General features: G+C 34.4%; 23 protein-coding genes and 2 pseudogenes across 41 annotated transcripts; 13 read left to right on the forward strand and 12 right to left on the reverse strand.

Moving 5' to 3' along the window:
- Positions 1–22,186: 22,186 nt before the first annotated feature.
- Positions 22,187–27,710, reverse strand: LOC145589354 (uncharacterized). Of its 11 annotated transcripts, XR_014101655.1 has the most exons (9): positions 26,838–27,703; positions 26,402–26,479; positions 25,893–26,044; positions 25,230–25,297; positions 24,701–24,790; positions 24,551–24,614; positions 24,419–24,456; positions 24,058–24,299; positions 22,187–22,627 (listed from the first exon to the last, which is right to left on the reverse strand). XR_014101655.1 is itself a non-coding variant. In XM_081645886.1 (8 exons), the coding sequence occupies exons 1-5, from the start codon at positions 26,865–26,867 to the stop codon at positions 24,572–24,574; spliced, it is 309 nt and encodes a 102-aa protein (XP_081502012.1). In that variant the 5' UTR covers positions 26,868–27,710; the 3' UTR covers positions 22,187–22,627; positions 24,058–24,299; positions 24,419–24,456; positions 24,551–24,571. The 11 variants fall into 11 exon arrangements, 2 of the variants coding, with proteins under 2 accessions (XP_081502012.1, XP_081502013.1); XR_014101656.1 differs by having other exon boundaries at positions 25,893–26,513; positions 26,838–27,709; XR_014101653.1 differs by having other exon boundaries at positions 25,893–26,479; positions 26,838–27,708.
- A 2,727-nt stretch (positions 27,711–30,437) lies between these two features.
- LOC145590211 (small ribosomal subunit protein mL103 (rPPR7)-like) lies at positions 30,438–31,637 on the forward strand. Its single transcript, XM_081646960.1, has one exon. The coding sequence runs from the start codon at positions 30,438–30,440 to the stop codon at positions 31,635–31,637; it is 1,200 nt and encodes a 399-aa protein (XP_081503086.1).
- Positions 31,638–37,020: 5,383 nt separating this feature from the next.
- Positions 37,021–39,529, forward strand: LOC145587348 (organic cation/carnitine transporter 3 pseudogene; annotated as a pseudogene).
- A 392-nt stretch (positions 39,530–39,921) lies between these two features.
- On the forward strand, positions 39,922–48,351 carry LOC145587349 (transcription initiation factor TFIID subunit 15-like). Its single transcript, XM_081644075.1, has 8 exons — positions 39,922–40,055; positions 41,005–41,170; positions 41,317–41,681; positions 41,789–41,983; positions 42,255–42,338; positions 44,734–44,815; positions 44,897–45,023; positions 47,957–48,351. The coding sequence occupies exons 2-8, from the start codon at positions 41,051–41,053 to the stop codon at positions 48,163–48,165; spliced, it is 1,182 nt and encodes a 393-aa protein (XP_081500201.1). The 5' UTR covers positions 39,922–40,055; positions 41,005–41,050; the 3' UTR covers positions 48,166–48,351.
- A 7,093-nt stretch (positions 48,352–55,444) lies between these two features.
- Positions 55,445–56,126, reverse strand: LOC145587350 (ubiquitin-NEDD8-like protein RUB2 pseudogene; annotated as a pseudogene).
- Positions 56,127–63,007: 6,881 nt separating this feature from the next.
- On the forward strand, positions 63,008–67,813 carry LOC145589355 (BTB/POZ domain-containing protein At3g19850-like). Its single transcript, XM_081645890.1, has 3 exons — positions 63,008–63,262; positions 63,496–64,716; positions 67,124–67,813. The coding sequence occupies exons 1-3, from the start codon at positions 63,200–63,202 to the stop codon at positions 67,604–67,606; spliced, it is 1,767 nt and encodes a 588-aa protein (XP_081502016.1). The 5' UTR covers positions 63,008–63,199; the 3' UTR covers positions 67,607–67,813.
- A 3,779-nt stretch (positions 67,814–71,592) lies between these two features.
- Positions 71,593–77,595, reverse strand: LOC145587351 (uncharacterized). Of its 4 annotated transcripts, none has more exons than XM_081644076.1 (7): positions 77,424–77,590; positions 76,978–77,069; positions 76,307–76,361; positions 75,740–75,788; positions 74,837–74,904; positions 73,740–73,848; positions 71,593–71,946 (listed from the first exon to the last, which is right to left on the reverse strand). In XM_081644076.1, exons 2-7 carry the CDS (start codon positions 77,042–77,044, stop codon positions 71,833–71,835), a joined length of 462 nt encoding a protein of 153 aa, XP_081500202.1. In that variant the 5' UTR covers positions 77,045–77,069; positions 77,424–77,590; the 3' UTR covers positions 71,593–71,832. The 4 variants fall into 4 exon arrangements, with proteins under 4 accessions (XP_081500202.1, XP_081500204.1, XP_081500205.1 ...); XM_081644078.1 differs by lacking the exon at positions 71,593–71,946 and adding an exon at positions 72,049–72,442 and having other exon boundaries at positions 77,424–77,595; XM_081644079.1 differs by lacking the exon at positions 71,593–71,946 and adding an exon at positions 72,054–72,439 and having other exon boundaries at positions 77,424–77,595.
- A 678-nt stretch (positions 77,596–78,273) lies between these two features.
- Positions 78,274–87,276, reverse strand: LOC145587353 (uncharacterized). Of its 2 annotated transcripts, none has more exons than XM_081644080.1 (12): positions 86,400–87,276; positions 84,676–84,792; positions 84,376–84,568; positions 83,802–83,968; positions 83,478–83,652; positions 82,642–82,703; positions 81,798–81,879; positions 80,611–80,668; positions 80,280–80,404; positions 79,454–79,534; positions 79,310–79,380; positions 78,274–78,750 (listed from the first exon to the last, which is right to left on the reverse strand). In XM_081644080.1, exons 1-12 carry the CDS (start codon positions 86,876–86,878, stop codon positions 78,609–78,611), a joined length of 1,752 nt encoding a protein of 583 aa, XP_081500206.1. In that variant the 5' UTR covers positions 86,879–87,276; the 3' UTR covers positions 78,274–78,608. The 2 variants fall into 2 exon arrangements, with proteins under 2 accessions (XP_081500206.1, XP_081500207.1); XM_081644081.1 differs by having other exon boundaries at positions 84,676–84,805; positions 86,400–86,521.
- Positions 87,277–88,609: 1,333 nt separating this feature from the next.
- LOC145589356 (uncharacterized) lies at positions 88,610–98,307 on the reverse strand. Of its 2 annotated transcripts, none has more exons than XM_081645891.1 (6): positions 98,148–98,307; positions 96,195–96,477; positions 95,905–96,039; positions 95,293–95,349; positions 89,209–89,343; positions 88,610–88,978 (listed from the first exon to the last, which is right to left on the reverse strand). In XM_081645891.1, exons 2-6 carry the CDS (start codon positions 96,471–96,473, stop codon positions 88,790–88,792), a joined length of 795 nt encoding a protein of 264 aa, XP_081502017.1. In that variant the 5' UTR covers positions 96,474–96,477; positions 98,148–98,307; the 3' UTR covers positions 88,610–88,789. The 2 variants fall into 2 exon arrangements, with proteins under 2 accessions (XP_081502017.1, XP_081502018.1); XM_081645892.1 differs by lacking the exons at positions 88,610–88,978; positions 89,209–89,343 and adding exons at positions 92,749–93,556; positions 93,784–93,918 and having other exon boundaries at positions 98,148–98,305.
- Positions 98,308–102,301: 3,994 nt separating this feature from the next.
- LOC145587354 (uracil-DNA glycosylase, mitochondrial-like) lies at positions 102,302–107,526 on the reverse strand. Its single transcript, XM_081644082.1, has 7 exons — positions 107,071–107,526; positions 106,107–106,333; positions 105,446–105,604; positions 105,036–105,066; positions 103,693–103,828; positions 103,192–103,275; positions 102,302–102,884 (listed from the first exon to the last, which is right to left on the reverse strand). Exons 1-7 carry the CDS (start codon positions 107,501–107,503, stop codon positions 102,818–102,820), a joined length of 1,137 nt encoding a protein of 378 aa, XP_081500208.1. The 5' UTR covers positions 107,504–107,526; the 3' UTR covers positions 102,302–102,817.
- A 2,721-nt stretch (positions 107,527–110,247) lies between these two features.
- On the forward strand, positions 110,248–115,839 carry LOC145587355 (uncharacterized). 3 transcript variants are annotated; one of them, XM_081644085.1, is made up of 6 exons: positions 110,248–110,389; positions 111,457–112,032; positions 112,347–112,851; positions 114,720–114,909; positions 115,033–115,238; positions 115,469–115,839. In XM_081644085.1, the coding sequence occupies exons 2-3, from the start codon at positions 111,490–111,492 to the stop codon at positions 112,782–112,784; spliced, it is 981 nt and encodes a 326-aa protein (XP_081500211.1). In that variant the 5' UTR covers positions 110,248–110,389; positions 111,457–111,489; the 3' UTR covers positions 112,785–112,851; positions 114,720–114,909; positions 115,033–115,238; positions 115,469–115,839. The 3 variants fall into 3 exon arrangements, with proteins under 3 accessions (XP_081500211.1, XP_081500210.1, XP_081500209.1); XM_081644084.1 differs by having other exon boundaries at positions 115,085–115,238; positions 115,469–115,837; XM_081644083.1 differs by having other exon boundaries at positions 114,720–115,238.
- Positions 115,840–116,808: 969 nt separating this feature from the next.
- LOC145587356 (uncharacterized) lies at positions 116,809–118,190 on the forward strand. Its single transcript, XM_081644086.1, has 5 exons — positions 116,809–116,861; positions 117,136–117,249; positions 117,500–117,579; positions 117,695–117,819; positions 118,034–118,190. Exons 1-5 carry the CDS (start codon positions 116,809–116,811, stop codon positions 118,103–118,105), a joined length of 444 nt encoding a protein of 147 aa, XP_081500212.1. The 3' UTR covers positions 118,106–118,190.
- Positions 118,191–118,394: 204 nt separating this feature from the next.
- On the reverse strand, positions 118,395–122,481 carry LOC145589357 (disease resistance RPP13-like protein 4). Its single transcript, XM_081645893.1, has 2 exons — positions 122,351–122,481; positions 118,395–121,213 (listed from the first exon to the last, which is right to left on the reverse strand). The coding sequence occupies exon 2, from the start codon at positions 121,197–121,199 to the stop codon at positions 118,662–118,664; it is 2,538 nt and encodes an 845-aa protein (XP_081502019.1). The 5' UTR covers positions 121,200–121,213; positions 122,351–122,481; the 3' UTR covers positions 118,395–118,661.
- Positions 122,482–125,597: 3,116 nt separating this feature from the next.
- On the forward strand, positions 125,598–128,454 carry LOC145587357 (thymidylate kinase-like). Its single transcript, XM_081644087.1, has 6 exons — positions 125,598–125,774; positions 125,889–126,266; positions 126,617–126,728; positions 127,112–127,171; positions 127,610–127,714; positions 128,108–128,454. Exons 1-6 carry the CDS (start codon positions 125,737–125,739, stop codon positions 128,222–128,224), a joined length of 810 nt encoding a protein of 269 aa, XP_081500213.1. The 5' UTR covers positions 125,598–125,736; the 3' UTR covers positions 128,225–128,454.
- Positions 128,455–129,678: 1,224 nt separating this feature from the next.
- On the forward strand, positions 129,679–132,187 carry LOC145590212 (double-stranded RNA-binding protein 4-like). Its single transcript, XM_081646961.1, has 6 exons — positions 129,679–129,691; positions 130,167–130,432; positions 131,113–131,329; positions 131,572–131,694; positions 131,794–131,831; positions 132,107–132,187. Exons 1-6 carry the CDS (start codon positions 129,679–129,681, stop codon positions 132,185–132,187), a joined length of 738 nt encoding a protein of 245 aa, XP_081503087.1.
- A 1,659-nt stretch (positions 132,188–133,846) lies between these two features.
- Positions 133,847–152,208, reverse strand: LOC145589358 (ADP-ribosylation factor GTPase-activating protein AGD4-like). The gene is made up of 19 exons (XM_081645894.1): positions 152,083–152,208; positions 151,337–151,413; positions 150,508–150,605; positions 149,643–149,713; positions 147,675–147,737; positions 146,587–146,631; positions 143,875–143,940; positions 142,209–142,256; positions 142,016–142,111; positions 141,892–141,933; positions 141,281–141,499; positions 140,991–141,122; positions 139,156–139,374; positions 137,881–137,964; positions 137,527–137,796; positions 136,555–136,673; positions 136,039–136,129; positions 135,506–135,945; positions 133,847–134,142 (listed from the first exon to the last, which is right to left on the reverse strand). Exons 1-19 carry the CDS (start codon positions 152,128–152,130, stop codon positions 134,028–134,030), a joined length of 2,343 nt encoding a protein of 780 aa, XP_081502020.1. The 5' UTR covers positions 152,131–152,208; the 3' UTR covers positions 133,847–134,027.
- A 3,184-nt stretch (positions 152,209–155,392) lies between these two features.
- On the reverse strand, positions 155,393–157,687 carry LOC145587358 (succinate dehydrogenase [ubiquinone] cytochrome b subunit, mitochondrial-like). The gene is made up of 3 exons (XM_081644088.1): positions 157,447–157,687; positions 156,969–157,191; positions 155,393–156,189 (listed from the first exon to the last, which is right to left on the reverse strand). Exons 1-3 carry the CDS (start codon positions 157,507–157,509, stop codon positions 155,735–155,737), a joined length of 741 nt encoding a protein of 246 aa, XP_081500214.1. The 5' UTR covers positions 157,510–157,687; the 3' UTR covers positions 155,393–155,734.
- Positions 157,688–161,231: 3,544 nt separating this feature from the next.
- LOC145589360 (ATP-dependent Clp protease adapter protein CLPS2, chloroplastic-like) lies at positions 161,232–164,759 on the forward strand. The gene is made up of 4 exons (XM_081645897.1): positions 161,232–161,669; positions 162,550–162,648; positions 162,748–162,857; positions 164,413–164,759. Exons 1-4 carry the CDS (start codon positions 161,393–161,395, stop codon positions 164,491–164,493), a joined length of 567 nt encoding a protein of 188 aa, XP_081502023.1. The 5' UTR covers positions 161,232–161,392; the 3' UTR covers positions 164,494–164,759.
- A 148-nt stretch (positions 164,760–164,907) lies between these two features.
- LOC145589359 (G-type lectin S-receptor-like serine/threonine-protein kinase At4g27290) lies at positions 164,908–170,255 on the forward strand. Of its 2 annotated transcripts, none has more exons than XM_081645895.1 (7): positions 164,908–167,462; positions 167,584–167,697; positions 167,901–168,052; positions 168,318–168,528; positions 168,623–168,860; positions 168,961–169,111; positions 169,382–170,255. In XM_081645895.1, the coding sequence occupies exons 1-7, from the start codon at positions 166,166–166,168 to the stop codon at positions 169,691–169,693; spliced, it is 2,475 nt and encodes an 824-aa protein (XP_081502021.1). In that variant the 5' UTR covers positions 164,908–166,165; the 3' UTR covers positions 169,694–170,255. The 2 variants fall into 2 exon arrangements, with proteins under 2 accessions (XP_081502021.1, XP_081502022.1); XM_081645896.1 differs by having other exon boundaries at positions 167,904–168,052.
- Positions 170,256–190,785: 20,530 nt separating this feature from the next.
- LOC145587359 (uncharacterized) lies at positions 190,786–198,917 on the forward strand. The gene is made up of 9 exons (XM_081644089.1): positions 190,786–191,248; positions 192,655–193,116; positions 193,260–193,434; positions 194,544–194,841; positions 195,667–195,739; positions 196,211–196,301; positions 196,388–196,467; positions 196,564–196,901; positions 198,250–198,917. Exons 1-8 carry the CDS (start codon positions 191,192–191,194, stop codon positions 196,840–196,842), a joined length of 1,515 nt encoding a protein of 504 aa, XP_081500215.1. The 5' UTR covers positions 190,786–191,191; the 3' UTR covers positions 196,843–196,901; positions 198,250–198,917.
- A 1,621-nt stretch (positions 198,918–200,538) lies between these two features.
- Positions 200,539–210,015, reverse strand: LOC145587361 (uncharacterized). Its single transcript, XM_081644090.1, has 12 exons — positions 209,884–210,015; positions 209,550–209,686; positions 208,473–208,555; positions 208,312–208,387; positions 208,101–208,168; positions 205,853–205,958; positions 204,780–204,961; positions 204,600–204,683; positions 203,734–203,880; positions 202,520–202,628; positions 202,305–202,424; positions 200,539–200,970 (listed from the first exon to the last, which is right to left on the reverse strand). Exons 2-12 carry the CDS (start codon positions 209,635–209,637, stop codon positions 200,900–200,902), a joined length of 1,134 nt encoding a protein of 377 aa, XP_081500216.1. The 5' UTR covers positions 209,638–209,686; positions 209,884–210,015; the 3' UTR covers positions 200,539–200,899.
- Positions 210,016–210,743: 728 nt separating this feature from the next.
- On the forward strand, positions 210,744–217,873 carry LOC145589361 (membrane-associated progesterone-binding protein 4-like). Its single transcript, XM_081645898.1, has 8 exons — positions 210,744–210,968; positions 211,070–211,146; positions 211,879–211,950; positions 212,575–212,612; positions 213,376–213,419; positions 213,949–213,995; positions 216,322–216,496; positions 217,207–217,873. The coding sequence occupies exons 1-8, from the start codon at positions 210,870–210,872 to the stop codon at positions 217,372–217,374; spliced, it is 720 nt and encodes a 239-aa protein (XP_081502024.1). The 5' UTR covers positions 210,744–210,869; the 3' UTR covers positions 217,375–217,873.
- A 17,620-nt stretch (positions 217,874–235,493) lies between these two features.
- LOC145587362 (DNA-directed RNA polymerases IV and V subunit 4-like) lies at positions 235,494–240,542 on the forward strand. Its single transcript, XM_081644091.1, has 9 exons — positions 235,494–235,667; positions 236,625–236,696; positions 237,134–237,244; positions 239,392–239,503; positions 239,641–239,718; positions 239,803–239,836; positions 239,908–239,976; positions 240,055–240,153; positions 240,317–240,542. The coding sequence occupies exons 1-8, from the start codon at positions 235,622–235,624 to the stop codon at positions 240,142–240,144; spliced, it is 612 nt and encodes a 203-aa protein (XP_081500217.1). The 5' UTR covers positions 235,494–235,621; the 3' UTR covers positions 240,145–240,153; positions 240,317–240,542.
- A 563-nt stretch (positions 240,543–241,105) lies between these two features.
- Positions 241,106–244,540, reverse strand: LOC145587363 (uncharacterized). Its single transcript, XM_081644092.1, has 4 exons — positions 243,993–244,540; positions 242,521–242,587; positions 242,370–242,434; positions 241,106–241,552 (listed from the first exon to the last, which is right to left on the reverse strand). Exons 1-4 carry the CDS (start codon positions 244,521–244,523, stop codon positions 241,106–241,108), a joined length of 1,110 nt encoding a protein of 369 aa, XP_081500218.1. The 5' UTR covers positions 244,524–244,540.
- A 5,407-nt stretch (positions 244,541–249,947) lies between these two features.
- On the reverse strand, positions 249,948–260,370 carry LOC145589362 (auxin response factor 6-like). Its single transcript, XM_081645899.1, has 14 exons — positions 259,722–260,370; positions 258,712–258,824; positions 258,053–258,151; positions 257,918–257,974; positions 257,672–257,830; positions 257,493–257,577; positions 256,904–256,994; positions 256,417–256,581; positions 256,208–256,330; positions 254,330–254,405; positions 253,640–253,787; positions 252,241–253,505; positions 251,306–251,496; positions 249,948–250,489 (listed from the first exon to the last, which is right to left on the reverse strand). The coding sequence occupies exons 1-14, from the start codon at positions 259,762–259,764 to the stop codon at positions 250,285–250,287; spliced, it is 2,820 nt and encodes a 939-aa protein (XP_081502025.1). The 5' UTR covers positions 259,765–260,370; the 3' UTR covers positions 249,948–250,284.
- Between the last annotated feature and the right edge of the window lie 11,148 nt (positions 260,371–271,518).

Genomic DNA, 271,518 nt, shown 5'->3' on the forward strand with positions numbered 1-271,518 from the left:
AACTTATTGTATTAACTGATTATATAAAAGTGTTTGGTAAATAGCTGATAGCTTAAAGGTGTTAGAGTATATGAAATGACCAATAAGCTAATTGTAGGGTAGGTAGTTTAAATAGGATTTTAAATTAAATGAGGTTTAAGTGTCATTTCACAATAATTAATGAATAAGCTAATTGAAAAAGCTCCTAAAATGAACTTTTTCAAAAAGAGCTTATTTAGTGGAATAAGCTCTTTCAATAAGCTTACTACCAAACACTTGTATTAGCTTGTTTGACTAGTCAATCAGCTAAAGTTAGTCAAATAAGCTAATATACTCCCAATAAGCTTTCTTCCAAACATGGCCATTGATGGTTGGTTGTATTATATTGTACGCATTTCTTACGAGCGATAATTAAAAAAATAATTCATGTGACAAGTTAGCTAATATTCTAATAATATAATGTTAGTGATGAGTCGTGCAAATCATACAAACTAATAATGGAAATTAATGTAATTTTTATTAGTCAATCAGATACGCTTACCAAAATCATATGATTCATCAAATAATTAATCATATCAATATTAGGGAATGCGATTCACTACGCTATCAGATCAACAACTCAGCCTCGTTCTTTAGAGCTGCTCTGCTCTGCTCAGTCGAGTCCTGATCTGCTCTGCTTCAATCTGCTTTGCTCTGCCCTACTCTGCTTAAAAATAATACTTAATATTGAATTATTATAATAATAATAATTAATATTCAATAATAATAATAATTAATATTGAATTATTATAATAATAATTAATATTTAATAATAATAATAAATAATTAATATTTAATAATAACAATAATATTAATATTAATATTTAATTATAATAATAAAAATAATTAATATTTAATAATTATATAATAATAATAATAATATTAAAATTAAAATTTAATTATAATAAATAAATAATATTTAATAATTATAATAATAATTAATATTGAATAATAATAATAATAATAAATATTTAATAATAATAATAAATAAATAATATTTAATAATTATAATAAAAATAATAATTAATATTTAATAATAATAATAATAATAATGATAATAATAGTAATAATAATAATAATTAATAATAATAATTGATTTTTTATAATAAAAATTAATATTTAAAGATAATAACTAATATTTAAAGATAATAACAATTATTAATTTTTAATAATAATGATAAAAATAATAATTAAATAATATTTAATAATAATAATTATATTAATAATTAATATTTAATAATAATATTTAATGATTATAATAATAATGCGATAATAATAATAGTAGTAGTAATAATGAAATCTGCTCGGCTCGCTCTGTTTCAATCTGCTGCTCTGCTCTGCCCAGAAGCTCAAAAGAATAGAGCCCCAATCCACTCATACAAGTATATATATTTATGTTTTTGAGAGACGTATATTAACTTTCCTATGTTTTAATCTATCCCATCCTGTTGTTTGTAATACCCTTTAGAAAAATAAAACTTTATTGTACATGAATGTAAACATGTAATAACTAAAGCATTGTAGATTTGTAGTGGATTGAATATGTACATCTTTTAATCTGGTTTTTCATTTACTTTTTTTGCAAACTAACAACGATATGATAAAAATACATTTAGTGGAGGAGTCCACATCATAGTTCTAAAGGACTACCTTAGCATACTCTATCCTAGAGTCAACCAAACACATTCTCAAACCGTGCACACCGTTACCATTTAAGAAGAAAAGCATTCAACTATACAAGTCCAAAAGTATTATGTCCAAAGCAAGAACAAAACAAAACACATTGCAAATTTGCCTTGAAAGAAACAAAAATCTGTTTGGAGTTTCTTCAAAATTAAAGAACATGGAGATGCATATACAAATGTGCATGGCATATATGAATCAACAACCCACCAAACATGATAGAATACCCTCCCCCAAGCTTGAATGAGACCACATGCTCAATACATAAATCAAATAATCCACGGGAGGGGAAGACAAAGAGATCAACCTAACAATCCAACATATGTCCAACAAGTTATCAACCATTAGAGAAAGAGCAAGGAAAGATATTACCGGATTTAGGTGGGTGTAACTACCCACAAATGACCCAATTCAACCTTTCAAAGCCGATTTCCTCTTTAATTGAATCTTGTCTTCCTTATGCTAGCAAATGTTGAATCATACTTCTTTGAATCTTGATCCAAACCAATGCACCAAAGTATATCAAGTCATGTACCTAGCAAAAGGCACACAAACATTTCCATGAGAGAAAATCTATTCTAAAAAGAAAAAAAAAATGAAAGCAATAAAACACGGGTTACTTCCTGAGAAAGGCTTGCTTAAGGTCTAAGCTTGACCGCTCTAGAAAATAATAATTTAACGCACGCAAGAGCTTGTCAAATGCACTATTACACATTTCATAAGAAAATAAGTGTGCACATGACAAAAAGAAGGCATGCAACAAGCTTAGTGTACACCTATGAGGAGAGAGATGACAAGAGAAAGAAGAAGAATCAAAAGAAAATTCAACAAAATAAGAAAAGGAAGAAGAAGAAGAAGAAGAAGAAGAAGAAGAAGAAGGCAAACTCTTCTCATAATATTTTTGGGTGGCAACATCACCCTTTTCTTCAATAGGGGACAAATGAGACACATATAAATCATCATAGACAAGGGGGTCCCCAATAGACTTATTGACAAAAGAAGGGAGGAAAATAGGAGTGTAAGGGATATGGTCAAATCTCCTTGAAAAAGGGACATGAGAAGAGGGAATAGGGGCTATGGTCTCACAAATGAACTCTTTCTCACCACCATGCCTCAAATCACCAATAAGAGCATGGAAATCAATCATAGAATCCTCAAAAGAAGAACACTCATGATCTCCATCTCCCTCAAACATCCAACTTCCAAGAGGAACTACATAATCCCCTCCATCACAACAATGAACAACAACTCCCTCAACATCCTTAAAGCCTAAAGTCTCAAAACCATTCATGAATGGATGCAAATTCATTTCAAACTCGTCTCTCTCCCATGAAGCATCCTCAATGAACTCATTCAAAAGGTTATGGGTTTTCTTTTGACTCTCAAAGAACGCATTGGACATAACCTCAAATGAGTCTAGATACTCATGGATAGAAGAATCATAATCATGCACAAGAGACTCATCAAGATGGAAAGGAGGGTTAGGGTTTTCGAAATTAACACTCTCTTTATTCTCAACTCCTTCACCATCACTCAAATGCTTACCAATGGGATCCTCACCCTCTCTTGGTTGCTCAAAATCATCATCATCATCCTCAACACACACATTGGATAGAGATTTTTCACAAACAAGCATCAAGGAGGACAATTGACTTTTCAACTCTTCCTTTCTTTTCAATTCTTCATTTAAAAATACTCTCACGCTCCCTAATCATTTCCAATTGGCTCCTCAAAGTTTCCATCATTTGTCTCTCCAAGGGCCTAAGATTAGGATTCATCTCTAACTCCCTCAAAGATTCATCAATTTGGCTATAGGGGACTAGAGACTAATCACAAGAGTTTGGAGAATGAAAAGCAAAGAGGGTTAATCAATAGTAAAAGAAGAGTCACAACCAAGGGTAGGACCATGCACATTAAAATCATGAGCATTTTCATTAAATAGGGGAGAGGGGGCACAATCAAGCATATGAGATTCGTTATTAAGGGAATGAACTACATCACAAGAAGGCATGGTAAATAATGAAGAAAATTGAAACATACCATTAGCATCAACTTGAGCATGCACCTCATCATCGTGAACAAAAGGGGAAATAGAATTGAAAACATTTGTTCTAGGTTCACTAATGGGATCATGTGACAAATCATGGGAAATCATACTAACATTAGAAGAATCAAGACATTGCACATCAATATTAGAAACATGATTACCCCTATTATAGACATCCCAAGCAAACCGAACCTAGAAAACCCAAGCATCATCAATTGACAACGCTCTAAATTCACCATTATGCATGCTTTCAACTACATTCCTAGTTTGCTCATTCATACCAAAATAACAAATCTCACAAGCTTCCCAAAGATTACAATAATTATAATTAAGAAATCCCTCAAGTCTATTGAAATATTCACAAAAAGGCTCATTGTCATATTGAGGAAATGAGAGACATGCCATTTTTTTTTTTTACAAAACAAACAAAAATCAAATAAAAGAAACGTATATACAAAGACCTAGACTCAAGCAATAAAAAACACTCAAACATAGACATTGTTCCCCGGCAACGGCGCCATTTTGACGGGGGTGAAGACTAGGTCGTTGACTAATCCCCCCTCTGTCAAACTAAATTTATAATCACTTAACAAACCTAAATACAAGTATAAAGGCAAGTCAAGGGTCGAACCCAAAGGAACGGTAATGTTCAAGTGCTCTCTATTATGCGCCTAAGCTAGGTCAAAGACAAGGGTAAAGAGGTAAACACTAACAACTAACAAACGAAGAACCAAACAAATAAAACACTAGGAACGGGGATCAACGAGTAATCATGACAATTATAACAACTCGGGAACAACATGCAAATCAAAGGTTGCGAAGACTAATGGTAAGAGCAATCAAAAGAGCTCGACAAACTATCTTCTAGAGGTCTAACTAGCGCCAACTACGAAAGACTCTAACTAGGAACGTCACTAACCAAACTCAATCGACAATTGTGAGATACAAATCAATGGTCCATATCAATGTAGACTCACAATGCAATCTAGCATAATTCTCAAGGTCTAATCGAATTACACACATGCACAATTTCATTAATCACTTTATTCTCAACAATCAATCAACACAATTCCCAAATTAAGCACAATTAATCAATCATACAAGTTTTACCCAATCCCTAGCCAAACAACTACTCTAACATCATCATCTAATCAACTAACAACTAAGGAAATCAAGATTCAACAAAATATCAAGAACAACTACACTAATCAAGCATCAAACATCAAAGTCAATCCAACAAACAAGAATATTAAACAAAGCAACAAAATGAGATAGAGTTAGAAATGCTCATTGATAATAGAGAAGATCTTCAACACAATTGTCACTATTGAATCTTCAATCTCTCAATCACCATTGAAATTCCTCACTTTCTCTCTCTAAGTCTACTCCTAAACTACCCCTAAAACTAGATAGAGAAGCTCTCAACTAAGCTAAAATTATGATCAAAGATTATATCTAGAATTGCTTCTCTTTTTTTTCAAAATCTGGTTACAAGGTATAAATAGGAGGTGTGAAATGAAACCGAGCAAAAATAGGGAGCCGAAGCAGCGCGCCCGCGCCCGCGCTCCTCTGGGTTCCTTCGGTTCTTCTCGAGGCTTCATGCGTTCACTAAGGGACTTCGAGCGAGCGCACCGAATGATGATGATGAAAACCAAGGAGGCAGATCCAAAAGCACTTAATAGTGGGTTCAACACCACTCCTTCATGAGAGTCAGGCTCGAGAGTGCAAGAGTTAGAACTTGGAGAATCCGCTTCCTTGCATCTTGAGCTTTCCTATTGCCATGAGCTTGCTCCAAAAGCATCTTCCACCTTAGTAAACCACCAATATCAAGACCCGAACCTTGTACAATACCTACAACCACGAAAAGAGAGCAAATAAAGGAGAAAAGACTAGAAAAATCATCAAAATGCACAAAACCACAAAATAAGAGAGAAAAGGTAAAAAAAAAAAAAAAAGCAAATGCATAAAACTAAGCATTTATTAAGAAGGAAAGCTATGAAAAAAGGTAAAAACGACCTAAATACTCATCAAATGGGTGCCATTTATGACACCCATCAATAGGCAAAGTGGCCTACAGGTTGGCCTTACCTATGGAGCTAAGTAAAGTGCTTGACGTATTTCATGTGTCTCAATTGAGAAGATATATCCCTGATAAGTCACACATGTTACAACCTGAAACCATTGAGTTGGACCAAAGCTTAACCTATGAGGAAAAACCTGTTAAGATTCTTGACAGTAAAGTGCGTAGTACACGCAATAAGAATGTTAAGATTGTAGAAGTGCTCTGATCTAACCAAGAATATGAGGAAGCCACTTGGGAAGCCGAGGATGAGATGAAAAAGAAATAGCCAAAGTTGTTTCAGGTATGTAGAGTTACGGGGACGTAACTCGTTTTCTTTAAGGGGGTAGAATGCGGTATAATTTCGCACTTTTCCCTTATATTTTTAGTTATTTTTGTGCTTTTTGCACAATTTTAACGAGTATTTTGAGTAATTGTGTTATCAAAGAGATACAAAAAGGTAAAGTTATGACAAAAAGTATAGCAATATTATACAAAGAAAGGAAAAGTTTGAATTTCGTTTACCAAGTTTCGGGACGAAACTTCTTTTAAGGGGGATAGACTGTAATACCCTGTATTTTTATACGTATTTTATTTTAAATAAGTATTTGTGAGGTATTTAAACAATTTGAAATGAATTATTTATGGTATTTTAATTATTTATTTTAAATAAGTTTGGAAATATTTTATAAAAGGAAAGTTTTATTTAATTAATTATTTTATTAAGTGGGGATTTGATTTAGAAAAGTTTTATTTTAGTAAATAGGATAGGGATTAGGAAAGATTAAAAAGGGAAAGTCTAGGTAAGAAGGGTTTCTAGAGAAAGGGGTATAAATATTCAACACTTGGGCAAATTAAACTTTGCCTAGAGTGGAGAATACCCAAGGTAAGCTTTCTCTCCCTTCTCCTTTATTTTCTTTTTCCTTTTTTCTTTCTTTTTCTCCTTCCCTCGGCACTCACCACCGCTGGCCACCAGCAGCAGCAGCGGCGGCGCCACCAGCAGCACGGCAGCAGCCGGTAGTGGTGCCGTGGCTGCTGTCCGGCCTCCCTTTTCGAAAAAAATTATCCTTTTCTATTTTTCTTTTGTTTAATCCTAGATCTAATTATAAATTATGAGTTTTGTGTTGATTTTATGATGATTGATATTAAGTATGGTGCAAATTAATTTTCAGATTTTAATTCTAATTTAAAAGCCCCAATTTTAAAACCCTAGATTTATAAATAGTTGATTATTAAAGGAATATGATTTAGGGTGGTTTGAACCTTTAATTTAAGGGTTTTAAAGTATAATTACAGCAAGTTTTCATGAATTAATATTGCTAGAATTTTTGTTAGTATTCTAAAAAATTAAGTTTCTTGAAGGAATTTTGACTACTCATTAATTGGGATTGAAGTATGAGGTTTAAAATTAATTTTTAGATTGTTTTAATTAAATTATGAGTGGTTTAATAAGAGTATATATTGGTGAAAATTTGTGTGGAGTAGATTTTAATGCTATGTTATGATTATGGTTTGTAAGAGACTTTGAAGTGAGTGATTTCTATTAGTCGTGGCGATTTTAAGATCGTATTCAAGGTACGTTCGTGTACTTAGCATATTTTTGATGATGTAGTAACATGCTAGGCTTGATTAATTAATCCCAAGTAGTATCATGCTAGATTATGATTGGAAATTGTGATTTGGTTGATATTGGTGATTGAATTATGAAGCATGAATTTATGATGGATTAATGATTTGAAAATAATCGTTTGGCATGTTGAATATGAACCACACTATTATTTATGGCATGATAGAAACATGTTTAATTAAACTAAATGTTTAATTTGGTTTGGAATATTAAAAGGGAATTTTATTATAGTTCATATAAATTTTATTGATGCTATAAGCATGAGAAATGAGCTATGTAAGTGTCTATGTACACGAGGAATAAATTATATTTTGGTGCCTTAGTCCACTTAAGGTGTTTTCAACACCGAGGGATAGGATTTGTGGCGCATTATGCATTTAAGGTGTCTTTGACACCGAGCTAGATTTAAAAAGGGTTCAACATTAAATATTATGTGGTCACTAATTATTCAAGAATTAAATTGGTGTATTTGATTGTTTGAATAATTATTATGATTGAATGATTATGGTTTGAGAGTCATCACTGAGTCTAATAATATGCAAATAACGTAAAGTGAAAGAGATTACGCACCAAAACTCTAGGAACGTATATATACCTTGAGTATGAACATATGGGGGAGTTATGCGACTTTATATTTGACCATAACTTCTATTGGGAGTACATGACGCTGTATTTTCCTTTTATTATTATGCGCAGGAATTCCGCCACTTACGAGTGGTTCTTTTATACTAGCACGATTAGCTCCCGTGTTAGTACCCCTTTATTGCTGCAGGTTAGGGGGAAACCCGTTCGATGCGTAATCAATACTAAATAAATTAGTTAGTTACTTAGTTGAGAAGTCTTGTTGTGTGCTTGTAAACAGGTGCAACAAGGTAAGTTGTGTGTTGATAGGTGAAAGCATGTTAGTGTGTTTAACTACACTTATGTACTCAGCTTTGTTGATTGTGTGTTTGTGTGTTTATTGGCATTGTCTTTACCTTGGCCTTATGATGACCCATTTTTAATATAGAGTAGTGGAAACAAGTAGAGAGAAGCTTTTCAGGTGATGAAGCATATTCATGATGGACATGAGTGAAGAGCGAATCATGCTAGTTTCCATAATTTTATGATATGTTTATTGTTTTAATTATTTTATGATATTATTGTTTGTGAGACTAACACAAAGGTTTTAATTTGGTTCGGTTTTGTTAAGGGCCTACAATGGTTACAAGTTATAGGTTGACTTTGTTTTACTTTGGTTGACTTTTTAAGTTGAGTCGTTTTGAATAATTTTAAAGAGAGTCTTCCCCTGTGTGTCTTTGATAGTTGCCTTAGCCGTTTTCACGGTAGCGACAATGTCTTAGATTTTCCTACTTTGAGTTTTAAATAGAGCAAAACAGGTATTTTAAAAGAAATGAATTTCTAGGGTGTTACATGTCAACGGGGCAAGGCAGAGCGAATGTTGGCTTTTCCATCTCCATCCCCACCTAACATTCTTATCTCATCCTGTGACAGATCTAAAACACATCCCCATCCCCCGCCTAGCCGAGTCTAATTCTAAAACCATCCCCGCCTCACCCCCACTTGGGTATCCATCCCCACCTAATCCCCACCCAAGACCTGCTTAATCTCCGCCTCTCAAATACAACAACACTACGTAATATAGATTACAACAAAAAAAAATAAAAATTATTGTTTATATTACACTCTGCAAAACTTTTTTTGATGCGACGATTAACGATTCAGCTTCGATATATGCTTGCTATGAATTGATACATGTTTGTCTTGATATGACGACAAAATTTTATTTTTTAGGACTTTTTGTGAGAAACTGCCTAATAAAACTAAAATTTTGTGAGAAACTACCTAATAAAAAAATGTTGTAAGAAACTACCTAATAAAAGGTAAAATGTTGTAAGATACTACCTTTGACTGACTTTCCATCGTTGACATAATTCTCGACGTTGATCTATCTTAAAACACCCTCGAAACCATCATAAGGGTTGGTTTTCAAGGTGGTAAGATTCTTTTCGGATGGTTGGAGGATATTTCGAGTTTGTGAGGGTAGATTAGTGCTTCGAGATGGTGGTTTTTGAGGTAGAGGTGGTGATTTTGGGGTTAAAAGGAGGTTTAGGTGTGGTGGAGGCGATTTCAAGCAAGTTGTGTTGGTTTTGGGAGTGAAAGCGGTGGTTTCGAGAGTATTTTGAGGTCGTTAATGGTGGAAATCCAGAATAGGTAGTATTTTATAACATTTTACCTTTTCTTAGGTAGTTTTTTACAACATGTTACCTATATTTTATGTTAATATAATTAATACGGGCACAATTTTATTTTATGTTAATATAATTAATATAATTAATGTATTTTGTCATGAAAATAATTATGGGCACAATTTTATTTTATTAATAATTATTTCGGGTAGATAAATGTTTTCTATGTTAATATAATTAATACGGTAACTCTAATATATTTATATAATATTATATATTTTTAATTCAAGCTTGTGTAATCTATCAGCAATATTGTTTAAATAAAATTAGTTATTAAAATATAAAATATTAAAATAATATTAAAATTGTCTATGCATTAACAAATTACGTGAAATTATTATAAAATAACAAATTATGTGTAACTGCGTAAATATTATATATATCTTACATAGCTAACTCATATAATTTTAGTTAAAGACAGGTTGGGTCAATTGATCACGTTTCTTTGAACTTAGATCTGTCCATGTATTAGAAATTGAACTTGAGAACATACTAATGGAGTAGCCCTGATATAGATAACAAAGAAATAAATAAATGAAACAGGAATTCAAATAACATGATTATACTATAAAAAAAATTAATAACTCATAAAGTTAAAGTACTCAATATCTTCTAGCTCATTAAAATTTGCATCAGATACAAATTCAACTTTACTTTTGAATTTGTTGGTCGGGGTACATGAAGCAACGGTTACGGTCCAAAGAGGAGTTATTTGTATTGATTGAAGACCTAATTTGCCACAGTTTCGTACTGGTAATACAATGAGGATATATTCTCTCAATGCATCCATAATCGCAAAGCCACATTCATCATTAGATTCATCAGAAAAAAGAGATGAAAACGGTTTCGAAAGTGACATTGATATCACATCCACTTTAGCTGAGATTGCTTCCTAAATAGCAAGATTTACACTATCATCATCAATGTAATTACAAGGGCATCTAATTGCATAGATTGCAATGCAGGGTGGGGGTGAGATGCCATTAATGGTGCCTAATTTGATCCGTCTAAGACTAGCATCAAAAAAACGACGTGACGCTATGATAGAAGAACAAAAATGGCCGTGTACGTTTATTCCTACTGGTGTAGATTGTTTGCCTGTCTCATAGAAGTCTTCACACAATTTGTCAATAGACTTGTAATCCTCTAACCCACTAAATCAAAGAAGTAAAAAAAAAAAAACATTAATAATATACTCAATAGTAAGGATTTGAATATAATATAAAAAATAATTCAAAACTCTCAAGTCATCTCACCTATGATCACAAAGAAATGTTAAAGCATTTCTATCATAATGAATAGATGTCTTCGAACAACCATCTATAATTGTAACGGTGGATTGATTATAGATGTTGATACTAGAAGACTCAAATGGATCCATATCCTTTCACTTACACTAACCTGCATATATAACATAAATAACATGTTACGTATGTGCTGCATTGTTCCCATTACATTGTTTCCATTACAGATTATAATAGCAATATTATATGCATTTTTTAGAGCTGAATCTAAATATCGAGTTGAAAACTCTAAACATGACATTATAAATAAAGCAAAATAAAAATTAAAAAAAACAATGGCTATTGACTCCTATAACAATGATTTTACTAGTGGAAGTTGAAAGCACGTGTATGTTAACCAAAGAATTTCCAACTAAACATGTACTTCAAAAAATTCTACAATAAAAGACCTAGAGACACTTATGTATACTAGTTGTTGGCCCTCGCGCTACGCGCATGGTCCCCCAATTTGGTGATCTATGCTCGGTGATTAATGTGTAACTAGTCGTTGTTGTATGTGTAGATTATTTCTAACATTGTCTTGGTAACAGAATCAGGTACATTTGTTAGCGTTGACCAAAGATGAAATTTGATGGAATAAATTGTTTTGCTAATGAATTAATGTAATGTCTATGTGTTGATTAGCAAAATAATGTCAATAAATTACTCACGGTTTCAAAAGCGGTAGTATTCATTGTGAAATTGTTTATTCGAAATTTAATGGGTTGTTAAACGCTTTGGTGTCAAAAAATAGTTATTATTAAATTAGAATCGAATTTAAGAACTTTGCTTTAAACGAATTAAAATTAATCTGATCACTTGGGGCATCAAATGTTGAAAGGATATTTTTAACTCAAATTGGAAAAGCTATATGCATACAAAATGTCATTGTTAACAAATTTGCATCGTCATAAATATGGCGCGCGGTCCTCCAATTTGGCAATCTCTGATTGATTATTATCATTTAATTAGCTTATGTTTTATATTAATCATTATTTTATCGGTTTACTTGTAATAAAATTATGTGTATTATAATTAAGTGTAAAACAATTTTGAAAAATCATCGAACATGTAATTCTTCATAATGTGAGTGGTATTCAATGTGTATATATATCCAATTTCTCTAAACAAATTGATTTAGTAACTTATATGATTATAGATTACAGTTATGTAGATAGAGACTTCATTGTCTATATATTTTGAACAATTAGGCCTGTTTCATTGTTTGGAAACATGTTATATTGAGGTGTGTTGACTGAATTGAATGAATTCAATTTCTTATTGTGCAATTTCCATGTAGCAGTTACACTTCAAGTCAACATTCACTTAATACGATACCAACCTTGGTTAGTAAAGTGTCAATGAAATAGTCAACAGGAATATTGATGGAGACTGTGACTAAAACTGATTGATTAATGTTGAATGTTATAGATTGTTTATTTATATAGTAGGTTGAGCTATGTTGAGGGCTGATTAATGTTGAATGTTATAGATTGTTTATTTATATAGTAGGTTGAGCTATGTTGAGGGCCTCAACATAGCTCAACCTACTATACATGACTTACTTATCTGAGCATTAGTGGTTGATAATTCTGAGTTGCTATATGAAATATATTTAGGAGTCAAGACATTTCAGCTTTAGGAGTCAAATATCAAAAGGGTTATATTCTTTGTAACACTATACATACATTCACCTCGTAAATTTAAACTGGGTGTTGTGATCAGGGTGATTAGAAGATTGACAAACTGGGTGTTACGATCAGAGCATTTGGAGGATTAGAAAACTGGGTGGTGCAATAAAGGGGATGTGAGGATTGACAAACTGGGTGGTACAATCAAGCAATTGGAGGATTGGTAAACTGGGTGTTAAGATCATGACGATTAGAGGATTGCCAAACTGGGTGGTGCAATCAAGGTGATTGGAGGATTAACAAACTGGGTGGTGCGATCAGGGTGATTGGAGGATTATTGGCAAACTAAGTGGTGCGATCAAGGCAATTAGAGGAATGACAAAATGGGTGGTGTGATCAAGGTTATTGGAGGATTAGCAAACTGAGTAGTGTGATTAGGGCGATAGGAAGATTGCACATTGGGTGTTGCGATTAGGGAGATGGGATGATTGGAAAAATCCAATTTGCCAAATTAAAATTGAAATTCAATGATTGAAAAATAAACTTCAATTATTGATTAACTTTATAACTTTAAAAGTTTAACCAATTGTTGTTACTTTATGTCACTTTTGTTGTAGTGTACACTTGTTCCCTTTCCTTCCCCGATTTTTCCCTCTCTCAAGTTCCCTCTATTTCTCTCGGCTTTTTCTATCTCTCTCTTTCTTTTGTCCTCTCAATCTCTTTCTCTCTCGGGCCTTCTCTCTTTCTACCGACCTATCTTTCTCGATCTCTCAACCCCTCTCTCCCTGTATTGCTTTATTTCTTTCTCTTTTGATTCTTATGTCTCTCGTGGCCGCCACTATCCTACTCTCTTTAATTTGCCTTTTCTTTTTCTCCTAATTCCTCTTTCTTTCTTTCTTTCTTTCTTTGTCTCTTCTTGCGGCTCCTCACTCCGGGCCCTTTTTCTCACTCCCTATCTCTCTCATGTCCCCTCTTTCTTTCTATGTCTCTTGACCCCTCTCTTCTCCCAACATGTCTTATCCTTTCATCTCCTCTTCTGGCCTATCCTTCATACGTTGGCCCTTTTCTTTCTCTCGGCCCCTTTTCCTTCCACATCCCTTCTCTAACTTGGATTCTTCTCTAACAACACATCCCTCTACCCCTCTCTTGCTCTCTCCCATGCCCCTTATTTTTCTCTCCCTCTCCCTCATCCCCCCCTCTCTTTCTCTCTCTCTATCACGATTTTTCATTAAGGCTGATTTTTTTTCCTAAATATATTATTAAGCAATTTTCTTTCTATTCAAAGTATCACATTAATATTGAGTTTGAGCACATAAAATTGGCAATTAAGTGACCACATCTCTCTTTCTCACTCCTTCCTTCCATCACTCCATCCTTCCTTACTTTATAATTTTACAAAATTCATAAAGTTACACTAGTGGAAAAACTCTTATTTGTAACAAGCTATTCGTAACGGGCATATGATTTTCCGTTACAAATACATCATTTGTAACGGGCAAATCCAATGTCCGTTACAAAAAAGTTGTGACTTGGGCAGGAAAAGAGTTATTCGTAACGGACAGATTGGTGCCCGTTACGAATAAGTGGTTATTTGTAACGGGCATTACTCTGCCCGTTACGAATAACCAACTAATCGTAACTAACAAATTGTGTACGTTACGAATAATGTTTCAATGTAAACCATTCCCCTTTCTCACTCTCTCTCTCAAAATATTTCCCCTTTCTCTCTCCAATATTGAAACCAAAACCGCGCGCGGTCGTCGTCCTCAACTCCATTGAAGCAGCTCCAAGCTCAGTTCGCTCAGTTCGGGTTGCTTAGTTCGCTCCTATCATCCTCACTCTTCTCCTCCATTGAATCGCACTTTGAGTTCTCCATTACAGCGCACTCTGAGTTCTCCATTGAAGCGCACTCTGAGTTCTCTATTGAAGCGCACTCTGAGTTCTCCATTGAAGCGCACTCTGAGTTCTCCATTGAAGCGCACTCTGAGTTCTCCATTGAAGCGCACTCTGAGTTCTCCATTGAATCGCACTCTGAGTTCTCCATTGAAGCGCACTGCCGCTGCTCTTCGCTATCACATCTCCTCCCAGGTTAGTTGAAATGTCTGACGCATGCTTCGTTTTCCTACAGTTCATTCCATCTTTTGCTTACTTTAATTTGCCAATTGTGAATTTTAGGGTTATCATTGATTTTTTTTTTTGTTCAATTTGTTTATTTTAATATGTTTCCATGGTTTTATTGAAATAAATTATTGAAAAATCATTCAAAATTGATTGATTATGCAAAAGTCCTAATTAACTTCAGTATAAAAATCGCAAATGTGATAATTCCAACCATTTTTTCTCTCTGTATTAGTCCTTAAATATGTAGTATATATTTTCTAAAGAAAGGGCGTTAATTGGTTAGAATGTAGTTATAATTGTAATGGGTTAATTATGGATGAAGGGTATTGAGGTTCGCCCGAACTCCATTTAATTCTGGATTTACTCTGATTTAATTCTGATTCTTGGCCTAAATTGCTGCTGCTTGGTTGCCGTGACTCCATCTCTCACTGCCAAGCTCTCTCCATTGAAGCAGCTCAAGCTCGGTCCTGCTCAAGAAATTCCCAGCAGCTTCCTGTAAGCTCTCCTCCCCCAATTTCATAACCCTTGTGTCAATTCGCTTAATTGCAATTACTTAATTAGGTTTTTTTTCCCCCAAATTAATTGATTGATTTTACATGTTTAATTTGATTTTTTGATTTTGCTGGGAAATGGGATTGACTTGAAACTGATATTTCAGGAGCAGCTCGGTCCACAGCTCCCTCAACTCCATTGAACCAGTGCGATCCTCTCCAATCTGTCTCCATTGATTCAGCTCGGTCCTTATTTCAAGATGGTGATTTTTTGATGCTGTACCAGAAAGGGTTGCGGCTTAAATCTGACAATTTGGTATGAGTAATTAATTGTTTTGTAGCTTGTTTTTTTTTGTTTAATTAGTACATTGCATTGAGAGTTTCTTTCTTATGATTTTTGTTTAATTTGCTTCCAATTTTCTGCCAATTCAAATTTGTTTTTTTTTTTGTTTAATTTTCTGTGAATTTTTGTTGTTTTTTTTATTTTATGGAAATTTGATGTAGTTTGCATTTCCGTTTAGTTTAATTTAGTTGAATTGTTGTTTTGATTTTGCATGAACATATATCTGATTTGTTGATTTTTCTTGAATAGTCCCCGTTTGGGACTGTTCTTGGAATTGTATTTTCACTTAGGATGTAAATGGTTGATTGTTTTTCGGAAGTAAAGGTAATTTCGTGTTAGCATTCCCTAATGTGTTCTCTGGGTACATACGTAATTAAGAAATTAATTACGTCGTGTATTTGGAGAACCATAGGGAAATGCTGCCGAAATTTCCTTAGGTCCGAAAAGTGGTCAACCATTTGCTAGTGGGAATACACTTTCAAGGATGGGTTAGGTTGGAGCGATAAGGACCTTTGAAATCATGCATTTGGAATGTGTTAATATGTGATGTTGAATATAATTTGTTTCTTGGGTGTTAATCATACATTGTTAGAAATGGACCGTCGTTGGATGTATAATGGTCCTCGAACCACACCAGAATACTTAGCCGGGGTCAACGAGTTCTGTAGAGTCGCTGTGCAACACCAATGGAGTACTCTCGTTGAACAAAGGCTAACCAAAGCAAGACCTATTTTCTGCCCTTGTCGTGATTGTAACAATGTGAAGAGGTGGGAAGACATTAAGAAAATAGAGGACCATTTGATTATTCGTGGGTTTATGCCAGACTGCAGTATTTGGTATTGGCATGGTGAAAAATTTCCTCCCATGGATAATTCTTCTTCTATTAACGACAATGGCAATGAAGCTGATGAGAGGGAGTCGAATGGTTTTGATGATAATGAAGTGGGTTCTAATGATGACACGGAGGAAGACAGGATAGATGAGATGATAGACGGGTTAGGCGATCATGTTAATGAAGATTCTCATATATATGAAAATGTGTCGAAAGCAGCTGAGACACCGTTGTATCCTGGTTGTTCTAGACACCGATGTTGTGTGTTTTATTTCTATATTTTGATCAAATACATGAAAGATGGGAAAGATAGAAGCCCCTTAGGCAGTTTTGAAGCCTTTTTGGCTTTATATGCTCCCAAAAGTGAGTAAATGGTGCTATTTCATTGATTTCAATTCATAGAAACCAAAATATAAGTTAATTATGGATGTTGTGTGTTTTATTTCTATAATTTGATCAAATACATGAAAGATGGGAAAGATAGAAGCCCCTTAGGCAGTTTTGAAGCCTTTTTGGCTTTATATGCTCCCAAAAGTGAGTAAATGGTGCTATTTCATTGATTTCAATTCATAGAAACCAAAATATAAGTTAATTATGGATGTTGTGTGTTTTATTTCTATATTTTGATCAAATACATGAAAGATGGGAAAGATAGAAGCCCCTTAGGCAGTTTTGAAGCCTTTTTGGCTTTATATGCTCCCAAAAGTGAGTAAATGGTCCTATTTCATTGATTTCAATTCATAGAAACCAAAATATAAGTTAATAATGGATGTTGTATGTTTTATTTCTATATTTTGATCAAATACATGAAAGATGGGAAAGATAGAAGCCCCTTAGGCAGTTTTGAAGCCTTTTTGGCTTTATATGCTCCCAAAAGTGAGTAAATGGTGCTATTTCATTGATTTCAATTCATAGAAACCAAAATATAAGTTAATTATGGATGTTGTGTGTTTTATTTCTATATTTTGAGTTTTAATTCTATAATTTGGGCCATCACATTTATTCAAATGATTGTTTTTATTATGAATTGTTTTTATTTTGTAACCTCATTTATATGGTTTTTTTTATAGGATTATTGTCCAAGGAAAGCCCCGTATGATGTTGACGAGTTGAATGTGGTTCGAGAACAATGGGCGCACTACTTTAGGACAAAGTATTTATTGAATGCATAACTATTTGCTTAGGTAGAACATTAGTAATATTATTAGTGTTCATTGTATGTGTTGGATAAATTTATACAAGTTCTTATTTGTAATATTATACAAGACTTTTTATATTATGTCGTATTAATTTTTACGAAAGTCAGTATAATTGTTTATCTACAAGAACAGGTTTATTATAACAGGTTTTAATTAAAATATATTAATTATATATAAATACATGCTGCCGATATTTAATAAAAAAAATTTAATTTAATGACTATTTGTAACGGGCAGGAGATTTGTCAGTTACAAATAAGCACTTATCCGTAACGGACGTTTTTATTGCCCATTACAAATAAGTACTTAATTATACACCATAAAACCTTATTTGTAACGGGCAGAGAAAGTGTCCGTTACGGATAATGGGTTATTCGTAACAGGAATTTTTATTGCCCGTTACGAATAAGTCCTTTTTTGAAATAAAATAAGTCCTTATTCGTAACGGACAAATAAAACGCCCGTTACGAATAACCCATTATCCGTAACGGACACTTTACATGTCCGTTACGAATAACCGGTTATTCGTAACGGGCGTTTTATTTGTCCGTTACGAATAAGGACTTATTTTATTTCAAAAAAGGACTTATTCGTAACGGGCACCTGAAACGGCCGTTACGAATAACCTATTATCCGTAACGGACACTTTATACGTCCGTTACGAATAACCGGTTATTCGTAACGGACAACGCCCGTTACGAATAGTAATGGCCATCCGTAACGGCCGCATACGTAACGGACACTGCCCGTTACGGATGGGCCCTTTTTGCCCGTTACGGATGGCGTTTTTTCCACTAGTGTTAATCTTTACTTGTGTTAAAACCACCTCTCTAACCCTCACTTGCTCTTCTCTCCCTTTCCATCTTCCTTTACATTTTTACACTTAACCTCTATGGTTTATTAAATTTTAGAATCATTTCAAAAAAGTACTTTTTATCACTTCTTTGATTACATTCTAAACAAATAGTCTTCTAATTAAAGTGATCTTCATCTCATTCTTCTTTTTTGAACCCCTTCCTTGTTTTTCTTTTTTTCATTTTCACATTTCTAATTTCTCTCATTTATCTCCTTTGTGACAGTTGTATCTAAATTAAATACTAAAAATGATCTTTTAAAATGCTTGTTCTCACCTACTCCTTCCATTGTCCCAAAGCTCTCCTCTCTTTCCCTGTTTCTCTTCCCCTGACCTTGTCTACTTATTCTTTCTTTGAAAATTATAGGGGTATAAAACTGGCTCCTGGCAAGGGGTGCTCATTGCTGGGTAGCTGTTGCTGTTCAGACACGGATGAGATTCTATACCATATAAAACAGAAGTTCGTTCCAATGGGAAAAAGGCATAAAATCTGGCTAGTGTAGTCTTGAGTTTTCTGAATGTTTTCTTCGGGAAGATTGCTTTGTTTCTCATGAAGTTGTGATAACTGAGTATGGTTAAGTCTTCATGCAGAATATCAAGATCATAGTACCTCACTGAAATTGTATTCTGTTTTTCGGTTTCTAGTAATTTCTTGTAGCATACTCAGTATTACCAAGGTAATGTTTACTTGAAATTTTAAGAGGGTGACATCAAAGGCTAGCATGTTAAAAAAAAAACCCGTCTAAATATGATATGCAACATCCTTTTTGTTCATCTGCTTAAAGTGGATGAAAGCTAAATAACCTAACTTATACCCTGCTAAAGATAATTATGCTCATGAAATCTGATACCATTTTTGTAAAGAGGAGCTAACATGACATCCAAATATTTTTATATAACATGTTGAGAAAGTTTCTTCTAGGATAAAGGTGCAAAAGTTTGTGTAATCAAATTAGATCAGCTATCTCCTGATTTTGGCTCTCAACAGTTTCAAATTGGTATTAGGAACTTAATATTCTAATGTCCTACTTAATCAGCTGCAGCAAAAAGTACAAGACTACCAATTGTAATTAGGAACTTCATTATCAAATCATAAATACAATTAAAGGTTAAGAAATTCATTAGTTCAGATTTTTAAATAGGTATTGTATACAAATGTCTCGCACTTATCAGCAAATACTTCAGTTTGAAGTTATAAGCAAAATTGTTTCAAACCATATGGAAAAAAAAACACACATACACAAAATTTCAGCAGGCCAATGAGTCAATCTATAAGCACAAAGAAATTTTTACAAGAAAGTTTACCTCTAATATCCACACAAAACACATTCTAAGCTTCATGAGCACACCCACCCCAAAGGCCCATCTCTCACATCTCAAAGAAAGAGTTAAACCAGAGATAAGAGTAATTACTTCTATCCATTACCTAGGCTCTGATTCTCCGTGTAAATTGGATTCAGGGTTTCTTGATGTTGACTGGTGATGTTGCTGGCTGCTGACATAACCTGATGTATACAGTGAACCAGGTTGCAAAGACTGATTGAAATCCTCCATTGCTAATTGAGCATTGTCATCGGACCTCACCGACTTTGGATCACAAGACTGCTTTAAAGGCAGACGTCAAACATGACAAGTGCATTGCTTCATTAGCCAAGGATCAATGCTAGAAAGATGAAAACTGTGGCCACATTTGGGCATGATTCTCAACACTTCTTTTTCTTGATAGTCCCCCAAACAAATAGAACATCTGGTCATAAAGAAGGCAATAATAAGCAGTAATTTCTTAGCTGTTCACAACTGAAAGATAACATTTTAACAATGAGTTTATTTTTGGAAATGGTACTCGATACTCACTGTAGATCATCGGTGGAGTTAAAAGCATCATGGTGAAATTTCATCGTGGGTATTGCAGCAACCGCAAACGGTTCAAGGCCATCAATCCTTTACTCTGGCTATCACAAGAAAAGGACACAACAGATGTGTTACAATCAAATTAATTTTAGTCCATTGTTGCAAAAACTGCTACTTTACTTCAAAATAAATATCAAAAATCAAAATTCTGTTAACTTCTATAAAAGCTAAAACCCTATAAAATTAACTAAAGCATCAAGGAGCTATTGCGAGGAGGTGAGGTGAAGAGGTGAGGCAAGGCGACCGAGGAGATGAAGGTGACATATATCAAGACTACTAAGATCATGGAAAGATTGAAACCCCAACCGTTACTATTTTTCTATTTTATAAAAACCCAATCTAAAAGTTGTAACTTTTTGATAGGATAACACAATTTTCTAAGTTGAGTGATTATAATATGACGAAATATCGCCTTTTTGCATTTGACCAACATAAATTCGGTGATAAGACAATTATGTTGGTTTTGGCTCGCCTTAGAGAGGTATAAGAACTAAATTGGTCACAAGTTCAACCGAGGGTTGTGTGCGCGGTCCCCCAATTTGGTGATCTATGCTCAATGATTAATGTGCTTATTTAAACTAAAAACTCTGTATTTTAATGGACCTTTCTTTCTCTCTCTCTCCTTTGCATCTTTCTTTACCCCAACTTTTATAACCTCATATATGATCTAATATGCTTATTTAAACTAAAAACTCTGTAATTGTTTATCCCCAGATTAAGTTGACAACCTTGGATTATAAATGATGGACTGTACTGAAGTATGTATTATTATTTTATATAAACTGACTCTTTATTTGAAGACCAACCGCTATTTTATCATACTTCATATATGAAATATTAAGAACTGTTATAACAAATAAGATAAAATTTAGAACCAAGAGAGTTTCTGCTTTAGATGAGTTTACAAAAGTATTATCAATTAGTTCATAATAGCGTGGTTTCTACTTACATATTGGTTTTATTATGATACTATGAATTCACACAATAATGAAACCATATTATTTTTTTTTTGAAAACTAATGAAACTAGAAATATTGTCATGCATGTATAATTCAATATATAGAGTGCTATAACTGAAGTCATTGATTTTATCAGAACAACAATGGTAGGAAACACAATTAAAACACTGATACTTTCTATTCAATTATGAAATTTTGAATCTCTTTGTATACTATGAAGAATAATTTTAATACATGTAATTTAAACTAAAATAAATCAATCACCAGCTTATAACATTCAGCTTACCAATGCAAGCAAGCATATACTGTATAAATGTTCTGGGTTCAAAACACTTCCATCTTCCAAAAAAAAAACAACAAAGTGTTCATTTCTCGAAAATTTGCTAGCTATCCTTCTTCTTTTTTTCTTAAATTCTATAACCTCATTTTCAAATCTTGTTAATCCTCTTTGTATATATATCACCCCCTCCTCCTCACTATCTCCCTCCTTCCATCCCTCACTGATTTTACCCCTCTCTTCTTCTCCCTCTTTATGCATTTCCAACCTGTACTTCACTCTCTTTCCCTCATCAACGCCCTCCTCTCTTACTTTTGCCCCTTAAATCTTAGTTCATACATTATAGGAAGCCTTGTGTTATTTCCTCGTGATTCTCACTGCTTTAATTCACTCACTTCTTCCAATTCTATACCTCCAACCAACTACATCACTATCTTTTCCTCTTCTTTCACAAGACTTCCAAAATTCAACTCCACATGAGTCAACACATAAAACTGAGATGAAAGTGAGGAAGGTAAACACACAGGACATTAAAAATACAAAAGCAAAAACATAAAAAAAATAAAGATCAAACCAAAATTTTTTAAAAAATACATGAAAATATACAAAACCTCAAACTGTTTATAAGAGCAATAGCCAAAATGTATATATGAACATTTGAGCAAGCTTCAAAACTAAAAAATGCAGAAACCTTTAAGTAGTACACATAACATCTAATTATATTCTACCATTAAGTTGGCATAAGCAAGAGAAGATTAAATGAAATACAATTAAACAAGAAGATTACATCAAATATAGTATAGTCTTAGTATATTATATCCACCAATATACTTAGATTATACTATTTACATAATAATAACATATAACTCAAGACAATTAACCACTTTACTGAATACCACAACAAGTTCTTGTAGACTCGGTTTGATTGTGCTTATGAAAGAGGGGGTATCAGAGACCACAACCACCTTAGGTCTTGCCACCTGCTCGAAGTTCTCCATGGCTTTTCTGATGCAGCTTAGTGCAGCCTGCACTGGCCACATTGACCTACACATTGCATGCATCCACAAAATCTCTCATTAATTGGTGATCCAAAGACATTAAAGTGAGAAAACTTGATGATGGCAATTGGAAAAAAAAAGCCATTGAACATTCAAAATTGAAAGTTATGATTAGCTAAAGGCCTTTCAAATTTGAAAAAAAAATCATAACATCATTTACTTTATTCAGAAAATTAATATTCCATGTCCCAGAACTAATATCTTGATTTCCATGTCCCATTTTTCTTACTTCTTCCCTTCTTTTTTTTGCTTGAATTGTGGATTTGCTAGAGTTATATTCTATTTAAACTTTAAAGTGGGAAAACCCATACCAAGACTGAATAATAAAAATAAAAATAAATCACAATTCAACTAAATGCCTGTACTCTACTGATCATGTGACATTGACTGGTTGGGCAATGATGATTACCATTTCGGATTCAATGAAATAGGGGTATCTCCCAGCATATTTAACCCTGAACCTAGTTGCCAGCACAACTTGGTTTGAAATTTTCCATTAAGAACAAGAAGATCTCATGGTTTAAGATCTGCCATATTGGGGTTCCACAAGGTCACAATTATATTAGTGTTATATTCTAAGCAAAACCTCTAGTTCCTTCCTTTGAATTCAATCAAAACTTAGAGAGACCCGTCATGTTTTAGAACCTATACTGTGTGAGATAGGTATCTAAGTAATTAGTCTTTTCTGAGCTAGCCAGCCAAGAAGTATTGTTGGTTCCTTTTATCCTAGATCTCATTTGGGGTTTTAGTGTGCTAGGTGCTATATTTCCATCATCATCTTCGCCTGGTAAGCCTAAAGGGATTGTAATAGGAACATTGATTATGATTTCAATGTTCATATGTATCTGACACTAACCATGTGGGCATGTGGCATGCGCAGATTTGCTCATGGCATCACAAAATATACCTTGGGCAGCCATGATGCTTCTAAGTTCTGACACCACCTCTACCTCTACCTCATACTCACCCCCCTCTTCCTCCTATGCCCCTTTCTCTATTGTAAAGTTAGTATAGTGATTTACTTTCTTGAGTCTATCTATATCCTACATTGCATACAGAATAAAGTTTTTTGATGGAAAATTCTAATGCCAATTCAAATTATTTTATAGCTACACTATTTTCTAAACTATTATCACTTCAACTTTTCCCTATAAATGTTAGAAGTGATAGAAATGTATCATATATGAACAGGGTAACATATTTCATGTTACTTAAAAAGGAAGGAAATGCAGGGAACTCAAAGCCATAAGTATGTCCTAAACTCCTAACTCAACCAATTCCCCTAGTACGTCTAATATAATAGAATACTGCCAAATGAAGGACTACAATCACTCTCACTTTGTAACCATTGCTTATCCTTGTTGATAATAATATGAAATATTGGTTTCTAAAGAGAAGCTAGCTTCTTCATAGTACCTGCTTGTCAGCATCCGCATGTGCAATGTGATATCTAGCTCTTCACCACCGGGAAGAACAAACTTTACTGCAGCTTCAATACTCTCGGAAGGAGAGATAAGAACTCGCATCAACTCTCCAAAAACATTAGGTCAAAAATTAAGCTCTGGCTTTCTAACAACTCGTAAGCTGCATTTCTCATCTTAGGGTGTACATTCTTCAGGAAAAACTGAGCTGCAACAGCATCTGTTGTATTTTGCAACCTGTAATAAAAGAAAAGACATATCGTGTTAAATTATGCATGGTAAGGCATCAGAGTAACGCAACTCAATTTTGCGATTATTAACAAAGTAATCATACATTGTAACTTCTAGAGCCTCACCTTCACCATTTTCATTACCTCGTTGCTTCAAGGAGAAGCTACATTGCAGGTACAAAGCAGAAGACTCCATTATATTACCAGATAAAGTACAATGAAAAAGTACAAAACTAACTTCTAGAAAAGAAGTCATACATCTGCTCTCTGCATAGCTTTTCACTCAAACCAGTAATTTTGAATTCTTAAGCATTCCTTTTGCCTGTAGCATTGCATATCCAAATGTCAATAAGTTAAACATTGAATCAAACATTTACAAATTGCTTGTAGCACAGAAAAGGTTGATACCTTATTCCAGTCAATAGAATAGGGATCCCTAACATTCTGATTAGCAATAAAAAAAAACAACCACTGGCCCTATCTGAACAATTGACACATCTGTACAACACCAAATACTGAATCAATCATAAAATAAAATAAAATCATAGTAGTTGTTACAAAAATGGAGAATTTTTCGATTGATTTACTTTGCAGGTGGTCTTAACTTATTGAAATAAAATCAGTTTGATTATCAATACAATAATCCAACTTAGAAGAATCATATTATTGGAAAATAAATTACTGATGAACATTAACCTCATTATAAATAATCAAGATTATTAAAACATGCAATCAAATAAATATTAGCAACCAGAAACCCTAAAATATTTCACCACATCACCCTAAAATTACAGAGAGTATGGTCCTAATTTAAGGTAATAACACTAATATCAAAGCCTTAAGAATCCTTAACCTCTAATTGCAGAGATGCTGCTTTCATTAATCCTTAGACTAATACCTTAAAAATCTAAATTAAAACAAAGCATAAGCAATTTACCTGACATGCTGATCATCACCGTAAGCATCTTTTACAGCAACAAATTCAGCATTCAGCTCATCCTTAATCTGTTTAAACAATGAATATTAACAATGTCATGTAACAGATAATTACAGCAAGGGCAGCTAACTATGAAAAATAAACAAACCCCGAGCTATGAGAGTCCAGTAGAAATCGAAAACAAGATAATAAAAAGCAAAGCATAACAAACTGAGCAAAACTAATACTGTTGACCTCTCTTAACTTGTATAAAATATAGAGATTATCCAAACTATGGCAAATTGGTAATCACTGATAGTCAAAACTCTAAATTTCACAGAAAATCACTGATAATTCGAATTTCAGAGAGAAGTCATCAAGAAATGGTGTTAATTAGAATAACAAATTATCCCAAATAGCTCTAAAAATAGTGAAAAATCAATAAAAACGTCTCAAATGAATAGTTTGAGCATAAACTCGAATCAATTTTCCAAAATCAAAAGGGTAACATAATTAAAAGAAAACCCACCTTAAATTAATCATCAGTTTCAATTATAACCAAATATAATTGAAATAAAAAATCTAACAGTTACCCAAACATTTCAATCAACCCCACATCAAACAATCCCTTAAATCCCCAAACAAAACAATCAATTTAATTGCAAAAAACACAGAAAATCTCACCCATATCCATGCTCATAATAAGGTATATTAAAGAGAAGGGTTTCAACACCATCGAAAACCCAATGCAAGCATCCTTTTCTTCGCTGGAAACATTAGCGGACTTCGCGGATTCCAACTCATCTCCGGCAATTCAATTAATTTGATATTTTACACTGAGGAGCAAATTAGTGGAAGACATGATTGATTTCTAGCTTGCTTTGCTTTATTGGTTTGCTATCGCGCTATTTCGAACATCTTTATTCTTTACAAAAAAAAAATTAGCTTGATCGTATAGTAATCTCAACCTAATCAACTGTAAACAACAATCAATCCACTTTTCATGTATGATCACAACAACCTCGTTTATATTACAAATTCAGCAAGTCTAGGGCATTCATACAATTATGTCAACTAATTGACAATTATAATCAACAATCAACCGACAGAATTCCCAAATTCGACAAAATCAACAAAAATTCATGTCAGAAATAAGAACATAACTTCAACACACACCAATTTAGTTCTTATACCTCTCTAAGGCGAGCCAAAACCGCTTCCCTCTTCGCCGCCTCGTCATCGCTTTCATACAAACCAGACTCAACCAAAAACTGAAATTCCAACCCATTCACCTTAAATCACCATCTAATATAACACAGTCAGAGTTCTATTCTTCTGATCAAAATTCACTGCCCACAAAACTAATTAACCAAATTGGTAACTAAATGATCTCTATCTACACCCAATCGCCCTAATTATAAACAAACAACACCAATTTATACATAAACAAACTAACTACTCAAAAAGAATGAAGCATAAACTAATACAATAATCAAAATCTAAAATCAAATTTAGGATACATAAATTCAACACAATGTAGACCCATTAAAACCCAATTCAAAATTAATCAAATCAAAATGTTAAGAAGAACAAATACCCAGAAAAATTAGAATAAAAAAATGAGGTTACCTTAGGTAAAACGAGCACCAAGCTTTGCATAAGAAGAAAGCTTAACACCAAGATCACCTTCAATCTTTCGGGCTTCTTCTCATAGCTCTTCCCACCCAGATTCCTGCAACTCCATACTCGGATCCGATATCCTACCCACCTGAACCGATTACCACAACCCACCCCACTAAATTTGGGAATTTTGCAACTTTTTTGGGGATAATTTTGATTGTAGTGACACAGTTAGTTAGTTGATTTTGTTGAGTGTTTCTTAATTGATGTTAATGAAGGTTTTTCAGTGGGTTTTTTTATTTTTGATTTTTTAAAAAAAAGAAATTGATTTTTCCAATTTAAGAGTGTGATCTACTGATCTATGATCAACCTGGGAAAAAATGGAGGAGAGAGAAAAACAAGATCTGAATTCTGAAATTTACAGGTTGAGTCTTGAGTGTTGTTTGAAATTGGGCTGTTAGCCTGTTAGGCCTTTGGGTCTCATGTTTCTCAGGAACAATCAATTACCATAAACAAGAATCCCTAATTAAAACTAAATATTTAAGAATCAAATCAACAAACCTTCTCCAATTCCCGAGTCTTCTGCAAATCAACAGCAGAAGGTCTCGCCATAGAAATCGGCTTCGTCACTCCAAGTTGCTTCACCAATCTTTCTGTACTCCCCATCCTTCTTCACTCAACAAAATTCTCTCAAATTTTCACCCAAATTCCCAAGAAAAAACCCTAAATTCACAATGATCTATCCTCACAACCAAGAAATAAACCCGAATTTCATAATTAATTGAAACCCTAATGATCAAAACTCAATCACGATCAAACAAATAAAGATTCAATTGAGGAGAGAGAAAGTCAATGAAGAGAGAACAGACAAATGTACACCAAGAAAAGACAGAAACTAAAAGACACTTTTACCCCTGAAATTTTGGTGCTTCAGCAAAGGAGGCAAAGGGCAGGGGCGTAATTTCACTGTTCCTAAGGAACAGTAAATTTGGAGCTCATTTTGTGCTACAGTAACGGTGCTATGGACTTTTATAAGGGTTAAGGATATAGGAACAGATAAGAAAATACATTCTCGACTTGCTCAGAATCATATTTCCTCTTTGTGCATTAAACATATTGAAGTCAGAATCTAATCCAAAGATATTGTCGCGTATCCAATGTTCTACATATTGTAACATTGGAAAGACGGAATTCCAATATGGATTATACAACGCACAAGAACTTGTGAGATTAATCAATAAAAAAATCACTTTGAGATCATTAGTAAAAAAAAATAGGAGTAATATGAAAAAGTTTGTGATACATGCTGCTTTTGAGGACCCTTCTTATTGTACAATAAAATTTCTTGTCATTCCTCCTGGCTTGGAGTAGAACTTGTGCCCAGGAATATGTTTTATACTATATCAAGGGCCCTTCCATATCTGGTGCGAATTAATTCCACTTTGAAGGAGGGGTAGATGAGATTCGAACCCGTGACCTCTATGTCACGTTGGCTCTGATATCATGTTAAAGGACCAACTCAACCAAAAGCTTAAACTGGCAGTTGAGGCCCAGGAATATGATTTATACTCTATCAATAACCATTATTTGCAGTACGGTTAAAGTCTAACATTAAAAAACAAATATACCAAACTCATATTATTACAAATGAAATTGAGGAAGAAGAATTTTGTTAAGATTTTTAACATATTCAATTTCTTAAGAATCCTTCAATTGTGTGAGATTTAGACAATGGCAATTATGATTAATGCTCCCCTATGATCTAAGATACTAGTTATATAGTACGAAGTAAATGTTTGAAGTCATTCTCTTATAATCTCTGTTTCTTATTATGTTAAATTTTGAAACAATGTGAAATGGGCTTGGCAACCCGAACAAGGAGGAGGAGAAGCTTAGGAGCTTCCATACTAAAACCAATTGGCAATAGTAGGAGTTACTCCTATACCCTATAAAGTGGAACCACCTCTCCTCTTTCTCCAATATGGGACACTCACAAGTGGGCTACAATGGGTTTCAACATATTATGTGCAACGAGGACATTAACACGCACTCATACGCAAATTTTGTTTGTGAATATAGATGCATGTGATGAGGAGAAAGATAAAAGAGAGACGACAACTTAAAAATTACATATATGAAAGCATTTGTTACACATTAAGTGTAGCTTCTGTTTTTAGTAAATGTTGCACATAATATGAAGCGGAATCGGTAATTAGATGATGAGATATTTTAATAGCTCTTTAATTTCTTCTTACATATCCTCAAGAAGATTATTGGAATACGAAGTAGCTTATTCAAAATTGAAAGTAGTTATTGGACCGAGCGATACCCGAAATTATCACATGTAATTTGTGAGTATTTTATGACAATATTGTTGAACATTTTTATAAAGCTAGGTCAAATCATTCGATAATTCAAAAAATTTCGAGAAATAGATAGCTTGGTAGACATAATAATAATATAATTCATGCGGTATGAAACGGGGATGGGGCGAATACAATCATAAATCCACCCTCGCCCTGCTAGCATCACCCTAGCGGGTATGGTTTTTATCCATCCCCATCCCCGACCCCCATCTGCCAAACTAGATTCACCCCCACGGATGGCCCACCCCACTCACATCCCTACATGCTACATAATTTTAACCTAATTTTCCACTCTCCCTTTAAGCATTTTTATGTTAATCGAGAAAGAAAATAGCATAGGTTATATAATATTTTTAATCAAGACTTTTGCAAATAAATAAATTAATAAATAAAATTGCAAGAGAATTTTTAGCCAAAAAATAACATTTACAAAATTTCTCATTCTTAATTTCGCCTTTAATGTATAGTTATTAATGATGTTTGAAGATTTCTTGTTATTTTGCATTGATTTCTAAAGTCACATATAACTATTATAAATAAAATAAAAATATTATCAGTATATATATGACTTAAACCAAACCCGGCTTACACTCATAAGGGTAAATGACCCAATTTACATTGACGGGAATCAAAACTTGAGTTGCACTAAGAACAACCAACTCATTTTAATCAGAATCAAACTTTATTTATTTAATTACTGGACTTGAATTAACTCAAACTAAGTTGTTATATTAGCACGACAAAACACAATTCAATTAAGAACTAACTCGCCGAAGAAACAAGACTTGACATAACCCAACTTACAACAAGACTCAAATCCGAATAAGACCCAAAAGGCCAAAGCTTGACATGACCCTGGAGGCCTGGACCTGAATACTTGATTGAACCGCAACCCTCACGGTTTTTTTGGTCTGATATTTGCGGGTCAGATACTTTAAGAGTGAGGAGGAAGGGTAAGGGATCTCCACCCTCAAAGTGTCTCTAGTGGGGATTGAACCCCCAAGCTCAAGATTGAAAGGTGACAATCTTACGATTAGACCAAGCTTAGCTTGGTTACTTGCATTGACTATTGACAACTGTAAAAAAAAAAAAAAAAAAAAAAAAAAAAAAATTTAGGTGTATTGAGTATTGACTATTTGACTCTATTGAGTTTTTAGTGACAATTAAACCTTTTTCTGGTTTGAACGATTATTACTCATTCACTCTCTCTTCAAACCACCAAAATCTTCATTTCTCCTCAACAATGGCGGCCTCTTCACTGCGCAAAGCACTCACACCAAAACCAAGCTCACCCCTTTTTCAACTCTCCTCCTTCTCCACCACCACTCTCTCTCCTCCCTTCTCCTCATTTCGCGCAGCTCAATCCTCCATTGTTACAGAATCAAACCCCACCAAAATCGCCGACATTCTCCTCTCTCAATCCTCCTTCTCCGCCTTCACTCGCTACCGCCCCATCTACCCTTATTCCGTCCGCAAGCTTGCCCGCGCCAATCGCTGCGACCTCGTCGAAACCATCGTCAAAGATCACCTTTCCAAGAGGAAGAAGGTTACTGAAGGTTTCGTGCTTCGATTCATCATGCTTTACTCTGAAGCTGGTATGACTGACTCTGCTCTTCGTTTGTTTTATGATTATGGTCCTCAATTTCATGCTAGTGAAAAACCCTTTTGTGCAATTCTTACTGCGTTGTTGAATAATTCGAAATTTGATGAGTTTCATGAGGTTTTTAATTGTGGTGCTGAGAAAATGTCGGTTTCGCCGAGTGTTAAGGCGTATAATTTGAAATTGAGGGCGTATTGTGAGGAGGGGAAGGTGGGTTTGGCGGAGGAATTGTTGGTGGGGAAGATGGAGGAGGAGTTTAGGGTTTCGCCCGATATTCATTCGTATAATGTGATGTTGGGGGCTTATTTGAAGGGGAAGGATTGGGGGAAGTTTGATGAGATGTTGAAGGAGGTTTTAAGGAGGGGTTTAGAGAGTAATGTGACTACTTATAAGCATATGATTGTGAGATTGTGTAAGGATAAGCAGTGCGCTCGAGCTATGGAGTTGTTGAACGAGATGGTGGTTAAAGGTGTAAAGCCGAATGCTGCTTGTTATAATTGGGTTATTTATGGGTTCTGTAGGTTAGGAGCTTTGGATTCGGCTAAAATGGGTTTGGAGAGGATGATAGGTGATGGGCATGTTGCACCGTCTTCATTGACATATTATACTTTGTTTAGGCATTTGGTGCAAGGAGGAGAGTTTCTTTCAGCATTGGATACATGTAAGGTGATTCTGAAGAGCAAATGGGTGCCTCCATTCGAGGCTATGGAAGGTCTAGTTAAGGGTTTGCTTGAAATGTCGAAGAAAAAGGAGGCGTGTAAGGTGGTTAAGAAGATGAAGAAAAGGCTACGGGGACCTGCTTTGGTCTCATGGGGGAAGATTGAAGCTGCTATTCCCTGGTAGGCTTGTATTACGTTGAAAGTCCAAAATTTATCCGATGATGTCCCCTTTGAGAAGGATGGTGCATTGGTACGCGGCTTCAACAGGTGCTGCCTCTACCTGTCTAGGTTGAGCATTTTGTCAAATTATCTTTAGCTTCTTCTTTTCTAGATTATCTATTGTTGTTGAGCCTATGCTCCTATATTAACTTATAGCTTGATACTCTTTACGTCTTTACTTGAAATGTGGACATGGTTAGCTATTTAAGTAAAATTAATTGCTTATGTCCATAGAAGTAATATCAAAGCAAGGCTTTTCTTTCTTTATCAATTGAAACAACCAAGATCACCAGTATGAGAAGCAAGTGAGTTATATCAATGTTTTTTAGATTGCAATTAGTTCAAATCATTTTTGTAGGCCAGTATGTAGAATTTTTCAAGCATAAGTTGTTGCCTATGTTTCTTGTAATTGTGTATTGGTAATATTGTTTTTTGATTAAGTTAGTGCATATTAAATCTTCTTATAAAGCTAATGATTCAGTAAGTAATTACTAATGACTCTGCACTAGGTTACGCCAGTGGTTTTGCTTTATTGTGTCATTGAAAAGCTGAAAGAGAAGAGCTAACTTGTCAGTTGCAAAGTATTAAAATTTTGCTAGTGATTAGCTAACTTAATTGTATACGTGATAGGTTGAGAACTCCAAATTCACCATTTCAAATGCTAGAAATGTTATTGCGGGTATTTAGTTAGCCCTGCTTTCATATTCTGGAAGAGTATATGAGGCTCAAAAATTTAATCCTATGTATGTTGTCTGGCATGATACATTTTTTTAGCCTTGACAAGGAGTTGAACTTTAAGCATAAGGTAGTAGATATCATGTGTCCTTAAAAAAGTTAATTAGTCACCGAATTCAATCAAGAAGTCGGGGCTAAGAATATCTTTTCCTAGATAAATAGAACTGCTGGTGGTGTCGACCGAAGCTAATTCCAAGAGTAATCAATTGTGGTCAGCAATCTCAGCATAGCATTTAGGGAGTAAGGACAGACTAGAAAAATAAGTGATTGCAATTTCTTACCATCACTGGATTATGGTACTAGATATAGTGAACCAAATTGCAATTAAGTCAGCCGGCAAAAGCAGATGGGGCAGAATAACCCATGAGGATGAGAAATGAGGAAACACTGAAAGTTGGGTTCAGAGAAGTCTAAACTCTGAAGTCCAAGGTTAACACTTAGCAAAGAGTTTAGTGATGACAAATAGCTAGCAATAGGTTTTACTATATAATTAATTTGAAGATATAGGAACTAAACCAAGTTGCTTGTTGCAAACTAATTTTACTATCTTAGAGGTAAAACATGGTTCAACTTTGAAATTTTAGTGTTGCATCAGTTACATATCAGATCCAATGGTTTTGAGTCTTAGTTATTAAATATTTATTTATTTTATTTTTTTGAGACTAATTGGTAATAGTATGACTGAATAACTTCATTAAGTTTTTTTTTTTTTTTTTTTTTTTATTTTTTATTTTTTATTTTTTTTTTTATATCTTACTAATTCAAATTCAGTTAGTGAACATTTATCTGGAGTAGAATCTTTATTATATGGTGATGGAACTGGCTTGTTCTAAATGATTTGTTTTATTATGAGTAAAGCAAACATAGTTGCTGGTGGAATAAAAATTGTTACAAATGCATTGGTTGTGTATCTGAGATATCTGAAAGGAAAAACACAAGGCAACGCTAAGAGAATGTTATTCTGTGAATCCCAACTTGTGGTCAAAGCTCTTTGAACTCTTAGCATTCTCTACGTGTGCTCATAGAGCATAATGGATGTCACTTTGTCTCCATAAAATCATATGCCAGAAGCACTGTAATGAGATAGTAATATTCAGCATTGCTGCTTAAGATGCAATTACATGCAATTACATGCACTTCATGCTACCCTTAGTTATTTTTGGTTTTATGTCATCACTCGTTGATGCCTGCTGAATTGTTGAGCAAGTACTTAAAATCTAGCTCTAATTTGTTGGAATTATCTGTGGCTATCCTGTAATGATGTTGACAATCTTTCTGCACCAATTTTGTTTGAATCTGAAATTTTTTAGTGCTATTCTTGCTCTCAAAATAAGGAATATTTGTATTTGAGAAAGGTACATGGCTAAATTTCCTGCCTATGGAGTCATACCAGTGTCTTGAAAGACTGATAATAGAGAAAGATAGAGACTCGGAGAGCTTGGGAGAAGTTGGGAGAAGTTGGGGTGGTGTTCAAGAGCTGTTCGCCTTTGCTGCAATACTTGTCCCTTTATTAATTTTTCATTTTGTGGACTATGTTTTTCTGGAGGATTGGAGCATCTCACTGCCTTAGAGGAACTAAGTTTAAGCAGATGTTATGATCTTTAGGCCATCAGAAGAGAGACAGAATGGCATAGGGTTTTTTCCATGGACTTCATCACCCACACCTTGAATATCCAGTATGTTCCACAACTGGTGAGTCTACCTAACTGGATGCAGTTCTTGTCCTCCCTTCAATCCCTTTCTACTACTGATTGCGATGCCTGGAATCAATGCTGAATGCAATGCCCAAACTCGTTTTGCTCACGGAACTGTGTTTCCAACTATTTGGTAAGGTTGGAGAGAAGATACCAAAAAGATCCCCTTGTAGAAGACTGGCCTTGAATTCAACACTTCCCGAAGATCGATTTTTACAGTAATTCAGCCTCATAATATTTTTGGGTCCTGCTAAAAGTTGCAGACTGGTGTTCGTCAAATTATTGTACTGAACTTCAGTTATGATTTCTGACTACAAAAATTTGTACTGTTGAACCTCTTAAAATGTTGGGACCATTGTATTCATGTCTTTCCATAAATCTGTATCAAGTCTCTATTATTGATAGGCTTTATTTACAAACAGGCTGCATTAGTCCATGCAATTTTATCATTCCTTGAGTCTCTTCCTTCTTTCCCTCTGTTTTCAGTGCCAGAATTTTTTGCTTGTGAGTGTTGATATGTTAGTTAAGTTTAGTTTAGCTTTCTGGTGTAGTTTTGAGTAAGTAATTCCAAATTTTCAGTAACAGCTTCAAGAATGCTTATCTGTTGGAGCACCAGTTCCATGCAATAAGTAATCATTATAACATGCATGAAATTATAGCATATCATACACAGTTGGGCAGCTTGAATCAAATGCAGCAGCTGCAAGAGAATTACTATATTGCTGCATCGCTGATCGCTTTAGTGCTTGAATAGAACCCAAACCTTGACACCTCAAATGGCCTTCTTGTCAGGAGTTAGGACGAGGAGTCTTAGCGCCAATTCACCTGTCCAAAACTAGCATACCGTTTCCTGGTTCTCAAAAAATGATCTCCTTTGATCTGCCACCAATTGGGATCTCATGGTGGGGAAAAAAATTCTGAATACCGGAATCCTATTATTGCTCTCCCCATCAATTATCTGCCTCTAAAGTAGTGCATCACCATGGTGTCCAAGGTACATCAGGATGTGTGTTTTATATTCTCGCATTCTCATTCCTATGACGTCTTGGTTAATCAACTTAAAAGTTTTAATCATGTTCATTCAGTTATATGAACCAGCTTTATTTGATCTTTGATCAAGCTTGTTCACGAGTATAGTGGTTCATGTTCAACTATTACTTTGTGCTTGAAGTTAGAAACATGAAAATTTGTGATTTTGTATTTTTTACATACTTGATATGTTTCATTGTACTGTGGAGCTTGAGGGTTGAGGCAGTCGATTTTTTTGGATGCTCTGTTAAACACTTTAACCTTAATAAGAGCAAGGTGAATCTTCTTATTATTTTATTCTCACTGGCTTCTTTCTATACATTGCTATTTAGCACTATCACCTGTATATAAACAGTCAAGCAGTTGATACTTCTGATTTCTGTTGTTGGACTCTACTATATTAATGGTTAAACTCTTCTCAATTGTGATAAATTTTTATTATCTAATGGCTATCAATTTTTGAAATACTATCTGGAACTGCAATTTGCAATCTTGGAGATATTATTGACCCAAGGACACTTGCTGGACTCTACATGCAATTGCTTAGAGGAAGATTACGACATAACACGAATACGATGTCTTGAAAGTGATGGGATTGATCAATCTTTGCTAGACAACGTTGAGGTAAGATTACCTATCTTTCTGTGGTCTTTTCCTGTCAATAATGGGATTCCTATGTAATTTTTATTTATGACAAGGCAACTTGAATGAACTGATGTTTATCTTCTTAATGACATGATGCAATGTACTTTTGGTAAATTTTATCTGATTGCTCGTCATTCTCCAATAATGCTTTCTTAATGGAGCTATTTTCTTATACTTTCGTAAGAAATTAAAGCACCTTTATTCATAAAAGAACTGTGAATTCCGTGCTTATCATTGTTTTGTCCCACTTTGTAAAGGCCATTGCGTAGGAAAGCATGTCTGAGACGACTGATCATATAAAAGCCACACCATACTCGGAAAATGATAGTTTTATTCTGTTAAACTTGTGAATTTTCCTCTGTGCGTAGCATATTAATCTAAGCTCTTTACACATGCATGCGCGTACTCAGGAGAAGGATAAATAAAAAAAAAAACTCCGTAATTGATTGTATTTCGTAATCCTCAAGTCCTGTGCTAGCTAGTGAGTACCTTGATGACAGTGTTCCCTCCCATTCTAAGTATTTGATGTTTTTCTTATTTTTGCCATTATTATTATTGAGTAGAGAAATTTGAAATTAAAGTTTAACTTCAACTTAAATAGCAAATACGCCCAACATTTGAAAATGGTGGGAGTAAAGTTTATACGTTTGTTGTGTTTTCTTTGAATTTCTTGTTTTGCTTATAAAATGCACTCTTTCTGAACTTTAATTGTGAATTGTGTGCAGTTATGATATACTGTAAATTATGTCCAATTGATTACGGAATTTCTTGTTTTGTTCATTGTTGAGTTATTGTCTAATGTCCTGGTTGACTTTTTCATTTGTAAGACTGTCAGATGCTTATAATGGTAGTCTGCACATCTATGAAAATATTCCTAGGGTAGATGAAGATCTAGATCGTTATATTTTAGCAATTTCTTGGTATTTAGTTATAATGCATTGATATTAAAAATGACATATGAAGTATATATTATAGTCCCGTTAGAGTAGACACCTACTTTGAAATTGAGGTATTCCGTAGTACAAGAGTATATATTAAAGGTAACATAGGGCGGGATTTAATAAGAGGATATGTCATTGCTTAAAATTTTCTTAATACCAAGTCCTAACTACTGCAAGTTCGTATTATATAACAGGTATATTGTCATTTGGAGTACCATTTTATTACCATCATTCAAGTTACAAGTGAAACTAACAAATACCTCAAGGATCAGAATACTGCAACACATACAATGTGCTATAAATAAATATGCGATTGGACTGTTTTGTTAATCTCGGGGATCATTGAAGAGCTCCTCTATAATTGGACATTGATACATCATTATCACTAGGATACAGTATCATAAAAATGTGAACATTGTAAAGTGGGTGGGTCGTAATGCCCTACTAACCTTTAATAATTAAGTACTTTAGTTTATGTATATAATTATAGACCCAGTAGCGTAACAGTTTTTGCAATTACAGCTTAAATTATTATAAAATGAAAATCACGAAGAAGGATAAGTTAATACTTTTGACTGATTCATGCATTATTCTTCATAATCCCTGATCTGTGTGAGATGCCAGACAGGGACATTTATGATTAATACTCCCTATGATCTTATATACTATTTATATACGTATTAGATATATGACTGTTTGAGGTCTTTCTTTTATATTAAACTCGGAAAAAAAAAAAAACACTACGTATGTGGCTAGTTGCATATTTGTACCTGTTTAACATATGCATATTTTTATGCTACTTAATTATGTCCCTAGTTCTAGACACGTACTTGTATAGAGATAAACAAATCGTACAAGTTCTTTCTTTGAAGTAAATAAAACTTCTTATTTGTTGCTTCCTGCATTTATCACAGGAGTGTATGTGATTTATATTTCAATTGCTGAATCTGTTTCTACTTCTCTGTTCTGTCTGTTAACATGGCCGAACAAGACTGTCAGAGTGACACAAATAAGGCGGCACCACTGTCTGCAGAAGAGGGGTTCAAGGGGAGTCAGCTTCCTGACATAGACGAACAAGATGATGGGAGTGACTCAAAGAAGGAGGCACCACTATCTGTGGAAGAAGTGATCGAGGGGAGTCTTGGACGGATGAATTGCAGTCAGATAGTGCAAGCCTTCCTGGCATCAGTTCTTCCAATGTTTGACAACCAACAGACATTTATCAGTGTCTTCACAGATGCTCAACCAAAATGGCACTGCATAAGTGATAATCGAATAGGTAGTAGTTGCACCAGCAGCTCTAACATCTGTAATCTTTCGAAGAGTGAGTGGGCTTGGACTGGGAATAAGCACAACACAATCATATCGACTGGGATCTCCAATGTGCCAGCTCTTTCATTAAGGGTTTACCTGCAACTTCTTTCTTCATGGGTTGCTTGTTGGGTGGATATGTGCTTGCCTCCCTTGGTGATTCATCGCTTGGGCGAAAGAACCTTCTCTGTCTCTCTTGCTTGGTTATGTCACTAGCTTCATTTGCCTCGGCCTTTTCTCCTAACATCTGGGTTTACTCTGTACTCCGCTTCATTGCTGGTGTTGGTCGTGTCTCCATTACCATTTCTTCTTTTGTCCTTCTGTCGGAGAGGGTTGGCAAATGGTGGAGAGGCCAAATTGTAATGATTGGTTTCCTCTTCTTAACAATGGGATTGTTATCCTTGTCGGCTTTAGCTTACTTGACTCGAAATTCCTCATGGAGTACCCTTTATCTCTGCACTTCCATACCTGGTTTCGTATGCTCCATATTAATTCATTTCTTCCTATGTGAATCTCCTAGATGGCTCTTCATGATGGGACGTCCAATGGAAGCCGTAAGTGTACTGAAAAGTATCGGCTCCCTGGATGATCGTACCAGCTCAATGTTACCAAACATTCTAGAATTTAATCAAGGTATTCCTAGCAATAACGGGAAGAATCCTTTTTCTTCAATGAAGATTTTTAGTCAAGAAAAGATGGGCTATTCAAAGGTTGATAGTAGCTATGATACTTAGTTTCGGTGTTGGAATGATGTATTTCGGTATGTTGTTGGGTGTCGGAGGCTTGGGTCTCAACATATACTTGAGCGCAACATTCAATGCCCTACTATTCCTTTCATCATGCCTGCTAACATTCCTCTTCTGGATCCCAAGATGCAACAGGAGGAGTTCAGTGCTAGGATTCTGTACGATTAGTGGTGCTGCCGGTATGATATCTATCACATTCGGTCATCATCACAAGGGTGTACATATTGGACTGGAACTGATAGCCCTATTTTGTGCTTGTATGGTGTTTAATATCTTATTCATGTATGTTGTGGAGTTGTTTCCAACTTGCATCAGGAACACAGCAGCCTCACTGTCGAGGCAAGCACTGCTCTTGGCGTCTGTCTTTGTCCCGGTGTTGGTAGTCATAGGGAGGAGCAATCAACTCTTCTCTCATGCAGTCTTTGGTGTGACCATTCTTCTTTGCGGCCTTTTGGTCATTTCTTTGCCCGAAACAAAGGGTAAGGTCCTATGTGATAGCATGGAAGAGCAGGAAGCCCAAGACAAGGATGCTGCTTGCGTGCCAAAATTATGATTGTGAACTTAAGCTAGAAAAATGATCATGAACAAATTTACTTGTTGGTAGTTTGTTGCCCTCCTAGCTACCACTAGTTCTCTAATGGTCTTAATATAAATTTGGTGTGAAAAGTTCATGTAAGATTACATCCAAGACTTGGCAAAGCTAAGTTAATTTTATGTGGCCAATGTGTATTAATAATATAAGATTTATTTGGTGAATTGAATCTTGTTAATTTTGTTTGTTGTTGACTTGAAATCACTTCACAAATAACCTTTTTAAATTCTTAATCCTTTGTACAAATTTAATACGCTTAACTCTAAGTATATCCGAGAACAAAATAGAAATCGTATAATTGTACATTCCTTCAATTTGAAAAAGGAAACTTACGTTGTGTTCTTTAGTAAGTTCGATAACGTCTTTGAGATGGTACATTTTATTAAGCCCTATGTAATATTCCTTAGAGAGTACTCGTATTAAGACAATTAACAACTCAATATTCGTATATGGACTGTACAAAACTCAAATGAGAATGAATTTCGACCATTGATATCGATTTATATCTGATGGTTGACATTATATACGTGTCACTAATCCTCCTCCTATGTTTTCATTTGTTCCCCTTTGAGCTTTTCACTTCTACGCTTCAACCTGTCTCTCTATCTCTCTCCTCCATTGAAGCGTACTCTGGGCTTTCCATTGAAGCTTTCTTTGAGTTTTCTCTCCTCCATTGAAGCAGTTTCTGAGGTAAAATGTTTTTTTCTTTCTTTTGTTTTTTTCAATAATCGAATATGAATTTCACTATCTAGGGTTTAATTTCACTCTCGTTCTGTTCATTTGATTGTCAATTTAGTCAATTTAGGGTTCTTCTTAGGTGGATTATTGAACTATTGGTTATAATTACTGAATTTCATACCGAGCGATTTTGTTGCTGTAATTTTGTTACGTGTAACTTACGTTGTTGATTGAAAGATACGATTTTTATGTGATTTTCGAGCCTAATTTGATAATTGAGTCAAGTTTGGTTGCTGATGAGTTGCATTTTTCGATTCTAATCGAGCCCATGAGCCCGAGTCATGCTTGGGTTTTGAGGCTCGTCGGGTTCACGCCGAGCTCGAAAAGGGTAGGCTTGGCTCGGTTCGAAGGTTTAGCACCGTGACATTTGAACCCCTCGAGCCTGTTTTGAAATAGTTGTTGCATTGGTGACTTTACCATCTCATAGTTAGGGATATCGGATATGACATCAAACTAATTTTGTTCACCACAAATACCTTCATATTGTACTCCAGTACCACCACCCCCCCCCCCCCCCCCCCCCCCTCCCCCCCCTCCCCTCCCCTCCCCTCTGGAAACAATGCTGAATTTGCCCATTGGATGCCAAAACAATACCGTGATGAATAAAGCGCACCACTATGAATTGGTTTAAATAGAGACCTTTGGGAAAGGAGAAGATTTAGAAGAATAAACCATACTAGAAATTAAAAATGCTTGACCTTTTTCCAACATTCTATAATAATATACGTGACTTTTATTTCTATATTTTTCTGGACAAGAGGAGTATGTCTTAAGATAATTTTAGCTATGCTGTTTTGACATCAAATTGTTGTTCAACTTTTCTTGAATTTATGGTCGAAGTTAGTGAGCATTGACTGCTAAAGTCACATATGTGGCCTGATTGTCCTTTTTTCACGAACAGGGCTTGATGCTGGTTGCTTTGGTGGCATTTTGAATATTGGAGCTTAATGGCAAACTATTTGGGCAAAGGCGTTCCCACAAATGGGTCTATTTATGTTTGTAACTTACCTGAAGGGACTGATGATAACATGTTGGCTGAATTCTTTGGCACCATTGGATTGATTAAGGTAGGGAGAATTGTTATATTGTGATGAATCTGATGATGCATGATGTATCTTCCATAGTACCAGGATTAGGTTTGCAACATTTAGCTCATTTAACCATAGGAATTTTTATTTAATTTATGTTTTTCTGGGGGTGATCTTCATTGCAGAAAGATAAAAGAACTGGTCAGCCGAAGATATGGTTATACCATGATAAGGTGACAAATGAACCAAAGGGTGATGCAACAATCACCTATGAAGATCCACATGCTGCGGCAGCTGCTGTCGAATGGTTCAATAATAAAGAGTTTCATGGAAATGTAATTGGTGTATTCATAGCACAGTCCAAGAATAAGGGTGATGCAGTGGATGCAGGTATACCTGCTGCTGCCCCAGCTGCTGTCCCTGGTGATTTTATTGAACCCGTTGGAGATGTGGTGGACCTGAATGGGGCTGGAGGAAGAGGTAGAGGGCGGGGTGATGCTTCTGGAAAAGCATGGCAACAAGATGGTGATTGGATGTGTCCAAATACAAGGTCTGTGATGTGAGATTGGTGAGCAGCTCTTTCTTGCTCCTTTTACGTGCTTATTGTTTGCTAGTACTCTAGCATTACAAAGTTTCTTACGTTTAGTGTATTAACAGTTGTACCAATGTGAATTTCGCTTTTCGTGGTGTTTGCAATCGATGTGGAACTGCCCGGCCAGCTGGTGCCTCTGGTGGTGCTGGGGGTGGTGGTAGAGGAAGAGGTCGTGGAGCTACTGATGCTGCAGGTCATGCACGAGCTGCAACTGGTCCAACAGCTGGACTATTTGGTCCAAATGACTGGTCTTGTCCCATGTAAGGCTGGATTGCTTGCAATAAGGCTTTTTATACCCATTTTCATCTTGATAGTATCGATATGATTGTTGTATTCTGATAATTATGGCTTGTTTGCTCCTAGAATGCTCATCTTTATGGAGCATCACAATTGTATGTGGGTGATGCTCCCTTGATGTCTTTTCAATGCCTTTTGTTATTTAACACCCCCTCCCCCTTCAATTGAAAAAGAAAAAAAGAAGGTATGGCGTGTTGCATGCAGTGCGAGTCATCTGATTCCCTGATGTTGCAGGTGTGCTAATATTAATTGGGCAAAACGTACAAAGTGCAACATTTGCAACACTAACAAACCTGGTATCAGTGAGGGTGGTGTAAGGTATGTTACTGTAAGCTTTGTTTTCTAATGGTCAAATATAAATTTGATTATTGTTCCATACTTTCTCATATTTCAGCTTAAATGTTTAAAGAATCTCCAGTATTCATAGGGTAACTTGTGCGTATTTAGTACTCCCTAGAGTCTTAGTTATCTAGCGTATTTGATTCAGTTGTGTTATTTGTGTATGTAAACTTTGCATGACATTGAATAATTGTAGGCTATAAACTCAAGCTCATTTAATGACACAGATACATATTATCATGTCTGCCTTTTTTGTGCCGAGTTTGCCTGTTCTTGATTGAGTTCTAAAATTTGTAGACCAAGAGTTGAAAGTTCTTAATTAATAAAACCATTTTTACTTGGAAAAATTGTTAAATGACGGATTACAATTTTTTAGCTAGTACCTATTCAATTTATTATTTCAAATGGTACCTTAACATAGCATTTTGTTTTAAGTTCAGCACCCTGACTCTAATATCGGGTGAGAAAGTTAAATTTTGGGTGATTGACTCTCATTTTGCATTATTTTCATGCATTTTTTACTCAACTAGCACACATTCTCTCTTTCCTAAAGCTGAATGGATCTATTCATCTTTCTTCTCCGTGAGTTTTCCCTTTTTTTGTTCCTCTCTCCATTCGTTTTCATTACTTCCCACATCCCACCCCACCGTGCTTAAAAAGCTTGATCCATCACCATCTCTCCATCTCCCAAATTGTTATTGTTCACTTTTCTGGTTCTTTGTCACTTTCTTGCTTATAAAATATGCAATAGTGTTAGGAATATGTGGAAGTAAAGCATTTATCCCATAAAACAAATGATTTGGACTTACAAATTAATATAATGCTAATTTGTGGACTTTAATGCACAAGTCCGACAGCAGAAGCCAAAATATTCCCAAGAACTAACTCCTCCCATCGTTATCAATAACATATTACAACCAAAAGCTGATTCTCCCTCCGTCTTTTTTACTGTTTCATTTGGAATTTTGCACTATTATGTTTTGAAGGGCCCTGACTTTAGCTCCTCAATTCAGCTACCATTTTCGACATATCTTTTTAACAAAGCAGTTTGGGAGGTCAACGTCTCTTTTCATTGGTTGGTCACGTCTTTCTCCCAGTCCACCATTCCATCATCAACCTTGTTCCACAATTATTAATCCAATTAATTAGAAAACATTTGTAAGATTTAGCTAAAAACAAAGATGAAGATGCAGATTTTGATCTTGGGAGACATAGTTTCTTGCCCAATAACCAATCTTATTCCACTGCAACTAAAGACCAAAATAATTAACCAAAAACAAAGGTGGAAAAAAATAAATTGAAATTAAACAATTCTTATGTATAGATTAAAGTTTTTGATTTGTATGATAACTAAAACAAATGTTCCCCATTTCCTTGTTAATAACCACAAAGCCCCAATGATGTGCAAATAAGACCCATATAAGAAGAAATGTTAAGACAAAGAAAGAGGATGATAAGAACAAAATTAAATTGGGGAAGTGGGGAATTAGATAGAAGAAAGTGGGTGCTAACGAGTAGCGAGATGTGGGTGAAATTTTTTAGCTGCGACACATGCAAAAAAGGCTGGAAAATAGGAGTCAACGAAAGTTGGGTTTCTCATTTGGAATTAAAAGGGGGGGGGGGGGGATTACCTCACAAACGGGATTCCAAATAATGAGCATTTGTCAATTATTCTTTGTTTTGTCAATTGTGATCTTTTGATTATTTTCCATTAGTCCTGTAAGAGGATCCTTAATTAATTGGGAAAAGGATAGGTTTACAAGAGTGTGCCTCCAAAGTCCAAACTTTGGTGGTTTGGTTCATATGCTAAATCTATCTGATTTTATTTGCAAGTGAGAGTGGGACAGCCAGCTTGGAGTTGTTACTTTCTTCATCAAAATGTAACTGCGTAGAGCTATAGACTTGGATGAAGTTTGGATGAAACTAAGTGGAGGTCCGAACCGACTGATGTTGAAGAATCAGTGGATGAGTTGTGGTTAAGGGTGAAATGCCACTCGAATCCAGAGCAAACATTCTTTTGTTTAATGGGTAGCTGGGAGTTAATTTTGTTGTTGTTGTTGCATTAGTATGCAAAGCATAGTTTGGGTTTGTGTTTCGGCCACTGAGAAAGTATCTCCTTTCTGATTCTGTACATTTCTTCACATAAATACGTTTATTGGTTCAGTAATGCCAGATTTTCAGTTTAGGGATTCACATTTCATTTACAATGCTGCAAATAACAGGCTTATTAAGCGTATTTTGAATTTTTTTGAACTTGTTTAATGAGCCTTGAGGAGAAAAAGTGGATTGTAAAAATGCTCTAGTATTTCGTGTCGAGGCCACGTTTATTGAATTTAGTGAAATCACTAACCATATACTTATTGATGATTTCCAGGGGAGGACGTGCTGGTGGCTACAAGGAACTTGACGAGGAAGAGTTAGAAGAGACAAAGCGACGCCGGCGTGAAGCTGCAGAAGTGAGAAAATTTATCTGCTTACCATAGCTTTTTAAGAATCTGTTGTATTGTTTATTCTGAGTTTATTGTTGCATTTTTTAGGATGATGGAGAGCTGTATGATGAGTTCGGTAATCTCAAGAAAAAGTTCCGTGCAAAAACTCATGAAGCCGACACAGGAAAGGTGCTTCCAGGAGCAGGGCGTGCAGGATGGGAAACTGAGGAACTAGGTATTTTTTGTTATCATCTCTAAGTAATTGTTCTGTGAAGCGCTTGTTTGTTAATTTCTGGATGTCACATTTTCTGAGTATGGCATCGTCTTCTGCTTAGAGAGAATGCAATGTGTTGTCATATGTTATTCAATGTAACATATAAATTAGTAACTTTGGTTTTAGACTTTTAGGATGTTTATGACATTGAGGGTGAGGTATCAATCATTTTCCCATCTTTTTAAACTCAATTTTGCTGCTGATCGCTATGGCATGTGAATTTTATTTGTAGTTTATACACAAGGTCTATATATTCGACTGGTGTGAGTGTCACTGGGTTGCTACGGTGGTTTGGGTTTGACCACGTTGTTTTGGTTGTGAATTTGTGATATGACGTAGTAGATTGCAATTGTACTATTTTACACGGTACACTAATGTTTTGCCTACTTTTTCAAGATGAAAGTACACTATTACAACCTGTTACTTATTACAATGAAGATGTCCAATTGGTTGTTTAGCTTTAATTAAGACGGGATTGTATTACTTAGTTTTAGTTTAATTATTACAATGAAGTTAGGAAGTGGATGTTTGAGAGTGATATTAGTGCTTTGGGGATTGAGGGAAATATGGTGTTGGATAGGGTGGAGTGGGGGGAGAAAATTTGTGAGCAGTGTCATGATTTAATATAAATATATACTCCCTCCGTCTCTTTATTAGAGTCCTCTATTCCTTTTTTGGCAAATCAAAATTAAAGTCCCATTATAAGAATCTTTCCTTTTTAAGTAAGTGATTTTTTACAACTTTAACCTCATTCTCCTAATTTAATCCCCAAATTATCCTCAAATTTTTCAGATTTTTTGTGCCAAATGTTCTTATCATTTATGAAACTATTTATTCTCTCTTTTTTTTTTTTTTCTCTCACTAGTTATTTAATGCAAGTAATGTACTTTGGTACTTGTTTAAGGAATCTACCAAAAACCTTAATTCCCGTGAAAAATGAGAAAGGGGACTCTAATAAAGAGACGGAGGGAGTACTATTTGTTTAGATTATTTTAGTATTTTAATTATTTACTCAACGCGTGTTTTGCATACTTTTACTTATTTCCTTTGCTAATATTTTCTCAAACCTTTTATGTCTTTACTCACATGTTTTTCCTCTCTTTTTAAACCCCTTACCACTCTTTGAAACTCTCGTAAATTTTATTTGTATACTCTTTCTGTTATTCACTTTAGACACTTATTTCCAACTTTTATTCAATTGATGATTATTTCGATATTCTCTTTTCCCATTTCAAACAGTTCCTTATGACGATTCATGTTAAGCACTAAGGCTTTGTTGTTTTGGTTGTAGTAGAAGTTGGACAAATACTCTACTAAGTTTAAACCCCCTAGTCAGCCTGCTCAATGCTGCTGTCATTGAGGATAGTATTAATTAGATGTCTTCTGAAGTTGTGAATAAAAAAATCAAAAAAACTTCAGATGTTCACTGTCCCTAATTTTTTTTTTTTTTTTTTTGCTCAATCTTCAAAGCATACAAACAAATTCTTAGGTTTCATCTTAATTGTGGTCTGGCTCTGGTACAGTGAATTTAATCTCTACCATGATTTATGAGATTGTATCTTCCATTCTCATCTTGGTCTTCTACACATTGATTCTTGCTTGTTTAGAAATTAACAATTAGGTTATATTTATAAATGATTTTCACACTTCCAATTCCATAACTCCATAAGTACTAAAAAGACAATTAACTTACTTTTTAAATTATGACAAGTTTTTTAGTTTTGTGTATTGCCTAATCAGCCATTATCACCTGTTATTAAAGGCATAACATGTATTGAAACTGTTGAGGTTCACTTGTTACACCTTACACCCATTATAGCCACTACAAATATTTATTTCTTCACAATATAGCTGGAAAAAAAGGTGTTTGGAAAACAAAAAATATTTGATTAGAATTTTAAAAATGATTCAAATCTAAAAATGTTCAAAAAGTGCGACCATTCTATGGGTGTGAGTGATGTTAGTTTGACAGGAGAGCCCTCCATTACTAAGACTGCCTTAGTGATGATCCAATTGTTGCAAAGAACTGATTGACTGATAGCTGTAATGAAAATCCAACTGTTGCAGAGAAGAAACTTATTTGTAACTAAATCAAGTGATGTGCCCTGTTGTGTGCTTGCATGCTATCTCTATCTTTCGTTCTATTGATTGGTTTGACTGGTAAGAATGTGGATTTACTCCTAAAACAGGGTTTACTGTTAGTTTGGCTGCTTTTTTCTAAACGTTTTTTCTCAAAAAAAAAAAAAAAAAAATTGAAATATATATCACATTGTTGCATATCTTGATATAATTATTGAAGAATAACGTTTGTGTTAACTGAAAAGCATCCTTCCTCTGACATGTATTGAACATTTATTTCTTGAAAGCTAATGGTTGTGTGAAGTTAAAAGCAATACCCTCATACTAAGGTGATTTTTCTTTAGTCCTTCAAGAGACTACAATTAGCAGCATAGGTTAGTATGGCCCATTGCCAATGCTTATGCCGTAGGATTTCTTAATAAGGAGAGAAACTTTATGCTATGTAGTTTTTCTGAAACTTTTTAATGACCACTATAAGTAATTACCTCTCTTACTCAGATTGTTAGTTTTGTGGGAATCTTTCATTATATGCATGATTTTCTACATTTAACAAATTGTAGTCTAAATACCGATAAACATAACCCTGCCCTGGCAATTATCAGTTTTCCATGATTTTACATTATTGGATACATTTGTGATTGTTGCATCATATGTGGTGCTCTGCAAGATCGATGAAAGTTGCTGGCCGTACAGTACTTTGACATGAGCTTATATACAATTTTTCCTTTAAACTTGTACAGAATTTCTTCTAATTGATTTCAATGTTGTTTGCTCAAATGTAAATTGATGAAATTGAAATTCTAATTTGATTTCAGGTGTAGCTGACAGAGACCGTGAGAGGAGCAGAGATAGGGGGAGAGATCATGATGACAGAGACAGTAGGAGCAGAGAGCGTGATAGTAGGGATCGGCACCGAAGCAGAAGCAAAGAGAGGGATAGAGGAAGGGACTATCGGGACAGAGACTATGATTATGACAGGGACCGAGATTACAGCAGAGACAGGGATCGTTATAGATACCGATAACATTATTAGCTGATTGATCACACTTTATGATTCTGGTTGGTTTAACATGAAACCAAAGCTTGCACTGGTTTTGCATATGCCATAGCTCGCTATAGGTAGAAACTTTACTTGCTTATTGGATTTCTTATGGATGTTTGCTATGTGGAAACCCAAGTTGACAAATCACATTTTTTTTTGACGTGATCATTCGATCTGTTTTTGCATCATGATGTGATGTCATTTTTTGTTTGGGGGGTGGGGGAATTGAAGACGGCAAAAAGTCCTATTGAATGTATGGATTGAATTAGTCTTTGTGTATAAAATTTGGTAGGTTCGTGTCAAAAGTGAGCAGTAAAACCTTTGCCAAATGCAAATCCCCGCGCATGGTGTATAAACATAATCAATGGAATGAAACTAGAATTTCATTTTCGGAAAATCATATCAGAGCTTGGTTGAGACGTTCTAATATGTTTTTTCATAATATATTTGACTAAGTGAATAAATTAAGCATCGCCTTATTCATTACCATTAGTAAGTCCAAGAACTTCCTAAGGTCTATTAGATGGACTAGGGCCAGTTTACTTCAGCTTAATTTCAGTTCAGTTCAGCTCCAATCAGTTCAGTTTAGTTTAGTTTCAATCAGTTCAGTTCAGCTTCTAATTTCCTTTCCTCATAAAACATTCATTTCAGCTCTATTCAATTTACTTCAGCTCTAATCAATTCAGTTCAGCTCTAATCAGTTTAACTTAGTTCAGTAAATGTGAACATGCCCTAAGAGTACATTTATTCGTTACCATCAACAAGTCCAAGAACTCCCTAAGGTCTGTCAGATGGACTAAGAGAATACATTAAGCATTGCCTTATTCGTTACCATTAACTAGTAACTTCCTGGGTTCCATCTGATGGACTAAGAGAACACATTTAAGCAACGCCTTATTCGTTACCACTAGCAAGTCCAAGAACTTCCTGAGGCCTATAAGATGGACTGAGAGAATACACTAAGGCCCCGTTCTTTAGAGCTGCTCTACTCTGCTCTGCTTAAAAAGAATACTTAATATTGAATTATTATAATAAATAATTAAGGGAAATTCTCAATGGTACTCTTGAACTTCCTTTTTTTCTCAACGGTAAACACTAACTTTTTAAATTATCTACGGTAATCACTAATTAGCTAAACTAATTCAATGGTAACTTGAGTTAAGCATTTTTAAAGAAGATTAACCATGGTTTATGTTTAAATGGGAGGGAAAAGATGAATTGACTAAAACACCCCCATTTATTTTACCCAACCAACTATGTCTTGTCAAAAGGTCTGATTAAAACCTTTGAACTTCATCATCTTCATTCTAGTTCTTCAGTCTTTCATCGCAAAATCGAATTTCCCTAAAATTATTGGCTCCAAATTCTGGAAAATATAGGTAATTATCAAGGATTATTTAGTCGAAATTAAGTTAGGGTTTTTTGGGAGGTTTTAGGGGAATTTGGGTTATGTTGTTGAGGAGTAAATTGGGTGAATTTGGAGACGAATTTCATTCAAAGAGGTTGCGATTGTCAGCAAGGTTCGATCTTTGGGAGAATTATACCATTTGAGGTGCGGTCCTAAGTCAGGTATGTATTTATTTCGATTTATGAAGGGAAATTTTTGTTGTATGCTCTGTTTTTGTAAATGTGTAGGGTATTGGTGAATTACTAATACTGCTGTTGTTTGATGTTGATTAATTTTGAAAAATTAATGTTATTTTGTGTATGGAGTTAATTATTGGGGTTGTATTGTTAAAATTACTTGAATATTGTACTTAATGTTCTAGGGCATTATGCTTATACATGTTTCTTATATTTGCTGCAGAATGGGTGATAATGTTGTCTTACAGTTTCAATATAGTGGTAAGGATGTGTCTGTTGTTGTTGAGGACATTGATAAGGCAAATTTAATTGATCTTATTATAGAGTACTGGGAGAAAGCAACTAAGGACAATTTGGAAACTCCAGAACACCCTATATTTTCATATGTGTTTAAAATGAAGCATGTTAGTCTTTTAAGTGATGCTGACTTAATGAAAATGTTTAGTAATTTGCCTGAGAAGAAGGAGATATACATATGGGTAGGAGCTGTGGGTAAGGATAGTAAAGTGGTTGAAGCTGATAGGTCACTTATGTTAGGGGCACCAACTGTTCAACCTATTAGTATGAACAAATCTGTAGCTATTGAACCTAAAGTGATTGTCAGGAGATCCAAACTCACACCTAGGAAAAGAAAGTCTAGTGAACCTGAGTTATTGGAAGCTGAGGTTGTTTTTAAAGAAGACTTTGACAAGCATATGATTGCAGTAGGTAAACTTCCAATAGATGAACATGATTTGGACCAGACTGACCATGCTATTAACCAATGCATAGATGAGACATGGGCTGACATTCTAGATTCACCTAATAGAGGGATTGAGAGTGATAGGGTACCTCATACTCCAATAGGGACTGCAATTGGAAGAGGGAAAGGGAGAGGAAGGGGAATTGGTAGAGGGAGAGGGAGGGGCAATGCTAGAGGGAGAGGTAGGGGAGCTGGGAGAAGCAGAGGCAGAGGGGCTGTCAATGATACAGTTGACTATTGGTTTAACGTTTCTCCCACTCCATGGGATCCAAACCAGCCTATTGATCACCCTACTGAAGAAGATGACACCTAAATACCATCAGAGTTACATACACAACAAACACAACCCCCTCACCCATCAACCCAATCACTGTTACAACCTATTCAAAACATAGGTGATTTTGCTAGGAGTAGTAAAACCTCACATGAAAGAGAGTCCGGTCAGTCTTCTAGAGCATCAGTCTTCTATAAGAGGAGAATTCCTAGGACTACTGCTAAAAGATATGGAGTTGTTAATAGTAGCAGTGCAAGTGGTAGTGAGCATAATGCATCTTCTGGGGTAGTTAGTACTAGAAGGAGTTTAACCATTAGCCTTAGGGATGATGGTGACCAGACACTGAGTGTGGAAGATGATGAAGCAGAAGATGAAGGGTACAGCCCAACTGAGGTTGAAAATGAAGACACTGAAGAAAGTGTTGATACAGAAGATAAGATCTAGGGTGATGATTATGGTCCTTTGATTGAGGATGGCTTTGATCCATTTGAGGAACCTGTTTTTTAGTGTGAAAATGAGCAGGACAATTATTTTGCAAAGTTATACAACAATGGTGAAGTCTACAAGGATGAGGGCTTTGGTAAAATTGTTTTGAAGCCATGGCAGTTGTTCATAGATAAACAGCATTTGAGAGATATTGTTAGGGACTATTGCATACAATGTGGATTTGCTATCATTGTTGAATATGCAAGCAACTTCAGGTACTCAGTTTCATGCTCAGATATGAGTTGTAATTGGAGATTACATGCCTCCCTCTTCCAGATGGTACAACATGGGCTATTAAGTCTATAGAGAATTCAGAACACACTTGCCAGGGAGTTGAGCTCAGAAATTCCATGGTGAATTGCAAATGGGCAAAGAGAGTTTTGTTAGACGACATTAGAGCAAACAATGACATCCCTAAAAAGTCATTGAATGATCTACTTTTCCAGAGATATGGGGTCAATATGGCTCAATCCAGTTTGTACAGAGTCAGAACACAAGCACTGGAGGAGATCCATGGCAGGCATGATGTGTCATATAAAGATCTGCCTATGTATTGTGATGTGATCAAAGAGTTAAACCCAGGGTCTTTGGCATTTTGTGCATGGAATGATGCAAACCATCCTGAAAGGCCTTTGGCTTTTACTAGTATATTCATTGCATTCAAAGCAGCTTTAGATGGAATTAAAGCTGGCTGCAGAAGTCTAATAGGGGTGGATGGAGCTCATCTCAAAGGGAATTATGGTGGAGTGCTACTGTCAGCAGTGGCTTTGGATGGTAATAATGAGATCTTTCCAATTGCTTGGGCAATTGTGGGAGGAGAGGATGCTGAAACTTGGAAATTCTTTTTATGGCATTTGAAGAATGCTTTAAAAGACAGTGGAAGAGGGGATGAATGGTGTATAATCTCTGATAGGCAGAAGGTAATGATTTTGTACCACTAGTGTTCATTTTACCCATCTATTTCATATATACTAATGTAAACTAATTTATCTCTACTGTATTGTTAGGGTATTGAGGCTGCAATTCAAGACTTGTGGCCTAAAGTGGGAAGGAGGTATTGCTGCAAACATTTGCTGAAAAATTTCAAACCTCAGTTCCCTGGTTTGCTAATGTTCTCATTATTCTGGTTGGCTTGTGGGGCATTTAACCCCTTCACCTTTAGAAAGGCTATGGAACGTTTGAAAAAGGCTAATCCATTGGCTTTGGAGTGGTTTTCTAAACTTGGACCACAATCAGTGTGGTCTAAACATGCATTTAATCCAGCCATAAAGTCAGATGTCAACAAATCAAATTTTGTTGAGAGTTTCAACTCAACATTAGGCCTTGATAGGTGTAAACCTGTTATGACATTGCTAGAAGGTAGTATATGCTCACTTGCTTTACTTGTTATGCTTTTACTTGTATGCATTTACTTGTATTTTAGTTACATAATAACCCTATTACTTACTTCCTACAACAGGTGTGAGGAGGCTGACCATGCTGAGGATGGCTACTAGAAGATAGGCATGTGAAAAATGGAGAGGTGATATCTGTCCAAATATAGTCAGAAGACACCAAGTCATTAGCCAAGAATCAAGATCATGCAAGTGTTTGATAAGTGGGGAAGGTGAATATGAGGTGTTGGATGGGAGATCAGTCCTACCTGTAAATTTGAGGGCATGGACTTGTGTTTGTAATGCATGGCAGTTGACTGGCTTGCCATGTAAGCATGCCATGAGGGCCATCTTACACTCAAATGATGACCCTCATAAGTATGTCAGTGACTGGTACTCAATCACCAAGTATAAGCTCACTTATGGCAACACCATCAAGGCAATACCTGATGTGGAGCAATGGCCACAAAGTCAGTATCCTGAGATAGCCCCACCCAAGATGAAGAGAGGAATAGGCAGACCTGTAAGAAACAGAAGGAGGGAAGAGGGTGAGCAAGCCAAGGGCAAAAGATCTAAAACTGTCAGGTGCAGCAAATGCCAAACCTTTGGCCACAATGCACAAACATGTCAAGGTGGAATGACAGGCAAAGAGAAGGCTGGTTTGGAAGCAACAGCAGCAGAATCAAAGAAAAAACAAGTCCCTAAGAGACAAGGAGTTTCTCTCAGCCAACCAGATCCAGCAGCTGCATCTTCTTCTCAACCATTAAGAAGATCCCCAAGAGCAAAGAAGGCTAAGACTGGTGTGTTTGCCTCCCAGCCTCTTCCTTAGTTCCAGCCTAATCCTAAGCCTTAATGTTTTAGTTGATGGTTTTTTTTTGGACAAATTTAGTTAATAATGTCAGCTTCTGCATGCTGAAATGTTTTTTGGACAACCTTAGTTAATGATGTCGTTGCTGTATCACATTTTGATGTTTTTGGATACAAATTCTGCAATGATGTAAGTTTCAATATGCTGAATAGTTTTTGGTATCTCTCTGATACTTTGATTTAATCAAATCAGATCATTTATATATGTCTTATATGCATGCAATATCTGTAATTTTAAGCTTGTTGATACAGAACAAATAGAGTGCAAAATAAAGGAAATTCACGAACTTTTATTTAATTAGAAAGTAGTACATAATTAGGGAATACATAAACTCTAACTTGACTGAAACTAGGGCTACCACAATTCTCCCTAATTACATCTTCCTAATTTCTATTTGCAACAATAACTAGCATAATAAAGTACATAATCAGACCAATTTTAACAATTCCCTTAATATAGTTCACCAATCCATCCACCTTTTCATTCAAAAGAACAATGGGACTCTGTTCAACCTCTAATTCTTCCCCCGACCTAATTACATCTTCCTCCTTCACCCACGCAAAAAAATCGCAAGACCTGCACTTGTAAAATAGCCTTCGTGGGTTTTTTGCCGTTTCAGAAACCATGATAGCAGCAACTTGAGATGGTTTGCAGTAGCAATGGACATGCTTCACCCAATCAAGCTTCTCATCAATGGTGATACCCCTAACAGAAGAAGAACGAGAGAATTTCATTGAGAAACTTAGCTTACTTGCAAATTATTGAAATACAGGGGAAATAGGGATTGGGATTTCCGTTTCTAGGGTTTATAAAGAGAAGAATTGGGGATTTTGGTTAAGGAGGGAAAAGGGCAATCTGATTTGGAGGGAAAACTGATTTTTAAGGGTAAATTAGTCTTTTTGACTTAAGTTAACTACAGTTAGGCTTATATTAAGGGATTAATGTTATTAAGTTACCATTGAATTAGTTTAGCTAATAATTGATTACCATAGATAATTTAAAAAGTTAGTGTTTACCGTTGAGAAAAAAAGGAAATTCAAGAGTACCATTGAGAATTTCCCAATAATTAATATTTAATAATAAGAATAATTAATATTGAATTATTATAATAATAATTAATATTTAATAATAATAATATTAAAAATTAATATTTAATACTAACAATAATAAATAATTAATATTTAATAATAATAAATAAATAATACTTAATAATATTAATATTATTAAAAATTAATATTTAATAATAATAATAAAAATAAATAATTAATATTTAATAATTAAAATAATAATTAATTATAATAATAATTAATATTTAATAATAATAATAATAAATAATTAATATTTAATAATTATAATATTAATACTAATAATTAATATTATTTATTAATGATAATAATAATATTTTCTCAAAAAAAAATAATGATAATAATACTAATAATAGTTGATTTTTTTATAATAAAAATTAATATTTAAAGATAATAACTAATATTTAAAGATAATACTAATTATTAATTTTTAATAATAATAATAAAAATAATAATTAAATAATATTTCATAATAATAATAATTATTATTATTATAATAATATTTAATGATTATAATAATAATTATTATTATAATAATAATTAATATTTAATAAGAATATTTAATAATTATAATAATAATGCGATAATATTAATAATAGTAATAGTAGTAGTATTATTAATAACAATAACAATAATAATAATAATGAAATCTTCTCTGCTCGGCTCGGCTCTGCTATGCTGAAATCTGCTGTGTTTTGCTGAAATATGCTCTGCTGTGCTCAGAAGCTTAAAAGAACAGGGCCTAAGCATTGCATTATTCGTTACCGTTAACAAGTTCTCGTAACTTCCTGAGTTCCACAGAATACATCAAATACGAACAATCAAACAAACAAATTGAACAAAACCCCATCAAAATCAACACACTAAACCATTAACAGATAAAATTTCCAGAATTCTCAACAGTATTACACCACAATAACATCATTAAAAACCCTAAAATATCAATCAATTAAAGCAGCACCACCTCTAAGCGCAAGAACAAGATGAAGAACAGAACCACCTTCAATATTATAATTCATAGCAGTTTTATCATCAGCAAGCTGTTTCCCAGCATAAATCAACCTCTGTTGAACTGGAGGAATCCCTTCTTTCTCCTCAACACGTTCCTTAACACGATCAATTGTATCATTGGGTTCAATATCAATTTCAATTTCTTTCCCAGTTAGGGTTTTCACCTTGATCATTATACCCCCACGAATTTCGGGCGACAAAAGAATCGTTGATGAATTCTTGATACAGTAATCTGCAAGTGTTCTTCTTCCATCATCCAATAGTTTTCCGGCGTAAATGTAGCGTTGAAATTTGATTGGGATGCCTTCTTGATGTAGAATCTTCAATTTGAGGAATTCGATTGTGTCGGATGATTCGACATCTAGGGTTTTGGTTTGCCCATTAATTTTAGAAATCAAGATTTGCATATTTTTATTCAACTATTTTTCTGGAAAGAGGGAATTGAAGTGTTGATCTGTTTGAATAAGAAGAAGAGTAAGTTTCAAAAAAAAAAAAGTAAGGGCCTGTTCTCATACGCTGGTATGAGAACAGAGCGTATGAGAACAGGCTCTAAGTTGTAAATTGGTAGTGTAAGGGCCTGTTCTCTTCCGTTGAAATTCAGTTCAATTCAGTTCAGTTCAGTTCAGCTCTTAATTTATGTCTAATGATACTGCTAATGATATAAAACCAAATTTCATTTTTTTAAGCACTTATTACAACGACAATAATAATAATATTAATAATAATCAATAAGTAATAAATAATAATAATAATAATAATCATCATCAATAATAATAATAATAATAATAATCATCATCATCATCAATAAATATTAAATAGTATATGTGTTTAAAATGTTTTGGGGTTTCAAGTTTTTAATATATTTTCCATAAATTTTATAATTATGTAGTATATTTTTCTTAAATATTTTAATATATACATTTGTATATACACATATGCATAGTAATAAATAATCAATAAATAATCAAATATCACTAATCCGTAGTTAAAAATCACTAATTAATAAGTTCAGTTCAGTTCAGCTGAATTCAATCAATCAGAACATGCCCTAATTGGGTTCGGTAATAATGCAATTGAAAAAGGAAATTTTAGGACTGACTGCATGGAACTAGGGGTGATCAAAACTCGGGCCGGGACGGGCCTTAGCGCCAAATTTCATGCACAAACTCGTTAAGAAGATTCGAGTTGTTGAGTCAAAGCGAGCTTTTTAGGCTTTTCGGATCATATTCGGATTTTATTTAGGATTGTGCTTTTAAGCTTGTCAAAACTAGCAGTTTTTCGGTCCGGGGTAGCAGGTTGGGTCACAGTTGATCAACTTTACATCAAACTAGTCGGGTCGAGGTGGAACTGAAGTGGATCGAAACCTTAATCCCCTGTATTACTGAACTCTAGAATTATGGTTCTGGTCTACGGAGTAGTTTTGAACCTAGTGTACTTGTGCACCGCTCCTTTTTTTTTTAATGTAACAAGTTAATCGGTAGGTTTGCTAATACCCAAAACCCCTTAATCTTATAATCCTTGCATGAATATTGATTAGATCTTATAGTTTTTTGTTTTTTGTTTTTTTTTTTTCTTTGGACTACTAATTTAAATTTTCGTTTGTTATTCTGTTTTGGGTTTCTTTTTGCCCCTCTTTTCTCTTGCTTGATTTGTGTATGATAAGTCAATAAGTGGTGACTAATAAATTGGTTACCTTTTTATACGTGTTACGATATGGCAGACTTAAAAAGGAGTGTTGAGGATTTGCTCATTATTGTAAAATATATTTACGGGGTGTAAATAAGTTTAGCTAAGTACTACCTTGTTCATGTTTAAGTTCATTAAATTAAGCAAGTCAGAGCACAATCCTGAGCTTTTATGTGAGCTTAAAAATCTGTTCATCCATGGTTCATTTAGTAAACTATAGTCTTCGCAAATAGTTCATGAATAAATGAGTGTTTTTCATAAACGAGCTTAATTATACTAATAAGTTTTTTTTTTTTTTTTTTTTTTTTTGACATTAAGAGCTTTATTCTCTAATAAATGAACTTTGCACTTTTAACATTTGAAAAATCTCAAAATTAGCTTTATAGTTAAATTTAATAATTGTGAATAAGTTGAGTGTTTATAAAAAGTTATAAAATGATCGCTTTATATCGAAGCTATATTTCACATAAAAGTACTTTACTTCTTCAAGATATCACATCTTATTATATCAAACGAGTATTTTGTAAACATAAATAAACGAGTAGTTGATGAACATAAATAAATGAGTAGCTCAGGATCATATATAAACGAGTTGTCCTTGAACATATTTGAACAAGTATATTTATATTCGTGTTCTACCTCATTTATTAAACGAGACTCAAAATTTGTTCAAACTCGGCTCATTTATTAAATAAATAAACATGAATGATTTTCAAACGAGCTCAAATTCGTGTACTTTATTGACCGAAAATCTAATAAATAGTCCAAAAAAATGTATTGTCAAACTTTATAATTTTAAGAGAATTATATTGATAATTATGACATGAAATTAAAACTTTAACAATTTTTTTTTTTTTTTAATAAAAAGCTTAATAAATTGTTTTGACATGTAGCTGGAACCATTATATTTTGTCAAATCAATTAAAAATATGTTAGGGATCGTTTTGAGAATGATCCCCTAGTACTGCTCTAATTAAGAGTTTGATAGATGAAACCTTTTAGATTAAACCAAACATAGTTAGAAACGTTGACATCAATTTTTCCTTAATAATATAGATTATTGTTAATAGCTAATTTATGTATCGATCAACTTAAAAAGTTACAAGTATCTTGGTGTTGATTTAGGCGGAGGAAATAAGATAAAAGTAGCATATCTTTCCGTGACAAAATGATTGAAGGGGCAGGGAGAAATCCCAGAGCTTCTGAATCTTATCATTGCCTGCTACAGCTGATTTACTGATTTTTGTAAATATGGATGTTCTCATCATTATTTCATCAATTTTTGCACATTACAATTTTTCTTTTACTAATTAAAGTTTTGTCTCCACCCCAGGAATATACAATCATTCAACTATTTTCCTTTTCGCTCCATTTCTTATTGTGTGGTTATCCTCGACGTAAAGAAAGCAGCAAGGATAATGATGTAATCGTGATTCAATTTAATTTGTAGGTATTACTTTTAATTTTAACTAGCTAAGTAAGTTCGCATTCACAGTTAAATAAATAATTTTGTTCAACAGTTAAGATAAGGTCATATTTCACTTGGTAAGATTCGAATCTTACAGTCATAGGATCTAAGATAATTCAAGTCTCTTGCTTTCTTTCTCGAATAAAGTCATATAATCAACATTATATTCCTATTATTGTTACTTGTGTTAGGCTAGTGTTTATTCAATTTATGGGTCATGTGAGCTCTAAGTAATCGGTCAATAAAGTTGGATGCTTCACTTTGAAGTAATAAAAGGTTGATGTTAAGTAAGAGCTTATATTCTTTCAAGAAAAAAAAAAGTAAGAGCTAATATATATTAACCTCTAGAACAAAAAAAAGTCATGATTTTGGGGTACTAGAAAGAATGAGCGAGAATTTTTCAACATCTAAAATTAAAGACACTCCTTTTTAGATAGTGATTTTTGACAAATTTTCAATAATTAAGTAATAATACGGTATTTAAGTTAATTATATTGATAATTTTTAGAAGCGATTTCCCTCAATAATATTGATTAAAAAAAAATTAATTACTCCTTTAAGTTGGTTATTATAAAAACAAATTTTTCAAATACAATCTATGACTTTGTGGGAAGGAGTTCATAAGAATATGGAGTATATGAATTTGCATGAGGATGAAACATTGGATCATAGGGGATAGAGGAGGAAGATTTTTGTCGATTACTTCATGTAATAATCAAATTTGGCTTATATAGCAGACTCCACTTATGGGATTAAAGTTTTAATTGATTATATTAATTGATTGATTTTGTTTAGCTTAAAACCGCTATCAGTCGATCAACTATGGTAATAAAAAACAATTCATTTGTGTAATTATGGCTTAGGTTTCATTTTCTCCATGGATGGTATAACCGTATAATGTGATGGAGTTGAGGTTATTGTCTGGGTCCCTTGGTTCACATGTAATTAAAATGTAGTGTACCCCATAAAATCCAAATTAACAAGAAAACCAACAAGGGAACCAAAGGTGCTAACACATGGGACAAAGGATACCCACTATTCATTTTCTTGACTTGGCAGAACTTTGTCACTTACAAAAGACAATTTTATTTAATTTTATTCCTATCATTTTTATTTTATTTATCTTTCAAAAGATTTGTTTTTGCCAAAAATTTAATAAATGTCATTTGTGACTATATTATGAGCTAGATAAAATGCATCTTCTTCTCTTTATTTAATCCTTCTCTTGCAAACATAGGCTCACGTGAAATAAACATATCAATTTCATACTATTATTTGTCAATATGATTAATAGTTTACAATTTATATTTTGTCAAAATATTGTCATAGAATATATGCAATATGCATGTATTATTGAATTTTATCTAAGAGGAAAAATTGTGTTGAACCACCAATTGTGCCCCTGAGTAGTTTCACACTTTCACATTAAAATTGAGGAATTACTCCTCAGCTTATAAGGTTGAGATAATTGAGAATAAAGATTGTTGATTTGTATTTCATTTCAAGCTCATGCGCGTATCATATATGGGGATATTCAGTCCCAAGACTCCCAACTCATGAACCAATCTAACGCCGGATGTGTCCTATGATACGCACACAATAACAATTATAGTTTATCTATTAATCTAGTTACACACTTGTCATGAATCATATCAACAAGAGATTAATTTGTCACTTTATATTCACTTATTTCAAGAATAATGATGAGTTTTGATGGATTGATAGTCTCCACTAAGAACCATGATATACACATCGTGATCTCGAATAGACATATTGTTTGAAAACTATGAACTCATGCTCACTAGTTGAGTAATGAATGGACTAGATGTTCGTTCTTAAATCTATATGAACATTTAATTCATTATAATTCATAAATTTGAGCTTTATAATTTATATACTCAATTCATATATTCATAAACTAAGATATAAATTTTAAAACATTTCAAATGTTAAGTTCATTCAAGACATCATTATACTAGGTTGGCACATATGTGGTTCACAAGTTTAAAAAATCTTATGATTTATGAAATTTCTTTCTATTATTATTATTACAAAAACCATCTTTTGGGGTACTTGGATTTTATATTGGCAAAACCACGTACCTAGTACTTGTAGAGTTTTTTCAAATAAAATTGTGGCAACTTGATAAAAATATAATGTAATGATACTAATTTCCCTCAAAAAAAAAAAAAAAAAAATGTATAAAGATGCTAATTTCATATAGACGTCAGATCTGACAGTATTAGAGAAATACGAAGTAATTCTCATAAACCCTAGTAAAAGAAATAGATAACTAGTAACTTCGTCTAAATAGAAGAAGGGACGGAGTAAATGAGTAATAAACAGAATAGTTTAAGAGTAATTTTTTTTTTTTTTTTCTTTTTCTGAGGGAGTAATAATATAAAATAATAGTATAGTTATAGTACCAACTTGAAGTCAATTTACTCGGTGGATACTAGACAAATCGAATAATCAAACCATCCAACCTCAAATTTTTAATTCTCACCAACTAGGAAACAAATTGGAAGAAAGGCCCGATTATGTTACAATTTTAAGGATAATTTGTCTAGATCTAGTGTTTATATCACACATAATTTTCCCCGTATCATAATTTTACACATTTTTCTTGGACTCGTGAAAACCTTTCAAAATTTAAATTAAAAATTAGTTATATTAGGGCTGTTCATATTTACTGAACTGAGTTGAACTGAACTGAACTAATTGGAGCTGAACTGAACTGAATTGAACTGAACTGATTGGAGCTTAACTGAACTAAACTGAACTGAATTGAGCTAAAATAAATATTTTATGAGAGAAGGAAATTAGGAGCTGAATTGAACTGAACTAAACTGATTGGAACTGAACTGAACTGAACTGAATTGAACAGGCCCTTAGTTGTTGTCGACAAACATGAAGCTTCAAATGATGCAATTCAGAAAATGCAAGGAATTATTTACTTACAAACTCTACCAATGATTATAATGTTTTTGGATAATTGTTTATAAATTAATTACTCTCTCTGTTCCATAAATATAATATTAATACAATTGACTTTTTCACTATTTATTAGCGATAACTACAAGTATATCATTCTATTGATATATTGGAAACAAATTTTAGCATGTAAAATGTTGTTAAGAATATACTAATGCAAAGTTTCATAATATCAAATATATTTTTTTTTTATATAATTTTTACAAATGTTTAATTGTTTATATTTAGGTCAAAAATATGTACAAGTGTGTCAATTATTATGAACCCGCGGTGTTACCTTCTTTTCAAATTTCTTTAGTCTAAAACCTCATGATTTAATTGTTTTGTTAGGGCATCTCTTTATAACCCCTATTTTTACCGGCATGTTAACAACAACCATTTTAGCTTTCAAGGCTGTTGTATAAGGGTCAATCTTTTGTACACATATGTTGGTGACATGACAACTTTTTATTGGCTTTTCTCATTCTAGAAATCCCTATATTGCATATATTAATAATGATCAAAGTTATGCATTCACAAATGTGTAAGTCACACTGTCACAACTAGGGGTGCTTATCGAGCGAGTCGATTACGAGTTGAGGGGTGCTCAACTCAACTCGAAAACTTTTTACATGTGCTCAACTCGTGCTCGCTAAAGTTTCTATCAAATAAAACCTGCTCGACTCGTGCTCATTAAAGTTTCGAGTCGAGTCGAGTAGCTCATGATCTGCTCGTTAAAATTTTGGTCCTTCTATTATTATATACCTTTATTTATTTTTTGTTCAATTTATATTGTTTTCCTTATTATATATAGATATTATTAAACATTTACTCTTTCTTTTTTTATGATATAAATTAAGACTTTATAAGTGTCAAATTTGTTTAAAGATAGTAACTTTGTTTGCAAATTCTATATTAATATTATATTATCGAGTTGCTCACGAGCTTATCGAGTCGAGCTTGCTCAACTCGTGCTCGTTAACATCTCGAGTCGAGTCGAATTCGAGTCGAGCTAACTCGAGTCGAGTTTTGACCGAGCGTTGACCGAATCGAGTACGAGTTGCTCGCGAGCTGCTCAACTCAATTAGCACCCCTAGTCACAACTATTATACAAAATATATATAAAATAGACACCATATAAAAAAGAATATATATATATATATATATATATATATATATATATATATATATATATATATATATATATATATATATATATATATATATATATATATATATATATATATATATATATATATATATTGTGGCAAAGGTATTAATAAAGACAGCAATATTTTCCTGTTTATCTGCCAACACACTACACACATGCTATCCTAATTTCTATAACCCAAACCACACTGTCTACTTCACCTCCTGCCAACTCTCAGATAACAGAATATCACCCTTTTCTTCTGTCTCTCATTTTTCTATTTCAAGCTTCATTCAATGTAAATAACCATCAAATTATGGCAGACCAATGTGATCTTCAAATCCATATCAATGGCCAACAAACATTCTTTCTCAATCAGGTATGTATCTATGTCTATTTTATGTAACACATTTATTTCTTATAATCAATTCTATCAACTACCCACAAGACGGCCACTCTAGATAAAATCTTGGTTCATGTAGCCGACCTCATCTTTTCGGGATTAATGCTTTGACATCATTGTTATTCTATAAAAAGAAATCATATCTTATTAATTGAGAAGCAATATTGTTTCAACAGGAAAATTAATTTCTGTGTTCAATTTTCCTGCAGAAAATTGTCTCAGCTTTTTCAGGAAAACTCAGGAAATTGATCAAACAAGAAAAGAAAAGAACTCAAATCAAGAAATTAAGCTTTACCCTTGAAGATTTTCCTGGAGGTTCAGATGGGTTTGAGCTAATTTCAAGATTCTGTTACAACAATGGTAGAATTCCAATCACAGTTCATAATGTCTGCCAGCTCTATTGCGCTTCGATTTTTCTGAATATGACTGATAAATTCTCAAGTTTCAATCTTTTGCAACAATCCGAAACTTTTCTAGATGAAATGTTTCATTGGTCTTGGGGTGATGTTCTTGAATGCTTAAGAACTTGTGAACCCTTTTTCACATTAGCTGATTCAAGTAACCTCATTGATAAACTCATTACCACTTTGCTTGCGAAAATTGCTCAAAACTCTGATATATCCCTTATCTTTTCATCGAATTCTTCCTCTTCGTCTTCTCCTGATAACACAATGTCTCGTAGAATTCGCCTTTCGAATTCATCATTTAAGACTAATACACCAGATTTGAGCAAACCACTGTCATCTTCAAGCACCAATAATACTATTAGCAATACTACTAGTAGTAACACAAAGGCTTGGTGGTTTGATGATTTGGCTACACTATCTCCTATGGTAATAGAGAGGGTAATTCGGAATTTAGGTGCTTTTGGGAGTGACAATAACAGCCTGTTGCTCACCAAATTCGCGCTTCATTACCTTAAAACCGCGCTTCAGAGCAAGAAGAACTGCTCTGTATACTCGAAAGCTGATTACAGTGGGCTTGCAGATACCGCGATTTATGGAGTGATTCTGATGGGAAGGACTGCATTTTCTTGCAGAGCATTGTTTTGGGTAATGAGGCTGGTAACAGGGTTTGGACTCAGCAGAGTCTGCAGAAGTGGATTGGAGAGATTAATAGGCAGTATGCTCGATTTAGCGAAACTCGATGATCTGTTAGTATCAGGACATAGTATTGAAGGGAATCATCATGTTGGAGGTGTTTATGATGTTAATCTTGTAATAAGATTGATTAGAGTGTTTGTACATTGTGAAGGAGTTTCAATAGCAAGATTAAAGAAAGTGGGGTGGTTGGTAGATCAGTATTTGGCAGAAATTTCACCTGATCAGAACCTGAAAATCTCCAAATTCATAGGTGTTGCTCAAAGTTTACCAGATTCTGCTAGAGATTGCTTTGATGGAGTCTACAGAGCAATTGACATCTACCTTGAGGTAACAAATACATGTTCATTTTACTATTTATGTTTACTTTTCGTCTGCAAGCCACCTTCTTTACTTCGGTTTTGTTCTCCTCAACTTATTAAAATAAGCGGGCGTAGCTAAACTAAATAAAGATAAGTTAAAAACGTGAGTTAAGTAGAAATAGTAAGTTTAACAAAAAATAAGCCGCATAATTAACGATGGAGCCCCAGTTTATTTTCGTGATAAACAAAAAATCGTTTATCTAGTGACATTTCTGTAAATAAATCAACAAAATATTCCTCGTAACTAAATCAACATTAATGGGACCTACATTTAATAAAAGTTGTTGACTTATTTACAGAAATACCACTAGATAAACACTTTTGTTTGTTTATCATGAAGATAAATTTCTCAAAATTAACCCAATATTAACTTTGTCATGGGTGGTGATTTTTTTTCCAAGAGGGTTTTTTATTTATCGCTGCTTAGGGGAAATATATATATATATATATATATATATATATATATATATATATATATATATATATATATATATATATATATATATATATATATATATATATATATATATATTTGTATTTTGTTACGGACTATGATTGTGTCTCGTGTGGTGAATATTGTCTTGTAAAAATGATGGGGTTTGAAATTGATTCTTTCCATTTTGGGGGCATCTTATTATTGATGGTGTTAAAGTTTGTTTGTTATCCATTGATGAGTTGGGGTGATAGATGTAGTTTTGGACTAAAACTTTAAGGACTACAAAAAGACTTAATACAAAGGAGACAAGGGTGAGAAAATAAGACAAAGGATACCCTGCCTATTAGCTATGAACATGACATTTTCCTCTTGTTACATGGCTTTTTTCTCTTTCCCCCACTGTCCTTCCCTACTCATCCTTGGTGGCTACTTCTTATAATGTTTTACTTTGTACTTAGTACTTTATACAATATTACTATGTCCATAAGCCGATCTAGTAAGAAATCTGGATGACACGTGTCCCATCATTTTTCAAAAAACGATAAAATTTATATTTAAAATAAAAATAGGTCATAATTAAAATTAAAATGAGACGTATATTGAATTAAATTATAATATGGTTCAATTTAACGTCACCATTTTATACTTGTATGCAATTTAGACCAATCACAAGTATATGTTTGCACTTAGTGTCTTAATTGCTTTAGTCGTTGAGTTTTTACTACTATAAATGATGCAATGGTTTTAAATTCTGTACATTTCCTGTCCGTTCTTAAATAATATATCACATTCACTTGAAAATAATATACGAATAGATTGAAAATAATTATGCTTAATTACTAGCAGAGCATGTTACACACTTAAAAAAAAAAGGTGAAAGAGTGAGCGTAGTTGAATATCTTAATAGATAGATTGTATAGTGATGTCTCATACTCCAAAGATCATAATTTTAGGTAAGGTTACTTTAAAAAATCATGGAGGAAATGGTCCATGCTCTTTCTTTATTACATGGCTCATAGTTGATCGATTGAGATGTTTTTCTTAATTGTCAACATCTAAAATTATAATTGACCAATTACTTCTACTTTTAAACCTTTTCATATATATTTCACTTTCTTAATGTATAATCATCAATAACATTTGAATTAATTTATTACAAAGGGGTGCGTGACAAACAATATTGTGGTCTTTGGTATTTTATTTATTTATTTATTTATTTTTATTTTTTTGTAAATTAGCTAGTTAAAATAGATGCTAACTTAATTAGCAAAGAAAACCAATAAATATTATCTTTAATACAAGTAAGAAAATTTCTGACTCCGCCACTCGTTTATGTTTAAGTTTTCTTGGCATGCCTCGTGCCTAATTGCATATGCCTTATGAACTCAATCAATGAACATGATCACATAACATTTTTGCTTATTCAATCAATGAAGATTCTTGCCTTTACTCTTGGGACAAGAATTAAATCAATATGTGGGCCATAGTTGACTGATTTAGTAACTATACCCGATCTAATCTAGGCATACCCTCATGTGGACCCCACACACCCACTACTCAACTCCTAAAAGAACAATCACGAAAATAATTTGTGGCTAATAAATGTGCTTTGAGTGGCTACTAAAAAGTAGGAAGGATATTATAGCAAAAATACAAAATTTGAACAAGATTTAGATACATCTATTATTAGTTGTTAGAGAGCTACTACATGGATGTATTGTGTTTATTACATCGTATGTCCAATAATTTCATATAAAACATACGAGTGAGTTCGATATTAAAATTTAGCATTAGCATTAGCATAATGCTCGTTACTTTTTTACTTTATTTGTCCCATAGTTTCAATTAAATGTGAGTTTGATAATGAAATGAATAATACAGTACCATATGATAAGTAAGTCAATAATTTTTATTTTTCATTTTTATTTAATAATTGCAGTCTCATCCGACCCTCTCATTCGAAGAACGATCAAGGTTATGTCGATGTCTTAACTACGAAAAACTATCCTTAGAAGCATGCAAGGACCTAGCAAAGAATCCGAGAATTCCTCCTAGGGTTGCAGTTCAAGCACTTGCTTCTCAAAAACATGCAAATTATGAACCACCTACAAAAGCAAATCAATTGGAATATTATTGTGAGAGCCCTAGTACAAACAAGAGCAACAACAAACAAATTGTTGTATATGGATCGGAAGGAGCAACAACACAACATTATCACGACGAAGATGTTGATGATGAAGACGATGATGAATCTATATCACAAGGAAGTGAAGATATGAAGTTGAACATGCAAAGAATGCAATGGAGAGTGTTAGAATTGGAGAATTTGTGTAAGGAAATGAAGAGTCAAATGTCCAAAATGGTGAAGCATAACAAATCATTTAGCTCCCCAACATACAATAGACCAACAAGACTTTGTTAATATTTTCTTGGCCTTTTTTTTTTTCTTTTTTCTTTTTTAAAATTTTCTCCCTACAAGTGTATAAGATGGTTTTTTTTTCCCCTTTTCTTCCCAATATATGCCTTGTTTTAATTTTTGGGTCTCTATAATTGATGTAAGGTTGTAAATTTGAGGCATGTTTTTGTTATATTTCAATATATATGGTAATTAAAATTATGTGCTCAATAACTAGTTTTACTTGTATGTGTTTGGCTTCGTTCAAGGGATTTACCATTTTTCATCAAGGAAAAAATTTCGTATCAAAATTGAAAATAATAATACTAGCTATCTCCGTTAATTATTATGTGCAACAAAAGAATACTCATATTTTAAATCTTATAAATAATACGTCTTTATTGCACATAATAATTAACAGAGGTAGTATATACTAATATTCACACTTGTGTTTTGTTAAACAAGAACCATGTTCAACAACAAGAAAATGCCGAACTGAGAAACAAGGTAATATATATGACAATTACAATAACAATTTAGTAGGGAGTAAGACATATGATGACAAATTACTTAGGGTTCGTTTGGCATCACTGTGGTTTTCTGTTTTTTGGATTTTTATTTTTCGAAATCATATGATATATGTCATATAATGAATAAAAAATTGGTTAAATTTATTAAACTCATGGTAATTTTGAAAACTGACAACAAAAAAGTGGAAACACCTTTTTCTTGTTTCCTATTTTTGGTTTTTTGTTTTCAAACAAACAGAAAACTGAAATAAAAAAACAATGCCAAACAAACCCTTAGTTAAGGATTTTACAATCTATTCTCTCTAGGTGTAAAGAGATTGATCAATAATTACTTAATTACTCGGTAGAATGTTTCTCTCAACACTAATCTATAACTTATACTAAAGTAACAACCGTTGATATCATTCTATTTTAAATCTAGACACATGTCATGTTGTCATTAAAAATTTTCCCTCCAAAACTATAAATGATATCACCGTTTTGTAATTTTTATTAAAATTCGGTCCATTACATTATTATTAGTATCAAATTCTGAAAATTTTGTTAGAAATATTTTTGTTTTTAATTTTGATATGAAAAAATAAATAAATTTAAAATATTTTATTTGATTAAATCGTGCATCGCACGAGATTAATCTAGTTATCTAATAAACAATAATTACCTAATTAACAAGCTCATAATTTATGTATTTTTTATATTTTTTCAAAGAACAAGCTGATCATAGTTTAAACTTTAAACAATTAGATACATTTAGAAGTGTATATAATATAAATAGAAACCAATAGTTTCATCCTCTAAATTAGTGACGAATGACAATCTCATTTTAAACGGTTTTTTCTCCAAATGCCCTTGACCTTTCAAAAAATTCACCAAATACCCTCAAGTTTTTCAAAATTCACCAAATACCACTGACGTTTGTTATTATTCACACCGTGACCTCAAAATACCCCTGACGTTAAAGATCCGTTAGCAATAAAATTTAATTCGCCAAATGCTCTAACTTTGTTAAATAATTCACCAAATGCCCTAACTTTGTTAAATAATATTTAATTCACCAAATAATGAATGACTAGTTTGAAATTTAGAAAACTAATCGTTAGTTTTGGTTTTTACCCTTTTTCACATAAATACTCAACACATAGCAGCCCTCTTATTTGCTTAACCACAAATTTTAACACCATGAGTTATATGTCTAAATCCTCTTCCTCAATGTATTAGTGCGTCAGAATTGCAAGCAACCTCTATTCATAAAAAGAAGTGTTGGAGACTAGGCAAACAGAGAAAAAAAGGGGTCAAATGAAGTAGAGATGATAATTTTGCAGGCTTGGGCGGGAAACGATCCGGGCTTATAATTCATATATTTTCCAACGGGCTTAATACAGCAAACTCAAGCCCCTTTTATGCGGGTTTGACAATTTGTTCATACTCGCTCTAGTAAACGGCATGGGCTTGTCCGCGAGCTAACGGACTTAAAGCTTCTAAGAGTACTCATATATTGAGGAAGATGATTTGGACATATAACTCATGATGTTAAAATTCTGGTTAAGCAAATAAGAGGATTGCTATGTGTTGAATATTTATGCAAAAAAGGGTGAGAATCAAAATTAACAGCTAGTTTCCTAAATTTTAAACTAGTCGTTGTACCTCAAAAAATAGAGGTATTTTGTGTAATTATTTAACAAATTTAGGGCATGTGGTGAATTAAATATTATTGTTGACGAACCTTTAACGACAGGGGTATTTTGAGGTCACGGTGTGAATAATAATAAACGTCAGTGGTATTTGGTGAATTTTGAAAAACTTGAGGGAATTTGGTGAATTTTGCAAAAGATAAGGGCATTTGGTGAAATAACCGCATTTTTAAAAGGTTTATGTGTCAGGTTTTTTTAAACCAAAATAGGCGGTATAAAGTACTCAGTAAACTGTAAAAATCTGATAATCTAACCAAGTTTAGTACGTGGCACAAAAATAATCACAGCAAAGTGAAAACTTGGAGAAATCAATGCTCAATGATGAGGCTCTTATGAAGTAAAGGTTCTACAAAACTGGTCCTATATTCTTTTTATATTTGTCTTATGATGTTTTTTTAAATAAAATTTATTTTATTTTATAGTATTATTTTAGTTATGTTTTGAAACTTAGGTGGGTCATATTGTTATGGCTTATATTGTGTGAATTTACTTGCTATGCCCACAATTCTAGCTACCAAGTCAATTTACTTGTTTCTACTGTTGGCTTCAAGTAAGTTTCTTTTCATATTTATTCTTTTTCATTTGTTTGGTTGATAAAATGGTTAGTTTTGAATTTGAAATCCTCTTTATACTCAAATTCAATAATAATTTTATAATAGGAAAAATCCAGTGAAAAAAATTTTATAACCTCTATGAGAAGCTTCATATTACTCAATTTCTTTTGATCTTAGAGTTTTTTTCTCGTAAAAAAATTCTTTATATACATAGATAGGGAGAAGTATATAACTATATAAGTTTATTGTATACATGCATGTGAAAAAATATCAAGAACAATTCAATACACCACCAATATTATTTAAGACAAATGTTTTTAAACACCGGACGTACAATAAGTTACTATGTGACGGGGAGAAAAATAAAAGAAATATGGGAACTTTTGTTAGTTAAATAAGAGTATACACTAAATCTCAAAGATTACATTCATATCATAGTATCCCTAATTTTGTTTTGATTAAGGAGCTAAAGTTGAGAATAACTACAATACAAGTGGGATGAAAAAAAATGGGAAGAAAATCAGCAATAATAATAATAATAATAATAATAATAATAATAATAATAATAACGTGAAGAATAAAGCCAGAAAAGATTAAGAAATAGAAGAGAAAAAAGGGAAAGTATCGTGGAAAAGTACTAATGAATGACAAGTAAACTACGAAAACAAGATGGTAATGTAAGAAACAAGGTGTTACTTAGATTAGACGACTCATCAACTATCTATTAACCCGTGATTATATGTCTATATCAACTTGTTTCTACAATATGCACATTTTTACACCCTACAAATACAATACAATCCTACATACATTATTTTATTTATTAAAGATTCAACATATTTAAACTTGTATATTATATATGCCACTATGGTATAAATTAAACGTTGATGAAATTATTAAAACTACGAGCTATACGTACTAGAGTTGAACATTTGTCTGCTTTTGTATACTTGCAACACGCCTTTTTGACATGTTATTTGAGAAAGTGATTACAACAGGAAGACGGACAAATCAAATTCGAATATAAATTTAAAATGTAACTAATTTTTAACGGAGTAAAATTCTGCGCGCAAAAGTTGCAAGTAATACATTACACCTGCAGGCAGGTGGGTAACGAATTCAAGAGTGACTGTAAGTTGCTCATCTCAATCCTAAATGACCCGAACAAAGGCCCCAAGGAAGCTCCATCCTTGGCAAGAGAAACAGGTTGACGAAAGTATTTTGGAGAAACATAAAACTCAGATTTAAGAGCATATAAATTATAAAGTGATAACTATTTCAATTAGTATTAGATTCAAAACATATTTCCAAACTATATTAAAATTGTTAAACCTAACCATACCTTATCTAAGCCTCACCAGGTCAATTACATGAAACCTGGTAAATGTCGTCTACTTTTTGTTGTTCTTTTGACTCCTCAAAAAAAAAAAAAAAATGTAAGGTTAGAAAGACAATGAAATAGAAGAGAACTACATAACCTAGTCTACTTTGACACACTGTCTCCGACGGCTATGGAAATATAACACAAAAGATGCCACCACGCCAATCACATAGCCAAGGAGCGCTCCATACGTCACACAGATGGGCCATTCCTGCAATTCCATTGAATATGAAACAAATAAATAGAAGATCAGTGTCTAATGACCCTCTCCAGCATCCATGAAATACTAAAATAGCAGCAAAATTCAAAGTTCCCAACCACATACAGATGGAATCACTTCTACAATCATAGTTTTTCTCTCCCGTAAAAAGAGGAAATCATGTCCTATTAAATAATGTGCTTAAAATATTTTACAAGTATAATAAAGATGATTAACAACTAACAAGACAAGTAGTAACTGAATTGGTCCAAAAAAACCCAAATTAAAGAGATCATGTAGTGCCAGGCATTCTATAGAATTGATACCAAGTATCAGTAAGTTTCATTCAACATAATTACTTTAAACCACAAAACCCAAATATAGCAGAGAAGTTCTTTGCAGTAGAGCTTTCTGTTCTTGTCTACAAAAGCATTACTCACCCTGAACATGCAAAATGTAGTGGATGGCAAACCAAACCTCATCCATCCACCGAAACCAACTTGAACTGCTACCCCATCGCAAAAAATTTATGCAAGTAAAAGTAGACAGAAATTTGGGTGGATGAACGTGAGACCCAACTCATGAGAAAAGTAGATTGACATTTTTTTTAAAGAATATATGGCAAGTAAATGGGGATACCCGAAAAAGGAAATGCAGCAAGCAAAATGAGACGGAGCTAGTTATATTATTCATATATAACATCACTACAAAACGAGACGGAGCAAGCAAACTTTCAACATTCACAGATATCACAATACTCCAGAAGACAGATCAACTTGGACGATCATAGTCTCATTAGTGTAGTAGATGTCCTATATCTGCTCCAGTCAAAGGTTTTACCTTTACGGGAATTTCCATACATAAGATTTCTAAGACATGTTCCTCTTCTTCAAGATTAAGTCTTTTTGAATACCAGAGAGCACTCTTTTCTCTCTGACTCCTAAGTCAACATGCCTCTTTTCCAAAGCATTTTCCTCCAAAACATCAATGTCAAAAGCATACGGAGTATCATTAAGCAGTGATCGTGTAAGCTCTAACGTCACTAGATGCCTTTTAATCCCATAACCATAAGCTGTCTTTTTAAAATTAAGCTGCCTCGTATATCTAAAGCCTAAATCAACAAAAGCAATAGACTATTATGATTGATATAATAGACCTATTAATAATGAGAGGATAGTCAAGCACAAATCTAACATTTTTTAGGTTCTTAATATAATAAATCCACAGGGCCACAACCTCAATGGAATAAACTTCCTGAGGACCGTCATACAGTGAAAATCTGTGTGATTCTTGTATAATAAAAATATGTTGTTGCTAAACTATACGGTGCATTGTTATCATCATGACTTTATACTATATGTGAGCGTGTAGGCTGATCAGTGAGTTCTAACGCCATCGTAACCAACAAAACAGGCCAAGTTTAGCAAACTGTGACTAAGGAATAATTAATAGTTGGAGAAACAAGCTTGAGTCAATTTTGATAACCTACAATCAAAAAACATGGAAAATATAGAATAGTATCACAGAAACACTCCCCTTGTCCTTTAATATACCAGATCAACTTAAAGCACTATTCACATCCTCCACTTTACCATTTTTGGTTATTTACTTATTTGTAAATAAGAAAAACCATAGCCATGTGGGGGATCTTATTAGATACGTCTCAATATGCATTATTAAAATTTCAACTTTTTTTATTTTTTACTTTAAAAAAAAAAAATTAAAGCTAATATTGGTCAAAGTTGTGTTGGCAAACATGCCAAGTCTATAGTACAATTTAAAAAGCAGATTATGTACATAATTACCTGCCATGGCCTTTCCCAATCAAGTGGCATTGGCCAGGCCCCAAACCAGGAGCCAATGATAGCACCATGCGCTGGAAGGCAAACCATATACTCAACAAATCCTGTTGGCCTGAAAGTGCAAAATAATAAGAAAAGTTATGCACAATACTTGGAAGATTGCAAAAAGTAGCAACTATTTAGCTGCAAAATTTAGAAGCTGTGACAGAATTAGTATTAGAATAATTAAGATTCTGCAGAAAACATAAGTATTAACTTGGGTGAAAGAAGGCCAAAAGATTATATTAGAAGGTGACAAGGGCATAGTTGGTACCAGATATGTTCAACTTGCCAAGGACTGGATTACTGAGAGAGAAAAAGTGATCGGAGTGAAGAAAGGGCAAGAATTGTAGAGACAGAGAATTATATTTGATCGACTAACTGGAAATACAGGCTCTAAGCATTGTACAGGCTGGCTCTCTCATAGAGTAAATACATATTTCAGCTTATTCCTTCTCTTTCTTATTCCCTATCTATCATTTACTCTAGTTTTGTTCTCTCACTCTTGTAACTAACTTTTTAAGAAAAATTCCCTTCTTGCTCTCTGCTTCTGTAAAGAAAAAACATTCTAACTGAATTGATCAATTTCTAATGTGGTGTTAATTGAAAGAACCCTTTCTTCTTTAGTCACACATAAGAAAAGCAGTGTGCTGGGGTGGTGCATTGCCCTTTCCAACATAAAAGCCAAAAACTTTACAGTTCTTTCCAGATGATAGGATCTGCTAGCCTTTCCTTTGTACTGCTACACGCCTATGCCCACCCCACCCACCCCCAAACTACAGCACTGGGTCAAAAGTTGACAAAATTAGGATAACAGATGGGTCTCTCTCATTGTTTCTTTTTGAATAAGTTAAAAGTCCGCACTCTGCAGCTATCCCAGATGACACTGTAGGACCTGATGACTAATGAGGTCTTACAAAACATGAATATACAAAATTTCACACAGCCAATTCATAACGGAGCAGATAATCTGAGTAACAAGAGACGGGCAGCATATAAATGGAAAGAAGCAACAACAGTACCATGGAAAAATATAAAGAGAAGAATATCTGAAAACTTGCCTAGTTTTAACAAATATACGTTGCCAGTCGACCCATGATGCACCGAAGATAGCAGCAGCCGGTAAAAACTGCCAGAGTATATCAATTTAGTACTATTACCAACTTCAAGAACTATAAAACATAGGCAAAGTCTAAGTGATTTGATTTAATACACATACTATTGCTTTCCTGTCTTGGAACAAATCCACTTCTAGGTTCATTACTCAGGGTATTTCAGGGATGCAATAACATTTCTTAAATATACTTCTTAAGATTAAAAAAATAGTAATAAATAAAATAAAATAAATAAAAAGTACATACTACGAGTAGATGTTACAGGAAGCCATTGCTAACCTTCAAGCACAATCATGTAGTTTGGTAGTTCATCATTAGCTCTCTCTCTCTCTCTCTCTCTCTCTCTCTCACACACACACACACACACACACACACACCCACACAAATGAAAGTTCCAAAAGGGCTACCCAAGTTCAGTTCACAACAACTCTGCACAATCAGTTTGTATATGTTCAGATAAGTCAAAGGAGTAAGTAAACACACTCTCAATCATGGACAATGGTAGTCTGACTCCTCGGTGTTCTCATATTACAAGGAACCTTCAAGATACATAAGTAGTGAGTTCCAACTTTTTTTTTTTTTTCTTTTTTCCTTTTTTTTCTCGATTATCACTCCATTTCACCAGCCAACTCTTATAGTCTTAACTCGTAAGGAGTATTTTCTTGTATAACATTCTACATACCAAACATAAGGAAAATTCATTCTTCTTTATATGTTAAAATTGTAGTGGAGAGAAAATGAAAGCAAAGGTGAGAGCACATAAACCGCAAGAAATAGGAATGAACAAAACAAAAATGAGCAAATGCGTCTATTCAAGTGAGTGCAAAGAGATAGACAGCATTCACTTACTGTAAGTGATGACATTAACAGAGACCATTTAATTGTGCTCAGCATATACCTGGCCCACAAAAAAAAGATACAACATTATTCATTGATCCTCATACATTCCAACATGTCCACCTCATATTGTATGAGAAATGAAAAGAATGCTAAACTTGTCACAATAACTTTGCTCATTTGCTGTGAATGCACTTGCTCTTGTTTCCATACAGCAGTCATGACTAATACTGACCCCCAAAATGCAAAAATTTAAAATTCATGGGTACTTTTAAAATATAAAAATAGTGGAAATGTACCCAAAAAAAATTGTGTGGTGGGATGTAGGTGGCAGTGTTCTAGTACTAACTTTTTCCACCTCACAACACACTATAAATTATGACATACTTGGATCATTATTTATCATTGTACTGAAAAGATTTAAGCCTGAAAACTGAGCGCCGATGACCTTTAAAACCAGTATAAGGTATCTTTCTTTCACTGTGGAAGTCAAGGTCAACACTTAGTGTGGGGTCAAAATCTGCAATCATTCACAGCACAATTCTATAGACAACATTAAGAAACCCTTGCAACACATACTTTGAGCCAACTGGAGCACCCAAGCTAATAGCTCCAAGAGCAAACACCAAGGCCCCTGCAGCAAACAAGATATAGGCATTACTGACTTAAACAAGAGATGGGCAGTATGGTAAAAGAAACAAGTTGCAGATGACATCAACACAGTAAAAAGAGCACAGAAACCCGAGCACTATTCAATCAATCAATCAAAGCCTTAATCTCATAAGTAAGGTCGGCTACATTAACCAAAAGTGATTATTCCGTGTAGTCATCGTCTCATTGACAAAAATCTTCCTCCTCCATCCCTTACGATCAAATGTCCCATTCTCATGCAAATTCATATACTTCATATCCTTCCTAACTCCTTTCAACCAAGTCATTTTCGGTCACTCTCTCCCTCGTTTAACCCCTCCATGATCCCACTCTTCCACTCTTCGTACCAATGCACAGAAACCCGAGCACTATTAACAACGGATTAAAAAAAAACATGTCATATGGAGATGGAGGTTCAAATATTATTTCTAAATGCAGAACAAATGAGCCTTCCTCCGGACTAAAGAACCATAGCGGCTAATAAAGCGTAAAATAGTCTAATCAAAACACATTCTCAAACTATATTTAACGACAACAGATTACCCAAGCAAAAGTAACAGGAAGAAATAGAAATTGGAGAAAATTGGGAAATCTCTCACCTGCAGGAAGCCCCAGTAGGCCTCGTCCTACCGCCTTCGACAACTGACAGAAACGGTCAAATTTCATAGTTCCGTCCTAACATTAAAGGGTTCTGCAACACATTAACAACCAAATTTAATTCAATTATTCCAATTTCATATCTCTTTCCTAACATCAAAGAGTTCTGCAACACAATAGCAACCAAATTCGATTCAAATATCAAATTAGGCCCATAATTCTACTCAATTTCATAGTTCCATCCTAACATTATAGGCAAATATTGATTCAAATACCAAATTAAGCTCATGATTTTATTCTCTAGCAACAAATTCGCTGGTTTGTAATTATACAAGCAATAGTTCATAATGGAGAACCTTAAAATGAGTTTACTTAGAATAAAATTAACAATAAACCCTAAAATGCGAAATTGATATTTGATGAGTAGAAATTGGAAACAACATCTTACCTGAGAAGCTGCTTCAATGGAGGATAGAAATATCAATGGAGATTGAGGAGAAAATTAATGGTTGAATGTCCAAGATTGAGATTTGTGCAATTTGAAGATTTGATTTTTACAGTATTTTTTTGAGCACTGATTTTTAAAGTATTAAATTTAGAGGTTGAGGAAATTGTTTGTGCATGTTCCTTTAGGCAGGATGTCTAAAAGGGAGACTATTATGATTGTGTAACTTTTTCGATTAAACAAAATATGGACACGACTAGGAACCAACTTGAACACAATCCGTTTTGATAACACGGTCCGTTTTGATAAGTTGGCCAAATTATACAACTATCCTACACTTTATACTCCGTATTGTTTAAGATAGATTTTGTGAACGACGTAAAATGAACACGAGGCCAATCATGAACACGCCACGAAATGACTATTTGCCAACTCTAGGAGGCGTTATAAAGTATGAGCAATGGTAGATTGGTAGTCATATACATAGTTCATTACATTAATATTTTTGCTTTGTATACAAGATTAGCTCGGAATAACTCTGTACTCAAAATAGATGTGCTGACCAGACTGCACTACACCTTGCTCAAGCCTCAGAACGGTACAGAGTATCATCTTAAATTTGATTGCTTGTCAATGAATTGAAACTTAAGAACTAGTCTCTCCTTTGTGATATTAAATTTATCTAGCAAGGCATTCGTTTTTGGTGCATCCTTGCTGCCTTAAAGCTAATTCAGAGTAGCAATAACTGATCTTTTCTGAATGATTGACGCCTAATGATCACCGGAGAGAAAGGGAAGGGGAGAAAACGAGATTTAACTACTCAGTATGATATAATTAAATGTACAAAGTATGCTAGGTCAAATGATACTCTAATTTTGTAGTGATTCATGGTAAAAAGTTGGCAAGAACAGCAGCCGTATCGGTAAAATGTCCTAAGGCTTCCTACAGATCTGTACACAACTCTAGACAGCAAATTACACAACTCTAGACAACAAATTACAAGCTACGGTAAAGAATCCACCTAAATCAAAATCTCACTCGCAAGCTTACGAAAAATATGCCAATCAGGCAAGATGTAAAACCGACTAATTTTCTTTGAGATCAATTTACATGAAGATCACACCTTAACAAATGGTGATCTGAAGCAAGGACTTAAGGGGAGAGGAGAGACTTGGCAGGGAGGAGCAATCAGGATTTTTGTTCTTGGCTACTACTTTGAACAGGGTCAGATGCACATCTATCCTCACTTGTTTGAGAAGCAGTGAGCTTTCGTAGAGACCTATACTGCAAGCGAACACTTTCTCCGCTTCCAACAATTTTGAGCAGATACCTGAGTGACATACCAGAACAAAAAAACATAAAACGGATGGCATGATGGCTAAAAACTCACCAGCATGTAAGAAATTAACAAATTTATGGTTTTATTATATCAAAAAAAAAAATTTAAAAAAAATAAATGAATAAAAACAAAAACAAAAAATTATAAATAGAAACAGATGTATTTTTCAGTAGGACCATGGTCCTATTTCCAGCTTCAACACATGTTCCCTATCTAAATGGAGTTAAAAATTATCAAAGCCCTAAAGAAGTCAAAGAAGGAGATAAGAGGTGAAGCCAACGACCCACTAATTAGCTAAACTTAAGAGCTATATTATAAGGTAACTAGGATTATTGTACCTCAACCTTTTCTTCCAGAGGCTGGCATGCTAAAGACAAGACGGTTGATGTTCCTAATTATGTATTCATGTCGAAGTAGATATTATACTTCAGGTTATCGAGTAAAAGGAGACGATTCTCCCAAAGAAAATTACAGAACAACAGAGCCTTAGTCCCAAAATGTTTTGGGATCCCAGAGAAAATTATCAATCCCCAAAATTGAGTCAACTCACCATCCATTAAGACACTGAGATGTTATTACAGCTTCTTTTCCAACAAATTTATCTGGTGTTCTCCTGTTTCCCTGCACCATTTAAACAAACAGTCAGCATATTCATGTCAATCTTGAAGAAAATGGAATCCGTTAAACAATTCACCTTTATCATCACTTTCTCATTTACTGAAAATGGATAATGAACCCTTTGCAGCCCACTATCGGGAGTAATATCGCCTTCTTCCTAAAAAATATCGTATGTAAATTAGTGAAACGGATCCAATAGTTAAGGTAACAAGACCCACAACAGCAACAACTAAAAAAAAAAAGAAAAAAAAAACTGCTTCAAAGGTCCACAGGTCATAGCTGAACCAACTATCCAAGCACACCACAACAACCATGATACAAAGGTAACAGGAAATAAGAATTTCAAAGGTAGCAATACTTAACAAGCTTAGACAAGATAGTATGTCTTTCAAAGCTGAGTGCATGGAGCATTTATCTCATTGTAATATACTCCGTACATAATACAATATAGGAGAAAAAAATAGATACAACAACAACCACAAAAAAGCTTTAGTCCCAAAATGATTTGGAGAAACATCATTTAACTCCTGTGAGAGAAATTCAACAAAAAAGATAATCCTATTACTTTCTTTCTTTTTTTTTTTTTTTTTTTTTTTTTTTTTTTTTTTTTTTTTTTTGAAACAATCTTATTATTCATTTAAGTTGCCAGGAACCTTCAGTTGAGCTGAAGTATGAAGTATCTCGTTACATAATCCTCATATATGTATCACTTCGGGCAATTAAACTACACTGGTGACTTAATACATTACACACCCACACGCGTACACAAGTACACAAGCACCTTACTAGTAAGGTAAAATTTACACAGCCTTCCCAAAAACAGTGATAGTGTTTACAATAAACTGTTAAAAAAAACATTCTACAGAAGCGAGTAGTAACAGGAGTACATAATATACAAGTACCTTGTTGATCCTTCTTCCCGAATCTATCTGATCACCAATTTCCTTCCGTCGCTTTCGAAGCGTAGAATTATGGAAGAGTCGCCGATCATCCTCTTGCTTCACAGTTGCAGCTGCAGCTCTTAGAGCTGTATGGGAACCAAAAAAAAATAAAGTAAAAATTAAAAAAAAAAAAAAAATAGATAACAAGAAAAACAAAAAGGCAGTTAGATCCTCATTGCATAGGACAAAAAGTTCTGAATTAAAGAGAATGGTTGTGTAGTTCCAATTTTACAAAATTAAGAATGGAAAGAAGCTGCAAATAAAGATGAATAATCAATTAAAAAAAAATTACCAAGGTTCGGAATCAATGACCGGGTCTCAATTTCTGCATGACACAGCATGCACCTGGACTGTCAGGCAAACAATCAGCAGTCATGAATTCTATTAAATAGCATGTCAAAAGTTCTTGTCTGCCTCAATAAATAAATCAAATAAAAATTTCATGTAAATCTCTGGTAGAATATCTTCCCTCTTACCATCAAATTATCCATATCCTCAAAAGCAACTATAAATAGCAATAACACAAAATAACATCAATTTGGAGAGTAATTTACAGTAATTCCAGTGATTCTCATTCTTTGCTCTAAATCTTCAACTCCTCTTAGGTCTTACAGATAGAAAATCTTAGCCAGTCAGAGTCTCAGACTAATTTAGTGTTTGTTCATAAATCATAATTCCTCTTAATCATCTTCCCTTTTGAAATCCAGGCATAAATTTAGATAGTGAAAGCTTCACATATCTGCAGGAACATATGAATCCAGTAATGCTACAAAGGTTATAACTAAGTAACATCCCAAGAAAGAGGTTGAGGGGTTCAATTTCTATCAGACTTTACACAAAGCTTCAAAACCCCAAAAAGATATTTTCTGGATTATGCCAAAAACCAAGATTGTAAGTGTAATAAAGTGATAGGTCATATTTTTGCCTTTTTCCTCTTAAAATAATTATAAAAAAATATTTTTAAAAAAAATCTATTGGCTCTCGCTGGCTTTCACTTAATTTTATATGGCAATGAGGGCCTCTTTTTTTCTCAAAATCACTTCTAATAAATGTTAAAACTTTACAGATGGAAGAAAAGGTTTTCTTCAGATGATATACAAGAGGTATTAAAGCACAAACAGTACAAAAATAATTCTTCGCATGCACAACACAAGGACACTGATTTAAAACAATATAACAGCTTACACATAGATAAAGGTGAGGTCAAATACCAAAACGAGATCAAGGGTTACAGAAAAGTCCCATGTCGCAAGCTCCACAAATAAAAGGATTCTTAGATAATTGGAAATAGGTGCAATAAGCCAACAACCATAGAAAATAAAGATAAAAAAGCTGCAGATAACCACAACTAGATCCAAGGAAGTGACCAATGAATTTTCTCAATAATCATGGCTGCAGAAATAATGAGTGAAATTTTTACCAAGAAGCTGTGAAGAACTGTAGAAAAATATGATCAGAATCAAGAAAAGGTTATCCTACCGCTTCAATAACCTTTCTCAGCATAAGACCCCCAAATGAGTGTCCACAAGAGACAACCATGGCATCTTCAAGAAATACACCACTGCACATCAACAAAGTAGACCAGTAAAAAACAAATCATATTCATAATCAACCAAGTAGACCAGTAAAAACAAAATATTTTCATAATCAACCAAGTAGACCAGTAAAAGACAAATTATATTCATAAGCAAATTTTAAAATCTAGGTTCAGAAAAGATTACATTACAAAAAATGTAGAGGGAAAATAAATTACTCATTGGCTATAAGCAACTTCAGAGCTTTAATAATATTGTAAAACATCACCATATCCAAGACACTGTAAGCTGCAGTTAAATTTATCACTAATGTAGCAGTTTGTTCCCTTCTAATCAAACATCTAACATAGTTATTCTTGCACTGTTATTTAACTATGCACTCTGGAGTAGTTTGCAATTCTTCTTTTTACAAATTATTAAAGATCCAAAATGCAAGTATAACAATAGGATTAAGGCTCCAGATTGCAAATTCAGCGCAAACTGTATTTATTTGGGATTTTGCTGCTGTTGTCATTGATTTTATAATTTATGTATGCTCAGAATTGATAAACATCAAATCTATAAAAAGTTCGATTCTTGCTCAAAATACAGACCGAAAGCTTGACCAAATTAAAGTTTTAACAATAATATTAAAGCACCAAACGCCCGGACCCTAAGTCAAAGTTAAAGCATCCGAGTACACCCAAGTACAGAGCTAGAACACTGCAAAAAAGTAACAATGAATATAAAGATAAAGATATTTTTTTTTTTTTAATAATGAAACAGAGAACAAGTAGAATAGAACTTACGATAAAGGATCTGAAAGTACACTTCTTAAAGATGGCTCCTTGTTAATATTGCTTTGCTCCACCTGAAATAGCAACTCACAACATAAGATTACAATCAAATTAATGGACATAGTGATGAATTTCCTTAAAAGGCTACAGAGTCTGGGAGTATTTATGTGAGTATGGTGGTTGATATTGTACCGTCCTATGAGCCTATGGGGTTTTGGCTTCGATCCTATTGAAAAGTCATATTGCTTGAATTTGATGTTTCTAGTATCTTATGGGAGGGAACAAAATAAACTTATTGCTTATATTTATTGCTTTTGTAGGTTTTGATTAGTTAATAACGTGTTTTATGGGCCTTTTGGTAACAATTTGTGTTAGCTAATTGGGCTTCTTTGGTTTAACTAAGCTAGTTAGGCTTAATTTGTGCTCCAAGTTGGGTAGTTTCCTAAACTTAGCTGATTCCTATTCCAAGTTGGAACAGAGAGCAAGACATATATTAGTAATTAATATAATCACTGGGTTGCACTTTCAGGGAAGATATAATCTGGACCTAACATCCGGATAGGGGACTGATAAAGTGATAATATAGCAAGGTCAATTTGTCCAATTATTGAAATTTAAACCATTTCTAGTTTCATAGTTAACAACCAGAACATATAGCAGTACCAGCTTTAACTCCAATTCTCTTCTAAATGAAATAAAATGCCTCCTCATTAACATTGCAAACTAGCTCCTCCATACTTTTTTTGGTCAGCAAATTGCATGGTTTTTCCTTCAATATTCTCTAATTTAGTCACGGATAGATCTTATTACAAAGCTTAAGTCTTAAGCTGGTCATAGAGATGACTTACATATGTACTGTCAGGGTATTTGCACAAGGTATCTTCTTCTGCAGAGAGATCATCCATGAATTGGCTTACAGATATGGGAGCATAACTGTGAGGAATGACATGACCAGCAGCAGTAATGGGCGAACAGTCCAGAATGGCATTGCTCTGCGGCATAAGCCTAAAGGCTAATGAAGTCCTGTAATGGTAGAGAAGTAAGCCTTCTTCTATTCTATACAGAATTCATACCCCACCCTTCCCCCTGTCTTCTGTTTTCTTGGAAACAGGGGTCGACAGTGGATAACCACATCCTACGTTGAAATACTAATGCAAAATCCGTTTGAGTACCTTCCAACACAACCAGTACTTGAGGAGGTATCAGATGCTGCACAATAGGTGGCAGCAGGACGCAGGCCCGCCGTTGCATGACTAAGTGCCTTTCCTGTCAGTAATAAAACAGAACCAGAACCTATCCCACTATCTGCCAGGTACCACCGACCATTTGGATCACAGACCTATGAAAACAAATAGCTGACGGAAATCATTTAAAGACCACAACTTATAGAGCAGGGAAGCAACAAAATCAACCCATCAACATGGCGGGAACTCTTAAGCTAAAGTAAGAAAACAAATAAGCTGCACACGCAATTGTAAATACTTCCTCTGTTTTTTTTTTAGTTGCTACACTTTTATTTTCACGGTCTCCTAGACAATTTTTTAAGAGGTGAGAGATAGAGAGAAAAATAAGAGGGACCCATGTGGATAGGAGAGAGATAGAGAGAAAGAAATGTAAAAAATGGAAAGTGTAGCAACTAATTAACAATTTCCAAAATAGGGAAGTGTAGCAACTAAAAAGAAACGGAGGAAGTATGTAATAATTGAAGGACAACATGCTGAAGTCAAAAGATATGGGTGCCCATACCTGCAGGCCAGGAGTATCAGAAGATATCAGAGTTAACAAACCCTTCTCATATTCACCATTGACAGATGGCTTGCCTCCTCCAATAGCCCCTTTTCCATTTTGCATAGGAGAATGGAAATAGGTTGCTACAAGAACTGAGGAGGATGCCTCATTAGCAGGTAGTGGGTTATCATCAAGAAGTTGGCTAAAAATGCTGTTCAAAACAGACTATCAGCTATTAAGCAAGAGCAGAGGAGCCATAAGATTAAGAGCCAAAAGAACAGTGAATAGAAGAGCCAAAGAATATTATCAGTAACATACTCGCTGCGCAGACGGAGGTGCCTAGCAATAGCACACAAAACAGCACGCGCAGCTTTACCCAGGCATCTAAAAATTTCAGCCATACATGGAGGAGATGAATCACTATCTTCCAAAGCCCTTCAAACAAAAGCTGATGGAGTGTCAATTCTCAATCGATAACTTAGGAAAAATATGCACAAATACATTAAAAAAGGCGCATCCAGCACAATTAATAAAGGTAATCATTTAAAAGTTGAATATGAAAAAGTCATCCAAAGCGATGTCATTCTCTCACCCACTATCTTGAGACTGCTGACAGCTTGATTCAGACAATTTAAGTCTCTACCATAAACATTGTCCAGCTCTACGTTAGGATAACCCAAGAAGTCACATTTACCAAGAACTTGTGAGCATGCCTCTAGGGGATTTATTCTGCCAAAAAACTTCAAAAACAAACCCCAAACCCCACAAATCTGTAGGAATACTTTGCAAAAGTTTAAACATCCACCATCTTAATGCATTTGTTTGTAATCTTTGCATTATTCCCTTGCACTTGGTTCTTAGATTATAAGGATTATCAGATACTTCAGGTAACCACAACATCACGCCTTTGAGCTTGAAAGCATAGATGGTTTAGAATTTAGGATGCCAAGTTGCCAAACATTTGTAACTTTTCACTACACAGCTATTTTAACTTCCTGTTGCCAGCTTACAGTTGTATGTTGCACCCAAAAGCAGCTCTGTTTCCCCAAATTAGCATTGTGGCTCTCCAAATTTCCATACATATGATGGAAAACTGCTGCAATCTATCATTTCCAGCAGCTTGAAAATTACTCCTACTAGACCTATAATCTATACTACATTGGGAAAATGACAGCTGAAGAATGTAAATATGACGGTGTCATTTGAGTCTAATTCACGGCATCAAAAGGTCATATTGCATTCTTATCCTCACAAACTAGCCTATGAACATTGTGTCGGAATGAAGAGACCAACTTACCCTAAGCCAAACCCACAACATTATTAAAGGGTGGGAAATAAAAATTGAAGGGCATTTGCAAATGGGGTGGTTGTTTGATTGACAACAAAAAGTGAAATCGGGGAAAGTAGATATTTTTCATGGGAATTAAAATTTCCCCAAAAAAAAAGGGAAATAAATCAACAATTTTCCCTTTGGCCAATCAAAATTCATAAGAATTTCGAGTTCATTTGATGCCAACCAAACAAGATAAAATTCCTAGTTGCACGAGGGAATTAATTTTCCATGAAATTCAACATCCCAGAGGTGTTTACTACCCATGTAAGCCAAACAAGCACTAAGAATACAATCTAACAGGCAAAGTATGCATAAAAGGTAGGAAGTTCATTTGAGGTCTCAAACCATTCTGTTCTTCCCTACTTCAACAAAACCCTCGAGAAGTATTAAATCCCATCAACAACAACAATTCAATTGAGGTCCAGATGTACACTGTTTTACCTCTAATTTCTTAATAGACCAAAAAGCTCCTAGTTCTTAGAATCATCCATTCATCCTGCCCTTTTCTCAATTAAGCTCACATTTTCCCACCTAAGTCTATTATAAATCGAATAACAGCAACAAAATAAATAGAATAAAAATTCATACATACATCAATCTAATAATCCAATAAATAAAATGAAGCATCAATTCAAACTAAATTAGAGAAAATAAAAATTAAAAATTAAAATAAAAAAAGAACATTTTTTTAGAGCAAAAGCAAAGATACCTTCCAGCCCTATACATGTAAACACCTCTACTTCCTTTCCCAACAGTTCCAGCCCTATTTCTGAAATACAGCCTTGCTGACTCCAACCCACACCTCATGATCGCGGCGTCGTTGCTTCCGAGCTCAAGAACCGCGGCATTATGCCTCATTAGGGACCCAGAAAGGGCCTCCACAGCTTTCAAATAACTCCCACAAGGTGCCCCATCATAGGGGGCGATATCCGAAACCCGAACCCTCGCCGGAACAACATCCGGGTGGAAGGAAGAAATGGGAACAGCGTGGTCAGCGCGGTGGGAGGACGGAGGAGGGGGTGGAGGCAACGAGGTACGAGGAGATAGAGTCAGCGGCGGAGGAGGTTGCTGACTATGGTGATGATGATGATGATTTTGTGGGTTGTTGCTGTTGTTGTTGTTGTTGTTTGTACTATTATTGTTGTTATTGTTTTGAGAGAGTGACTGAGACATCATCATCATCACCATTAACAACAACAACAACAGCAACAACAACAACGAAACGAATAATCTGCGAACAACATTTACAGTTTACTCTCATTATTTTAGGGTTTTACAGGATGATTCCGTACAAAAACAAACTGGGGAAAATTACAAATGGGTTCAAAATTGAACCATTGAATAAACAATTTTTTGCAATTTTGTGTGATACTTTTGTAAAATAGGTATGTAATTGATTTGAATTAGCTAGTTTGAAGCAGAAAATTGTTCAAAATTTAGGGGGGATTTCATTATTTTAAGAGGGTTTTTGACAAATTAAGAAAAAATGGTGTGTTGTTGCTCAGTATACGAGGAAGCAAGAAACTGGTGTAGAATACAAAAGGAGAGAGAGAGTGTGGAAAATAGGAGCAATTTTTGGTTTTAGTTGTCAGAAAGTCTGAATGTTTAAAGCTTCATAAAGTTGTTTTCAAGATTTAAGTGTTTGTGACTTTGGGCCTCTTCATTTCGGTTTAATTTCACTTTATTTTTGGTTCTTAATTTCTTTTTCTTATAAATAATTTATTTTAACTCAGTTCAATTCATTTTAGCTTAATAAATTAGAACAGGCCCTTTGTGTTGCTTTGTTAGTCAAAATCTCATAATTTTGAGATTTTGCAAATTGTAAACATTTTCTATAAAGATTCACTATACTCAAAATTCATAGTCAAAATCTTTATACAAAATATTTACCGTGTTTGAGGATTTAGTATTCTGAAGATTTGTGGTTAAAAGTTACAAAACCAACTCTTTCAGGGCTCTTTTATATAGGTTTTGGTAGTAGTAATTAGTTTTGAATACATAAGCCACCTTTGTGAATATTGGAGGAAATGAAAACCGAATCATGGAGAAATTTCATTATAAAAATTAACCAATACAAAGTGATGAGAATCATAGCGGCAAATTATTGAATTAAGGTTGAGAGAGTGGGAGTTTGACACTAAGCTCCTACTTCATTTTTCATATGCTTACAAAAACAAAGTTAACATGTAGAGATGGCTTAGAATTGAGATAAAACCATGTTATATAGCAAATCAAATGTTCAAGATTAACATTTTATTTCCTACAAAAAAAAAAAAAAAAAAAAAAAAAAAAAAAAAAAAAAAAACATTTTTATCTATATGAATTCTTTGAAAGGCGAGACACCATGAGTAAAGAATATGCATCCATTAGGAGATAATTTTAAAGATTTGATATTCTTTGGCCTATTATTATCCTATGAATAGTTCAATTTTTATTTTTGATGTATCCAACCTTAAAGATGATAAGTGTTAAATATATACCCTAAAATAGTTTTGTAACCCTTTTTGTATTAGGTTAGAAATTTATGACAAAATTTTGTAATGATCAATGTTCTTAATATTTTGGCATTTTCAGTTTTTCACTATATTAGGGTCTGTTCTGTTCAGCTTAATTTCAGTTCATTTCCTAATTTCCTTCTCTCATAGAGTATTCATTTCAGCTTTATTCAGTTCAGTTCAGTTCAGCTTCTATCATAAAATAAGCCCTTAGTTCTTATTGGCTTAAAGCTATGTAAAATTGTAAATCATTTTACTTTATTTTTTCTCAAAAAGTTTTGTTTGGTTCTGAATAGAGTGAACACCCTAATATCATACCACCCAACTTTTATAATGTCTTTGTTAGTGAATATTCATCATTACTCCGTACTAAATTTTAAGTTAACACTTATGTTCATACTATGATTATAATCTGTCCAAAAGATTGATTGTATAAAGGTTCAAGATTTGGTTTCCAAATGAGGGTGAAAATTGAGTGCCATGATGATTAACATGGAATGCTGTAATCCAACAGTTTTTAAACATATTTCAATTGACATTACAAATCCTATATACATGTATATGCTATATAGTAGAACACACAATTAGATCAAAGATTTTGCAGCTAAACAAGGTCATGAACATGTAACTTCATCATCTCGAACTCGTTTCCTCTGAGGGCTACTTCTTTCCACAAAAAAAGGATCACTCCAATGCCTGACCTGTAAGTCACAATTCTTACAAAAACTCGTTTGTCGATCCATTCATTTGAACGAGTGCCAGACTCATCCATGTCTATGAATATGCTTACAGCCTGCAGCAAAACAAACAACAATTCTGCCTTAGTTTTCTTTTAATACTATATTAACTGAGCTTTGCAGATTCATTCTTAAGATGACTAAACCATGCTCATGTCAGCTAATTCGTTGAACATAAAGCTAAGCACTTTCTGTCCACATCCTTTAAATTTACAGCATTAATGTTCAAATGTATATTCATACATTGATGCATTCAAAGAGATTGTCCTTGAGTTTATGTTGTTACCTTTCCAATCCGCGGCCGCTCCTTTGACTTTGCAAGGCTGCTTCGGATATGTGAGACAGCACCCCAACATCTCAAATTGTTTGCCACATCGTCAAGCCTCAATATGTACTCTTCTTCAGTTAATGGGAATGATCTCTGAAACGGTAGTACACAGATAAAAAAAAAACTTAGAAAGCATTTAGATGACTTTGCAAAGTTTATGGACTCTCAATTATATATGACTATAGATTTATAAAAAGATACTCTAAGGTTTACACAAACTAGTGCCATGCCAACCAGCTCTTAAATTAAAGGTGAAACCGTTGGATATTTCCTGTAACTTGGTTCCAGTGTTCTCACTTGGGCGTAGAAAGAGAGAAGCTCTAGTATGTTTATCCAATTCAAGCATTATAATAAAACTAATTCAACCCCTATAGGCAAGATATAGCTTTACGCCTATACCTGTAGAAAAGACTTAAGAACATAGCATAATGATTAATTGGGAATGATCACAATGTAGGAGTGTGTTAAATCTATAGTTTTTTCTGTACATGATTTGTAGTTAATCTTGAGTCTTGACCCTCAATTTAGCCCCTCAAGGCAAAATAAGGCTAACACTTGTAGAAAAGACTGAAAAACATAGTATGATTGGCAATTATCATAGTTTTTTCTGTACATGATTTACTTTTTACTATTAATTATTACCTAGGCCTCAACTGAATGGACCTGATAAAAAGATGTTAAGCTTCGATATTTCACCTTAGTCTTATTCTAAATCAACATCACCTTCATCTTCTTTTCATGTTTTCTATACACCCACCCTTAAGGCCTACTTATTCTATATGCATTTGACACTTGACAGTAGCATAATATGTACACCTTGTCAGAACTCATCTAACGCAATGTCAACCATTACGAAAATAAACTTAAATAAGTCTAAATAACTACATACAGAGCAAGTGGATAAAACTAAAATTAGAGGCAAAAGAGAATATTTATACACTGTACAATTTGCATCACAATATAATTTCAAGATACCTTCTTATGAGTTGTACATCATAGGACCTTCCATATTTGTTTCTTATAACAGCTGCAAGGTCTGCCCCACTGAACATAGAGTCATCCACTCCAATAATTCTTTCCAGATTGTCCCTATAACTGTCTCTACTTGCCTGAAAAGTGAAGCACGAAAGGACATATAATATAGCCATTTTTACAGTATGGATCAAGAAAGGCCACTAAAAGTATATTTGGATATGATCGGCTATATGGTTGGGATCCTAGAGAACAAAGCAGCCTACGTAGGTGACATTTACTTTGTAGAGACAAAACGAACACTGCATTAGTGCACACACTTTATAGTCCTGATGTTTATCCCTTAATCCCCAATACTCTTGCTGGCCTTACAAAATTTACCCAAAAAAATCAACATCATTCCTTGCAATTTCTACATGGCAAATTGGCAATGCAAATTTTGTGAGAGCACAGCTATTAACATGCTTGCTAAAATATGGGAGTTTGTATGCCCAATGAGGAATCATTAATAAAATGAGGCCGTACATACTGCTGTAAAGAAGGTTGCAAAGATCAGAAGTAATTTGGCTATTATTTGTTCGTCTTTCTTCTAGAGTTCTAGATAATTGCATCACTGCATCTATCAGCTTTTTTAAACTTATATAATCACTTCTTTTGCTCGTGAACCATCATAAAATATAAAAAAGGATTCTAACTTCCTCTCAAGCATGGAAACACCCAGACCAGAATTGGGTGAATATTTTTTATGCTGTCTTTTGTCAGTAAACTGAACTTACTAATATTAACAGCAGGATCTCTAATTTATATTTGGCCCTGCGTGGCAGAACTATCTAGGGTGATGCTTCACCTCTCTTTTGTCTTAAACTTGGTCTGTATGATTTACTACTTATGATAATCTAATTTAGCTGCTCCTTTTCCCAAAAAAAAAAAAAAAAATGCAGAAGAGCTTTGAGTTTGGATAATCAACTTACATGGTAACTTCTCGGCTAATCTGGAACAGCTAGATTCCCCTAAAACTTCAACACGAAAGCTAAAACATGCCTCAGTATATTCAATTAATGCATCTCCAGTGAATGGATCAAAACTTAGTGGATCCATGTGTAATTACATAAATGGTAACATTGACCCCTTAGAAAAGTAAACACGACTGGTGTTATCGATCTTAAATGTTCTGTCCTGTTGTACCTGTACTATGGCTTAGATTTAGCTAAACTTGAGCTCTAGCTCAGTAAATATTCAAAAGCAGTTCATAAAAAAACAAATGCAACTCACAGGCAGACAGCAAGCAAGCACAACAATTGCATACAAAACGTACAGTTAATCTACTTTGTTTCATATGTTCCAAATCCCAGGCGTTTAAGGTTATTTTGCCTACAATCAATTAAAACACATTATATTATATATATATATATATGACTTATAAATAGCCAATTCACAACATTCACTCACGATGTTTGTTTTCTCAGCTCTGTCACAGGCTCACAGCTGATCACATATGATTTAGTCATCGCTTACTCAGTTCTCAAAAACTTTTTCAGCAAATCCTTGTCTGCATCACCAATATTTGGATCAGAGAGTAAGCCCACAAATGATGATACAGTGAGATTATCAGCAGCAAACTCTTTGATTCTCGTCAACCTGACAAGCTCTAATGCTCTCCTATAATCCTTTCCATCTATAAATCCTCTTAACAATTATATTAAAGGTGCATTCATCTGGAAAGCATTTAATGTCCTCCATATTCCTCAACAATTCATCGGCTTTAGCAAGGAACCCTTCTTTACAAAACCCTTTTATCATTATGGTGTAAGCATGCACATTATGCAGCCCTTTAGTTGTCACTGCTTCTCTAAGGCGCTTAGCATCACACAAACCATCCATTAGGATACAGTATGTAACAATATCAGGGAAGACTCCAGTAATCTTCATTTGCTTCATTTGTTGTGATTGCCTCATCTATGAGTCCATTCTTACACATGCCATCAAGCAATGAATTCCAAGTGATTACATTTGGCTTAAGTCTGTGAGCTTCCATTTCCTTGAAAAATTGGTGTGCAAGCTTGAGCTGATTGACTTTGCACAAGGCATCTATAAGAGTGTTGTACGTGATAACATTAGGGGTTAATCCATTATATATCATCTCCTGGAAGAGACCAAGAGCTCTGTCAATCATTTCAGACTTGCAATATCCATTAATTAAGCTGCTGTAAGTAACAACATTAGGTACACAACCATTAAAAAACATTTTCGTGTCCATTTCGGCCTAGATCGGAATATTCTGGTTTTTTACGGACCGGACCGGAAACCCGGGATCACCAATGTGTGATGACCGAAGACCAACCTAGAATCTAATGGTCCGGTCCTGGTTCGTTTTTCGGTTTCGGTCCTTTTTTGCACACCCCTAGCTGTAGCTAGTAATTTTTGGGAAACTCTTTTAGTTGTTGGCAACATATATAAACAAATATTTTAGAGTAAATGTCCAAACACTGTTCTTATGATTTTTTTAATGGAAAAAAAAAACGTTAATGAGGACAAATAAGTAAATAATATTTAAGAGGGTATAATTGTCTAGACACTATTCATAAGAGTTTAATTATTAAATCACACAAGAAAAAGGTTTAGAGGCAATGAACATCATATTAATAAGAGGAAAATTTTTAAATTACCACCCAAAAATGAATCCATTTTTAAAATAACCACCCGTTTAATTTTTTATTTTATTTTACCACCTCTTAAATTAAAAAACTACTCAGATTACCACCCATTTCAAAATTACGATGGATTTCTGTTATGTGGACTCACCCAATGGCTAGTAACAGCTATGTCTAAGCGTTACAATCAACCATTTTTTCACTCCATCTCCCCCTTAAACCAATTTATTGAGTACAAGATAACCTAAAACTAAAAGAAAACAACTAAAAAAACCAAGAGCTTGCTCTGAATTGCCACTATTACTGATCATTTTCTTTCTGTCACCACTAAGAGTCGTTGAGTGGGGCCCACATAAGTGAAATCCACCGGAATTTTGAAATGGGTGGTAATTCGAGTAGTTTTTTAATTTAAGGGGTGGTAAAATAAAAATAAAAATTTAATGGGTGGTTATTTTGAAAATGAATACATTTTTGAATGGTAATTTAAAAATTAACCTTAATAAGAGGATATAGGTTAACTTCATCATCTCGACCTCGTTTCCTCTGAAGGCTACTTCTTTCAACAAAAAAAGGGTCACTCCAATGCCTGACCTGTAAGTTACAATTCTCACAAAAACTCATTTGTAGATCCATTCATTTGAACGAGCGCCAGATTCATCCATGTCTATGAATATGCTTACAGCCTGCATCAGAACAAGCAACAAATTCTGCCTTAGTTTTCTATGAATACTAAATTAACTGAGCTTTTTTAGATTCAGCATTAGATGACGAAACCAAGCTCTTGTCAGCTAATTCTTTGAACATGAAGCCAAGCACTTTCTGACCACAACCTTTAATTTTACAGCATTAATGTTTGTATATTCATACATTGATGCATTCATAGAGATTGTCCTTGAGTTTATGTTGTTACCTTTCCAATTCGTGGCCGCTCCTTTGACTTTGCAAGGCTGCTTCGGATATGTGAGACAGCACCCCAACATCTCAAATTGTTTGCCACATCATCAAGCCTCAATATGTACTCTTCTTCAGTTAATGGGAATGATCTCTGATATAGTAGTTACGCAGATAACAATAATTATACAGCATTTAGATGACATTAAAAGTTTATAAACAAGAAAAGGCAACAATGTAAGACTATGAATTAATAAAATGATACTCCAAGCTTCATGCAAACTAGTGTCATGCCAACCAACTCTTAAGTCAAAGGTAAAACGTTGGATAATTCCTGCAACTTGATTCCAGTGTTCTCACTTGGGCATAGAAAGAGAAAAGCTCTAGTATGTAGAAAAGACTGAAAAACATAGCATGATTGAAAATGATCATAATAATGTCATGGAATGAATTGAATACATATAATTTTCTGTACAAGTTTTACTGTTTCCTGTTAATTATGACGCCTGAAAGGACTTGATAAAAAGATGTAAATCTTCAATATTTCCATCTGCATTCTCTCTGCCTTCCAGTCATCTATCTAATAATGTATATCCTCCTAACCTTCATGCCCCTCACTGGGAAGGAAGGGGATAGGGGGGCAACAGAGCCTTTAGAAATGTCACTCTATGGAACATCACTTCATGAAAATCACGTCATTTTTCTGTATCTATCAGCAGTTATATTGTCGGAATTGACATTTCACCTCAAAAACAGCATGATAACCTTCCATAAAATCCGATCCAATTTCTCAAACCCATCTTGCACTTCTCCAACAAAACCTCATTTCCAATACATACTCTCACAATAAAACTATACATACATGAAAATCTCATTTCTGCAACTTTTATCTTATGAAAATGGTGATGTATAGTTCTACAGAACCCCTAATGAGCTTCAACCTTTCCTTCCATCTAACTTTGATAAACATTTAAGATATTCTGGTCAATAAAACTATATAACCTTCTTGTTAAAAATTCCTGTGGAAATTTTTTTGCTTCCCATTCTAAATTATCATCACTTCCATCTTCTTTTCATGTTCTCCATATATACACCCTTAAGGCCTACTTTATTCTATGCCCTATCAATGGAAAACTCTTTGAAACCATGAATTACGCTCCTCATCTCTTCTTACTGCAGCGGTAGCTATGGCATTTGACAGTAACATACCCTCCAAAGCTCCAACTTAACATTTACGCCTTGTCAGAACTCATCTAATTCAATGTCAACCATTAAGAAACTAAACTTATAATAATATGAATAACGATATACAAAGTAAGTAGATTGAACTAAAATTACAGGCAAGAGAGAATTAATACAGTATACACTACAATCTGCATCACAATATAATTTAAAGGGATAAACTCAACCATATATGCCACTACAGGATCACATCACTCAGCAAGCTATGACTTTATATTTGTAAGAAGTTACATTATGATAGATAGACAAAAAAAAAACTGCTGCAAGTAAAGAAATTTCCACATACCTGCTCCCTGTACTTCCACATGACATTCATTGCAAGAAGGTTTCTCCCCATGAACTCCTGCACAGTGAGAAATACAACAATAGAATCTAAAACAAACAGTTTATATAACTCAAGAGAAGAATGCAATGAGTCAACCCAGGGTGACTAGTTCAACAAGTAGAGACAAGCTGATCACCCAGTTTCAAAGGCAAGGAATTGGGGAAACTATAAACTAAAATATATGGGAGAATGTGATACAAAAGGTGCTCATCAGCTCATTTAATTTAACACCTAGGAAATATTGATATTGATCTGTGGACAATTAAATAGTTCAATAAACGAAAGAATGGTGATGTGGAAAATTATTGTGCTAATCATATATATGCTGAAAACAAGATTCTAGTGACCAATTTAAGACAGGACACTTAAAAATACAGGATCAACTTTGGAAAGGGCATACCAAGTAGTTTAAATTAGACAAGATAAATTCACGAGAAATGAACAGACCCTTTTATGAAAATGAACAAAAAGGGATCTGCTTAGGAAAGCAAAGTATTTCAATACATATAATTGAAATGGATTTTTATAAAATTGCAAAAGAATCAGTCAAATTAGCTGCAAGGAAAAAGATACCTTTTTTATGAGTTGTACATCATAGGACCTTCCATATTTGTTTCTTATAATAGCTGCAAGGTCTGCCCCACTGAACGTAGAGTCATCCACTCCAATAATTCTTTCCAGATTGTCCCTATAACTCTCACTACTTGCCTGAAAAGTGAAGCAAACAAGGACATATAATGTAGCCATCTTAACAGTGTGGATCAAGAAAGGCCACTAAAAGTATATTTAGATATGATCACATCTTTTGTTCCAAAACCATCATAAGTGATCCTTTTGGCCCATCATAAGATACAAAGATATACCGGTTGGCCTTCAGGCTTTGATGATTCCTTCTCTGAGTTTTCATCTTCTGGCTCGACTGGATCATTCATATTTACTGAGCTGGAGCAAACAGCATGATGTTTACCAGATTTATGACAGTGACTATTGTAGACAAGATCACGGCTTTGACAAAAGCTTAATTTATAAGGAAGTAACGGCCCTTTATATCTCTGACCTCTGCCTTCACTGAACCTTCCAGTAAAACATTGTTGAGTCCCAGATGACAATATACTGGAATGGGTTGTTGCAATGCTCGTCATGCCTCTGCAAGCAAAATCTTACACTTGAGAATTCAATAGAACAGTAAGCATGCCTAAATATGTATTATGTATAAGCAATATCCTATATTTGGCTAGGTCCAGGATATTAGGGTAGATTCAGAGTTCATGAGAAATGATGCTAGTGTCGGACATTTGAACACGTAACTGTCAAAAGCTCAAAACATGGTGCAATGCACCAACCACCCCCTCCACACATTCTGACCTACAGCAGAAGAAGAAGACAGAAACAGCAAGCAACACAAGGCAACACACACCCACTACCATGAGCAGCAACAGTTCTGAAATTGCAGGCAACCTTTTATCTTTCACTGTGGTAATTTAGCTAGATGACAAATAGTAGTAAATGCTTAACAATCAAGGCAGTAGGCCAAAGCTTGTAGCAATCAAGTAGTATAAATAGAATAGCCTAAGTTAGAGGAAGGGAGGCAGAAAGTATTAAGTTTAGAGAGTCTTGGAGAGTAATGGCCTAAAGCCATTGACGATTGTACGAAAGCTTCGAGCTTTATTTATCCAGATCAACCTTCCGTCCATTTTATTTATCAACACCACGCTAGTTCGTTGCACATGGGTACCCAAGTCCCAGGAAATATAGGTACCCCGAGTCCCAGGAACATAGGCACAATGGCACATTCTAACAAGCATGATACTTAATGCTATTAGCTCTGACTTAAAGTATGCAAATGTAGTTATGCACAAGCCATAGCTCATCTAAAAGATAAAGAATGTTAAAAGCAAAGCACAACAATATAACTTGTGCTCTGCACTTACTTTTCATCTTTATACAAATCAAACAATAAAATCCACATAATAATTCCCTTTCAAAACCTTCCACGTTATAAACGAGAAAATACAGGTTTCTCTCAGTTTTAAACAAAAAATTGTAATAAATCAACAACTTTTTCATCAATGTGGACTCCACCATCCACGGTTGATGGTGATTTGATAAAGGTGTTGATTTAATTACCAAAATGTCATTGGGGCAAGCTCATTATAATCAAACATTTGAAGGCTGGTAATTTCTATAATCTTTAATCTTTATTTCTCAAGGTTTTCCCACCACATTAAATTGGCTTCTAAATCTTAACATACAAAACTTCACATTTCACAAAATCCACAACCATGGATGATGACAAAATCCAGGCATATAAGACTAATCGCCCTTAAAAGGCTTTGTTCTCTTCACTAGATATTCGCTTATCAAACTAACTCACCATTCTATAAAGTAACTATTTTTACTGATTAAAACCGAATTTTACTAATTGAACATATAATACTAACTAATTTTGTGCCAATTATAAGTGTGGAAGTTAACTTAGTTGGTAAAAATAGCAATACATGTATCGTAATTGATAATAGCTTCCATTCAAAGCAAAAAAGTAGAAATAAAAAGATGTTTAACACTTTCACAAACATCCTTCTTAAAGATTATAACTTGAATCAAAACCCATATTACCAAAATCATTATACTACGCATGAACTTAAAAACTTAATTATTAAGCTTACCTAACTAACAAATTCATCATAAATAAATATATACAAAAATTTAAAAAAAAAAAAAAAGATTAATAACATATAACTGTAAATTATAGTTAAATATTATTAGTTAATAAAGAATCAAGAAATTAAGTGTTAGAAAACATTAATGTTGCGTACCTTAAAAGAGGAAGTTAACAAGAGTTTGATTAACTAGTAAGGGAGAGAGAAAAGTAGAAGAAAGGGAGAAAGAGAGAGAACCTCACATTTTAATTTTCTTTTTAATTTTCTGAATGGAAGAATTTTCAGTAAAACGGTTTTGGACCGTTGATTATGAGTTTGGAGGGAGGGTGTCAAAGAAATTTTGGTCCGTGGGACAATTGCATAACTTGCTTATGTGGACTCTATCAAACCAACATATTTCACCTTTTTTTTTTTTTTTTTTTTTTTTGTGGAAAAAATTCATAGTAGTCGCATTTTTTATTATATTTTTTAAAAGAATTGATAGTAGTCGCATTTTTAAAAGATGTTCTTGTAAAGTTTTTTTTTCCTATGATTAAAATGGAAATTAGAGTTAAATTAGCATAGGATCCGATGTAAGCCTTATAAATCTTAATATTTATATTTATTTAACAAAATTTTAAGATAAAACAATTTAATGATTAACAATTAATTTACTTACATAAGTGTCTTATCATACATTTTTCACCTCTCAAAATAATGATATACTACTTTAAAATGGGGATTTTTCTGTGTGGCCGGGCTTACTCGGTTCAAGTATGAGTAACCCTTGATCGAACCCCTCAAGTAACCCTTGACCGGATAAACCCTCAAGTAACCCCTTAAGTAATCCCTAACCATGTAACCTTCAAGTATATAACCCCTTATCAAACCCCTCAAATAACCTATGACCGAACCCCTCAAGTAACCCCTGATCGCGTAACTCGAGTAACCTCCGACCGAGTAACCCTTGACCGATTAACCCTTGATCGAACCCCTGACCGAGTAAACCTTCAAGTAACCCCTGACCGAGTAACCCCTTAAGTAACTCCTCAAATAACCTCTAACTAAGTAACCCTTGATCGAACCCTTGACCGGGGTTACTCTATCGGGGTTACTCGGTTCAAGTATGAGTAACCCTTGACCGGATAAACCCTCGAGTAACCCCTTAAGTAATCCCTAACTGAGTAACCCCTCAAGTATATAACCCCTGCCAGAGTAACCCTTGACCGAACCCCTCAAGTAACCCATGACCGTGTAACTCGAGTAACCTCTGACCGAGTAATTCGAGTAACCTCGGCTAGACAGTGTGACCAGCCACGTATAAAAATTTGTGCTTTAAAATAACTTTTTTATTCTTAAATTGAATGTAAAGTTTTTAAATATAATTCAACTCGATGAACTGATAACCAATACCTACATTAAGTCATTTTCTTTTTCTCATTTCTACTTGAGCCACTGGCCACCTCATTTTAAAAATGATTAAACTTTGTCTACTAACTCAATACAACACTTATTTTGTGTGGCCAGTTGACACACACCAAAGCATGAGTAACCCTGACAAGCGAGTAGTCCTTGATTGAGTAACCCAGAAAAACTAAGTGACCTTTGACCGATCGAGTAACCCTTGACCAAGTAACCCATAACCAACCAAGTAACTCTTGACCAAGTAACCCATAACCAACCAAGTAACTCTTGACCAAGTAACCCCTAACCGATCGAGTAATTAACCCTTAACTAAGTAATCTCAGCCACATATGAAACTTTGTGAACTCCTTATATATTTGGAAAAATTTACTATTTTAATAACAACGTGATCATTGTATATATAATATTGTACTTCGTATATCACAAATAATATCATATCTTTTTTCTCCTCTATAGCCTCTAAATACACTTGAAATTTAATATAAAACTTTTAAAAATAGGATTTTTGATATTCCCAAATAGCATGAATAAAAGTCATATCTTTTTATAAACATTTGATATTTTTATTATGTATATAATTATTATTTCTCATATTTTTCTTTCACTCGTGGAGGATAAAAAACATTTGATAACGTGATATAAACATATTTTTTTTACTGGATAAATAATTGATTGAATTGAGTTTGATAATATTAGCGAGGTTGACAACAATGAGAGCACAATTAGGTTCAACATCATGGTTTTTTTTTAAAAAAAAAAAAGAAAAAAAAAGGTTTAACATCATAAGAAATGGTGTTGGCAGCCACAGGAATAATGTGGGGAGGAAAAAAAATAGGTTGAAGGAACAACCTGCTCTAGTACCATGAAAGGGTATTATTCCTCCGTAATTAGGTGTTTAGGTTTATGTTTTCTTGTTTTTGCTTGTTTGAATTTTCTTTTCCTTTGTTATTGTAGCCTCATTTGGAATTGAAAGAAAAAAAAGTCTAGAACATATACAATTGTACGTTGTGTTAATAGGAATAGCAAAAATATACTCTACAAAATAAGAGCATATACTCTCTTTAAATTAAGCAATCTAATGTTAATTAATATGGACTAAATATATGCTTAATATCCGTGAATAATATTGATTGAAAAATAATATTAAAAAATCAAGTATGTTATCTTGGAGTTTTAATAATGAGATCTTTGACAATTATACAGTCTACCAAAAAAATAAAATAAAATAAAAATAAAAATCTAGAGCATATACAATAGTTGTACGTGTGCTAATAAGGATAGCAAAAATATACTCTACAAAATAAGAGCATATACTCTCTTTGAATTAAGCAATCTAAAGACAACTAATATGGACAAAATATATGCTGAATATCCGTGAATACTATTGATTGAGAAACAACATTAAGAAGTCCGGGATATTATCTTGGAGTTTCTCTAATAATAAGATCTTTCACAATTATATAGTCTACAAAAAAAAAAAAAAAAAAAAAAAAAAAAAAAAAAAATGTGTCAGCTTTGGAGCTAGTGTACCCTGTTTTATTATAATATATAGAATTAGGTTCAACATCATGGTTGCAAAATAAAAATAGGTTCAACATCATAAGAAATGGTGTTGACAGCCATAGGAATAATGTGGGGAGGGAAAAAAAAAATAGGTTGAAGGAACAACGTGCTCTATTGCCATGAAAGGGTATTATTCCTCCGTAAGTAGGTGTTTAGGTTTCTGTTTTCTTTTAGTTTCCTTGTTTTTGCTTGTTTGAGTTTTCCTTTCCTTGGTTATTGTAGCCTCATTTGGAATTAAAATAATAATAAAAAAAAAAAAAAGTCTAGAGCATATACAGTTGTACGTGTGTTAATAAGAATAGCAAAAATATACTAAATAAGAGCATATACTCTCTTTGAATTAAGCAATCTAAAGTTAATTAATACGGACTAGATATATGTTGAATATCCGTGAATAATTGAAAAATAATATTAAAAAGTCAAGGGTGTTATCTTGAAGTATCTTTAATAATAAGATCTTTAATAATTATACAGTTTACCGAAAAAAAAAAAAAAAAAAAAAAAAACTAAAACAGGGACACGTGTTAGCTTTGGAGCTAGTGTACCTAGTTTTAGTATAGTATACATAGATAGACTAGTTTGTGCTCATTGAATGATTCATGTAAATCATGTTAATTATCTCATTTTTTTTTTTTTTTTGAAAGATTCTAATAAAGCTATTTTCAAGGTGTTCTTAATATCTTAAGACCTTTTTGATGAAGAGCTTTTAGCTTATTTTGGTCAATTAGATGTTTGACCAATTAAAGAAGCTAATTTGGATGTTTGGTAAATAGCTTATTAAAAGAGATTTTTGAGCTCAAAAAGCTCTTTTAGAAAAAAAAATTATAAGAGCTTTTTAAAATGAGCTTATTAAATAATTAGCTTTTTGTCTCTTAAATACACTAAAACAGCTAACAATTAACAACTATTTACCAAACACTTATACACAATCAGCTAATTATAACCAGCTAGTCAAACCAGCTAGTACAAACTAGTCAAATCAACTATGTCAATCAGCTATTAACTAATTACCAAACAGGGCCTAAATACCATTAATGTGTTTTTTTTTTTTTTTTTTTTTTTTTTTTTTTTGCTGCTTGTTGATATAATATTGGGGCTACTACTTGTCCGAGGACTAGTGCCAATACTGCCTATACTGGCAATACTGCAATACATCATATAGGTGATAATTTCATATGTAAAAATCACCACCTAAAATTGTAATAAATTGAATTCATCCAATTTATGATTTAAGATGGCAAGAGGTTTGGAATTTCTATGTTCTATGTTAATCACAATTACGCATGTTTGTAACAACCTCAGCATGAAAATCCATAATAACTTAAAAGCCAATGTTGCTAAGATCAACTTCAGAAAATCGTCTAATTTTCTGTTCCTTTCCCTTTCGTTCATGCTAGGTACTAGTTTTCGGTAGTCTTCCTTGGGTTGCAGACTACAAATTTAGGTGAGAGCCTTCGCCATAGTGGGTCTTATTAATGTTATATCATCCATTTTGACATCAAAACTAACATGCCTCACTGGCTAGTATTTGCTCACAGTCGCAATGACATCGAGGGTTTGCATTCCTTCATCTTCAGGCATACATAAATCATTGTTCCTTTTACATACCACATTGCCATCTATATCATACAAAACTCCCCAGGTTTGCTCCAAAAGACACCTTGCATACATTAGTCACTGTTCCGTGTACATACCAGATTGTCATCTACGGCATAAAAAACCCAGGTATACCTTAAAGCCGAAAGATATTTTGCTACACAAAGGGGGCTAACTGGCTAAGGCAACAAAAATCTAGACCTTGGGACCATAATTAAGGCAAGGGGCAAGCCTACTCATAATGTGATATTTATAATATCTACTCACAACTGCCAGTCGATAGGCAATTCCCCATTCTTCTCCAGAATCTGGTTTGTGCGCGAAAAGTGCCTGCACAAGAATTGGAATATAGCAAGTCATTAGCCCATCCCATTCTTCTATTTTTCAGCAAAATCCAGCACACTAAAACGTCTACTTCCTCGGGTTAAAATGTAGGAAAACTGATAATAATGCAATTTAGTAGCAATGCAGCTAGCAAGAGATCTGAAAACTGTGGAATCAACAGTAATTAACATAGATACATCTAACTTCCTTGGCAACTGTAAGCCACCAGAAGGTGCACTTTTCATGTAAACAGTAGCAATTAAACAAAATATTAGTATTAGATGCTCCTATCATTATGAACAGAAAGACTTACCTGCATCCAAAGAAACCCCTATGAGCAGAAAGACCAGAAGGATGAGCTGATCTGAGAATATGGTGCTTAGACTCATCAATCAACCTGTACAATACCATCAACAATGTTGTATCAAACTGAATAGTTCAATAACCCTTACATTTAATTTTTTGGGTTTTTCTAACATAATCATAAAGAACTAATTATCTGCTTCAAGAACATTTGAGGTAGGCAAACTTCTACAGAGAAAAAAAAGAGTCCAGATGAGGCAACAAACAAAAGCAGAGGTTGCCAATAAAGACAGACATCATCATGAAACTATTCACAGAAGATGCTCAGATAGCTACATATAAAGTACAGAGAAGAATTAAATCAAAATTTAATGAGTAATACACCAAAGAAAAATCACAGTTGACAATCAAGGTCAACACAACTGCACTAAAAATTTGAAATCATGTAGACATAGTAACATATAACTTGCAATAAGATTTATTCCAAATAGTGTAGAGCTAGGAAACAAACCTGACTTTCTCCTGAGCACAATTTCCCCAAAGGATAAATACAACACCTCTTCTCTTTTCAGATATTGTTCGTATTACTGCATCAGTCAACTGCTCCCAACCTTTCTTAGCATGAGAGTTAGCTTGATGATTCCTAACTAAAAGAGTGGAAAGTACGTAACACATCAGAAATACATGGATGGCCCTTAGGTAACTCATATGGTACATTTTATAAGACCGGTAAATTATAATGAAAAGAGCCCCACATTAAAGATTTGTAGAATTTGTAGAATAAAATAAATATAATACAGGGAAGATTACCCTGTCGGAGGAGGTTTTCCAAAGTTGCTACAGGCATCAACCAAGCTATCACTTGGTATCATCAATTAGTGATTTGTAACTACATTATTCTGGATTCATTTCTATCAAAATTTTTGATATGAGTCACAAGCAGTTTTTTTGAAAAAAACCATTTAGTTGAATGCATCAAGACAGCAGATAATGAATAAACATTTACTTAGCATAAGAGCCTAACAGAAAGGTACAATGGTTACTGGCTCAAGTACAAGTACAAGCAAAAACTGGGTGTGAAGGCTTTGAGCATCAACTGCTGAGACCCAAACATAAATCTCATCAATTGATTTGCAGATATCAGGTTCAACAATATTTATACATTGTTGAAGAGTTCTTCAAATTAGAAACTCCAGAATGCAGTTTCTATCAAAATACTTAAAATGAGGATCATGGAATCCTAATTCCTAACACTGATGGAAGTATGGAACCTATTTACTTTGCTCTCTTCTTGTCATATTTCTCAGTTGTATCATTTCAGGAACTAAAAATGTGCAGAGATACAAAATTAACATGCATTTGTCAGCTAGTCAACTGCTCTACCATCAACTTGAATGGTGGTATTGTACCCGGCACATGATGTTTTATAGCCAGCAACAGTGTGTCAGTGTGGGAGAGTTTTACTTTGTCTATTCTTACGTATCGTTCTACGTCTACTATGTAGTTATTCATCAAAAACTCAATTATCAGCATCTTGCCATATATCTGCAAGATTAACAATTTCTGAATTTTTTTTACTTTTATGATGAAGTGATGAATTGTCCCTATTCTACATGTTGAGGATGAGAATATGAGCAAGTAGAGGTAGAAATTTAGAACTATTTGAATTCAAATGTAAACAATACTATAGACAATTTGCAATAAATCCTTACAAAAATTGATCAAGACTACTAGGAGAGGGTTTTATCATAAAGGGCTAAAGCAAGATGCAAATCTGATACTTTAAATAAGTGGAGAAGCTAGAACAAAAAAAAAAAACAAAAAACAGTATTTTAGAGAAACTAGGCAACTTACCCGTGAGGACCGTGTTGAGCAGCAAAATACCCTGCAGGATTTAAAATAACTTTCTTCAAACCTCTTTTTTTTTCAAAAGTGCTGAACATCTTACAGCTATATTCAAGAATTTGCAATTTAATAAACAAAAATATGAATGACTGATCTACGAGTTATAAGTCTTAGCAGTACAAAAGAATAAACATGAAATTTGATAGACAGATTAGTTCAGATGAAAATCAAGATTAAAGAGAAATAATGGCTGGTATGAGAAGTACTCTTGGGTATAGAAAGAGTAAGCAAAGGCTAATGAGGTCAATTCTAAAAAGCAGGAGAATGCATGGATTTCACATGAATTAGAAGCAAAAAGGCCAATTTAAAGAAGAAATGCAAGAAGGAACATAAACCAGTACACTTGCCAGAACTATCACCTGAACAGTCCATTTCTCCAAATTCCCATGAGATGGAATAGTGCATCCAAGATCTTGTTTGAGTTCCTTGAATATATTTCCAAGACTTGAAGGAATCTTGATACCCTGAGGTACTGAGAAAGATAAACCCATTGCCTGTCCGGGTCCATGATATGGATCCTGACAAAAATTAAAAAATCTCAGAGGCATATCTTTTAATGTCACCTTACAAGAAAGTTACGCAGATCATAAAATCACACAGTTCAGAGAAGAAATATAAATGGAGTGATAGAGTCAGCCAGGCAAGAAAAACTTCCTGGGATAGAAGAAGCTCAAACCTTGAAGAATTACAGTTTCAAAAAGTTCAAAGATGGAAGACTTAACATTCTGGCAACCATATCTCATTTGTATCTAAGTACATATCAATTGACTCAGCATTAACCTCCTTGTTAGAAGCTGAGAGGAATACAACAATAAATGGATAGCACTCAAACTGCTTCAGGCCACACAACTCTTTAAACCAAGACATGTTAAGCAGAAATCCGCCATAAGTCAGAAGATGATGAGTTGACAACTTAAATAGTCTTATCATTTGTTATGCAGGGACTAAAACAAAAACTCAAAAGGAATGGACTCCAATCAAGCAATAAAGTGAGACACGCAGTCAACAATCAACGAGTACCTGCCCAAGGATGACAGCTTTAACTTTATTAAGCGGTGTTGAGTTGAGGGCATTAAAAATCAAGTTTGGAGGAGGATAAATGGGAACTTTGCCGCCACAAATTTCTGTCTCAACAAATTTGCATAGACTCTTAGCATAAGGCTTTTCAAACTCCTCCGAGAGAGCCGCCAACCATGAATCCTCCACAAGGAGCTCCTTTAGCTTCACATAGCCATTACCCCCTTCAGCTGATATGTTTATGTACACAATTTCAAACAATCAGATAATGCTCAAAAAATAGTATTACCTCGGTCACAAAGAGCAATGCAGTAGATAGGATTCAATCTAAGATCTTGGGTAATACCCCTAGACTTTTACCAACTATGTTAGTTGGGATAGATATACCATATATGTTTAAACCTATGCATGTATCCAATGACTAAATTGTACTATACTACTACATACATTATTTCCTCAAAATTGCAACATTTGATGCAAAGTACACACCTTTACAGTTTCTTACCTTTTAATCTTATCTCAGGAAAACCTAGAAATAAAATTACAAACTTCTATACACCAAAATCACAATAAAGCAAACGATATCCTTCTACTAAAAGGCAACCTTGCAATCTTCTCTAATTTCAAGTAAACAGGCACATAAATCCTGCTAGGAAACAATTCTCCTTCAACAAAAAGAGCCAAAAAAAAAAAAAAAAAAACTATGTACTTTACTTTTAAGCACTACATTATTCACAAGCTACATCAACATTGCTCCCTAAACGCATTCAATTTTTCAATTATCTTACTTCATAATGATCATACAAAACAATGAATCATATTTACATTTGTATCAAACTTCATCAGCAGTTAACTTAACAACATGACAATGATCATACAAAATTATAGCCAAAAATAGTGTCTTTATAATTACAAAAATTAAATTGACCTACTAATTTAAGAACAGAAAGGAAATCGAAAGATAAACCTTTAGAATTCTGAACTTTTTCAGAACAAATTCGAAGATTCCTTTTTGACAAAGCTAGTGATTTATTAAACTCCATTCTAAATTTCTGCTCAGCACTCAGCACCCCAGAAGCATCGCTAGGGTTTCCGTCGCAGGAACCGCCATTATCGGTGATCGAAAGCGAAGAAGAGGAAACAGGAAGGGAAGTAACTGACTGCAAGTTGCTACTTCCGGCGACATCGTCGGTGGTTTTACGGCGTTTAGGGTTGGATAGGGGGAAGAAATCAATTAGGGTTTTGGAGGAGGAAGATGAAGGTGCCATGAAAATGGTGTTGTTGAGAAATTGAAGAGAGAGAAAATGGCGGGAAGAGGAGAGAGAAAATGAGGGTTTATGAATTGTTGCTGCTGCTAATGTTGTTGTTGTTGGGAGGTCAATTATTCCTGGAATTTTCATGGTTTTTGAAGATGAAGGTTGGATGATATTATGGCGCTCAATTTATTTTTTAAGCTATCTTTTGGCGCTTAATAGTTTTTGTTGAGGGTCGACTCGACATGATATAGATGGAATCTATTACTACCTAACTATTACTAAAACAGAAGATGCTGACGCCACCACTGCCCTCGCTCTCTTAATAGAAATTTTCTCGCCTAAATGTAATTATGATGTCATTTTTTTTAGAGCTATCATATTTAACATTTTTGAAATTCAAATATTAGATGCTTTTATCTTACAACTAAAACCTATCAATATTGAACTATGAATTAGACGACGTTGAACAAATATTATAACATAATTTTGATGAAAATGAAAGATTTTAAATTACAAAATATACGTAATTCTTATGTATATTCATGTATAATAGCGATTTATTTTTAAAATGTACAAATTTAAAATAGGTTTTATATAAATCGTGCATCGCACGGGTTCTAACCTAGTTTGATTATAAATTACTAAATTAGTCTGTAAAGTAAGTAATATTCCGTATTTTTAAATTATTTTTCCTGCATAAATTAAGTAATTGTATTGTTTGGCAATTGGTTGTTAGCGGTTGACTTTTTATTAGCTTAATAAAAGACTGTTTGTATTGGTTGTTTGACTTCTTATTTGTTTATGTAGGAACTTGTTTGATAAAGTGAAAATTGACATTGATTGTTATTAGTAACATATTACTCAAAAGTCAAAAATCAAAGGTACACTAAGTAGGATTTTTTAACTGGTTGAAAAAGACATTTTCCAAACAAACTTTTTGATTGTTTGGCCAAATGAAATAGTTAAAAGCCAAGCGCTAATAAAAGAAATAAAAAAATCTACGAAAAGCTCTTTACCAAACAAGGCTGAAAAACCAATAGAGGGATAGAAGCTACATATTAGGTCTCATGTACAATTTATGTAGATCATTGATTTAAATTACTTTTGTGATTCTCTCAAAAAAAAAAAAAAATTACTTTTGTGAATGATGATGAATTGGATTTGGGCCAAGTGACATTGAGATATAAATCTAATGAGAATGATAATTGAAAACATGCTTAAATAAGATGCTAAATCTAAAACTACTAAGTCCAAATATGATACAAGCAAGTGCAACCACAGTCTTAACCCCCTTTAAAGAAAGCTACATATACAAAGAAAGCCAAGCAAGTTGAGCAACTTCATATAACATATACAAAGAAAGCTAAGCAAGTTGAAGTACAAAGAAAGCTAAGCAAGCTGAGCAACTTCTTAGAACGTATACAAAGAAAGTTACTCTTTTGATGTTTAAAATGAAAATTACCATAAAATTTGTGGATTGATTTTTAATTGGTTGAAAGACTTTAAAGTAGTATGTTATATGATGTTCCTAAATTGTTAGAGCTTGCATTATCTTTTTACAAATTCTAAAAAGCCAAAACTGAAAAGAATAATGAACTAGCTCTAAGTTGTAAATAAATAAAAAATTTGTTATTTTGGCCTTGTTTAGCAACTGATTGTCAGTTGTTTACTTGGTTGGTTTGACTAACATTAGCCACTTTTGTTGTTATTAAATAACCATTGATTGTATATAAACATCTTTGTAAAGTTAGTTGTTGACTATTGGTATATAAAATGGGCTTTAAAAACCATTTTACGTGTACTTATTCATTTATTACAAGCACTAGTAACTAAATAGTACGAGTAGTACATAAGCACGTAGTAATGAATTCATAAACCATTTTAGTGTCACTAATTTATTAATGATTAACATTTAATAATTACCAATTAATTATTAATCTAAATTTCGACCAACTAAGTCAGCTTTCAGTCTTTTGTTATTTTCCATATATAATTATAAATTTCTGCATTCATGTTATTTTATACTGCATTTAGTACTTGTGTTAATAAAATATGATTTGCTCAATTTATTTTTTTTTTGAAACAAATCAATTCATTAATCAAAAGCCATCCGGCATCTACAAATGAAATCTAAATCAGCAAATAGCCAAATACATAAAATTGAATCAAATAAGGGTTTCCTTCATCAAAACTACAATCGTTGAATAAATCTTGCACTGTGGTACTTCTCTCACACACATCGCTGGAATATACAGCCTTTTTCGGAGAGACGGTCTAACGATTTGTTGTAGTCGTAAGGATAATAATTTTCATATGATTCACTTGAACGCCTTTAAAGATTTAATAACTGTTGCGATCTCGGACAACTCTTTACCAACGAACTGATAATAAGGCAAAACATGATTACCATTTTAATAAACCTTAATATACACAAAAACAAACAACAAAACTAACAAAAATTAACGATTCTACCATAGAGACACTCCACCATAGGGAGACGGACGAAAATCTACACTATTCATGTAGATTTATGAAAATTAAATAGAAAAACCAAAGAAAATTAAGGGAAAAGGGTCGGTAATAGTCCAAGTTTTGAAGAAATTAGAATATTTCCGACCTAAACGACCAAGAAATTGTAGAAAACCTAGAAGATAGAAAAGAGGAGATTTGCTTATATGATTTGCCCTAATTTTCATATTTGACTCAATTTGTGCACTAATTCTTAAAAAAAATAATTATCAAATGATAACTAATTTTGTAATTTTCAAATATGAATTTTTTATAACTATAATTATCTTTTAAATAAATAAACCTAAATTTGAAATAAGATCATAATCCTTTTTTTAGGAAGAAATAAGATCATAATCTTGATACTCGTATCAATTTAAATTGAAATATACGAATATTGTAATTTGAAATTTAAAAAAATGGTTGGAAATGCCATGACTCCTGAACTCACGAAAGGGCTCTGATCTTCCTCAACAGTGAAGAAAACACCTAAAGATTCTACATATTTGACGGTTAAATCAGGTAACACTAATTCTTCGTCATTGTAATTCTTGAATTTGATCAATGGTCATTTGTTAATTTCTCCCTAATTGCCAATTGGGAAACAATTAGGGTTACTTTTGCAGAATTTTTATGACAAAGTTGGCCCCTTTTCCGATTTCTTATTAGGGTTATATATTCAGTTAAAATTTTATAATTATAGGTTATATATTGATCGTGTATTAGTCATTTTCTCTTTAAATTTCAAATTTAGGCTTAAATTTCAGTTTTCTTGTAATTTCTATGTTGGTATTTCAATTGGGATTGATTTGATTCTTTTGTAGTTTCAGCTTTCTTGTAATTGGGATTGAATTATTAAGTTTTGTTCCGGCCTTTGTGAATCTTTAGTTTTGGCTTTGCATAATCAAATGCTTTAATAAAATTCAGGGAAATGGCTTTGTTTGTGTATAGTTGTATCATGAAAAAAATTGTGAAATAATTTTGAAATCAGGAAGTTTCAATGGCATATATCATGACTTTATGTGGAATGTGAGAGAAATTTGATGAATGAAACTAGCAAGTTTATAGATTGTCTTGATATGGATTCTTGAAGCTCTTATGACTTTTTTGCCTTAGGTTTCAGTGATCATTGGAAGGATTAATCAGTGGATTTTTGTGGGGATAATATACATCTGAAAAAATTACCTCTGCGCCTAATTGGGTTCATGGGTACATAGTATTTATGAGCATTTTTTGTATTAAAAAAATTGTGCGCGCGGGGTTGGGGTTGGGGGTGGGGTGGGTGAGGTGATGTGAGGTGGGTAGAGGATTAGATAGATGCATCAGTTCTAGACGCGTAAGGACCAGATTTCCGTTTGAAGAAAGAGGGAAAATTGTTCATGTAATAATAGCTACTAACTGATCTCAGGCAAAGCCTCATTTAACGTCTTTAAAAAAGATTAAAGAATGCGTTTACTTTTCCTCCTCCTGTCAAAGAGGGAAAAAACTTTGCTAAGTGTATTATAATCTATTTGGAATTCTCTGTAAAGTCAATTGTAAAATTGCAATCCCATCAAGTTGGTTAAATGTTTCATTTATTGCCTGTGTAGAACTTTATTTCAGACTGAAATTCTTCTTCAAACATGGATGGTGGAGGAAAACGACAGTTGCCATCATGGATGATGAGAACTACTGCTACTGAGCAAGCAAGTATTTCAGAGACAAACAAAGAAAACATAGAAGGTTCTGTAAAACCTCATACCCAAGCTGTCGAGGCCCAAAAGAAAATTAAGGCAAAAAAGAATGATGCTGGGGTCCCATTGATTGAGGATGAATTGAATTTGCTTAAAAAATGTGAAACAAGAACAAGAAAAAGAAAGTTAAACAAGCATGATGAAGGTCAAGAAGAAAAATTTCATGAAGATGAACCATGTTCGGTTAAACCATGTAGAGAAAGTAGAAGCAAAAGAATGCCAACTAAGCATAGTGAAGATCGAGTTAATGACTTTCTTGAAAGTGATATAGAGAAAAAAGTTGATGGTGAAGTGAGAAAAAGAGCTCGAGAAAATGATCCCAGGAAGAAGCGCTTAAAAAATTCGACGGAAGAAGTTCAAAATGGAACAGCAGAATCTTGTCCAAGTGAAGATGAGCTTACGGTGGAAGATCTAGTAAGCATTGCTGAAGAGGTATTGCCCCCATAAGATTTTGTACCATATATAATTATACAATTTTTACTAGATGTCACCTGTTAGTATACTAAAATCTACATTAATCATCGATTAATACTTTGAACAACACTGGAATAGTTCTTATTAATTATTTATTTACAATAATAAACGCTTTCAGCTTGGGCAGTTACTTGGTTGCTTACATTTGATTCTCTCCTCCCTCTTTTTCTCTCTCTGGTACGGTCAAGATCTTGGAGATTTGTCATATGTTCTTGTGGTTCACTTCTTATTATATTAGATTTGTGCTTATTATTTTCATCATGTATTTGCAGTATTTAAAGGCTGATAAGATGGAGTGTCATAAGTCAAAAAAGATGGAATTTGCACCAGAGACCAAACCTCAAATTACATCTGGTTCTGAGATAGTTTTGGAGAAGACTAATCTCACGTCGAACACAGAAGTTAAGATGGTTACCGATCAGCCACTTTCTTCAGGCTCTTCTGTGACCAAGCCTTTATCCAGCGAAGGAAACTTTCTTAATCCGAGTACCACTCGCGAACCTGGCCGAGACATGCTTGATTTGTTATTGGGTCCCTTGCTAAGGAAGGCAGGAGAAGTGGAGAAGAAGACTGATGCTATAACTGATAAAAACACACTTGATTATGAGCTCAGCAAAATAAGAAGTCAAAATGACACTGTAGCAGAAGTGGCCCCTGTGATGAAGAAGAAATTTAGTCTTAAAGAGAGAGTAGGAAGACTCTGGGATTGAATAGCTGAGCTTGCTGAGTGTGAAATAGTACTGATTATCCACTCTAAAGAAATTCATCATCAATGAGGTCTGCTGCTCTCTTTTTCACATTTTTGTTTTCTAACCTGTCTTTGTTTCTCTATTATTCTGCCTGGAAGTCTGTAACTGAGGTCCCTTCTGGTGCTTCATAGTTGTGATTTTTCTAACTAGATTTCACACAAGATAGTCTAAGAAAGTTACTGAGTCAAGAATGTATTGTTTGATTCTGTACATGTATATGTATTTTACTTAGTAGCTGTTGCAGTTCTTCTTTTGGGGTTTCTTGAAAAATAGCTGAGTGGTTGGAACTCTCATTTAGAACATCAGACTCTGCTATTCCTGGTTGGGAATTTTGTTGGGCAAGGAACAATTAATATGTTAGATGTTTAGACTCTACAGATTGCTTGATTGCATCTCTATAACTGTGCTAGTGTACTTGAATGACTGATTAGGTCATTTGAACATGATTTAGTGTGATATATGGCGCCTCTTGAAAAAACTTGTGGACTAGAATTTGCATCCACGAGAATTGACTGTTGTGGTATTTGAGCAATCCATAAAAGATTCTATATGTATTTAGCACTCTGGATTTGCATGTTTTACATGACTCTTGGGATGTACATTTTAGCCAGCAGCCCAGCTGAGGTCATGTGCACATTCTTTTTTTAATTTTTTTTTTATGATGAGTTCAATGCAAGTCCTGTCTATGGAAATTTCAATTCATGAGCCAATGGATAAAGGATCTGGCATGTACATCTTTTATGATGAAAGGGATGTTGACTCGAGTGGGCTTCCTTTCCTAAAAAAAAAGAAGCGGCGCCGGGCACCAACCTTTTCACAGGGCGCAAGGGTAACGCGGCATCGTAGCTTCCTGCCTCGCGCCAGCCCCGGTCTTGAAAAGCCGGGGCTAAAACCGCCCCCGCAACATTCCACGACTTTAGGAGGGGAATGGTGTAAGGGGCGGGCACACGGTCCGCACATTGGCCACCCTCGCTTCGGTCCTGCATTTCATCGGTATTGTATTGCTGCTCGCACTTCCACACAAAGCAGGCAGGGCCAACTACAGGAAAGGAACGCCCTCATCCCATTTCCTACCAGAAACGCTGGCTGTTCTTTCTACCTAAACTTGCTTTTTGGCTTCTTTCACGCTGCGCTTTGGAAGCCTTGCTGTCCACTTTCGTCCTTTCGGAAGGAAAGTGTCCCGCTGGGGGATTCCCCCACCGCGCCTTCCATCTCTCTCAAAATCTTGGCTCCACGGCGATACGGACTCGACCCGCTCCTACCCACCACGGGGCACCGAAAAACTTCTGTTTTGTTTTTCCTTAACTAGTAGGGGTCCCGTGGTTCCTATGCCGCCGCGTTTCCCGGTCCTTTTCTAGTCTGACACCTGCCCGGTGCTGGAAGGTCGGAAACGTGACTTTCATAGGCCTCTAGGTGATCTTTTACTGGTGCTCTGCCTGAAAATACGAGAATTTCGTTTTTGAGACCAGTGCGATAAATGGGCTTTTGAGACTCCGTTTTGTTAACAGCTCCCTTTGAATCCTGAATATGGGGATACCTCCCGTTGTACCAACCTACATATGTCTTTCTTCCTTCCTTTTGGTGGTTTTTGAACATTTTGTTTAGAGGTAGATGATATCAATACATGCATAAATTCTGCTTGAGTATTAAGAAGCTTAGATCACACTATCCTCTCCCAAGGAAGTAAAAAGAGTACAATGAAGGCAATGAATTGATGAGGTCATAAAGGCTTACCAATAGGACCGGGATCATTTGTTAAATATTAAATATATACTAGTTGTATGGTTGGATGTTCTTTTGTCCATGTATTTGTCTTTCATGTTCAACTATATTAACTTGGTGGTTTTGGACGTCTTCTTGCTCATGCCTTATTCTTCCATGTTTTGTGTTCTGCAGGATTCGAGCTACAGTTTTGGCGTTCAGTCATCACTTGCTTATATCAAAGGGATCTTCAAGTATTTTTGCGGTGTTTAACATATATTAGGATCTTGAAATGGTATATATTATGCTCCATTAGTGATATATTATTGAGATTGTCAATGTGGATGACCTTTTATTGAGATCCTTCTGTTGGCTGTTCTGTCAGGTAAGTTTCATATCCTTCATATCCATAATTACCATAATTTATATCCTTGTGACTGTTTGATAAAGTGTGTCTTTTTAATTAAAATATGGCCAGAGTTAATGTTTAAGTTGTGGATTTTTGCAGTTCATGTGCTAATTTTCCATCCACGCGTTCGTGTTTGACTTTGCTACTGCAGATTCTCAAGACAAGAAGAGTAATTGAGAAAGGCGATGATTAATCTTGGTCTGTGCTACAGAGTCTATGAAAAATGGACGAATATTGTCAATTGCAAGCAGTCTAGTGTGGTTGCAGCACTATAGGAAACACAAAAGAAACTGGAAAAGCAGCTGGTAATCCTTTTTTATAATGATATATGAAGATTGATACTCATATATACTCTTAGAATTTTATTTATTTTTGCTATTACTTCTTTATGTAATGTAACTTCTCATATGCTCTTCTTGCATTTCAATTTTCAATATCCACTCAAATTTTGTATGGTTGTTACTGTTTATTCACTGAACAGATTTGACAAGATCCTAAGTTAGAAATTAATCGGTTTTTATGATCCTACTATTAGCTCTGCTGTAGAAAGCTTCCCCCTGAAGATCAAAGCTTGATGTCCTGGAACCTGGATACTGTCAAGCTGTCAACCAGGCTGTTTCACTCCCTCTCAGTTAGTTCGAGTGAGATCCTGTAAAAGTGAGGAAGAGACATCTGTTTTTTTTTTTTTTTTTGAGAGCAGGAAGAGACATCTGTTTAGCAAACCTGAAGTTGTCGTCTTGTCGACTGTAGCTATTTTTGAATTTGTATTCATGTCATATAGTGTTGTAGGAAATGTATATTTCTTAGTCCTTGCGGCTACCTCATTATGCAACTTTACTGCTTTAGAATGCAGAACAAGAATTGTAATAACACTCTCTTGGAATTCTGCTCATGTTGTTTGTACTGTATTAGCAATACGCAGAAAATTGATGTCAAATTTCAATTGATGTCAAATTGCCAGCCAGAGACCATTGTAGAATCGCAGATTTTTCTATTTAGCAGATTAACCGAAGTTAGAGCCTGTTTTCTTCAGCTTATTTTCGGTTCAGTTCAGTTCCTAATTTCTTTCTCTCATGAAGGGCCTATTCACATTCACTAAGCTGAACTGAACTGATTGGAGCTGAACTAAACTGAACCGATTGGAGCCGAACTGAATTGAACTGAACTAAGCTGAACTGAATATTTTATGAGAGAGGGAAATTAGGAGCTGAATTGAACTGATTGGAGCTGAACTAAACTGAAATTAAGTAAATGTGAACAGGCCCAAAATATTCAGTTCAGTTCAGTTCATTAAATCAGAACAGACCCTTAGTCTCTAAGAGCAACCCCTGTTGAGGGTGATTGTTTCAACTTTCAAGTGGATCCATCAAGGTTAATTTTGTAAGAGTCAGATGGTGAAAACTTTCAGGAGACGTGTAGGCGCAGGTGCTTGGTAATTAGCTTGTTACAGACTCACAAGTTGCAGCTGTAGTACCAACAATAGTGCTCAATTTGTAGTAAAAATGACAAAGAAAATTGGATTTCATCTCAAAATTCAATCTACACTAATTTTATAACTTCTTTTCTTTGAGATTAAATATCTAAGAAACAGAAGAAACATATAAGTATTTTTAACAAGAATTTTTTACTTTTTTTTATTTTTTTTTTTTTTTTTTTTTTGATAAGAAAGAACCATTTAATTCGACAATAAATTTTGCCTACATAAAAATTGAATAAAAATATTTAATACAGAAATTGTTGCCACAAATTATGGAAACTGTTATGATTTCTTGACTCCCCAAAAAAAAAAAAAAAAAAAAAAAAAAAAAAAAAAAAACATTAAACTCATGGAAAGAAGGAATTTTGATATTTGAATAGAAGATCAGAATAACAAAAATGATTCTTGCCGTGTTAATCACAAACCCTCAAGCCAACATCTTAGTTGAAAGGTACTCTTTTTTACCTCCCTCTATAAATTTAATGTTTTAAATTCAAATTACTATTTTTTTCATAAAATTTGTCTGCATATCTAATTGCATCAATGCTGCATAATATGATTCTCTGTTGCATCCGGAATTATTCAATTGTCACGTTACTAAATCAAATTACGCTATCAATGACATTACACTATTAGCATCGTGACTATTAATTCTGGATGAATGAAGTAATTAGTTATTTTAATATTTGAAAGGCTGATTTACACAAGAATTTCTGTATTGATAGATTCAATGGGGTGCCATCAGAGGAGCGGTTGCATTGGCGTTCTTTCTTAACCAAGCTTGGCCAAACTAACCTTAAGGGTGCCAAACATGAAGAACATTTCATTGCACACCACAAGTTTGTATTTTCGACATTGCTCGTAAAATCTGTGTTGCATGTTAATGTTTACTTGATGTTTATACTTAAATCATTGTTTAACGTGTATCTTCTTATGATTTTAAGTACTGTTTTGATAATTCTGTCTTTCATGCATTAAATTTTTTGGTTTTGACTTAATGTTCACTTAAGCACTTGTAAAGGGTTGTGCAGTAATTGTCATTACAAGTTAAATTTTCCTCATCATCTGTATCTTTCTGCCTATTTTCAGATCAGTGTATATTGTTTACACATTGTTCGGAGATGTGAGCATCTACGCTGTTGGCAAGGACGAATATGATGAACTTACACGTAAGCATTCACCAAGCCAAGCTTCCTACTATCTTTGTAAAATATACATGTATGTGATTAGAGATTACAATCAACCTGCATTCATTCTGAATGCTAACTCTCTATTTCTCTGAAGTGTCCGAAGTCATCCGTGCTATTACAACATCTATCAAGGATGCCTGTGGAAAACCTCCATCTGAGAGCCGTTTTTTGGACAAGTATGGAAGAATATGTTTGTACCTTGACGAGATCTTCTGGAAGGTAGCATTCATGTGTTTCCTTTGAAGCAAACATAACTTTTATTTTCCTTTCACTTAATTCGCAAGCCAATGCAATCAGACACTACTATGGTGTTATGTGTGTGTGTTTGGCTCTTTCCTTAATGTTGCTGTAAGATTTGGGTTCAGACGGGTTCAAAGTGGATTTTTCATACTCTTACTATTGTCAGCAAGTAATTTGCCTACTCTTTTTTCAGGGAGTGTTGGAAAATAATGACAACGACAGAATTAAGAGGCTAGCCAGGCTGAAGCCTCCCACAGAACTCTGAATACAGAAGGAAAGAAACGCTTAGTTGGATTTTGCAGTTCTTTTTTTCTTTTGCCGTCTAAACTCTACGCAATAGAGGACAGATAAATCAGAGGGTGTGTGTTTTTCTGTTGTTTTCGAGTTTTTCCTGCAAGTCTATTTGATACAGTTTAGCTACAAGTCTGCCATTACTGCCAGAATCTCCTGATCCTGATTCCCTGTGAACGCACTGTCTTAATCTGTGGCATGTATATGCTGAAAACTATCCGTCTTAGGAGGCAATATTAAACAAAAATTGCAAAGCTAATCAATTCAGCAGAAGCACATATACTTGTATACATGAAGAATGCACTCTGGCATACAATTACAACAAAAACCCAATGAGGAAGAAATCCCGTTCTGTAAATCAATCATGAATAGAAAATTTATATTCATAAGATGGAAATGCATCAAAGAGAAAAAAAAATGACATAGTATGATATTTCACCAGAAAAGCTCAAAGATAATAAGATATATAGCTTCAATGTTCTATACCTGGCAATCAAGAACATCTTTTTCTGTTTTTCTCTTGAATTGATTTAGCTATTCCGATCCTCCTTCCACACACCGCCTCTGAAACCAACTCCCTCTATTGGGAAAGATGTCAATTCGGGAGACCAACAAGCATGCACGGTGCTCAAGGATGGCATCACTCTTCGAATCATTTCCCACTTCAAATTCAAATGAGAGAGTGAATCCAACTTCAAGCCCTTGATTTTCCAAGTAGTCTCATCATTTCCCCAGAAACTTTTGTTCAACTGTGCTAGGTTCCCTCCACACATTGAAAGATACCGTAACATAGGCAGAGAAGCCGGGTTAAGCCAATGTGGGCTGATTTTTCCAGGGTAAAATTTAAGAGACAACTCGTGTAGCTGCTGTGGTGGGCAAATTTTCTCAAGTTTTGATACGAGTTTATCACTCTCAAAACTGTTGAAACAACTTATTGTCAAAATCTGCATCTCTTTTAAGCCAGTCAAGGCATCAGTCTCAGCATCATCAATTTCATCAGCTCGAGTCAGTTGCAGTTCCAGTATCCTTAGCTGACTTAAGCTTCGTAACTCGGAGAATCTAGAACCTTCGTGTTCCACTCTAGCAGGCTTAAATCCTAACAGAACTTGAAGATTTGAGAGCTTCTCCAAGCCTCTTGGCAGAAATTCTAGGGATCCACAATGACTTACATCCAGCACCAGTAAGTTCTCGAAAGTCATGACAAAAGGAGGAAGAGATCTAAGACTTTGACAGTAACTTAAATCCAATATCTGAAGGTTATGGAGTTTCTCTAATGTTTGAGGAACTTGAGTCAATGGGTGGGTATTGCTTAAGTTGAAGCATGACAAGTGCTTTAGGTTTCCTATCTTGTCCAGTAGGGAAGCAAGAGACACTTGGAAGATAGATTTCGACAAATCCAGCACTCGCAGGTACTTAAAATCACAGAACTTGCTCCCAACACATGAAGCAATTTTGTTCACTTCACCACTTTTGGAGGTGGATATTAATGCCCGCAATTTTTTGCTCGTTACCATTTCCTTTTCCTTAATGTCTGTGGTAAGTCCCAGATGGCGACGAAGAGCAGCACTTAATCCGGAAAAAGATTCATCCTTAGCAATCTGAATTACAAGATCTCGGACCATATCATGAACTTTACATGTGGATATCTTCCCATTGTAATCCCACTCAACTACTTCAACCAAGCATCTATTTGTTAAGCCAGAGAAGCAATCTTCACTAGATTCAGTTGCTAGCCTACCATTTCTCACAGGCACAAACCCCTCACCAATCCACCACCGGACTAGCTGATCTTTACTTATTTCACAGTCCTCAGGATATATGGAAAGGGAGAGTAGGCAGGACTTCAAGTAAGATGGGAGCTCATCGCAGCTACATTGCAATGAAGCCATAACAGAGTTGTCATCAAGATCAGTCAGTTCCTCCCGGAAATGATCAGCAATCCTCCTCCACTCATAATAGTATGGTGGCTTACAAAGCATCATTCCTCCAACTGCCTTGATTGCTAGTGGAAGGCCTTTGCATTTAGAAACAATCTCCTTTCCAACACATTCAAGCTCAGTCGACGTACAAGTACCATGATGTTCTGCAAATGCCACATTGCAGAAGAGTGACCAGCTGTGGCCCTCGCTGAGGACTTTGGGTTGATGGATTCTTGCTTCCTGCACTCCCATTTTTCTTGCAACATTCTCGATTCTAGTAGTCACAATAATACAGCCCCCAATTCCTTTTGGCAACCCTGCAAAAATCCTCGTCCACCATGAAGTATCCTCACTCCAAACATCATCCAACACAATCAAAAACCTTTTGCCTAAAAGGTATTGGTTAATCCTCTTTAATAAGTCACCTCGATCATCCCCAACATTAACATCACCGAGGTTTCTCAAGATGCTCCTCATGATCTGGTCTTCAGTAAACTTCTGTGATACAGAGACCCAAATTCTCTTCTCAAAATGAAGTTCAACTTCTTTCTCATTAAATACTGTCTGAGCAACAGTGGTTTTCCCCAATCCCCCCATACCTACAACTCCAATGGATAGTATGCCACTGTTATCGACCTGAAATAACCAATCTTTGAGTTTTTTTGTATCGCCTTCTAATCCAACCACCTGAGTATGATCATAGATGGGAGAACTCCATCTCGGTGGTCCATCTTCTTGTGCATTACCATGATTAGATTGAAAAAGCGGCCCAAAAAAAGTTGAGATATTATTTCTGATGCTAGTAATTTTTTCACTAATTTCCCCCAGCCTCTTTCCCATTTGGTATTTGGATGGAACCTTTATAGGGGAAAATCCATGAAGAAGTTTCCCTGAGCTATCTGGTAAAAGCTGGCAATCTGCAAGTATGTCTTCAACTTCGTAGACCAGCTCTCGCAAATCAGCTAGAGTGCATTTCAGAACCTCGTCTTTCCTTTTGAGCCTCTCTGCATCCTTGAAGAAGCTTTTCATGTATTGGAGATCAGTTTGTACCTTCTGAAACTGATCCCTGTAACCAAGTAGAACATTACCTTCCTTGACAAGGACTTTGAAGAGTCTTTCCAAACATACACTGACAACTGCATCCACCATATTTCACTTCTCTCCTGAATAAAAAAACAATGACATCTAAGATTTGCGAGTCACAAAGCAAAAAGAGAAAAGTTGACATAAAAGAGCATTCAACAACTTAACAGTATAAGAATTCCAATTGATCATGTAATCTTTATGCAATCAATCAATCAATCAATCAATCAAAGCCTTAATCCCAAAAGTGGGGTCGGCTAACATGAACCAAATTTGATTATTCCGTGTAGTCATCAACATAAATCTTTCTCCTCCATCCCTTACGATCCAAAACTTCATCCTCACGTAAATCCATGCACTTCATATCCTTCCTCACTCCTTCCAATCTTTATGCAAAGATGGAAAAAAAGAGCCCCGGAAAAGGGAAAGAAAAGAAAAGCATACAGTTCAGTGTTCCCTTTTGCAGATTATGTTACTTGGACTCGGGTACTAGTATAAGACACGGATATGTTGCAAGTTGCAAAAATTATCATGCACCCGTGTGTACATTTTTTCTTGTTCAATTGCTCGCTAGGAGGCTAGGAGATATACAGCTATACACTTATTTGGACTCGGGTACTAGTATAAGAGATGGGTATGTTGCAAAATCTATCATGCACCCGTGTGTACTTTTTATTATTGCTCAATGTATGACCTTCGGGGTGTACAAAATGAAGGCTATGTGGGTTTATGTCCAAGTGTCAAACTCGATTACTTTTGGGGGAAATACCTATGTTTAAAGACTTAAGTGCAAGTGCCCAACTAACTATCCATACCCATGTCGGAGTGTCGAAGATCCGGCAAGAATCTAAGTAACATAGCCCAACATATGTGCAATTGGTAAGAAACATCACAATTATACCCACACATAGAGGAAAGCAGAAAATAACAGAACATATCCATGATAAATTAATAATCAATACTTGTAATTCTAAACATTTAAAGTTTAGATTGAAATGGGATTTGATCAATTTCTCTTAATTCTTCAGCAATTTTAACTAATCTGATACAATATAGCAATTAAATAAGAAGGGTGAATTAGATTAGTATAAAATCAGCAAAACAAGATTTTTTTTCTGCTAAATTGACAACCATCTAACTTAACAATAAAATCCATTAATGTGCTTCAAAAATTAAAATAAATAAACAGTTAATGATGAGAGAGAGAAAGAGCTTACAGTAAAGAGGAGAGCTTGCAGTGAGATGATGAATTTGAAGATGATGGTGAGTTGAAATGGTATAGTGAATGAGTTTAATAATTGATAAAGGTGGGTCATTGACTTGGACATTTCAATGCGTTGACTGATGCACTAATACCATTCAATCAATAATTCATCTACTGGTATTTGATTTTCCTATGTAAATCTTCTAGAGGTGATCAAAAATCGGGCCGGGTCAGATCTTAACATAATTTCTCGTGTCCAAACCCACAAAAAAGCTAGTAGCGGATTTGTTGGGTCAAATCGGGCTTTTTTATTATGTAGTATATAGCTTCTTTCTATAAAAAGTTTGTTTTCATATTAAGCATGTTCTGTGTCTATATAAACCTTTCAACTTATCTTGCCAAAATATAAGTTACTAAGTTTTTATATGACTCGTATTTTTTCTATATTATTAATTCATCTTTGAGGCTATGGAGGATTTTAATGCAAATATGATTTTCTGTTCTGTGAAATTCAAAAATTCTTTTAAGCGCGGACAGGTAAATAACTTTTCTTGTAAGCTTTATTTGTACACACAATACTAAAATCACATAAATTTTGGAACACTCGTATAGGCCTAAAACAACTCGCTTATACACCCCTCACTTTAATTTTAAAGTAAGGTTAAGACATAAAGCCAATAGAATTTTTTATTTAACTATAAACAATAAACATAGCCATAAGTAGTCTTTAATTGCATCAATCCATCTCTTTAAAAAATTTGCCGTTTGAAATTTGTTTCCAAAGACGAGAACCAAATCATTGGCACATAAAACTAAAAGAAAACAAAGGAACTATTTAAAACTACGACATAACACTAGAATTTGTTATATACACCTGAGTGTATCGTACACTCAGGGTCATTTGCTCATTTGATCAAAAAATAAGCAAATATTTATTGTTAAAGGAGCAAAAAGCAAATTTTTGTGCAGCAGGCCATACCGTGTGGCAAGGGGTTACCCGAGTTATTTTGTTAGGGATTACCCGAGTTATTCAGTTAGGGGTTACTCGGTCAGAGGTTACTTGAGGAGTTCGGACAGAGGTTACTCGAGAGGTTCACTCGGTCAAGGATTATTTGAGGGGTTACTCGGTCAAGGGTTACTTGGTCAAGGGTTACTCAAGTAATTCGGTTATTAGGCCAGGGGTTACTTGAGAGTTCAGTCAAGGGTTACTTAAGGAGTTCGGTCAAAGGTTACTCGGTCAGAGGTTACTTGAGGGTTCAGTCGGGGTTTACTCAATTAGGGGTTTCTTGAGGAGTTACTCGGTCAGGGGTTACTCGGTCAGGAGTAACTCGAGCCTCTGACAAAGAAAGTCGAGTAACCCATGACCGAGAAACTCAAGTAACCCCGGCAATTTGAGTAACCCCTGACTGAGCAACTCGAGTTATCCCACCAACTCGAGTAACCTCGGCCCTAACCAAAAAACTCGAGTAACCCCGACAACTCAAGTCTCCCCTGACTGGAGTAACCCTTGCTGCACAGTACAGCAGACCACATGCAAAAAAATTTGAAAAATTTGCTCATTTAATCAACAAACTAGTGTGTGGCTTGGGCGATGCCCCATTTTGCTAGTTTGTACTTGTTTAGTTTGCTTCAAGTTCGACTGTTTGGTTTTTTTTTTTTTTTTTTTTTTTTTGAGGCAAAAGGACTGTTTTTTTCTTAATGTCATGATAATCATTTTGAAATTTTATCATAAGTTAAAAAAAGATTTGTAACGAGAACCATGTTCAATATATGATATGCTATGAAATATTTATAGACATTCAAAAACTATTGACTATTATAAAATTATAATTATTATATTTCATCAATTTGAAAAATAATACAGAGTTTTTCAAACTTTAGAATTTATGTTATTAATTCGTCTTATGATCATTATATAATGGAAACAAATAGTATAATAAAACACTAATTATTTATCTAAGTTAACTATAATTTTGTTGGACTGAAAAAACACAATAAATAAATGTGGCTAAGATAATAAGACTTGTTGGTCTTGAGTTCAAGCCTTGCTATAAGCATTTTTTAGTTGTTAAACCCAATCATTACATAATGGAAACAACTGGTATAATAAAACACTAATTATCTAATCTAAGTTAACTATAATTTTATTGGATAAAAAAACACAATAAATAAATAAAGGGGGTTGTTAAATACCGCCCTCGAATATCTAACTAACGCCCGCAAAATGAAATAAAAATACGCATTTATCCTTATAATAACGATTATAAAAATAATTAATTTTACCTCAATTTCACACTTTTACTGTACACAAAACTTTTTACCGTTCTCTCTAGTGGTCAACGGCCACTAACGCTCATCGAACAACCGCCCCAACCACCGTGAGTTTCAAAATCAAACAAATTTTTTAAATTTTACAAAATCAAATTCGTTAGATCTTATGGACAACGAAGAAATATCAGAAACACAACCTTAGACGCTCGCCAAAGGCTCGTCGAACCGTACGGAATCGGTACGTCGCGATAATTTTTTTAAAAAAATTCGAAACTCAAGAAACGCCTAGAATTTTCGAATACCCTAGGCGTGAACGCCTAGTATTTTCGAAACATCCTAGGTTATTCGAAAAAACTAGGTGTTTCAGCCTAGGATATTCTAAAAAACTAAGCGTTTCACCTCAAACGCCCAGATTTTTCATACAACCACACGGTTGTTCGCACGAACTAGGCGTTTGAGCCTAGGACGTGCGAAAAATCTAGGCGTTTGCCGCGAATTCAGGAAATAAAAAAAATAAAAAAACATTTTCTCCGTCGGCGACCGACTTCCCTTTATCCTTACTCGTCATTACCGCGGCTGTGTAGATCGTGAAAGCGGAGGTAAGGAGTTGGTGGTTAAAAGTGGAAGAGGAGGTGGTGGTTAGTATGAAGAGGTGGTAGTGGTGGGTAGTATGAAGGGGGGATAAATTGAGGGGTAATTTTTTTTGATTAAAAAGGGGTAAATTTGTAATTTTAGTTTATTTTGCGGGCGTTAGTTAGATATTCGAGGGCGACGTTTAGCTTTCCACTAAATAAATGGCTAAAATGGTAAGATTCGTAACTTAAGACTTATTGGTCTTAATTTTAAGTCTTGCTAAAGCAATTGTGTACTGTATATCCGGATGTACAGAACAAGTTCTTGCATAATACAAATTACAGAATGTATGGGAATACAGTCATACAGTATCATATACCCCCCAAAAAAGGCGCGTCCAAATGTTAACTCTCTAACAGACGCTCAATGCTCAACCTTGAGTCCTTGAACATTGTTCCCGCCCAAAATTTGAAAATTTTATTTTTATTCGTTTCAAAATTTTCGGATTTACAAAACTGAAGATTGTTTTGGCGCTGAACAACAATCAATCATCAGATGCTGCGAACTTTTCCAAATTTGAAGCCTTTATTACTGTCAGTTCTCTTTTTTTTTATTGCATCCCAATTCTAATTTTGTTTTCCTCAATTGGGTATTTTTTTCAAACCCTAACCCTAATTTTTAATTTTAATTGTACCCTCTAATTTCAGCTGTTTCAGGCAGCAGGCAATTGCAAGGCGACCATTGATTCAATATAACAGTGTTAAATTTCAGTTGAATTGTTCAATTTTTGCTAAAAAAATGGAGAATGATTCTTCCAAGAAAATTGAAGTTTCTGCCCTAACCCCCAATTTACAATCAAGAGGTGCATTGGTAGTACTAGAAGGGTTAGATCGAAGTGGAAAGAGCTCTCAGTGTAGTCATCTTCTCTCTCACTTGCAAAGTATTGGGTGTTCTGCTGAGTTATGGCGGTTTCCGGATCGAAATACTGCTGTTGGGCAGATGATCTCTGCTTATCTTTCCAATCAATCTAATTTGGATGACCATACTATTCATCTTTTGTTCAGTGCTAATCGTTGGGAGAAAAGGTTGCTTCTTTTTTCTTTTTATGATTGTTTTTTTATATATAATTTGTGAGTTGCATACCATGTGTTTGATGTTATGTTTAGCTGAATCTAATTCCTTTCTATGTTGTTATTTATTGGTTAATTTGGGTAATTCGTTCTCGGCTATATTACACTCGGGAGATTATAGTTGGAATTATGATAGGTTACTTTTAAAAAACTGTCTTTATTCCCCTGAGATTGTGGAAATATATTCAAGTATATTGGGACAGGAGTTCAGAATGTGATTTAAAGTTGTAAACTTTACTTCTTCATGAATCTGTTTTTTGGTGATATGCTTGTTTAGTTGTTGACTTTGTCATCTACAATTACAGATCCATGATGGAAGAAAAGTTGAAATCTGGGACTACTCTCATTATAGATCGTTATTCATACTCCGGCGTGGCTTTCTCTTCTGCCAAAGGCCTTGATTTTGATTGGTGTAAGGTAAAATGTTGTTACCACAATCTCTGTTTAAGTTACTGTTAAATCTTTTATAAAATTCGTGACTAACTTTTCATCATCCGATGACTTGTGAAAGTATAAAGGATTAAATACTGTTTCTGAAAGTATTGTTTACCTGTTTTGGTTTGGTAACAATGGCATCCTTATGAAGCATTCTGTAAAGAGAGAATGACTGATATAAGGAAGTAATACAATTACACAATTATTGAAAACCCATCCTCAATTGAGCTGTTGAGCGAGTGTATCTTATGTTGACTAATTGCTTTGAAGATTCCAACTCTTTGTAATTAACCAGTTGACTCAGGCATATCTCTATTTAGTTGCAATATGAGTTATATGACTATATTTCTCTTCTCTTTGTGCAGGCACCAGAAATAGGATTGCTGGCTCCAGACATGGTCTTATACCTTGATATATCACCAGAGGTATACCTTCATTCAAAAAGCAAGCTTTGGAATTTAGATATTATTTGCAAAAACATAGGTTGTTGAATAGGCATGATAGGAATTTTGCCTTTAGTTTCTCGAATAAGAATTTATGGGGCGTACCATTTATTTGGTAAGATCTGAGACATGGCTGTTAAACCAAATCTTAGTTTTTTCATAGCTTGCATCAGACTGTACAATTTTAATGCACTAAATTGAACAAGTATGCCAATTGCTTTACTGCTGTGTTACTTTTCATCTTTATCATGGTCCTTAATTGAAAGAAGGTTATACAATACAATTTACAACTAATTAGTAATATATTTGAAAAAAAATCAAGGCGCACTTTATTGTTATATCTGTAGATGCAAGTCATATTCCACCAAATTTAAAAAATTCAGATGAAAGCATATCCTAATATCTTTTTTTAAAATGCAGAAAGCTGCAGAAAGAGGTGGTTATGGTGATGAAAGATATGAGCGTCTTGATTTTCAGGGGAAGGTCAGAGAAAAATATCAGGTTCTTCAAGATGCCTCATGGAAGGTAATTATATTTCATGATTCCTTAAAAACTTTAAGCTTGCAATGTTATATATGCCATTTCGGGTAAGGTAAATGGTTTGACAGTGGTGAATTTTCTTGCATCCTGATGACTGCAGTATTATGTAGTGCAGGTTATTCTAATTCTCTTTTTCTTTAACATTCTCCAGTTTCTTTCAAACATTGTTTTTCCAAACTTAATTCTCGTCAGAAAATAATTGTTTGAATGTGCAGCAGCTTCCTTTTCTCTATCTTTCCAAAAAAATTTTCTTGTACGAGTGTTCTTTTTATTTTTGTCTATCACGTTTTCCAACTAGTTTCGGTGAGATAGTTGCTGTTTCATCAAATTCCTTAATTACTGCCATCTAGATGTTCATACGATGCTGAATGATGACAGATTGTTGATGCCTGCTTGCCAATGGAAGAAGTCCAGAAGAAGCTCAGAGAATACGTGCTTGAGTGTGTTGCAGTATGCAAAAATGGAAAGGCTCTTTCTCATCTCTGGTCACATTAGGCAAGCTGCCCTATGCTACTTGCTCACTTTGGCGAAATTGTATAATATAGTGAGTAGTTACCACGTTTTGAACTTAGGTTGAGGTGATTTTATCTCAAGTTTAAGTCTAGAAGTTGGAGTTGTATTATACTTTGCTTAAGGTAAATTTGCTTTTAAATTCCTGTGATTGCTTGCGACATCGTCTTAACTTTTGCAAAACCAATAGTAAATGGGTGTATTGTAAACAAAAAGTCCTTTGTGAAGTTTATTTTTAGATGACTTGGCCAAGTGTAATGGTCTAAAGGTGACTAAGCATGTTGTATACAATACATCCGTTGTATACAAGACTTATTATTTAAAACGCTTATCAAATTGTACTTTATCCTACACATTTACTTTATACTTTGTTTTCCCAATATGCTGATGAGGGGGACCATCCATTTTCTTGCACCTTCCCTAGTTCCCTATGTTAACATTGGAAATTTGAGATGCTGGTTACGGATTTTGGCCATTTTGCTTAGACTAAATAATTTGCTTTTGTTCCTATCTTAAGACTTCGGGTAAGACTAAGCTTAGACATGCGCTAAGATTATCCTGGAAAGATCTTAAACAAGATGCAAATTATGCCTTGTTTAAAACTTTGTCTGGTCGTATAATTGAGTTAATAACTTGACAACTAAAGTTTGATGAAGTTTAGCTAAATAGATGCGAACCATCAACTTATCCCTCACTTTTTGTACTCAAATGTTAGTCAAAGTAATTTATGAAGATAATACATTTAGTGGATGTTAGTCAAAGTTTCCCACTTATGTGCTCCCTTAGGCCTTAACTATATCTCAAATCGCCTCTTCAAAAAAGATCCACTCGTAATTATAAATGGTTTGATTTAACTCCATAACAGAGGAAATCCATTCCTGGAAGAATTTTCCCTCCATGTGAAAATTAAATTAAATGTGTCGTTCACCATGTTTTTGCTTGTGTTCTTCGATTTTTGTGTGTGGTTATGCGTCAAACATGAATAAACTAAGTGGCTACTTTACTTGGTATGTCTACTTCGCATAATTTCTCACTTATAGAATTTATGTATTAGTAATTCTTGAAAAAACTTGTATTTTCTCGTAAAATATTCCCTCACAATTTTAGCACTCCGTACTAAATTGTTAAAGTGAACAAAAGATTGTCACAATATATCCACATAAGACTTTCACACTTAAAAGGCATTCATTAAACAAATGGACCAAAATAACCTTTAAGTACAAGCTATGTAGGACTCATTTCTGATGGCAGAATTGTCCATCTACACAAGTTAGCAGTCATATTTCTCAAATTCAGTACTTAAGATGCTTCCCTCAACAAAAGCATGGTAAATTAAGAAGCCACTCTCTCAAAGTACTTTGTATGGGCATTCATAGGAAGCGAGAAGGAGAGACAAACACTCGGAATCAAGACGCCGATCAATTCTTCCGAGGATAGCAATGTCTTCCACAGGTAAGGTCTTCTTTCTTTTTCATATGTATGATCTTATTCTTAAAGCTTGATTGAATGGATTGCATGTAATAACATGTGAATAATCACAATGTGAACCAAATTGTTGTAATAAACTCAGTGTAGGTACGCGTATAAAAATGTTGAAGACTCGTGCTAGAATGATGCATGATCATAGATAGCTAGGTAGTTTATATAACTTCTTAAAGCAGTGTAAAATTTTAATAACGAATGTTGTGCTTTCTAACTACAAAAACAACATTTTTACTATCATACACTGGTTCAATTTTTTGTGAAATTATATGACATTTTGAATTTTTGGTGGTCGCAGAAGGAAATATCCATCTATAATTTATTTGCAAACACAGAGTTTTTGTTCGGGTCTTGATTTAATCTGTTGTCTTTTTAATGTAATTTGATTGTGTACTTTCTACATTCTTAGTTGATCACATACTATATTTTGATCAAATAATTGCAGGTAAACATGAGCCCCCCATTTTCAAGAATAAGCTGCAAGAATACACTCAAAAACGAGCTCTGCCATTCCCATCATATCGAACAGCCAACGAGGGATTTCAGCACGCACCAATGTTCAGGTCCACTGTATTTGTTGAAGGAGTGGAGTATACATCTAAGCAGACATTTCGCCGTCTCAAAGAAGCTGAACAAGATGCAGCAAAACTTGCTTATGAGTGTATTGTATGCAATGAACAGCAGCTTGATGCCAAACCCCTGCTTCATGAGGTGTGTTATAAGCAAATCCTTAGACACTTGCCCTAAATATTTTATATGATTGAAAAGGATATGAAGGTTTTGTTTTTTGGTCAGTAACATAGTATTGCAAATCTGAAAATCGTTTTCATAAGCTATCTAATCTAGTAAATGTTGGGCAAACCATCTACGAAGGACCCTGCCTTAAGACACCATAAGTCCAATCTTTATCGACTTCACTAGTTCACTATCAATGTAATGAACTAGCTGCTGCATAATGCCTTGTTTTTGACATGCCGCCAAATCCAATACAAAGTAGGCAAGTAGCTGCAACAATAGGATGCCTTCTTGCTTGTGTTACCATATAGTTTCTGTTTATCCATCTCAAAACATGGGGTAAAGGCCGATTTTTTGCAGACACTCCTAACCAACTCATGATGTAGTTATCAGCAATTCAGCAATCATCAATATACATAATCTGTATTATGGTTGAAGCCTTCCTAAAAGTACAACATAGCTAGGTCTAGAATACTTCTAATGCCTACTTATATGCAACCATATCAAGACACTTAACTAATTGCAGATTTGTTTCCATATTTGATTTAATGTGTCCATGATTTGATGATGTATTTAGTACGCTAGCAAAGATACTAGTAGCTCCAAATTGTCTTAACTTTGTCTTCCTTGAATAACCTTCTCTCATTCTTTTGTAGGATCCAAAATCTAGTAAGTCAATGCTGTATGAATATGCATGCAAACAACAATTAGATATGCCTGCGTACAAGACTCAGTCTTCGGAAGGAGAAGGACAGCTACCTATTTATGTCTCCACGGTGACAGTGGCTGGTAATAACTTCACTGGCAAAGGAGGACAAAGCAAGAAAGACTCGGAACAGCTTGCTGCACAAGCTGCGCTGCAGTGGCTTCAAGGTTATTTATATATACCATTACTTCTATGTTAATTTTTAGGGGTTGAGTTGTGTATATTTTGTGTTTTGAATGTTTTCCATTACAGTAGCAGCTCCCTGTATACTTACAATGAATCGATTCAGATACTGTCTTATGCTTTATACTTCTTCAGGGCTGAGATAATACTACAAGAAAAGTAATACTCTACACTAAGTTTCTAAGTTGATCACTGTTTTAAGCCTTCATTCCCATCCCACTTATAGGAACTAATTCTGGAGCTATTCTCAACCAAATGGCGAGCTTAAAGCGAAAACACTATAGTGCACTTAAAACAGTCAAGTTTGCAGGTAGTAACCTAAAGAAGCCAAGGAAAACAAATGTCAAAGGTAAGATCAATCAACAGCTTGTTTCTTCAAAAGCTTAAAGTACTTCAAAAATGAAAAAAAAAAAAACTCCCAATTGCAATTCTTCTGGATTGTGTGCAGATCCTGGGGCTGTCTCAGAATCGAAAAGTGGTACTGTGGTAAGAAATTTTCTTCAAGGCTGTATTAAGCACTTCATTGCTTTGTATTTACTTCCTTTTTTCTCCTTAAAGACAATAAATATGGTTGGGGGGAGGTCATAACACTTCAAATCATTTACTTTTCTGGCTTTTGAGATATAATCTTTGTTGAGTAATTCTTCAGTCTCTTAGAGCAATAATGATAACTGGGTGAAGTTAAATACAGTTTCTTTTGCATATTTTTCAGTAAGTAACACTTTCCTGTTTATAATTTTGTTGTCGTTCATTACTTGCAGCACTTAAGATCAGCTCCTCACTTGTCTACTGCTGTAACGCAACAGCGCAACTTCTTTAAACAGCGTTCAGCAGGGCATTGATTTGGGAACAAGAAACATGCTTTTATGTATTTAAAGCTAGGCTAGATATGTTTAATTTACTACCTAGATTTCAAAATTATGACAAAGCCAGTAACATTGATCGTTACGAATTGACAAATCCTTAGACAGCATTCTGCAAACACTTGAATCTGTGGGAAAGCAAACATCATAGCACAGTAAATAGTTTCACTTTTGCTTAGTTCGAGTACTGGCAGAATTCCCACCCTTAATTTCTGGTTTGATCAGGGCTACGTAGTACACAACCCTTAATTTTCTGGTTTGATCAGGGCTATGTAGTACCTACTGTGTGCTTGAACTACAATGTCTCTAAGAGAAGACAATTATCACAGAGATCTTATGTATAATCCAGCTTCAGTTAACTATGACATTAATACAAGTATTGTCTATTTTATCTTATTTTGTTCTATTTTCAGTTAGACATACGAATTGTCAGCATCTCTTCATTCCTGTACAATTAATTAGTTACTGTACACTTTTTTCGCATGTGTATAATTGTGAACTTTTGCCGATTCGTAGTAGCAGTCTACATACAGTATTACATTAACTAGATGAACAAATGAAATTGTTTTCAATTATAAGATAGTAACATAAGCATGAATTCAGGGAAAATCTGAGGGCAATTTCTCGACGAACAACGGGAAAGTTTTATCTTTATCCATGTAAACAATCATATTCAAGAGTTCTCTGATTTCAACTTCTTAGGGACCCTTAAAGATTCACAGTTATTGAATTGCAGAAAAAGTTGCATGAATGTTCAGAATTATTAGATCAGAGTAATTTGTTTCTTATATTCAAGATCTGAACTTCTGAAGCATACATTTTAGAACTAAATTAGATAGGATTTGGGAATTGAAGTGCACGGAAACTTATATCAGCGAGGCTAAGGTATGGGCTAAAGACAAAAGGCATCGGCTATTCAAACTTCTCCCATAAGAACATTGTATAAGCATCCGCTTTCCAAATGGCGGTTGTTGTTGACACAATTCTGTAAAATCTTTACTGTTGATACAGAGTATTTGCTGTTTTCACAACTTCCACTTCCTAAGAGGCTGGTTTACCATTCCATCGCAACATGAAAGTCGGAAACTAAGTTGCTGTACAGTGAAATGAAAAAAACTAAGGGGTCGTTTGGTTCACTGAGCTGGAATGAATTGGTATGGATTCTCATACTTGGGTGGTATAGATTCTATATTCCATACCTATCCTAAGTTATTTGGTTTAATCATGGAATGGATTCTTATACTCGAGTGGTAGTATAGACTATGAATCCTTGGGGGGAACCGGGGAAGTGGGTATGAGATTCTAAGAGAATGGGGTGGAGTTAGGATCCCCCTTGGTATGAGATTCCATACTTAAATTATCTCAACCAAACAAATAAAACCATGAAATGGATTCTAAATCCATTCCAACCCATTTCAAGAAGTTCAACCAAACAGCCCCCAAGTAAAGAGTGAGGATGGGCACAATTTATGCTTTAGACCAAACCTCTTCCAAATGTTCTATCATGTATAACAATGTGTAAATAAACTGAGTTATCAAGGTACTGTTCTTATAATCAGCTCACCGTACCACACACTGTAACAAGGAACAAGAAGACTGTAAACAGATGTGCAGATCAGATAGAAAAAAATGGTTAAACTTGGATTGAACTTGGTTTCATATATATGAATATATGATACATGCTTGCATATACATGAGTAACATGACTAATTTACATAGTTTGAATTACATAAGCCAGATTAATACAAGTATAAATTAATAAAAGTTAACACATTGTACCTTTGTGGCTTCGTACAACACAGTTCGTGTAAAAAATTTGTTACTCGTTTTCAGAAAGCAAAATGAAGAGCACATCGTCTGTAATTGATCCCAGCTCCATAGCTCTTTCTAGTGCAGTCAGTCCTCCCCAATCCTTAATAAGTCTTCTAGCACCTCTGAAGCCAAAAAGGTATGAAAAAAAGTTATATTAACAGAACAACGATAAAGATTTGATTGGAAAAAAATAATTCTTATATCTGGAACTAGAATTACTTGTGTCACTCAAAAGTTCTGGACGAGGTTGAGGAATGTACAAATTTCTGGAAATGGAAATTAGAGGTACCAACGATTCAAGTTGAAATCATAAGGTACGGTTGGAATAAGTACTATTTAAAGATGTCTCATATAAAGCAATAATATTTCTTAAAGTAAATATGTTTTATGATTGAATTTCCTTATAATCAGATTTTGATTTTGAAAACATTTTGACAGTTTTTCAGAAAAGAAGACAGAAGGTTTCAACCACCACTAAGGCACTAACTACCCATACGATCCTGATCATTCACCTCTACTACACAGTAAACACCTCCCTTCTCTTAGCAACCCCAAAACCCCTAGCAATCCCCAGCCAATCAACCACTGACGATCCATCCACCACAACCTCCACCAAATGACGCGAACCAACACCTGCTAACCTCGAAGTTGCCCTTTCTCTCTTCTCTGAAAAGGCGACTTGCTAGCCTTTTCTGCATCTTATTCCTCTCTTTTCTCCAGTGGTTGAGATTTGACCCTTTGGCCCCATGGTGTTTGAATTTGGTGTAAACTTCAGATACATAACCTGTCTGGACAAATTTGACTATGCTAGGTCGAATCATGCCTAGGATTTGCAGTTGAGAGTGGTTTATTTCTGGGAAGATAAATGTTGTTATTAATTTGGGGTGAAAACTAGAATAAAGGTTTTGCTGAGAAAAAACAAAAATCATATTTTTGGTACTAGAATACTAATGTCACTTGAAAGTTTTCAAATAGATAAAGTTAAAAGTCTAGAAAAGGAAAATAGAGATACCAAAGATCCTAGTTCATATCATAAGTTAATCTTCATTTTGAATATTTCATTTGTCCAATTTAAGTAGTATTGTAGGAACTAGGAAGTCTAATAAAGTAAATACGTAGTAATAATTCTTAAACTCGAAACGGTTTATGATCAAAGTTTCTTGTCATTAGTACGTAATTTAAGTGATTAGGAGTAGACAGAAACAACATGGCTAATATAAAGATTTTCTTTTTATCAAGTATCATGTTAATTCATTAAGGGTTTGGGACATAATGACATCTAAGTTCAGACTGAGGGAATATTTGAAAAGGGAACCTTCATCAAGTGGATCAATGGCCTAGCAATAGTCAATAAATTATAGCAGAAATAGAAAATTAAACAGAAAAAAGAAGCAAGTTTACAGTGAGAACAAAGACATGAGGTCTATATCTGTAAGATGTATCCTTTTGGCATAACTGCAGGAATTTCTAGGTAATTTTGTTTACCTTCTTAGAAGATACTTTGCCAACTCATCATTCTTTCTTGCAATGCAGTGGTGCAAAGGAGTCCTTCCATGAAAGTCACGCATATTAACATCAGCACCAGATTGCAGCAAAAGTTCAATCATCACAGTATTGCCAACATGGCATGCCAAGTGTAACAATGAACAACCACGTAGACATCTTTCAGGTTCACCACCCCTTAACCTTGGGCATGTAGCTGGATCCAACTTGTGACCATCTTTGCCCAACTCTTCTTCCAATCTACTCAAATCAGCATAGTGTATTTCATCATAAGTTGTATTTAAGACACTGGCATCTGATACAGCAATCAGTCGATAAGCTTCACGCAGGTTACTAGTTCTAACTGCTTCCCACAGAGCACTGGCTCGTGAACCGAGGACTGAATCAGTTGCATTCAGGCTAAGTAGCTTCTTTTCTGCATACTGAAACCAGGGCAAAGAAATCATGTTAGAATGTCATTGGAGAACAGTAACCTGGATGGTATTGCATCAAGGCAAGAAGATATCATATATTACCTTCAACTGCACATACTTTTCCTTCTTGCTGAAAGAATCATTCGAAGATGGTTTCACAATGGACGTAACAGAACTATCTGATTCTTGTTTTCTGCATTGCAGGTTTATACAAAATCAGATAAGCATGAAATGGAAATGGCACATTGGGAATCAAAGAAAAAGGCAGAAACTGATTTTCTTAATTAAATTTATCTTTAAGAACTTAATTTTAAAATATGCTCATCATTTCTTCAACTTAAAAAAATTTCACTGTAAAAAGATGAATAAATACTTTGTGAATAAATTTACTTCGACCATATACTTGGACTAGATTGATAATAATTTATGAAGGCAAATACTGAAATTCTCAAAGCAAGTCATATAGTAAGTGAGATTCCCAGACAGAAACTAGAATCATAAGGATGGCAGAATCAAGCAACTAATTTGTAGGTAGCAACTGACAAACAATTTAAATGCGTGTGTGTGGGTGTGTTCATAACAAAAGCATGTTTAAAGTTTCAGGTCATAATTGTTTACCTCCCATCAACAGACAGTTGTTCCTCCCACACAGAGTTGCAGTAAGCATTACCAAGTGCTTGAAATAATTCCAACACTGTCGGCTCCCAAACCTTGACATCCAACGTTATAGATCGAACCTACAATAGGAATGAAAGAAGTGACATTGACTTTATCCATGCTGGACTAGATGGACCAAAATAAAATAATTCAACTAATATTAAATGTTGCATGATATTTTGCGGTTTTTACCCAAGGGACTCCAATCAGATGCCTAATAATGCGAAATAATTCCCCCCCTCCCCCCCTCCAAGAGATTCCAATCAGATGCCTATGCTTTGTTATTAAGTGGCACAGCACTTTGATAAGTTATTAAACAAAGTGATTATCCAACCAAACAAGAGCATGGCTTTTGTCTCAGCATCCTTGAACAAAGGAAACTCTTCCAGAAGGAAGGGGTAGCTGATGTACAACAAAAGAAATGCCACACTGCAAGAGAAAGCACATGAATTACACACACCCTCTCTCCCTTAATTCCCGTGAAAAACGAGAAATGCGCACTATATAACGTAGCGGAGGAAGTACATATCAGGGGCTGTTACGGAATAATAGGGACCTACAAATTATGATTGTTTATAAGCATGCTATCATGCTTGTCAGTAAAACCCTCAAATCGGATCCTGGTCTTACCTTGCAGAAGTGGCCCAGAAATTCATAATGGTAAGGATAGGGAGAAGGGTAGTACGACTAGTAACTAGTAAGAAGAACCCTGGTAAATATCTCTATTCAATTCTACCAGAAACCTATTATATTGAATCATATTGTTGAGGCCTGAGAGAATTTTGAGAGTTGTAGAAAGCAAGATAAGGAAAATAAATCTCAAGCCAAATACTCTCAGAATAAAGTTCAAAGTAAATGCATTAATAATTGTCATTTTACACTTGATAATTAGCATAAAGCTAATGTTTGAGGAAAAGCAAGATTTCAAATTACCTTTGAGATGTGAACACCAAGATTGCGATGGGCACCTGAGCATTCGATACACATCAAGATGCCAAGATTCAATGAGGCCCAATCAGGCTCAGGAGCGCTGCATTCTGCACACTGATTATTTCCAGGAATTTGCTGAAGGAGTCGAGAGACACCAATTGTGAGCTTCTCCATATCATTGCTCAAATTTCGACTATGTGAGATAGGGGTATTTGACATAGCTTCACTCGCAATACATGAGCTATGATTTTCAACAACTGGAGCAAATGGCTCCTGAAGGTTATTGTTACACTGTTAGCATTAAAAAAAGAGTTAACAAATGACTTGTGAGTTGTAATTAGCAGCAAGCTGAGTAACCTGTTCTAAGTGAGAATTCAAAAGTGAAGTAATAACTCCAGTGATTTTGTTGACCCACTCTATTCTATCCGCCCCAGTTTCAGCCTGCAAAAACCATAAATTACAAACGTGGACAAAAAGAATAAACCAGAGGTACTGAGCCTTTAATTATGGTCATGCACTCTACTAACGTGGAAAGAAATGGTGGCTGTGATATAGATTACAAACATAAACCATAAGCACAAATAAGAGGTACCCCATATATCATAGTCACCATTTCTTTCCCTGTTAGTATACTATTGATCAATAGGGCTCATAATTATACAGCACAAAAATTCGATGTTCATACTCTACAGACAGAAGTTCTCAAACACTTCAAAACCAAATACAAAGTAGAAAAGAATGGATTTCTTTAATGTTAGCTTTTGGTATCTATTACAGTCAAATAAAAAACTCATAGAAATCATGAGAACTTTGTAGAATCACTGAAATATTATACATACCCTTACCAGTTCTGACTGGTTGCAACAGAATTATTCACAGAACTGACAAGGGACCATAATATTTTAAAATAATGAATGATTCTCCAAAGATAGACAAAGGTAAAATTTGAGAAAGCAAAAATGTGGGATATGTAACCAATATGCATCTCATGCAATTTACAATGTAATTATGTAAGTCCATCGTATTACAGAGTAGCATAGAAAAACCATATGCAAAAGTAACTGCCAAGATCCCCGCACAAAACTAAAGGGAGAGGGCGGGGGCACAAAAAGACAAGGAGATGTGAAGTATATGTATAGAGGTAATACCATAATAGTACATAAGCAACAAAGCATCTCTTAATTGAGTTTGAACTATTGATAACAACCATCAAATTATGATAAAGCAAAAGCATTCATTGCCTATTGACAAAAAATTACAGGCATCACTACTAGAAAAGATTGCACCTTTGATCCATGGATTATGGATATAACAATGGAAGTGGCAGGGAATAGTCATAACTAATGCCCATAAGTACAAAATAATATGAACTGAATAAATGGAGCTTGATTATACAAAATACAACAACAACAACAAAGCCTTAGTCCCAAAATGAATTGGGGTCGGCTAACATAAATTGTCATAAAGAATCGTACGATATAAAGAAACGGACATAACAAAACCATCATTTAAAAGAGTTTGAAAAAAGGTGAGTAAAGTGAGTAAATGAAAGAGCATTTAAGAAAAATTAAGGGATATTGCTTGGATATTCCATTAAATAGTTTCTAAAACTTATTAATTTAGAAAAAGTACCTGCAATGTGTATGTTTTTGATGGCGAAATTACTCGAAAGCAAAGACGGAGATCTCTGTCCTCTGCATCAATCTTAATTGTTGATGTACGAAGATCAACAGTACGACAGCCAAGGCTATCTTCAGTCCAAGATGGCGTCCTATTATGCTTTGACCGAAATCTCCCAAACACACTGTTACTTTGCTCTCCAACAGAAGTAGATTGGTTTGAATGAGGACCCTTAAGAAGTTTAGAAATAAGAACCTCCCAAACACTACCCGGCATAGGTTGAAAACTAGCAAATAGCAATAAAAGCATATGTATAAATTGCACTAGAAGGACACAAGTCAAACTGTCAATAAAGATCATCCTTTTACCATTAACTGAAATTAATTTTCTTTTGCTAGATCTAGCATCAAGTCCTTTTCAAGATTTCAATGATTTTGTACTCTTACGCTCCTGGTCCAATATTAAGTTCTTTTTGATTGTCAGGGGGACAACCAAGAAAAAGGTCATCCAGGCATGGAAATGTTGGGAATCAATAACACTTGAGCTAACTTATCTTTTTATTTTAAGAAAGTAAAAAAAAAAAAAAAGGACAGATTTCTGAATCAAGAAAAATATCCAGACAACCAGTCCAACACTGCCTTTACAAAATCCAAAATTAAACATCCTTGTAATAGATGATCGACACCAGGATGGAAACAACACACAAACAACAGAAATACCAACATATCTAAACAAAACTTTGATTTACGTGGAAAAATCCAGTGGTGGGGGGGGGGGGGGGGGGTTATAAATATTTTCAGATCACAGGCAGTGTAGGTAGATCAGATTATGTAAAACTATTTTAACAAACCAACTAGTATCCTAAAAGTTCTTGAAGTGTACTTTTCTATGATTGCCCATCTCTCCCTCCCTCCATTGGCCCAATCCTGCTCTCTCTTCCCTCTCATTCTTCCACTGATTCACTCATTTCTTCCTCCTCTGAATCTCTCTACTTACCTCCCTTACCCCTACCTCCTTCCCCTGCTCTATTCCACTCTTGCTGTAATGCTATCTCTCTACCCTCCCCCTGATCTTCTTCCCACTCTCATTCCCTCCATTTTCTTCCTCCTACCCACTTCCCCATCCCCCTTTTTCTTCATACACAAATCTTCTTTTTTCTCTCTCCCTATAATTTATCACCCACTTCTCCTTAACTTCTTTACTTCTACCCCTCTCCCCCTCTCTCAGTGTAAATACAGCATGCTCTCCCAAACTCTCTCTCTTTCTCTTTCTTTAGAGTTCACTTTACTGAAATATTACCTCTGAGCAATGAAAAGAGTCAAAATTCCATATTACACATTCAAGAAAAATGCTTAGTACATAGTGTACCCAAAGATGCTATATAAAAAGAAGCACAAGACATAATGCAAAAAACAACTCATGAATAGGGTAATTAATGACCTTTATCTTGGGGAACTGTAAGAAAGTTTGACATCTGGCAAAGATCAGAAATTGACTTCATGTTCTGCTGATGAAGTCGCATTGCTTGATAATTAATAAATTTTCTTCATAAAGCCAACCACCAGTGAAATATACGTAGTATGTCTTTCACCTATTTTTAGATGCTATGTTTTGCATTTTACACTATTCAAACACCCTCTTATTCATCTTTGGTCATCTATAATCAAGAGAAAAACAGTCATATGGGATCTTGTTGGACTCGTCTCAATTTATGCTCTCAAAATATCAACTTCTTATAATTTTCTACTAATTGGCAATTAGAGATAGTAATTATTGAACTTGTGCACTGTCAAGCATGAAAAAAAGAAGCGCTGCATCTATAAATAAACAAAGGAAGAACTTCGTACCACTGGTTTTGGCCCCTTGGTTCTATGATAATATAATGTTCCACGACTGTCAAGCACAAAGAATCGCCTCTTCCAATTTGCCCTCAAGCTTGAAGATCGTTTTAGGAGGTAACCTTGCTTGATGGTTTGGACCTGTGGCAAATACAAATCCATAAGAAAAAGGATATAGTGAAATCAAAACATGTTACGTACGACCACTTATTAATAGCATAATACCTCCAAGAACTAGGGACATACAAGGAGGAAAGATGATTTAATACAAGAAATAAACATTAGAGATTGAACGCTACCATCCCATTAGTATTAGACTGCATAATCGCCTCTATATCTTTGCATGAGGAACCCATACCGACAGGGCGAGTACTGTCAATGCTTGTTGAGGCTTCTGTGTTACTTGTAACACGTAAGTTGTCTAATTGCACTTGAGTCCTGAACTCCTGCATTCTTCTAGCAAGTTTGTCTTGCTCGGCATTTGCAACCTCTTTTGACTGCTGTGCATATGTTAATACCTACAGCAACATTAGAATTTATGAGTGTAAAGCAATGCAAATAGCGCCAGACCAATTATAAATAACTAAACAAGGAATCCTAAAAAAATTGAGCAAGGAGACATCCATTATTTCTCTAGAAATTGACTAAAAACTATGTCAAACAAACTCAAATAAGGACATTGGATATGGTACACATCTGTGTATCTGACTTGTCAAGGCTCACATCTAACAAATAGGGACTCCATCTTAGGTTTGGAGTTTGGACATGAGAGCCGGGGCATGTCATTATTCAAATGTAAAGAAGAAAAATAGATATGTTCATGCATATACTATCCAAACAATATACATTTTGAATACTCACACCCTAGAAGGTCAATGAAAATGTCAGGAAGAGATATTTGATTTCATACCTGATGTATCAAGGGCTCCATTTGACTTAATAATTCATATCCCTGAAATCATTGTATGTCCTTCAGTTTTCATAGTCATAATCATTAATATTGCTTCAAAGCAAGAAAAGTTCACACTATTTACCAGCTTGAAATATTTAAGGTGAGCATCCATGATTGTGCTGAAAGACTCTAAAAACTCATATTTCTTTTTTGATTCAACATTCATGAGAGAATTCACCTGGAATGCTTAACTGGCAGAGGTCAAAAAATGTCCAGAAACAAAGGGAAAGGGTTGAAGAGAGAAAAACAAAAAATAACAGTATTATTCAACATACCAGACTGAATCGATTTCTCTCAAATGCTGATTTGGAGTTGTGTAGGTCCTGCAAATGAATTAATAAAAATTCACTCAAAACTGAAAATCAGGCAAAAGCTCTATTATGAAGTTGTCTGAGAGATGGGACAGTCCCCTGACCCAAACTATAAGCATAGCTTAATTCTCCTTGAATATACCAAAATTTAATCCAGCCCCAACACTTAGGAAGCTAGTCAAAAGAAGCATCTCCTCTATAATATCTTAAAATCCTTATCGGGAACCAGCATGATTGATATGGATTATAAACCACAAATTTAACCAGACAAATCATTATTTTCTCAACTCCTAACACAACCTAGTTCACATAAGTTGCAAACTCAAAGGAAAAAAATCCTTTGCACAACTGAAGAATCCCTAAGGACCCTTAATTTATGACATTGTCAACTGGAGGTGATAACTTGTTTCAAGAGCTTTCCAACATGCCCAATTCCGATAAGAAACGAGAAAGTTAGGGCTGTTTTACGAAGAATTGACGATGCTGGAAATTTGCTGACGAGGTACTTGATGAAGCACTCCCGTGCCTAAGGCTTTGTTTGGTTCATTGTTAGTAAAGGAAATGAAGAGAAAGGAAAGGAGGGGAAAAGAAAGGAAGAGAAGGGAATAGAAGGGAAAAGAAAGAGATTTTATTTCCAATGTTTGGTTGATGAAATGTAATGAAGGGAAGAGAAAGAAAATATGCTTTTATTTTCTCTTTCCAGTCGAATTCCTCCAATTTTGGGAGGAAAAGAAAGCTGAAAAATTGTAAAGAGGCTTTCCTTTCACTTCCCTTCCTTTCTTTTAAATTTTCATTCCATTCATCCAACCAAATAAGGGAACATATTAAAACCTTTTCCTTTCTTTTTTTTTTCCAGCCAAATTCCTTCAACCAAAAAGAGCCTAAAAGAGGCACGTCCGTGCCTAGTCGAAATTTCAGTTTTTTGGTCCGGTTTATACTTAATTGTTTTAGGGATAATTTCCTAAAATTATATCTTTTCTATGACGGCTATTTGAGTATATTTGGGGAACAATTTAGGGCTTTTATTAGGGTTTCCTTGTGTTATAAAAGGACCCTTTAGTTGATCAATTAGATCATACCTTTTTGAGCCATTAGATTTAGGAATCCTTGTATTATTCTCTCGTTCTTCCTCTATTATAGTGAAGAACCTCTCGAATCCCCAACCCGTGGATGTAGGTCTAATTTGACCGAACCACGTAAATCCTTGTGTTCTTTGTTTATCTTCTTTATTGCTTTTCTCGTTCCGAATTTTCATTGACTTGTTCCGCATTAATCAAACACAATTACACCCTTATTTCCTAACAATTTTCATTTTAAGGCCAAAGATTACATGAATCAGATAAACTCAGGGTTTTTAGAGACGAATAACTAAATATAAAACAAATACAATAACCTATATGGATATTACAAATTCTAATTAAAAGGTAAAAATTGGTTCTGCGATAAAATTTTGTCATAGGGCTAGATATATGAAGGCACAATGTACTCAAAAGCTAGAAAGGGGGAAAATCAAGACCCTGTCACCCTGCTGTGGTCACCTATTACATTTTTAAAAAGGATAAACAACATTTGTATCGTATTTCGGATTAGAAGAACAAGCAAAAGTTACAGATCAATCATCAATACTTACCTCTTCTAGTCCAGCAACAATGTCTTCACGTGTGCTTTTCTTTAGTGAGGCATATCTTTCACGTGCCTAAATTTGATCATGTTTACACAGAAGAGCAAAAGCAAAATAAAGTTTATCAGTAGATAACATGGAAAAAAAGGGAAGAAGAAGATGAAGAAGAAGCTGTTAAAATATACTTCCTCTGTTTTTCTTATTTTAATTCCACCATTCAATGTTTCACCCTTGCCGATGCAAAACTTAAGACATTTTTATCTTTAATTTGGTATTAGTAAATATTGGAGTATAAAAATTTGACACTTGAAAAGTATAATTCAAGACGAATCCAATAAGACCCACATAACTATATTTTTTTTCTTACATATAGAACACAAAAGCTGGTCAAAGAGGGATGTGGGAATAGTGAAAAAGTCCAAATGGTGCGATTAAAAAAACAGAGGAAGTAATAGCTAGTAGGTGCAAACATGCAGCCCACAAAAATGCCATAATCCTCTCTTAGCTTTCCATACACAGTTGGAAAAAGAAATAGGATTAGCAAAATACATATTATGAAAGTTTTTGTGTTCAGAGATATATGAAATCAATCAATCAATCAATCAAAGCCTTAATCCCAAAAGTGGGGTCGGCTAACATGAACCAAATTTGATTATTCCGTGTAGTCATCAACATAAATCTTTCTCCTCCATCCCTTACGATCCAAAACTTCATCCTCACGTAAATCCATGCACTTCATATCCTTCCTCACTCCTTCCAACCAAGTCATCTTTGGTCTCCCTCTTCCTCGTTTAATCCCTCCATGGTCCCACTCTTCCACTCTTCGCACCGGTGCACCCTCGGGTCTCCGTCTTACATGTCCAAACCAACGCAGACGATTTTCCCTTAATTTATCTACAATGCCCGCCACACCTACTTTCTTGCGAATAACCTCATTTCTGATTCTATCTCTTAAAGTGTTTCCACACATCCACCTTAACATGCGCATTTCCGTAACCTCCATCTTTTTAATATGCTCTTTCTTAGAAGCCCAACATTCTGTACCATAGAGCAACACTGGTCTTATGGCAGTCCTGTAGAATTTTCCCTTCAACTTTAAGGGAATGCTGCGGTCGCATAACACTCCCGTGGCCGCTCTCCATTTAAGCCACCCTGACTTAATCCTGTGGGTCACGTCTTGATCAATGTCACCATTCTTCTGGATGATCGACCCTAGGTACTTAAAACATTCACTCATGGTCAAATCCTTTCCATCCAAACTCACCACTTCATTGCTTGTCCCCCTCTGAGTGCCAAAACGACATACCAAATATTCAGTCTTACTCCAACTTAGCTTAAACCCTCTAGATTCCAACCTTTGCCTCCATTGCTCCAACTTGACATTAACCCCATCCTTAGTCTCATCCACCAAAACGATATCATCTGCGAACAGCATACACCATGGAACCTCATCTTGAATTGGTCTAGTTAATTCATCTAGAACCGTTGCAAAAAGAAAAGGGCTTAATGCAGACCCTTGATGCAATCCGATTGTAATAGGGAAATCTTTTGTCAACCCTCCGCATGTCCTCACATTTGTTGACACATCCCGATACATATCCTTAACTAGGTCTACATACCTTCGTGGGATACCTTTCTTCAACATTGCCCACCAAAGTATCTCTCTTGGCACCTTGTCATATGCCTTCTCTAAATCAATAAAGACCATATGAAGATCTTTCTTCTTTACCCTATAAAACTCCATCATTTGTCTTATCAAATGGATTGCCTCCATAGTAGATCTCCCAGGCATAAAACCAAATTGGTTATCTGAAATGCTTGTGCATGCCCTCAACCTTTGTTCAATCACCCTTTCCCACAACTTCATAGTATGGCTCATAAGCTTAATTCCTCGATAATTAGAACAATCTTGAGCGTCTCCTTTGTTTTTATAAACCGGGACCAAGGTGCTCTTCCTCCAATCTTGTGGGATCCTTGTAGCCGTCCATATCTTGTTGAAAAGGTTTGTTAACCAATCAATACCAATCTTACCCAAACACCTCCACACCTCTATCGGTACCCCATCAGGGCCAACCGCCTTCTTAGGTTTCATCTTCCTCAGTGCAATCTCCACCTCTACTCTCCTAATCCTTCGCACATACTCCATGTTGATTTCTTCATCACTCATAGAGGTATCTCCTATCACAACTCCATTACTTCCATTAAATAATGAAAGGAAGAAAAAATAAAAACTAACTAAAACTCCAGAGGATCCCCACCCACTCGACCACTCCTACTCCCCCCCCCCACCCCCCCCCCACACACACACACAACAAAAAAAAAAAAAAAAAAAAAAAAAAATCAATAAACAAAAAAGAGCTCCCAGATCAGGAGACTCTGAATAGGACATGCGCTCCAAAAAACCTAAGAAATGAAAACATGAGAATTGAGAAAATGGTAAGGTATACAATGGTTCATTTAATAATACAAGCAACGTGAAAGGCATGCACAGGATAGGGGCAATAATTGTCGAAGAGCCTGAGATGGAGACAAAAAATAGGTTGGTGTGATGGAAAGAAAGAAGAAGATTTTATATAGCCTGTGTAGTTTAATAAATAATGTTTATAAACAGAAGTATATTCCATATAGACACTTGATAGTGCTTATAGATAAACAGATAAGGTCCAGATCAAGAAATGCAAAGAATAAAATGGGGTAAAACAGAAAGTGGGTCATATGTACCTGATCATAGGCATATATAGATTTGTCAAATCGTCGGCGGGCATCCTGCAAGGGAAGGAGATGTATATAAACTTAATATGAAGGCAGACAGGAAGCGATGAAAATACATTGCATAAATACAGTTATGCAAGTAAGTGATCATGAAAGAACAATGGACAACAACCACTAGAATACAGTCAACCTTTAGAGGAATGCTAATACAAGTTATACAACAAGGCAAATAAAACTTTGCCCTGTCTGGGATGTTGACAATGGTGTATGTTAGACTTTCCATAACAAAAATCTAGACAAATCTTCAGGCATTTTACCAAAAAGGTGAGACTTTAACAGAAAATGTTTGCAGACAAAACATCAGGTCAACTACAAGCAGTGTATCATACAGCAACTTTAACATCAAACAAAACAATTAAATCACCCACATATAGCATATGTTGATATGTAGTAGATACAAGTAATACAACCTTCAAAAAGACCAGTTTGACTCCGTAAATATCATGTGATATTTAAGATTTTAAGCCAGTTATAGGAACAGAAATGATGTGTTGATCATGGGCTGTGTTGCACTTTTCACAATATGAATTTTTTTAAGGGATTTGCACTGATAGGTATACTATCAGAGTAGTAAAAGCAGACTATTAGAGGAGTAGAGTCATTATTGGGGATACATGGGTTCTACACTGATTGTATACACAGCACTCGGCTTCCACAAAGAGTCAGTGAGGGAGGAAATACAAATGTTCTGATGTTGCTCTGGTGTGACTAGAAGACAACAGTACTTAACTAATGAAAGCAAAATATGAGACATACAATTTTTGCAAGACTTTTACAAGGCTTTCACCAATTGCTATAGCGGTATGCCAAAGCATAAGAGATGAGTAAAACTTTACCCTGTAATTACAGAAAGAGGATGTTTCTTGAAATGAAAAAGTAGTCCCCAGTTTACAATGGGCTTTTAATTGAATGTTTTTTGCAGCCAATTATAACACATAGGTGAAAAATATACAATCACATTTCCTGCAACACTAGGAAAAATTGGGGAATATTTCTAATCACCATCAATCATTTCATCAGTAGAGTTCAATATGTACCTTCGCATCTTGGAGATCAACAGATACAAATTGTTGGAGACGATCAACTAAAACATGTTCCACCTGCGGTAGAATGAAAATCCGCATAAATACAATGCCTTAAAGTTTTAGAAAATCAACAAACATCAAATGTAAAACTGGAAATCAATTTTACAACCAGGAATCCAGGATAAGGGAATCAGGGTTCCAAGAATAGGCCCAAAGATGAGACAATACCCACAAGATTGCCAGTAAAGTTTTTATTTTTTTTAACTCCTCCACACCCCCCCCCCCGGGCCCAAATTTCTTAAGGCCCCAAGGCACTTCAAAGCAAAACAATTTTAAAGGATAACTTGTTTTCCTATGGAGATAATATACAGTAATTTCACTCAGTGCTGTTATATAGGCCTGTCATTTTGTTTTTTTTGGATATAATTATAATTTCTTTATGATTTAACTTTTGGAATACACTCCTGCTTAGTTTTTTCATACTTCCTAATCCTTGGTGTGGATGTCTTTAATTAATACTCCCTCTTTTTTTTGTATAATTGTTCCAACTTTTGACTCTATTTATATGAAATACTTTGACCATATAATCATCAATCTAGTTGGTATGAAAGTACCTATTTCATTTCACAAAATGTCCATATCGTATTACATATAACGCTTTATCTCTTCCCTAAGAACCAATGCACCCAATCACATATTTTTAAAAACATACAGAGTATTAACAATCACGTGCTATACAGAACCTAAATTTACACCTTAATATTTGTACCAAACCATATTTTATAAAACACCCATGCATACCCTCCTATACAGTTTCAATGACATCCAAAGAATCACTTTAGAAGTTATGGATTGTAAAGAATTAATCAAAATGGTTCTAGAACATTGACGCTTTCTAGAAAACCAAAGTAAATCACCAGCAGCTTAAGCCCACCAACACGTGCATTTAGTTATAATCACAAGTACTACAAGATCATCGTAAATGCATTATGCCACCACATGTTCTTCTCCTTCGCCCTTCCAAAGTCCACAAAACAAACTTGTGGCAATTCCAACACTGTACGAGGGATAACCCAATACTCCCTTAGACAGCAAGAAATCTCCAATTATGATTCGTCATCTCACAATGAAGGAAGATATGGAAGCAAGTCACTATTTGCACGACACAACATGCACATATCTGGTCAATTCCTTCAGAATATATACCCAAAACCAAGCTCTATCCATCAGAGGAACACTAGCCTTCCAGATAAATAGGCCAGTGGAGAAAAGGAATTACCGTGCTGGTGAAGATAAGCAAACCAAACACTTCTTGCAAGTAGAGATGCCTAATAATCCCCCACTCACGTCCTAGTATCCCTTACCACCAATAATCGGGAGGCTAAAGCTCAAAAATCAAGGCAAGTTCCTCTGTTTCTTTGTCACGGCTTCACAGGAATGCTTCTGTAACTGAGAGTCCAGACATTGCTCACATGGAATGCTGAAACAGGAGTGTCTTGTAAAGTGGACAGATTAAGTAATCGACGAAAGGGTACAATAAAAAAAAGCCTTGTCAGAGGCATTGTTATTGTCAATCATAACATGTGTGCATATGAGCATGTATATTGCCAATAATAATATGTGTCCACGTTCGTGTGAGAGAGCATACACACATGTACACAACATTTTCTTTTGAGAAATACAATCGATAAGGCAAAAAGAAAATGTCGATTTTTAATAACGTTGAGTGTATGATATAGGTTTAAATAGTGAGCTACCTGATCTACTAAGCTTATGCTAGTGGAGTGATAAGCTAATTTTGACAGGCTTCAAAGTAACTAAAAGGAAATAGCAGGACAAAACTGAAGCAGTGTTGCCAAAAGATTTTAAGGCCTAAAGACCATCCTTAGCCCTTATTCTCTTAAGGGAGGTAATCAGGTAACCCCTTTCAGATAAATTTATACAACTTACCAAACAAAGAAGCTACTAGAAGCGGCTTACCTGCAACCGAAGAAGGTCCTTGTAAGTTGCAAGCTCCCGGAATGCGCTGGTGAACTTAGAAATTAGTGGACCTGAAGAAAACAATTTTAATATAAAAGCAGCATATAAACCATGCCATACTTGGGCAAAATGAAATAACATAGTATCAAACAAAATTCCAGCAGATAGCGTTAATCCTTGTTAAATTGTTTCTAAGAGATGATCAAGCTTTAAATCAAACCACAATGTTAACAGTATATCACTTGAACCATCAATAAGACCCTTGCACAATGCAATATTTTCTTAATATTAACGAAAAGGATTTCATTGAATGAGAAAGAATGTTAAATACAATAATTCTACTCAAACATGATGCACATCTTATAAAATGAACCCTTCCCTCTGTATTACACTTAACTTTTGGGGTGGCTTCCAGGAAACCAGCATTCCAATTATATGACAGTTCAGTTTTCTAATAGCATTCTCAGGTAGGACTTCAGGAGACAATCCTTTATGGTGAATATAAGAATACCTCCTTAAGTCCTGATTTTTTTTCATATAAGAGAGTACAGTCAAATAATAAATAAATTCGCCACCAATATCATACAACCAAAGGCTGCTATAAGCTGGGAAAAAAAAAATCTTAAGCTCATGGTTCGCGATATAGAAACTTTGTCAATGATCAATTAGTTCCAATCATGCTCACGTCCAGACCTCTCAGATTAACTACACCTTACTTCTACTTCACAATTACACATTTGTGTCTTATACATAAAAAATAAAAAATAAAATAATAATAATAATAATAATAATAATAATAAATAAAATTAAAAAGCCTGCTTTCTGCTGTTCAAAGTGAGGAACAAACTCTCAATCTTCAACTTACCTCCTATAGATAAACTCAAAGGATCATCCTGTCCCCCAAAGGATTCTAAAGCATCAGCAAAAGTGGTGTCCCCTTCATAAGCTTCAGAAAGAGCAGCCCTGCAACATCAAGAGTAAACTAGTTTCAGATATAGATCCTACTGCTGATTGTGCATGCCATCTACCTTATTATAATTCTTTATTACTTATGTTCTTAGGTACATTATAAATTTTAGATTTCACATTGACAGAGTTGCTTAAAAATGCAACGAATTTGCACTGGGAAGGACAAGAAAAATCCTAAGGGGAAAACAAAACAGCAACTGGCCCACTACTAGGTGATTAAGAAAGCTATGCAAGATGCACAACTTCTCAACAAAAGGAGTATTTGAAAGATCTAGCCCTTTTAAAAAAAAAGCAACAAGGCCTTGTTGGTTTAAGTTGCTCTCTATAAAGGCCAATGCTTTGTTTCCTACAGCAGTGGATTATTTTACACGTGAACTGTATCATCTACCCTGGATTTCTTTGTTCCCATAGCTAATACTGTGCCTCAAAGTCTTCCCCTCATCTAGTCCATATCTCATTGCACAGAAATCCTATAAGTATACTTATTTTGTTAATCGGCAATAGGAACAATTTCTATATAAGTAGATAGTTTAAAACGAGTTACATTCTTTAGAGGTTTATTGCCCTAATCTAACCTTGTCTATCTACTATTCTTTTACATTATATTTCTTGGTTTATGTCATAATTCCTCGAGGTGGGAAAAAACCTGAGAAATATTTGCATAATAATTTCCTGAAAATAGGAGGGGGATTTCACAATAAATGTTACTTCTTCAGAGTACTCACAGCAATTTCTGGGATCCTTTATATAGTCTCTGGCAGCGATCCTTTAGTTCATCGGTTGTCTGTTCCATTGAAAACACCTGTACAATAGTAACAATGATACTCATATCAAAAAGATCATTCTTTCTACCGATACTTGTTTCGCTTTGTTGCTATAAGTAACATCACATTACTTGCACCTTTCCAAAGTAAGAAACATATCAATTAAAAAACTATACCTTGCCAATCAAATAAATCAATAAATAGATAAATAGGAGTTAAAAAAGCATCTATAAATGGAAAGTTCTCTCCATGGCTCAAATTGTTCAATGCAAAATGAAAAGAGACAATCGAAATCCGCAAGATTATTTTTGGCACACTACAAATTGAGACTAGATTACAGTGTAATGTAATAAAAATTGATAAGAACGCAATGCCAACTAGCTTAATTGGTGATAGTCTTAGGTACGTAAGTAAATTAAATCTCGTCTACATCATTATCCTCGCTAACAAAGCCCTCCGTCACAGCTTAAGATCAACAGTTGCCCCCAAACAAAGGAGGTTAATATGATTCCCAATTACACAGTTTTTTCAATTCGATTAAAATTCACCAAAAAATCATATAAATCTGCAACTCAATTATGCGGCGCGCAATTAAATAAAGCAAATCAATAATTTTTCAACTTCAGATCGATTCAAAATATTAATATAATGAAGAATACAAAATGCAGATCAAATTAAATGAAAATAATACGGGAAATTAAAGGTACCTGCTTGTGAAACATAGGTGAATCTTCTAGATCAATGTAGGACCCCATTGGAGGTAAGGAATTAAGGTTGGTGATGATATGAGAATGAAGGTGAAAGTGATGAAGAAGAAAGAGGAGAGAGAAAGAAGAGAGAGAAAGAGAAAGAGAAAGAGAGAGAGTTGCAGAAATGGTGAGGTGAGTCGAGTTGAGTTGGGAGTTAGATGTCACCTCACTGTCATGCGATACCAAGTTTCGCCTTTCTCCCGACACCCTTCTGGTTTTTTGTCTTCGTACAGATACTAGAAACACTAGTCAATTCTTTTTTCTATTTTTTTCATTTCTTGTTAGGTCTTGTAAGAAGTTAAGAACATGGTGTATAACCCCGTTTGATTTGATGTAAAACATTATTAATGAGAAATAAAAAAGTATATGTTTAAGGAAATCACAATAGCAAATTAGTTTTCTTTCATTTGACTAGTTACATAAAAAAGTTATGGAGAAATAAAAAATAAGGGTTTATTCTGATTTATTGAATTGAGCTGAACTAAATTGTTTATGTGAAAAGGAAATTAGGAACTGAACTGAAATTAAGCCGAATAGAACAGGTCCTAAGAGTAAAAAATAGTTCTTTTTTTTTTAAGATGTCCATTTGAGTTTGTCTCGTACTATTTTTGGTTGTAGGAGTCTAGGAACCACACCTTTACTCTCCTAACCACTACATTGACCCCTACAATGATTCTCTCTCCGCAATTCCTTTCAACTAAAGATTAAAAAAGTAATCATCCCCGTATTGATCGAACAAAGGGGAACGGGAAGAGTAATGCTAATGTACATCATGCCACGTTTTATGGAATATGTCATCGTTATGTGTGCTATTTACATACAAGGTATAGCGGTTGTTTTTGTATGATCTCTCAATCAATAAAGATAGGTAGGATGGATAATTTTTGCGTATGCTATTTTTTGTTGTTAAAGTCTGTTTAGAGTTACTTTAGACTTAGTCGTCCTTAAAGAGGAAACTAAGAGTATCTATCTTTGGAGGTACCTATATTGAGACTTTGGTGTGCTGTATACAAGCCCATTTTTTGAATTGATCGATCATCATGCTCTTACATGAAAGATGTTAGATGTAGGTTTAGATCCTACTTAATTTAGCTACTGGATATATTACTTCAAAATTAATTGTTTCTATCAATTTTACCTTCAATTGAATTATTACAAAAAAAAAAATATGTATATATAAAAAATAATAATTAATCAATGATATCACTTCTAACGTTATGCCTGATTATCCAATAGGTTTGGATTTAAAGGGGTAAATCTTTAAGGGCAATATTATCACTAATATAGATAGGTTGGCTATTAAGTTATAACCATTATAAGTAATCTCTAATATGTATGTACCTATTTATGATCATTAAAGCTTAAAGTATGGCAATAGGCATCTGTAGAATCGGCATTAGCACAATTAACTTTGTTGCTTGAGATATGAGAAAATGAAGTATACCAATTATCTGTGAGCCAATGACCTAGATGATGTAGGTTTAAGTCCTACAAAAGTTAATTGACATTTGATCAATTATTATAGAGTATAAAGTAGCCTCGAGCTCGAAATAACCCCCTTGCACGCCAAATGTAATCTGCCACCTTTGTACGGGGTAACTATAGATGTCTTAATTCAGAATACTGCAAGTCTAACGGATTCGCAATACATCCAAATGACATGACTTACATTAGAGAATGAGTATTAACGATTTTGACATATATGAATATATCCAAATGACATAAGCAAATGAGTGTCGCAATTTTGGAATATATCCAAATGATATGACCTGAGAATTTAAGCATAACTATTGAATACATAAATATGACGTGAGAATATGCAAAAGAACCAATAATAAGAATTGTTATTTACCTTGTTAAAAAAAAAAAAAAAAAAAAAAAAAGGGAATTGTTAATTACAGCTACAGAGTTCTAAATAGCTCACTAATTTTAGAATTTTCATTTTTAGGCAGATAATTCAAGCTAGCCTCACAATGATCCTACTATCAAGTAAGAATGCTCCCGCCTCCCGGCCCAATTAGAGCCCGGGAGTAGCAGTGCGAGGTAAGGGGCTCCTCACCCCAAATGCACATGACTTCAAGGTCACAAATTAAATCCTTAATCAACTATGCTAAGCAAGTAGGGTAGTTCTTCTGAATATGAAACTCACTACAAATAATTCAGGAGATTAGGGGAAACAAGAAGATGAGAATACTGATACTCAGCTCATCAGCTATAATGCTACATTTACAGTTCCAGAAACTCCTAGCTATTCTACACCACAATAACCAGCATATTGATAAACAAGTGCACTACAGAGTATAGACATTCAAAAGACGAGCACCAATTACTTGAAAACTGATACTCCTAGTACCCCCACCAGCCCCCCCAAAAAAAAAAAAAAACAAAAGCCACTAACTGTACAGGGAAATCCAACTTTCCATAGCCTCGCAGTGATAAAGAAAACTGAACTGCCTACAATGCAAGTGAATCCATTTGCCTCACATTTAATTTTGCTAACTCCAGAAGAATTAAACTGGAAGCCTATTCTTTTTGAAACAATATCAACACCGGGATTATCCTCCCTCCATATCTCATCATCTCAAATCTTCAACTACACTTCCTACCTATTCATCCCATAGGGGCTACAAAAGTCAATAACTTGATTTCTGATTTGAACTGCCATCGAAGCAACTTATCGTCCATTTGATACGTACACTCTAGCATATCCAACACATTAGGACTGAAATTCCACCTCCTATTCTCAATAACACTCTCTGGCATTTTAATTTTTCCAGCAAATAATAATCAGAAGAGCATGACAAATAACATTGTCTACCACAGAGCACCGACCAAACTTTTGAGCTTTACCTTGCATGTTGAAGTTATATAGTTCCATGCAGCAAAAATCAAACATTCTGACTTACAGGGGAAAGTATGCATGGTTTTGAACAAAATAAATTGCGAAACAAGTTTTCCTCATTAAAGTCAAATCATCAACATAATATAATTAACAGTACGTTTGATGCTACACTTAATTATACGAAGAAAGAAATAGGGGTGGACCTGCGTGAGGCAGAAAGTGACAGTGGTAGCAGCAATGCCCCCAGCCCTGGACGTCTGTGGATAGAGGTGTCAAGGACCTCAAGCCATCATTGAGAGCTTCAAAGAACTTTGTCATTTCAGCTTATTCATAGATGACAATGTCTAAGCAAACCCAATTTACCAATAGAAAATAACCCCTAAAACATTAGCACCACCTAAGGAGAAAGAATGATTGGATAAAAAGGGAGACAAAACAAGTAAATTTGATATTATTTCTAGCAAGAAAAGCATATGAAAATACACAAAAAGATAACACGGTTTATAGAGAAGCTTCAAAATGAAGGAAAGAGTTATCATTACAAATGTTGCATAAGAACTCAAACTTATTTTTATTTGAGTTTTGAACAATCACTCATTTCGCTAGACTAATTCATCATCTAGTTATTGTAGAGAATGAAATCTAGCACTTTAAAACAGATTTGGCAATGATAAATCACATCTATGCCCTTTTCTTGCAATATGAATTCGGTAAAATGTTGCTGAGTTCGTCTCATTGCAGGTGTTTCTTCTAGAGTTCAACATAAACTTAATTAAAATGAGAGAGATACAAGAAGGTATCCTTGGATACGATTAAAAGGAACAAGCTCCATAAGACCAAGATATAATTCCGGGTAACTCCATGGTGAACATAATCAGCCAAAATCTCACGAACCCCATCCATCGACCTATGACGAATTCCATGATACACATAATAGGTAAAAGCTAGGGCAGCAATCTCAAGAGATAACGTATGAAGCTTTGATGAATAAAAGACCGCCTGGTAGAAACTTGGATAGGTGAAGCAAATTGAACCCATCTTCATGTAAACAAGGGAGAACAACAGATATGTACCTGTGAGGTACATACCAGATACTCTATGCAAGATTGACAAGGTGGAATTAGATTGAGGCCGATAAATAAGAAGATGAGGAGATAGTGGGCGAAGGACATTCTTATGATCATCAACATTAGTTTCTCCCTTACCAACATTTATCTCATTATCTACAAAAGAAATAAAAAGAAAAAAAACAAAAGACATGGTTAAAATCTTAAAATAGCACAAAAACAAAGACAAGAAATGAATCAATATGATAGTGTAATTTAAACAAGTCATGTGACAAATACAATTGTGTTAAAATACACCTCATGAGTTTTTTTTTTAATTTTGAATTAGTTCATATAGATCTTGGTAATTTTATACTTTTGCATTTTACTCTATTCACAGTTTCACACGCCCTATTTTGACTATTTTTAGTGATTTAAAATAAAGAGAATTCTCTCATTTATGCTTTCAAATTATCAACTTTAGTGACAGTAAATGTGTTGCATCTAAAAATAAACAAAGTATAAGCTATATATTTTTTCTGTAGAAAAGTTGTGTTACACCATATACTTTCAAACTTAATATGTTAATAGTCATTTGATTGACATAAAAATACACTGGAAGTTGAGTGAAGTGGGCCAATTGGTTGGTAGAAGATTACTCTGATTCTCCAAACACAACGTTGTATCAACCAACTAATTAAAACCTTTTTCAAAGAATCATATCAGCAAAAAACAAATAGCTCATGATTCTGATGTAATAATTTTCACTAGCCAATAGAGCAATGCATAAACAAACAATACATTTTCCAAAGTGATGCTCCAAATTAAGTTCTGAAAACACGAACCAATGTGATTAAAACCTCTCATCATCAGCAATCAAACAATCTTTTAAAACCAATGGGATAATTTGAAACAATGACATGAACATAAAAAAGGCTGGTTACTTGAATTATTACCTAAATTCTTTGCAGCAGCAGTGGAGAAGTATCTGGCAAAGCTAGGATTAGCGAAATCGGGGCGAGAAACAGGCGAAAACGAAGGACTAGCCTGTTTTCCAGTTCCAGCACCAACTGATGAAAAATAAGCATTGAGAAACCCTAGCCCTTGCTCACCGCTGCGTGGCGCGATTCCGCCCGATTGATCAGCAATTCTAGCTCCATATCCCTCACAACCAAGGGTCTACATACACATCAATCAAAAATCGAATTCAATTGATTGAACAACAAACTCATTCTTACGAATTTCTAGGTTAAAATCAATCATTTTAATCATTGAAACTGAATTTTTTCATTGATTTTTGAATTAAATTTGCTTGATGAATTCAGTGATTTATAGTGAATTGTAAACTGATTTATACCGATTAAAATCGAATTATAACTATAAATTAGCGAATTATACAGAAAAATGAAGAGAATAAGGATGAAACTGACTTACAGCATTGAAGAGAGAAGAGCGAGAAGATCTGGAGATAGAACGTCCGATTCGAGAAAGCATCATCTTGACGATAACGAAGAGATGATCTGAAGATGAATGCAGAGAATTTCAGCAGCTTGAAAATTTCTGAATCAAAATCAAATGAAGACGTCAGAGAATTTAACCAAAAAAGAGTTAAAAAAAATGGAGGAGAGAGAAATTAGGTGAGCGTAATTCGTAATGTGACAATAATTGTGGGTGATCAAATGAGTTCTCAACCCAAATTGGCTTTTGGTGGGGTGATTAAATATTTAATTATTAACTAGCTTTTGGACCCGTTCTACGCACGGGTTATGCTTAAATTATAAATTTATTTGAAACTTTACAAATTATCTTGTCACCAAAAAAAAAAAAAAAACCTTTACAAATTATTTGAATGAATTTATTTTATCGTCTTTTGACATATTATAATATTTTATGAATTAGTGGTAATAGACTAATAGTTGTAGAAAAAATGGCTTAAAATCGTAAAATCATATCTCTATCGCATGATATGTTAATCAACAATTTGTATAAAAAACTACTTTGTAAATACCAAACACTTAATATAATTTTACAATTTTTACATGAAATGTGAAGGCATGATATTCTTCTTTAGTCTTTACCAATATATGGCTCTTATATTGCGCTTAATATCTTCAAAATTAAAGCCCCATGGCACATAAACAATGTCATCCTATGGAATTTCCATAGTATTCTTGCCACCTCAATATTTTCCTTTTCAATCATCATCCTCATTGTTGTAGAAATTTCACATAAAATTTTGAAAGATGTTTCTCTAATTTTTTAGTTTTTGAAACTTAATGAGTGTGAAAAAATCTTTATTGAAAATTTGTATTTATATAAGAAGAGGGGGAAGATAAGGGGTCAAATTAAAGAAATGAATTATGAATGTGAATAAATTGAATTGATAGATGGAATAATGAGAAGAGGAGAAGGTTTAGGAAATTTAATTTGTTATTGAATTAAAATAAAGATTACAAAATATAAAAATTATTGAGAAATAAAGGGGGAGATGAAGAGAGAATTTCTTTGAAAACATAAGGAGGGAGAATGAATAAAGAAAGGTGAGAAAGAATGATGACATGTGTCAATTTTGGTTTGTGTTTTTAAATACTAATAAAGTATAGATTATTAATTAAAGAACGATTTTCCATAGAAAATGCTAAAATGTAAATTAATTCTGTGTATATGTCAATTTTAATATATTTTCCACAATGCCATTCACATAGACTTGGATTCAAGTTTCGATTTTTATTTTTTTTTTCAATATAAAAATTGCTAACAACAATGGTGGTTCTACATACCATTAGTGGTTTTGTATTAAGTAGAATCTTTAATCAGGGGTAAGAGGTTAAATAAAATTAAAATTAGGGCTAACCATATAATGAAGGGCAAGAGTGGTGAATGAAATTCCCGCACATGGAGGCGGCGAAAGTCGAAGGTGATGAATTCGGTGGCAATTTGGACTTTGTAGTAGTCGAGTACCACTGGGGTGGTTTATATGACTCTGTGAAATAATATGGAGTATTGTGCTTTGGAAGATGAAGACTTCAAAATATTTTATCAATGGAACAATTTGAGTTCAATATATTTTGTTATGAATCATTATTGTCAATAGCGGTTTATTTATACAAAATCATTATTATTATAAGCGGTTTTTAACCATATACGCAAACCTCCCACTAATCCTACATGAACGAAATTGTGGTAAATAATTTTTAAAGCAACACATAAAGAATAAGTTTACGTTTTTTTAAAATATGTAGTAAACAATTTTGATGGTCAAATTTAAGATTTTGTAGAATTGTTGGTATTTCATCAAACTCTATTTGTACTAGAAAGTGGTGTTATGTTACAAATCATCTAATGGTACTATCTATTCACAAAAATGCCCTGATACGTGTTTGCAAATACATATCAAGTATGTACTAACACTACTAAGGTCATGTTTACTAGTTCACTTTATTTTTACTTGGGGGTGTAAATGAGCCGAGCCGAGTATTACCTTGTTCATGTTCAAGTTCATTTAACTTAGGCGAGTTCGAGCACGATCCCGAGCTTTCAAGCGAGCTTAGATTTCCGTTCAAGCTCGGCTCATTTAGTGCATTATATGTTCACAAACGGTTCGTGAACAAGTCGTTTATTTAATGAGTTTTTCATGAACGAACTTAATAATAATCGAGCTTCTCCAATAAATGAGCTTTGTACTTTTGATATTTGAAAATTTTAAAATAAGCATAATAATTGAATCTTAATTATAAATTTAATAACTAAATTAACAATTGTAAATAAATCAATAATTCATGAACATAAATAAATGAGTAGTTCATGAACATAAATAAACGAGTTATTCATGAACTTATCTAAACGAGCATATATATGTTCATGATCAAGCTCATTTATTAAACGAGCTTCAAAAATTTTCAAGCTCGGCTCATTTATTAAATAAACGTACATGAACGAGTTTCAACCGAGCCCGAACACGAGTAGTTTATTAATCGGCTTGGTTCATTTACACCCTTATTATAGAAAAAATATATAAAAATACTTATTAATAAAATACACATTATTACGAATCTAACAATATCCTACTTAATAACTTTTTTCTATATATATTATTGTACATATAATGTCAACCAAATTAGAAGATTAAATCAGATAAAATATGACAAATTATAGAGCGATTTCCCTCAATAATGTTAAAACAAAAACAAACCATTATGCACCCATTTAAAAATAAATTCCCAAAATACCGTCCATGTAGGATTGGTATTTAGTTTGGCTTGAAACCGCTAATATTATTAACAGTTTTATGTTAAAACCGCTAGCAACATTAGCGGTTTTTATTTTTATTTTTTAAAAAGAAGCAAAGAGACCCATTATTACTGAAATTAGGTCTCTTTTAGCTTAACATGCATAGTTTTAGAAAAGAGACCCCCTTTTTATTTACAGGTCTCTTTGCCGCGGTCTCTTTTCTGAAACCGCTAACAATAGTAGCGGCTTTAAGCTGAACCAAATAAAAAAAATATACTCAACACCGATCCTACATGAACGGTATCTAAGAAATTAGTTTCTAAATCGACGCACAAAGGGAATTTATTTTTATTCTAGCAATATTGTGGGAAATTGCTCAATTATAATAAAAACTAGATGAAGCCCGTGCGATGCACGGTTTGTTTAAATTTTTTAAAATAATTATATATATATATATATATATATATATTTATGTGCTAAAATTTATTATATATTCAGATAAAATTCTTGATATCAAAAGATAATATTTTATATTTAATTAATTTAAACTGGAAAATCTCATTCGCTAATTTTGCTTATGTGTCATTTAAATTATTTAATTCTAAAAGAAATTTAATAGTCTCGTATTTAATTGACTATCACTAAAATTTATTATCTTACGTGGCACGCTAAAATAATTAAATCCTACGTGGTTTTCTACAAACTCGGGAAAAAACTCCCCTTTATATATATATTAGATTTTCAATTTTCACATTTATGAATTAATCAACGGATGTTAAGCTATGATAGCATTGTAAAAATTGGATGTTACTGTTAGTAGAGAATCTAGAAATGAACAAAAAGATCATTCTAGACCTTACGCCTAACACCATCAAATTGGCTAATTTGCACCCACAAAAAACCCCAATTCAAGACTAATAAACCCATAAAATTCATAATTGTGGACTAAATTTAAACCCACCCATTTTATAATTCGCGCAATTTGCCAACAACTGATAACTCAAATTTTCATCCACAAACCAAATTTACACCCTCAAACAAATTCTCCCTCGTTCTCTCTCCTATATATCAATCCAGCTTTCTTCTGGGTTTTTGCAGCAATTTCTCAAAGTGTTCATCTTTCAAGTTTTAAGCTCTGCTTAGTTCAACAATGGCTTCTTCTTCAACCTTTTCTTTCTTAGCTGGTACAACAACTACTCCTGCCTCAAATGGGTTAAGATATGGCCTACTTTCCCATGTCAAAAATTCAAGAGTTATGCTCAATGGCTTGAGAATGGAGGAGAGAGAAAATGAAGGGGTTTTTGCTGCTTCAATGTCGGTAGGAGTGAAATCAAGATTTGGGTCACTTAGAGGAGGTGGTGGTGCTGTTTTGGATCGACCCAGTTTTGATCAGTCTCAATTTGACCCTTCAACCCAAGTTGAAGAAGGTAGTCTTTTCAATTTTATTTGTGTTTCTTGATTTTTGCAATTTTTTAAAAATTTGTACTCAATTGTTGTTTGAATGATTTGATTCAAATGGGATTGTTTGTGTGAACTGCTAGACTGTCTGATACAAGAATTTGAGGTTTGGTTGAGTTCGGGTTTGTAGGATTTTGGTTTGGTTATTACAACTGTTCAACTTGTTAGAGTGAAATTCTGATTTTAGGGATATGAAATGAATGGTTAAATATAACTAAATTTTCAATTGGTATGCTGATAAAATTACAAGTAATCTACTGTCTTGAATCTTGAAGTGTTGCTTTAGGAGCAGATATCCTATCATTCATACTAGTTATTTACTGTTTGGATGCGTTTGACATAGCGTTCTTGGTTCTTGCAATTGTTCTATGTGTTTGTTGTGTTTATTTTGTTGCTATGATATTTGTGTAATATAATGAGTTGGGTTTCTTTGTGTGACTATCATACTGTTTTGTGCAAGAACTAGTGAACTAAGGTTACAGGTTTGTTTGAGTTCGGGTTTGTCAAAGTTAGGTTAGGTTATTACTTGTGTGACTATCAGACTGTGTTGTGCAAGAAATAGTGAAATAAGGTCACCAGGTTTGTTTGAAGTCGGGTTTGTCGAAGTTAAATTAGGTTATTACTACTGTTGAGCTTGTTAGAGTGGAAAGAATGATGGAATGAATGGTTAAATTTTACTGATCTTTCAATTGGTATGCTGCTTAAATTTTAAGGAGTCTATTGTCTTGAATCATGAAGTGTTGCTATAGGAGCAGATATCTTACCCAGCATACTAGTTATATACTGTTTGCATACATGTTGCCATGTTGGCGTAGCGTTCTTGGTGAATAGCTTGTTAAATTTTTGTAGGAGGAGACATTGGACGGGTAAAGGATAAGAAAGGTACTGGAAGTGGAGACAGTTACAGGGTTTTGCTGCTTGATGATGAGCGCCACACAGAAAAGCTTGGTGAGTGAAAGTTACATTCTATACATCTTTGAGTGCAAGAGAAGTTATGATGATTGTCATTTTTGATATTTTTGGTTCTAATTTGTCTTTTATGTTTAGTTTTGAAGGTATTACCCCAGGCTGTTCCATCAGTTACTCCAGACGATGCAAGAAGAATCTTCAGTGAATCACGACAAAATGGCGTAGCAGTGGTTATTGTGGCTGTGAAGGTATGCTAATATCTGTCTTTTGCTCCTAATGCTTCTGTTCAACATAAGATATTAGTGTCACTATGTCAGTGTGTCATGTTTCCTTAGCTTTGTTATATGATACTCCATACTAGAAAATTGTTGGGCTGCTCATATTTGGGACCAAATTGTACCCCACACTTGAATTGTATTATACAAGTTCTTTTGGATGATAGCATGCCTTTCTCTGCTTCTCCAGAAAACTTGAACTAGCACAGTAGTTTGGGAATCAGATAGGTCTGATCCTGTCTTCTAAACTGAACACCTTTGGTCTTTGGTTCAAATAAGTATTAAGCCCAGTTAAACAAATCAGAGTCCCTTTTTAAGTTATTATTGCAATATCAATAATATGTTTAGCCGAAGCAACTTTGTGGGAATAAGAGCTCTTTAAAGTCCTCTGAGGCATTGACCTTCTTACATAGACAATCACAACATTAGACTGTGCATTACACTTGCCTTACATTGATCAGCTTATAAGTGTTCTTTATTGATACAGGGGATCCATTTGATATGAAATAGAATAGGAATAGTTAAAGAAATAAATGAATTTATACCATTTGATTTCAGCAAAGGCTTCCATGAGTATATGAAGGAGTGTGTTGTAGTATCTTCCTCTTTAAGTAATGCTCAATTTGAAATTGAAGGAAATGTGTCACACCTTTAATAAATACTCTGAGTGTAGTTTGATCTTGACTATAACGAAACATGATAAAATTGCAATGGTACTGGGAGAATTATGAGTTACTTGGGCAGTTGAAGACTACAATTTCTTACTACAATGAATTACCTAGAGAAAACCTAGTTCACAAGTTAAAAATTATCCGAGGTTTCAAATTTAGGAATCAAGATTGTTCATTTTTGCAGCTAATAAAATTAGTGTGCCAGAGCTGTGATCTGAAGTTTTCCATAGTCTGTATTTAGCTGTAGAAATGACTGTTCAAAATTTTAAAATTTTATGATATTCAAGTCTTCTAGAAGCCAATGGTTATAGTGTTGTATAATGTATCTGATGCCTTCCTAAAATGACTTCTGGAATTAGCCAAAGAAAGTGAAAACCAACCAATTTCTCGGGTACACGAATGTCAAGCATGAGAATTTCAGTTATATTTGACTGAAATTAACCCACATAAGACATTTGGATGCAACGAGTAGACTTTAGATTCCCATTTGTGGTATTAAGGGAAATGAACTCTTGATACAGATGCTGCATTTATATTTTCTTTCACACGTCCAACAATTTAGCAATTGATTTAGGCAGTTAGCTGAAAAAATATAGACATAGATTTTCAATGATGTAGCAGATGTTAAAACTTATTCAAATTATAAAATCACCAACCATCTTTAATGATCTAAGTGCCAATTTGATACCATTTAGATTCTGCTTATTACTTTTTCTTGCTTCCGGGAGGGTGGTGGGTGGATTGTGCATTAGCCAGCTATTCCCTTATTGCCTGAACTGTCTCGTCTGTCTGTGTTGTGTATAACAATTGAGTTGAATCAGTTGATAACATATTAACACACTTGTTTTGGTTGGCAGGAGCATGCTGAATTTTACTCTCAGATGATGATCCGAGGAGGTCTACGATCATCTATTGAACCAGAATCAAACACTGTATGAACTTAACTGGGAGTGCTCGGAATTTTTGTAGTGGCTCATATCCGAGTGTATAGGAATGTAGAATTCATAAGAATAGCATATTTTTTGTAGCATATTATTCTTGTCACCTAGCAAGGTGTTTGTTGCTAATATTGACTTCTATATGGATAGTTGTGAAACCAGTGAAACTTTATGAAGAAATTTTTTGCTCTTGTCAGTGACAATCTTGTATGAGACACAGTTTAAATCAAGTTAATGTGTGACCATAATGGGTTTTATGTTATAAAGGTGACGACTTATTACCTCTTTTTTCATCATTTGATAAAATTGGCTTATAACTCTTAGGAGTTTAGGAGTAACTTCTTGATGTCTAATAATTAATACTGTTAAGAACTTAGTATGTGATGATCTCGCCAAAGACTTGCACCAACAACGTAGATATGCTTAAATTTGCTACATTGATTTCCATGCATTGGATTGTGTTTTGATCTTGGTTGGTTTCTGAATGACTTACAATAGAATGATCCTTGTCAGAATTAAACAGAGCTATGAGCCTTATTGGAAGCTTAGCTGCTGTTTATTATATATCTAATTTACTATGGGTGGCTGAAGTATGTTTTGTCTGTTTATTGCGTGAATGAGAGTACGAGACCCTAACTTCACAAGTTGGTATCATTCAGCTAACTAGCCAGATAAGTGACGACAGGAGGGTAAATGAGAACAGGATTCAGAAAATGGGAAATATATGTTAGGTGAAACTGCACAAGTATAGATCAATAAAAGGAATAAATATTTGATGATAATGACATATATTTAGGAGTTTTTTCCCCCTTGAAAAGAAGTCATATTCCTTTCGACAACAAATTTTCAAGTAACTTCTACAATTTTGTATGGGTAAATTGTCTATTATAGGTGAAAACTAGTGTTTGATAGAGTATTATTCCGACTTAAGGGGTCAAAGACTAACCCCTGAAGTGTTCGGGATTAAAAAATATTTTACCTTGAGATAATGAGATAGATCTGGTTTTCTACCATATTAACAATAGCGTGTTAAGATTTCTGTGATTTCAGACGTGCTGGTACAACGAGCTTCCATTGGCGAATTCATAGAGAATCTAGTTTGTTTTGGTATTGAATCTTGTTTCCTTTGATTTAAATACGATCAAATGGTGCAATGCCCTGACTTACTGGGTATAATTATTTAAGTCCCTTTTTCCAACAAAAAAGAAAACTGACATCTTAGTGACATATTAGTGAGCACAAGTTAGTTTGGCAGTATAAGAAAATTAAAAAAAGGGTCAAAGATTGTGTTAGAGTGACAAAATTTTCCACTGAAGCTGACTATTCAGAATTCAGAAATACCATAAAATCTTTAGTTGTTATCATCTGCAGAATATATGTGCTGAATTCTATTTCAGCATTTTTTAAAATATATGTGAGACTGAATGAATAAAGAAACAAAAACGAGACGTCCGAAATGGGGACTTGTTTTGAAGTTATGATCCATATGGAAGGCACTTGTAGGCTTGTAGCAAATTCATTAGCTTTATTTTGCTGACTTTTTGGTGTTGTCTTGTAGTAGTTGGACTAGGAAAGTTAGCAGTCATTTCTTGCTCTTTACTCATCTTTCTTCTCTTATAATGGAGGAAAATCTTCCAGTCAATACTTTCTGAAGGCTATCAGTAACTTTACTATGGTGAATTATCACCTCATCTTTGTTTTATGGTTATTATCATCCATGTGTTCCCAACTGTTTATCTCATATTCACTTGATATAATCAACTCAACCCATCCTTTGAAAGATGGAGACACTTTGGTTTCGGCAGGTGGAAATTTTGAGCTGGGATTCTTCACCCCTGACAATTCTGATAGAAGGTACCTTGGAATCTGGTACAAGAAAATTCCGGTACAAACTGTGGTTTGGGTAGCCAATCGGGAGGTGCCACTCGAGACTCTTGTGAGTTCTTCAGCAGCCATGCTTAGACTCACTAGCAGGTCAGTCCTTGAGCTTGTCAATGGCACAGGTGCTGTTGTTTGGGAAACCAACTTGACAAGAACTGTGAAGAATCCGGTTGCTGAGCTCTTAGACTCCGGGAATCTTGTCATAAAGGATATGGATGGTGATCATAAAAATGGTGATGGTTTTTTATGGCAGAGCTTTGATTTTCCGTGTGACATCCAGCTGCCAGGGATGAAGCTGGGAAAGGACTTGGTCACAGGGCTTGATCGGTACCTCACTTCCTGGAGAAGTAGCGATGATCCTTCACTGGGAAGCTATACATATCGTCTTGATTATCATGGCTACCCGCAACCAGTTCTGATGAAAGGCCACATGGAGCAGTATAGGAATGGACCTTGGAACGGAGTAAGGTTCAGTGGTAATCCTAGTCTGAAGCCTAACCCTTACTTCACATTTGATTTTGTCATGAATTCTAAGGAAACATATTATGTTTATGAACTTCTCAATAGCTCGGTCATTTCTCATAGGATCTTGAACCCCTATGGGACCATGCAAAGGCTTGTTTGGAGTGATCATGTACAAGGATGGGTAATGTACTTGACCGCACAGTCTGATAACTGTGATACATATTCTCTGTGTGGTAAGTTTGGAAGTTGTAACATAGCCAACTCTCCTGAATGTGGGTGTTTGAAAGGTTTCAGTCCAAAATCACCTAATGATTGGAATTCTGGGGAATGGTCAGATGGGTGTACGAGGAAGACCCCTTTGAGTTGTAATGGAGGAGATGGCTTTGTCAAGTATACCAACGTCAAGCTGCCTGACACGCAATACTCCTGGTATAACACGAGCATGAACCTTGATGAATGCAGGAACAAGTGCTTGTCGAATTGCTCCTGTGTAGCTTATGCTAATTTGGATGTAAGGGCAGGGGGAAGTGGGTGTTTGATTTGGATTGATGCCCTGACCGATCTTAAGATTTACCCCGAAAATGGGCAGGATCTCTTTGTGAAGCTAAATGCTTCTGATATAGGTAAGACCTTTATCACATGTGTGAGAAACTGGTTGGTCTATTGGTTGACTATTTGCAGGAGCTCATTATATGTTTGCCTATTAAGAGTTGACATTGTTAAAAAAAATTATGTTATTGACAGGAAAGGGGATAAGGCGAATCTGGATAATATTAAGCTCAACTATTGCTGGTATAATACTCCTGATTTTGTGCACAACACTCTCTTTATGGAAGAAAAGGAATTCCAGGAGAAAAGGTAGCTTTCTGTTTGTCAGTTGCGATGTAGTACTTGATGTCTAGACTTGTGCAGTTGTGCTCTCATTATTTCTAGATTGAGAAGGGAAATAATAACTTGAATCTTAAAGTGTAGCAGACTAGCAGTAGTAGTTGAAGTGTCAAATTAATAATGCAGTATAGCAGTATACAAAGTAGTTTATATTTGGCATTTCCACTATGTAGCAGGAAGAGCTAGAGAAGGTTACATGGTTAATGATGGAGAGAACACAGAACCGGAGTTGCCATTGTTTGACATCAGTGTTATTGCTGAGGCTACCAATAACTTCTCATATACAAATAGGCTTGGTGAAGGCGGCTTTGGCCCTGTGTACAAGGTATGAGAGGCTTCTAATCTGCATGTATGTCTATAGGTGTCGACTTGTTGTTTGAATAATTTGTTTCTTACAAGGAGTTAATGAGATTCTGATGTTTCTATTTGACATTGGATGAATTGAACAAAAAACAGAAGAAAAGAAAAGGCTATAAATAATGTTTTGTGAAAACTATATGACCAGTAAATTAATACGGAGTAGAAGAAAATGAAAAGATCTTTTCAGTTCGTTTGGGAAAATCTATTTGATCTTTTACAGCAATATCCAGGGTATGCTGAAATCAGGAAAAGAGATAGCAGTGAAGAGGCTCTCTAAAGAATCAAGGCAAGGACTAGATGAGTTCAAGAATGAAGTTATATGCATTGCAAAGTTGCAGCATAGAAACCTTGTAAAACTCTTGGGATGTTGCATTCAAGGAGAAGAGCGGATGCTAGTGTACGAATACATGAGCAACAAGAGTTTGGACTTGTTCATCTTTGGTTAGACTCGCTCTCATCTTTCCATCTTGGTTTCAGTATTCCAACATTTTTTCATTTCACTTACTTTACTAAGGAAAGAAGATTGACTGTTCAGATGATATGAGAAGTAAGTCTCTGGAATGGCCCAGGCGCTTTCAGATTATTAAAGGGATAGCTCGCGGTCTTCTTTATTTGCATCAGGATTCAAGGTTAAGAATTGTTCACAGAGACCTCAAGGCCAGCAATATCCTGCTAGACTCAGAGATGAACCCGAAAATTTCTGATTTTGGTATGGCTAGGAGTTTTGAAGGAAATGAGTGTGAAGCAAAGACCAACAAAGTAGTTGGAACCTAGTAAGCTACTCCCACCACTTGAAATTGTGTGTGTACACTCTCTTTTCATTCTACATTCCATAAGCTAACATTATATTTTGTTGCTTTTCTGTTCTTCTAGTGGATACATGTCTCCAGAATATGCAATAGACGGGCTCTTTTCAGTAAAATCCGATGTGTACAGCTTCGGAGTACTAGTGCTAGAAATCATCAGTAGTAAGAGAAACAGAGGATTCAACCATCCAGACCACCACCATAACCTCCTTGGACATGTAAGAAAGCCTTTGCACCTTTCTCTTTTCTTAATGCTTGCATCAATCTAATAACTTCGAGCCCAAAACAGTCTTGCATTGGTTCATTCGTTTGTAGTTTGGTCCAATATCAAGACTAAAATTAATCGAAAACCCCATAAATGATTAAAAGAAATGGTCTAAAAGTAACTACAATTTGTTTGATATTGCAAACCTGGATCAGACAGATAATAATCACCCCTTTCCTAGGTCTAGCTGGTTCTGAAGCTAACCTTTGACAATATTGTTTAGGCATGGAGACTTCACAATGAAGGTTTGGCTTTGGAACTTGTTGATCCATCAATAAAGGCCTCCTGCAATACATCTGAAGTACTGAGATCAATACACATAAGCTTGCTGTGCGTGCAGCAAAGCCCTGATGATCGCCCCAGCATGCCGTCTGTTATAGTAATGTTAGATAGCGATGTTGCATTGCCTCAACCAAAGAAGCCCGGGTTTTTCGTAGGGAGGGAGTTCTTGGACAAAGAATATTTATCTAGTGCTACAATATCTGGATCACATTGCAGCAATGAGATGAGTATAACTGCAGTATCTGGCAGATAGCATTCTTTATACAGTTGTACGTTTATACCATGTGAAATTTTTAGTATATGCTACTATAATTAAGTAATACTGTAAAAGGCTTAGGATTAGGAGCCGTTTGGTTGGGGTTAATAATCAAAGGGAAAGGGAATGAATAGACCACATTCTCTTTGTTGCTGTTTGTTTGTCACATTTTATCATTTTTAGTTTTGAGTTCACCCTAATTTGCTCTACATCGATTCCTCACCCCCTAGACTTTTCCTTTTTCCTTACCTTAGCCACCCCTCCACCACCACACCCACACTAGCCACCACCCAACTACCACCCAGCTGCCCCTCCCCCGCCATTGCCGCCCACCGATAAGCCCTCCCTTCCCCTAAAAACCTTCCCCCGAATCCCCCTACCAGTGTCTTGGCAGGGAGCTGGTGGGAAGGGGGGTTGGCATTGGGGAAGGGTGGATTTTTTTTATTTTTATTTTTATTTTTAATTTTGTTATTGGATACTCCCTCCGTTTTTTTTTAATGCAACACTTTGATTTTTGCACTATTCACATACCATGATTGACTTAATTTTTTCACCTCTATAAAATGAATAAATGTTATTATATAATATATCATTAGATTTGTCATAATATCTAGATTCATAATATAATTTTATTATAATTTTTAGAAATTAACATTAAAGATATTAATTGTCAAAGTAGCGTTTCGGCAAATGTACTGATCAAACTGATGCAAATAAAAAAACAGAGGGAGTATAATCGTTTATTGATTTTTTTAATAATAATTAATAAAAAATAAATCTTAATTATTTTTTTTAAAAAAGACCAACCACATAATGACACGTGTCACAATGTACCTATAATACCCGAATATTTTATAATTTTATATATTATACTAATTTTGTGCCCCGTGCAATGCCCGGGTTGTTTATTGAATTTTCAATCTAAATGTCATATTTTAAAATGTATCATTGATACAAAATTAGTTAGGAATTGATGTGCTTTTTTGACAATTTAAATTATGTAGTAAGCATGTAAGGACTAATAATAATATTGGTTAAAATGTTGGATTAAATAGATTAAAAAAATAAATAGCTTATTAAGCCTGAAATGTTAGAACTTTTAAAAAATTAGCAAAAGAATAAATTATATAAAAAATTGTTCTAAGCCTGTTGGGTTGACCTGAACACATAACCTTGGGGTAAGGTTGAACATTTCTTAACCCTTAACCTGAAATAAATCTATTCGAAATGACTCATGACCCGACTCGATTGACAGATTTACACAAAGTATTAAAATTTTATTAAATTGTGAATTATATTATTTTAATCGATTAGAATATATTGTAAATGAATGTTGTACATTTTGAACTACTTGCTTCGCTCCAAAAAATATTATGACATAAAAAAAAATTAAATAATGATAATTATTAAGAGTTATCCTAAATTTAAGGAAAAATTGATAAAAATAATCCAAACTTTGCCTCATTCGTCCAAAATAATCCCAATTTTCGATTATTTTTTAATAATCCGAACTTTAATATCAATTTGCTTTTAATGGTCCGAATTGACTTGTAACCTGTTGAACGGGTAAATTTTTTTTTTGTAATGTTTAATGTACATATGTCGCTACATGATTGGTCAAAATAAATTTACATTTTATTTAGTTACTAATTAAATCTTACCTAAAATTTTAACTCATTATTTTATAAAATAATAATAAAAAAAAGCACCAGCGCCACCACTCGCCCAACATTCACCACCACCCAACCCAGGCAACCAGTCACGACACTCGCACCTCGCCCAGACCCATTTCCTTACGCCGCCCCTGTCGTCGCTCTTCCCTCTAAACCACCACAGACCCACCACAAAACCCCTCCCTTTACCCCCCCAAAATCCTAAAACATACCCTTTCTAACCACTTAAATTGCCCGTCGCTCCTCCCCTAACTCTCGAAACCCCTATTCGCTAGGGTTTTGAGGGTAGACGAGGTGGAATTCGGGGGTTTTGTTGCGGGAAAGGTTTTTTTTAAAGGGATTTCGGGGCTTTAGGATTGGGGACGATGACTGGTGGTAGGGGAAGGTGGCGCTGTTGCCGACGCGGGTGAGTGGGAGGGGGCCTTGGGCTGCGCGGGAGTGTCGGAGGCTGACTGGAGCTGTCGTCTGCTGATGGGTGGCTGGAGCTGCCGGGGAGGGGTGGTGGGTTTAGTTAATAAATTGATTTTTTTTTTTTAATTTTAAATTTTGTTTTTTTTAAAATTTTTTTTAATATTTTTGACTAATCCCGTCTTGACACGTGTCTGTTAACTTGTTATAGCAAGTTAAATAACCTATTGGGATCATTAAAAGCAAATTGATATTAAAGTTCGGATTATTAAAAAATAATCGAAAGTTGGGATTATTTTGGGCGAATGAGGCAAAGTTGGGATTATTCTTGTCAATTTTTCCAAAATTTAAATAAACTAACAATTTTATCCTAAAATTTTATCCAAATAGAATTCTAAACTAACTTTTTATCCTACAAAGTCTATATAAATCTATCCAATGTGGCGTGACACTTGGCGAAAAGTTAGAACGCCAAGTGTCGTTGTCTCGTGACCTGACTAAAAGTTTAGCTTTATATATTAGTTATATGATATGATTTTATAAGAAATATATTTTTTTATTTATTAAATAACTATCTTAATTTCATAAATTCATTTTAGAGTTCGAAAAGTTTTAAACCCCTATTTAAATACAGTGTAAAGTGTACATAAACTATTTTAAACCCTAAAAATATTCTTAACTCTCAAAAAATATTTTATTGCCATAATAAAAATAAATAAATAAATAAATAAATAAAAATGACGTTTTCCTTTGGCTGTGCGTGAAACAAACCAAACCAAGATTTGATTTTTTTTCTTCTCATAATCATATCTAATGTTTAATATGATGATGATAGTGAATGATGATGATGATTCACATGGTGAGATCAATAGAAAAACTGTGCAAATTGCAACTTCACTTGATATAATTTTTGCCTTGAATATTGTTATTCCATTGTACTTTGTCAAAGGTAATCACACTATCAATTCTAAGAGTCGTATGTATATATATTTTTGTATAGTAATCACACTATCGATTTCTATTATCGTTTGTATTGATTGTATTTCGTATTATTGTATATAAATTTTACGAATTGTTATTTATATGACCAAGATTTATATATACTTCCTCCATTTCCTTATAGTTGCAACACACACTTTATCACGATATTTAAGAAAAGTGGACCTCATTTGTTATAATCACATAAAATGGAGTTAAAAGATTGTTAGGAGTATAATCAAGTGAGTCACGTGCTTTAAATAAAAGTAATAGTACAATTTTCACCATAAAAAACCTTCATTTTATGGTGTGTTGCAACTATTGTGACATTTCCATTTTAGAGAAGTGTTGCAACTAAAAAAAACGGAGGAAGTATGTGATTATTGTATTGTATTATATGATTTACTTGCCGTATTAATTGATTGTGTTTGTTGCTATGCTAGGGTTTTTAATGTTTGGTGTTGCTCTAGGGAGTTTATATTGAGGTTTTAGGGTTACTAATGCGGAGTATTATTTTTGGGTTGTGAGTTAATTATATTTGGGTATTAGTTTTATTGTCCTATAAGAGTTGAGATATACTATGATTGAATCGAGTTTGAATTGTTATGTTATTTGGGAACCTGTGCCATTATTGAGATATTATCAATTAGTTTGTGAATGATTATTATTTGATCTAGTATGAGATCAAAAGGTTGAGAATAATTATTTTGTTCTTGGTTTGAGGCTCGGCGTTATAGACCTTAGTGCTTGGCATGTTGATAAGGAGATAATGATCATGATTTAAGAATGAGGTACAATCTTTATTTATTTATTTTTCTACGGTTCCCTATAGTAGGATTTGGCCTGTATGTGGTTTGGTTCAAGGTGTTTTCTGGTTATTGAGAGTATTCAAGTTTTTATACTTGTTGGTTTGTTATTTGAATTACCCATGTCCAATGCTAGGTATAAAACAAAGAGCATGACACTCTTATGGGATGTATGAGTTAATTGAGTAAAGGATTGTATTATTATTCGAGGTTGAGTTGACAAAAGTTATTTTTGTAGAGTACAATGTGTAATGTAGTTTTGAACTACATTTTTAAGTGAGCTACTATATTAATTATTTTATTATTTTCATAATATCTTGATAAATGGTGATTACTCAGCTTTTTGCAGACGTGTGTGTTGCTTTGTTGTGCTATTTGTGTTTGCGGCCATGTCTTTTTCTTATGGTGGCCTTGCAACGATCTATTTTGGAATTTATCCTTAATGGTAAGCAGTCAAGATTTTCTAAACAGGTTAATCAAGTGATCGTATCTAAAGGAGCTCAAGTGTTTCGATTAGTTTGTTATAACGAATTTGTAAATTTGTATAAATAGCGAGCTTAGATTATTGAGTTGTAATTATTGGGATTTTGTAAGCCTTAGCACTTGACAATTTGTCTTAAAATGTTGTTTGTTTTTCCTTTAATTCTTGTTTATTATTAGCTAGTAAATCGAGGTTGTTACATTACCGGAACAACAAGTTAACCCATAATTCGACTCAGTTTGAGAAGATACAAGTTCGATTTATTTTTAGTTAATCAAAAGATTGACTATTTTGAGCTAACCGAACAAAGGTTGGCTTATTTTTAACAAATTTTCCAATTATATTTGATAAACTAAAGTTATTTTTACAGATTCTCTAATAAATTTCTTCTTTGAAGCTAGAATATAGTATAAATGATAGGTAATATAGGAGTTGATTGTGAGAATGAGGGATACCTCAAGTGAATAGAGATTTCTTCCGATTTTAAGGGATCATAAGATTGATTCTCATTATCCACCCCGTGGCTCAACTCAAAACTCTTAAACGGAAAGAGTTTAAAAAACAAAGAATTGGAAATTGAAATCAGTCTTTAGTTCTAAGTAAATGAAAACAATGCCAAGCGAACCCTTAATTCCAAGCATTGACCTCTTAATTTTTTTTCTCAAGAGTACCTAAGTAAAACGCTATTCACTTTATCTTAAAAGAATAATATTAAGTAAAAATAATTTCAGTACAGTAAATATAATTTTATTTCAGTAAATATAAGTTCAAAAATAATTTTAGTTCAATAACAGCAAAAATAATTTCAATTAAAAAATAAGGTGTAGTTAAATGGGACTAACTTGTTATTTACTCCACTATCTTATTACCTTCTTACCATTTACTTCTCTCTTATTTCCCTCCAATGTCATGAATTAACTCCTTTGTCAGCAACAATCAATGAAGGCTCTCAAGAAAAGTATTAATTTTTCTCCCCTCAATATTGTTGTTGTACAACATTGAACTCTGCTCCAGTCATTGAAAACTAACCCTTTTTTTTCATGGCTAAAGGCAAACTAATCAGGTCATATGCGGAGGGTTGCTAGCTACATTGTGTTTAAAGATAGGAAATTTTGAATTTAAACTCTTAAATTTAGCATAATTAAACTAGGGTTTATGGTGGAAAGTTTGAAAATTTATGTGATTGTTTATGTTTGCCAGAAAATTTAAGAGTTTTTTTCATCATATACCCCTGAGGTTTAACATAATTTACCAAATAGCACCAACAATTTTCAAATTTATCATATAACACTCAGTTTTATGAAAATGTCACAACATGCCCATTTGATTAACTCAGTTATTAATTGTGTCACGTGGCAACTTGTAATTGGTTTGTATTAATATTATTATTATTTTTTTTTTTGAGGAAAACGGTACTCGTATCAAAATTAATCTAAGGATAAAGCATCCATAGTTATATAAGGCGAAACTTCATGTGGACAATGATTATCCCACACTTGTTCGGTACCAAACGAAATAAGCCTAGCAAGGTGATGGGCAAAGTAATTACCCTCCCTTTTATAACATGAGACCAACTAACCGAAACAAAAGAATTTCAAGCATGTAAAATATCCCCAAGGATTAAGTCTAGATCTGTGTAGAATAAGGCACCTCTCGAGAGTCTTCTAATTAGGAGTTGACAATCTGACTCTAAGATAATGTTCTCCAAGCCACGCTGCCTTCCTAGTTTGAGTGCCATATCGAGCGCTTTAGCCTCGACAACTTCAGCAGGCCAATTAGCTCGAATTCTCCTCGTCCCCGCAAATACTACTCTGCCTGTACAATCCCTCGCCACAACCCCCAATCCAACCCAACCCTCCTCTGCCAAAGACGCATCAGCATTTAGTTTTAGGACCCCCTCAGGTGGTGCAATCCATCTCTTAGGACTAGAAACAGATTGCACCCCTACTACTTTGCGGATATGAGAAGTATGCTTCTCCAACTCTTCCACCCACTGAGCTAATCTCTCCAACAGCACAAAATCTGGTGTAATTTTATTCTAAAAAATCTTCAAGTTCCTTTCATGTCATATACACTATGCTAGTAACACTCCCCTTTGCACCATTTTCGAGTCCAGCTCACCCCATGATTCCATAAGGTCACACATACTCTCCTTCTCTTCCCACCGAACCATGGTTGTGCATCCAATCTCCCCCCAAAGCTCTCTTACTCTAATGCAATCGAAAAGAGCATGATCCAGCGTCTCATCCTCCTGGCACCATGGACAACACGCATTATCAGCCATATGACGCTTAAGCAGCAACTTCCTAACAAGGAGAGTTTCAGTACAAACTCTTCATAGGAAGTGTCGAGCCTTCGGGAACACATTCATCTTCCAAACATCCACAAAAGCTTTGTGAAAATCATCAAAATTACAACCCTTTCCCAGCATGTACGATGATTTTACAGAATATTCTCCGTCTAAGGAAAAGGCCCATGAAATCTCATCACACTGACAACGCCAACTTAGAGGGATAGACAAAATACATCGCACATCCCTCTCCTCAAACAGATCTTCAATTAAATCAGCTCTCCATTCCATTCGGTCAGTATCAATAATCTCTATAACGTTCTCGACTTCACCTCTATGCGGAGTAGTAACAAAACAGGCCTCTTCGTCTGCAATCCATGGATCCCTCCAAATATTTATATTCGAACTAACCCCCACACGCCAAATATATCCCTCCTTCACTAGAGCTTTAGAGCTTCACACACTTCTCCATGAATAACTGTTAGAGTAGCCAAGCCTTGCATCAAGAAAAGTAGAGTTAGGATAGTATTTTGCACGCATTTCCTTCCCCAATAATGATTCGGGTCTGCGAATTAATCTCCACGCCTGACGCCCAAGTAAGGCATCATTGAAGACGCTTAAGTCTTTAAAACCCAAGCCACCCAAACATCTCGGAGTACACATTTTATCCCAACTCAACCAATGAACTTTCCGACGAGTTCCACTCTGCCCCCACCAAAACCTTGCCATGGCCGATTTAATACTCTGAATGACATACTCTGGAATTTTATACACCCCCATAAGGTATGTGGGTATAGCCTGAATCACAGATTTTAGAAGTACTTCCTTCCCCGATCTTGATAAAAATTTCTCCTTCCAACCTTGCAATTTCTTCCAGATTCTGTCAAGAAGAGCTCAAAAAACCGCTTTTTTCGATCTATCAACAATCGTGGGAATGCCAAGATATTTCTCATGCTTGTCCACCGGTTTCATATTTAGGAGACTCAACAACTCTACTCTACGCTCGTCACTTACCCCTTTGCTAAAAGACACCTCCGATTTGTCATAATTAATTTTGGGCCCGGATGCTACTTCATATTGGTTGAGAATATCAACGATTACTTCACATTTTTGTCGGTTTTCCCTTGCAAAGAGAAGACTATCGTCAGCAAATAAGAGATGAGAGATCTCCGGCCCATTCCTGCTCGCCTTCGCTCCATGGAGCTTGTTATCCCGTACTTTATTCTGTAACATTTTAGAGAAAACATCAGCAATCAGAATAAAAAGATACGGAGACAAGGGGTCTCCTTGTCGGAGCCCTCTAGTTGGTAGAACTTTGGAAAAATCATTAAAAAAAAAAACCACCAACTTAGTCACTACGTATCGTCCCCAACCCAGCCCCGACCCCCAGCCTCGGCTGGCCGCCTAGTCCACTCTCCGGCCGGCGACCATCCCCCCTCCCTCGCCAATGACAATCTCAACCCCAGCCACCTCTCCCTCCCGAATACCCAGCCACCACCTTAGGAGAATTCCCTTCTCCCTCCCGACTTCCTGAGCCACTACCTTAGCTTAATTCCCCAATCACCACCTTAGCATAATTCTCTAGCCACCACCTTCATCGGCAGCCCAAACCTTCTCCAACACGCCGCCGCCGCCCAACTTGCCAAAAACCACCACCTTAAAACCCTAAAACACCAAAATTAAAACCCTAAATTTTGGTTTAAGGGTTTCAGCGTACGTGGTGGTTCAGTGAGGTGAAAATGGCACCGGGAGAGGCGAATTCAGTTCGCCAACGCCAGGGTGGGGGATTTGAGTGTCGGCCAGTGGTTAGGGGAGTGTTTTTCGAGGGAGATAAGGGGTTTTGATTAAGGAAGATAGGGCTTTTGGTCAAGGGAGACACAGTGGTTCAAAGGAAGGGGAAGCAGCACCGACAAGGGAATCTGGTCGGACTTTTGGCCGACGCAGGGGGTTTTGGTCGGATTTCAGGCCGGCGCGAGGTTTTTTGTCGGATTCCATGCCGGCGGATGGTGGTTGGCTGGGAGGAAGTGGGTGGCTCGGTTCTTTTTATTTATTTTTTATTTTTTGATAATTAATTAAATGAGTATTCTAAAATTAAATAATTTATAAGGGGAACCAATTGTATGTTGCCACGTGACATTATTAGCCTTAATGACTAACTGTGTTAACTTTCGTTAGTCATTAATGGCATGCCGTGACATTTTCATAAAACTGAAAATTATTTGGTGAATTTGAAAAATGTTGGCGGTATTTGGTGAATTATGTTAAAACTCGGGGGTATTTGGTAAAACTGAGTTTTTAAAAGATTTTTTTGGCAAATTTTCCTAATTATTGTTAGATGAACGACCCCGTTCGGAAGGATATTAGAGGGCACAAATTTGATTTAGACGTACTTGAGGAATTTTGTTAGGGGAATTACGTTCTTCTCAACAAAGAGACTGAAAAAAAGGACTCCTATTCTTTCTTTTGTTAGCAATTCAATAGCAGGAGTTGCTGGTGTTACCAATACATTCGGGTATATGATTTGAGAGATACCTTCAAGACTAGGAGAGTCCTACTCCAAGCTACATCAGATCATTATCAATCCGCCTATTTTGGAGGTGTGTTTGGTGATGATTACGCTACTCAACAGACGATAGACGAAAGATGGGAAGATGTGAAGACATGTTGTTGAGATTACAACATCAAGTATGAGTTATGCTCTCCACTACAGACACACTGATGTGCCTAATCCTCATCATGCGAAGTGTAACGGTAGTATTTTATATTCTAATTACAGTAGTATATTTTATGTTTACGTGTTATTTTTGTGTGATGGAATCTCAATTATAAATAAATTATAGGCCGGGCTGCCCTATTGTGAAAATTGACGATTTCAAAACTATCTACAAATTCAATCCGAATTTTGATTCACTGGTCAACAAAGAGATTTGAATGAGTGATATAGTTTCATGATACTTTTACTGTTATAAGGATTATCATAGAATTGCTACTGATTTTATTTTTTATTATCCTTGTGACATTGAGACATCTTTAATAATGTCTCCCTAGAGGTGTCTACAATCACATGATGTAATGTTATTCAATCACACTACATTACATATATATATATATATATATATATATATTTCATAATAATTTGTTTTTATTCCAATTCAATAAATAATACAGGATACTGAATATCGTAGAGCTATTATACGAAAGAATGAAAAAGAGATCAATTATGCGATTGTACAAAATTACTAGAGTATAAGGCATAATAATATGATTGTCACTGAACTTAATTATTTTTCTTACTCTATTCTAAAATATTTTACAATTTGGATGTAATGACAAATTTTTTGGCCACCACTTAAACCACTTAGCTTATTAAATTTTATTTTTTTGTAAAAAATAAGTGTAGCATTAACACTGTAAAAATTCGATAATTGTGTTTTAGAAAATTTAAAAGGTTGCTCTTATTGTTTTAAAAAGCTTGAATTTTTTGGTGTTACATATATTGTCGATGACTTAAGAGATACCTTAAAGATGTAGAGAGACTTAATTAGTGACAAATCTAACATTTTTGTAGGCGGGAAACAAATTATGTAAAAATAGTTTATAAATTAACAACTTACGTGTAATCCCCCATATTTTAAATATATTTATTTATTATTTATACAAATATTTTAATTTCGATTTTATAAGTTTGAATAATAAGATTTTCATTATTATTAAACTAAAACTATTAAGTTTTTCGTTGAAATCAAAATCCCCTTTTAAGTTTAGTAGCTCAATACTTAAATTTTACTCAAGTCCAAATAACAATCCTACTCCTATTTAGATTAGGAAAGTTAAGCCCATACTTATACAAAAACATAAAACCCTTAAACCCACCTTATTTCCTCTCACTTCTTCCTCCTCTTTCACGTACACACAAAGAAAAAAAAAATTCACCTTGCTGCTGCTTGTTGCCAGCCAACGTCCCACCTCCGGCCACATGCTGCTCGTTGTCAACTACCGCACGCCACTAGCCACCCACCGACAATCCGCCTCTTCTCTCTCTCCTTCTTCTTTCTTTTTTTTTTCTCTTTTGTTTTGTTAATATAATTCAAGTTTTAATCTTTATTTAAATATTGTTCTTAAATTGTTATTACTATGATTTGATTATGCATATAATTTGAAAAATGTTATGAATTTATAAATTTTGATATGTTTAAATTATAATACAAAATTTCAGATTTATGTACGTATAAAATTTAGGGTTTATATGTTGATTTTTCATGGTTTTAAACGTGTTAACTAAGCTATCTAATTATATTATGACTAAATTATGTTAAAGCATGATTATTTTGATTATTTATAAAATTTCAAATTATTAAAGTTTCAATTTTTATGATCAAATTGTATTAGTTTCATATTTTTATGCTTCTAATATAAAAAATTAATGATTGTGGGTATTTTATGATTAAAAAAGCTTTAAACTTTAAAGTCTAACCTCAAAATTAAATTTTCAGATTTTATATTTATTATTTTAAAGTCTCTAATTACATTGAATTGCTATATTTTTGGGTTTTAAACACACTTATCTACTATATAATGATTATTTCAAGTATACATGTTTATGGGGTTGTTTTATAATCTCAAACTAAATTTTCAGATTATGTTTTTCACTTTAAAGTTGCTGGAATTTTATATTATACGCTATATTTTCATGATTTTAGCATATAAACTTATAGTGAACTATTAAATTATTAACTTTGACTATTGGGAATAATTTAAAGGCATTATTTTGATGGTTTAAGAAGTTTTAAAATAGTTTGGTATTGCTGTAAATTTATTTGCTTGGGTGTTGATTTAGTTCTTGTTGTTTGGTTTAGGAGAGGACTTTGTAGAAGGCGACTTCTAGTTTCTAAAGTGGCCAACCGGCTCGTTTATACAAGTTATGTATGAGTTACGAAACCTTGCCTTCAGATGCATGTTTAGGGATGTATCGAGAACTTAGTATCATGTATAGAGCTAGAAGACTGGGCTCAATTGTTTGGTTACACATTGTGATTTCCGTATGTTGTGTATTATGCTACTTTGCAAGTATTATTATGCATTGATTTTGTAAGATGCGCTTAGAGGTAAAGGTACGTGAATATGTGGAATGATTTATTTATTACTCGTTCATGATTATTGGGATAGAATGAATAAAGGAAGAATTTAAGTCTTATAAGACGAGGTTAAGATTTTGGGGTGCTTTATGCACTCAAGGTGTTTATACACCGAGGTAGTTAAAGGAATCAATAATAAATATTGCTTGTCACTAATAAATCAAGAATTAAAATTGGAAACTTGCTTTACTTGATTGAATTGATATTAGATTGATTGTATTGTTTTGTATACGAGTCATCACCAAGTCTAAACTTGTAAATCACGTAAAGTGCAAGATGGAAGAGCAATAAAATTCTGGATTTGTGCACATCTGGAGTAATGACAATCAGGGGTTGGGGTACGGTACACGGGGTATTAGCCGTGCACTTTTCTAGAGGCCGTCTGATCTACGAGTCTCTGGTTTCAAATACTTTTCAAAAACTAGGAGTTAGATGAGATCTCATACTAGCTATGGTCACGGAGTCGCGCCCGTGGCCATTGGATGTTTTATTGATATTTCCGAAAGGAGGCATGGGGTTTTTCTTTTATTGATGTTCCAAATGGAGCATGGGATGGACAACCTTGTCATTGCTTAATCCGACGAATAAAATTAAATGATTTAACTACTATTAACTAGTAAAGTCTTTGTAAAACTAACAGTTGAGTTGTGTGTTGAGTCTATAATTTAATGATGTGTGATGATTGAATATTAGTAGCATGTTAGGGATTTCTTATTATATTTCGTAGCTTGTATGTACTCAGCGTTGCTGATTGCGTGCTTTGTGTGTCTTTCTTTGGTCATGACCTTCGCCTTTCAATGACCCTGTGACGATCTAATTTTTACACTTGTAATATTGGGGAACAGATTAACCACATGTTCTTACACATGCAGAATACACATCTAGGTGGTGGGATTTTGAGTGGAGTGTTGGTTGCTTTTCACAACTTATTTTGCTACTTACTTTTGAATTTATTAAACTCGGTTTCATTTTATACAACTTTTACTAGTTTGGGTTTTGAATAAGGGCCTTAATGGTTCCAAGTTGTAAGACTTAATTTGGTTTTGTTTATTGGTTTTGAAACTTATTGATAACTGAATTCGTTTTTCCGCTGCTAATTTTTGATATAGCCTTAACGTTTGAATACGTGGCGGTAGCACGTCAGTAATTCTCTTAGATATTGTTCAGGGTACTCACAAGTTTAAAGAAGAGAATTATTGGGGTGTTACATTACGTAAAATAAATTTATATATATATGATTAAATTATACTTTTTATATTATCTTAGTATTAATTCATTTGAATATTACCATTTTTTTAACGCAAAACGGAACTAGTAATTATAATAGAAGATAAGACATTTGATGATTGAATCATCAGGCCAAAAGAGAGATAATAAAAGGGCATATAAATTGTAATACCTCGTATTTTGTAAGTATTTTAATTAAAATAAGTATTTTGAGAAGTATTTAATTAAATTGAATTGTTTTATTTAAAGTATTTTAATTATTTATTTTAAATAAGTTTGGAAATATTTTATAAAAGGAAAGTTTATTTAATTAATTATTTTATTTAAGTTGGGGTTTAATTTAAGGAAAGTTTTATTTTAGTAAAGTTTTATTAGGGAAGGGATTAGGAAAATTAAAAGAGGAAAGTTTAGGGAGAAGGGTTTTAGAGAAGGGTATAAATATTCAACACATGAGGCAAATCAAACTTTGCCCAGAGTGGAGAAAACCCAAGGTAAACTTCTCTTTCTTTTCTCTTTATTTTTCTTTCTTTTTCTTTCTCTTTTTCCCTTCCCCTTTTTTCAGCTCCCCCTTCACCACCACCGGCCGACCACCAGCCCCGGTGGCCGCTAGCCGGTAGAGCCAGCCGCCGGCAGCAGACAGGCACCGACGCCGGCAGCAGCCAGGTGGCTGTCGGCTGCCACCTCTTCTTTCAAAAAAAAAAAAATAAAACTTTGTTTTAAAAATCAATTTAATCCTAGATCTAATTGTTAATTATGAGTTTTGGGATTTTATTTTTGATGTTTGATTATGAGTATTATGTTAATTAATTTTCAGATTATGTTTTTAATTAAAAAGCCCCAATTTTTGAAACCCTAGGTTCTTGATTTATAAATTATTGAAGGATTATGATATATAATGGTGTAAACCTTTGATTAAAGTGTTTTAAGGCTTAATTACAGCAATTTTTAATTAAAATATAGTGCTGGAATTTTTGGTAGTGTATTAAAAATCAAGTTTCTTTAAGGAATTTCAATTACCCATTAATTGGGATTAAAGTATGATGTTTTAAATATAATTTCAGCTTATTTTAATTCAATTATGAGAGGTTTTATAATAGTATATATTGCTGGAAATTTGTGTAGAGAGGATTTTAATACTCTTCTATGATTTTAAATTGTAGGAGACTTTGAAGTGAGTGATTTCTATTAGTCGTGGCGATATTAAGATCGTATTCAAGGTACGTTCGCGTACTTAGCATAATTTTGTTGATGTAGTAGCATGCTAAATGTGTTTAATTGATTACAAGTAGTATCATGCTAGATTTGGAATGGAAATTATGATTTGGATGTTATTGATGATTGAATTATGAAGCATGATTTATTTGTGATGGATTAATGGATGGAAAATTATAGTTTGAAATATTGTTTATGAACCACATATTTATTTATGACATGATACAGAGCATGTTTAATTAAACTAAATGTTTAATTTGGTTTGAAATATTAAAAGGGAATTTTATTATGGTTCATATAATTTTTATTGATGCTATAAGCATGAGAAAGGAGCTATATAAGTGTCTATGTGCAAGATAAATAAATTATATTTTTGGTGCCTTAGTGCACTTAAGGTGTTTTCAACACCGAGGGATATGATTTGTGGCGCATTATGCGTTTAAGGTGTCATTGACACCGAGGTAGAATTAAAAAGGGGTTCAACATTAAATATTATGTGGTCACTAATTATTCAAGAATTAAATTGGTATATTTGATTGTCTGAATAATTATTGTTGATTGAATGATTATGATTTGAGAGTCATCGCCGAGTTTAATAGTCTGTAAATAACGTAAAGTGAAAGAGATTACGCACCAAAACTCTTGGAACGTATATACCTTGAGTATGAACATATGGGGGGAGTTATGGGGTTTTATATTTAACCATAACTTCTACTGGAGTACAGGACGCTGTACATTCCTTTTATTATTATTATGCGCAGGAATGCCGCCACTTACGAGTGGTTATTGATGCTGGCACGGTTAGCTCCCCTGTCAGTAACTTCAATTTATTTGAGGGAGGTTAGTGGGAAAACCGTTCGATGCGTAATCAACGCTAAATAAATTATGTAGTTGTTTAGTGAGAAGTTTTGTTGAATGATGTATGTTTGAAAAACAGGTGCAACAAGGTAAGTTGTGCGTTGATAGGTAATTGCATGTTAGTGTGTTAATTACGCTTATGTACTCAGCTTTGCTGATCGTGTGTTTTGTGTGTTTGTTGGTCTTGTCTTTATCTTGGCCCTATGATGACCCATTTTTAATGGAGAGTAGTGGAAATAGGTAGAGAGAAGCTTTTCAGGTGATGAAGCATATTTATGAATGGGAATGAGTGAAGAGCGAATCATGCTAGTTTCTATAACTATATGATGTGTTTATTGCTTTATTTATTTATGATATTAATATTATGCATGGCTAACGAAAATGTTTTGAATTTGGTTTGGTTTTAATAAGGGCCAATAATGGTTCCAAGTTGTAGGTTGATTTTATTTTACTTCGTTTGACTTTGGTTTGACTTTACTTTCGTTGGTTGACTTTTCAAGTTGACTTGTTTTGAATGGTTTTGAAATTAGTCTTCCGCTGTGTGTTTTTTATAGTTGTCTTAGCCGTTTTCACAGTGGCGGTAATGTCTTAGATATTCCTATTTAAAGTTTTAAACAGGGCAAAACAGGTATTTTAAAGGAAAGGAATTTCTAGGGTGTTACATAAATCCACTCATTATCATCCAAGTTTATCCTAATACAAAAGATAGCAACATAAACTAAAACAAAATAAAAGATAGTGTTCGAAAGATTAGCCGGTCTAAGAGAGAAGGGTAGGAAGAAGGGACCTTCTCACCCTTCACGAAATTAACAGACCTACTAGCATATCTTATGCAAATAGGATCAAAGAAAGGATTTTTTTTTTTTTTTTTTCGGTGTAGTTTCAACAGGTAAAATATCCCTCACTAAATTCTAGAGAAGCATTTTATACTTATATGACACCTTGATTTTCCATAGATTTTTCCAAGCAAAAGAAGACAGAAAGGAAGTATTAAGATTATTTTGAGGAAAGGTAGAATTTTAGGCAGATTTGATGTTAAAAGAATTGCTTTTATGAAGGGTCCATTTCAATCTATCAGAAACATGCATAAGCTTAGATGAAGGGTAGGCTAAAATTAAGGAGCATAAGGAAGGAGGAATAATATGCATAACACTATCCAAACACCATTCATTATTCTTTAAAATCAGGGATGTGAATATTAGGGATGAGGTAAATCGGATAGTCACCTATTCAATGATGGAACCAAAGGGAAGTATCTAGGAATTACATATGCCTGGTGAATTATCCAACATACATTAAATCATTATCAATTTTTTTATTTTAAATGTTTAATTTGCAATGAGTACACTACTCAACAAATGATGGTGAAAAGATGTGAAAATTGTGAGAACATGTTATTGAAATTAAGACATGAAGTTTTCTCACTCAACACTACAGACATACACTGCTTTACCCAGGCTTTAACAAGCAAAACTTGTATCGGTAATGAATATTCTAAATGAAAAATTGATTTAAATAATCCAGCCTTTGACGTATTTATTTTAATAATCCAACTTTTGATTATTTTATAATAATCCAAGCTTTGGGGTATTCTATTTTATTAGGCCAAACCGGTCACCAACCTACAACAGTAGGTTACCTTGCCACGTGTCATATTTTGATTTGCCTAATTTTTTTTTTCATTTTTTTAAAAAAAAAACTTAATTTTTTTTTCATTTTCTGTTAGAGATATGATATCATCAGTATCGAAAAATAAAGATAAATATAATATTCTCCTAATAAGATCAATACGGAAAATATATCACACATATATTTTCCGATATTGGTGATATCATATCTCTAACATTTTCCCTTCCCCTTCATCCCCTCCATAACTCCCGGCTACCAAGCTTAGAGCAGCCAGCCTCCCTAAACCCACCACCAGATCGAATACCCACCACCAGCAGCACCATCACAAACCCAGAAACACCCTTGAACCCAGAAACCCCTCGAACCTTGTTGAAACCTGACCCTGGAACCTAGAAAACCCCACCACCATCATGAAAAACCAGAACAAAAACCCATCCATCCTCCCCCAAAACCTTGCTCAAAACCATCGAAAATTCCTAACCCACCGCGGATTTTTTAGGGTTCTGGGTGTTTGGAGTGGTTTTCGTAGCATATCTTGTGGGTGTCGGGACGAATTTTGCCCAAAACTATAGAAAACCCGACCCTCTTCCCTCTTCTTTCTCTCTCTATTTCAATTTCCATCAATTTGCAAGAAATCTTCGATCTTCAAAACCCTAGAATTTACCCCCATTTATTATTAGGGTTTTGCAATATCAAGAATGGAGCTTCCTCAAGAACTCAATGATTTCATCAAAAATTCAATCGATCATATGGGACATGATTTGGAATTATGGGTTGGTTATTGTGGGAGAGAAGAATTTGGGTTATATTGGGAATTTTTATGAAAGTAATCAATCAATGGAAGACTTTGAAGAAAGTAATCCATGAGCACTTATATTGGGGTGAGGGGAGGGAGATGGGTGGAACTGTGGAAGGGAAAGGGGAAGGAGGGGGAAGGTTGGTGGTTGGGATTTAAGAAAGTTTTTTTTTTTTTTAATCTTTTTTTTGTTGAAAAATTGAAAGGAAAAAAAAAGTTACTTGAAGAACAAGTAGAAGGTCATTTTGGCCTAATAAAATAAAACACCTCCTAAAACTTGGATTATTGTGGAATATTCAAAAGGTTGGATTATTAAAAATAAATACGTCAAAGGTTGGATTATTTAAATCAAAATTTTTAATTCTAAATACTGTAGTTTATTTTATTTTTTTATTTTTTTTTATTGATGGTTTCAAAGCAATAATATCTAAATTTATTCCGTATTTGTATCCACTGTACTACCAATAGAGAAATTCAAATGGGTGGTCCACTTTTTGGATACTTTTCTTGCTATGAGAATTATTATAGAACTAATTTTGTGCATCGGACGATGATTGGGTTATTTAATGAAATTTTAAGATAAAGTTTTTTAGCTATAATTTTAAACATTTCATTGATATCAACATGTAAGAAGTGTATATCGATCCTTTTGTTTTGAAAGAGTTGCTCATTTAGTAAAATAATGGACATGAAAAATGGAGCATGTATATATATATATATATATATATATATATATACTGCAAAATCTTAATTAGTGCAAAATTACATCCACAACAACATGGAAGGAACAATATTTTTACATCCTTTAATGATCTACTTTGAATGAGCTGAGCATAGCCATGTTAATGAGCCTTCTTGACGTTCTTGAGGGAGCTTTTGTGTGCGGGCGTAGATTTGGGGTCGGGTACGTGAGTAGGTTCGTCGATGCATACCTTTATGCAATCTTTCTTACATTTTTCTTCATCTTCAAAAGATTAATCATGGTTAAGAAGCACCAAAACAATAGTTAGGAAGGGAATAACCTTTGAGGAAAACTAATAACCTTTGAGGAAAACTTAGGTGAAATTAAATATGGTTAATTAAGAATAATTTCAAATCTTTAGTTTAATAAGCAATACGCCAATACAGTAAACCTCCATGTTGTTTTAATTTATTTTATATTGCAACTAAAATCAGGTATCAAAGTTAATAAAAGAAGTACTCATATGTATGTTTGGTACATCCCAATCACATGCACAAAAGTTAATTTTGCAAGCTAATTAGGTAATTTGTATGATATTTTTGGGTGAGTGAATAAATTTGCTGTATAATAAACATTTTATAGAAAAACTATAAGATATACTTTAAATTTTCCGCCTCAAATTAGTTGACCCGATTTAACTTTTAACATTATTTATAAACTAGGTTTTGACTAGCTTTTGTGATATATAGATAAGAAAAAACATAGCCACATGTAGATTTTGTGAGATGCCTTTTAATGTGTATTTTAGAATATCATCTTTTTACCTATCTATAATTGGAGGCATTTATGGTTCAATTTTATGCATTGATGAATATAATAACAAAACATGTCAATTAATTTAGAACTAAGAAATTAGATGTCATTAAATAAGGTTTGTCGTAGTAAATTAAACAAAAACGTACCCTTTTTCTCGCATATTTGAGACATAGTTTGGTGACAACCATACATACAAAATAAGCTTTTGTAAGCTGCTAGCATTTCATATTTAGTCTCATTCTTCTTGAATTTGCTAGCTCCATTTAATGATTTTTTGATGCATTCTACACGACATGCATCGTCTCCATTAGTTTTGCATTTGTTTGCACATTTATCTAGCTTCTTGATTTCATGGATGGTTTCAGCCTCCAACTTCTTATCTGCTCCTAAAATTGTATCTATATTTGCTATGGCATTGTTGATGTGTGTGGCAATTACAAGAACAAAAATAGAAATCGTAGCGATTTTAAGTCCTTCCATTTATTTATATTAAATTAAAAACTAAAATTTTGTTGAAAATTTTAATTGTATTAGTTAACTCTAAATGGTTGAGAAATGAGATTATATATAACAATAGTATTTCATAGTCTTATATATAGATTTTTGCATTGTTTATTTATGGCATCTGAAATTGTGAGCTAGCATAACTTTCTCCTTCATTATGGTCTCTTTTAGCACTTGTTATTTTGCTAACAATTGGTGCAATTATTTTTTAGGCTTAATGGAGGGAAGGAATAATAAATTGGTTTGCTTTTATGTTTATTAGGTAGCATAATAAAAATTATACAAGTATGTCTCACATTTCTCATAATGCTTTGGATTAAGGAGAAAATATAAGTTTATCACCTTGATAACAAATTTTATTCAAAGTTATAAATTAAGCAATAATTTTATATTAAATATGAGCCCTACAGTTGCAAATATAATTATAATAATGTTATGCTGACTAGACATTGTTGTTTATTTATTTACAATTTTGTCAATTGATAAACAAATTTTGTTTATCAACAAGATAAATTAGGGATCCTTATGAATTAAGTATGCATCAAGCTTACAATGGTTTGGATTTGTGATTGACTCTTACAATTTGTTCGAAGCCTTAGGAAGGAAATTGATACAAACATTGATTTTGATTGAGAGCAATAGGGTGAGCAAAAATTTAGAGTACCCTAACCTGGAACCAGAACCTGCTCAAAACCACAGGTTTCAGAACCGGAACCTGTAGATCAGGTTTTGGTTCCGAGTAATAAAATTGGGAACCTGTTGCAACAGGTTTCGATGTCGGGTATTAAAATTTTAGACCTGGAACCTTTAGGGTACCCTGTTAGTATAGGCTCCCTATAGGATACATAAAACCGGAATCTATCATTTAAGCCCAATCATAAAAGCCCTATATCAAAATTGTATAAAAGCCTTCACCTACCTCTCTTCATTCTCTTATTCATTTTTCATCTTACTCTTAAAGGTTTAATTAATGATATTAATATAAGTATTTATAATTTTATATTAAATATTCTAGACAATCTAGTAACTATTAAGCTTATTTTGAAAGACAAGGTACTTTGTGCTGAGGTTCAGATTCCGGTTCCTAATTTTTAGGAACCTATTGAATATGTTCCAGTTCCGGTTCCTATTTTTAGGAACCTATTGCAACAGGTTCCGATTCCGGATCCTGAGATTTTTGCAGGATACCCTGCTACGCTGACCCCTAGAGAGCATGTTTAAATTCTACTTTGATTAACAATATTTGAAATAGAGAGGAAGAGGAAGATGAACAATGTTTTACAAGTAACTCCTTTTTTTATACACGTGATTTATATTCAAATTGTTCATTTTGATTTATTTCTTGTGGATTACTGTATAATAAACAGCATACCTTAATATGGGTGTCTGGCTCTCATATACAAACTATTACAAAATACAAAGTATGAAGTACTCCCTAGATAACATGTACAATTACGAGAATACCCTACATTATGGTTTGAATAAAGTGGACCAAAGGAGTCAAAAGAAAGTGGACTAAACATGGACCAAAAGAGTCAAACATAGATACAGCAAAAAAGCACTGAGATGATGAAAACAAATCTTAGGGCAAAATTAAAGTAAGATTCACAATCCTTAATACTACTACAAACAAACAAACAGCAATGAACACTAAAATTAATTTAATTTTTGATATTGGATTGTGGGGTTCCATATACTCGAATCAATCAAACCAAGTTGGCGCGTAATTTCCAATTAAAAATTACAAAAAAATTAAAAACAAAATTATGGAAGAAATTAGTAATGAATTACCCAGATCCAAATCCTCTAAAAGATACCCTTTTCTTTTGTACTGTTCTTGTAAATTACAATCATCATCATCATTTCCCCGACTTTTTTTTTTCTTTTTGTTTTTTTTCTCTTTCCTCTGTCAGGTGCTTTGTTTTTGTCTAATTTTGCTGAAGAAATTTTGGGAAAGTTTGAATCTTTTTGTTTTTTTATGATTTTTTTGAGAAGGGGTGATGGAAACTTCTGGAATTGAGCGCATAGAATCTGATGCTGTTCTTGTTAATCATCAGGTAATTTTGATATGCCCCCTTTTGTTTATTTCTGTTAAAACTGTAAACATTTGATAGTAGTAGTAATACTATGTGTGAAGTATATGTTTTCCCAATTGTAGAACTAATACATGTATAAATTTCGGGTTTTCGTTGTTGTTTCGAATTAGCGGTTTTATGGTTCATGTGTGTGGGATTGATCGATATTGGATAGGTAATTATTTTTGTTATGTGCTGAATTTTTTTAGGGGGGATCAGCTAGTTTTGATCATCTCTCAATATTGCATAAAATACTACCTTTTCAGGCCTATGTTTTCTGGGGTTTTCAGGAAAATGCAGTAACTAAAATCTAGCTGCAAATCACTCTTGTACATGAATAGTTATAATTTGGATCATACAGAGAAGATACTTTCGAAAGCTTAATCTTCTGGGGGTAATATCCCAAGTAATGGTTTTACAGTCTGGGTTTCAATTAAGGACAATCCATCTCCATCCTCGTGCTTGTCGGGGAGTGGTGTTTATTAGGCTAAATGGCAACTCTGGGCATATTAGGTTACCTTGCTTTGCTACTTGGTGGAACTTACTGTATAGAGAGTATAAGATTAAGGATGGTATTGGAAACTTGTTTAGCTACGGAATAATCCAAGCAACACATGTGAATGTCGCACATTGATTAAAGAAGAAAGAGTTAATTACTTAGGGACAACACCCTATTGCCAATGGTTTTAAGGTGGAACCTCCTTTTGACTCTGCAAAGTGGACTCTCTGTCGATGAGCCCCATACTTAACAGATGGAGATTCTGTTGTAAAAATGCACTTGTATGGCCAGTCTGGTGTGGTTATGAAGTCATTGGGATGGAATTACTGAATGAGGTAATAGGAATGAAATATGCCAATTAGCCAGGGTGACATTAATGTAAGGAAAATGTTTCAGCCCTCAGAATTTAACAACTTGAGTGTTCCTCATTGGTACAATATGACATCTCAAAGGGCAGGAGGTTTCTTGAGGGTAAGTAATTTATTGATGAATTAAGTGATACCTGCAGGAGTTATTGGGGGAGGCAGGTTGTACTAGTCTCAATGACAATGACCTCTATGTGGCGTAAATAATCCTCATACTCCTTAATTTGGGACTTGGGAGTGGTTAGCTGCAGCTTATGATAATACCTGATGACTTGCATGTTTAATTCTCTTCTTCTGGTAACTCTTGGCCTCTCCAGCATTATATAATTAAGCATTTCGAGTCTATTGCAAAATTCTAACCTTTTAAATTCTGCCATCTTCAACTAAGTTGATAGAGTTTGCTTGCTACTTCAGCATTAGCTTTGTTAACAATTTTTTAGGACTACTGTATGCTCTTATAAGCTATAGCTGTCAGTTTCTGCATTGCTGAATTGTGTTATGATATGTTTCTGTCATCTGCTCAGGGTGAACACATTAATGAGAGCTCTGTAGCTCGTCAATCAAGACGTCCAAACCTATCTCATCTGCAAATTCCAGCTAGGTCTCTAGAGAATGTGCTCTCTAATATGAAAAACACAGATATTCTTACCTTTTCGAGTCCGTCTTCCACCAGAGCAGGGTTGCCACCAAGACCTTGCTCAACCGGGATCAAATCATCTGTGAGAAACATGCTTCCACAGAGAAGCCTCTGCTCAAAGACTTGCTTTCAGGATGGTGAAAAGACATTCCTAATTTTCTCAAACATACCAAAGTCTGACACTACTATGGACAAGCCTTCTACTTCAAGGTCATTCTCTCTAAATAAGGTTTTTTCTTCTCCTTCAACCAAGAGAGCATGTTCATTACCAGTTACGCCTATTGCAAATTCAGGTCCCCAGTCTGGGCAGGAAAGGGATGTGTATCCTGTCAACCATCTTAGTGACTCAGTGAGTGATACATTCTTGGTTTTTATTTACTTATTTTTAATTAATTTGAGCTTTGACCATATTGTTTCAGTTACTGTGTTGTATTCATATGAGAACTAGTCTGTCGACCTATGTTGTTGAGTATATGATTTATTTTCATCCAGAACCAAGAAGCACAGCTGCCAATGAAACGCTCATTTTCTGTTCCAGTAAATGTAAAAAATGCAAGCTTAAAAAGATTGGGTTCTACAGGAGGTGTAATCCGTGTTGTTCCGGTGACACCTCATCAAGTGGAAGTTGATACTTCTTTGCTAAATGATGCTGCAACTGGAGAAAGTGGTATGTGCATTGTAGTTTAAACTTTAAAACTTTTCACTAATCATGATACTTTGACAAAATATGAGTGAAAACTATTTTGCCTTCTACCTTTCCTTGCTATGAAAATCAGAACTGTAGAAGGATTATATTGGGTTAAAAATTGTTTAATAAATGATGGCTATACTACTTAAAAATTGTTTGCATTGCTTTAATTAGCAATGATACACTTCTTTATTCTCCAGTGCTTCACAAACAAAATGAACGATGTCAACTTCCCAAAGTAGTTCACTTTTGATTCTCAGTTATTTCCACTACCCAATAGTTTTTATACCTGATTTGTCCAATATCAATTGCCAGATAAATTTCCTCTGTTCTTTTATATTTGCAACTCTTGCTACATATCTTTCTGGTGGTCAAACTTTGCAAACTTTGATCGATTTTTTTATTTTACTAATGTAATAAAATCTATTTAGAACTTTGTTTGATTTGTTTCAATATATATTTCCAAATTATTATCTTTTCATTATTTTCAATTTTTAACTTAATCGTAATTAAGATTTTAATGGTCTACAGTTTGCTTTGTGTTGCAATAATAATGGAAATTATTTGGAAAAAGTAGGCACCTTTCATTCATTAGTACTGCCTCTGCCATAGGGGAATAGGTACCTTTTCAAAGAATATAACTGAACGCTTCCTCAAGCTAATATCTAATTTACAATATCAATTATCAAAATAAATGATCGGAAGTCTAACAAAATTTTCTTATTTAATGCATTACTTCTCCGCTTTGTATGGAGTAAAAGAGGATGGAAGGTTTATTATTCTGTAGGGCTGCTCTCTTCTGTGATATTAATTAGGGATACTAGTCCACTGGAACTATGATAACAACCTACCATTTATATGAGAACGGAGGGTGTAGTAGATTATGATTGAATTTCTCAAAATACCTCCATTTGATAAAAGCAATGAAGTTATGAAAACGTTACTTTATTGTGTTGGGTTGAAGGTTCATTTACCTTATTAAACAGATGTAATTCTAGCCTTTACTTTGTTATTTTCAGCAATTATGCAATGGTGAAAATAATATACATACAACTTCATTGATTGTTTGCTGTGATCTGGAACTCTAGTTAATAAAGATTCCAGTGAAGACATCCCTGAAGAAGAAGCTGTTTGTAGGATATGTTTGGTTGAGTTAGGGGAAGTAGGTGTTACATTTAAGTTGGAGTGCAGCTGCAAAGGTGAGCTTGCACTTGCTCACAAGGAATGTGCTGTAAAGTGGTTTACTATCAAAGGAAATAAAATATGTGATGTCTGCAAGCAAGATGTGAGAAATCTACCAGTGACTTTGTTGAGGCTACCAACTCCTCGTCCTGTCCAGACCAGGCCACCAATCATCAGAGAGAATACGCAAGTCCCGCATACCAGGCAAGTTAGTGGGGATAACTTGCTCCAATATTGTGACTGTGTTTTAAAGCTACCTTTATTGTGAACTTGCTAAGAGTACAAGGAAAACAAGAAAAAATCTATCTCAGAATTAGTTAGAACTGGCTGATCTGTCACTGTAGATCTAATCTGTGTTCCAATTGAAGTGAAACTCTTTACTCTGCATACCTCTTATACATGTCTTTTAAGGACATGCACAAAATTGAGGAGCTGTCAGCTATTGCTTTGGTTTTTAGATCTGGCAAAATATTGATTTGGTATTATAAAATGAATTGCTAGATAATATGAAGAAGAAAAGCCAATTTAATGGAATTTAGAAAAAAAGAAATATAATGTGAAAACAGAAGTTCATTTTATATTCTGTAAACATAATATTAATTTGGTTTTCTGAAAATGCTGGATAAATTGGAAACTATTTCATGGAGAAAATGGAAAATCTCCAAAATTTTGCATGTGCTATCCAGATTTTTTTGTCAGGGAGTGATATCATCTTAATTTTCTTCTCACAAATGCTACTGCTTTGTATGCTAAGCTGCTACGGAGTAACATGGAGATTTTTGCATAATTGTAACTTTTTACTGTCTATCGATAATGTAACTGCCAACTCAATCAATCAAAGCCTTAATCCCGTAAGTGGAGAATGTAACTGCCAACTGTACTGGTAAATTTAGTACACAGAGAGAAAACTTAATAAGTATGACGTATGTGGAAATGTGTACTTGTTTGATGAACTATTATCTGTAGTGCATTATAGGTGAAATTGTTAACTGAATCTTATAGCTTTTTTCCCCTTCATTTTATTTGCAGGATCTGGCATGATATTCCAGTTCTTGTGTTAGTGAGCATGCTAGCATATTTTTGCTTTTTGGAGCAACTTCTGGTAGAAGTTCCTTCCTCTTTTTTTTATTTTTTTTTTATTTTTTTTTATTTTTTATTTTATATATATATATATATATATATATATATATATATATATATATATATATATATTTTATTATTTTTTTTAAAGCTTTGTTGTTACTACTTATTTGGATTGCCGAAGGCCAAATGATGCCATAAGCTTGACCTGGATTCTTAGCTTTATTTGGAAGTGCTTGTAGTTATTGTTTGCAGTTTGCACCATGCAGATGCACTCATAGGAAAAAAAAAATATATATAATATTAATAAAATTTATTGTAGACGACTAGACTATTTTTTTCAGGAGAGAAAACTTACCATAGTTACTGTAACAATTGAAGATATTCCAATCCTTTCTTTTCATCTTAATTCCCCTGTCCTGACTGCTATTGGCTATTGTGTTTTTATCATTGTGTTCCAAATGGATTGACAATAAGTTCTGCACATACATAGGTGTCAGATCTTGGCGCACGTGCTCTGGCCATATCATTACCTTTTGCGTGTGTTCTTGGTCTTCTATCTGCCATGATAGCATCTACCATAGGTAAGATTTTCTGCACGAATCTGCTGAGTTCACTTCAATATATATAGATTCTCATCTTTCAAAAGTTTTTGCTTCTATGGATGCAGTTAACAAGGGATACATTTGGGCATATGCTTCGTTCCAGTTTGCAATTGTGCTCCTTTTTGCTCATATCTTCTATACTGTAGTAAGAGAAACTCCCACATCAGACAATACAGTCTATGCGTTTTTTGATTTAATGACAACCTCTAACATGCTTACCTTTTTATGCGTCTTAATACAGCTTAATGTTGCTCCACTTCTGTCTGTTCTTCTTTCCTCATTTACTGGATTTGGAATTGCAATAAGCACAAATGCGCTAATTGTGGAATGCCTTAGATGGAGAGCAAGTTCTTCTGAACAGTTTTTTCATCCTACAAATAGAAGCAGGCAGCCAAGGCAACACCTTCGAGATCATCATCATCATAATCAACATATCCACCAGCATCAACACCACATGCATCATCAACCTGTGCATGTTCAAGAAGTCTCGTTGGGGCCCATGGATAATATAAGATCATAAGAAACTGTGATAATGCATCCACTGTCCCTGAGACAGATGTGAAATGATGTTTATCGAAGGTATTATAAACTTCAAGTCCTATATTCCCTTCTGAAGTACATTAATTGCCTTCGTATAAGTGATAAAACTATGTTCTCTTAGTTAGCTTGCTCTATTTTGGGTGTTTTAGTTTTCTTGTGTCGTTTCTTTACTTTTTTAAGTTCTCCACAGAGCTCTATTTCCTGACTACCCCTATTAAATAATTTTTGCAGAACCAACTGCAATTTACTTCCTCTTTCTGAAAATATCTACAATGCATAGTTCTGTTGGTCTGAACTATCCCTTGACCAAATCTATTAACTTAATGACCATTATCGTGACTGTAGTTTCATCTGTCTTTCTGTTTTGGCCTGAGATTCTTGATGAAAATATCCTCTATTGTACATGGGTTCGACAAATTCCATCTGTTGACTGTCAGCCTAATGATAACATATTCCCAATGTTGTGGAGGAAAATGTGGAGAAGAAAAATACTGGTAAAAGCAAAGGCTTTCTGTGAAGTGTATGATATTAGACTATTAAGGTGTTTAATTGTCTTTAGCTAAATGGCTCTATTCATTTCCTAAATTGACACATTTACTAGCATTAGCTTTAAATTTAAGAGGATTGGTCGAATAAATACTTAGTCCCAAAATGATTTGTTAGCCGTCTAGCCGACCCCAAAATCCCAAATCATACCGGGACTAAGGCTTTGTTGTTGTTGTTGTTGTTATAGATTTTAATTTAAGAAAATCAGTTGAAAGTATGGAAAAATTCACATGTATTTGAACTGTGACATGAACTACACATTTTATGTAAACTAACTCATTGCACTTGGTTAAAGGACCATAGGTGATAGGCCCTAGTTCAATATTATCCTACCTCCATGCAGTCTATCCCAGAAAGAGTTAGAATTGGTTAAGTATTGTATATCGAGAAATCAATGCCGCTGCAAGCTAGATAGAACTTATTACAGAAGAGATACAATGACTTAAATTTGTGTTCGGGCAACCATCACTTATCACCTTCAGTATCTTTTGTTCGACTTTTATCACTCTCCTAATGTATTACCTTCAATCCAAGCATGCCTGTAAAATCTTACTCGTCTATCTAGTATTCCTGGAAAATTGTTTTCTCTGCAGGTCTTTATAATCATTATCTCTAATTCTCTAGTAGTTTTGACTAATTAGGGACATATTTACATGTATATGAATCTTTCAGAACTCTGTCAGTGGCAGGAACTGGATGAGTATGTTCTTGCTATATAATTAGATCAATGTAATTTGCTGACCAAGCTTAAACATTTTATCTTTTGTAGTTTGTGTTCATGACTTATTAGTTATTATTACAACAACAATTCTCAGTGTATCTTTATTTTCCATGCTTGCAGTGATCTCCTATGTACCGAACACGAATATCAAAGATAGAATGACAGCTGCTCGGTTCTTATAGAGATTGTCCTTGAAGTGACATCTGCACCATCAATGCAATACTAACTTCTTCAATTCTACAGGATGACAGTGTTCCTGAAAGAAAAACTGTTACCTACCAAGACCAGTGGTGCGAAGAGGTACAGTGTACACCAAAATTCTTGCTAGCTGCTTCGTTCTCCAACGTCCTCATTCCTCACCACGTTCTACAAAAAGGGATTTCAAAACCTTGTAATCTTGAGCTCTAGCCTATGTTTCGGAGGGAAAATGCTTCAGGATGCCTGCTGCCTTTTCCTCTCCCTTCGTTTCCCTCCAGTTTTTTTATAGCGAGGGAGATGGTGGTGGGATACTCTCCAAAACCTGGACAGTCCAGTAACTAGTTTTTTGTTAGACGGAGAGAAGCCTTTGATGGGAGTATTGTGGATTCATACATGGAGCGTTGTTTAGTGTTGTTTGTGTGTTTCCTTTTTAGGCCTTGTAAACTCACCACTTTGTCTTCTATTGCTCTTTGTAAGTTGGTTTCATCTCCGCTTTGGTTATATTTGTGTAACAAGAACCACAAAGGGTATTAATGTAGACGAAATTCAATCTAAGGGTATTACCCCCAAGATTTTAATATACTAAATTAGTCGGCATCCACTTTGGTAAATGAAGCTTTTATAACACGCGTTTGTCTTGTGATTTCAACCTTACTTTGTTTATGCACAATCATAATGTTCTTACTACTAGTTCTAACAGAAGTCATTTAAAGTTAGGGAAAAATGAAAATACAATCTATGTTTCTTTCCTCACGATTGTATGAAGATGGCATGGTTAAGGCTACACTTACAAATAAATTCCACACCCTCTTATTTGGCTTCATGACCCTATGCAGCCAGTAACATATTTCTGTGGGAATATAGTCAGTAATTGAGGCATTGATATACGTGCCGTGTTTCAGAAATAGAGCTTTAGCTGCAGTTCCATCACCCACAAAACAGAGTTTGGGAACTAAATTTCAGAGGCTTTGCCTCAGAGCCATCCAGGGGCTTGGAATTCTTCTCCCAGAGCTTGTACATGATCCGGGTTAAGGCCGACATACGCTTATACCATCAACAAGGCACCCTTTTTTCACCTGAGACAGGAAGTTAATGATCTTGCTAAAGTTCACAGCATTTTTTTGCAGAAAAACTTCTATTTCCTAATTTAGAATCTATAGTTAATATGCTTGCTGATCCAAATAGTGTAATGGCAAAGATGGATTATACCCCTTGATTAAAATGCCTGCTGATCCAAATAGTGTAATGGCAAAGATAGATTATACCCCTTGATTATTCCAGAGTTAACATAACTAGTACTGAGTATGATGATGGACTCGTCTCAAAGTGTATGACGGAACCACAGGAGAAAAAGATTTAGACAAGATTTGATCCATGTCAAGTACCAACCCAAAGACTTATTGCATCTATCTATCTATCTATCTAGCTATTTATAACTACTACTAAAGGCAAATCAGGAATCACATGTGTCATCTCCTGATTAAATATTTTCCCGCCGTTTTTTTGTTTCTTTTTTGGATTTTTCGTTTGGTCAAATTAAACCTCAATAACAATAGTATTTTCTTTCTATCTTACGTAGTATATATTTTGAATAGAATTTTAGTCAAGGACTATGTATTTTCATTCTTTTTATTTTCTCCAACTTTATTATTTTTTTAGCAATAAAGTCTATTTTAATTAAAAAGAAAATAATTTGATAACATATATAAATGTATATTCTTTAATTTTCTTTATCACAAAGTAAAATAAAAATTAAATAAATTTGCGTAAAACATTGTGTCGATCAAAGTATGTCAACAAATTATGGACGAAGGGTATATCCATGTATGTGTCTTATACGGGTACAGATCTAAAATTTATAATTTTTAAGGGTAGTATAAAACCTCATAGTCCATAAATTTCTTTCATATTATTTGATTTGTTAAGTCTTTTGCATAATTAATCTTGATGTCTTTGGCATGAGCATAAATTGAAATTCTAGCTATTTTGTTTTCTTTAAAAATATACTTCGTAATATTTTTTTGCCGCATAATTGTTATAATATAATTCACTATAAAATTTAGTAAAAACGAGCATGACACGGGACTTAAACTAGTGTTTGATACAAGTCATGCTCTAAGTTTTTTTTTTTTTTTTTTTTTTGGGGGGGGGGGGGGGGGGGGGGGTGTTGGATTTCATTCTGTTATGACAATGAATAGGCTAACCTCAAAATACAACAAAATGATCATTTTTAAAAGAATTAGAGTTTTTTCCCGGATAAACAATCATATAAATATATAATAACAAAGTTAACATAGAAACCCTATTCTGACCTTGCTGTGCTTACACTGACAATTCATAACAAAAAGTTCCATTACAAATGCTATGATATGAGCCTAAAACTTGTATTTCCTGAAAACTCTAAGGAGAAGTTGTGGATATGGCACATTGGCATACCCTTCTGTATATAATGCCACATCTGATTGCCTACAGAAATCATTCAAAGATGAGGGAATTCTGTCTCCATTTCATTCCTCATAATTGTATGAAGATGTCACAATAAAGGCTCCACTCCGTTACCATATCCATTATATTAAATTACACCCCTCTTATTTGGCTTCATCACCATCTCAACAAGTCTGTACATCCAGCGATCAAGCAATCCTACAAAAATAACAGCAATGGAAGCACCAGATCAGATATTGAATACACAGTCACACTGATGTTAGGAGTCTAGATACAAATGCCAATATATGCACGAAACCTCCCAACCCCAGGATACTGTAGCCCCATGCACCATGTTCAAAGTTTTTTCCAATCAATCTGAACAAGATGTCATGATCAGTGTCTAATATGAAGAGCCAAAGTTCTTTCTAAACTATTTCAGATGCAAAATATAAAAGAGCCCCCTTTTTTCTTTTTGGTTTTTCAATCTGCAGATTCCAATAGTCAATTTCAACTATGGAAGTGGACACCAGACAAATATGAATTCTTATAGTCACTGTTTGGAAATTAGTGACTTTGTGGCTCTTCTTGGACCTGCTAATCATATAAGTAAATGAAGGAGCAGCCAAATTTTGAGTATAAACTCTGTAAAAATCTATTACAAAGTCCCCCGAAAAACAATTGGATTACAATTGCTCAAAATTAATGCTAGTTCAACAATGATCTGAGATAATTGTGGATGACTCGAATCACAATAAAGATATTTTAGATCCATTAGAAACCTTAGCATATAAGACAAAAAAAATGATGAAAATTTCTCATCTTTGCTGCTTTTGTGAAGCACCTAATGTTCTTCATAAGACCTTTCAGTCCTCCATTTAGAAATAGATAATACTTCCCTGTTTCTCAATTGATGCATCTCTTTCCTTTTTGGGATGTTTCACAATATATGCATCCCTTTTCTTTTTAGTAAAATTTTATATGCAAAGTTACTATGTTGCCCTCAACTTAAGTGGGGACCAACTCCACTTTTACTTTACATGCTATGATTGAAGGTTAGCATATGTCCAATTATGATAATTTCTATACTCTTCTCTTCTCTTTTTGGTGTGTGTGCTAACTCTTAAAAATGCATCAATTGAGAATCAGAGGAAGTACTACTTTCATGCTTGCCAATGCAAAACTTCAATCATTAATATCTCTTATTATCAATAATTATTAAAAAAAAAAAAGAAAAATTTTTTAAAAATTTTATATGATGATTGATGACCCATCTAACATGTTCTCACATGACCGTTTTTCATAATTATAGATCGCCAAAAACAGTCCAAGTAGAGTATGTGAATAGTGTAAAAGTTGGAACGTTGCAAATAATTCTAATTTTATATGATGACACATCTAACAAGGTTCACATGACTGTTTTTCATAAGTAAAGATCACCAAAGATGGTCCAAGTAGAGTATGTGAATAATGTAAAAGTTAGAATGTTGCAAATAATTCTAATTGGAAGAAGAATAAGATTAACCAGCAAGGACATGGGCAATCAAGCATACCTGTCAAAGCAAAGGTACCCCCTAATACTGCACAAAGCCTAGTGAGGAAATGAAGAAAACTGCGGCGTTCTTCCCTGATTGTTACAGTGATAGGTGATAGATCATACAAGAAGTAAACAGCTGCCAAAGATGATAAAAAATGTTTAGAAAAATAGGCAGCAGGGAAGAACAAATAGCACCTTTAAAACATAGTTTTTACTTGCTTCATTACCAACCTGGCCATGTTCTATCAAAGTCTTTCATAGGTGAAAAGTATTCTGTGACAGAAAATTGGTTGGTAGGCAACACATCTTTCGAGGTATATCTGTACTCGGTAGGAACAATCTACAAAAATAACAGATTTAGTTTAGTCATGAAACCAGTGGGTGCTTGTCTGACAAAATAATAAAGATGGTGGCTGCAAGGAAAGCTACTCAAAAGAAAAATCATCTCACATTGACATTAGGCAAGCATCAACTCAGACAAAATTTTGATGGTACATGATGCTCAGTAATGGGTAAACATTTTATTTAAGTTCCTAAGTTATGTATACTCGAGAGTTTTAATCCTTAATTTATACCGTAAACATTGTTTACATTATGTGAAATACAGCTCCCTGATCAGGGACTTAATCATATTCTAGCATGGAACAAAGCCTAAGCTCCTATACCTAAATTTCTTATCTCTCTCTTGTACTGCCAGCCTTCCCCAGTTACACCACCTCCGGTTACTTCCATATAAAACTACCTACAAGGACATTATCATACTCTGGCAGATTTATAAACTTTATTACCCAGTAAGACTATGAACATGTTGTGTGTCACAATCAGAATATTATTGCCACATTCAGTCCTAACGAGAATTCTATGTGTCTAGCACTCAAACTCAATAACAAACTTGATGCAAGCACCAAGCAGCACAACTGAAGAGCCATGATTTGACACACACAAAATACTAATCCACCAGTTCACAATTGTAAGTAAGATAAAAGTGAGAAAAAAATGACACTCAATGAAATGATAATGGATGAGAGTTCAACTGCGGCATTGCTGTAAATACACAAGGTCGATCATTGATTATATAAGTAGCGGTAGTAGGCAACTTAATGTTATGAGATGAAGTCTAAATTGAACTGAAGAAAATCACCGTAGGATGCTCCAAAAGATTTACGATGTCCTTTAAATAAAAGATAAACAATCATAGATGAACCATAAGCATAATACATGATGAAGCACCAAAACCCTGAAAATCAAGGCCCGCTTGAAATTTAAAGAAAAAGCTTAGACAGTGATTAGCATGTCACACTAAAATTTTACTGTCCATTAAAACATTAAAGAGCTGAGATGCAGGTAATCAAAAGGCAACATATGGAAAAGATATTTATTACACGTGTTTATTGAGCTCACAGAATGACTAGGACATAAGTGGCATTAAATGACACCCAACATACCTTGATATAGTATTTGAAAGTACCACTAGTACCACGCAAGATGCGAACTGTCCCATCAAGGGGGTTATGAATTCCAGGATAAGTTGGGCCAAATGATAGCTCATGAATCATGTGGCTTACATTAACGCGATTAGATCCTTCAAAAATCTGTCAAAAGACAAGAACTTTTGATTACTACTTCACTCATCATGCTAAGAATGAACATTACAGCAGTCAAATGTTTTACAACATCCAACATTCAGAAACTCATATCTACATTTCCATTCTTCTAATTTACATTTTCTTGTTTAAATTCTTTTTTAGGAGGGAAGAGGGGGGGGGGGGGGTGTTCCTGCCTTATTCATGCATCAGTTGCCCCACCTCAGATTACCAAACATCAATCCACTATTTAGCTGCATATATTTCATGCAGGTGTAGACGCGTAATTATATTCTCCTTAGACTACAAGCCAAAAATATTTCCATATTTACATAATCTTTACATGTCAAGTTATTTCAACCACCCTTCCACAGAAATTCATTCCTTCACTCGCAGAATAATTTGCTGCATATTTCAACAATGGGCATGGGAGCAGAGCCTGAAATTCTTCCTAACAAGATAAACTAATAATATGGCATAAAATCCTCACATATTGAGTGTACATAATAGCATTTCAGAAACAAAAGGACACAATTTCCACTTCCATAACTTACATAAAGCAACCTAATGTGGAAGTTGTAATGGATTGTAACTTCAATTACCAATCATGACCAATTTCATCAGTACAAAGAAAACTATCCAAGAAAAAACTTGTGACTTAAGCAGCTACATCTGCAAAAATTGTAAATTACAAGTGCATCAATTGTTCTATTTTCACAAGATCTCACCATCTGAGCAACAAAAATGTTCAGTCCATGAACTGATATATGAAAATTCCCAGCAACCCTTTGCACATCTAAAACGCCATAAACCTGTGAAAGATATAAGTTCATTCACTCGTTAGTTGCTTTACCACAGTTAAAACAATATCATAGATAAATGCATTTGAAAAAAAAAAAGACAAATACCCGACAGCCTTCTCCATTTGCCATTGCCTGCTTAACTTTTTTTACAATGTTTTCAGTCTCTTCATCAAAGCTTTGCAGATGACTTTTCTGTTTTGAATCTTCATGCTTATCTTTATCATCACCATGCTCATCTTTGTGGTCATGCTGATCTTTAGAATCCTCAGGTTGATGTTTAACATGACCTACCAAGAAATGTTCTTTAGCTATAATTAGTGTGTCTATGCTAACAGTCAAACCATTTCTAAGGAGGGAGCATCAAGCATGTCATCATAACTTCTAAAATGGGAATTTGATAATTTATCAACCCATTGCAATTGATGAAAAGAGAAGAAACTCCTGAAATGCTGTGGTCAAGGTAAACAAAAGGTGGAAGAAGTCTGAGCCTCTCTATTGTACCCATGATACATACAAGAAACTACAATCACAGATGCCAAATTTATAAGGTATGAATGTAATATTGTTTACATATATAGAAAAATTCTTCTAGTTTTCTTTTCAAATAGCTTACGTTTATGTGTATTGTACTTCAATATTAATATTCTGAATACAACTATTTACATCTAAATGAATACAACTATTTACATCTAAATCAATCACTTAGGGAGTATAATTACTCTTCAAGCCAAAATAATTTATTGTTATTACTCATTTATTCTTGTTATACATTCATTTGCTGTAAAGACCAATAAGAGGAAAGAGGGACCACCCATGTGAGAACACCCCTATGTTTTGGAGGAGAGAAAAAGACTGAGGTGTACTTGATGGATTTAAATAAGTCCTATTTGATGGGCCAAGGGAGGGAAAAAGAAATAACAGATTTACTTTACAGGAAGAAAGTAAAGGTGGGTGGAACAAAATGAAATTAATGTAATTAAAAATTGGAAGTAAAATAACGAAATTCCTAACTATAGGGAGAACCTTTTTGAAATTTGAAGCTATACACTATTCAGCAATTTATTTTTTCCTTTAGGAAAATATTGCTTAGTACATATGAAATAAGTAAGAGAAGTTAAAATCCATCTATTCCTAAAAGAACAAAGAAAATGTCATGCACCATAAGTATTAAGTATTACCATGGTCATGAGAATGGCTATGAGAATGATCATGGGACTGGCCCTTCTCCACCAAATCAGTCAAAAATTCAGTTCCAATAATATGGCCATCACTACTCAAACGAAGCTGCAAAATATCAAAGGGGATGTGTTAGTAAATAATGTCTATTTCCAACAGAATCATATTGTACTATATTACTATTGCAGTGTTTGCACGTGCTGGATAAACGAGTTTGGCTTTTATTTTTTCATTTGAAGATTGTCTTAAAAGCCTTTATTTATGTTATCTTAGCTTGTATATGATGACCATGGTTTTGAGGCTTGGATGTGGTTGAGATTGTGGTAATGGTCGCGTAATCACTTTCATAGGCAATGCAGGTGGAATGTGGTTGTTGTGACCTAATATTTCGGTGGCAGTAAGCTCAGAATCCTTCACAGTGCGGTCGCAATGTAGTGATGTGGCCGAGACTTAATACCATGAATGTGATACTTTTTCATTAATACTAGTCATTGTCCTATTAGGTTTTTCTACTTGGAGAATCACATGATGTCTGATATATAATCATCCAAAAATGCTCAATAACTATGGATTATTGAAGGGGAAAACATGTTATTTTGTAATCTGTGACATATGGAAAACTAATACATAATTTTTTGTAACTACAAAGTTGCTGTACTTGTTAAGTAATGAAATTTGAATTGGCTTATAGCTACTACCTAGTGCAAAAAATGATAATAAAAAAATCTTTTGATCCAAGGTAAATAAATGTGGGTAGAATACAAAAGCAAAGTGAATAGATAGCTAAGACAGAAAGACTTCTAAATCCATTCTTGTTGGCTTCAAGTTCACAGCCTACTCATAGCACCTTTTCTTGTCATTGCTAGTACATGTCCTTTAGTAAAAACGATGACATGGCATGATCCTAGGGCATGAGAAGGGTTCCATGTGGTGGCAAATACACTTACATACTACACTTTTTAATACTCACTATATTAGTATAGGTTTATCTTTAACACAACTGGCAACAAATTATTGATTTCGGTTTACAAGTTTAGGTACATATATTGGTAAGATTTTGCTTCTTATTCTATAACGGATAATTTTGTAAGCCCACGCCTAAAGAAACTTGTAATTGATTTAGCCTTTCAGTGTAGTTAGAAGTCTAGTTATTTTGGTTTTTACACAACTAAAAGGCATGTCATTGTATGTTATTTTGAAGTTTTGACTGATTGATAGAATTAGGAATTGCCTAAAGAGTTGTGCAACATTTTCATCACTTGAGTGTTAATTTAGTTCATTTGGAGTCAGAATCTCAACACCAAGTTTGACTACATTCTCAAATAAGAAAAGCTCAACAAACAAAACCAACCTTATATTGTAATTTGTGCGTGAATGGGACTTCAATATGGTTTATGTGTTTAATTACCCTTGTGTCTAATTACTCATCAAACATCATCCTCAAGTGAAAAGCTAAAATCTGGATCAGCCCTTTTATTCCCCCCCCCCCCCCCCCCCCCCGGCTGTCCTTGCCCCCTCAGGCACTAGACAAACCAATTAATAAGCAAATAATAAACAAAATGTTCATGATTGATTGGTGGTGGTGGATTCTTTTATCATCCTTAGACCTTACGAAAGGAGAATAAATCTTCTTGGGAGGGGGTTGGTTGTCCAAGATACAATATTTACATCAAATGTTGCAGGTGGGCTAGGCATACATATTCCTAAGAAGAACATATTTAAGTCTATACTTACTCATCCAATATCAATCAATCAATCAATCAAAGCCTTTATCCCATATATACTTACTCGTCCAATAACATTTTTTTAAAACATGTCTCATGACACTTGATAAAGTTTCCCATAACTTATAGAGCAATGTAAAGTGATTTTATTTAGGCTCTGTATTTGTCTAGAAACCTAGTAATGAAATGAGATGTTCCTGTTACAGAAATATAAAGTTCCTGCAAAGTCAGCGTGATATTGAGTCTCACTCCATGAGATCTAATCCACTGATTATTCCATGCAACTACTCATGCTCAATTAGCTTTGTATCTGTATTCAGCAATGAAATCTTATCTCACAGGACATGAAATAAAGAACAAGAACATCCACCTTTAGTTTTGTGAGGAGAAAGGTGTACTAATCTCATTATGACACACAAAACCACAAGGAAGATATTCATGGATTTGTAACAATCAAAACAATTGGTGCCAAGGATTGGAAAATCAGGCCATCAAAAATCATAAATCTGGATGAAGCATAACATACTTTCCATATATTTGTATCAAGATCCACTTCATGCTTTCCTGACATATCTATAGCATCCACACTGAGAACTGCGCAAAACAAAGGTTACATCATGAAGAAATTGAAAACAGATAAGAATGCCAAGTTCACCATTTACGCAAAAAGCAAGTGGTGTCAGGGACAGGAGTGATAACAAAACAAGAATGATCAAAATCACAACATCCATACTAACCATCGCATGGCAAGGAAGGGAATGTCATATTTATGTGTATAGGAAGTGTTTCACCACGCTTCAAATCCACAGACATCTACAAACAAAAAGCTGTAATTAATTGCACTTAATAATCAAATGGCCATAATAATGCGACAAGTAAATGTTAGGTAACAACTAACCTGATTAACTGTATAGGTACTCAAATAATATCTAAGCTCATGTATGAACAGAGTGGCCATAATGACCAGGCCAATAATAGAAACTGTAAAACCAAAAAGACAGGTTAGCCATCCATACATACAACAGTCTCTGTGCGACAAATGAGATAATAAGCTAAGGTTTGAATACGAGACAGTTAAATGTTACAAAAGTTTCAGCCTATATTAAGCAAAGAAAACCATTAGTTTTCACTTGGTTGGCCAGAAATTGCTCTACCCATTAGCTGACCTAATAAACTACCTTTCTTATGGAGTACCACTACCTTTTTACAAACTTTTTTTTCAATCATGAACCTTATAAAACATGTTATTCAGTCCACACTACCATTTGACGAAGATCATGAGTTTTGAACGTCAAGTATGACCCACAAAACCATATCATATAACTGGAAGTGAGGCAGGGAACTTATTTTAAAAGTTATACTCATTGTTTTGTTTTTGTTTTTTTTTTTTTTTTTGAAACATTATACTCGTCGTTTAAATCTCACAAAATCCATGAAATGACGGTGTTAATTGAAACTAAATCTTATAAGGTCATTAATAAAAAGTACTGGAAAATGCGATACTACATATATAAATTGTACTTTTTCACGATTTCCCTTTATTATCGAATTTCACAATTTGAAGCAGAATCATTCATCCTCCCCCGCATAACAATTCATATTTGGGGTATAGACACTATTGGTCACTTCAACTCTACTACCATAGCATTCTACCATAGAATATCATCTTAAATTTTCTGCGGGCATCGTTGTTGGGTGTTTTTATTTTCATCACTACACTACTCACATGAGTGTCTACAATGACATAACACCAACAAAATAACCCAAAAAACCAGCAAATTAGTTGATAAAAACAACTTTGCAAGCTAAAATGTAAGAACCCCATTTCAAATCAGAGCTAACATAACCTCACCCAACTAAAAACACATCATCGAAATAGGGTTTTCGACACAAATTACAACCAGGAAACCGAAAACAATAAAACGAAAAATCATAGGGCAATCTCTATAAAAGCAAAAAAAATAAGGAAATATACCAATAGCGCCAGATTGTGTCTTCTGCAACAAATGTTCTTCAGCACGAGGAAATGCATCAAGCCTCTTTATAGCTTGCTTAACCCCCATAATTCCACCCCGATAACAATATAATTAACACCCTTTTGGATGAAATTACCTGCTCAACATTAAAATTACAGAATTATTGAATAATTTGCAATGCAGAACAGACAATATTACTGGGAAAATTGAGATTATGATGTCAAATTATACACAAAAAAAAATTGCATAATATATGAGAATTTATGAATCATAAAGAATAACGAAGATGATCTAATCAAATGGGTATGAAAGAAGAGAGAGAAAGAGAGTTACCGGAGTGATGACGGAGGTAACGGCGGCGGCGAAGAGGTGAGAAGGGAGATCGTAACGGAGCAAGAGCAAGTGGTGATCTGTTGAAAATTAGATACAACTTTGGATTGTTTCTGTTTTTGCCGGTAAATTATTATTTTTTCCACAATATTCAAGCTGATTTTTTTAAAAATAAAAAATTAGAAATATTTATTTTGATTAATTTGTTTTGGTTAATTGATGTCCTAAACAATTTCCTAAAAAAATATCTTAAACAAGTGTTTCGGCAAAAAATGAACTAATCAGGTCTTGAAGGGCTACTGATGGAGCTCGGATTTGAGCTTTGAATGGGCCTGTAAAATGAAGTCCGATTCGACGCCCAAATTAGATGTCAAACAATGCGTATTTTGAGAGGATTTTAGGGGAGAGAGAATGGAGGATGGTCATCTTAGATGATAAGAGTCACCTCCTTTTACCTTTAATCCCTTAAGAGGTATTTATAGTAGTACATGATGGGTATTGGTGAACCTTAGTTGCACATGTATGGGCGATTATGGGCCATATTAGTGCATTTGGCTCATTCAGAGTCTTTTTATGCTCTTTGGGTTTATATAGGTAAATTATCCTTAACTAAAATGGATATGATCATTTTAATACCCAAACAACAAGTATTACACTCCTACTCTTTTTTTACTTTTAAAACTAGAGTGTGTTCACGATGATATACTAAATTGTAATTTTAGTACTGGTAATTTTTTTGTCAAATGTTGAAGTAGTGTTAGCTCGTTTTTTATCCTAAATTTTTTGGACCAAAGATTTCCCAAAAAAATAAATTTCATCGAATACTCAAAACTTTTACTCCGTCCTTGGCATTAAACCCCTCCGCACTTCAAAAAAGTGATACTTTGAACCTTTTCCTCCTACTATGGTGATTTTTTCATACTCATTTGCTTAATTTTCTTCGAGTAAGAGAGCTTCTGGTGAGAGTGTGGTTTCAGATTATCAAGAAAATGGGCAGATCCACTTACATAGGAATTGCTGCAGCTTTTGCATTTTCCAGTTTTGCCTTCAGATTCTTCTTCAAACCCCATCAACCACATCAACCTTCGGTATATTTTTTTGTTTAATTTCTTATTTATTTTACATACTTTTTGTGAAAATACAACAATAAAAGAGTGCTAATTTGTGATTTTGTATTGATGTAACACAGAGATTATTCACTGTTCAAGAATTGTCCCTTTATAATGGAACTGACGAACAATTGCCCATCTTCTTGGGAATACTCGGGTACTTTACAGTATATTTATACTCATATCCTCTCTTTTTTATTTTTATTTGATTTGCTATAAAAAGCTGTTAAATTTTAATCTGAGTTATGATTCTCAACACCCCGTTAAATGAAAGATATGATTTTTGATTTTGATGGGAATTTCATGCTGTATTCGTATTTCTGATTTTATTTTTGTGAAATTTGACTGGAAGAATCCCTTTTCAATAATTTGACTTGAAGAATCCCTTTTCAATAATTGTGTTATTTTTATTTGTTGATGATGGGTGGGTTTAATTTGGAGTCTAATGATATGTGTTACTTTAAGAATTGGAATTTAGATGGGGTAGGGAAATTTTGATCCGCTATGATTGGGAGGCATCAAAGAGTGTGAATTTGATGACATTATGAAGTTCTATAGCAATAGGTGAGTTAGTAGACCTTGGTCAGACCCCCATTTCATGGAAACTAGTAGTGATGGACTGATGGTATTATTAATCATCAAACCCTTTCGTGTGCTCATTTCTGGATATATCTCGAATACGGACCTTGCCCTTAATTAGAAGCAGAGAAGAATGGTTATTGGTCTATAGAATTGATTTTGTGTGTTAAGAAGTAAGTGAGGCAACAATGAATGTATAGCTTAGTTGCAAGATGCTGATTTTTTTTGTAAGGCATTGCTGTATTGCTGGTGTACCTTTTTCTGTAGAGCTACTGACTTTATTTTACTATCTTTTCATTTCATATATCAGTTCAGTATTTGATGTGACAAAAGGGAAATCACATTATGGTGTTGGAGGAGCTTACAATCATTTTGCTGGAAGGTTGTTATTCTTCAATCCTCTTCATTTTGTTCTTTTAATATGAATTGGAAGCATTGAGACTTTTTAGCTGATACATCAATCATAAGTCTGGATGTCCACCATACTTGTTACGATGTGACTAATATAATATGCATTCATTTTCACACTAGGAGCCGTGAAATGCGTTGTATTTATAGTATTTTATTTCTTGCATATGGGTCTTGCAAGATTGGGCATTTTGAACTGCTTGCACTTTGTACTGGAAATAGTTGTATTTAGAAAACTCTGGTGATCAATTGAACATGTTAAAGATTGATTTTCTGGCTTTTAACCCGCTCTGATTGCAGGATGAATCTTATTGATTGTTGCTGGTTTGGAAACTACTTTTTGGGTAGCATTTACACAATTCAATAAGTTCTGTAATGGTGTATTATACTTAGACTTAGAAGTTTATTCATCTTCCACAATTCATGGAAGTGGAAGTGCTTCATAGCCAATTATAGAAAGAACATTTCTTACATCATGTGCTGGCTGAAATCAAGAGCTTTTCCTGTGCTTATGTTTTTAATTAAATTTTTTTTTTCTTTATGTTAGAAAAAACATGTAGGCCTGAATCTGATTCAAGCATACTCCTTTTTATCGCAGAGATGCTTCACGTGCATTTGTTTCCGGAAATTTTACAGGTTAGATTATGCCTTATTTGCTTTCCTAAAAAAAATTTTGTTTGCTTTTGAAAAGATTTCTCTTTACTGAGATCGTTAAGCATTCTTTTCATAAGCATTTTCTTCAAATTCAAGTCTGTGGGAGGAGTGACTGAGTAAGCACAGAAGGAGTTGTCAAAAGCAAAAGAGATTTACTATGTAAATTTAGATCATGGTTTTTAGTTGATGCACATGTAGAATTGTATGGGGCTCCGAGTTCTTTTATTTTTTAATTAAATAAGGTGTACAGAAAATTATGTTTGTTGAATTGTGGTGAAGAACAAGAGATTTACTAGCCCTACATATCTGTCATAAGTTACAATTTGGTCAATTATTTTTCTTCATTTGAACAGGCAAGTCATTTTGGCGGGCTGCGTACATTCCAATCTAAGTACTTTAATTTTCAACTATATAGCTTGGGCAATTGAGTTAGGTAGCCAATTGAAGTTATGGCAGCCAAAGTAACTTTTAATTCAATGTGTCGTTTTTTAAGAAGCGGTTTTGTCCCTGACAATTTGGTTTTTTCATGAGCAAAGCTAATGCCTTGAATCACATCAGACGCTGAAAGCCATGAAATCGCATAGCTAAATGCTGCTTTGTTAATATGGAATATGCATCTATAGTTTTGCAGTTATATTGAAAAGTTACTGCTTTAATACTGGCCGAAACTGTTATGACAGTTTGGTTTTAATATGGACAAATTCTTGCATCCTGATTAAGTTTTTGCAGTTACTCCTGAATGCAGGTGATGGACTTACTGACACATTACGTGGACTATCTAGCAGTGAGGTTCTTAAAATTGATGCTTCCTCTGTTTATTTTTAGTTGCAATGCTATAATTTTCACACTAATCACACCCTATGCTTTGAGTCTTTGACTATCTTTAGTGATTAATACTTAATAAAAAATATAGTCATGTGGGATCTGGTATTAGATTCGACTTAATTTATACTTTAAAAATGATTTTCTTTATAATATATTTATTGGTAATTAAAGCTATCAAAAATAAGCATTGACAAGTTAAAATAGAAATGTTGCAAATAAAATAATCGGAGGAAGTATTTTCTTTGGGTTCTTTCACTTCTTTGCTGGTCAGACTTGTCTGATTTATCATTAGATTTCAATATTCCTATTTTCCTTTCCCTCTTTCTAATGATTGCAAAGTCAAGAACAGTCTCTTTCTCTGTCTCTCTGTAAGTTCTGATATTGCAAAGTCATAGCAGTCAATCTCTCTCTTTCACTAACCTTATCTTGCCCCTTCTCTTTCACTTTATATTGCAATGCTGAATATGTTAAATTGTTTCCTATGTATTTGCAGGTAAAAAGTGTTGTAGAATGGCGGGATTTCTTTATCAAAACATACACGTGAGTTGCATAAACTGAAGTCTAGCTTTCTTTAGTACTACTGTACTAGTATATTACACCTGAATGATAATCAGACAAATCTTTATTTCAAATGAAGAATTGAATTAAACAGAGACATACATCTGCTCATAGAGTCATAGAAAACTAAGAAGCAATGTATAAAAAGGCTTAAGGTGCTTCAGTTCCCCGCGCTTATGGCTCACTTCTATGCGCACCTGCTTCTCATTGATGTCAGGCGCATATAATAAACAATAACAAAAAAAAACTGAAATAATATGTGTGCCTCAGGGGGTGCCCCTTAAGCTGCGCCTTATCCAGATCGCCTCTCCTAGACCACAAAAGGCGCATGACCCCTAACGCCTTGAGCCTCAGCGCATTTTCAAGCACCTTTACAAACACTGCTAAGAAGTTCTTGAAGTTTGTTTGTGAAATAAAGTACTATTGTCTTACGTTTGCCTCCATAAGCTCTGTTTTAGGCTGTTCAAATCTATCTAGGTCATGAAAGTGTTTATGGGGTTTTTCTCACTATGCACAAATACACAATAGTCAGAGGCCCTATTTCCTTATATGTTAAAAAAAATAAATTAAAAAAAAAATATGCGAAAATCAGTTTGAACACCTTTTAAAAAAAAAAAAATCGCTATAAGAATAAGGGCTGTTTAGTTAGGTGTAATCAGAAAAGGGATAGGGAATGGACAAGGCTTATTCCCTTTGTTGTTTGCAATGCAATTTGAATCATTCTCTTTACCGCCTTCATTCCCCTAAAGTTTTCTACTTTGATTCCCCACACCCCCAATGGTATTTTCATTCCCTTTGTGCAACCCATGCACCACCACATCCACTAACACCAATGCACCTTCACCGCCTCACCACCACCACCATCATCAACACTTAAAACCCACCCCAAACCACCGAAAACTTTCTCGAAACCACCTTGTCTAGCAAAAATAAAACCTTAGCTACACAAAACCACCAATACTACCAAAAAGCCAAGAATAAACAATTTGAAAAAAAAAAAAAAAAAAATTAAGGGAAAGAAAAAAGATATTATACCTTTTTATATCTTCAAATTATGGTTTTTAAGGTCAAATTCGAGCATAATATAACCTTAAAAACTTCAGTGGAAAAAACAACTTATGAAGAGAATTGGGTGGCGATGTGGATACGGCGTTGGGGTAGGTGCGGTGGTGCGGCGGCAGGGTGGGTGCAGTGATGCAGCAACAAGGTAATGGGTGGGGGCGGTGGTGTTCTGGCAAAGAGGGGTGGTGGTCATGACGGCAACAACCATGAGAGTGAGAGATGGAGGAGAGATGAGAGAAGGAGGAGAGTTTAATACCAAACAATATGGTCTTTAATGGAAGTTGCTTTCCATTCTATCCTTTTCCTTCCTCAAACTCATTCCCTTTCTCTTTAACGAACCAAACGACCCCTTAGTATACAACATAAGTGAGTTCTCTAGAGACAATGCAAACATCAGTTTTTAATCAGCAAAATCATTAATTAAAAGTGATAAAAAAAAATAGATGTAAGTCTTGTAAACTTAACCTCACTCGAGGGAGCTCCCACGCATGGGATGGGCTAAACTGAAAACAGATGGGCTGCAAAAGGCAATCCTGGCCCTGCAGGTGCTGGAGGGATAATTAGAGGCCATGATGGTGCGGTTCATGTGATGTTTGCAATGAAATTGTGGTGTTTGCTCTTCTACAAAAGCTGAGTTGTTGGCTGTCTTGCGTGGGTTAGCTTTAGCATGGAATGAAGGGTTTTGTAAGGTGCTAGTGGCTGTGGATTCGGAGGTTGTGATCAATCTCTTGGTAGAAGATTGCCCTTCTACCTCTCCTTATATACATATCATTAGGAAGTGTGGTGCGTTGGTTAACAGAGATGGATGGGAAGTAAGGTTTGCGCATTGTTATCTTGAAGCTAACAGAGTTGCGAATTGGTTAGCTAACCACGGTGTCTCCTTGACTCAACCGATGGTGGTGATGAGGGCGGTCCCGGAGGACCTTCGTGCTGTTTTATTGGAGGACCTCCGGGGAGTGGCTTGGCCTCGCTTGGTTCCTGATTCAAGGGGTTAGATGGGGCTGTAGCTTTGTTTTATTTTGCTTTTTGTTGCTTTGTTTTCTTAGTTTAATGTTCTGTTTTTTGCTTTCGTTTTTTGCTCTTTGAGCAGTGTCTTTGTATTGTCTTTTTGGGGCTTGCCCCACTCTTTCACCAAAAAAAAAAAAAACTTCACTCGAGTAAAATTGTCAATTCAGATTTTGATGTATTTATTTCTTTTATTTTTTGTAATCGAGGTGGACTATTAACAAATAAAGATTTTTTTTAGATTTGTTGGTAGATTGGTGGGTCGTTACTATGACTTTCGTGGGATACCTACCAAGTATTTGAAGAATGCAGAAGCAAAGGCAGCTAGGGGTGCCCAGTTGCTGGAAAAGCAGAAAAAAGAAGAAGAAAAGATTCCAAATTGCAACTCAAAGTGGAGTCAACATGAGGGTGGGGAGGTAAGAAATTTTAAATACTTCCTTTGTGTTTTTATAAGTGAAAAGTTGACTTTTTGCACTATTTACCTAATCGACTTTGACTAACGTTAGTGATTTACAATATAAGAAAAAATAGTCTTGTACGTACTTTTGAAATTGTCTCAATAAATAGATAATTCTTATATTGAATTGTTATAGTTTGTATTTATTGATAATTAAAGATATTGTTAGTCAAAGTTTTAAATTGGCATGTGTGCACAGGAAATTTCATTGAAGTAAAGAAATACATAGGGAGTCATATTTTTAAGTTTCAATGTATGATCGTTGCTCTCAAGACCTTGGTTACTCACTCCTTTATAATTGGATTATGTTTTGGGGGTATTATGAAAACTGTAACAAGACTCCACATAACTATCTTTCATCATGACTATAAATAAGAAAAGCTAGTTAAAGTAGTGTTTGTGAATAGTGTGAGAAGTCAAAATGTATAAACTATAAAAGATGAAGGAAGTATGTTGGAGAGCTTGCTTGTCATGTCCTTAGTTGACATTTTAGAGTTAGTGGCTGTATAATGTCAATGTGTTAGTCTCATCTAGCTTAAGAATAAACAAGGATTAAGCTTTTGGAGTACGTCTAAGTGAGATAGTTGTGTGCCTAAGAATAACCATTTGGTGATTACAGGTCAAAATCATTTGATTTACTGAGTTGTTATTTTGGGACTGTCTTGTCAGGTTTGGTGTGACGATGGCTATCCAAGACTGATGCAGAGACCTTTAGAGATTGCATTGACAGGGAAAATGAGCAAGCGTTGTGTATGTTTGAAAGAAGAAGAGTTGCAACAACCAGGCTTAGAAGTCTATGAAGGATGTGACTATCATGCCAAAGCATGCAAAGTGTAGATGAAAAATGAACTATGGTTGCAGGCTTGCAGCAACAGTAGTGCTTTATTTCTTTCAGAGCAGTTGCTGCAAGGTTGGTGTTGCAAAATATAGACGAAAGTCATGCCACCATATTTTCTACTTTCTTCTGATGGAAATTACTTTCAATATTCTTCACTAGTAGTATAAGAAGTTACAGCCTTACAGGTTCATAAAAGACATGTATGGAGCATAAACCAGCATTCATGACGTGAAGATCGCTTGTGGTAAAGTCTTCAATCGACACTAATACTACCATGGTTATTAAAGTCCTGATGTATGATTCTACAATTCTTAAACACATCATTGATCTGACTTTTAAGTCACTTGATCACATTGGTATAAAAGTTAGCACTTGTATTACACATTAGTATAATACTCGTATAAAAGTTACCATCAATGACAAATTGGTACGGAGTATAAAATTTAGCAAGTGACCATATTTGACTCTTTTTCTTGCCAGAGCGTGTACTTCGTAATCTGTGTTGTACGAGTGTGTAGTTATTTTTATGTTTTTAACTTTTTCGGGCTATTATTGTCTTTTTTATTGTTAATATTCAGTAAATGCAGATACTTCTCCGCATCTTGTGTCCTTGCCCACCTGATATTATTGGCAAGTAATTGCAACATACGTTAATTTGTATGAGCAAAAAGATGAAAATCTAAGATTGGGAAAGAGGGTGTCTGAAAAGGGGATAAATTACCTCGATCCCCCCCCCCCCCCCCCCCTCTCTCTCTGTCTTTTAACCCAAATGTACTTTTATTACAAGTAATAATTTTCTCTATTTCCTCTGATTTCCCTTTTTTTTTTTTTTTTTTCTTTTTTCTTTATAGAGTTTAAGAAATATTTAATATCATAACAAGTATAAATAGCTTTAACATATACTTCCTCCACTAATCACTAGAATTTGTTATATACACCTGGGTGCACCGTACACCCAACTAACCCAAGGTTGGTTTTTGTTCTTTATTTGGTGATTAAATGAAAAACAATCATCAAAATGAGAACAAAATACTCATGGATGTATATAACAATCTCTCCTAATCACAATGAGGTTTTTACATTTGCACATGCACCTTAGCTTTTACACCATTGATAACATAACATTTTTAAATTTAACATGATCCCACATGATTATGCTTTTTTTAATGTATATGGTAGATCACAAAGTATGATCAAGTACATGTGAATAATGCAATAGAAGTTTTTGAGAATGTATATAGGAAGTATGTAAATTTGAAGATCCTTAAAATGAGAACAAGAGGGATTTAATAAATATTTTGCACCTTTTTTGAATTGGATATACATATATATATTTAAACTAAATGTACGACATTTTTTGACTCAGATTTGATCTATATGCATATTTTTTGAACATAATGTGCAATAAAGATAAGTGTAACAATTAAAAAAAAAAAAAAAAAATAGAGTAAATGTTTCTTTCTTAGTTGACATTAATTAAATGACAAATGTAAAACATGAAATGCAAATCATCATCACAAGTTCACAACGTACATGACACACAACGGACTAGATGTGGTCTCAAAATGAGAAATGGCATTTAGATGATTACAAGTATATAATACACGCATAGCACTAACACACAACTGAATAGGTCAAAAGTATGTGGCATATTGGTATTAAATACACAAGGGTGATGAAATGAATTGTCTTGCAGGATATAAGCTGTTGTTGCGGCATAACTCCGTGTGGCTGACAAAAAGATTGGCCCTTATTTTGGTGCCCAGAGATCCCTATTTTTAATAATGTAGGGTAAATGACGACACCAAAATAAGGGGTCTCTGGGCAGTACACTCAATATGAAACTGAGAATCTTGATATGACGTCTTCTCATCAACAAGATAAGTAAGGAGCAGAGGACGCAAGTGAAGATAGCTAACCATGGAGTTTGGGATATTGTGGTTACATAAACTCCTGTCATGAAAGCTAATAGAGTTGCGTAAAATGATATCAGCAACAATTTGATGGTCATATCCACAAGCATAAATTGTACTTTAATAACATCCTGATCATCCTTAGACAATAACCAAAGGAGGCAGAAAAGAACCATCATAGAGCTGCACATCCCTATTACATCCGAAAACAAAAACACTTGGAATGCTGCCTTCTTCCCTAAATTCGGAATTCCGGTGTCACCTTTGTATCCACCGGGAACAGTAAACGCTGCAGTAAATGTTATTGTTGCTAGCAGTGCCGCCACCACTCCCATTGGGTTCATATATTCCTTTATTTCGTCTTTACTTACACCGTAAGCACTTCTATCAATCAAGACCCTAAGTCTTTCGATATCTCGTGATTTAAGAAAATTTCGAAACTGGAAATATATATTGAAAAAAAAAGAATTATGATACATACGTTTAATTTCTTGGAAACTTTTTTTTACGAGGAAACCCAGTTAATCTCTGGGACATGACATTTTGGTAAATAAATTAACAACTTTATCCAGTCATCATTATTGTGGAACCCATTTTTATTAAAAAAATTGTTGATTTAATTACAAAAACGCCATGTGATAAACAAATTTTGTATATCTCAAAGATTAACTTGTATTTACCTAATTAATTAATTAAATTTAATAAAAGCAAAAAAGTTTTGAAACAATGAAAATTATTTATCCCACCTTTGCTCCATTTTCCATAAACAATCAATCAATCAATCAATCAATCAAAGCCTTAATCCCAAAAGTGGGGTCGGCTAACATGAACCAAATATGATTATTCCGTGTAGTCATCAACATAAATCTTTCTCCTCCATCCCTTACGATCCAAAACTTCATCCTCACGTAAATCCATGCACTTCATATCCTTCCTCACTCCTTCCAACCAAGTCATTTTTGGTCTCCCTCTTCCTCGTTTAATCCCTCCATGATCCCACTCTTCCACTCTTCGCACCGGTGCACCCACGGGTCTCCGTCTTACATGTCCAAACCAACGCAGACGATTTTCCCTTAATTTATCTGCAATGTCTGCCACACCTACTTTCTTGCGAATAACCTCATTTCTGATTCTATCTCTTAAAGTGTTTCCACACATCCACCTTAACATGCGCATTTCCGTAACCTCCATCTTTTTAATATGCTCTTTCTTAGAAGCCCAACATTCTGTACCATAGAGCAACACTGGTCTTATGGCAGTCCTGTAGAATTTTCCCTTCAACTGTAGGGGAATGCTGCGGTCGCATAACACTCCCGTGGCCGCTTTCCATAAACAATCAACCTTTTGAAATTCTAGAAACAATTCCGGACTTCATCCAAACCTTCTCCCACCTCCATTCCATGGCACCACTAAACTACCACCCCACCAAATTAAACCAAGCCACCACCACCTCATCATTACACACAGCGCTGCGTCAACGCGCCACCACTGTAGCCCACTTGTAGGTCGTCGGACCTCCATATCAAACAACTACAACATCATTACACACCCACAAATCAGCCTTAAAATCAGCCCCAAAAATAAATTAAGAAGAAAGATTAGGGGTCGATTTTGGGCTTTGAAGCCTGCAAACTCCGTCACCAGCCCCGGAAAACCCGACCCATCCCTGAAACTCAACCCCTAACCCCTACAAACTTCACCCCAGCCCAGAAAAAAACCCACATAGCCTTGAAAACTCCACCCTGAAAACACCCCAACCACCACCCCAAAAAAACCCTTGTCAGGCTTGATGTCAAGCTTTCGATTGCGCTGATTAGGTCGCTAGGGAAGGGATGAGGAGGGGAAGGGGGTCGTTCATTGGGGTTTTGGTTTTTTTTTTTAAAAATAGTTTTTTTTTTTTTTTTTTTAAATAGAATAAACCAATTAAAAGTCCATACGTGCCTGTTCACTTCAATTCAGTTCAGTTACCTTCAATCAGTTCAGTTCACTGCAATTATGTATGATTGCAGTGTGAAGGATGGTGTTGCCTTGTACGTCTTTTACCTTCCACGGCGGTAGTGGTAAATCTCCTCGCCCTATACCTTTAAAATTCATCAATTCTTCTTTTACCTTCCTAAATATTTGTGTCTCATCACCCATATACCACATCAGGTGAAACAACTCAAGATGAAGAGGTGTTTCGCCAAGGCGGTTTGTTTGATAAAAAAGGACTGGGTACTTTTTCAATGCATCCACAATCAAGTCTTCTTCTGGATATGGCTCAGACTTTTCTAGGCAAAAACCTGCAGCAAGTATATCTGGTTTGAGAACCTGAATTGCTAAATGGATAATGTTGCTTCCGTCGGGTAGTCGAGAAAGAAAATCGTTTTCATTGTTTAGCATTTCTCTTAATGTATCCCACTTTCCATTACCAACTGCTTCATACAAATCATTACTCATAAGCTCATCATCTTTAATTACCTCTTTCTCGTTTTCCTTCTCCTGCAACAACAACATTTTACATTTTACACTTCAGTTTGGTAATTATCCACCACGTTAGTTTTCTAAGATCTCTTTTCAATCAAATAATTGACGGAGTATTATTTATGGCGATTATAACTAAATCATTCGATATAAATACTAATTTTTGCCATTGAAAAAGCTGATGTTTTAGCAAATTAATAGATGTAATTGTGCAATGTCCCACATGACTATGTTATACGAAATCACAAAATCTAAGTCAAATTAGAGTTCGTAAATAGGGTAAAAAAGAACCTTAAGAAATACCAAAAAATTTTGCATACCACTAAGTCACGGAACTTGTTTGGTTTTGACTCAAGTTGAGTTTCGGCTAAAACATCCTGCTTGTTGTTGATGACAAAGTGATCAAAAAGAGTTTGTGCAGAAACACCCTCCTTATTTTCAATGGCAAAATTAGCATTACGTTCAACCAAAGCTTTCACCATTCCGAAATCATGGTTCATAATAGCTATATGCATTGGTGTGTTGCCGTCATCATCCTGTTGATCGATGAGCTCCACAGGAATTTCTGGCTTTTCCAAAAATTTCCTTGCCTCTAAAAAAGTTGGAAATCTAATGTAATGCAACAAATTTTTGCCCTTTGGATCACATATCTCGATTAACTCTGGACAATCGTTAATTATGGCATCAACAACAGGTAAATTAGAGCGGACTGCAGCACTAAGTAGTGGGGTCATCCCATCTGCATCACATAAACAACATACCTCACTATTTTTCTCTAATAACGACCTTACCAAGGAGAGCGAGATGTCTTCATTTTCTTGTATGAAAAGAATATTCCTGGTAGACAATGCTGCCCCTTGGCTATTAAGCGAGTTTATCATATGTATGGCTGACATTTCAGTACCTATAACATATATACTAGAGGGAGTAACATAAATATAAAGTTATTTTTTTTTTTTAAGAAACTATCTAATAAAACTCAATTTTGTGAGAAAACTACCTAATAAAAAAAATGTTGTAAGAAATTACTTAATAAAGGTAAAATGCTACAGGAAATTAGAGGTAAAATGTTGTTAAATACCACCTCTTTTGGATTTCCTCTATTGACCGACCTGACCACACCCCTGAAACCACCGCTTCCATCCCCAAAACCAACACAACTTGCTTGAAATTGCCTCCACTACTCTCCAACTCCAAAATCACCACCTCTAACCCCAAAAAGGCAATTACCACAATCTCAAAGCACAAAACTACCCTCACCAACTCGAAATATCCACCTACCACTCTGAAAATAATCTTACCACCTTGAAAACCAACCTCCGTGGTGGTTTTGAGGGTATTTTGAGGTGGGTCAACGCCGTAAAATTAGGTCAATGGTGGAAGTTCGACCAAAGATGGTATCTTACAAAATTTTTCCTTTTATTAAGCAGTTTCTGACAACATTTTTTTAGGAACCGTCCGCCCAAAATAAACCTACCTTTGGGTTATTTTTAAATAATCTGACCTTTATAGTCAATCCCAATAGTCACAACCGGTCAACTAACCTGTCATAACAAGTCACTGCGATTGGTCAAAAAAATTAACAAAAGTTATTATTTTTTTTTTTTTTTTTGAAAAAAATAGGAAAAATTAATTAATTATTTTGAAAAAGCCTACACCAGCCAAAATCACCCTCCCCACCGCCCGTTCCCCCCGCCAAGCAGTCGGACTCCCCTGTCTTACAGCGCCAATCGGCCAGAAGTCTCCCACAGTGCCGACACCCTCCCTCCCCCACCCCCGAACCACCAACCTCCCTCCCTCCCCCACCCCCGAACCACCAACCTCCCTCCCACCACCACGAAAACCCTAAACTAAAGATGGCTGGAAACACCTTGTAAATCCTCGAAAACCCTCGATCCCAACCCCCTTCCCCTTCTCCTAGGGGTGAGCGAAAATTCCGGGTACCCGGATTGGAACCGAATCCGGCGGGTTCGTCGCCGGAATTGAACCCGATGGTTCCAATTCCGGATAATAAATTAAGGACCCGGTTGCAACCGGTTGCAATTCCAATTCTCAATATTTTAGACCCGGAACCGGTTAGGTACCCGCTTACCAATATATATGAAACTAAATATATTTAAAAACAAATATATGTTGAATGCGTCTCGTTAGTAAAATAAAACAATACTCCGTATATCATTAATGCCTAACAAAAATAAAATAGATTCATGTGTGTATAAATATAAGTATTAAACGCTAAAAATGAAAATGGATCAAAATAAATATTCCAATTTGTTTTAAAATTTAAAAACTATGTTCATAAGTGGGCACTTGGAACCGGTACCGGCACCCGGTGGTTCCAATTCCAATTCCTAAATTTTATGACCAGATAGAAGTGGTTCCAATTCAAATTCCGAATTTTAGGACCCGGTTTCAACCAATTCTGGATCCGGATCCTAAAATTTTGACCGGTTACCCGGTTTGCTCACCCCTACCTTCTCCGGTCCCTTTTCCGGCTATGTCCCTTCCCTACGTCTCGATTTCGTCTCTTATCCCCTTCCACGCCTCGATTTTGGCCCTTCTCCTCTTCGCACACCTTGATGTCGGTAATGGTTATGGTGGATTAGTGGCGACGAAAAAGGCCAAGGAGGGTCAGAGAACGGCATCAGGGGTCTGCAATGTGGTCACGGTGGTAAGGGCAGCGAGGTGGCTAGGAGCAGTGTGGTGGCTGGTTTAAATTTTATTTTATTTTTTAAAAAAAATAGTTAATTAATGTTTATTATTAATAATTATTTCTTTAAACAATATTAAAATTAAAACTTATTGTTTTTACCAATTACGTGGTGACACGTGTAAATTAAACTTTAAAAAAAATTTATTTACTCAACCAATTACAGATTACTTGGGACCATTGGGAGCGGATTAGATATAAAGGTTGGATTATTTAAAAATAAGTTAAAGGTGAGATTATTCTGGAAAAATTTTTCTTTTTTTTTTTTATTATTAGCTAGTTTCTTACAAAAATTAGACTGTATTAGGTAGTTTTTTTTTAAAAAAAAAAAAAAAAAATCCTAAATATAATACGTATCAGTTACAGATCGACAATATTAAAGAAATAGGCAATCTTAGGATCGGAACTACACACCTTTAGCGTCACACATAACCGCGAGATGAAGTGGAGTTTGTTTGAGATGGTTGGTGTATGCGGCCACCTCAGGACCAACCCCAAGCAAAAAAGCTGCAACTTGAAAACTTTTGCCTCCATTCATCAATGCCACATGAAGCGGAGTATTACCTTTGTTATTTTGAATCCTCCAAGGCAACGGCGGAGAGCCAGGCAAGTTGTTGTGGGCAGCAACAAGGTACTCAGCTAATGCTTGAGTACGTTGTTTGGCAGCCAAATGGAGAGGGCTGTCGCCGTAGGAGTTTGCTATGCAAATGAGCTTACTTTGGTGAGCGGGTGCTGGAAAGCATTCCAAAGCAGTCTTGATGAAATCAAGGTGACCAAATCGGGCAGCGACATGGATGATGTTATTCCCTTGGCTTGTTAACCCAAGGAGATCATCGTTGCTGTAGATAGCCGCTGCGGCTTCCACATCTTTGGCCTTGGCTTCTTTGAGGAACTCTACATCTCCTCTTGCTGCTGCCTTGTAGATTTCTTTCTTCATCCTTAGCTCAGACACATTTGTTAGTTAAGGTTTAAATGTTTAATGGGTTAATTTTGTGAGCTAGGGAGTAGGAAATAGTTCAAACTCTGAAAATATGTGCTTCAAAATAAAACAGAAATGATTTAAGACGCACTACTACAAAAAACCCCTATCGAGTCGCCTCTAAACCATCTTACACATCGCTTCAAGGGCGACACTACAGGCACCGACACAATAGGTACCCCCTTACGTGTCGCCTATGACCTGATGCGTTAGAGTACTTTACGAGTCGCTTGGTTGATTATAGGCGATGCATAAAATAAGGTATAGGAGTCACTGTAATATAGTTTATGAGTCACTTGTTTCTTTAGATGCGACTTTAAAAATATAGTTTTCGAGTCACACATTACTTTAGAGGCGACGGGTAAGGTCTATTTTATAAGTCATTTATTTACAAAAATGCGATGTATATAATAAAAATTATGTGTTGCTTATTCAGTAAAGGCGATGCGTATGGTAAAATTTATGAGTCACTTATTTATTAGAGGCGATGCGTATGATAAAATTTATGAGTCACTTATTTATTAAAGGCGATGCGTATGATTAAAATTATGAGTCACCTATTCATTAAAGGCGATGCTTATAATGTAATGGCCCTGCTACGTGCAGCTATCCTAAACATGCATAATATTAAAATTTATTTATAATCATAAAAATGAATAAACTAAAAATGACGATATTTGACTAATTTAAACTAATAAAGACAAAATTAACTAAAATATATTAATAATTGAAAATTTTATTATAAAACGAGTACATACATGAAAAATTCTATGCTATATAAAACGAAGAAAAAAACTGAAATAACTTTGTTCGCTAACTTTTGAGTACAAGTTTCATTCTCATTAAACTACAAACATTTATCATAAAAAAATCTACACCATCTTTCTCGAATATCATCGATCACCTCCTTAGTGAAAGGCTCAAGAGAGAAATGCTACATACACAATAAATAGATACATTAGTTATGCATACATGTAACATAAACAACCGCTAATTTTATAAAAATAAATATTTATTTAATACCTTTTCCCAATCGTTATCTTTTTGTATTATAAGTGAGACAATTTAATCCATATACTTCATGACATAATAGCCACACTCAACTCCGCTTGTTTGTCGTAAACACTGAAATGCAAATAATAATATTTTTTTCTAGTAATGTCAATACACACATAAAACTTAAATGACCATAGTAATATAATGTAAACCAGCAACATCTACCTTAATGACATTCCATGTTAGCTTTGTTTTCCGAGATCCTTTGTTAATATTCATTAAAGTTCTATATGCCCTGTACACAAATTTGATACGAATGCATTACATATGGACATAAAAAACTAGTCAAACCTACAAAAAAATCGGCAGCATCTCTCCATAAAATTGACCTATACGGCACTATGCCATTATTAAAAGCATCTAAACCACCAATACTTCCGGCATATAACATCTGTAACATTACAATATACAACCAACTCTTCTCAAACACCATGAAAATCATCACTTATAACCTTTGGAAATTCATCTTATCACCACCAGCATTCATATATTATCAAACAAGTAACAGAAAAAGATTAACTTGTAATACTTACACAGATAATGCTCCTTTGAGATGCACACTATCTAATGACCAATCTGCCAAAGAATTGAAGAAAAAAGCTTCTCCTTTTTGGGGACAAATCACAACTAGCATCCAATGATGACTTATAAATAAACAACATACAGTAAGAAAAAAAAAAGTCAGATAAATCATTCAAAAAAAAGAAAAAAAAAACAGAGGTTAACAAAGTAATGAGATTAATTATGAGTTGTGTGTGCTTACTCTTGATAGAAAGGGGCAAGTATATATTGTTTCGTACGTTGCTTGGTCATAGAATGGTTCAAATAACTTGTCAGCGAGGAAGGACGAGATTTAACCATTCCTAACCTTTGGGGACAAAAAAATCCAATGGTGTCTTGAACTTCATTCTTATTGATTTCGTTTTGCAAACACCTAAACTTATTGCAAAAATATTAATATGATAAATAATAAGCATTTTTAGTCAAAATTTACAGGAAATTTCACGATCTAAGTATTATTACCTTATCCAAATATGAACACATGATATGTTTAGCCATGCCATTTCAAATAATTGCTTAAGATCCTCACCAAATACGTAAGCTGTAAAAGTGACTCTCTCAAGATAATAGAATATATTCTCTTCAAACTCAACATCAACGCTGAAACATGTCCCCTCTCATCCATATTTTCCTCCATATCATGTAACATCTCTTCAAACTGATTATCTTCATAATCATCATCAACATTATTTAAGTCCACTACATTATCATCGTAGTTAATATCATCATCTAATATTCCCTCACCATGCCAAACCCATTCAATATAATTCTTCAAAAACCCATTACAAAAAATATGATCTCGTAGTTCATTTTCATTAGACACCGTACCCATATTTCCACAAGTCTTACAAGGACAACATATTTTCTCCCCTTTTTTTTATGTTTCAAGGCAAATTGAATAAAAACTTCAACCCCTTGTTGAAATTCAGGCGTAGTACGCTTTCGTGTAATCCAAGTTTTGTCCATTTGATCTCTAACAAATACATGTCCCACATATATTTAATTAATAAACATTAAATCTCATAAACCAATATACAAGAATTTAATAATATATGACTTTTTGACAATGTCCTTATCACTCTGGTTGAACTCATTCTAGATTTTTTTTATTAGTAGTAGCAGAGTACGTAATAGCATAAGATCACATCGTAGTGTCTACCATATATGCATCGGAATCAAAATAGTTTCATCAATAATTTATATAATTAATACGAGAGCATCTATATAGTCAATATTCACGTGACTAATAAATTAATTGAAAATCAATTTTAAAAGATGTAAAACTGATACGGGATGCATAATCTTCATATTTCTTAATTATTTAAGTTTCTAGTGGAATTCAAAATGTAAATTAAGTCCAAGATTAACAAAATCACATCAATAATCAACATGCAATAGTCCAACATATGAACATAACCGTACTTTATGAAAAAAAACCCCCAAAAAAGTAGAAATTCAATTAAGCATAAGATCTCAAAAAAAAAGAATTCAGCCTAATTTAAATAACAAGACAATGAAAGACAATGGATTTTGATAAACTAAAACACCAAAATTATAATAGCCCATGTATAAATAAATGAAATTATAGTTTATCAGATGCTTACCTTCGAATTCGAAAATTCTACAAAATATTAGATGAGACCCACCACCGAAATTATCACAATTAAGCCGGAAAATTTAGTTGCTGGGGTTGAGACGCAATATTAGATGATCCGTCGCTTCAAATTGCAAGGGAATATACTGGGGTTTGAATGGGAATCAAGATTTAGGGGTTTGGTTTGCGTGGGAAATCACAGTATTGTTAAAGAAGATGAATATGGATGGTTTAGTTTTCAAGGGTTTTAACTTTCTTTACTTTATTTTTGGATTAAAAAAAAATGCAGTACTCTTTTACCTCTTTTTTTTCCTTTCTTTGTTTTTTCTTTTTTTTTTTTCTTTTTGATTAAAAAAAGGTGATTAAAAAACCGTAGTACTCATTCTCCTTTTTTTTTTTTTTTTTAAAAAAAAAAAAAAAATTAAGACCTAGTACTCTTTCTTTTAGTAGTATATGAATTAAGTTAGTTTATTTATTTTTTTTCTATATAAGATTCTAATGACTTTTTTTTAAAAAAAATTACAATTGTATTACTTAATCTCTTAGTAGTATAAGATTTTAATGAAGCAATTGGGGCAAAAATAAGGGACGGACGGAGTACTCAATATTAGATAACTTAAAATGTTACTCCGTATTATATGACTCAAAATGTTAATTGGTCGCACGTTACACACTCCGTTCATAAATAATTAACACTTTTGACTTTTTTCACAATACATATACTAAGTTTGACCATCGTTTTTTTTAATAAAAAACCTCTAGTGAGGAAAAAATCTACAAGATAGCCGTCTATACAGGTAATAGACTCTTATTGCGCAGGAGAGACTCCTTGCATCTACTCCAATAAAGTGTAAAAAAACAAATATTTTTATGAAACATATTGTGAAATAGTTATTAATATAAACTTTCATAATATCAACTTTTTTTATTATAGATATAAGATCAAACCAACATGTATTGACAGTCAAGTTTGACAGTTTCATTTATCTAAAAACCCAGGAAGTGACATCCAATAACAATTTTACTATTCAAATGTAAGATGAAACCTTACGCATTGATTTATGGTACTCATATATACAAGACAAGTAACTCTTAAAATATGTAAGTAGTATTACTAGTATCATATACTAATTAAGGGACGAGTCAATAAAATATTTAGATAAATTCATATTCAAACCTTACGCATCACGTTATATATAATAGGCGACTCCAAAGGTTTACGAGTCACATATCAAGAACATTTGACACTTTAGACTTATTTTCAATTTCTAATACGACCTAATGTGTCGCCTAATTTATAGCTAGTGACTCGTAAAGTTTATGAGTCAGATTTTAATTTCAGGCGATGTATTAGACTTAATAGTTATATTTATACAACAACCTTACACATCACTTAATTTATATGAGGTGACTCCAATCATTTATGAGTCACACAATAATAATCAAGCGACAGATTACATTTTTTTTAAACTTATTATACTACCTATAGTGTCGCCTCATCTATAAGGGGTGACTCCAAAGGCTAATGTGTCACATATTTTTAACAAGCGACTCTAAAAGGGCCACTTTTAAAGGTAATTTTGTAGTAGTGACGTTTTTAAACTGTAAAAAAGTTAAATAACATGATATTACGAAACAAACGGAGTAGTTGCTTTCTACTTTCCCATAATCCCAGGTATACTGGTCTCTATTTTCAAACGAACAACTCCGATGTAATAATTAACTTAAATTAGCCACTGAGGTCTTTGTCTGCTCCACTAAAAGGGCCATCGTTCGATGGAGAGTTTAAAAATTGGAAGTTTGTAATAATCGAGACTCGATCAGCGAGTTGGCTTTGTGATGGACATACATAAAAATAATGTCAACAACCAGTGGCGGATCCAGGATTTTACGGGTTCATTTCCTATAAGTGTTATGCCTCAACCACTAGTCTAGTGAGCATATATAATTAATTACCAATATCTTTAATTACTAATATAAATTCTAACAATTGAAAATTACTCCCTCCATTTTTAAATACTTGCTCCATTTCTCCATGCGCGGAGTTTTAGGAGAAATTAGAGAAAGTAATAAAATATAGAGGTAGTGGGGTAGTTGAGAAAATAAAAAATTATACTCCCTCTGTTTTTTTTTTAAGTGACACACTTTTCTTAAACGGCCGTTTTTTTTTAAGTGACACACTTCCTCTTTTAGAAATTCCTTACATTTTAATAATATATCTTCACCCCACTATCTCTTACTTTATCATTTCTCACTCCTTTCACGGTCCCCAATTCCTCTCACATTCTTTTACTTTATCATTTCTCACTCCTCCAACCTACCCCACTAACATCTTATTTTATTAAAGTCAATAAAATCTCCTAAAACTACGTGCCGATCAAACTGTGTCACTTAAAAAAAACGGAGGGAGTAAAAAGCAAAAGTAGTGGAAGAATAGGAGGAGAGAGAGTATTATGTAGGGTTCACTAAGTGTGAGAAATGAATTAAATATTGTAAAAGCTTTCCAAAAAAGGAAATGGAGCAAGTATTTAAAAACGGCTAGAAAAGGAAAGTGGAGCAAGTATTTAAAAACGGAGGGAGTAATAATCTATTCATTGAGATGATTCCAACAAGTACCCACAAGACTATATTTTTTCTTATGTATAAATCACAAACATTAGTCAAAGTAGGATAAATGAATAGTGCAAAAAATAGAAATGGAGCAAGTATTTAAAAATGGAGGGAGTATTAACTACAATATTTAATATTTATAAACTTTTTGCTTTTTTGCTGGGTCACGTGACCCACCATGCCCAAAGGTGGATCTGCCACTGTCAACAACTCTACAATTCATGGTTCAAACTTTTAACAGGTTTTAGAGTCTGTTCTCTTTAGCTTATTTTCAGTTCAGCTCCAATAAGTTCAGTTCAGGTTTTATCTTAATTTCCTTGTCTCATGAAATATTCAGTTCAGTTTAGTTCAGCTCCAATAAGTTCAGTTTAGTTCAGTATAGCTCAGTTCAGTCAATCAGAAAAGACCCTTAATTTTTACAATAAGCACAATATTTTGTATATGGGGAGGTAAGAAATTTTGAATAATATGGTTCCTACCTCGTTGCTCAAATTCTTGATTATCACTATATTGTTACTTTCATACTCCGTAATATGGAGTCTTAGTATGTTAGATTTGTCTCGCTATATACTTTTATAATATTAAGACGTGTAACATTTTCAATCAACGTACACATGTAATATTTCACATTGATATTTAGTACTTCCTCCGTTCTTTTTTTACTTGACCTGTTTCTTTTATCACGCTTGCCGATGCAAAACTTCAACCATCAATAACTTTGACTCTTCATAAGACAAAATTATAAAAGTTATATATTATGATAGTATCTATTGAGACGATTCTAACAACATCTCACATGAATATGTTTTTCCTTACGTATAATTCACAAAAGACGGTCAAATGAGGGGTAGTGAATAGTGCAAAAGTCCAAGCAGGTCAAGTAAAAAAGAACGAAGGAAGTATATATTACTAAAAGAAAATCTTAAAGTGAACGCTTGCCAACGTGAGTGTGACACTAAAAATTATCCCTCCAAAGAAAATCTTAATAGTCACGAGACTCACGACGAAGGCATTTGTCGTGACACTAAGCCATTAGAATAATATGGGTCCTTAATTGTAAGAATAACTTAATTAGTCTTTCCTTGATATTCTAGTTGTTTCAACCTTATAAATAATGTGTGATACTTGGCTAACTTGTATGGAATGGTGGAGATAATGACTCTTTGAATTTAGGAACTGGCTTTGACTTTCCTTGACAATAGAAAACAATAGTGGTAGGTTGAATAATTCCCAAGTTGGTTGCTACTTTAGTCGTACAAAATGACCCATAACAATTAACCCAAGGAGATCGTCGTCGCTGTGGACAACAGCCATGCTTCGACATCACTGGATGGCATGAGCTTCAGTGAGAAACTCTACGGCATCTACTCCTTGGCTTAGATGAGTAACAAAAGAAAACAAATGGAGTATAATTTTAAAATATTGTAATACTGAACAGACAAAATGATAAAGTTTTAAATGAAGGTTAATTATTAAAAAGGTTAAGCTTTTCGATTATGGGGAATGTGGACAATGTGTCGTATACAATGTCCTCTATTACATCCAGCGACATTTTTAATTACAGTACATAATAATGAACGAACTCGATAAAGTGATGCATTGAAAAAGTTAAGAATAGTTCTTCATAACCAAATGGCTAGTACTGGAATATAATTTACTACGTATTTAAATTGAATGATGATTGCTGTTTAAATGTACTTTATTGGTGGTAGGGCAAGAAGTGATTTAGTTTATTACTTTATTATAATATTAACTATGGTAAGGACTGAATTAGCTCATGTTTAGAAGTGATCATCAAAAAAGTATTTTCAAATTAAAAAAAAAATATATATTACTTCGTATATGCTTTTCTCTTTAATAAAAGAAGATATGATTTTAAAAGAAGAGGAAGACTTGACCATTAATATGCACTTATAAATGGCGTTAAGTTTTGCACCAAAAAAAAAAATGGTATTAATTTAAGAGTATTTGGTAAATAGTGGTTGACTAACTGTTACCTTCACCACTAAATAAGTAAACATTAGGAAATTTTGACTTTTGTTACCTTGAAAATGACCCCTATTCATCATTTTTGGTACACATCTAAAATTTTATTTTATTTTGGTACTCATCAAAGTTACAAAATATAGATTTTAGTACCTCCGTCCAACTTCCGTTAAACTTTATGTTAGTCGGGTCCTGCCACCTTCCAGCCACCTTCCAGCCACGATCAAGTTCCATGCGAGATCTCCACCACAGCTTAGCATCCCCAGCAAGGTACGTACATGGTACCAATCGAGACCTTGTTATATGGTCCGGGATATAAGCAACCTTGAAATAGTGCTCAATGTCCCACAGAAAGTTCTCCACATCCTTAGCATTCCTATCGCCTGAGAAGGGTTTAGGATCAGGGTCCTTCATCTTGAAGGAATCAGCCTGGCCTCCTCTTCCGTAGGTTTTCAATTTCCCTACGAAGGTCTTCAACTTCCCCACTAGAGTCAGCGTGAGGAAATGGACCCCTATAGTTGCCTGCGATGTTGTCCAGCTTCCCAAGCATCTCGGCTTGCATCTTCCTTGTAGCTTCCAAGAACTCTTCAATGGAACTCATCCATTCCTTCATCAAAGGCAACTCAACATTCATCTTCACCACACGACGATTCACATGTTTTTAGTTTTGAGAGTGTGGTGGTTCCTCTCCTTCCTCCAAGGGAGAGAAGGCATGAGGAGTGTGAATGTCACCAACTAACGGTGCTCGACTGCTCGCTTCAGGGGCCTCCTTGCTTTGAGCCGTCAACTTAGTCGGAATTTCAGTAATCTTATTAGTTGACTTGCTTCTAGCCATGGCAAAGGTGAGGTACTTTGCTATTCCGGCAAGTCGGACCAAATTGTCACGGTATATTTTGTGGACTAACTTTTTTTTCTAAGTTAGGGACCAAGGAGGTTCCCGTGATGGCGTCTAGACCAAGTCTAGACCAGCCTACTACTAATAACTTAAGCAAGACAAGCAATAAAGAAGACAAACGCATGCAAGACTACTTTTTATTACTTTGAAAACGAGAGTACAATACAAGGCAAAGTGCCCAAATGAGTGAATCCCCAGCGAATGGGGCGCAAGTCCTCTATTTGTACTACTCAAGGGCTAGCCACATCCCTGCCAAATAGGAATAATTTCTCACTACTTTATTAACTTCCCACTACATGATAACTACTCATTACCGAGTAACTGCTTCTTTGTACAGGTGTCTTGCATGCACGCTAGCCCCTCAAATAGGTTTAGTGGGCTACGTGGGTGGTTACTATAACCGCTCACTTCCCCACTACCATACCTTCCTAATTTCAAGGGATAGTTGCCACATCATCACCACGCTTCTCAACTGACGAGCAGTTACCACTCGATGGTAATCGTTTCCCATGATCCCCCACAATGTGAGGTAACTGTCAGCCCACGTTTTCCACTAAGCCATCCAAGTAACTGTCGAGTTCATAACTATATATCCATTCGTGATCCCTATAAACAGGGCTCACTCTAGATATTCAACCACACACTAAGTTATGCTTAGACTCCGGAGTCTCGCAATTCTTAGCCATCGTGTTCCAGCCATGGTGCACCGGTTTGGACCAAGTCGTAGCTCGAGCCAACCCCTTAGCCAAATCCCATCGTGTCATAGCCCCCATAGGCAATCCTATGTCCAAGGCTACGCCCATGGCCCTTGGCCATGAAGCCACCTAAGGTTGCCCACCAACCCATGAGTGAGCACCTGCCCCTTAAAGAGCCTTAATTGATTTTTTAAGTAATACCAGTGAACACCCAAATGGCAGAAACACAATAATGGTCCCATGGGCCATTATCATGCCCATTGTCCCATTGAGGGTGTGGTTGAGAGGTTACTAGGACCTTCTTAGAGTGCCCCGCCCTTGGGACCGAAAGATTGTTAGGCAAGCCTAGCACAAGCACAATAGGTGGAAGGTCGTACTTGGGATTAAGCATGGCCCTGCCATGCGACTGATGTGAGCACTAGCCCTCGTTTTTGACTGTGATATTTGGATAAATTAAGGAAATGGATTTCCTCTCGCCAAAAAAAGGAAAAAAAAAATGAATGTGGTGGATTTTTTTTTAAACCTAAAAGCTTTTAAAAGATTTTTTTTTATAAAAAAAAATAAAAAAATAATGCTTTTAAAAGATTTTTTCTGACAAAATTTTCTTAATATTATAAAAACCTTTTTGGTTTTTTGTCTCACCCTATAATTTTCCTGTAACTTTTGTGTTAGGATTATTATGGAAGGGAAGGAGCAGTGAATATCCAAATACGCTGTATTCAATTGTGTATTTAGTTCGTCTCTTCAGCTAGAACTATAACTCAGCAAGTCAGCAGCAGCACTAATGGCGGAGAAAGGTGGAAAAGGGTTTTCTCTTGGCAAAGGAGCAGGTTATTCCTCTTTTTTTCACTCCCTCTGCGTCTTCCCTATATATTTTTCTCTTCTTATAATTTGACAATTCCAATTTAGGGTTTCTCATTTCATTGAATTAGGATTTAATTTTTCAACTTTTTTCACCTCAATGGGAAAAAAATGCAAAATTGCCGTTAATTTTAAGCAATTCTTTATGCTTCAGGGTTTCGGAATTCAGAATCGGCAAAATATTTGCTATGATTTATATAAAATGCCAACTTTTTTTAGGGTTATAATTTTTCATCAGTGTAATTTGTATTCCTATTTTAATTTGGTATGTTTGTTTGCAAATTGTACCATCAATGCTAGCTGGGATAAGGGAAGTTGAGGCAAATTAGTGATTGGAACTTAAATTTTATATCTTTTTATAGTGATTGGGTTTCAATAATCTGAAACTATTGGTATGGTTTGATTTGTGACTTGATAGAAGTTGGAAAGAATGAATTGACACATGTAAGTTGATTGCTTTCATAACATAAGTGTCTTGGCGTGTAAAGGCATGTAGTAATCTAAGATGATAGATGATATATGTATAGCACTACAAGCACACCGTGAAGTATAGTTTTTGTTGAATGATAGATGTACTTCTTTTCAATTAGTTTCAGCATGCAACAGTCTAATGTAGTGATGATCATGCCTACATTTGCAGCATATCAATTTGATTTGTCTCAAACTTTTACCCCTTTTAGCTCTAGAGCCTAATGCAAGAGTAATGGTTGTTCCCACCTCTACGACTCTACCGAGGCCCATGCACACTGAGATTACTGATCATAGCATGCATATATGTGTTATGCCTTTAAGTTGCATGTTAGATTGTTTCATGCTCATAATATAATGTTATGCATATTTTAAAGTTACTTCATATCAAAACATTTTGTGGATGCTCCTCCATGTTGTGGATAGAAAAGATGCCATTAACATGCTATTTCTTGCAGTTCCCTTGAAGGGAAAGGATGATGACGCCGCGAAATTAAAGAAGGGAAGGAAAGTGCAGTTCGAAGATGAAGGTACTATCCTCTTCTCCTGCTAATCTACACTGTGAATAATTTCCTTACTTTCTTCCTCAATGTCAGTTCTTTTTAGGTTCTGTCGTCAGCTTAAGATGGTATGTGTACCTTTTGTCATATTTGAAGTTTAGCCCTCTGCATTTATATGTTAGTAGTCATAGTTTATCTTTTATAGCATTAGCTGGCTATGTTAGAGTGTTTGAATCTTTTTGCCTTGTGTGTAACGTTCTTTCTTGATGGATGGAAATATCTGAGACTGTGAGTCATCTCGGCTTTTATTTTTCTTCGATGAAGCTGATACTGCTTAATGCCTATATACATGCACTAGTTGTATTAAGTGTTATATGTGCATGTTTAGTACGGAGTAGTGAATTTTTTTTGTTGAAATTTTTTTGTAATTACTTGTTTTTTTGTGGCAATTTCTTGGCATTATCAAGAGTCCCCTGCAAACTTTTCATCAAAATCTGGAGGAAAGGGTGAACCTTTGAAAGGAGGGAAGGGCTCTGCTCGAAAAGAACCGGCTAAGTATGAACTTAATGTTCAGTCAGGTTTGTATTTTCTGCTTGACACTTTTAATATGGTGTTCAACCAATTATTAAATTATTTACCCTTTGCTCTTTAAGAGTTTAAGTGCATAATATTCCTAGACTTCTTGGTCTGGAAGTTAGAAGTAATCTTTATTAGTTTAAGTGCATACTATTCCTAGACTTCCTGGTCTGTCACAAAATTAGGTGTTTCTAGGCTGCTATGTTATTCCAATCTTCCATGATCACCACCAGATAGTCAGAGGGAGTAGCTAGTACATATCTGCTACCCACTTTTTCTTATACCTGTAGCTGAATGTCTTTCACTTTGTTGGCTCATACCTTTGAAACAATGATAAAGTAAGGGGCCTTGGAAATTTGGCCAACAATGAAAAGCAGTCACAGAATCTTAAATTAAATTTGCCGTGTCTACATGTGTTGGCAATGCTAATTTCTTCTGCTTGAGTTCATCTGTTGTAAAGATCTTCCCCTGGCTGGCTTACAGGAAAAGAATAATGCTTTATTGCTTTGAGAGGAGCCTTGGACCTCCAGCTATCCTCGTAAGATAATTTAGGGTTATAATCTCTGTAGAGTACGTTGCAGAATTTATCAAGAGCAAGTGCACCGCCATTTTATTGAATTATATTTTTAGAAAATGAAATAAGAAGGCATTGCACCTTGCCTTAGAATCCTGGTCATGGAGAGGTCTAGAAAGGATATTATACATTGATTTGCAGCAATTCCGTGATACCACTTTATGTACCATCACTTTAATGGAGGTTGCCCTGTTAACAGCTGCAAATTTTTAAAAATTGCTCACCACACCATTCTTTATGCTAAAATGGTATTCATAAGTGACTTTCTAATATTAAGCCCCATAAAATTAAACACTCTAATTTTGATAGTATCTATCTAGGAAAAAAAAAAAAAAAAAAATCAACACTCCTGGATCTTGATATGTTCCAACTTATTTGGATACTAATGTTGATGGTGAATGAAGACATTAAGTAAATGGGAAGAGTGGATAGATTGGAAGAAACTTAGGTTTTAATCTTATCAACCTTCTTTTGGAACTTTTCAATAATAGGAACTCGAAGTTGAAGTCTTAATTACATACTTCCTCCGTTTTTTTATATTCTTGCAACACACGCTTTTTCACGGTATTTTAAAAAAGTGGGTCTCACATGCTTTAATACACTTAATATAAGGTTGAGAGAGTGTTAGGACTTAGGAGTATAATATGTGGGCCATGAGCTTTAAATAAATAAGGGATTGTAGGTGCGTATGCTTTAGAAAATAAATAAACTCACCAATAAATTTTTTTTTAATTACAGTGTGTTGCAAGTATTGTGACATTTCCATCTTAGGGATTTTATACAAGTATTAAAAAACGGAGGAAGTAGCTGAGAGAGGGTCAATCTCGCTTTTGAAAGTGAAATGTCCCACTTTTGGGGGACCTTATCTGTTGCCTACTAAAATCATCTACTCGGGCTTTATTATAAGACTAACTGTCGCTTCAGAAAGAGCGATGTGAGCAGCGGAAATTTCTCTTGGGCTTTCAAAGGATTGAAATATCGTATGCAAGCTCCAAACTTTGATTTGGGGGAACACAAAACCCTTGGAGGGTAAGCTCATACTTGAGGGAAGTGAAAGGAAAAGTTATTAGAGGGGGAAGGAGGCAAAGAAAAAACACAGAACCATATATTACAGTAAAAAGTTATTCGAGGGAAGGAGGCGAAGAAAAGAAAATAAAGACTAGAAGTGAAAGGACATTATCAATTCCCTTTCCCTTCTAGAAATCCTTTAACCGAACAGCGCCTAATTAATATTGTAGGAATTTTTTTTTCGGTTGTATGATTTGTCAGATTGTGGGTGTGTATGCTTTAGAAAATTTCTTTGCAGCTACTTCATTGATATCTTCATGCTAATTAATTTGTTGCTTCTCTCTTCCACTTATACCATTAAAAGTAATCTAGTAAGTGAGATATGGTTCCATGGTTTTAGGGGAATTGCTTGTTTAAAGTTTCTGTGATCAGAAGAATCATATCCACTTGGTTTAGGGGAATTTTTTTTTTTTAATTTATTATTAGTATTAAATATGTAACTTATTTGTATGTCAATTTGCATTATTGATAATGGTTTGCATATTTCTCCTATATGTTTGCCTGTAGAGCTTCCGAAGAACTCCAAATGTGTGATGGATTGTGAGGCAGCTGACATCTTACAAGGAATCCAGGAGCAAATGATTTTTCTCTCTCGTGATCCAACTGTCAAACTTCCTGTGTAAGAATTCATGTTTCACATATGGTCTTAGAGTTGCTTAGAGTGGATAGGGGTGGGTGAGGGGCTGTATTTGGCTTCTCAAATGTTTCTGTCAAAATTAGTGGATATTACATAACCTCTAACAAGTCTTTCATCAGTTCATTTGACAAGGGATTACTATATGCCAAAGCTGGAGGACGATATTCTAATCCCAAGGCTGTCAGAAAGGCTCTCGGGTATCCTTTTACAAGTCTTTCATCAGTTTATTGTATTGTAATGTAACAACTCTCAATTGTTAAGGCTTTTAACTCATCAAGCAGGACTCTCAAGAAGTACGGAGTTTCTGATGGAGAGGTAAGTCACAAACTTGGTGAATTGGTAATTGAAAATGTATGATATCACTAAAGATAGTCCTCCTATTGCAGATATGTGTCATTGCCAATACTTGCCCTGAGAATGCTGAAGAGGCTTTTGCTTTGGTCCCTTCCCTGAAGGTATGTTGCATGCAAGTTATTTGATTGCAGATTCGCATTTGTGTTCGGGTTACTCACTTACCTTTTTTAACCCTAAAGGCCAAGAAAAGCAAGATCAATGAACTACTTGAAGAGGCTATATCTCAGCTGGCTACATTGAAGGTGCCAACAGAAAACCATAGAGAGTAGAAAGGGGAGGTACATTTGTTTTGCTTCTGCAGTAGAATTTGTTCCACCATACCACCAATAATGCTCTAGTTTAGTGCTCGACTTAAACTTAGTGGAGCATTGTGACTGGTGAAACTAGGATATGTCATGTATGTGATTACTATCTAATAATTGATTGTATCCACTTTTGCAGATGCCAAGTCTTTACAGCATGTCGAAACTACATGATATGCATCAACTTACATCACTGCCCTTACCTGGCCTCTGTTAGTTGGTTTTGTATAGGTCTTAATTTTGAAAGAACTTTTTCCAGTGTAGTCTGTTAATTGGTGTCAGACTGTAACATGTAAATCCTAACTGTATGAACCATCTACTTTTGAGTTTCAATGCTTTCCCTAACTGCTGATCTTTAGTCAATATCTATCTGTGTACAATTTCTTGTTACTCTTCTGTTACTACTCTTTGATCCTTTATTACTCCTGCGACTTTGCTCAGGTATGAGGTACCCTCAGGTCAATCGCGTAGTGTGTATGCATTGCTGATAATTTTATTACTTGTAATAGTTACTTGTATTAGAAAAACTTATTCAAACTCTGAAACAGAAGTAATAAAAGAAGCAAACATGACATAAGCCACTAGGCAAGTGTGGCTTTCCCCGACTGTGCCATAAGTCATAAGAGATGATATGCTTGGCTTTGTGATTAAGTCAGCAACTCAATTTTACTTTCATTATGCTATTCGGAGCATGAATGGGCGGAGATTTCATAGCATATATCAAAATTCATTACTGCTGTTAGAATTACAAACAGCCAAAGGTAGGCATCCCAATCCATGGGTATGAGTTTACAACGCATCAGCTCTAGTAGTAAATTGTATATCAGCATTGGCAACAAACACTGTTTTAAGCCCTATACACAACCAAAGCAACCAGAAACAGATGTTTGGAAGCGAGAACAAAAAAAGGTCAAAACATGACAAGATTTCACCAACTGCGGAGCTTAGTAGACTGGCCCTGGGACTGGGAGCAATCCCTTGCCCAATGTCCAGCCTGACCACACTTGTAACAAGTACCCAATGATTGATTTCCTGTCGCACCAGCAGCTACATTTGATGTAGTAGTAGGGCAATCTTTTGCCCAGTGCCCTTCCTGGCTGCATTTAAAGCAGGAGGAACCACTTTTCATGCCATAGCTTCTGTTGTCAGTGGCATCGAACTTCTGGTTTCCTATTGCACTAGCAGCTACGTTGGATGTAGTAGTAGGGCAATCTTTTGCCCAGTGCCCTTCCTGGCCACATTTAAAGCAGGACGAACCACTTTTCATGCCATAGCTTTTGTTGTCAGTGGCTTCGAACTTTTGACCATAGCTGGCGTTTGGAGCAGTAGTTCCTTTATCAAAGTCATTCCATGATCTTGTAAACCTAGAAGCTGCCTGTGAAAATATGTTTGACTGACTTAATAAACTTGAAAAGCAAGTCAGAAGTTTTATTTTACATACAACATATTTTTAGGTAACAGACTACTAGAATTTAAGTACTAATACTCAAGTATATTGCCAGAAGATGAAAATTCCTTGGATGGCACCAAAAAAAATCAGCAAACCACCACCACCCCCCCCCCCCCCCCTCCCCTTCCCTACCGAAGTCTAGAGGACAACAGGACATCCATCAAACCATATTTTTCCTTTGCCAGAGCCAAAAATATGCAGCTTTAAAACCAAGCAGAACGACAAAATTACAAACTGTATTTCACACAAATCCATTTCCTGAAATGAAGTTTTTACAGAATCCAATTGGAAATCCTCAAATAATGTCCAGAACAACAAAGTTCATGACGGCTAAATAAATAATCTAGTTTCCTGAGAAGAATCCGCAGATATTTAGGTAAGTCCACAGATATTTAGCATTCAAGTGCTAGAATGATGTACACTATAATACTCCATCTAATAAAACATTTTGTTTATAGATGTAGAGGATCCATTGTTATTGTCAACTTAGAAATGATCAAATAGAGATTTTAACTACTACATTACCTCAAAAAGAATCAATTCTAGAAAATAAAAAGGAATACAAGGTAGGTAGTTGACCAAAGAAGGGAGGGGAAGGCAATACACCTGAGCAACCAATCGAGATTGCAAAAGGCACTAGGAAGCTATCATGCGAATGAAAAAAGGTAAAAAAAAAAACATAGCTACATGATTGGAAGTCATTCATCTAACGTATACAGACATTATCATAGCTCAAAAGTACCTGGTTTGGCTGGTTAGTAGGGCGCTGGTAGAATTGCTGCTGTCCTCCATTCTTCCAAGCCTTATCTGCTGATACAAAAACAGTAGAATCACTGTAAGGATATATTTAGTTCAAGAGCAACAACGGCCACAGAATGTAAAACCTTTCTAACCTTCAGGAGAAGTAATTTTTTCAGATGATTCATCACACCACTCAAAAAACCCACAGCCACCATTCTCCTGCAAAATAGAACCTAAAAGTTACCAACCCAACATTATTATAGTCTCGTCTAGGAAAAAAGAACCAATAATTATTAGAAGGTGTAAAGCAGGAAACACAAAATTTTCACCCACTGATGTATGTTCATTCCACAATGCACCCTGTGTAATGGTTATTGGTTAAATAGCTATCTCTACTGCTCAGCACCACAAGTTTGCATCAAAAGTCTATAAAAGGGTTAGGAAGGGAACTGGGAACCAATACTCAGTAGCATACAAGAAAAGGAAAGCTCCCTACTACAAAGACAAGATATGGACTATATTCCACATAATTATGCATAGTAATCAGGACAATTCCACATAACAATGCATACTTAATCAGGAAAAGTAAGATGTACCAAAACCAATCTTCCAAAGAAATTTGCAGCTTGCAAAACAACCAGAGCCCAAATTTCTCAAACAACTCCTAGTTACGTAAATTTGTCTTAAGAGTCTCTTCTTTCCCTGAAGATTGGATCATTTACAGTGTGTTTGGATAACATTAGAGGAAGGAAAAGAAGGGGAGGGAGGAGAAGAGGAGGGGAGAGAAGAATGGTGAGTTTTCCTTCCAAATCTCTCCATTGTTGGAGGGATCATTTTCCTATAATTTAATCCCTCCATTTCTCTCCCCTCCAATTCCCTTACTTCCTCATTTGTTATCCAAATGAAAGATATCACATCTCTCCATTTACCTCCCCTTCTTTTCCTTCCATTTCCTTCTATCCAAACACACCGTTAGGGCCTTGTAGCAATAGCAAATTCACAGTCAATTTTACATTCAAATTCAGGTCAATATAAAAGCTGCAAGCTCCCTAACATTCTTGTTGGCTATGCCGTGAATCACATCAAGTCAGCATTGATTCAATCATTATTAGTACAGCTTTAAAATACAGTTTTTCTCCTCTAAAAACACAGAATAAATTCCTGCAATAGTTACCACGTATATACGCAATAGTGCAATACAAACAATCACATCATGCGCTAGCCAAAGAAAGGTCCAAGTAACAACCACAAATGAGAAGACGACTACTAACAAAATATCATTCATAATTCATTAGCATTAAAAACATCATCTTTCTTCATTAGCAAACAATTCATTGCTTTCACAATCCACATTTTAAAACCAATTAGTCTTATTACCAATCAAAACACATTAAGTCATCCAAACAACCAATACATCAACACAAATACAGAATTAAACTAACTAAATTTAGAAAGTGGCCTATTGCAATTCATATTCAAAAAATGATCAATCAATTTCATAATTTAAACCAATTTTTTATCAAATTAAACTAGATAAAAACAAAATTCACATAATAACATAAAACAACAATTTCAATTCCAACTCCAAATTCAAAATCCCTAATTAGAAAATAAACTCACAAACCTGACGATTAGGGCAACGAAAGAACTTCCGACCACGATTACGCTCCGTATTAGCAGTAAGAACCAAGCAACTCCCCATCCCACAAGGACACGCCTTCTCAACCCCCACCACCGCCATTGACGACGGAGCAACAGACCCAAAATTCACCCCAAACGACGTCGTTTGAGGACAATCCCTAGCCCAGTGACCTTCCACTCCACACTTAAAACAAGCACCACCACCACCTCCGCCGCCGCCTACGGTGGTTTTAACAGTCGACTGAGTGGCTCGGCTAATCTGCTGATGTTTCTGCCATGTGAGACTCTTGCTTCCTTTGAGAGCAGCAGTGTAAGCTCCTTCTTCTTCGACTTCTTCGGCGAATAGTGGTTTCTGTTTTTCCGATTTCGGTGTTGCATCAATGGCGATGCGGCGGCGTTTGGAGGAGGAGGAGAGAGAGAGGGCTTGAGCTTCTGCTGCATCGAGTTGACATAGGAATTCTACGTCTTCTTCTTCTTCTGGGATTTGGATTATCGGTGTTCTGGAGTTCGCCATTGTTGTTCTTGGTTGAAACCTTGAAGAAGGCGAAGAACACGATACTTTCTCTTTCTACTTTTTCCCGCCTTTTTAATGGACGTAATTATCAAAAATTGAATGTGGTTAGTGTAGTCGTTTGCAATTCATTTACTCGCGTTTTAATCTTTATACGATTTTAAAACACTAATCTAATAATTTACCAAGCAAATCAGATTAATCTTAACAGCACGTTTTCTGTGCGGTCAAAGAACCTATTATGTAGATCCGGGTGAACCGTACACCCAGGGTCATTTGCTCATTCAATTATGGAAATTTTGTAAAAAAACTGCCATATAAATAACGAGTTTTGAAAACAACTACCGTTTAAAACTTTTTTTTGGAAAAACTACTACAAAAACATAAAAATTTTGAGTAACACTATCTTATCAAGTTTTTCGGCTAGAATCTCCATAATTTTAGGATGGACGTACTAATTGGTGGGCCCCATAGCCGGAAAACTTGATAAGACAGTGCTCCTCAGTCTTTTTATGTTTTCGTGGTAGTTTTTTTTTTTAAAAAAAAAAGCTTTAAATGGTAGTTGGTAGTTATTCTCAAAACTCATCATTTAAATAGTAATTCTTCATAATATTTCCTTCACTGAACAAATGAGTAAAAATATTACTTACTCATTTGTTAATTAAATGAGTAATACACCCGAGTGTATATAACAAATTCTAATGCAATCAGCTATATTTAAAAGTTGTGTCAAAAACAAAAAGCTACATTTAAAAGTTAGTGTAATCCTTTTTTTTTTTCTAATTACGCTAGAAACAAAATAGTACAACAGGGTGCACCATGTGCATGGTGCACTCGATAAATAAAAAAAGGCAGAAATAACATAATTTGGTTGAACAAAGAACATACTGTGTTTGATAAAAAAAATACTTATGTTTGACAAAAAACATACCTATATATGTTTGATAATATGTTCTTTTATACTTATGTTCTTTTACATATATTGATTAAACATGTTTTTTGCGTTTCAATAATACAAAGTATGTTCTTTGAATTTGGCTCATATGTTCTTTGGATTTGGCTCGTATGTTCCTTGAGGTAATGAGTGACGTACACATTGTATTTTATTATTATTATTATTATTATTATTATTATTATTATTATTATTATTATTATTATTATTATTATTATCATATGTATTTAAATTATTTTTATCATCGTATCTTCTTTGAGTTTGATCAGTGTGTTCTTTAGGTAAGAACTATATATTCTTTACATTATAACTTATGTTCTTTTAACACATGTGATTTTGAATTTTAAAATTTGAAATTTAATTTAAAAATGAAATCTTGAAATACTTTTAGTTGAAAATAATTTTTGAGAGTGAAAATTAAAATTATTATGAAAAGTTGAATTTTTAGAGAGAGAAAAAACTGATTTTGGGGAACTGATATTTGTGGTTAAAAAAAATTAAAAAAAAAACTGTTAATATATAATTTTTCATGAAATTTTAATAAATTTTTTATCAGGTTCTTTTTGTAATGTCTTTATGTTCTTTGATAATGCATGTTCTTTGTCAAACATAAATATGTTCTTTGTCAAACACTTATATGTTCTTTTTCAAACACCTATATTGTTTTTCCACATTTTTTTTATAACTAGGTGCACCCTGGTGCACAGATCATGTAATTCTCAATTGAAAAGGAAGACAATTACAAAAATTGAAAAAGAAGACAATTACTAATACAATAAATAATACTGTGTAAATCAAAATAATGAAAAGAATAAATTATAAAATGTACTTGTATAAACCCTAATATTTTTATTTTTATTAAATAAATTGAGAGAGGCAAGTTAGAAAATGGAAGAGGCCCCACCTCCCATTTTGCAACGTGAGAATAGCATCTAGCCATCTGCAACAGAGAAACTATGAAAGCATGCATAAGGGAAAAAGAAGCAAATACTTTCGATTTTCAATTTGGCATACATGTTGTGTAAGACAAGGAAGAGATTGCTCATTTTCAACGTGCTAATTTACCCCTTTTTGGATTTAAAATCTTGTGCTATGAGAATTAATATCTTCGTTTTTTTTAAAAAAAAAAAAAAAAAAATGCTAGTCAAATTAAAGGAAAAAAAAAAACTTTTAGAAGCACCATTTTGCGAAAAAAAACTTTCAAAAGCTTTTTGGTTAAAAAAAACCACTACGTTCATTTTTTTTTTTTTCGAGTGAAAACTCATTTCCTTAATTATCCTCTATTAACTTAATTAGACTCTAATTTCCTCCCATTTCTTCTAATTAACCTCTAACCCACTCAATTACTTAATAAATAGATTTAATTTATACATAAAAAAAACCACCAACCAACCATCCCTTCCCCTTCTTCCTCCCTTTCCCCCTCCCTTGGAAGCAACTCCCTCACCCACCAGACCCGCTACTCAGATCCCCCCACCTCCGGCGATCTACCTCCACCTTCGATTGACCTTCCCTTTCCCCTTTACTCCCGTTGGCGACCACCACCTCCCTTTGAATTTGTGGCTCTTATTTACTCAAACATGCTCAAATCAAGTCCAAATCAATTGCAATTTGCCTTTAAATCACCCTAACATCACATACATACATAATCAAAGCCAAAACAAGCGTCAATTACAAGCAAAATGCACAAAATTAAAAACCCCCAATTCGATTTTCTAAGGCTTTTCAAAATCAAGGAGGTGGTTGTCGGGCGGTGATTAGGAGGAAGGAGGGTCGTCTAGCGGTGGAGGAGGTGGCCGGAGGTGGTCTAGACAGCGGGTCTGATGGGGGAAGGGGTTGATGCCTTGGGAGGAGGAAGGGGAGGGGTGGTGGTTTTGTATATATATATATATATATTAATTAAATCTAATAATTTAGTAATTTGGTGGGTTAGGGGTTAGTTAGAAGAAATTAGAGTTTAATTAGGTTAATTAGAGGATAATTAGGGAAACAGGTTTCCTCTCACAAAAAAAAAAAATAAACGTGGTGGTTTTTTTAACCAAAAAGTTTTTAAAAGGTTTTTTTCGCAAAATAATGCACGTAAAAGGTTTTTTTGACAAATTTTCCCAAATTAAAATACTATGGGCGAATTTTAACAACAATTTTTGGAGTAACCTTATATGCTTTGATCAAATGAAAACTCTAAATAAATTACTCGTAATTAATTGTATTTGGTAAAGTAGTAGTGATTAATTGTTTTTAACTTGTGAGGTAGAGTTGTACAAAAGCTTTTGAAGTAGAGAGATATCAAAAGCTACAAGTAATTAAAATTTCATTAAATTACCAATAATTTAACAATGTGTAACAAATCAATAATTTGTATTGAGCAAATTCACCAAATAGCTCATTAAACAATTACAAAATTACTTATAACAATTAATAATTGATAGATACCATCTACTTTCACAACTAACATCTACTTACACAACTACCAACTAGTACAAGGCTACAACAACGGATTTTACCGAATATGTCTCACTGTAGAAAAATAAAAATCCGAAATATCTTCAATAGCATTCCCCTTTTGGAAAATTATAAATATCCAACCAATAAAATTGACAAAAAGGAACTTAAAAGTATACATTTTTTAGTAGTAGTATAATGTAATAAACAATTGCTAAACAACGTGTAGCTCATGCCCAAATTAAAACCTTTCTTCCAATTTCCAAACCTTCATTTTGACGTAATTCTTTTTTTGCACTTTGCATTTACTTTTTCTCTTTAATTAAATTTCTTGTTTAGCTATACAAAGCTTTGAACAACCACTTGTTCTAAATAAATGTTTGTATAATATATTCACTTTTCCCTTCACTTTATTTTGTATTCCAAGCTAATAACTTTCTCTACAATTTCTCTCTCTAAAAGTGCATTCTTTCTATAATGGGGAGGATTCATGGAAATCACTTGGATCTAAGCTTGCTTCATTCACCAGCCTTTTCTTCTAATTCATGGCATGATTTCAAGTAAGTTTCACTTCAAATTCTTTTCTTGGATATATAATCATTCTTGATTATTAAACGACTTAACGTGCATAATTAATGACATACATTGATATAACTCACAAATCTATGTCACTTACGTGACTGTCATTGATAAGATATAGACTGTCATCGATAAGATATAATTTAACACGAAATTATAGATGATTGTATCATAAAATGTGTACTCCGTAGCTATTATTTCAAAATTACATATGTTGTCACGATCCATATTGACTCGATCCTATGTTAGATATTATTACTTGTATTTGTAGTTAGAGTTATTCATTACAATTATCGTAAAAAATTGTGTTTGATGAAGTGTTGTACAAACAATTCATATGTTAGTATGAAAGAAGATGAGAAGGATCAACAGATGACGATATTCTACAACGGCCGTGTTTGTGTTTTGGATGCGACCGAATTACAGGTACATAACTATTCCACGGGTTAGCCCTCGAATTTAGTTCAATAGCACATGTAGTACTTACCTTCTTTTAGAGAACAAAGTTATTCCTAATGGTTCAATTGTGGACTTGTGGTGTAACCATTCACATGTATGCAGGCAAGAGCAATTTTATGGTCAGCAACACACGACGTAGAGACAATGGTGAAGACGATGTCTGGAGTCAGAGCAAACATGGCCACATTCTTCCTAAAACTTCAACTTCATGGCCTTCCAGGGTGCTCAATAAAGAGATCGTTAAAATTGTTCCTCCAACAAAAGAGAAAGATAAGAAGCCAAGCAAATACTCCGTATCCCTACCGTCTCCAATCGCACAACCTTCAGCCTTTTCGCCTTCTATAGGGGACTCTACAACTATGTGAAATCGTATAGTTTTTCAGATTTAGGATACTCATCCTAATATCAGATACCAAATTTCAATACAACTATGCTATTGATTTGAGTAACATAATACATTTGTACCAAAACTTTTACCTCTTCACTTCATTGTTTATCAAAATTGATTAGTAGTTTCGAAATTTGGGTTAAAATTTAGAAGAAAAAGGTACCCTCAGCCAGATTTGTAAACTCCTATCAAAGGAGAAATATACTCCGTAGATGGGAGAAAAAGAGAGCAATCCAATATTGGTTGAAGAGGAAGGCCATAGTATCAAAACTCGAGAGTCCAAGGATTAGCTTGCATTTGAGACCTTCATGCATAGTCTCCAGCTTACCGCCAACATTCGCATGTTTTTGGTTCATCTAAACTGATAAAAGTCCTTAACAAAAGTATGACACTCTAATCGCCCCGCCAAAGCATCAACACCCCCACCCCCGAAAAAAAAAAGAAAAGAAAAATGAGAAAGAGATATACTAACATCTTAACTTCTCAACTCTTGTATGTGAACTCTGCTGCATATTAATGAATATAATATATGGGAGCTTTTAATGGAGCAGGTGATTCTCTGACAATAAGCACCTGCAAATATTAATTAAGCTTCTGACAACAAACATACTAGCTACAACAATAATACAATGATGGAAGTGTTGAAGTTACATCTGCAATACTGCCCTGCAGAGAGGAAGTCGCGTGACTCGCCCAACAGTAGTAGTTCAGGGACATCACACAGGATAATTTACAATGTTCTGCCAGTAGCGTTATGCGCTATTACCTTAAAATTAGCTGATAAACATTCAGTTCGATTCCACAAAAGCCCAGTTGGATAATGAAATAGGGAGTTCCGGGCTAAGGGCGAAGATACACATTTTAGGCATCTGCTTGTAAGCCACCTTATCCGAGCTCGATGGTTTTCATATAGGTAGTACATCCTCAGCAATTGGCACCAGTCATCAGTAATCAAGAGAGGTTACAGATGCCATCCCATTGCCATTATGTCTCAAGTCCTGTTGAAGTGTGTAGTCATCACAGCTGTTGAAGCTGTTTTGGTGCTTGGGCCTTGATATCGAATTTGGAAATTCAAGGCCATCTTTGCCCATCTGCTGCACTTCTTGAGGGGATAGGATCTTGATGTACCACACATTGTTTACGAACTCCCTAAAAAAGGATTTGCATTGTTTGGTTAAACAGATGAATCAAGTAAACATAAAATCATGAAATACGCCATACATAGATAAGAATATAACCACTAAGGCACTATTCTCTTGTGTTTTCTTTCATGCAATTACTGATTATTAATGATTAAAATTGGATTTTGATAATCAAAACTAAGTTTTGCTGATTTTATGATTTGTACTGAATATTTTTTATTTGAAGTTGAAGAGAAAATCAGCTATTGTATGAGCTAGCATATCCTCACAAGTTGCACCAAAATTTAATAGCATATTATATACTTCCTCCGTTTTTTATTTATTGCACCACTTGCCATTTACGGAAGTTTCACAAATATTGCACCATTTCTATTTTAGGAAATTAAATATCTATGTTCACACTACAAATACCCAATATACCCTTACTTTTGCCACTTGATTCTTTAGTTTATGCTTTACATTACATGGATAACTTTGTAATTTTACCCCCCTCTCTCTTCCCTTTTCCCACTACCAAAAAAAAGTGTGCCAACCTATATGCTGCAATAATAAAAGAACGGAGGAAGTATTAAAAAAAGTTAATATCCCACGAGGATGTAAGCCAAGTTGCAAGTTCATTTGCATTTGCATTTCTAAACACAAAAAGAAAAGAAAAAAGAAATGATTTAAGCCTTCCCTTTCTTGCCTCGCCCATGTGGTTCAGAGAGACTATTTCTGTTGATTACGTTCGAAAAAACAACAATTGAAAGAGGATTTTACCAGGGAACAGTGGGCCAAAAATATTCAGCCAGTGGGAATTGCTCAAAAAAGATTAAGAACTTACTGCCAGGGGTCATCGCCAAGCAGGAGAACGTCATTCTCACGGTCAACAAATACAAGCTGCCAGCCTGATCTCAGGGGATCCTCCAGTTGGCCTTCTAAGCCAAACAAATGAGCAAGTTCACTGCGCAGTTCATGATAACTGCTAAATTTAGATATATCTAGTGATCGCCCAAGGGACCCCGATTTCTGAACCTGTCACACAAGAACTTTATAAGTCCCAATAAACAAACAAGATTATAGTTGCTTGCAAGTAACTAAAGCATGTGAGAAAGTAGTAATAAGAAGTGGTAATGAGGCTAGTGACTATCTAAAAAGCAACACAGCTAGAAGAAAGTTCAGAATTTTTTCCATTTATCCAGACATAGGTCTCACACCATGGCCAAGCAAGCTAATCTCCATAAATATCCTCTTAACTCTTCCAAAACTATCAAAATACATGCAAGTAAATGCCAAAAGATGCTAGACATGCCCACTGTACCTCAAGTGTCAAAAGCCTCAACCAATTCATCTTCAAGTGTATTTTTTTTAATGTATCTTAACACTGGCTCATGAATTGAATCTTATTCTAAACCAACAACTTCTGGACAGAGCCCCAAATTCATTTCTGAAACAGCCAAAAATATATTCTCAAGGTTCTCATTTAGTTGATAGATAAGAAGCATTAAGGTTATAGAGGAGCAGGATTGAAGGAGATGCAATGTAAATCTCCTATAATTCCCTTATTTCCCCTTCCTCTATTCTTTCTTTTGACTTCACGTATGCTCTCTTAAATCTTATTTACAGAAATCTTAACAGTCATTAGCCATCATTTATAGCATCTCCTATAGGCTATAGTCTAGCATGTATAAGTGTAAAAGAACAGCTTTAAATTCGGAGGCTACAGTACAAAAGGTCATTAGTTACACGATTAAAAAATTCCAAGACTAAAAGACTCACCTTTACAAAGGTTCCACTACGTGGGTTCGCTTGATCATCATTTTCCGATGACTGCAAGAACCCTGATTCATCAACACAACTAGCAGTCATCATATCAGAAGCAGGTGAAAAATCAGTCCCAGCAGCACTTGGAAAACTGGAACAAGCAAACGGCATGGACAATGAGTCATTCTCATTGTTATTACTTCTGAGGTTCGCCAGCTCATTCTGCTGAGCATTCACCCCAAATAACATATTGTTCTGTGTATCACCAATCCCTTGGTAGATAGAAAATTCCCTACCGGGCAAAGGTGGTAACAAAGAAGAGAGATCAGAGATCCTAGTTTGTGGCCCTCCTAACTCTTCAACTTGAGGCAACGAGCACGGGGCAGTACTAGAAGAAAGCTGAGGAGGTTCAACTGCAACTCGCTTCGATAATAAGGGAGTAGAAGATACCAAAGGGTTAGAGTCAGGTATATTAATTTGTCGGGATCCCCCATCATGTGAGAATGAATTCAATAAACTATGCATCGGAGAAATGCCAGCTGCAGTAACAGAGTTCACGATCGAGTTCGAGAACATTTGCTGCGAGCATGCAGAAGAAATTGCTTCCAAGGATGTAGGCAAGGCCTGAGTTGATGACACAAACGAAGGAGTCTTGCTGTTGCCAATAACCTTTGGAATTTGTTGTTGATCAGAAAACTGACTTCGTAGTTGCTCAAAGTGTGGAAGCTGCTGTTGTTGCTGCTGCTGCTGCTGCTGCTGCTGTTGCTGTTGCTGTTGCTGTTGCTGATGCTGATGCTGCTGCTGTTGCTGATGCTGCTGCTGCTGATGATGATGATGATGATGCTGCTGCTGCTGATGCTGATGGTTATCATATGCACGGGAATTTTGCAGTTGTTGCTGCAGGAGCTGACCTTGGACTTGATTGTGAGTCACATTTTGGTTTTCTTGAAAGTTCGGAACTAAGTTCTGCTGTGATTGAGCTTGCTGCAACAAATGATTTGTTAGAGATGACTGCTGGCAAGACACATTTTGATTTGGCTGGAACTGGAGAAGAGATTGGTTAGGACGCTTCTCCAAGCCCCGTGGATCTTGTAAAGCAGCAGATGCCATTGTTTGAAATATATCAGGTTGTAGGCCCAACATAGCAGGGTCCAGCCTTGGTTGCATCCAGGGTGTGAGCCCATAACCTTGGAAATTTAAGGATGACATGCAACGATCTCCAACCTCTCTCTGGAGCCACATAAGCGGAGAATTGAGGCCCATGTCACCATCCTTCAAAACTAACCATGAAAATACAGCGAAAAAGAAAGTTGAAAAGAGTAGGTGCACAGACAAGAGCAGAGAAAACAAGAGTTAGTTTCTGATAACAAATCAAACAGACAATTACAGCCAAGCTAAAAGCAGATGAACCAACCTGGAAAGGATGGCAGACCAGATGGCCATGGACGCTTCAGTCTTAGTGGAAATGGAGAGGGATACATAGGAAACGTAGTCAAAGGTTCAATCTCCCATAAAGAGACCCGGGGCTGCCTTTCTCCAGCAGTGGACTCATCCCAGCCAACCTGTATGTACAGAAGTTTTCAGTGAATAATGTTTTTATGTTCTCACATCTCAGACCAGTTTCCTATAATATACTACCTCCTTTTTAGTTGAAACCTTTCTCTTTTCACGCTTGCCAATGCACTATTTGAACGCTCAATATCTCTAAATCTCGACATTATAAAATTATAAAAAATGGTTTTTAATAAAATATACATTGAGACGATTCAAACAAGATCCCACTTGACTATGTTTTATCATAGATATAAACCACAAAAGCTAGTCAAAGTATAGTTAGTGAATAGTGTAAAAGTCAAATGGTGTCAACTAAAAAAAAACGGAGGTAGTAATAGATACAGACCAGGTCAGATCCAAATAGAAAAGCACACAAGTAATCAGTTAATGTGTATCAGTAGTACCCACACCACAAAGTGTAACACTAATACCCCAAATGCTAAAGCAGAGAACTAAAGATCTAGAATACACATATTACTTTCAGAGGTGATAAAAATCCCTTAATACTTCGTATAATCTAAAAGGAAGGAAGTGAGAAGACTAGACATACCTTCACTGAACGCCAATGGGAGTTTGGCCAACGAACAGGATCCAAATCACTAATCCCCGTTATTGTGCCCATATACCTACATCGCAAAGATGTCAATGGAAAAGTGATGTCAATCCAACAACCCATCTCACAATCTTATCTGGAAAAACAAATTGCAACACAAGAATCTGAATTTATCTAAATACAGGAAGACGGCTTTGTGGAAAAGGGGAAAAAAAAAATTACTTTTGGGTTTGCCACAAATTTTAAGGATTAAGCTGACCCCAAATCATTTTGGGATTTGGACTAAGGCTTTGTTGTTGTATCTGTATTTCGTGAATAGAAAATTTAATATTTCCTCCGTTCCTTTTTAGTTGACACGTTACTTTAGTCACGTTTGCCAATGCACAAATTAAATCATGAATATCTTTAATTACCGATAAGCAAAAATTATGAAAAATTATTTTTTTGAAAATATATATATCGTGACGAATCTAACAAGATTCCACATTACCATATTTTTCATTACGTATAAAGCACAAAACGCGGTCAAAGGGGAGTGTGCGAGTAGTGCAAAAGTCAAAATGTGTCAACTAAAAAAAAAACAAAGGTAGAAAATGACTGTAGAGAGAAAAAGGGTTGATGCGACAGTGAGGAGGAAAAGTTAATGTGAAGCAAAAGTGTGAATTATTCTTGTAACAGCCCAAAATAGGAAATAGTGGATAATTATGAGACAGAGGAAACAAGAGGTAGATCCCAGCCCTTCCTACGCGTCCCACCCAAACAGAAAATATGGAACTCATCAATGATTTTCTTTCCACCAGCCACTAAGACTTAGCAAACAGTCTTTAAAAAAAAACAGTTTGAAAGTTTTAACAACTGAAATACCAAACTCTACATATGAGCCTTCTATACATCAAGTACCATAAACCCAGAGGTCTCATGAGAAGTTCAGTTATAAAGTCACAACAATCTATCTGCTTTAATAAAGATACATCCTATAATACTTCTTTCTTTATTATCTTGTGTGAAAATTTTCACCTCTATCTTTACCTTCTCTATTATCCAATGAACTCACCATCTTATCTTAACAAACCATAAAAATTTGTCATGAAATGGCAGCCTAACTATGGCTTTTGAATCAGCAGCCTTTAAAATAAAACCTCTATACAATTGTAGTCTTGCAGAAATACAGATGCATACATCTAAATCCTCTGCTCACTCCATATCCCCTAAATAACTTTCCACATATGGAAAATTTGTGACAGCTGCCAGAGTATACAGTATTCAGAGCAGTATTAGTGACTATACACTATTTAGTCTCCTTAACTCCCCAAAAAGGGACCGCAATAACCAACGACAATGGGCGACTGGTAAGTACTCCCAAGTTTCAACAATGTCCATTTATCTTGAAGCAATGCACAGTAGCAGAGAAAATTATAAAATTGCCCATAAGATCAAGTTGATGAGTTTATTGAAGATCACTTTGGAATGATTGTTCCTTCAAATTTCAAGAAACAGATTACGCTATTCTTTGTAATAAATTCTTCAAGAGTATCTGATAATGACCATTAACTTTATAAATGAGACCATAGATCATGTTGCATGAAGTGTTACTGTGTTAGCCCCAGATAAGTTCTTTATCTACCATATGTAGTACCCATATTTATTTTTTTATTTTTTTATTTTTATTTTTCTTTTTTGGTCATCATTAGCATTCCATTCAATATTTAAACTGAAGTGCTTTATTGTCCAACTTGAATTGAGTTTTGAGCTTTCTTTATGATGAAAAATTAGGTGTGTGAGACTTAGGATCTTTGACGAGGCAATTAACAAGGCAGCTTATAGTGTGTGCGTCTTTGAATTTGCCAGAAATAATCATCCAGGCTATGCACATACCTGCGAACACTTGATTCTTCTGTTTCAAACAGCATCCGAAATCGCATGCCGACAGAGACACGGGTATGGTAGACAGCTTTGACATACTTTGCTAACGGAACCACAAATTCAGAAGGGCTAGCCCTGGAGGAATTACAAGAAAGAATTTATTTTACCAATCAAGAGCACCAACAATTCTATGAGATGTTTGTAAAAATACAAACTTATACCTGGGATTAAAAAATACTGTGAAACGGCTGTTTGTAGAAGCTGCATGAGCCGCTGCAGCAAGAAGACCTATATGCATGCTATCACTTGATAATACTGATGAAGGCATCACAGTTTGTGGACGATTAGCACGCCGAATGCCAAGGAGTAACTGATTCTTCTCATTCCTGATGGAGAATACCATATGATAATCAACAAAAATGTATTATAGCTTGCATACGTGGCAATAGAAAGCTTCATTCAGAAGCAGTTCATGAATATATGTTTCTCAAAGAAAAATTCCAAGGCACCAGCTTTACTGGGATTGAAAATGAGCCACTCAAAGTGTTACTTGAACCTTAACATATTGTTTTCTTTTTGGTAACATTTTATCAATTTTGATTAAGGCTTTGGTTGATAGATTGATTGATTTTATCAATTTTGAATGCCAAAAGATAACTGAACAAAGTGCACACAAAAACTAGCAATGGGCCAAGAAGATGCACTTACCAAATGAAGATGACAGAATCCCCAGCAACTAGTCTTTTAGCGCTGACAAAGACACTCCACCCAGTGGTAAGAAGGTGCCTCTTAGGCTGCCCTGCATTGACAAGTCAACATTCAAAGATGAAATCAGGCCATGTTTTGATGTATTAGTGTTTTACCAGACATCGAAAGGAATTCACTTGCTTCGATGATCATTTTTTTTGCAAATCTGGTCCACAAGTACAATCCATTATTCATACTTGATGAGTTGATGCCAACCGATTTATACTGCAATTCTACAACACATGACAACTAGTGGTTTAACTAATGACAACACATGTATGTTACTCTTAACTTCAGTCTAATGTTGGACATGAATGCCTGTAGCTTGTAAGGGTCAGATTAGGCTATTTCATGAAATTTTTCATGATTTTGGGCCAACTGATGTGTCAAGTGTCCACTTGAGGTGAAATGAAGGGTCCAAATAACATAGACATTAGGATCCAACAATGCCATCTCCATGGGATCACTGAAAGAAAAAGCCACTCTCTTTATACTAGACTACAACTATCTGCCACTGATAGCATCTGGAAGTCAAGGCATATATGCTTACCCCGAAAGATGTGTCTAAATTTCCACTCATTATCATGCAGATCCCTAGCAATCAATTCTTGAGCAGGAGGTTGCTGGGTGTAATCCTGTCAAATGTGAGATTGATAATTAACATTGATGCGCAGAGTAAACAAGCAAAGAGGAGACTAAGAAGCCAGATAACTACAGAACAACACTTACAAGGGGAGGAAAGACTTTTTCAGCTGCCCTACGAGGAACAGAAAATCCTCCATGAGTACTAGTGTCACTTGCAGTCAATGTTTTACAGAAATAATTAGTTGGCTGTTTGCTGGGAGTGCCCAATTCTGCAGGTAGGAGACAGACATCTTTTTGCTCTTGCTACAAAAATAACAATTCTTTTACCAACTACCAGTGCAGAGAAACACAAAACAGAAATTTCCACATGTTACACAGAAAACAAAATACCAGAGTCAAGGGTTGCAAGGTCATCTGAGCATATACTTCATCTGTCTCCACATCTGCCTGTAATCATAAATATGAACCTTAGAAGCAGCTGGCACAAATAATTATATGTACAAGTACCTAATAAAAAGCACTTACATGCATGGTCACGTCATGAAGCTGACAAATAAGTTGGGCGGGCAAGCTAGGATAATTAGGAATATGAGCATCTACTTCTTTGTTAGTTGAAGCTGCAACCTGCAGATACTTCCAAATATTGTCAGACAAAATCAGCAGTCAGACCAAATCAGCACAGCGTTTAATATTGCATTTTTTTGAGAAAGCTAACATATAATTTGTATATTGTAATTCACCCAAAATATCATCCTCTTCCCCCACGCCTTAAAAAATTGATAATAAAAGATAAGGAATATTCACTAACAGCATGTAGGATGATATAATTACTACGTTGTACAGCAGAAGCAAAACCTAAACATTTAACTTTCAGCATCCATTAGCAACAAAGTAGAGGACTACTGAAAATTCAAATCCAGGGACCAGACCGTGTGCCCTTGAAGTAGTAGCAGATAATAAGACATTCAACATAACCATAATGCAACAATTTTGTAGCTTTATTGTTTCAGAAGGTAAAATGGAGGGCCTTTTTTAGTTATTATCCACATCTCCAAGTAGGGGATATTGGAAGAAGGAAGGAGTACAAATGTATAGAAATAAGACCATGGAAAAAGAACCCATAATGGTTTTTCAGATCTTATGCCAAGATGAATAATAATGCCAAACATCTTACAACGACTAACCTGCTCACTATGACCCTGAGGAAAATATACAACACGGCTTCCCACAGGGGGCAAGGAGACTAAAGGACCAGCGCATGCATGCCACAGTTCTGAATTCAAAACTTTCTTCTCGCCTGAAAATAGAATTTTGGCCAAAGGTCAGATGTAATGAAAGATGCATTGTTTCATAACTAGCAGAGACAGCAAAAAGCCAGGTACATAGTTACATCAACCACAATTGATGATTCTACTACATGAAGATAAACCTAGAAGAGTTCATGATATAGGAAGAAACAACTTTTTGACATCTACCAAAAGAAGCAGCATAAGTCTTGGGCACATTGCGGGTGCATTGTAAAGGTTATTTAGCATACCGTGGCCGTGATGACAGCCAGTCAGCCAGGAGCCCAGGAACCATCAACAAAAGTGGTTCAGCAACTGCTATCATTTGCATTCTGCCTATTTTCAACTTCTTATCACTATAACGCAAAGGAGACCTAAACCAAACTCTTAATATATTGGGGAAAGGAAGCTGAAAGAATGAACACATGCTGTCCAAAGGCTTTGAATCCTCTAAAGGTCAAAATGCTGGTTTCTTTACGAAGTATCTCTTGTTCATCGGAATTGGCAACAAAATCTAATCACTTATCAAGCTAAGAGATGATGAATATAACTTGAAATTAAGGCAACGAAATATTATCATTTATCAACTGCAATGAGTCTCACATAAAGAGTGACTATGCTAAATATTAAAACCTCATAGATTAGCAACTATAACACAAACAAGCTCCTTAATTTGCCAGCAATCATCCCCTAGCAAGTGAAAACACCCTCAAACTTAACTATTCCAGCAACACAAACCCGACAAAGCAAAAACAACAACACTATACATTTAAGGCTTAGTTGAAGTTACTAACAATAGTAAGTAGCAAATACTCTACTCAATTTTCTTTCATCACTTGATAATTAAAGGATGAAAACTCCAAAAAAAAACTCTACAAAAATTAAAGGAAAACAAGAAATCAGCTTACCTTCCTCAGGTTGATGAGGGAAAGCTGAAGGTGACAACCTCATTTTGCAAAATCAATCAAAAAAAACCCAAAAAATAGGGGAAATTTTTTGTAAAAAAAAAAAAAAAATTAAAATAAACTAAATTCTTCCCTCCACCACCCCCACCCCCCCTCCAAAAACCCACCTAAAATTCCCCAAAAAAGGGCAATAAAATGATTTCAACCAAACCCAGTTCCACTGCAAAAATCCACCCTTCTCTGCTTCATGCGCCTCAGATCTTTCACTCCCACCCACCAAAATCAAAAACCCAGAAAAATGAAGCTTCTTTAGCTACTCAACAACCTCTAAAAATGGTGAAAACTTTACTCCAACAAAAAACCCATTTTTCAGCAAAGCTCAGCTAACTAGGGTTTGAACTCGATTACCCCCAAAAAGCTTCTAGTTAGATCTCTAAGTTGGAGGATGAGAGAGAAAATGGTAGAACAAACTCCCAACTTGGTGATTGATTGATTGAAGCTGGTATGAAAGTTTAAGCAAGAGTACAATCTTTGGTAGATCTTTTGGGAAGTTTTTCGGACAGCCAAACCCAGTAAAAGAGCAAGTAAGAAGAGAAAAGGAAAAGGGTAATGAAGGGAAGAAGAAGAAAGTGTGCTACTCTAGAGCTTACTTTGGGTTAGCCCATTATTATTGTTGTCATTGTACTCTTTTTCTATAGTCCTCTTGCCAATTGCCCACACCCATCCCAAGGTTACATGAATAGTTTGAGTTACCAAATGTGTACTCATCACAACTTGCTTCATGGATCGATGCATGTCCTAATACCGCGTTCTCGCGTCATTTAGGTGTATCATGGGTTAGGTGATAGCTTTCCTGAAAAAAGTGAACCTTTTTATTACGAGTAATGAAATGTCGTTGTCTATTTAAAAAAACGAGTAGTTTCGCTCGTTCCAATCCAAATTCATCATGGGTGATAGCAAATTATGAAAATAAATATAGTTGATGTTTTGAATAGAATTATTATTTTTATTAAGGGCGAAAGTAAATGTTTCTATATATATAAGAAGAAAGGAGTAGTTTAATTCATTAAAATTATTTTAGTAATTCCTCTAAAACATCATTTACTTCCATCTCCTCACAAGCAAAACTATAAATGCTCTATTGTTCATATAATTTAATGGCCTAAAGTAATAACATCCCCTAGAAAACCAAACTCTAAATCTTTGTTCACTTCACTTTTAAAAATATAATATTCAGTAAAAATAATTTTAGTTCAGTAAAATTAATTTCAGTTCAGTAAATAAGTTTAGTTTAGTAAAAGTAACTTCAAAGAAGAAGTATTGTAGAGAATCTAAGATTAGTTTCAGTTCAATAAAAATAATTTCAGTTCAACAAAAATAAGATGAAGTGAACAGATTCTACGTGTAACTCTATCTTTTACTCCCTCTTCCACTCACCTCTCTCCCTTGATGCGTAATCTTTGAGAGCACTCACGACAGTGAGCGAAAAAATGAGCAAAAAACATAAAATTGTTCATCCCATCAGTAAGCAAAAGCTAAGAGCATTTTATAATTTGCTCATCAGATAAGCAAAATTGTAGATGAAAGCAATGTGTCTGGGTTGAAATTGCAACTATAACTATTAAATTGTAATAGGGAGAAATGTTGATAGGTGTTAAAATAGGTAGGAGAGAGAATGGTGATCAATTTTTTTTTTATTATTATTATCATTGATGGGATAAAATATGACCACCAAAAATGCTCATGAGGAAAATAAGTTTGGAAGAGAGAAAAAGTGGGTAGAGAGAGAACGAGGAAACAAAAAAATGCTCATTGTTGTGAGTGCTTTGATGCCCCACTACCTCCAACCACAAATCAGACCATGAGCAAGCTACCAAGCAACCATTGTCATTGAGCAATAACATTAACAAATGCTTGAGGATGCCAAGGGTAGTTCAATCTTCCCCGACCAGGGGCGGACCTTTTGTTAGACTCACAAAGGTTTGGCCCCACAAAACATTTGTAAAAAAAAATTAGTTGAACTATAAGGGCCTATTGTGATTGACTGAACTGAGCTGAACTGAACTAAATATTTTATGTGAGAAGGAAATTAAGAAGTGAACTGAAAATAATCTGAAGAGAACAGGCCCTAAGTCTATAATATTGTAAAATGCTTGTTAACTTTAACTAAGCCCACTATAGAGGAGATAAGAGGATATGTGACAACACTTTAATGCTCTAATGAGGAAATAATTTTTTTTTTATATATTTTTTATAAATCAATTATGTATATTTAAAATAAAACTTAAGAGTTTTAATTGATGATTTTAATTATTAAAATTAAAGATCTACAAGCCTTATTTTAATTTTATGCTAGATAATGAGATTGTGACATTTGTGTTATTCATTTTTGATATGACATTTGTTAATAACACTCATTAATATGAACTAAGATCGAACTATAACCATTAACACGAAATTTCATCATAATCAGATTGACATTAACTTCATAGGTAATTAAAAATATTATACTCATTGATATTTATAATGACGATATTTATTTCATTTTTAAAAAAAATAAAAAAAAAAATCATGTCACGGGGTGTATTTAGTGTCCATTTTCAAATCAATTTAAAAATATGACCATTTTTTTGTCAATAGTTTAAGTTGAGTCCTGTTTTGAGTCAATTAGTGTAATTTTTGTTATTTGTTTAACTCTTCTTATGGATTTACATAGTTACATTTATATTACGAGTACAAAAATTTGGCCCCGATAGAAAAAGTTTCAAGATCCGCCACTGTCCCCAACCCTCTCCTTTTTCGACTTTCACACATATAAAGAAAATTCTATAGTTGAATTACCTTAATTAATTTCATATTATATATTATGTTTTAAATATTGTGTAATAATAAGTTTACTTATAAAAAAAATCCATTTTTTTTTTTTGGTGTTTAGAGAGCCACAAGGGCAGGGGTGAGAATCGATCCCAGGATCTCCTGAAATCGGGAGGGAAGCTCTAACCACTTAAGCTATCCCTCAATCTAAAAAAAAAAATCAAAACGATTATCTCCTTGATTTAAGGGATTGATTTGTTACTTATATTCCTTGATTTATGAAATTGATTTATTATTTAAAGCTTTGATTTTTAGCTCTAAGAAGTACTACTTTTATGATTTTTGTAAGGGTTTAAAGGAAGACAAAAATATTTTGAATTAAAATTTTAATTTTAAATAAGTGTTCTGTTAATCAAGTACAAAGTATATAATAATGTTGCAGGAATTTGTGATTAGCAAAGTAATAAAGTGTTGTATTTTGTAGGAGAGTTTGAATTAAGCGATTTTTATGAACTGTGGCCAACTTTAGATCATATTATTGAAGGTATGTACATGTGCATGTAGAACGTTTATAACTAACATGCTCATCTAGTATCATATTAAGAAAATTTTAATTATTCAAGGTCATAAAAAATGTCATGAATTACTTGAATAAAAAGTGAAGTTTTATGTCTTGTTTAAGAAAATGCAAACTGTTTAATAGGTCGATGAATTATTTATTTCTTAGGTTTGTTCTCTTCAGATTATTTTCAATTCAATTCAGTTCTTAATTTCCTTCTCTAATAAAATATTCAATTCAGTTCAGCTCGGTTCAATCAATCAAAACAGGCCCTTAGTGTATATGGTTTAATGCAAAGCTTTATGAGTATAAGCCATGCTTTTTTTTTTTATTATAAGTTGTATTTACTAATCTATGGATTATTGCATTATATAGCTCACAATTAAGGAGGAAACACATGAAAGTATGATTATTTGTCATGGTTCACAATTAGAATCTCAATTGTGGTTAAATTAAGGAAGTATCTAGTACTTTTATGCGTAATTTCGCAAATAAGGAAAGGAGATATAATTGCTTTTGTATGGACTCCTTATAGGATCTAATCCTTGATAAGGTTGTACTTTTAGCATTAATACTTTAATCTTATGTTTGCTTCCAAGTATCAAGAGCTTAACCGAGACTCGTACAGGTTCTTCGGATGTTCTTGATTTTATTCTAACGTCCTTTCAATTAGATTAATCATGAATGGTAAATTACACTAGTCATACTCTAAGCAATTTACAAGTCATTGTACTAACTACATATCTAGCATACATGATGGATTTGATTGCATGTCAATGCTAAGTTTATTTCCATCTATGTAACTTTTAGCTCATTCAGTTTCCAAAATGAACTGAGTCTTGCCAAAAGGTTTGCACTATGATATAGTTGGAACTTGGAAGTCTCATTCAAGAGTCTTTCTTTTCTTTTTTTTTTTTTGACAACCAAAAAAAAAGAAATTACAGGCTTTTCCTAGCTGCTACCGCTAGTTTATGAGCCTCAAAATTACAGTTCTACTTACTTTCCTAATTTCAAAAGATGCTAGATTGGCCGCCGCCTTCTTTATATCTGCTACAATGGGCTTGATCTCCCGCTTTGCATGACTGGTGTTGTTGAAGGCCTTAACTAGTTTGCGCAGTCCGTGGCTAGAAGTATATGTTTTCCATCCATGTTCCTGCAATTCAAAGCAAAGTGAGCAGCAAGGGCTTCCGATAGGCAAAAACTTTTTAATTTCCTCTGGTTGTGCCACCCTCTTTGTCAGTAAATACCCATCCTATCGCAGCAGTCCAAGATCTCGTCTGTCCTCCTTCGCGCTTGTGACATTTGAGCACCAGGAAGGGTTGGGAATCCTCCTATTTTCCTGTCTAACCCTGCCTCCATTGGCCCTGCTTTTCCTTCGTATCTCCTTCCCTTTGCAACATCTAATTTTCTAGGCATGGGCTATTGGGCTAGAGAGATAATATCGATGGGATTCACAGTAAAGTTCTTGAATGTGATCTCATTCCTAGTGAGCCAAGTGCTCCAAAGGATGCTGACAAAATCCATGATTCTATAATCCTCTCTTGTGCAGGAGTTATGTAAGTAAAGAGTCTTTCTTGTTCAACATAGTATGTTACTAGTTTTATACTCCGTACTAAGGGTCTGTTCTCATTGACTGAACTCAGCTGAACTGAACTGAACTGAGCTGAGCTGAACTGAACTGAGCTGAGCTGAATTTCAGCGTAAGAGAACAGGCCCTAAGTTAACACAGTTACTTATATTTCATACATGTAGGTTGAAAATCCCTTTTTAAGGTCTTTCTTGTTTAAACACAGTAAATGCCCTTACTTATTTCAAAACATCTTATTATGTCTACCCAATAGAGCTTAATTCTACAAATTCTCATTTTAGTCAAACGTCCAATATTAACGAATACTTTTAAATCTAATAAGCATCTAACATTTGAATCTTATTTCACAATTGAGTTCTAAACTGATTATGTTGGTTGTTTATACCCGAGAACATAATTCTCTTATACTCACTCAAACCTTATGATGCACCCGGGAACACAATGCTCTTTGTACTCCCTTCCCGGAGTATCATATACTACGACATCTACTAATTTACTACTCGTTTTAGTTTTTATTTTTTTAATAATTATATGAAAAATGTTATTCAGATTTGGGCGGTGTTTTGCTTTGCTTTGCGTCAGGACTGAAGCAAGTTGCAAAAATGGATCACCCTATATTTTCAGCAACAACCAATAGTATACTTTGAAATGAGTTAGTAAATCAATAGTATATATATTATAAGCTAATTCAAAACAAATTAAATATTTGAAATTGAAAGATTGTCAGATTTACTAACAGTGTAACAGAATGTTGGGTGTAATAATAACCCCATAAATATCAAGAGCTGTTTTGAAATAAGTCAATTTGTCAAAGTTACTACAAGTTCCATTTCGAAACCATTCATACTGCCAAAACGAAAATGCCTTGCCATCATCTTTATAATGTATAAAGTTAGGCCATGAGGAAAGAAGGGGAACTTCAAGGATAGCTATGTCACTCTTTTAATAAAAGTGAACTTGGATCACAATTTGCAAGAGAAGATGATGTTGGGTTAGATGGACGTTGAGAGCCTCGAGCATTCGGCCAAAGGGTATGCATTAGTACTTATTACTTAGTTTAGTGTCTCTGTCAAACTTGTACCCTTACTCTTTGTCGTATCATGTAATTATTCTCACGTACGCAATTACTATAGATGTTAAGGCGTGTAATCAGAGCAAAGCTAGTGATCGATTGTGCATTTGTGCACATGTGCGCAATGTTAAGAGATGATTTCAAGAATTCAAGTTTAAAGAAAAAAAAAAAACCTTAAATTATACACGGATTGGAAAACACTATGACAATAAATGAATTTAGGTTTTTCAATTGGTGGTTCATACACCCAGGTACATTCGAATTAAAGTTGAATGATGAACATGTATATAATTATAAAGAATATCATGAATTTATGAAAGAACATACCACTGAAATATGAAAAACACAGTAATTTCTGATAAACGGTATTTAAAAAAGGTAAAAGATAATTACTAATTGAGTTTTACTAAAAATTTAATGTCAAATCATTTCAAAATATTCAGATATCAAGAATTTCTCTATCTTAAATTATTTTCACCCAAATATAATTTATAATTTCATTTTTAAATTTCAAAAGTTCAAAATTCAAAATTTAAGAACATACTATTCAAGTAAAAAGAAGAACATGCTTTAATTATATACTTAAAAAACATTGTTTGTAATATAAAGAACATATATTTTAGACTCAAAGAACATGTTGATCAGACTTAAAAAACATATACGTAGTATTTCATTTTATTTAAAAAATGATAAAAGACATTTGAATATGAAGAACATCATCTTCAACCTTAAAAAATAATACCAAAACTGAATAATCCCTCTCTTAGAATAAGTTTAAGAAAATTGTTATGAATAGTGCATGGACATTTATATCCCTAAAAATGTTATTTTACATATTTACCCCCCATTGAATTCAAAAGCCTTGAGATTGTTTCTTGAATCACCAAAATTGATTAATTATTTGTGTTTATTTCAATATTTAAAGCATCTTTTAGGGCCTATTCACATTTACTTAATTTTAGTTCAGTTTAGTTCAGCTCCAATTAGTTCAGTTCAGCTCCAATTAGTTCAGTTCAGTTCAGTTCAGCTTCTAATTTCCTTCTCTCATAAAATATTCATTTTAGCTCAGCTCAGCTCAGTTCAGTTCAGTTCAGCTCCAATCAGTTCAGTTCAGCTCAGTTCAATAAATGTGAACAGGCCCTTAGTCTCTTCAATTTTTTTTTGGGATTTTTCTATTTGGAATATAAACACTTTAATACAAAGTATTCTAAATTAATTTTAATATATATAGAGTACGTACAAAAATTACAAAGCATATAATTGTATAATGACTTGTTTAATTTATTCAATTCATCGCAATAAGTAATTAAAAATTACCATGCAAATCGATATAATAAAATATTCATGCATAAAGGTCATCAATAATAATTCTTCTTAAAGGGCTAGTCATATTGCGCGCGTAAGAATCTCTAGTAGATTAAAAAATGAAAAATACCTTTTCTACTCAACGAATTTGTCAACTACATCTTTCAATTAAAAGATTCATCGGAATGATAAAATCAACCCCGTAATAATAACTAATCACTTCGAAATCCAAAATTTATCATGATTTCTCTCTCTATAAAAACTCAATTTCTCTCTCTTAACAAAAAAAATGGAATTCTATTTACCAAAAGTAATATAGAATATAAATGATAAAACAATTTCATAAATCAAGGAATATAAATAACAAATCAATCCCTTAAATCAAGGAGATAATCGTTTTGATTTTTTTTTCACTCGTGTATTTTGTAAATGCACACCATGTTCTTTCCGCATTTATATAACTCTTGTTTTTAACTGGGTGTACTATGAACATGGTACAACTAGGTGTATGATGAAAATTTTAGGTTTGTCGGTTTTAATTTCTATAACTAAGGTAGGAGCTATTATTCTTTTCACTCATTATATTAGTACATATTGTTGAAAATAAATAAAACAAAGTGAGCAAATTTGGTGAAAATAAAACAAAAAAAATTGGATCAATATTTATTAGTGTCTAAAAGTGAGTTTGAAATTAATTTTGATAGAGTAGTAAGGTCAGAAGTTAGACCCTATTTGAACAAAGTGGAGGCATTGGGTTTCTAATTTGCTATTTGTGATTTTATTATGCTTGGTTTATTATGGGGCAAGCTCCACTACTTTTTTTTTCTTTCAATAATGTCAAATTAAAAAAAAATTCTTTTAATCTTCTCCTTTATTTGTTAGGTAATTTTCTTTCTAATCTTCTCCTTTATTTGTTATTTATCTTATTTTCTATTCTCCTTTTATATTAGCTCTTAATTTTTTTTTTTGGTTTATAGTTTATCTTCCTATTTTCTTTGTTTTTATTCACTTTTATCGTTTTATATATTTGTGGTCATAGCTTTGTGTCTCGATCTTAATTTTGCTTGTTGACCACATTGGTATATATAAAAGTAGCACCTTAGCAACACATTGACATATAAATTATCATCGCCAACAAATTGGTATAAAAGTTATCGTGTTATGACATTTGACCCTTTGTTCTTATAGGAGCAAGTGCTTAATTATTTTTTTTAGTTTTTACTTTTTCAATTCTTTGTTGTTGTTAGTTAATACATATTAAATGCCAAATGCTTCGAACTCCATGCCCATACACATAAGATCATGGAAAAATTATTATTACAAAAAAAATTTGTATGAGTAAACAAATTAAAATACTTAAAATTGAAAGAAAAGAGAAATTACTAGGATTTAATGTCTCAAACAAGTTGAAAATTGACTTGTAATTGTAAATTTTTAAGAAAATGGGAGCAAAATTATGTAAAAGTTTTGGGTGAATCGAACTCATGTGAGTTCGACCATGCAAATAGAAAAAATAATAGGTTTGTATGGTCAGGTTTTATGTCTCTTTAGTATGATAATAGGTTAGTATGATCAGGTATTAGGTTTCTTTTGTTTGATAATAGGTTAGTATGGTCAGGTACTACTCAGATATAATATTTCCTTAGTTTGATAATAGGTTAGTATGGTTAGGTACTACTCAGATATAATATTTCCTTAGTTTGATAATAGGTTAGTATGGTCAGGTATTAGGTTTCTTTTGTTTGATGATAGGTTAGTATGGTCAGAGATTATGTTTCTTTTGTTTGATAATATGTTAGTATGGTAAGGTATTAGGTTTATTTTGTTTGATAATAGATAGGTTAGTATGGTTAGGTATTAGGTTTCTTTTGTTTGATAAACTGGACTCACATAAGTCCGGTCTCACATAAAACGCTTAACAAAATGATTTGTAAAATATTATATATTGCTAAAAAAAGGCTCAGTGCAATTATGACCTTGAAATGATTATAAATAATCTTGATTTTTCTTTTAAATTATTCTTAAATTTCTTTTTTATCATTTCTTTTTATTCGTGGTTTTCTTTCAAGAAATATTCAATGAATAATTAAAGTAGAGAAGCTTTCAAAAAAAAAAAAAAAAAGATTAAAGTAGTGAAAAGTAATGAAAATCAATAGATTGAATTTACAAAATTAAATTAAACAAAAAAAAGTTACAAAATTATTATTCAAAAAAAAAAAATAAAAGTTACAAAATTAAAAATTATGATGCATACAATATGCATTTATTCTAAGTGGAAAAAATAGTTAAATGGAGGGGATGAGCATAATAAGATACCTTGTTAAAATTCTTGAAACCGAAATCGAAACCTGTTGCAAGTCTGCAACATGTTCTTCAAAATGGAAATTGAAACCGGAATCTGTTCAACAAGTTCCAGGAAAATGAGAATCGGAACTTCAATTGCCAAATTGCCTTTACCATTATGGGCCCAGAAATTGTAAAATGGCCTCAAAGGCCCACTAGTTAAAAAAAAAAAAAAAACCTTCTAAATTGACAAACAAGTTAGTACTAAATGATCCAAATTTATACGAGTACTTTCGTTGTTTTCTTTTAAATACAGTACAAGTTATCCAACATACTTTTTGGACACTTTTTTTTTGGGGGGTGTTGATTTAAATAAGTAAACGAGTGATTTTATAATTTGTTCACCAAGGGTTAGGTAGTAGCGTAAGAATTATTTTAATTGATTTTGTCTGTTTATATTTTTTAATCTCTTCCTCAAATTGCGTAACAAGAAAGTATGTTGCATTTAAAAGAAAGGTTGAAGAATAAGTGTAATATGACTCACTTCCAATTAAAAAAAGTTGGAACATGTGTAACATATATTTATTTTTTCTCTTTTTTGGATTTGTGAAATTTGGATTGAAACAGATGCAATAGTATCATTCGGTGTAGGGGTGTCTCTAGTATACGATACGATTTTGGGTTTGGGTTTGGGTTTGCCGGTTTGGTTTGTCGATTTTCAGTTTATAACAGGTTGAAACAATTAACGGATTGATTCTAGTCGATTTTAAATATTATTGGGTCGGTTCGGTTTGGGTATTATACACTTTAATTCTTAAACCATGGAAATTATAAACAAGTTTTACACATATGGAAATATTAAATTGAATTGGAAATTTAAAGATATAGCAATAACTACAAAGCAAAACTTGCATCAAGGGAGGAGCACAAAGACTTGAGGTATTAATTGGCCATTGTTGATCGGCATTGGTACTGAAGATTATTTTCAGTATGTTGTCCCATGAAAACTATGAACAACTCTTTCTAATTACCATCAGAAATCTAGACGTATGGTAGGAACGTCTTACGTGATTGTAGTTGAATTATGATGATATTTTCTAATACTGTACATTTAATCATTTATACAATATAAAAGAGTATAATCTAACTTTGCATAATGTATACGAAGTATATTACTTTCTCCGTTTTTATTACTACTTGCAACACATTTTATTTCATGTTTTTATTACGACATCTACAAATGAACTCTACATTAACAAAATACATAAAATTGAATCAAATTAGGGTTTCCTTCATCAAAGCTACGATCATTGAAAAAATCTTGCATTGTGGTACATCTCTCGCACACATCGCTGAAATATACAGCCTTTTCGGAGAGACGGTCTAACGATTTAATTGTTGTAGTCGTAAGGATGATTTTCATCCGATTCGCTTGAACGCATTTGAAAACTTGACAACCGTTGCGATCCCGAACAAATCTTTACCATAGAAGTGACAATAGGGCAAAAGATGATTACCTTTTTAAAAATCCCTAAAACACAAACAAACCCTAAATATAAACAAACTACTAAACCAACAAAAACTAACGACTCCACCATAGGGAGACACTCCACCATAGGGAGACGGGCGTATCTACACTTACTCGTGTAAATTTATTGAAACCTAATTTGCAAAGCTAAAGAAAATTTAATGAAAAGGGTAAGTAATAGTCTAATTTTCGAAGAAATTAGACTATTTCCGGCCTATACGACCAAAATTTTGGAGAAACCCTAAAAGAGAGGAGGAGAGGAGAGAGATCCCGAATAGGTCAAAGAATATTCAATTCTTTTTACTTCACTACACTCATGAGTATAACTCTATATACATAATGAGGTAATCAGTTAGCCAAACACCTTCAATTCTCCACACATTAATAAGTCTCGTTTTCATGCCAATCAAGCTGAGTTCACAAGGCAATAATGTTATGAAAATGACTTCACAACAAGCCAAAAGGTTAAAATCGCTTTGGTGCCAAAATTCTATGGTAAAAATCGCTTTGGTGCCAAAATTCTATGGTAAAAATCGCTTAGTCCATGAACGTCATTTTATGCTTACTTTATTTATGTATTTTTTGAGATTTTCTTATTTTGGAAGGAAAATAAATTAAGATTCGGCAAGAATAGTGTGGAACATTTCAACA

This window comes from Chenopodium album, chromosome 17, assembly GCF_948465745.1.
Source record: "Chenopodium album chromosome 17, dcCheAlbu1.1, whole genome shotgun sequence".
NCBI classification, from domain to species: domain Eukaryota; kingdom Viridiplantae; phylum Streptophyta; class Magnoliopsida; order Caryophyllales; family Amaranthaceae; genus Chenopodium; species Chenopodium album.

Coding starts and splice junctions, on each gene's coding strand:
- LOC145587351 (XM_081644076.1), bottom strand. CDS start 77,044: ATGAAATTTGACCGTTTCTGTCAGTTGTCGAAGGCGGTAGGACGAGGC. Junction 76,362..76,977: donor CCTACTGGGGCTTCCTGCAG/GTGAGAGATTTC, acceptor TGTTTGCTGCAG/GGGCCTTGGTGTTTGCTCTT. Junction 75,789..76,306: donor GGTGCTCCAGTTGGCTCAAA/GTATGTGTTGCA, acceptor TTTGTGGGCCAG/GTATATGCTGAGCACAATTA.
- LOC145587356 (XM_081644086.1), top strand. CDS start 116,809: ATGATTCTTGCCGTGTTAATCACAAACCCTCAAGCCAACATCTTAGTT. Junction 117,580..117,694: donor CGAATATGATGAACTTACAC/GTAAGCATTCAC, acceptor ATTTCTCTGAAG/TGTCCGAAGTCATCCGTGCT. Junction 117,820..118,033: donor TTGACGAGATCTTCTGGAAG/GTAGCATTCATG, acceptor CTCTTTTTTCAG/GGAGTGTTGGAAAATAATGA.
- LOC145587354 (XM_081644082.1), bottom strand. CDS start 107,503: ATGAAAATTCCAGGAATAATTGACCTCCCAACAACAACAACATTAGCA. Junction 105,605..106,106: donor AAGCTGTCATCCTTGGGCAG/GTACTCGTTGAT, acceptor AATTTTTGTCAG/GATCCATATCATGGACCCGG. Junction 105,067..105,445: donor TGGAGAAATGGACTGTTCAG/GTGATAGTTCTG, acceptor TAAATCCTGCAG/GGTATTTTGCTGCTCAACAC.
- LOC145589361 (XM_081645898.1), top strand. CDS start 210,870: ATGGGCAGATCCACTTACATAGGAATTGCTGCAGCTTTTGCATTTTCC. Junction 210,969..211,069: donor ATCAACCACATCAACCTTCG/GTATATTTTTTT, acceptor GATGTAACACAG/AGATTATTCACTGTTCAAGA. Junction 211,147..211,878: donor ATCTTCTTGGGAATACTCGG/GTACTTTACAGT, acceptor TTCATATATCAG/TTCAGTATTTGATGTGACAA.
- LOC145589358 (XM_081645894.1), bottom strand. CDS start 152,130: ATGGGGTCCTACATTGATCTAGAAGATTCACCTATGTTTCACAAGCAG. Junction 151,414..152,082: donor CACCTATGTTTCACAAGCAG/GTACCTTTAATT, acceptor ACTATTGTACAG/GTGTTTTCAATGGAACAGAC. Junction 143,941..146,586: donor CTATATATGCCTATGATCAG/GTACATATGACC, acceptor GATCAAATTTAG/GCACGTGAAAGATATGCCTC.
- LOC145589356 (XM_081645891.1), bottom strand. CDS start 96,473: ATGACGAGCATTGCAACAACCCATTCCAGTATATTGTCATCTGGGACT. Junction 89,344..95,292: donor TGTGGAAGTACAGGGAGCAG/GTATGTGGAAAT, acceptor CTACCGTTTCAG/AGATCATTCCCATTAACTGA. Junction 88,979..89,208: donor AGCGGCCGCGGATTGGAAAG/GTAACAACATAA, acceptor GTTTTGCTGCAG/GCTGTAAGCATATTCATAGA.
- LOC145587355 (XM_081644083.1), top strand. CDS start 111,490: ATGGATGGTGGAGGAAAACGACAGTTGCCATCATGGATGATGAGAACT. Junction 112,033..112,346: donor TAGTAAGCATTGCTGAAGAG/GTATTGCCCCCA, acceptor ATGTATTTGCAG/TATTTAAAGGCTGATAAGAT.
- LOC145587361 (XM_081644090.1), bottom strand. CDS start 209,637: ATGGGGGTTAAGCAAGCTATAAAGAGGCTTGATGCATTTCCTCGTGCT. Junction 208,388..208,472: donor GTACCTATACAGTTAATCAG/GTTAGTTGTTAC, acceptor TTTTGTTTGTAG/ATGTCTGTGGATTTGAAGCG. Junction 208,169..208,311: donor CCCTTCCTTGCCATGCGATG/GTTAGTATGGAT, acceptor TGTTTTGCGCAG/TTCTCAGTGTGGATGCTATA.
- LOC145589360 (XM_081645897.1), top strand. CDS start 161,393: ATGGCTTCTTCTTCAACCTTTTCTTTCTTAGCTGGTACAACAACTACT. Junction 161,670..162,549: donor TTCAACCCAAGTTGAAGAAG/GTAGTCTTTTCA, acceptor AAATTTTTGTAG/GAGGAGACATTGGACGGGTA. Junction 162,649..162,747: donor GCGCCACACAGAAAAGCTTG/GTGAGTGAAAGT, acceptor TTTTATGTTTAG/TTTTGAAGGTATTACCCCAG.
- LOC145589357 (XM_081645893.1), bottom strand. CDS start 121,199: ATGGTGGATGCAGTTGTCAGTGTATGTTTGGAAAGACTCTTCAAAGTC.
- LOC145587349 (XM_081644075.1), top strand. CDS start 41,051: ATGGCAAACTATTTGGGCAAAGGCGTTCCCACAAATGGGTCTATTTAT. Junction 41,682..41,788: donor TGGATGTGTCCAAATACAAG/GTCTGTGATGTG, acceptor GTGTATTAACAG/TTGTACCAATGTGAATTTCG. Junction 42,339..44,733: donor ATCAGTGAGGGTGGTGTAAG/GTATGTTACTGT, acceptor GATGATTTCCAG/GGGAGGACGTGCTGGTGGCT.
- LOC145589359 (XM_081645895.1), top strand. CDS start 166,166: ATGGTGAATTATCACCTCATCTTTGTTTTATGGTTATTATCATCCATG. Junction 168,529..168,622: donor TTTGGACTTGTTCATCTTTG/GTTAGACTCGCT, acceptor TTGACTGTTCAG/ATGATATGAGAAGTAAGTCT. Junction 169,112..169,381: donor ACCATAACCTCCTTGGACAT/GTAAGAAAGCCT, acceptor AATATTGTTTAG/GCATGGAGACTTCACAATGA.
- LOC145590211 (XM_081646960.1), top strand. CDS start 30,438: ATGGCGGCCTCTTCACTGCGCAAAGCACTCACACCAAAACCAAGCTCA.
- LOC145587362 (XM_081644091.1), top strand. CDS start 235,622: ATGGCGGAGAAAGGTGGAAAAGGGTTTTCTCTTGGCAAAGGAGCAG. Junction 236,697..237,133: donor AGTGCAGTTCGAAGATGAAG/GTACTATCCTCT, acceptor GGCATTATCAAG/AGTCCCCTGCAAACTTTTCA. Junction 239,977..240,054: donor CTTTGGTCCCTTCCCTGAAG/GTATGTTGCATG, acceptor TTAACCCTAAAG/GCCAAGAAAAGCAAGATCAA.
- LOC145590212 (XM_081646961.1), top strand. Junction 131,695..131,793: donor AAGGAAAACAAATGTCAAAG/GTAAGATCAATC, acceptor GATTGTGTGCAG/ATCCTGGGGCTGTCTCAGAA. Junction 131,832..132,106: donor AATCGAAAAGTGGTACTGTG/GTAAGAAATTTT, acceptor CATTACTTGCAG/CACTTAAGATCAGCTCCTCA.
- LOC145589355 (XM_081645890.1), top strand. CDS start 63,200: ATGGCAGACCAATGTGATCTTCAAATCCATATCAATGGCCAACAAACA. Junction 63,263..63,495: donor AAACATTCTTTCTCAATCAG/GTATGTATCTAT, acceptor ATTTTCCTGCAG/AAAATTGTCTCAGCTTTTTC. Junction 64,717..67,123: donor CAATTGACATCTACCTTGAG/GTAACAAATACA, acceptor TAATAATTGCAG/TCTCATCCGACCCTCTCATT.
- LOC145589354 (XM_081645886.1), bottom strand. CDS start 26,867: ATGCAAAGCTTGGTGCTCGTTTTACCTAAG. Junction 26,480..26,837: donor TGGTGCTCGTTTTACCTAAG/GTAACCTCATTT, acceptor TTGGAATTTCAG/TTTTTGGTTGAGTCTGGTTT. Junction 24,791..25,229: donor GGTGATGATCAGCATGTCAG/GTAAATTGCTTA, acceptor GGTGTTGTACAG/ATGTGTCAATTGTTCAGATA.
- LOC145589362 (XM_081645899.1), bottom strand. CDS start 259,764: ATGAGGTTGTCACCTTCAGCTTTCCCTCATCAACCTGAGGAAG. Junction 257,975..258,052: donor TTCATGACGTGACCATGCAT/GTAAGTGCTTTT, acceptor TTATGATTACAG/GCAGATGTGGAGACAGATGA. Junction 253,506..253,639: donor TGGTCTGCCATCCTTTCCAG/GTTGGTTCATCT, acceptor TTTCATGGTTAG/TTTTGAAGGATGGTGACATG.
- LOC145587358 (XM_081644088.1), bottom strand. CDS start 157,509: ATGATGCTTTCTCGAATCGGACGTTCTATCTCCAGATCTTCTCGCTCT. Junction 157,192..157,446: donor GCTCTTCTCTCTTCAATGCT/GTAAGTCAGTTT, acceptor ATGTGTATGTAG/ACCCTTGGTTGTGAGGGATA. Junction 156,190..156,968: donor TGCTGCTGCAAAGAATTTAG/GTAATAATTCAA, acceptor TTTCTTTTGTAG/ATAATGAGATAAATGTTGGT.
- LOC145587359 (XM_081644089.1), top strand. CDS start 191,192: ATGGAAACTTCTGGAATTGAGCGCATAGAATCTGATGCTGTTCTTGTT. Junction 196,302..196,387: donor CATGATAGCATCTACCATAG/GTAAGATTTTCT, acceptor CTATGGATGCAG/TTAACAAGGGATACATTTGG. Junction 196,468..196,563: donor CTCATATCTTCTATACTGTA/GTAAGAGAAACT, acceptor GTCTTAATACAG/CTTAATGTTGCTCCACTTCT.
- LOC145587363 (XM_081644092.1), bottom strand. CDS start 244,523: ATGGCGAACTCCAGAACACCGATAATCCAAATCCCAGAAGAAGAAGAA. Junction 242,435..242,520: donor AAAAATTACTTCTCCTGAAG/GTTAGAAAGGTT, acceptor TTGTATCAGCAG/ATAAGGCTTGGAAGAATGGA. Junction 241,553..242,369: donor CTACTAACCAGCCAAACCAG/GTACTTTTGAGC, acceptor ATATTTTCACAG/GCAGCTTCTAGGTTTACAAG.
- LOC145587357 (XM_081644087.1), top strand. CDS start 125,737: ATGCTGCGAACTTTTCCAAATTTGAAGCCTTTATTACT. Junction 125,775..125,888: donor AATTTGAAGCCTTTATTACT/GTCAGTTCTCTT, acceptor CTCTAATTTCAG/CTGTTTCAGGCAGCAGGCAA. Junction 126,729..127,111: donor TTGATTTTGATTGGTGTAAG/GTAAAATGTTGT, acceptor CTCTTTGTGCAG/GCACCAGAAATAGGATTGCT.
- LOC145587353 (XM_081644080.1), bottom strand. CDS start 86,878: ATGGTGATGATGATGATGTCTCAGTCACTCTCTCAAAACAATAACAAC. Junction 82,704..83,477: donor AATACCCTGACAGTACATAT/GTAAGTCATCTC, acceptor TTGCTATTTCAG/GTGGAGCAAAGCAATATTAA. Junction 80,405..80,610: donor GTCATTGATTCCGAACCTTG/GTAATTTTTTTT, acceptor GTTCCCATACAG/CTCTAAGAGCTGCAGCTGCA.